Raw genomic sequence first — 286,554 nt, forward strand, 5'->3', positions numbered from 1 at the left:
GGATATAAAGCAAGGCCTCAACACACGGACTTAATTTTTTCCTGTTGGGAGAATCCTCTGCCAAGAGGCTTTTTTTTTTTTTTAAAGAAAACAGTTCAATGGCTTTCAGTACATTCACCAAAAGTCGAGCCACCAACGCCACAATCAATTTTAGAACGTCCTCGTAACGCTGAAAGGAGCCCCGCCCATCAGCTGTTAGCTCCCAACGCCCGCACCCCCCGCCCTGAGCCACCCCCAGTCCACCCTCCGCCTCTGTAGAGCTGCCTCGTCCAGACATGTCACGTCCCTGGAACCATGTCATACGTGGGCTTTGGTGACTGCTTTCCCTTAGCAGAATGTCATCAAGATTCACCCACGTGGCAGCATGGACCAGCACGTCATCTTTTGCGGTGGCCAAACAATATTCCCATTGCATGGAGCACCAAATTTTGTCGATCCATTCATCAGATGACGGATATTTGGGTTGTTCCTACTTTTTGGCTGTTATGAGTAGAGCTGCTGTGAACTCGCATGCACAAATTTTGGGTGGCCATGCATTTCTATTTCTCTTGGGACTATACCCAGGAGTAGAGCGGCTGCTCACAGGGCTAACTCTGTGCTTAGCCATGTGATGGGCTGCCAGGCCATTCACATGCACTTTCAATACAAAGATGAGTTGAAAGTAAATGGTTGTGAAGAGAGCCAGCATGCAGACAGAAAGCTAAGAGCCAGGGTGTGATGTTAGATCAGAGTAGATAAAACAGACTTCAGGACAAAGAATTTTTTTTTTTTTTTTTAAAGATTTATTTTTATTTATTTAATTCCCCTCCCCTCCCCCGGTTCAGGACAAAGAATATTAACAGACATAGAGATAATCTTCTCAGGGTGATAAAAGGATCCAATACATGAAACAAACAAAATGATAGAATTAAAGGGGTCGGCAGTCTAATAATCATAGTTGGAGATTTTAGCAACTCTCAGCAAATGAAAGAACTAGACAAAAAGTAAAATCAGAGATATTCTGAAAACACAACTAAGTGAGAAATACTTAATGCTGCACGCAATAGCTGCAGCCCACACATTCTTCCCCGGTATACAGAACACACTCACCACGACAGAATATAAATCAAGGCTCAACATATCTAAAAGAATTGAAATCATGTGAAGACCACAATGGAATTAAATTAGAAATTTAAAAAAACCGATATCTAGGAAAACCCAAATTTTGTGGAAACTAATAACACACTTCTAAATAATCTACGAGTCAAGGAAGAAATTGTAATGAAAGCGAGAAAATAACTAAAACTGAATGCTAATGAAAACACAGCATATCAACATGTGGAATTCAGCTAAAGCAGTGCCCAGAAGGAAAGCGAATGTTTATCTTAAGAAAAAGAAGAAAAAAAAACTAAATCAAATGGCCTAATGTCCCAGCTTAAGAAGCTATTTGTTTAAAAGCAAAATATGCCCACAAAAGTAAAAGGAAATAATAAAGAACATAAATCAATAACTTAGAGAAAATGAACAGTCCAAAGTTAACTCTTTGAAAAGACTAATAAAATTAATAAATCCTTAGCTAGACTGATGAAGATAAAAGAAACCCAAAATATCACAAAAGAAAAAGCAATGATCACTTTAGTTTCTATAAATGTTAAAAGGATAATAAAATATTTTGAACAATTTCGTGCCAAAAATTCCATTTAGATGAGATGATAAATTCCTTGAAAAAATCAACTTACTAAAACTGACACAAGGTGAAACAATATCTGAATAGCACTATATATACGTGAAATAAATTGAATTTAAAAAAATTAAAACAAAAAAAAAAAACCCTCCCCACGAATAAAACTCCTGGATCAAATGGCTTCACTGGTAAATTCTAACAAATACATAAACTCTTTCAGAAAAGGTTGAAAAGCGATTTAAATGGGAAGTGGACTTGGCCCAGTGGTTAGGGCGTCTGCCTACCACATGGGAGGTCCGTGGTTCAAATTCGGGGCCTCCTTGACCCGTGTGGAGCTGGCCATGCGCAGTGCTGATGCGCACAAGGAGTGCCGTGCCACGCAGGGGTGTCCCCGCGTAGGGGAGCCCCAATCACAAGGAGTGCGCCCCGTAAGGAGAGCTGCCCAGGGCGAAGGAGGGAGCAGCCTGCCGAGGAATGGCGCCGCCCACACGGAGAGCTGACAGCAAGATGACGCAACAAAAAGAAACACAGATTCCCGTGCTGCTGACAACAGTAGAAGCGGACAAAATTTAGAAGGACCCGCAGCACATGGACACAAAGGACAGACAACTGAGGCGGGGGAAGGGGAGAGAAATAAATAGAATAAATCTTTAAAAAAAAAAAAAGAAAGGAAAGAAAAGCGATTTAAACATTTGTTGGACAATGCTCTATCCCAGCGATTCTCAGAGAGAGGCCCAGACTGGCAACTCCGCGTGAAACGGGGCCTTGGTGGAGAGGCAAACTGAGGCCCCGCCCAGCCCCTCCTAATCAGGGCTCTGGGGTGGGGTCCCACCAGCCGGTTTTCACAAGCTTGAGACTGATTTTAAGGGCATGTCTTATTTCCAAGTTGCAGATAATTTCTCTCGATCACCAAAAAAGGCAGCTCTAACTGCACCTCTGAGCCCTTGGCCGCTTCCTTTAGCTCAAGGCAGGAAGAGCGGTCAACGAGCGGGAGCAGCCTGTGGAGCGGTGGCAGCTTAGAGCGTCCTCCAGGGCCCGAGACAGAGCCGGCGGGGATGGGGCGAGGAACCCACGCTGCATTTCAAACCAGCCGCTCAGGCTGCTGCTGGACCCGAGTGCCTCGGAGCCGCTCCCTTCCATTTCCGGTTGTCCTTCACGTTTGTACACGCATGCGCGTGTGCGCACAGAAGCGCAGGACTTGCACAAACACACGGTGGGGTGCTGTCAAGGGTTCAGCTGGCACTGTCCTGCCGCTTGGTGACCCCACCGTTCCTCCAGCAGGGACCCGGTCCTGGCTGGCCCGTGTCCCGGGTCTGGCCAGTGTCCAGTCTGGCCTGAGCCACGCCCCCACCGCCCCCCGCAGGGGAGGCCCCGGGAACCGTCCCCGGGCGTGGGAGGCAGCGCGCGGCGCCCTGCTGGGGGACTGCCCGCTGCTGCCGGGCAATGAGCTCACCCTTCCCACCCCAAGGGAGACCGACAGCAGCTGAGCCGCCCTGCGCGTGGTGGAGGGACCCGGGAGGCGGCATCCCCGTGGACAGGCTGGCAGCCGCCGGCAGCGCCCGGCTCTGCACCCCGTGCGCCATCGTCCCGGGGTGCCCGCCACCGGAGCTGGGGGTGCTCAGGCTTCTCCAGGAGGCGCCCGGGAGCATCTGGGGGCCCCCAGGCTGCATGTGGCTAAGGGGACGGAAGGACGGCCGGGCGGTCAGTAGGAACACTCCAGAGACTGCAGGCGCCATTTCCAGGAGCTGGTGGGGGGTCTGAGGGGGGGGGGCAAGGGGAGTCGAGCACAGTACTTCCCCGCGTGGGGGGCGCAGGCCCTGCCCCGCTCCCGCCCTCAGGTCCTGGGGCGCTGGGGGAGGACGTGGGGGGCGCTCTCTGGCCTGCCCCACAGCGGGGGGCTCTCCACTCGGGGCGGGCCCTGTCCTAGCCAGGGGAATCAGGCCTGGAGGGGCTGGAACGCGGCTCGTGACGCGGGCCCCTCCCCTGGCCTGGCCTGAGGGCAACTCTGCTGCAGGGAAGCAGCCCCCGCCCCTGGGGCCCGGAGCCTGCGCTCCCCTTCCCAGCCCTTACCAGGCTGCACCTGCTGTGTGACCCTGGCAAATCTTGGGGTCTCTGTGCTGAGACCCCCGTGAGGGTTTGCCACGTGCCAGAGCAGGGCTGGGGAGGGAGCTGGGGGGCGGCACAGAGCGGGTCACGGGGGTCGGCCCTTTGGCAAGAGGACATGTGGCCTCCCCCTGCCCCCCCCCCCCCGGGCCTGCCGAGGCAGAGGACACTCTGGCCGTCCCGGGGGCTGGGGCCTTCGTGGAGGTGCTGCGCTCCCTTCGCTGCAGGTAGCGGCAGGAGCCCCTCCCCTGGGGTGCCCTCGGGGCCCCGCCCTGGAAGGCCTTCCAGCCCTGAACTCTGCCTGGGGGGCCCGGGGGGCCACGCTGGCCCGAGTTCCCCCGGGGCTGCTGCGTCAGGTGGAGCTGGGGACAGCGGGAGGTGCCGGGGTGACTGCCCCAACCGAGGGCCGCCCTGGCGTGGGCCAGGGTCACCTGGGTGCCTGTGGGGTGGGTGCACGGAAGCCGCTGGGACCAACCTCAGCTCCCTTCGGGGCCCTCCACCTGAGAGGCAGAGCTGCCCGTGGCCGGGGTCCCTGGGAAGCAGGGGTCCCGTACCGGGGTGAAGGTGCAGGGCAGGTGAGGGAATTCCCGCGTAGTCGGGGGCGGGAGATGGTCCCAGCCCACCCCCCACCCCCAGGTGCAAGCCGGGCGGGCCAGCGAGGCGGCCTGGCTCAGGGTCGGGCTCGGGTGGGCTCTGCTGGCCTGAGCTCTCACCACCCACCCTGCCTCACCGGGCCGTGAGTGGACGCGGGGCTGGACCGGCAGGAGGGGTCCCCCCGGGCAGCTCTGTTTCCCAGAAGGCTCCTTCATTTATTCCACGACTATTTATTGAGCGCCAACTGTGTGCCAGGCTAAATGCTGGGACTCCGTGAACAAAATGACCAAGCTCCCTGGCTGTACGGAGCTAACAGTCTGCTGGGGGAGACAGAAAAACAGAGCAGTGAATTAGAACAGCCTGTGGGGCGTCTCAGGAATCAAAACAGAGCAGGGACAGGAAATGTTGGCCTCTCAGCAAGGGAACCTGCACCGAGAGGGGACTGTGGTCTAGTCCCAAAGCAAGCGGGGAGCCAGCCTGGAGACACCTGGGAAGAGCAGAGCGGGACAGGGAGCAGGCACGGCATGTGCAAAGGCCCTGTGCAGGAGCGTGCGTGGTAGCTTCCAGGTAGAGCTGGAGGGCTTTTACGGGGTTTAGCTTTTACTGAGACTGGGAGCAATGGCAGGGTTTCAGCAGCGGCATGGCATGAGCTGACTTCTGTTTCACTCCATCACGCTGGTGGTTGAGGACAGATGGCCATGGGATGGAGCAGGACACCAGGTGGACAGTGGCCGCAGCAATCCCAGCGAGCTGATGGTGGCTGGGGGCAAGGTGATGCCTGTGGGGGTGGCTAGTCGTGGCCACGCCCTGACTATCTGCTGATGGACTGGCCACCAGCCAGGTGTGCAGTGAGCAAGGAGGCAGGGGTGGCTCTTGGGGGGTTTGTCCAAGAAGCGGGAAGGCTGGGGCTCCGCCCCTGAGCTGGGGGAGCTGCAGGAGCTGGAGGCCAGGCCGGGTCTGAGATGCCTGTTAGACATCCAGGTGGGCTGGCCAGGAGGCCGCCAGACAGAGGCATCTGGTCCAGGCCAGGGTAAGACCTGAGAGTGACCAGGAGGGCCGGGAGGCGGGGCGGGGCACCTGGGGCTTGAGTCCCTTCAGCCGTGGTCCGCAGGTCTCAGCGCTCAAGCCTTCGGCCTCCTTGGTTACATTTATCCCTAGATGTTTTATTACCTTAGACCCTACATACAGCAGGTGTATGGAATCGATTCCTTACTTCCCATTCTGGGATGTTCACTGCTGGTGTATAGAAACCCAGGAACCGATTCGGGGGCATTAACCTTGCACCCTGACACTGAGCCGAATCCATTACTAGCTGTTTTCTCGTGTTTCTTGGGCTTTTCTACAGGCAGGACTGTGTCATCTGCAGACCAGCCACGGCAGGAGAGGAGCGGTGAGAGCCCTGACACCTGGCACCCCCGCACTTAGAAATCAGGCAGAGGCAGAAAACCTGGCGAGGGGGATTCTGGGCGCCTCCTTCGACTGGGGGGGGCCGGCATGTCGGAGGCCCGGCACTGGAGCTGGCCACGTGGAGGTCAGCCCGGCCGGGAGGGGCAGGTGCACGGAGGAGCAAGGCTGGAGACGCTGAACCCGCCGGCCCAAGGGCCCCCAGAGCCCCCTCAGGACCCACGGAGACCGAGGCCAGCCTGGTGCTCAGGGCGCCCGAGGTTTGTTCAGGGTGAATGAAGAGGGGCCTGTCTGGGCTCCAGCGGTGATGACGTGGAACTGGCCCCACCCCCCAAGCCCCACGACCCTAGGGTCTGGTGGGAGTGGACAGTGCTGGACACCTGCACTCCCTTCACTACCTCCCAGGGCGGTGGGTCCCTTTGACATCTGCCACATCCTCCGGCCACAGCTGCCAGCCCAGGGGTGGGCAGCTGACCCAGTGGGGTGGGCCAGAGGCCCCCGCACGGGGTCTACAACCGGTTCTCAGGAGCTGGGCGTCCCACTCCGGCTGCTATCGCAGGAGGCCCAGGTAACCTCCAGGGCAGGTGTGCGGCCACGTTGCCCCGACAGACGAGGAAGCTGCGGTGCACATGCCAGAACTGGCGAGGCTGCAGCTGCGCCCCCCGTGGGCTCGCGCACTTGTGGGATGCGCCGGGGAGGCCGTGTGCGGTCGCGGGGAGGGGCAGCACCCCGATGTGGGGCCTCCTGTCCCGTGCCCACCGCCCCCGCACCCTCTCCGCCGTAGGCAAGGACATGACAACCAGGGCTCTGAACTCATCAGTCGCCTTTAATGCATCGTACAGAAGGAAAACTACATCGGCATATTCCGGACAAGCACTTTTTCTCTAGCCTCACTATCACTGGACGGTCCTCCTTGGTCATAAAAACTAAGTCTCGAGACACGTCGGCAGCTACCCCTCCCGGATCCAACCTTCATATGCTCTCATTACATTAAAAAACCCAACTCGATCCATCCGAGAAGAGAACGAACGGAAAAGGAGCCTGGAGGCGTCTCCGCCGCGAGCCGCGCGGCAGTGCACAACTGGCAGGGAGAGGGCCCAAGGCGTGAGACGTGGGTCTCACACAGTTCACCTTGCTCGTCAATAAAAGAATATAAAAATCTTGTTCAACCCAGTGTTGAGTGTATTAAAATAGCTCTGACGCGTACAGCACAGTTTCTCCCGGAATCGTGGGGGCGGCAGGGGCTCGGCCCCCTGGCTCGGCACGAGGCCTGGCTGGGTGTGTCTGGCCGTGTGTGCAAACGCACACGTGGGCTCATTGCAATTCGGCACCGTGTGATGCGCCCAGGGCAGGGAGCCGTGTGGCTCCTGGGTGCTGTCCCATTGTGCTAAGTTCCTTGGAACTGGAGAAGCTGGTGGCGTGAGGCGCCCGGCACGAGCCCCTGGGCGCCGGAGTGGGGGCCCTCAGGCTCTCGGCTGCCTCGAGGAGATGGCGGGAAGCGGGGCTCAGAGCCCCAGAAGGCCAAGCTCTCCCGGGCTGCCCCCTTCCCCACCTGCCCCCGCTCCACCCCGGCTCTAAAAAAACCCTCCGGATGGCTCCAGAGCGGCCTCCGCGGAGGGAGGTTGTCCCACTCGTACCTGGAAGCAGAGGTCTCTATGAGCAGGAGACAGCGAGTGCCTCCCTGCCCCTTTCACATTAAATAGCTTACAATAAAAACGCCATACAAAAATGTAAAGAAGGTATTTTTTGGCATAGTGTCTGTACTGGCAAGAAAAGAGGAGTGGAATACTTAGCGGCTCTTCCAAAGGAGAAAAGAAAAGGCTTTGCTCAGCGGTTGAATGAGTCAACCCGAGGAGAAGGCCCGCCAGGGGCCTCCCCTGCGTGGACGCAGCTCCACCTTTGCCCAGAAACTCCAGGAGAAAAATACATCGATGGCGAAATGAGTCCGAAGGCTCCGGACAGGAAGGAGGCAGAGAGCGGGGCGAGCCGGAGGGGCCTGGCGCAGGCTCGGCAGGCCAGCGCGGGACAAGGCCCGCGGGAAGGCGCCCCGGGCTTCTCAAGTCAAGCGGCTACGATCCTTACCCTAATAATACTGACAGAAGGGCGCGGGGGCGGGCACCAGGCGCCTCTGTGAGCACGGGGTCCCGGGGGAGGCCGGCCCTGCCCAGCCCTCCTCCCAGCACGGCCCCAACTACCCTACTACGCAGCTACGTCTCCCCTTCTCCCTCCCGGCAGGACGCCCGCGGCCTGGGGGATGCCCGCTCGCCTCCCTGCCCCTCTCCATGACCGCCACCTTCCCCTCTTCTGGAAGCAGCAGGAGGCTGGGGGGGGCTGTGGCCTGGAGCCGTGCCCGACCGTGTGCGGGGCGGGGGGCCCCGTCGCCCGCTGCCTGGCCGCCGGCACTAGCCTGCTGCCCAGCTCCGGGAGTCTGACCCGGCTCACTCGCCCCCTTCTTTCCTCTCTCTCTCTCTGGTTTCCTTTTGTCTGAAATTCATAGTGTTTATCAATTAAGGCCGGCGGGACCCCCAGGTTGTGTGGGCAGGGCCCCAGGAACTTTCCGTGGGGCTGAAGACTGGTCGCTGGGGATCAGTTGTGCCCCTGGGGGTGCTGGAGGGTGGAGTGCATGGCCGGGGCGGCCGAGGGTTTGGTCCAAGGGGCAGCCAGCAGCGGGGTGGGGCTGGTGGCCGTCACGGTGACCTGGAGCAGCTGCTCGCCCTGGATCCGCCTCAGGAGGGTGCGCAGGCGGTCCAGGGACGCCTGGGTGCCCCTCTGCCGCGCCAGCAGGCTCGTCTTCAGCTCCAGGCATCTCTGTCAGGGAGGTGTTAGAACGGGTCTCAGCCAGGCATCCGCGGAGAGGCCCAGCCCTCCACCCCAGGCCCCCGTCCCTGCAGAGCCCGAAGGAAACCAGGCAGCGGCTGAAAATAGGGTTAGATGCAGCCACGGGAGAAGTGTGTTTAGATTTTAGGGCTAGGAAAGGTGGACTTTTGTAGGAGCGTGGGGACATTCTCCCTACTGGGTCTTGATGCTACCTACCACACTGGTGCTACCACGACCACCACCACCATCGTCACCATGACCACTGTCATCACCACGATCATCACCACCACCAGCATCACTGTCAGCACCACCACCACCACCACCCCATCACCACCATCACCACCACCATCACCACCACCACCCCATCACCACCACCACCACCACCATCATCACCACCATCATCACCACCACCACCACCACCATCACCATCACCACCACCACCACCACCACCATCACCACCATCACCACCACCACCACCATCACCACCACCACCACCACCACCATCACCACCACCACCACCACCATCACCACCATCACCACCATCACCACCACCACCACCATCACCACCACCATCACCACCATCACCACCACCATCACCATCACCACCACCACCATCACCACCATCATCACCACCACCACCATCACCACCATCAACACCACCACCACCATCACCACCATCATCACCATCACCACCACCATCACCACCACCACCATCACCACCACCACCACCATCACCACCACCATCACCACCATCACCACCACCATCACCATCACCACCACCACCATCACCACCACCATCACCACCACCACCATCACCACCATCAACACCACCACCACCACCACCACCACCACCACAATCACCACCACCACAATCACCACCGTCATCACCACCACCATGACCACTGTCACCATGACCATCATTACCACCATGATCACCACCACCGTCACCATGACCACCATCCTCACCACCACCACCACCGTAATCACCATCACCACCACCACCACCACGTTTACTGTCACCCTAAGAAGGAGGAACAATGTCCATTTTACGCAGGAGGAAACTGGGGCTCAGAGAAGGTCAGGGCCTCACTGAGGTCAGAGAGCCGAGAAGGGGCAGAGCTGGGATGTTTTAATTGCTTGATAAATGTTTCTCGAAAGAGTCACAGAGCTGTGCCTACTGCCTCGCCGAATGACCTGGGGAGTCTGTCTTCCTCCCTGGGTCGCAGACCTGGACAATGAACTCTGGGTTCTACATTTAGGGCTCTAAGGGCAGGCGCCCCTTCCCCTCCAGCCCCAGCACACACCTTCACGGCGGAGGCCAGGCGCCGGTCCCTCTCCTCCAGCTGCTGGTGCTCGCTCTGTAGTTCACTGCCTCTCTGCAGCAGCTTCTGCTTCTCCTCTTCTTTCACTAGGAAGGGGAAGACCATGCCCGCCCCAAGAAGGGAAGGTAAGCAACAGCCGGGCCTCAGGTGAGAGCAGGGGCAGAAGGCAGGTGGCCATGCCTCCAGGAGCCTGTGGGCCTGGAAGTGCTCACGCTTCAGAGCTCGCCAGGGTGGCCTGGAGCCCCAGCTTCCAGGGGTCCAGAGAGAGCCCAGGGGCCGCAGTGGGGCAGGGCCCTTACCTGTCTTGTGGGTGACGTAGGAATGCACGATGGCCAGCATCCCGGTCCAGGGCATGCCCTCGTCCTTCTTTAAGGCCTGGGGGAAGACGGGGAAATGAGCAATCTCGGGAAGGCAGCAGACCCGGGCCCCACTGGACTGTGTGACCCCGGGGGGCTCTGGCCCTCTGGGCTGCAGGTTCCTCAAATGTAACCACGAGGGGTGGCCACCTTGGCTTCCTGCTCTGGCTCACAGAGGCAATTCAGGAACAACATCAGCTCCACAAAGGCAGGAACCTTCTAGACCTCAACCCTCCTCCACAAGGCCTCCGAGAGTGCCTGGCACAGAACAGGTGCATGTACTTCTTGAATGAATGAGTGAATGAATGATGAATGAATGAATGGACAAATGATCACTGGTCGTCTTTCCATGTCTGGGGGACCTCAGAGCAGCCCCAGGCTGGCCAGGGACAAACAGGGGTGTCCAGTGAGCCCCTTGACACTGCCGAAGCAGGGAAGGGTGTCTCGGTCCTTCATCACACCCCGAACCTCAGCGAGGGGCATGAAGCCCGCAGCCTCTCACCTGGACCCCACAAAGCCAGGGACGCAGGGAGCGCACACTGCTGCCGCCTCCTGCAGCAAAGGTGGCTCCCCGGGATTAGACCAACGACATAGCCTAAGGCACCTCAAAAAGCAAACTTCTGTGAAAGCACCGCTGCTTCCTGCCACCTCGCCACACGCTATCTTACATTTTCAAGTTTCTCCTTCCAGTTTTACCAAAATTGGGAGTGGTTGTAGAACTGCTATTCATTTCTTAACATAATTCCATAGAGTGAACACGCCCCCCAAATAAAAAACCCTGGAAAAAAATCCTTTTCAGTGGATACATAAGAGTTCAGCTCGTGCAGGAGCTGGAACTGACTTAACCAGGTCCGCTTTCGCGCCGTTTCCCTCTCATACGTGAAGGGCAGACGTGTTTCCAGGGCTCTGGATAAAATCCGGCCACGCACAGAGTGCCGTGTAGCCCCCTGGCCCGCAGCAAGCTGTCCGGCCCTGCTGATGGAGAGGCTGCTCTCGTTTGCGCCACTGAGCGGGGGTGACACGGGATGTGTCACCTGGCACTGCGGCCTGTGCTGTGTTGTGACTCTGGTTCTCCGTGGGGAACGTGCAGCCCAGAGGCGACGTGACTTGTCCAGCCACACAGAGGGCCAGCCCTGTCCACTCCCCAGGCTTCTCAACCAGCAGTGATGGAGGCTGTCACGCCCGGGGTGGGGGTGGGGGCGCCCCAGCATCTCCCGGGTAGAGGGTGGGACTCTGCAGCACCCTCTGGGGCAGGGGACAGACCCCAGCAATAAACTGTCGGGCCTAAAAGCCGCTGTGTGGAGGCTGACTGCCTGCTCCCCGCCCCAGCCCTCCTTGCCCCTCCTCTGCCCCGGGCAGGGCCTTCCAGGAAGCACAGAAGGTCGGCGCTGCGACCCGTGTGCCAGGTGAGGGCCCCGCGGTGCGGGGTGGGGAGTGCGCCTGGGCCCCACTCCCCTACCTTCTGCTGGCACTTGGGGCACACCCACACGCCCTTGGGTGCCGTCTTGAGGGGCGGGTCCAGGCAGGCCAGGTGGTAAGCCCCCGGGCAGGTGCCACAGGGCTGCAGGTCGGCCCCTCGCTTGCAGGCCGCGCAGTGCTCATCGTGGCTGATCTCGCTCTGGAAGAGAAGGAAGGCGGGAGGAGGGTCGGTCGGCCCGGGCAGCTGCCTCTGGGACCCCGTGGGACCCTCTGGGACCCCAGCGCTCTGGCCAGCAGTTCTCAGCAGCTCCAGGAGAGTGTGATGAGCCCCGGGTCCCAGGACGCCCTCGCTGGACAGCGGGGTCACGAGCCCCAAGAGCAGGCACTCTGGGGCCCCGGTGCGTCTGTGCCACCACCTGGGTGCCAGCGGCCGACGGGGAAGGGGTGGGGCACAGCACCTGCTGCGGCCAGGACACCGCGCCCCCAGAGGGCCGGGCTTCCCGCCGCCTGCACGTGAGCCGCGTGTCTCCAGTAGGCACCCCCAGTCCTCCCCCAGCACCTCGACCGAAGCCGGCCTCTTGGGCATGCCGGGGGAGCGGCTTCGCCCCTGGGCTGCCAGGGGATTCAGCAGGCTGCGCCGCAGTCTGCCAGGAGCGTGCCAGCTCCAGTGGGTGCTCCATACAGGCTGGCTCCTCTTTCCCCGGGAGGGGACTCAGATGTCCCCTCCACAGAGCCTTCGGCATTTGGTTGTTCAGCCTCTACTTACACACCCTTAGTGACAGGGAGCTCACTACTTGTCCGGGTGGTCTCACAAACCCACCCTCCATAACCTGGGGAAAGTGAGCAGCTCCCACCCTCCTCTCTGCAAGTGTTCTCTGTCCCGTGCTGGCATCCTCGAGGCTCATGGGATTTAGAGTTTGAGGGGACCAGAGGGACCTCATCTGGGGTGACCATGCCAAAGAGGCTTCCCTGGGCTGAGCCTGAGGCCTCAGAGGTCCCGCCCCCCACCCTTGTCCCCGAGGGGAGCCCCTTGCCCAAAACCACACAGCCAGAGGGAGGCAGGGCCAGGGCCAGCACTGGGGGCCCTGCTTGGAGCCTGGGCCCGGCAGGACGTGGGCTCTGCGTGGCAGAGCTCGGAATGGCCGTGGGCCCTGGGAAGTGACCCGACTACCTGAGGTGGCCGGAGCCCTCCGTCATCGTTTCTCAGTGGCTTAACCAGTAGAGGGGTTAGGGGCTGGACACTTTTTCTGAGATCAGAATTTAGTCAAGAAAAACCGGATACCTCCTGAGGCGTGCCTATGACCAGCCAATGTCCTTGAAGCAAGGACACGAGGGAGAAGGGTTCTAGGGAAAGTGGACAATGGAGCCTAGCCCTCTAGGAGCGGGCAACGGAGGGCCAGGGAGGGTGGCTCTGCCCGGGTTCTCAGTGAGGCCAGGCAGAGCCAGGGAGAGCCCGGCTTCCACGCGGCCTCGGCTGCTTCCGACTGAGCCTTCGTGCTGCTGGGGTCACTGCCGGGTGGGGGGCTCCGGCTTGAATCTATGACCTGAACCCTGTGGCAAGGCCCACTAGGCTTAGTAGGGTGGAAAACGGATGTGGGGTTTAGGAAGCTGACAACCCCCTGGGCCTCTGCTCCAGTCTGGGCCACAGAATGCTGGACCTTCCACTTATCCAGGACCACAAGGAAAGCACCCCAACCCCCTGCCAGGTGGGAAGACGGAGGGGCCACGTACCTTCCAGCAGGGGTCCTCATTGGCTAGCACAGGGAAGAAGGGTGGAGAACAGGTTAGTGGGAAATGGAGGCACAAAGCAGCACTGGAGCCCAGAGGCTGATGGGAGACCGCAGGTCTAGACCGGGCTTCACCCCAGAGCACGAGGGGAGGCCACAGGCCAAGACAGGATTTCACCCCAGAGCATGACAGGAAGCTGGAGGCCAAGACCAGGCCTCACCCCAGAGTGTGATGGGAGGCTGGAGCCTAAGACCAGGCTTCACCCAAGAGCGTGATCATGATGGGAGACCTACAGACCAAGACTAGGCTTCACCACAGAGCATGATGGGAGGCCTGCAGGTGAAGACTGGGTTTTAGCCCAGAGCATGATGGGAGACCTGCAGGTGAAGACTGGGTTTCAGCCCAGAGCATGATGGGAGGCCTGCAGACCAAGACTAGGCTTCACCACAGAGCGTGATGGAGGCCTGCAGGCCAAGACCGGGTTTCACCCCAGAGCATGATGGGAGGCCTGCAGGCCAAGACCGGGCTTCACCCCAGAGCATGATGGGAGGCCGCAGACCAAGACCAGGCTTCACCCTAGAGCTTGATGGGAGGCCGCAGGCTCTGCCCAGCCCCGGAGCCCCCTGCAGGCATGCCCATGGCTGGTGCTTACCTCTTGCTGTGAGGAACAGGGGGTTGTTGAGATAGCTGGATGCCAGCCGCTTCCTCTGCAGGGACAGAAAACAACAAAACCACTGGGTCACCAGGGAGTCCGCTCAGCTCTGTGCCCTGCCACGTGCCCTGCCTGGACCCACCCTGGGCTCCAGACGCCAGCTGGACTCCCCCTGCCAGCGGCAGAAGCAGGCGTGGGGCCTGGTGGGGGTGGGGGAAGCCGGCAAGGCCCCCTTGGGCTCTGCCCTGGGGGCTGGGGAGTCCAGCTCAGGCCTGCTGGGTATATATTAACTCAGGAAGGGCGAGTTAGAGACCCCAAATCAGGACTAATCCGTAACAGGGGACATTTTCTCATTTCTCAACTCTAAGTGTTTCGGATTGACCCCCTAAAGCCCCACTTCTTGGCATATGGACCGGGAACTGGTGGACAGAAAAGGACTAGCCCCTGAACCAAAGCATCAGTGCAGATAGAAGTTTCCAGCGCATTCCAGAAGGGTGGATTTCGTCCTAGAGCTTTAGCACCCAGAGCCCACGCTGTTTTAGACCTTGGCTGGCAGTGGCCTTGGCTGTGGCAGGAGGGTGGTTCTGAAGTTGTGGGACTGGTCTGTAAAACCTGTCTCTCTTGTAGCCAAACTGTGTTCAGGGCTGAGGGAGGTTGGATTCTGTGCCCCAGTATAAAATGCAATCTCGATCTAAATCCATCCCTACAGGTGTGAGGCCACTGCAGGCAGGACCTTTTGAAGATGCCATTTTTAGTTAACAGTGGTCCAACCGAAAGAGGCTGCGTTTTCATCTTTTTTTTTTTTTCTTTTAAGGATTTATTTACTTCTCCTCCCACCCTCCTCATCAATTTGCCCTCGCTGTCTGCTCTGTGTCCATTCGCTGTATGTTCTTCTGTGTCTGCTTGTCTTCTCTTAAGGCGGCACCGGGAACCAATCCTGGGACCTTCTGGAGTAGGAGAGAGGTGCTCAATCTCTTGTGCCACCCCAGCTCCATGGTCTGCTGTGTCTTATTGTCTCTCCTCTGTGTCTCCTTTTGTTGTGTCATCTTGCTGCACCAACTCTCCCTGTGGGTCAGCTCTCTGCCTGGGCCAGCTCGCCTTCACCAGGAGGCCCCAGGAATCAAACCCTGGACCTCCGATATGGTAGACGGGAGCCCAATTGCTTGGGCCACATCTGCTTTCCTCAAGAGCTTTTAATCTTATTAATGGAGGATTTGTGAAGGAGCAAGAAACCAGAATTTAAAAGAACCTGGAGGACAGAGGAGATGCTGCCGTGGGATGGAAAAGCCAGCCTAAGGGGTGCTGACCAGCCAGGAGACACCGACTCCGGGGCCCTTCTGGCCTCTGAACCTGGGGCAAGACGCGCTCACTGCTGAAGCCCGTGGTGTGGTCACAGCAGCCAGGACACCTAGACGGTGGGGTCCACTTGGGGTCCACGGATCAAGGGTCCGGAGCTCCGAGCCGACACTCGGTTTCCCAACAATGTCATCTTTGGCCCCGGCCACATACTCGGAGAGCGGGGGCTGGTCACCCGCAGAACAGCAGATGGTGTACAGGTGAAGAAACCAAAAGGCAGAGGCCCTCGCTGAGAAGACGCTGCTTTCCAGGTGCAGGCAGGGAACCAACGGGCGCTCCTGCGAAAGGCCCACGCCGGGGGCTGCCCAGAAAGCACGGAGCAGGTGAGGGGAGTTGCAAACAGACGCTGCAGGCAAGCCCTGCGCAGCCGCGGTGGGAGGACAAAAGAAGAGGCGGCAGGCGGGTGAGGCCGAGGCCGCTCGGGGGGCTCTTCCCCCAGGCAGGGAGGGTCAGGGCTGCGACTGACCCCCCCCCCAAGCTGAGACCAAGTTCACAGACATGACTCCGGACAACTGGCAGTGACAGCTGGCAGGGGGAAACAGAGGTTTTCTGTCCCCTACCTCCCAGCCCCACAGGGCCTCGGGGTCTTCGGTGGGGACAGCATGCATCTGGGATTGCACTGCATAGAACGGCGTTCCCCGCAGAAGGCATTTCAAGTCCAAGGCCTGCGAGGAGGTACCCGGGAACGGATCCTTATTTGGACATGGAGTCTGGGCAGATGGCACCCAGCAAAGACGAAGTAACCCTGGATCTCTCAGGTGGCCCTGGGTCCAGCGACAAGTGGCCTTGTAAGAAGAGGAGGCCCCATGGGGGTGGAGGCAGAGATGGGAGGGCGCAGCCGCCAGCCCCCGGGGCCCCAGAAGCCGGAAGGGCCGGGAGGGGCCTGCCCATGGGGCCTTCGGGGGAGCGCACCTGCCCACGCCTTGCGGTTGGACTTGTGGCTCCCGCAGGGCGAGGGCACAGGCTCTGCTTTTGGCCCCAAGTCTGTGGTCCCTGTTAGGGTAGCCCTGGGAAAGGAAGACACGACCTACTAAGCGCTCAGGACGGCAGCTCCAAGGTGGGGATTTGCCCCCATGGCTAAGGGAGAGCCTTGTATGCTACAAACGCTTTCGGCGTTCCTTGAGCGAGGCAGGCGGGCAGCCCAGGCCGGAGCTCCAGACAGCCCCGGGCACCGCGGGCAGGCCGAGGCCAGGCTCCCAGGAGCCCCAGCCGCTCTGGCCTCAGCAGGTGGACCTCAGGCTACAGGGACAGGAGGACTCCATCGCAGACCCGACGTCCCCCGGGAGTGGCGTCGGGGAGGGAACCCGGCCTCACACTCGGGGCATGCTCAGTCCCCGACGCTGCATTACCGGACGGCTCCTGCCGGGGCCGAGCCACGCGGGTGCCGAGCCACGCGGGCACCGTGCCCTATCTGGGTTGGGTTTGCCTCGGCGTGGGCTCCTGGTCGAGAGCAGAACAAGGCCGGAGCGCCTACCACGGCGGGGCCACCCGGGGGAACTGCACACAGACACACGCGGTGCCTAGAGCTGGGGTGCTCCTGTGAAGGTGGGCGCAGAGGGCCGCGTCCCCCCAGGGCGGGAGCCGCCTTCTCCCAGAGCACACCTGGGCTGACCTCGTGCACTGGCCGCTGGCTCGTGGGCCTCTTCCGCCTTCCCTCTCTCTTCTCTGGGAAGGGAGGGAGGGAAGCACCGAAAGGCGACGTGGGAGCAGGACCTGGCCTCGCTCGGCCCAGCCCGCTTGGAGCCGGCTTGTTCCTTGGGGCCCAGCCGGTCCCGAGGTCCAGGCATCGAGCACCACCCATGGCTGGGAGATGAGGGCGCCCACGGCAGCCCGCGGCCAAGCCACGCTCCCAGTGCAGCTCAGACTACGAACGAAGCCGACACTGTCGTCCTTCTCTTGATTCTGAGCTCGGGAGGGAAGAGGAGTGTTACTGATCGTCGTCCCCTGAACCGCAGCCCAGGAGGGGGGCTGAGGATTTGGGGGAGTGGGGGCAGCCACTCTTCCCGGACTTTGCCGAGCGGCTGTGTGGGAAAGCCCCGCTCCTTCCTGCCCGCCCCACGGGAGCAGGGCCGCCACTCACCTCGGCCTCCAGGAGGCCGCTGTAGGCAGGGTTGGCTGTGCTTCTCCTCTTCCGCTCCTGGCGCTTGCTCTGGATTTCTGGAGAGCACAGGCACAGCGTGAGTAGAGTCCTCCTGCTTCCCTCCTGTCTCCTCAGCGTGCCCTGGGCATCACTGGCCCCTCTGCTCCAGTCCTGTCTGCCCCGAGCCTGGCCCGTAGCCCAGCACCGTGCCCCAGAGCAGCCCCGGACAGCTGGGGCCTTCAGGAACTGCCCACCGTGGCAGGACGGCTCTGGGGGCCCCAGGTTGGGTGGCAGACAGACAGTAGGGCAGCAGCACCCAGGGTCCACGAGACCCGTGTGGTTACCTGGCCTCGGGACCCCTCGGGAAAATGGAAGCTTGCAGGTAAGGCGCTGGCCTGGCTGAGCCACAGAGTGAGCTCGGCGCACGGGGAGAGCAGCGCACACCTGCCCAGGTAGCCGCGGCCTGGATCCTCAGGGCCGAGCTCTTTCCAGGACAGCCTGGTACGTTTTGCTTCATGTACACTGAGAACGATGTGCCAGGAGGCTCTCAGTCAAATTCAAGGTCCACTCCCTGGAGCTGGGCTGGGGCCGTGACCTGCCTGTCTGGGTGCAGCTATTGGGTTTCCTGTATCAGGGCCTTGGTGGAAGAAGACAAGGCCCAAGTAAATAAATGGATAAGTAAATATTGAGGATATCACACAGGAGAAGTGTTCGAATGAGGACTGTTTATAAAAAACAATAATCACAAATACATTATCTCAGTCCCCACAACGCTGCAAGGTTAAAAGGCACAATTTTCCTCATGTCACAGATGAGGAAACTGAGGTTTCAGAAGTAGTGGGTCAGCGGCATCACAGAATCTGGAACCCGAGGCTTGCGCCAACCCGGGGAGGGCTGTCCCCCCCATGCCTTCTCGGGGCTCTAGGTCGGAGCGTCAACACTTCTCAAAGGTAAGCCGAGGCCCACTGGACCTCTGTGAGCAAGTTCAAGTGACCAGAAGGGCCACCTGCAAGGGCAGCTCGCCGGGGCTTTTTGGTCCAAGGCCAGGCTGGCCGGAGCCTGGGGGTCTGGAAGGCTGCCCCCCCGCCCCCTCACCCCGTTGATTCCCCAGCTTCCGCCAGGGCACAAAGGATCTTTTCCGTTTGTTTCTTGGCAAGCTGGACCCAGGCAGTGGGAGGGGACCAGGCGTTCCATCCCCTGGATGTCGCCGCGGAGAGGCCTGGGCTCCCCGCCAGGTGCTTGGCTCAGGTGAGCACAGAAAAGCATGAGCCTCTGCTTTACAAGCCCACTGGCTCGGCCACCGATGGGCCGTGGGACTCGGCCGGCCAGCCCCTCGCCTGGGCTTCCCTCACTTGGCAGGACAGGGAGAGCATCTACCTGAGATTACAGAGGACAGTAAGGACTTGGGGGCGGGCAGGTGCTCAGCTCGTTCGTTCCTACCTTTCCTCACTTTGAGAAGGAAAACCCAGATTTACTCGGGTGCGTGTTTTTACTTCATAAACGTCTTTGGCTGGTGAGCTGGGCGTTGTGGGAAATCCTCTGGGATCAGGAGACAGGAGATTAGCTGTGTGACCCCGAGCAAGCGAGTGACTTCTCTGGCCTCAGCTTCTCCACACGGGCAAGAGGGTTGGTCTCAGCGGTTCCCAAGCCTCGGTCTACGACGGTGCTCGTGGCTCCCGCTGTAAGGCCTATTTCTACCGAGTCCGCAGGCGGGGCCCACAGCAGGGGAGGCGGTGCCTAACACTGCCCGCGCGTTACGACCCCATGGAAAGGCGCGGTTATCACCCCATTTTACAGGGGGAAACCGAGGCACAGAGCGGCTAAGAACCTTGCCCAAACTGGGGCAGTTGGTGGATGGCGGAGCCGGGCAGGTTCCCTCCAGTGCCCCACGGTGCCCCCAACAAAACATGACGGCGTGGCTGGGCCTGTGTCTTGTTTGACTTTGTGACGACGGCGACCAGCCTGACACCCGGGGCAGACCTCCTAGAAGGCTGGGTTCACGCAAGGCGCTGCCACCCGACCTGGAGATATCCCAAGACCCTCTGCTGCTCTGGGCTGCCCCTCTGCTTCCAGGCAGAGCGCTGGAGCCCGGGTCTTTGGCCACCAGCCCAGCCCCCTGCCCGCCGCGCCTGTCCCAGCCGGCCCGCGCCACCCGTCCTCACCTTCCAAGTGCTCTGTCGTCACCAGGCCCAGCGCTACCATGAAGGCGATTTTCTGAGGGAGGGAAACAGGAGCGTTAACACAGCCTTTGACCTTCATTCATTTGTTCTTTCATCCAATAAGCACTTACTGGGCACCCAAGCCTGCGGAGCCGCAGGGCTAGGCTGCACGCTGCCCCAGCCTCCGAGGCCCCACAGTGCCAGGTAGTTTCTAAGAAACCCTTGGGAGACGGGCCTCCCAGCAACGGCGAACGCCCACAGGGCAATCCAGGGCAGCTCCGCGGAGCACCCGAGGGGTCCCTGCACATGCTGGATAAACTCACTTTTACAGACACGTTTTAAAGACCAGAGGTGTGCCACACTGGACCAGCCACAATCAGTGATTCAAAACACATCCTCGTTATTGGTCCTTTCATTTATTTGAGAATAAATTATACACTGAATAAATAATAAATTGAACAACCAGGAATCCAACAGTGAACTCAAAACCAAAACCTGACTGACAGCCGCATCTTTTCTGTGTTCGTCTCATCTCCTCCTCTTCACCCTCCCCACCAGAAATCCTGCTCTTGAATTCTACTTATCATTCCTTTGACTTTTATATCGACGTTACATACCCACATACGCCTAGACAAGATACTAGTTTGGTCTGGTTTTACTTTAAAGCAGAACACGACTGTCTGCAGTCCTCTGTGTGTGTTTTCCCTTCTGCTGCTGTAGTAAGCGGCATTCTAAGAAGGCCTCGAGGGTTCCTGCCCCTTGCATGTGAATATGACGGGACAGTCGCTCCTTTGATCCCCCTGCGTTAAGTAAGTGAGACTCCAGCGAAGCAGACTCGAGGGCGCTCCTCCTGCTGGCCTGGGCTTCAGAGGGGCCACCACTAGTGATGGCAGCCATGCGCTGGAGCCACGCTGGGCGTGGGAGCACACGGCAAGGGCCAGAGGGCGGCCTCTGGGAGTTGAGAGCGACCCCGGCTGACACCCAGCCAGACAACCCGGACCTCAGTCCTGCAACCCTGAGGAACTGCATTCTGCCAATGACCTGAATGAGCCTGGAAAAGGATCCTGCAGTCCAGAGTGACACCTCGATTTCAGCCCGAGACCCTGAGCAGAGAAGCCAGTTGAGCGCCTTCCGGACTCCTGATCACGGAAATGAAGACACAGCCAGTGGGTATTAAGCAGTCCAGGGGAAGTGGAAGTGGATGTGGCACAACTGGTAGAGCGTTTGCCTACTGTATGGGAGGGTCCAGGGTTCGAGACCCAGGGCCTCCTGACCCCTGTGGTGACCTGGCCCCTGTGCAGAGCTGCCGCATGCAAGGAGTGGTGCTGTGCCACACAGGGGTGCCCCCACGTGGGGGTGCCCCACGTACAAGGAGTGCGCCCTGCAAGAGTCACCTCGCATGGAAAAAGTGCAGCCCACCCAGGAGTGGCGCCTCATACACGGAGAGCTGTCGCAGCAAGATGACGCAACAACAAAAAAGAGATGCAGTTTCCCGGTGCCACCAAGGGTGCAAGAGGACACAGAGAGCAAACAATGAGGGGGAAGGGGAGAAAAATTAAAAAAAAAAAAAAAATACACCTGCTGATGTGCCTGTCACTTATCTCCAGTTTTGTTTTGTTACTGGGAACTGCTGTAATGAACTTTGTTGTACTTGTCTTCTGGTGCAGGTAGGTTAGACTTTCTTTTGGGTATTTATCAAGGGGCTAAATCACAGGGTGATAAAACTGCTCATATTTTCAAGATATTGCCAAAGTGTATCAAAAGAAATAGCTATTCCAATTTACACCCAACTACAAGAAGTGCATGAGAATCCTGCGATGCACACTGGAGAGCCCTGTTAATTAGAAGGAATTCTAGGAAGAAATCCCACTGAGGAAAATAGTTTAAAATATCTAAGTTATTTTTTTAACAGTTGTGTAATCTAGTTACAATGCACCGTGATCAAAGGATGTGACCTGTGCAAATCCTTTGTTTTTAAACTTACTTGATCAATTTTCTTAGGTATTTTTGAAGAACGTACTCTGTCCAAGTCCTAAGTAGTTATATATTTTTCCCTATTAACTACACTGTTTAAATCTTCCGTGACGCTTTTTTCTACTTGCTATTGTTCATTTCTCAGCAAATATCTTAGAAAGCATACTAAGGGCTAAACACTGAGCCTGGTCCTCAGCATACAATGGGGAGCAAAACAAAAACGGAGAGGGGGAGGGAGGTTAGCGCCTGCTGCTATGTAATCTTCTTTCATCTATAAATTAGGAAAGACTTCTTTAACTAGCACTCCCATGCAGGTCAGGCGCATGCGGAGTTGGGGCTCTCCTAAATTCCAAGTGGGATTACGTGCCGTGGGTCCGTGTCCACAGCCTAACAGGTGTTCAGACTTTCTGACCCAGCCTATTTCCAGGAATCTAGCCGAGAGAAAGGGTGTGAGATCAAAGATTTTTGCCACAGCTCTATCATTTTTCCTGTAAGCACTTCTAGTATTTAGAAACAATTTCTTTTCAGTCTATCACAGACCGCCAGGATGGAAGCATCCAGCAACCCACCTGTGTACACATGTGTACACACTGCTAGCCTGCCCCTTCCTTACCCCAGAGCACCCTGCCATCTTCACTGAACTTGACGCCTCCCGTGTCAGAAGAGAGACAGTGTGTCCCTTCTTGTTTTGGTGTGTGTGTGCACCTGCACAGTGTCCAGTTGATTATCTTGAACAAAGGAACATCTCTCTTTCATTACTAACATGACTTACCCAATTACAATGTGAAACATGCTTGAATGTAACTCATTTCATCTCCCAAACATTTAAATAGTAATTTACTTATTAAATATTTCACATGTCTCATTTATCAGCTGCCCTTACCTGTTTCGCACACTTGACGCTAACCTGGTCTTACAGTGATTACAACTAAAACAGTGTCTCACAGATTTCAACTGGCTCTGCTCTTCTCTCCAGTCTCTCTACGTTATCCCTGGGTCACAATTTTACTAAAGCCCTGTGGAGTTCACAGAAGGCTGGCATTCCTTCTCCAGCAGGCTGAGGCTCGAGGGCTAGGGCTTTCCAAGGTGCTTCTACCAAGTCCCTTGTCCATAAGGTCAGATCTCTTTAGCTTGGGATTCTGTCCTTTATAGCAGGAAATGTCCACGCCACGGGCTTTGAACCAACAGATACATTCACTTGAAAGTATGCAAAACCCGATCTGCCTGGGAAATCACGAAACTCAAAGAAAAGGGGAGGTTGAACTGGAGGAAACACTGCCAAAAGGACACCGTGGAGCCTGGACAAGCCAGCGCTGGTGCCGCAGCTGCGGGCTCGCACCGCCCCCTGCGCGTCCTTGCATCTTTGCCCCGTTCCTCAGAATCTACACCCTGATAGTGGGGACACGAGTGGCACAAGGGGTGAGCTAGGGACTACCTGTCCTTTTGAGTTTCTGCAGTGGGGGGACTCCTGGAAATAGGAAGGGTATGTGGATGCTGGGTGGTCAGAAAGGGACAAAAGTCCTCGACCGGCTCTAGTGGTCTGAAGAATAGAGCCCACGATCCAGACATTTAAAAAGCAGTTTGTGACATAACGATCTATCCATCTGTGGTGGGGAAAAAGTAGCCAAGTGACAATATTCTTACAAGCTTTTTTAAAAAAAGATTTCATTTATTTCTCTCCCCTTCCCCCCAGTTGTCTGCTCTCTGTGTCCATTCGCTGTTTGTTCTTCTGCGTCCGCTTGCATCATCAGGTGGCACCAGGAAATTGCATCCCCTTTTTGTTGCGTCATCTTGCTGTATCAGCTCTCCGTGTGGGCGGTGCCACTCCTGGGCAGGCTGTGCTTTTTTCACGTGGGATGGCTCTCCATGAGGGATGTACTCCTTGTGCGTGGGGCTCCCCTATGCAGGGGCGCCCCTGCATGGCACAGCACTTCTTGCGTGCGGCAGCTCTGCATGTGGGCCAGCTCCACACGGGTCAGGAGGCCCTGGGGATCGAACCCTGGACCCTCCATATGGTAGATGGACACTCTACCAGTTGAGCCGCATCTGCTTCCCTTATAAGCTTTTTATAAAATTAAATACACGAGTAGGTGTGTTTTCCAAAGTATGTTGATCAGGACCCATGCGCTCCCCGTCTCTTTCCCTCCACGTCATCCTGGCTTGAGCTTCTCTAGGGGTCTACAAGAGCCCCTTTGGGGCAGTCAGAGGGCAAAGTGGTTCCTGGTCCGGGGGAGCTGGGTCTCCCACAGTCAGGGTTCTGGCAGGACATGTTTTGAGTTGGGCGCTGGATGTCCAGCAGGGATGTGGCCGGGAGCAGGAGGCCCTGGACTGCCTTCTTCTGAGCTCACCGCAGACCACAGTCGGCTCAGGGGAGGGTGGCCACTTCTCCGGGTGGGGCGGAACGCGTCTCCTCAGCGGTCAGGTGCAGATGAGCATCTGGGTCAAGCTTGCCCGGGCCCTCTGCCTGTCCAGGTAGAGAGCAGAGTCGCAACAGAGATCACGGGGATGGCAGCTAACGCGTGCTCTCTCTCGAGCCACGCTGCTCCCTCCCGGACTGGCTGTCCTCTAGGAACTCACTCACCATCCCCTGAAGTCATCTGCCTCCCTTCTCTGTTGGATTCCTTACTTCCTGTATCCTACATCTTACTCTTTCTCAGTTTACTCTTTTGTTTTGGTGGAACATATCCTTCAGTTGCTTCCCAAGAAAGATGAAGGACTGAACGATTATTATTATTGTAACAATACTTGATTGATAGTTTGGCTGGGTATAGAACTAAATTGGCTAAATTCTCTTGCATTTTTGAAGGCATGATCCATTTTTTCTTGCTTCTAACGTTGCTGTTAAAAAACTGAAGGCAGTTTTAGTTCTTGATCTTCTGAATATGGCATGCTTTTCATCTAGAAGATTGCAAATATTTCAAATATTTCAAATATTTAAATATTTGTTTCAAATATTTAAAAATTACTCAGTTATGTGCCCTATTGTATACCTTTTTAATCCATTAGAGTGGGTATGAGTAGGACCTTTCCATTTGGAAAGTCCTTAGTTGTGAGAAATTTTCTTGTATTATTTCACTGATTATACATCCCTTTATTTTAATCTTCCTCTGGAATCCCTATTATTCGGATATTAGACTTCCTAGATTGTCCTCTAATATTCTTTTCTCTCCTATTTCAATCTCCTACTTTTTCTGCTCTGCTTTCTGGGAGATTCTTCAACTTATTTTCCAATCTTCTAGTGAACATTTCATTTCTGAGACTGTATTTTTAACTTCGCTTTCTTAAATATTCCTGTTTATATATCTTACTCTTGTTTCTTGAACAGCTTAGCTCTCCGAGATGTTACTGTTACCGTGTGTGTGTCTGAGTGTGAGAGTTTTCTTCTCCCTTCATAGTCTCTGTTCCTTCACAATCCTTTTTCTGTTTGCTTTGGTATCTGTCGCCCCTCAAATGTCTGCTAATCCTTGGTTGTCCGCCTGTGATTAGAAACAGGAGCTATGAGAAGCTTGTCAAATCTGAGTTTCCCAATAGGATGGCCTTGGTGGGCCATTCGTTGGGGGACTGCCCAATGTCAGTATATTTCTTTCTTCCTTCTTGTGTTGGTCAGCATCTCCAGAGACCAGCCTTTCAAGAGTCTCATGTGGAGGAGGACTGGCTGCCAGAAAATGAGCTGGAGCCTCATTTTCTAGGAGTCAGTGGGCAGAGTAATTCTCATTTTCAGTACAGTGCCCTGGTCCTCAATTCAACCCAGAAACCTTTTGTTTCATCCTTTCCTGAGTATAAAACCCTAGACTTATGCCACAGTTAGCAAAGGGCTGTTAGTCAGAAAGTGAAGTGGGGGAGGGAGCCCAGGAATGAACGCCTCACAGCTTTCACCAAACCCCTACTTCAGCCTGTCCTTTCACCCAGCCTGCTCCCCACTGCGAGGGGTACCAGTTCCTGAGCCTTTGGAGGCTAGTGAGGTATGAACCAACTTGGTTCACCAGCTCTCCCCACTGCTGGCTCAGAACCCAGCTCTCTGCAGTCCATAACCTAAGTCAATTACCTCTGTGCTGCTGCTGTCTCCTCTTCTGTATTGCCCACCACGGGGCTGTGTCTTTAGAAACACCCATTTGCAGTAATTTGGGTGCAGGTTTGTGAGGGGGCAAAATTAAATGTGTCTGCTATACAGTTACATGTTTTCCTTTCCTTATAGGAATGTCCCACACCTTATTTAACCCATCTTCTATGATGGTCCCTTGATTCTTTTCAATCTTTGCTATTACATAAAATGTCACAATGAATAAAATGGTACACTCCATTTCCTATGTGAGCATGTCTAGCTTTCCCCCATGCTAAGCAGGATAAATACATTGCTAGCTTAATAGACATCACCATGTCACCCTACACAGGGAGTTATACCAATTTGTATTCTCAGAGTTACTCCATATTCTCTCCCATGGGTGTGATGCCAAATGTTTGGGATTTTGCTGCTCATTAGTGAAAAATGACCTCAGCATAATTTCAATTTGTATTATAGTTCTACTATATGTGAATTTTAACTTTTTTTCCTGTTTTTAAAAGCCATGCATATTTTCTTTTAATTGTCTGGTCACACTTTTGCCCATTGTCTTTGGGGATATAAATCTCTCTCTCTTTGGTCTCTGTTGGTGCTTTTTGTATGTTAGGGGAAATGATCTGTCAGAATGTAAGCTTTACGAGGGCAGGGGCTGTCATGGTTTATTCCCTACCACACTCCCAGTGCTTAACAGAGCATCAGCTCAATAAGCAGTTGTTGAATTAATGAATAAATAGTGCTTTGTGATATTTTCCCAGTTTATCTTTTAACTTTACTTAGGACAGTTTTGGATTTATAGAGGAGCTGCAAGAATATTTGAGAGTTGCTGTATATCCCACAGGTTCTCTCTATAGGTAACATCACCACAGTGCCTTTGTCACAACCAATGAGCCAGTATTGGTAGATTCTTACTAACTCAAGTTTACTTGGATTTCCTTAGTTTTTACCTACTGTCCTTCTGCTCCAAGGTTCCACCCAGGATACCACATCACATTTCATCGTCACCACTCCTCAGACTCTTCTTGGCTGCTGTGACAGCTGCTCACACTTTCCTTGCCCGTGATGACCCTGACTGTCCTGAGAGCTGCTGGTCGGGTATTCTGTAAACAGTCCCTCTTTTGGAACTTGCCTGGTGTTTTTCTCAGGGCTGGTTTTTAGGTTTTTAGGAAGGTCACAGAGGTACAGCGCCATTCCCGTCACATCAAGAGCCCCGTCTGTCAGCATGACTTCTCGCTGTCGATGTTAACTTGGCCGCCTGGCTGAGGTGTGCTTGCCAGGTTTTCCACTGCCAAGTTACTCTTTTTCCCCCCATTTATATATTGTCCTCCTTGGAAGGGAGTCCCTATGCACAACCCAGGTTTAAAGAGTTGGAAATTATGCTCCACTGTGGCTGGGTTTTTTTTGGCCAGGCAGACTCTAAAGATAATTACATGCAGTAGACTTTATCAATATTTTCTTGATAGTGTTTGGATTTCTGAGTCTTGGCTAGATGCTCTGAGGTTATAAAGGAATTTGCTTATGTTTTATGTTTAGTTCCTATAGTTTCACTTTTTACACTTTTAAGTTGTGATCCATTTGGAATTTATCCTGGTACAATAGTGTGAAGCATGGATACATTTTGTTCCATATGGCTACCCATTTGTTCCAGTATCATCTACTGAAAATTCCATCTTTCTGACTAATGCCGTCGAATAGAGAGAACTGTATCTCTCGTGAGAAAGGACGGCTCCCAGGGCATTAGATTGGCAGGCGTTGTGGGTCCTAAGGGGAGGGGAAAATGGATGTGCAATGGATGGAACAAAGGTAAATAAGGGGGCAAAAGAGGAGTTATGTGAGAGTACACGAGGATGAATATAAAACATATAGGGGACAACAAACTAATAATGAAAACCATAAGACAAAACATAGGATAACTAAAAAATTTAGAAAACTGTACAACCTAAAGTATGGACCACATAGTAAGCACAAATGTCACCTTGTTTGAAAACTATAGTTTCGGAATCTGTACATCAGTTTCAGGAAATATGATATGAATAAGTTAAAAGATTATTGCTGTGGAAGGGAAAAGGTTTTATGGTGGATCTGGGGAAATACTGTATATTGTATATATGAATTTTGGTGATCTAAGACTCTTCTGAAGCTGACATTATGTTGGGATTCACTTTACGGGAAGTTTTGGATCACAGAGTGGTTCAACAATGGCAGCGGAGGAATACTGATATGGGATGTTATTGACAGGATATATATGGTTGACAGGGAGTTATACAGGGCATATGCCCAGGGTATATGGTAATGTCTATATATACTCATAGTGGAAACAATTAAAAACAACAGCTGGGGGGGTACTGGGCTCCTGGCTGGGGGGTCACTGTTGTGGGCCCTGGGAGAGCAGCAGCAATCCTCCAGGTGCAACGGCAAGAACCAGGAAGGAAGGAGGGCCCAACAGTGGGCTCTTGATACTAATGGATACACTTTTGAGCCTATACACCTGCAATAAGAACAAGGCCTAGAGTAGCATTGTGCCTGGGGGTTTCCTCCTGACAGCCTTCATGTTACTCAAATGTGGCCACTCTCACAGCCAAACTCAGCGTGTAGATGCGATGCATTCCCCCCAGCGTGGGACACGACAACCGGGGATGAGCCTCCCTGGCACCGAGGGATCACTACCACATACCAGCTGAAGAAGCAACTAGAAAATGACCTTGAATTAAAGATTCAATGCGGAACAGCAAAATATACCTCTCTACATATAATAACATGACTTCGGGAAGTGGTTTGACCTAATGTAAGGGGGAAATGGAAAGGAGAAATGAGATTGTAAGGCTGTGAGTCTCTAAAAAAGAGTCTGGAGGTTGTCAGAAGGAATACCCCTATGTACAACTGAACAGAGTCTAAGAGACAGATAAGGTAGATACAACCCCAGGTATTGGTTCTTTTGAGGGATAAAGAGACCCATGGGTTCTATGGTCATGGCAGAAGGGGTTCACTGCCATGACAGATGGCCCTTCTTTGGAGCTGGTGTTTCTGCGTGATGGAATTGGACTCAGAGGGGATCTCTTTTCACAAGACTTGCATGCTACTTTATTGGAATTGTAGCTGGTGCTGGGTTTAAGATATATGTAGGGGATTTGAATCTCTGGACTGATAATATGACACCCAGGCCCAGAGCCTCAACAGACTTCAGCTCCTACACTTTGACTTATTGGACTTACTCCACTCAGCTAACATGGAGTTGAAGAAGGTCAATCACCACAACATGGAGCCTAGAGTGTCTACAACTAGAAGCGGGAGGAGTGCATCCAGTACCCATGTGGAATCTAAGCCCTCACTTGACATAGGTGTGCAATGGACACAACCAATCCAATGTCCACAGAGAAAATGTGGAATGGGTGTGGGAACGGTAGTCATGGGGGCTGCTGGGTGTGGGGAATGGGAGGAAGAGATGAGATGTGGAGGCGTTTTCGGGACGTGGAGTTGTCCTGGATAGTGCTTCACGGACAATTACGGGACACTGTAGATCCCCCCAGGGCCCACTGGATGAAACGTGAGAGAGTCTGGGCTATGATGTGGACCATTGAATATGGGGTGCAGTGATGCTCAGAGATGAACTTACCAGGTGCAATGGATGTGTCATGATGATGGGAGAGAGTGTTGCTGTGGGGGGAGTGGGGGGCGGGGGCGGTGGGGTTGAATGGGACCTCATTTTTTTTTTAATGTAATTTAAAAAAATAATAATAATTTTAAAAAAATTCCATCTTTCTGCTTCCCATGTATTTAAGGTGCCACTTTAGTTATACACTAAATTATCAAAGGTATTTATGTCTATTTCTGGGCCTTCTATTCTGTTCCTTATGTCTGTTTGTCTACCTCACGAACTTCTGTTCACTTGCTAATCACTGAGGTTTTATAGTATATTTTAATATCATGTAGGACGGAAATTCCTTCACTGTTCTCCCTGCTCAGCGGTTCCTTGAATTTTCTTCTTCATTTTTGTCATGTGAAATTTAGAAATCATTGTTGGTTGTTCCCACAACAAGGGGATCAGCTGATATTTACTGGCATGATGTTAAATTATAAATTAACTTGGGGAGTACTGACAACTTAATAATGTTGAATTTTCCTATTCAAAATCATGGTGTATCTGTTTGTTCTTTATTCTCTTTGTCTCCAAAAGTGTTTTAAACTTAGCCTCATATAGGTATTCAATATTTTTATTATGTGTATTCACAAAAGCGTTTTATCTTTTTGTTGCTTTTGTGAATGGGGTTATCTAGAAAGTACCTAATAGGTTTATGTATTTATGAAGCTCAGTGATGTTTGTATATTAATTTTATACCCTACTGCCATGCCCAATTCATTGTCACTGTTTCCCCATCAAGTCTCCTGGGTTTTCTAGGTACACAATTGTATCACCTGCACATGGTGATTATTTATTCTTCCTTTCCAATGTTTACTTCTATGCTGTTAAATATAATCTCCCACTCAATTTACCATCTTCAAATGATATTCTTGGATTCATTTAAAGTCCCACCTGCTGTAGGGGAGACATCGGAGAGCTTGTTCCACCTTGCCCCACCTTCTCTCACCTAAGTAGATGTCTCTTGCATACATTGCTGGGGCAGAGATATTTACATTCGATTCTGACATTCTCCCTGTTTCCGTCTTACTCTGTAGTTACCTATATTAGATGCTCTCTCCAGTGGTGGTGCCAATGTCTCTTGTGGACTTGAGGTGAAGAGGAGCCTCCGGTACTTTCTTAGGACTGGCTCATGGGAGCGACAGTTCCTGAATTCTTACTCAGCTTAAAACTTTTTACCTGTCATCTTGAAATGTGAAAAACAGCTTGGTAGGCTATACAGTCTTTGGCTCTCTCACTTTTTCCTCCTTTAGTACCGTGCAGCTGTTGCTCTACTCTCTGCTGGAACTGAAGCCAGCCTAACAATTTTTTCTCTAAAGTGATTTGTGGGAAGTGGATTTGGCTCAACTGATAGAGCGTCCGTCTACCACAGAGGAGGTCGAGGGTTCAAACCCAGGGCCTCCTGACCCTTGTGGTGAGCTGGCCATGCGCAGTGCTGATGTGTGCAAGGAGGGCCGTGCCATGCAGGGGTGTCCCCCGCGTAGGGGAGCCCCATGCACAAGGAGTGTGCCCCTGCAAGGAGAGCCGCCCCGTGTGAAAAAAGCACAGCCCACCCAGGCGTGGCACCGCACACATGGAGAGCTGAAGCAGCAAGAGGATGCAATCAAAAGAGACATAGATTCCCTGTGCCACTGACAAGAATACAAGCAGACACAGAAGAACACACAGCAAATGGACACAGAGAGCAGATGACTGGGGAGGGGAAAGGGAGAGAAATTTGTAAAATCTTAAAAATAAAGTGATTTGGCTCTTTTGATTATATATTGTCTTAGTTTGCCAAAGGGCTGCCAACGCAAAGTACCAGTAATTTGTCGGCTTTTATAAAGGGCATTTACGTGGGATAAAAGTTTATAGTCCCAAGGCCATGAAATGTCCAAAATCAAGGCACCATCAGAGATGCTTTCTCACCATGCTGCCACCTGGTGAAGCAAGATGGCGGGCGGGCCATCTCAGCCGTGCCCTCCAGGCTCACCATCCCCCAGAGCCTGGCTCCCGGAGCTCAGCTGTGAGCAACCAGGCATCGGGCCTGTCTCCTTCCAGGCCTTCTCTCCGGCTCTCGGGCCTCTTGTCTCTCTGCAGCTGTGGGTGAACCGGAGTCCTTCTGCTCACATGGCCGGTCCAATATGGCAGCTTCTTTAGCTGTGTGTCTCTCTCTGTGCCTCCTTTTATATCCGACCAGAAAGAGGACGGAGGCTCAGCCTGAGTCACACCTCACTGATGTAGCCCAACTGGAAGGGTCTCACAGCCACAGGAATGGCTTAGTTCAAAAACAGTCTTTTTCTGGGGTTCACAAAATTCAAATTGACAAAGATACCTACAGGATTCTTTCTTCTCTGCTCAAAGACAGTAACTTTAGTGGGTAGTGTCTTAATGCGAGCCACGCTGCATCCATTTTCCCTGGTATACAATGTGTCCTCTCAATATGCAGATTAAAGGTTTTTATTTCAGTAAATGTTGCTTGAATTTTATATTTTAAAAATAGTAAAACCATAAAATGTGGGGTCCATACACTCCAACCCTATAAAATATGTGGTCTCATTAATGCAAGATTAGTGGAACCTGGTTGGCTGCACAGCTGGGGTCCCTCTGCCCGACCTGATCAGTAACAGCCTTGTCCACATAAATACCAGTTTAGGCAGGATTAAGGACCAGTTCTGGACAATAGCAGAGACCCCAGGAATTCCCCAGCAGCTGGTACCTTTTCATGACTTAATCTGGCACAAGTAGGCTGGGAGAATCCTACAGAAGTGGTGACTATGTCCCTGCCTCCAGCTGCCCCACTCAACCGTGCCTGCTTTCCATCTCCTCCCTGCACTCACAGAAGGTAACTTCAGGAGGTGGACTTGGCCCAGTGGTTAGGGCGTCCATCTACACATGGGAGGTCCGCGGTTCAAACCTCGGGCCTCCTTGACCCGTGTGGAGCTGGCCCATGTGCAGTGCTGATGCGCGCAAGGAGTGCCTGCCACGCAGGGGTGTCCCCCGCGTAGGGGAGCCCCACGCGCAAGGAGTGCGCCCCGTAAGGAGAGCCGCCCAATGCGATAGAAAGTGCAGCTTACCCAGGAATGGTGCCACACACACAGAGAGCTGACACAACAAAAAGAAATAACAGATTCCCGTGCTGCTGACAACAGAAGCAGACAAAGATGACGCAGCAAATAGACACAGAGAACAGACAACCAGGGCGGGGAGGAAGGGGAGATAAATAAATAAATAAATAAATCTTAAAAAAAAAAAAAAGCATACACTACAGAGTCCATAGCATTATTGAAATAAAGATAAAAATCTTAAAAAAAGAAAAAAAAGAAGGTAACTTTAGCCCACCCTACTTTAGAACAGGTAATGATCAGGGAACAGAAGCCAACCGCCTGCCACATTATATTCAAATTCACATGCTTGCAGGGAACTATGGCAAAGTTTTACTCTATTCCACTCCATTTTTCTGGTTTTCCTCTTTTTGGTGCCTCCAATTATATATCTGTTGTATTTGCTTTGCTTCTTTTCTACAGGTAACATTTTCAAAACTCATACTTAATTTTATTTTTCATGTTGTACACTAACTTTTACATCTGTCCTGTGTGCTCATCCCATTATTTCTATCATGGTTTTATTAATTTTTCTAGAATAGTTCCAGCTCACATTTCACCCCTTCTGGTACTCTGACCATCTAACCATCTCTTTGCTAAGTCCCTGTATTTTATCTTTGTAGTTTCCTTCTTAGTGGTAATTACTATAAATTTGTAGTAGGATATTTTATTTTTTTTCCAGTGAGTATTCTTTATCTTATGATAAAAACTGTTTTTTTCCCCATATTTTTCCTTAGGGTTGCTTTGTATCGATGTTATACCAGTTTCTTTTTTTATTAAATACAATCAAATGAGCTGAACTTCCTGCACTAGCTACACGCAGGAGTGGGTAGGAAGGATGACAGCAGCCTTCCATTCGCCCTTCAGAGGCCCCCTCCCAGCCTCAAGCAAACTGACATCGTTTAGACAAATGCTTGGGTGGATGCTCTGAGGAGCCGAGCCTCCTGTGTCCTCCAGCCAGGTAAAGAGGGACCTGCCACCTCTCCTGCTCCCGGGTGCCTCACAGATGGCAGCTGCGACCGTCTTCAGAAGGTGGATTTTAGTTGGTGCTTTCTGAGATCTGCCAGCACCAGACATGCCCTCTTTCTGCACCTGCTCTTTGCCTCTTCCCGCGTGTAGTCCCAGCTCGCAGGTGCTCCGCTTCCTTCTGCATGCCCAGGCGGACTTTTGCTCTTTAGGGCGTGGATTTTGGTGACTCCTTCTGGACCTTACAGCCCCCTGGTCCTCTTGGAGCTCTGCCCACTAGCTTCCTGCTCAGTTCCAATCTCAGCAGCATCTGACAGCACTGCTGTGTATTGCCCAGTCTGTAAATTCTTTGGGCAAGTTTGAAGCTAACAAAATGTTTTTAAAAATTATTGCTCAAAATCTGTTTGTAGGAGGTTTAGGAGGAGATTCAGTTCTAAGCAGTTACCCTATTGTGTTGGAAGTTCAGTCAAATCTTTTCTGTCTGCTTGATCTACTAGTTTGTGACAGATGTGTGTTCAAAATTCCAACTGTTCTGTAGATTTGCCAAATTTGCCTCATAATTCTGCCACCTACCTATCTATTTTCACCATTATCACTTACTTACCTACCTATATAACTACTTTATTTATCTACAAAATATGTTGTTATGGGGCATATGTGTTCACAACTGTTCAGTTATCTCAATGAATGTTCATTTAGTATTCATGTATCTTTTTCATTCCTTTATTTTCAACCTCTCTGTGTACTTACTGAGCTATATCTCTTACAAGCAACATTTAAACTAGATTTTACTGTTTTTGCACTTTCTTTTGACTTCTTCTACTTAAGAGGAGGAATTTATTTCACTTGCATTTATTGTAGTGACTGGTATAGTGGGATTGCTTCCTCCATTTTGTTTGGTACTTTCAGTTGCTCATCCTTTTTTTTTTTTACCCTCCTTTCCTATGTTCTTGAAAAAAAAAATCCCATATTCACTTCTTTTTCCTCTGCTGATCTGGAAATTACAGGAGTAATTTTATTCATCTCAGTGCTGAGTCTAAACATTTAAAGCAGTTCTCAGCTGTACATTATCCTAATGGGGTCTACAGTTATCCAATATTTCTTTCCTTCTCCCAAACATAACACTGACCGTAGCACATTCCAACTTCCTCTAAAACATCACTCCCCACCAACTTGCTATTATTGTCTAAAATTTTCCTCTTGCCTGAATTGAAAATCAAAACTGGTTAGTTTTTGCAGTCTGTACTTTGGTAAATTGGCCTGCAACTTAGCGATTTTCACGTTCACTGTGGCTTCCTAAATCCTGTCGCCTTTTCCTGCTTCCTCTGTCTTCCTGCGTCTTCAGCAGTCCTGTTGATGGTTTGGGTGATAAACACTTACTCTATGTCTGAAAATGTCTGTGTTTTTCCCTTACACTTGAAAAGCGATTTAACTGGGTATAAAATCTGGAGCTGGCAGATAGGTTCCCTTTGCAACTGGCACAGATTCCTCTGCAGCCTTCTGGCTGCAGCTGCTCATGGACGCCAGTTCCTCCTCTGTGGGTAATTTGTGTTTTTCTCCCTGGTCATTTCTATAGTTTTTCTCTTTACCTTTGGCACAGATTTCTAGCCATCAAGATGAACCTTAATTACGTGTACCTGATAGAGTCCACTTTGATGCAAGACCCTGTATGATGCTCCTTAGTCCTGGCGATTTTAGTTTCATCCCTCCCAGTGGCGCTTCCTCACCTTCTCCTTCACCTACTTTCTCCTGCTGGAAGCTCTAGCAGATGGAAGTTGAGGCTTCTCTTCTCTCCTTCTGCTTCTTACCTGCTCAGTGCCACATCCTTGGTGCCATCCTCCAAATCACTTATTTTCTCTGTTAAGTCTAGTTAAGATTTTTTAAAAATTTCAAACACTGTTTTTCATTACTAGGTTTTCAAAAAGGGTTGCAATTAATCTAACCTTGCTTTACTTTGCATATTTTTGTTTCATCATTCCTCATTTATTTCTAGTGGGTGTTTTTTTTTTCCCTTCTCTGAACAACCTTAACATACTTATTTAAATGTCAGCATTACAGTATTCCATAAAATTAATTGCATCTTGAATAAATTCATGTCTCAAATGTTGATTTTATTGATTGTCATTCTTAGCAGTATACCTCTCCATGTATTTTAGAATTCTGCTTACAGACTCATTTGCGGTATATTTCTTTCTTTTTCTTTTTTTTGTCTTCTTTCTCTCCCTCTTGCCTCCTCTCCCCAGTTCAGCGTGTTTGCAATGCCTCTGCACGCCCCGCCTCCCTGGGCACAGCTGTCGCCCAGGCCAAGGGTGCCTCCTGCACAGAGAAGCTGCCCCCAGGTCTCCCCACCAGCAGAACTTCTTTCAGGATCTTCCGCCCACTTGAGCTGCCCTCCTGCCCCGTTTTCCTTGCTGGACTCTGGCCCCAGAGCCCAGCTGTCTGGACATTGGTCCTGCTCACTGCCTGTGGCTGTCCCATTTCCGAGACCCTGAGAAAACAGCTGTGAGCCCCGGTCCCTCTTTACCAGCTCTGTCTACATTTTCTCTATCACTGCTGGGTTTAGAGCCGAGGAGGTACATCCAAGTGATGGGTGCGTGCTTCGATGGATTTCAAAAAGGAGAGAGACTTGGCTATTTCTGAATTTTGGAGAGCTCATTCTGGAGAGACAGGGAGGGGCAAGTCTTGGGGCAGGGAGGCCAGCCAGGTTCTGCCGCAGAAGCCCAGAGGGGCCAGGGCTGGGACTGCAGGCGGGGCTCGTAGGGGGCTCGAGCCCAGGGTTCCGGCTGCCCCCCCTCAGGCGCATCCTGAGTCGACGGCAGCCAGGCTCCATCCGCAGCTGCCTGAGGCCAGGGGGCAGGGCCACAAGGAAGACCGCAGCTCAGTTCCCAGGAGGACCAGGGGCCTGGGCACCCTCGGGAAGGAGCAGGGAGAGCCCCGGGCTGGAGACGGGCCCGGACTGCTCGGGCTCAGCTGCTGGCGCAGTGACTGGCAGGCCTCGGGGGCCTCGGCTCCCTCATCTGTAAAACGAGCGTTTGCATTCCTGCCAGGCCACGTCACCGGCGTTGGGAAGACACGGGCGGAAGGCGTGACAGCAGAGACCAGGGGCTCTGCCCGTCTCAGGTGCACCCCACATCCGAGCACACGCCACACACTGCAGCGTCACGGCCGCCTGCATGAGAGGCGGCCCCTCCTGCCATTTCATCCTCACATGGACCCCCGGGCAGGCCTCAGAGGAGGTGGGCGCGCCTCCCGCTCTGGCTGCAGCCAGCTCTCCCCGCCTCCACCTTCACCCCCAAGGTGGCGTCAGTATCTGCCGCTTCGGGGTGTGCGTTCCCCTAAAGACGATGAATCATCACCAAGATCGGGAGGCACCAGCGGGCATGAGAAAGGCCAGCGACGCTGAAGCCAGAGGTCCTGCTGGGCCCAAGTCCTCCGTCCCTAGCAGGACCTCGAGCGAGTCACCAGCTGCTCCGAGACCCGGGTCTGCACACCCTAAAATAGGGGGCAGAGGCCCGGCTCTGCGGGCGGGCGGAGGGTCAGATAAGATGGGTGGGAGGTGCCCGGCACGGGCCTGCCCATTGTGGGCGTGCGTGTGCCTGGGCCAGAGCCCCGGGCAAGGAGTCAGGAGCAGGGGAGCTCCCCTGAATGTGAATGGGCAAGAGGGGTACCCAGGGTTACCACAGGACAAGGGGTACCATGGAACAGGTGGTACTGCAGGACTAAGGGGTACCATAGGACAGGGGTTACCACAGGACAGGGGGTACCACGGGACAAGGGGTACCATGGGGCAGGGGGTACCGCAGGACTGAGGGGTACCATGTGATAGGGGGTACCACAGGACTGAGGAGTACCGCGGTACAGGGGTACGTGGGACTGAGAGGTACGTGGACCTGATGGGTACTGTAGGACGGGGGGTACCGCGGGACAGGGGGTACCATGGGACAGGAGGAACTGCGGGACAGAGGGGTACGTGGTACAGGGGGTACCATAGGACAGGAGGAACCGTGGGACAGAGGGGTACATGTGAGAGGGGTACGCAGTACAGGGGGTACCACGGGACAGGGGGTACCACGGCAGCCTCCGGCAGTCATGGAAGAGAAAGCAGGTCCTTCAAAAGAGGTTCTGACCTTGGTAAAGGAAAAGCCAAACCCCCTTGAGACCAGCACATGTTCCTGACACCTGGTCTGCTTCCAGAAAAGGGTTCGTATTGCATTTATACAACACGCTGAGACACAAAATAAAACAAACCAGGAAGTAAGGCAAAGGGAGGAGAAACTTGGAAAAATAAGAGAAAGCCAGATACAGTCGTGCCAAAGGCTCTACACATATGCTACAGGTGGGCCCCATATTTCACTGTGAGCTTCCTAGCAGCCAGAGCAAAGAACAACCTGGGACCAGTAGCACAGGTCAGCGCAAACTCGGGAGGCCTAGGAGCGCGGGCCCGAGTTTTCTCCTCTGGGTCCCAGTGCACTGCTGGGTGGAGGTGGGAAGGCGTCCTCAATGGCAGGAGCAGTGGCGAGCTTCCGTTTAGGGCTGTTTCTTATAACATCCCCCCGGGGCTGGCAGGGGTCATGCCGTGGGTGGCCGGGCGGGGCACGTGCCATTCCCCGTGGCCAGGCTCCAGCTGGCCTGGGAGCCTTACCAACAACAGCTAACGTTTCCTTAAAAAGCCCACCCCAGCCTGACAGCCCCCGGGCCCCCGGCCGGCTCCTGCGCCATGCCTGGGGGCAGCTGCTGCCCAGGCCCCCGGGTTCCTAGCTGAACCCCCATCGGGCAGGCTGCAAGGGCAGCCAAGGAGCCCGCACATCTGGGCAGCGGCTCTTCCCAGGCCTCTCTGCAGAGAAACTTTCATCAGGACTTTTCCTCCAGTGCATGCTGTAATTGCAAGTTCTATTTAAGCCATTACACATATTTACACTAATTATGTAGTTAGATGTAATTACACTAATTGTATAAATGTACAATAACCAACTAAGATATACTTTGAGAGAACAAAGAGAATCTGCCCAGAACACCTCGTGAGTGTTAAGGGTGCGGCAAATCCCAGGGGAGGGCAGAGGGCTCTTGGGGAAGCCTTGGGCGGCGAGGTGGACTAGACCTCACTGTGCACACAGCAGGTGCTCAGACACTGCCATGAAACGGAGCTGATGATCTCTCTCGAGTCAGGCTGGGTCTGGGGCCGCAGAGGTCCTCGGTTCACATCTCAGCCTCAGTGGGCAGTCGGCTCTAAGCCTCCCAGGCAGGTTTTTCTGAACAGGCCAAAGGAAAATAATCAAGCCCTTCTCCTGCTCAAAGACATTCCATGGCTCCCGAGTGCCTGAGGAATAGAGTTCCGACTGGGCAGCCTGCATTCCCGGCCTTCCAGGGCCAAGCTTCGACGCCTCCCTTCACCCCCTATCTAGGCATTCCCATTAATATGTGTCAAACCAAGCAGACCTCCGGGCACGCGGCGGGCAAGCCCTCGTCCAGGCACGGCCCCGTGCGCCTCCCCTCTGCCCTCGCTCCTCTGTGACGTCCCACCTGCTCCTGCCTAGACGCAAACACGGCTCTCGCTCCCCGTGCCCCAGCGCTCCTAGTCTGTGCTTCTCTGGTGGAACCGGACATCTTCCAACCCTGCTCCGGGGGCCCTGCGGCCGTGCTGGCCTCCGCAGGAGGAGAAGGCGCCTCGGCCTGGCAAGGAGCAGGCTAAGACGTGTTCGACGGACGAACGGATTGATGCCCAAGGACGACCGCCGTCCTCCGATCGGGACCACACGCGGACAGGGTCCTTGGGGCTGTGGGGTCCCAGAGGTTGGGGGTCTCTCCAGGAAAGGCCTCCTGGCAGGGAGAGGGTAGCGAGCCAGGTGGACGGAGGCCGGGGGAAAAGGCCCAGAGGGGAGAAGGCAGGGCCAGCGTGGCCCAGCGCGGCCAAGGATGAGAGCAGCAAGGCAAGGGCTGGCCGCCAGCCGCAGCAGGGACTGGCCTTGAACCTGCCGCTGTCTCCACCTTGGTCAGTGCGGGTGAGGACAGGTTAGCCTGTGTTACGACGCTGTGACAAAAACCAACTACCCCTCCTCTTTTAGGTGGGGGTGGGGGAGGAGGTGCCCTGTGTGATTTCCAGAAAGTGCTCTGGGCATCTCCAGGAGAAGCCTGCATCCAGCTTTGCCAACTTTGGACGCTCACGATTGGCAGATGGACAGAGGGACATGGCAAGGAGCCGCTTTAGGCCCGTGCTGCCAAGAGGGCGGGCTCTGCTAAGGATCTGCCAGGTGCTCGTCCGGGGCTTTGACCCATGAACTTGCCATCCACAAGGAAGACTTAGCCCCGTTTCACAGGGGAGGAGGTTTGCTCAAGGCCACGCAGCCAGAGAGGGTGGCGCTGGGACTCGATGCTCGGCCTGGCTCTCGGGGCCGAGCTCCTGGCCACGTGGGCACTGCCGCTGGGTGAACACCTGGGGGTGCCGTGGGCCAGCCCCGCTTGCTGGGGAGCCCCCCGCGCCCCTGCAGGCTGCCCTACCTCGGGGTTCTCCGGGCCCGGGCGCCGGTCTTCCTTCTTCTTTCTGGTGGCCTGCGCTCCCTGAGATGGCTCCCCCGTGGGCGGCCGCGCCTCCGCCGTGCTCTCGGGCTGTGTCTGAACTTGAGGCTGAATGATGATGACCTGGGAGACAGGGGCGGGCTGAGCGGGCGGCGAGGCGGGGCGCTATCCCTGCTCTCCCAGGCAGCCCTTCACACCGAGTGGGGGCTGTGAGGTGGCACCGGTGGAGTTGAGGAACCACAGCTGGGTTCATCCTGCCCACCGTCTCCCAGCTGTGTGGCCTTGGGGGACTGACTTGGCCTCGCTGAGCCTCAGTTTCCCCATCAGTAAAGCCAGAGAGGCTGTGAAGATTCACACAGCGAGGGCTCAGGAGAGTTTGGTCTCTTTGTGCCAGATCACACACAGGTAAACTGAGGCTGAGGGATGCGATCGCTCCTTTTAAAGGGCATCGGGTTGGGAAACAGAGGGGCTGGACCTGACCGGGCCTGGCTGGCTGTCGCACCCGGGCTGTCCACTCCTGGCCCAGCGCCCCAGCCCTGAGGGCAGCACCTGACCTGCTGGGGTGGGTGGGAACCAGTGAGCCTGCTTTTGTCACTCTGCCCTGAGACCCTGCCAGGCCACCGTGGAGCGGACAAGGGCAGACGGGCTCCAGGCCCCAGTCAGGCTCACCCCGAGGGGCTCCACTTTCTCCAGCCTTCACTGGGGTTTCAGGTGTAATGTGGTTTGATCAAAGGATCTGAGGGTAAAGACCAAGTCTGAAACACCTTATCCAGCCCAGCCCTGTCCCCGGGGCCTCCCCCCAGGATATGACATGACATTTCTTTATCTACTGGGACAGGAAATTGGGACAGAATCGCTCTTTTCCACGGATCAGTCAGCAGAGCTCAGCTCAAGCCAGGAATGACGTGAGCTTGTACTTCTTCTAAGAACACGCAGTGAACGTCTTACGCATTGAGGCTCTTAAGCACAGAGAAAAAACATCAAACATCCCGTTGTTCCGTCTAAGGGAAAGCTCTTTGCTCTTCTATCAGATTTTTTAAATCCTAGAATTATCTGGCTGGGAAAAAAAGTGTCCCTTTTTGTATTCATGGGAAGCAAAACATTAAGATCCCAAAAGAAAAAGGGCAAAGAACATCCTTAAACAAGTCACACCTGAGGGGCTACAAGTCCTTTAAAAACACAACACACACTCAGGAATACACTGACGCGTAACGATAACCACCGGAATTGAATTTACAGTACCAAGGTCTTGTCTGCACCAATTAAATGAGCAAAAATGACCGGAAACATCAACACTGGGCGCTGGCAAGGGTTTTGAGACAAACACTCCTGGGTGCCCGGGCTGAATGGGGCCCACGGTCCTTGTGGTCTAACCACGGGCCGCGACGACGCTTCACGCTGCCGGGGCCCCCAGGGACGCCAGGGGTGGTGGGAGGGCTCGAAAGCAAAACCCTCCCAGGAAGATGGTCCACGCAGTAACACAAGCTGGCGTAGGAGCCGCAGGCACGCACCCGGGCTGGGAGACGGAAGGGCTACGGGCTGGAAGCAGGGGCCGGGCGGCCGGGCGGGCAGTGACCTGGGAACAGGGAGCGAGGCTGACCAGGGAAGCGGCATTGATTCCGGGGCCCCCAGGCCTCGTCCAGCCAGTCACCCAAGAGCTCAGAGCGCAGCGGGGAGAGGCACTTACGCTCAGTGTCAAGTCTTGGCAAGAAATCACAGCAGACCTTCTGTGCAGGCCTGTGGGCTCCAAAAATGCCCCAGAACCTACCCGACGCCCCCCGCAGGGACCCCGGCTCTCCTCCCTCCACTCGCTTGGCCACACGTTTCATTCGTCAGTTATTCCGACGAGCCCTCGGCCGGTCATTCGTTTTCTGCCCCGACTCAGGAACTCAGCCGCCTATGCTTTAACCACGTGGCCCTCCATTCATTCATTCATCTGTCAATTCATTAATTCCACCATCGATTTGCCCCTACCCCTTCACGCAGCTGCTCACAACCCATCCACGCGTGGGCTGCTTGGCCACCTGCTGTCACGCGGCTGCAGGCTCGCTCGCCGGGCCCCCGGGGAAGGGGTGCGGGCACCCACCTTGCTGTCGGCACTGATGAGGAGGGGCTGGACGGTGATGCCGTCGCTGACCACGGACATGGCGGTGCTGGGGGCGATGGCGGCGGCATCGCTGGGCGAGGTGGAGATGATGGCGTAGGCCACCCCAGCGCTGCTCAGAGGGGAGGCGAGGGGGGCTGGCTCGGCATGGGCCTGGGCCTGGCCGCCGGGCGTTGGCACGTGGCTGGCGGTGTGGTTGGCGGTGGGGAGGGCTGGGCTGGGGTTCTTGATACTGACCACGGCGGCCGTCTGGAACGCAGGGGGCTGCTTGGGCGGCCGGTCCCGGCCCGGGGTGACGGGGAGGCTGTCGGGAATCAGAGTCTTTGGCCTAACCTGGGAGGAAGGAACAGACGTGGGTGAGCGGACGGAGAAGGGACCAGCTCAGAGACGCCCACCTCGCCCCGCAGGGGCGGCCATGAGAGAGCAAGGGCCCTGGGCTTGCCCGTGGCCGGACGGCGGGCAAGGCTCTGCCTCTCAAGCCTCCCTGTGCCCCCGCGCCCCTCCCACGTTCTGGGGCTGTGCTGACCGGCCAAGGGGGCTCAGGAAGGACCTCCGTGCACCTTCGTCCCTCCCAGCTCAGCACAGATGACCGAGGCAAAGACGGATGGGTGGGCCACACCGGCTGAGGCCAAGGGAGGCTTGGGGAGGCTGGATTCAAAGTGGGCCTCATCGGTCCTTCCCCTGCGTCCGAGCTCCCGGGGCAGTGAAGGCCGCCTCGTGACGAGAGGGTCCAGGGAGGCCACCCCGCACCATCCCCAGCACGCCCTGCACGCGTGTCCAGTCCTGCAGCCCTAGGAGAGGCAGAGCTGACGTCTGCTGGGCAGCCGGCAGACCCCGGCCAAGCGTATATAGCAGGAGCTCAGCACAGCTGGGTGAGCGATAAGGGCACGGCTGTGACTGCTGTGTCAGCTGGCTGAATCCCCACAACCCCAGAGGGAGGAGGCACCGCTGCCGGCACCCTTTGCCGATGGGGAAACCGAGGCCCAGAAAAGTTAAGAGGGCGAGTGTCCAGCCCTGAAAAGGGGCTCCTGGGTCAGAACCCAGCACTGCTGCCTCCTGGAACGAAGCATCTTGTCCAGTGTTTCTCAGAGTCTTTTGACCATGACCCACAGTGAAAACACACGTGATGGCAAGTTATGTATCCACGTCACTGTACTTGACCTTGATAATCGCATTTAAGGTGGTTCCCTAAGTCAAGACCCTTTCCTTAAGGAATGCACGTGGAGGGACTCGATCTCCAGAGTAGGATGCATACGACCTACTCGCAAACGTTTAGGAAACAGAGACAGACAAGCAGACAGATGGACAGACAGACCAAACGACAAAGCACACATAGCAAAATGTTAAAACTGGTCCATCTGGGCATGGTGGGGTATGTTGGAGTTCTCTGTAGGGATTTTGTATTATTTTTGCAACTGTCCTGCAAGTTTGAAATTATTTCAAAATAAAAAATTTTAAGAAAAAATGTACGTCTACGTCGGCAGGGGTCCAGGACAGACACAAACAGCTCAAAGAGCCCTGCTTATGATGCATCTTCATAGCTTCTAGTCTATTCCACCCCAGCCTGGTTTATCTGATTAAAAAGGAAAGTCTGGTCGTGACCCACTAAATGGATGTCACTCTGGCCCACGACCCAAGGACGGGAGAGGGCTGGAGGGAAGGCTCCGGCCGAGGAGGGCGCCCCGCCCAGACAGGGGGCCGCGCTCTTACCTGAGGTAGCACTGTTGCTCCTTGCCCGGCCAACCTCTGCAAGGAGCTGACCTGAGGACCCGTGGCAGGCACTGCAGTGATGGCTCCCAAGGCCTGCAAGACAGAGGGCGGTGAGCCCGGCGCAGCTCGGCGCCCGGTGTTCCCGCTGCTCATTAAGGTTTCTGTTTGCATCGCAAAAGTAACACGGACTCACGAAGAACTTTCAGAAACGAGAGAACAAAAAAGAAGAGCGGCCCAGCAAGAAATCTCCCTCCATTACATATCTGCTTCCGTTTTTTTGTTTTGTTTTTTAGGCGGTACCAGGGATTGAACCTGAGACCATGTCGTGGGAAGCAGGCGCTGAACCCCTGAGCTAGGCCTGCTCGGCTGAGCTTCTGTTCTTAAGTACAGGGATGTTTTGACGTAGCTATGCAGACAGAGAAACCTGAAGCCCGTTTTCCTACTTTTACGGACGTTCTCTGGAGTTGCCACCCTCTCGTCACCCCGTCAATGGCTGCGGTAAAGGGCTTCGTCACCAAGGCCCCCCAGCAGGCACCTTACAGTCTAGTAAGTCTCGACGACGTCCAGCCCTGAGCCGGCCACATCCGTGCTTTCCTCCCAAGCACGTCTCGGCCCCGTCCTTCCTTCAGAGCCATCTAGACGGCTGTAGCTTGTCTCTGGCCAGAGGTCACCTGACTGACAGCCTGCCGACGTCCTTGGAGGCAGCTCAGTGGGCGCCCGCCCGGTGGCCCTGCCCATCCCAGGCCGTCCACAGCTCCCAATGCCCACGGAGGAGTCCTCGGGGCCCCTGGTGGCCTCATGCGCTGACCTCAACTTACCTATCTGGCAGTGCCCTCCCAGGCCACCCGCGCCCCCACCTCGTGTCTGCGCCAACTCTGCTTCCACACCTGCCTGCTCTGGTCCCTCGGTCTGAACCGGCCGGCCCCTGCCCTGCCACCTTAGTCCCGGACTCTGCAGGGCCAGAAGCCCGAACCCAGCTCTCCAGAGCCCTGGCCCGGCCTGCGCAGGCGGCTCCAGCCGTGAGCGCCCTGCCCCAGCCCCGGACAGCGGAGCCAGCAGGACGTGCGCCACGAGCCACCGTGCAAACAGGACCCACTGATGGCTCCCCAGGCGCTGCGCCTCACACGTCTGCATGCTGCCGCTCGGGAAGCGCGAGCGTGCCCCGCGCGTTGGAGTTCACACTGCCTCATTGCCCCATCTCACGTGCGGACGGCTCCACCCGCCCAGCCCTCCACCTGCCGTCATGTCGCTGTTCCAGAGCTCTGACCGATCGCCGCCACCGGCCCGGCAAGCAGGGGGGGAAGCGCTGGCGCCCCCTGCCAGCCCCTCGCTTGCCTTATCCTCTCTAAGGTCACAATGACCTCCTTTTAATGGCAGAGGAGCCTCAGCCCTGGAGTGGTGGCTTCTCCAGTTCCCCCTGCCAGGAGGCGATAAAAACGTCAAAGCCAGGCCCAGCTGCAAGGCCGACGTCCGGTCAAGGACGAGCCTGACTCCTGTGGTCTAGATCAGTGGCACACGGCGCGAAGCTGGCCAGGCTCAGAGCAGGGAGGGGTCAGCCCAGAGGCCCGCCAGCAAACGCAGGTTCATTCACGCAGGCATGCAGTTATTTATTTTTTATTAGAGAAATTGTGTGCTTTCAGAACAATCATGCATAATGTGCAGGATTCCCACACATCACCCCATCCACCCACACCTTACATTGTTGATAACGCGCCTTCTAATTAAGTGCGCATGGAACATTTACCAACATAGACTATAACCCGCCACCCCAAAAAAGTATCGATAAATATTAATGGACTCAAGTCATACAAAATATGCTTACTGACCACAAGAGAATTAGGTTAGAAATCAGTAGCAGAAAGATATCAGGGAACCCCCCCACTATTCAGAAATGAAATAACACAGTTCTAAATAACCCATGAGCCAAAGAAGAAATCAAAAGGAAAATTAAGACGTATTCAGAACTGAATGAAAATGTAACACATCAAAATTTGTAGGATGTAGCTAAACCAGTAGTCAGAGGGAAATTTATATTAAGAAATATAAACTTCTTTTATTAGGAAAGAAGAAAGGTCTCACATCAATGACTTCTGCTTCCACCTTAATGAGAAGCCACATAAAAAAAGAATGAAACCCAGAATAAGCAGAAGAAGGAAAACAATAAAAATCAGAATGGAATTAATGAAGCAGAAAACAGAAAAGTGATAGAGAAAAAGAAATCAAAAGATGGCTCCTAGAGAAGTTAAAAAAAAAAAGAAAGAAAAAAAAAAGGATAAATCTCTAGCCAGACTGATCAGGAAAAAGAGAAAGGCACAAATTACCAATACTGGGAATGAGAAAGGTGACCTCAGTACAGATTGTAATATTAAAACCATAATCAGGGAATAATATGAACAACTCAATGTCACCAAATTTGACAATTTAGATTAAATGGACATATTGTTTGCAAGACACAAACTTCCAAAGCTCACTGCAGAAGAAATAAATAACCTGAATAGTCCTGTATTTATGAAAAGGCTTGAATTTGTACTTAAAAACCTCCATACGGTCTATCGACTCATGGAGAAAACAATGCAGTATATCCCTACAATGGACTGTTACTCAGCCGTAAAAAGGAATGGACTATACATGGTACAGCATGGATAAATCTTGAAAACATTGTGCTAATAAAAGAAGCCATGCACGAGAGGTCACATGTGGTAAGAGTCCATTTATATGAAATGTCCAGTTACCAGGGACTGAAGGGAGAGGGAGTGGGTGTGACTACTAATGGGTGCAAGGTTTCTTTTTGGGATGATGAGAATGTTTTGGAACTAGATAGGGGTAACAGTTGTACAACCTTGTGAATATAGAGAAATCCAATGAATTGTACACTTTAGAGGTATTTTATGGTATGTTGATTACACCTTAATAAAAAGTAACTAAAATAAACCATCCTATACACACACCCTGTAGCAGTTTGACATTATTGATGAATTCCAAAAAGAAATATTGGATTATGTTTGCAATCTGATCTGTACCTGGGCACGACTGAGTTATGATTAGGGCATGGCAAAGAACAGAGTCTAGGGGCTTTGATGCTGGAGTTTGATGCTGAAACCTTAAACTAAAGCCCCAGGGAGAGAGACAGACCATTCGCCTCACAGTCTACAGCTAACCTTGTGGAGGAAACAGAGGAACTGAGCCCAGAGGAACCCAGGAAGCCTGTTTTTAATTTGAAAACATGTGGAAATAGACTTTGGTGAGGGAAGCAACTTATGCTTTATGGTCTGGTATCTGTAAGCTCCTACCCCAAATAAATACCTTTTAAAACACCCAGCAGATTTCGGGTATTTTGCATCAGCACCCCTTTGACTGACTAATACACACCCCTACAGACTCAGAATTCTACCAAACATTTAAAGAAGAAACAATACCAAGTCTACACAAACTCTTCCAGAAAAGTGAAAAAGATAGGCTACTTCCTTACCTATCCCAGGAGCCCAGCTGTCTTCTGATACCAATATCAGACAGACATTATGAGAAAAAAATTGCAAACCAATATCCCTCATGAACTTAGATGAAAAAATTCTTAACAAAATGTTGTCAAATCAATTCTAAAAATAATAAAAAGGACAATACATCACGCACAAGTTGCATTTACCCCAGAAGTGCATTTGAAAAGTAGCAGTGTAAGTCACTGTAATAACAGACTAAAGAAGAAACATCACACAGTTCTCTAGATAGATGTAGAAAAAGCACTGGGCAAAATGTAATACATGCGCTTGATAAAAACCCCAGCAAACCAGGAATGGAAAGCAACTTCGTTAGCCTTTGTGATGGAAGACCTCACACTCCTTCCCAGACCAGGAGCAAGGCAAGGCTGCCCTTTCCACAACCTGCTCACCGTCGTCCCAGGGGTCCTGGCCGAGTGCAGCAAGGCAACGAGGTAACCCCCTACCCCCCACTCCTCCCACATCAACAACCTCCTTCATCACTGAGGCACATCCATCACATTTGGTGAATACATTTTGGAGCACTGCTGCTCCACATGGATAATAGTTTATGTTGTCATTCATACTCTCCCCCAGTGTATTCAGTGGGTTAGGGCAGGATATATAATGTCCAGCAACTGTCCCTGCAATATCATTTAGGACAACTCCAAGTCCTGAAAATGCCCCCACATCTCATCTCTTCTTCCCTCTGCCTGCCCTCAGCAACTCCTGTGGCCACTTTCTCTGTATCAATGCTACAATTTCTCCCATTACTAGTCACAATAGTTCTATAGTAGAATATCAGTAAGTCCACTCTACCTGTATATCAAGAGGGGGCTTAGATCCCACATGGTTGATGGATACGATTCTTCAGTTTGGAGTTGAAGGCACTCTCAGTTCCCTGTTGTGGTGGTTGCAATGAATGTGCCACAATGATGAAGGAGATTGTTGATGTAGGAGGAGTGGGGGTAGGGGTAGGGTATGGGGTATGTGGGAATCTCATATTTTTTAATGTAACATTTTTTGTGATCTATGTATCTTCAAAAAAAAATACAATTTAAAAAAGCTCATTAAAAAAAAGAGAAAACAGAAGCAGCAGCACTGTCTTTACAAAAATGACATTATTGTCTCTGGAGAAAAGCTTCCAGAACCTACAAAAGAGTTGCTGGAACTAAGTTTACCCAAGTTGCATGATACAAGAACAAAATACAAAAATCAACTGTATTTCTATATACCGGCCACCGACATTTCAGAAATTGAAAAAAAAAATGTAAATGCCATTTGCAATAGCATCAAGAAATAAACACTTAGGGATAAATCTGACAGTGGATGTATGTTGCAGTTTGATATTATTGATGAGTTCCAAAAAGAAATATTGGATTATGTTTGTAAACTGGTCTTCTCCTCTGGGCATGTAAGATTGTATCAGATTCAGAAGTTGACTAGATTACTTAATCAAGTCAACCCCTTGTGTCAGTAGGGCGTTCAGTACCTGCCCCTTGGTGGGTGGGGCTCTCAGATAAGAGGCATGGCAAAGGACAGAGTTGAGGGTTTTTGATGTTGGAGTTTTGATGTTGGAGTTTGATGCTAAAGCCTTAAGCTGGAGCCCCGGGAAGAGAGGAACCCTGGAAGCCTGAACCCGCACAAAGGTCGGCAGCCATCTTGCTCCAACACGTGGAAATAGGCTTTGGTGAGGGAAGTAACCTATGCTTTATGGCCCAGTATCTGTAAGCTCCTACCCCAAATAATACCTTAAAAACCAACCAATTTCTGGTATTTTGCATCAGCACCTCTTTGGCTGACTAATACTATGTATAAGACCTAGTTACTAAAAACACCCAAACACTCCTGAGATAAATTTTAAAAAAGACCTAAAGAGAGAAATAGATCATATTCACGGGGCAGAAGGTTCAATACTGCTCAGACGTCAATTCTGGCTAAAATGATACAGAGATTGTAATCAACCCTCAATCAAAAACGCAAAATTTCAGAAGGCCTTTTTTTGGTAGAAATTGACAGGATGATTCTAAAATGTCTACGGAGAAGCAAAGGACTTAGACTAGCCCAGAACACCCTGAAACGAACAAACAACAAAATAAAGTGCAGGACTTATGCTGCCTGACTTCAGGATCTACCACAAAGCTTCGAGGCAGTGGGGTATTGGCATCAAGACACACAAACACCCCCAGTGTGGGACACGACACCCAGGGATGAGCCTCCCTGGCACCGAGGGATCACTACCACATACCAGCTGAAGAAGCAACTAGAAAATGACCTTGAATTAAAGATTCAATGCGGAACAGCAGAATATACCTGTCTACATATAATAACATGACTTCGGGAAGCAGTTTGACCTAATGTAAGGGGGAAATGGAAAGGAGAAATGAGATTATAAGGCTGTGAGTCTCTAAAAAAGAGTCTGGAGGTTGTCAGAAGGAATACCCCTATGTACAACTGAACAGAGTCTAAGAGACAGATAAGGTAGATACAATCCCAGGTATTGGTTCTTTTGAGGGATAAAGAGACCCACGGGTTCTATGGTCATGGCAGAAGGGGTTCAATGCCATGACAGATGGCCCTTCTTTGGAGCTGGTGTCTCTGCGTGATGGAAATGGACTCAGAGGGGATCTCTTTTCACAAGACTTGCATGCTACTTTATTGGAATTGTAGTTGGTGCTGGGTTTAAGATATATGTAGGGGATTTGAATCTCTGGACTGATAATATGACACCCAGGCCCAAAGCCGCAACAGACTTCAGCTCCTACACTTTGACTTATTGGACTTACTCCACTCAGCTAACATGGAGTTGAAGAAGGTCAACCACCACAACATGGAGCCTAAAGTGTCTACAACTAGAAGCGGGAAGAGTGCATCCAGTACCCATGTGGAATCTAAGCCCTCACTTGACATAGGTGTGCAATGGACACAACCAATCCAATGTCCACAGAGAAAATGTGGAATGGGTGTGGGAACGGTAGCCATGGGGGCTGCTGGGTGTGGGGAACGGGAGGAAGAGATGAGATGTGGAGGCATTTTCGGGACGTGGAGTTGTCCTGGATAGTGCTTCACGGACAATTACGGGACACTGTAGATCCCCCCAGGGCCCACTGGATGGAACGTGAGAGAGTCTGGGCTATGATGTGGACCATTGACTATGGGGTGCAGTGATGCTCAGAGATGAACTTACCAGGTGCAATGGATGTGTCATGATGATGGGAGAGAGTGTTGCTGTGGGGGGAGTGGGGGGCGGGGGCGGTGGGGTTGAATGGGACCTCATATATATTTTTTAATGTAATTAAAAATAATAATAATAAATAAATATTAACAAAAAAAAAAAAAGACACAAACAGTTCAGCGCAACAGAAGGGAGTCCAAAATAGATTCATACATACATGGCCAATATATGGCCAAGATTTTCAGCAAAGGATATAAAGGGTATGAGTTCAATGGAGAAAGGAGAGTATTTTTAAAGTAGTGGAAGTGAAAACCCATAAGCAAAAAAAGAAAAAGAACATCCATGTACACCTTGCACCATTAAAAACAAAACAATAACTCATGGATCAAGGCCTAAATCCAAAGCCTAAACTATGTAACTTCTAGAAGACAATAGGAGCAACTCTTTGGGACTTGGCTCAGGCAGAGTTCTAGATAAAACCCCAAGAGCACACCCATACAAGAACAGATTACTAAACCAAATTTCAAGAAAATTAAGAACTTCTGCAGTTGGAAAGACAGTGTTAAGAGAATGAAAAAGCAAGCAACAGATGGAAAAAAATATTTGCAAGTCCCCTATTTGATAAGATTTTTATCTAGAATATATAAAAGAACTCTCAAAACCCAATAATATTAATAGTAAAACAAACCAATTAAACCATAAGCAAAAGATGTGAACAGATACTTCACTAAAGCAGATGTACGGATGGCAAATAAGCACACGGGAAGATACTGAACACCAATAGTTAACAGGAAAATGCAAACTGAACTCATAATGAGCTACAACTACACACCTGACCAATCAAGTGTTGGTAAGAAGGTAGGGCAACTGGACTCTCAGACCCTGCTGCTGGGAATGTAAAATGGTACACAACCGTGGAAATCGTTCCAGCAGTTTCTTCCCAAGGTAAACACACCTTCGCCATGCGATCTGGCAATTCTACTCTAAGGGGTTAACCAAGGGACATGAGAGCTGTACGCGAATGCTCCCAGCAGCTTTGTTTGTAATCACACAAAACTGGAAACAACCCAAATGTTCATTGGCAGGTACCCAGATAAATAAACCATGGCGTAGCCTTCCAATGGACTACTACCGAAGAGTTAAAAGGAATGAACACATGACAACATGAAGGAATCTCAACGTAATTTTGCCAAATGAAAGAAGCTAGACCATAAAAGAGTATACACCATATAATACCATTTATATAAAATTCTGGAAAGCACAAACTCATCTATAGTGACAGAAAACAGAGCAGTTTGCCTGGAGATGGGCATGGCAAAGGGAGGGAGGGGAGGCTTACCGAGGAGCACGAGGAAACTTATGGGATGAGGAAGCTACTCGCTGTCTTGATTTTTGTGATGACTTTACAGGTACGTACATGTATCAAACTGATCACACTATGTACCTTAAACACGTGCAGTTTATTATATAGTCAACTATGCCTCAACATAGTTGTTGAAGATAAATTCCCTCCCTACTTTCCCCTTATTTTATCTCTCTCTGCACCCATCTCCAAATGACACAGCAGAGGGTCTCAGTGGCCCACAGACCACAGAGCTCCTTTTCCTGGTTCCTCCCACCCCTGGATTTGCCTCCACAACCCCTCGAAGGGCAAAACTCCGGAAGTTCACCCCCAAGGCCACATTTAACGGGAAATTCACTTTATGTTATACGCACTGCACCCTGCATTGGAAACAGACACGACCATTTTAGGAGGAAGCGTCCCGCCACGATGCTCTTCCCAGGTCCCTGCCAGCCAAGAAGCGCTGGCTCTGCGGGCCGGCGGGAACCTCCTCGGCATGAGCCGGGACCCACCTCCCCAAAGGCACAGCTGCGGCAGCGCCAGGGCCTGCGTGGCTGCTTCCCTCCGTTAGAGGGGACTGCGCCCCCCCGGGCCCTCCCCTCCGCAGAGGGGTGAGAGCGGGAGGGACTGACTCCTCCCAGTGTGGACCTGCTGGCTCAGCGCCACGTGGGGGCTCACCAACAGCAGAGCCCCGGCCTGCCCAGACCCACGCGGGTGGGCGTGAGACCCAGGGCAGTGGTCAACAACGCCCCAGGCGGTGCTGCCAACTGGGGGCCTCGGGCCACGGGGAAGCAGCCCATCCCTGCAGCCGGTTCTGGGCTCTAAAGGCCGAGTCTAAAGGAAATGGCTCCCGTCATGTCTGAGAGTGAGCTCCCCGTCGGTGGGGGTAAGAGGGCAAAGCTGGGGGCAGGGAGTCCTTCCTGGATTCCAGGCCCCGTATAGTCAGTCAAAGGGGCATGGGTGCGAAGCACCAGAACTCTGCTGGCTTTTGTAAAGGGTATTTATCTGGGGTAGAAGCTGGCAGTCACAAGGCCACGAAGAGCCCAGCTCAAGGTGCCGTAGAGGTGCTTCCTCACCCACGGTCTGTTGGCACGTGTTGGGGCAAGATGGCGGCAGGATGGAGCAAGACGGCGGTGGTGCCTGCGCAGGCTCGGCCTTCCTCTTTCCCCTCGAGGCTCTGTGGGCGCAGCTTCTTCCCGTCTCAGCTGTTCGCTGGCATAAGGCTCGTCTCCCTCCCCGGTGCTTGGGTCTCTCCGCAAGGGCAGCTGCAGACCGTCAGGCTCGTCTCTCCTCCTGGGGCCCCTGCTGCACCTGTGGCGCCGTGTCTGTGTTTTTCTCCTGTGTCTGCTTCTCCCTGCATGTCCACTTCCACGTGAGAGCCTGTTTCATCAGCCCGCCGAGGGGGCGGGAGCCCAGCTGAGCCGCACTCTAATGATGCAGCTGAATCCAAGCCCTACTCTTAATACAACTTCATCAGACACACCAGCTGAATCTAATACAACAAAGGGTTTTCACATCCAGAGGACCAGACCAGTTTACAAACATCATCTGTATCCTTTCTGGAATTCCTAACTAATATCAAATTGCCACAGCCCCAGAACTGCACACACGTGCACTAGACCCATGGGAGCCAGAAAGCAGAGCGAAGCTGCTCTCCCCGGCGTCCCTTCTGGCTAAGATGACACCAGCAGGACAGCCCTTCTGGCGAGGTGTGTGCACGTGCCCCTTGCTGAGCCGTGTGGCTGCATCTGCACATCCGCACACGTGAATCTGCCCCGTGGTGGCTCTGGGTCCCCAGGGGTGCTGCGTGTCTCAGCAAGGGCGTCGTGCACCTCGCTGCCAGCTGAGGAAGAAAAGACAGGGAGAGCTCGGCTTTGACCTTGTTCTCGATCGTCAGTGAGCAAGAAAGAAACACAACCTCCCGAGGCGAGAAAGCCGGCGCCTGCAGACAGCTCGCAGGAAAAAGCGGCCCCACTGCGTGCGTCCCAGCCACAACTCCAGACCTGAGATCTTTCAGAGGCTCCACGCCGTGGCTGACTCCACCCAGCCCGACAGCGGCATTTACCCCACACCTGGCACCCTGCCGCCTGACAGCCCCTTGAGGGGCACCGAGCGGGGGTGACGCTGAGCCCGCGGGTGCCCCTGGTGCCAGGCCACCAGGAGGCATGGGTGCTGGACTGCCAAGGGCCCTGCGGCCTGAGCACTGGAGACAGGGTACCTGAGTCACAGCCCAGAGGCCCCATGCTGCAGGGACGACTCTGTCACGTGCCAGGTTGCCGAGCCGGGGCCCCCGCCGTCAGGCCTGGGATCCGCGGGTTCGACTGTCCACTCTCTGCCGGCACCCAACGCGCTGCAGCTGCCACTCCACCGTCGCCTCTCTGCCTGTCTCTTGGCCATGCCCCCCCCAGAGTATGCTCTTCCACGTTCTTATAAACCTTCAATGAACAAGCTGAAAAGACATTTTATGTGGCAAGGGCTGACCTTTCTGCTCCAGGTCAGAATTCCTCGACTGCAGCAGAGCCGCCGTCGCAGAGGCGACTTCCCGAGCGCCAGGTGGTTTATAGCCACACTGTGGCCAAGAGAAACACGCTCCTTATGACAACATTTACAGCTCTAAGCATTTCAATAGGGAAAAAAGGAGTATAAAAGTGAAAGATAACTTCTCATCAGTCCTGCGCTGGCCGAGCCCCTCCAGTCGTCGGGCAGGCCTGTGGGTTCTCCAACGCGGCCGGGAAGGGCGGGAGGCGCCAGGGAACAGGGCTGGCGCAGACTGTCCATGCTTCCGGGGCAGGAAGCCCCACCGGGCCAGGCTGGAACAGCAGACGGGCGGCCCGGGCGCGGGAGCCCTCACGTTGGCTGCACCCGGCTGCGTGGCCTGAGCCCTGCGTCCCGGCTCCTCTGCATCTGCAGCACGGCTCATCTGCAGCACGGAGGGCGTCCTGCGGGCCGGGCCTCTGGGGAGTGAGGGGAGCTGGCGCCGAAGGCTGGCACAGGGGCTGGTGCCCACCCAGGGGCTCCGGGAGCGCCGAGGACAGGCAGTGAGGCTCGGCCCCGCCTGGAGCTGGGGAGGGGGCAGGGGTGGCGACGGTGTGGCCTGGGGGAAGGCCCACCCCGGGCTGGCCTGTCAGGTGCAGGTGCTGCTGGGCCGCCCGCTCATCCGCTAACCCTGGGAAGGCCCAGGCTCCTGCCGGCAATTGGAGTAAACTGCCCCCAGGCCGAGAAGTGGAGGCGGGGCAGGAGCCAGCGCCCCTCGGGCAGCCTGCGACCCAACGAGAGCCGAGGCTTCCTGCCGTATTTCCTTCGGGGACCCGCCCCCCGTGGAGCACAGCCACAAGGACTCCTGGCCAGGATTCTGCCTCCTGCGCGGGGCCCCTGACCTCAGACCCGCCCTCCCCAGTGGGACCCTCAGGGAGGTGGACTTCTGCGGTGGCCCTGGGGTCCGGGCCCACCTCCTGCTGGCGGGATTCACAGTGCGGGGCACACCCCTCGGCAGGTCACGCTCCCCCCGCACAGACCTTTCCGACCTTGACCCCTGTGTGCCTTGGGCTGTTCCCAGCCTCTCTGAGCCTCACTTTCCACAAACTAGACTGAAGATGACACGGCTCCCCCGTCCAGGACTGGCCAGTGGGTGCACAGCACTGTCCCCTCCAAAGCACCAGGCACCAAACCCTCTCCCCAGTGGCCTCCGGCAGCAGGAGTGTCACCAGGGCCACCTCCCGTGCCCTGGACCCCCAGCCACAAGCAGGGCCCCGACTGGACAGACAGGGCCGGGGCCATGACAGCAGCTCGAGGCCGCGGGCAGCAGTCCCGGGAGAGGCTGGGAACCGGCGGGGAGGCCCACTTCCACCTCTGAGAGCCCGAAAGACTCCAAGCGAGGCACAGTGCGCCAAGGCTCGGAGGAACGGTCAGGGGGCTGAGGGCTGGCACCCCCGGCTAGGGGCTCAGCCTTAACAGGGCGGGGGGGCCTGTGGAAAGCTGCCGCGCCAGGCAGGGAACGTGAGCGTGGCACGTTCTGGCCTCGGTGCCGCGGCGTGTGGGGCCTGCCCAGCATCGAGGCCTAAGGGCAGAGCTCCCAGGACCCACGCCTCAGGGCCACCCCCTGCTGTCCTGGCTCGGAAGCCCGCGCCCTCTCTGCTCGCCCCCTCGCCCCTCAGCGGCAGGGGCGTACGCCAGCCAGGGGGACACGGAGTTCCCCTCGGCCCTGATTCCCCGAGCAGCCCCTGCCTCGTGCAACCTTGTCTGGGAGGCAGGTGCCCTTCTCCCAGGCCGGGCCTGGTCCAGGCAGTGCTGCGAGCGCTGCAGGGAAGGGGCTTCGGTGCTCCCCCTCCTCCTGCCCTGCCTGGGCCCGGGGAGCGCGTCTGAGCCAGGGCGCCTGCTCCCTGCTCTCCACGAGGTGCCCAGCTCCGCGGGGACCGTGCCATCCATTGCCTCACGGGGCCGGCAGGCGAGGGCTGCACGCGGCACGCATGGCGTACAGCCATGCACCACGTCTCGAGTCGCGCTTTTCTTCGCACCTACACAGGATCGCTGTGGGGTCAGGCGCCAGCTGCTGACCACACCACCCTGAGTGCCAGCAGACACTGACACCTCACAAGCGCCCTTGACTGCCACGGGGAACGTTGACTATCCAAAGGTGAAACCGCGGCCTCCTGCACTGCTGCCAGGAGCACCTGCTGGGGGGACGGCCCGCGCTGGTGGCAGGTCGTCAGGCCTGGCCTCGCCCCGCCACGGCCCTCACCAGCGCGCCTCTGCTGACCGTGAGCTCTCCGTGCAGTGCTGCCTGGAAGCCCAGAGAAGCGCGTGGCCCGCTCCTCTCTGCAGCCGGCAGCCCCTGCCCACGTCTGCATTTCCCACCAGGCACCCATGGCACACGCAGAGCAAAGTGACCAGTGGGGTAGGCCGACAGACTGGCGCTGGGCGCGTCTCTGTGGTCCTGCTGACGGCGAGCTCCCCGAGCCCCAAAACGAGGTGGGTAAAGCATCCGGCCCCGAGGAAGTGCCCACTGAGAGCGGCTGCTGGCGGGGGCTGAGAAGGGTTCCCACGGCTCCGCACCACAGCGTGACAAGCATGACGGGACGGAGGCGGCGGCATGGCGTGAGGGGGCCCCCAGCGGTGGGAGGGGGCAGTGTGGTCCCACGGGTGAGGCTGAAGGCAAAGGCGGGCACCCATAGGCCCCAAAGCTCCACTTCCGGGGACACACCCGGGCAGCCCTGGCGGCCTGCGGCACCTGCCCAGGAGGTGGGGAGAGGGACTGCGGGCAGGTGAACCAGCCAACGGGAACAATCTGGTGGAGACGCGCCCAGCAGTCGGGGGTAAGCCAGGAGCCGCGGGCCGACGCGCAGAGTCCTGAAACCATCCTGTGGGGTGAGAACCAGCAGTGCACGTGCCACCCGGTGCCACTGGTGAAAAGCCGGCACCACGGAACACTGGTTTTGAGGACGGGCAGTGGACGTTCGAACCCTGAGCTGGTATGTGCCCCGCTCACGGCTGTGGTGGCCGTGGGAGGGGCCCTGCAGGACGCCCACTTCACCCGTGATGCTGTAGTTCCTGCCGTGATCAGAAGTAGGTGCGGCCAAAGGCCAGTGTCGACCCATCTGGGCGGGAGGGAGCACGTAGGCTGGCTACAGTACTCGCTGCTCTTCACTCTTTGCTTCTTTTCCAGTCGACACGTAAGGAGGGCAGAGGGGGAGCCCGGATTACGCTGGGGTGTGGGGAGGCTTCCCGGAAGAGGAGCCGTCGGGGCTGGCCCTTGAAAGTGGGCAGGCTGGGCAGGGCCTGGAGATGAGAAGGAAGGACGGGTGGGGGTGGGAGGGGAGGGAAGGGGCCAGCACTTCAGTCGTCCCCGTCGGAGCCACGGAGAGCAAACGGCGGCTCTAGGACAGGCGTGTGGCCACCGCGGAAGCCAGGGGGGACGCCACCAGTGCGAGCCAGGCTGGAGCCATCTGGGCGGGGACAGGTGGGTCCCACCTCTGCGCACAGGCTGGTGCTGACTGCTGGGGTCCCTGGCAGGGCAGGATGTACGAGCTGCTGCCCAAGGTGGGGGGAGCTGCTTAGCCCCCCGAATTTCAGACCTTCTCCTCCCGGGACTCCACCTGGAGAGGCCCCGCCTGCCCCACCTCCCACCTGCCCACCGCTTCCCTGAGCACCCCGATACACAGCAGCTCCCAGAGCGGAGGGACCACCCAGAGAGGGATGCCTGGGGACGCGGCGCTGCTTCTGAAAGCAGGACCCCTGTCCCAGCACGGGCTTCTTCGCCCCTCAGGGGACTCGCTTCCCAAAGGCCCGGCCCGGGCACGCCGCCCACGCCTGCTGGGGAAGCAGCTCCTGTCGGGGAGCTTCGGGGTTGGGTTTTGGCGGCTGGTGCGAGCGGCTCCCATCCGCTCAGTCCTCATGACCCCGACCGAGCTGGAGCCGGGCCCCGAGGCTAGGTGCACTGGGCCGCTTCTCCGCCTGCGGAGGTCCTGGCAGGGACAGCCGTCCTTCGCCCGAAAGCACTGACATTTCAAGCACCCTCTCAGCAGCCACCACGCTTTCGTGGCTTAGTTAATTTGAAAGGGTGTCTCACGTGCCCTACTTGGTATCGTGGACCAGGGCTGGGGCTGGGATCTGCCCACCCATGACCCACAGTCCCCCAGGAGCTTTAGAAAATGCAGCTCTGGCCCCTCGTGTCCTCTGTAGCAGGGACCTCTGGGCCCCAGGCCCTCTGGCTCGGCTCCTCCATCCTTTCCCAGGGCTGCAGGTCCATGGGGGTCCACAGGCACTCAGCTCTGACTCCTGCCTCCACCCCCCGGCTCTGGCTCAGATGCCAGGGCCTCTCCCCAGCAGGTGACCGAGCCAGGTTGGGGTACCTCTGGGGCAGCACACCCCTGTGCCCTGCTCCGCCCAGCCCCCTGAGACCCACCTCCCGCCTCTCCTGCCGCCCCTTCTCGCATCTCCTCCCTCAGCAACCCCCGAGCCCCGAGCAGCGACTCCCACACCTGCGTTTAAAGTGGGGCTCCCCTCCCCACGCCTCTGGAGGCTGGAGGGCTCCAAACTGACCCCGGGTATCGCCACAAACTTCGATGTTTTGAAGTGTAAGTAAAGAGAGATCCCGAGAGAGCTCTGCGCATCCAGACTGCAGGGGTCCAGAGCTCACAGTAATTGGGACAAAGACTGGACTAAAATTGACCTTGACACTTCCAATGATGAAAACATTTTTTGGAGCAAATTAACTGCACAAATATAATTTATCCAAGGTCTGTTTAATCCCTTCGTGGCCCCCATTAGACGCACCTGGGCTCATGAGGTGCCCTTGCCCACCTGATCGAGCAGACCCCGTGGGCACAGTACCTGGCCACACCTTTCCAACAGGGCGGGACAAAGCAGCCTCTCCTCTGACTCGGGGTGCGGCACCCTCCCTCTCCCCAGGGTGGTCTCCTAACCCCAAGTGGTCCCAGGCCTGCCTCAGCAGATGCTCTGGGGATGTCGGCTGGCAGTCCCCTAGACCGGCGCCCTCAACAGTCGTCTCTCTTGGGGACAAAGTGGGTGGTGAGTCATGTGGCCACGGGCGACTCGGGAGGGCTGAACCAGGCCAGAGGCCCTATTACACAGCTGTCCCCAGGGCCTGTCTGCTCCAAGCCTGGACCCAAATGACATTCCTCAAAACATTAGCACCTGCGGGCAATGCGAGGCAAGGGCCCTGGGGACGGAGCCACCTCTGGGCGCTTCTGTGCCAGACAGAGGTCCAGGCTGACCACCCCCTTGCAGGACAGAGCCCCCCGACACCTGCTGGAAGACTGGAATGGGCCCAATGCATCAAGCAGGAGTCTTTCATCAAGGAAGAGAACCAAGGCTGATGGGGCGCTCCTGTGCAGGTGTCCTTGGAGCACTGACAGGGAACCCCTCACTTAATCCCACCACACCCTGCAAGTGGGCGTCCCCTGGAAGAAATCATACTGACAGCCCAAGAAGCAGAGGAGAAGGGAACCAACAGCTAACGTGCTGGCCTTTAAAATGGCAGCCTGACTACTGCACTAGTCCAAACAAATCTACAAGAATAAGCACAACCAGTGTTCATGGACACCCACCATGCAGCAGGCGCTACGCACACTAGGTCAGTGAATCCTCCAACCACCCGAGGCAGACTCTTCCCACCCATTTAACATGAAAGCAGCACTCCTCCTACTAGTAAGAAAGCTGCGCTCCCCCCACCCCACCATGGGCAATGCAGCGCCCTTCTCAGCAGGAGCAGGAGGAACCAGCGAACGCACATGTGGACTTGTGAGGGCCCCTTCCCCTGAAACAGAGGCCCCTCCAAGGTCTGTGGGTATCCCGCCACCCTGGCCACGAAGGCAGAGATCCGTGCTCTCCCGCCTTTGCACACACTTCTGTGCACACACATACCCACGTGAACACGGAATTCCCCCTTCTTCTGGTAACTGACCCTCCCCACTGGCTTCCCACTGGGCACATGACCCAGTCCTGGCCAATCACAGCCCTGCATTATTGGTCTAATGGGTGGGCATGTGACCTGGCAGAACCAATGAGAACCTTTCCCTCAGACCCATTCACCGATGTGGTGGGAGAAGCCGCAGCCCTGCTGGGCTGTGTCCTGCTGGGGCTGCCCGTGGGCCTGCTCCTCCCTCGAGAACAGGTCCCAGTGGCACCACGAACTGAGGAGAAACGGCGGGCGAGGGGGGACCAGCTCCGGGCACTGCCTCAGGGGCTGCCCGGAGGCCAATCACCCCTTTCCCCCCAGATCCCTAACACAAGCTCAGCGGTCCCGACTTCCCTGGGTGGCCCCGGCCCTCTCATCTCACTCGTCTCCTCACTGATGGAGGGTGGGGGCCGGGAAACGACTCCCTCTGCAGGGACGAGAGACCCCCAGCTTGCGGCGCTGAGCCTCGCGGCTCCTGGTTCCCCGTCTCGGCTGAGGCTGGTATCAGGTGGGCGTGGAGTCAGTGCGGGCACAGAGCCCACGTGGGCACACACGTGGCTCTATGCTGTGGAGCGAGGGCGGCATCCGCTCGGGCCAGAGGGAAGTCCCCAGGCCTCCAAAAGGCCGATGCCTTCTTCAACACGACTCACACGACTTAAGAACCCGCTCTGCAGTGAAGGGTGAACGCCGCACCAAATGGGTCGCTCGTATGTAAATGTGACCAGCAACCATTCCAAGGTCACAGCCGGGAGTTGGGTCAAGTTCCAGTCCTGCCCGCACAGGCCGTGGGCTCCTACACTCAGGTGGCTTGGGCTTTGCTCTAAAGGTTAAAAGCAATGGAAGGCGTTAACAACGGGGAGATACATGGGAACTCTGAACGGCATGTGTCAAATTTCTGTACACCTACAACCTCTCTACTAAATATAAATGAAACGAAAGAGCGAAGCATGTGGCCCACAGATGGCACCCAGGAAGTCCCTGGAGAGTGGAAGCTCCTATGAGAAGTAGACGAGCGTCCTGGAAAGCACTTGGGCTTTGGCCTCAGGCAGCCTCAGCCACTTAATCTCTCTGAGTCTCAGCTTCTTAATCTGTAAAATGAGGACACTGAGGCCGGCTTCACAGGGTGGCTAAGAATTAGGCAAGCTCAGAAATGTCAAGTGCCCACCCTGCTGTCGGGTCAACAGGAGGTGCCCGGAAGACGCCCCCTCCCCCCAGGGAAGCCCAGCCTTGCGCAGAGCCCGCCTGCTGCGGGACCCCGAGCAGACGGGACCAGGGGTGTCCTGGCGGGCCCGTGTGCCCACTGCCCCTGGGGCCACGCACCACTGGGTGTTTTTAGGAGAAGCAGCACTTCTTGGGTCTTGAGTTAAGGCACCAGGGAGGGGAAACATCCTCCTAGGCTAACTACAGTGGAAGCCCCTCTCAGAGCAGCGTCCAGGGAAGCAACGCTGCCAGGACTCCCAGGATGAACGGCCAGGGTGCTCCCGGAGAGCAATGGCCATGGGCTGTGGCCCCGGCTCTGTCACTCCTGCCCTGCTGTGGCCGTGGGGACCTCTCCCTGGCAGGTCCAGCGCGGGCAAGGGCGTCGCTGGGCTACAGATGTAAAAAGCTGCCGGCACCAGCTGGTGTAACACAGCACCTGGGGAGCCTGGACCACAAAGCTCTGACAATGCGGGGCAACGTGCTCCCCACCGGCCCGTGAGCGCAGCTGCTGCCCACGCAGGCGGCCCCCTGACCCCTCATCCCGACCTCTCTCCTCTGACCTCCCGCTTCTCTCCATCTGTGTGTCCAAACTGGGCATTCCCCTCTCATGCATGTGTGCACCCCTCCGGGAGTCCCCACCCCAAGAAATGGTGCCACTGCCGCCCCTTGACCTGTGTCAGAACCTGGGCTCTTCCCCTCCCCCTGCCCCACCTGGAACAAAGTCAGATGACTCTGAGGCCCGCCCTCTTCACTCCCGCCTGCCGCCAGCACCCTGGTCCAAGACCAGTGTTTCCCCTGGCTGGACGCCCGCGTCAGCCGCAGGCACCCCTTCCCCAGGAGCTGCCTGTCCTCGGCCTCAACCCGGCAGCCAGACAGACCTCACCCCTGCACAGTCCCTGCTGCCCCGTGTCCACGCTCACTGGCGTGGCATCGCGGGCCAGGCCCGCGGCGTAGGCCGAGACCGGGGCTCACCTGGATGCCTCCACCCCAGGCCAGCCGCCTGCGTCCCAGCCACGTGTGGCCCTGCCAGCTCTGCAGAGGCCATCACAGGAGCCTGCCACATGCCAGTGGACCGCAGCCAGGGAGAGGACCCCGCCATCACCACCGCCTCAGGGTCAGTCCCCCAGGCCCTGCCGGAAGCCCCTCCATTGCAGGGGTCCTGGGGCACCCACAGGCCACGGGGTCGAGTCTGTGAACATCCAGAGGATGTCCCCGGCCATGTCTGCCAGACCACCCAGCCCCACACCCGGGCCTTACAGACGGGGAGACAGGGCCCAGGGGGGAAGGACCTTCCAGGGCCCACCTGGGCGGGGAGCAGACCCCAGACCCCAGGCCCCAGGAGGAGCCTCCGGAGGCTTCTGCACACACGGGCCAGCGGGCCCTCCCTCCTGTGGGCAGGCTGCCCTGATTCTCCAGCCCGGAGTTACTCCCACCGCCGTCCACTCACACGCAGCGCCTTCAGACCACGCGGACGTGAGGGAACCTTGACAGGTCCTTTTGGGAACAACCAGCAGCCCTGGGCGCAGGAGCTGAGGTGTGTCCATTTCAGACGAGGACACCGAGGCTCAGAGACGGGGTGGGGCCTGATCGAGGCACACAGCGCGTCACAGGCAGGGCTGGGGCCTGAACTCGGGCCTCCGCCAAAGGCATCTCCAAGTTCTAGGTCTGAGCTGCCTCACCCGTGGCTGGTGAACCCCAGAAACATTGTTGGTGCAAACTGCCATGTGCTGTTAAGTGAAGATACACCGGATTTCAAAGACAGCAGGAACTAAAATGCAAAAATCTCAAGTTTTTAATCGACTACATGTTGACATAAGAGTTTAAACACACTGGGCTCTATAAAATCCATCTTTAACATTTATTTCACCTGTTTCTTCTTACTTTTTTTATTGTGGCTACTGGGTTTCAAGTTACACCTGAGGCCCATTATGCCACTACTTGGACAGTGCTGTTCTATAGGAATGTTTCAAGTTCAAGACAAAAACCATGGACTTCCACTTCTGGTTAGGATGTAAAGACATGAAAAAGCTTTCACTCCGTGGTAGCAAGAAACATCCAGGCAAAAATCATACTTTCCTATGGCACTCGATTAGAATGGGGGCAGCAAGAGAACCTCGAAGAAGCAAGTTCTAGAGAGAAAGGAACTTTCAGGGACAAGCAGGGAGCACGGGCGTGTCCACCTGGGCGGGAGCCTGGTCTGGGAACAGGTGCGCAGAGGAATGAGGCTGCAGCCAAGCAGCAGGTGGCAGAGCCAGGCGTGAGCTGCTGGGCGTGGGAGACAGTGCAACCACTTCGGAGAACAGGCTCTTACCTACCCTAGGACTCTGCATTTCACACGAGGGACGAAAGCACATGTCCTCCGGTGTGCACAGATCAGCACCGCCTTCTATCACAACACAGCCCACAACCCGTCCCCCGACCGGTGAGAGAGAAATGTACCGTGGGAGGTCCGTACCACCAGCACTGCCCAGCAGTCAACAGGAAGAGACTTCTGAGGTGCACGAGCCGGACACGCGCCGAGTGGCACTAGATAAAAAGGCTACACACAGCGTGATGCTCAAGAACCGGCAAAACGAGTGGAAGGTGGCGGAAATGCAGTGTCTGCTCCAGGGGAGGATGGACCAGGCAGGTGCACAAGGGAATTTCCTGACGAGGTAGAAACGATCACTATTTGATCAGGGTGTCAGTGATCTGGGTGTAGACAACTGTCAAAAGTCATCAAACAAAACAATTAGGATCTGTGAATTTCAATGTATGTAAATTATATCTTTAGGGGAAAAAATCACATATTAAAAAAGGGCAAAAGCTGCAGCTCTAAAGACCTCACAGGAAGAAGGGAAAAGAGGCGGCTGGAGGGAGCACCTATGGTGAGCTTGGGCATGTCATGATACCCCACGCCCCCCTTCCGGGGGCTTCATCGTTAACCTGCTTCACTTGGAGTGGAATCGGCACTCCTACTGATGCCAATCAGGGCCTGAAAAATAAGGCGCTCTCTCCAGTGGAAGCCAGTAGAAGGCAACAGGGACCCTGGAAGGATTTCTGGGGGGCACCGAGAAGGCCGCGGAATCATCCGTGCCATTCCGTCCACAACATGGCTCAATCTGATCACCAAGGGGGCTTCGAAGACTGCGGCTCTCCGCCGACAGCAGGGGAAGAAGCCTCTGCCTCCTGCACCTGCCGCTGCAGCAAGGGGACGGCGGGCACTAAGGAAGAGAGACGCCCACAGCCCCGTTCCGCGCCTCGCTGCCGGGCCCTGACCTGCTGTGACTCTCGTATGGGAGCAAACCCACCCTGACTTCTGCAGAGACCCTTGGGAGCTTCCAGGGGAAGAACTAAGCTTGAGCCAAACGTGCACGGCAGTGATTTTCAATACAAATTATACCTCAAGAGAAAAATGAGTATATTAGAAATCAAAGGCAAAAGCCGCAGTTCTAAACCCCACAGGAAGAAGGGACAGGCGTTGGGGGAGCCGACTCCTTCCAGGTTGGGGAGACGCGGTGGCTCCGGAGGGCGGTGGGATCCCAGAGAAGGAGACGGTGCCGGGCCAGGCCCCTGGGCTCTGCCCTGGGAGCTCCGGGTGAGCTGGTACCTTGCCCAGCGGGCACCCTCCTCTCCCAGGACCAGGACAGCCCAGCCCGCAGGCTGCTGAAGGACGAAGGAAGACGAGGGGCCGGGACACCCCCAAACGCCACGTTCTCTCCCCTTCCCTCCACCCAGGAGTTCCCAAGTGGGGGATGCAGTGGGGGCCGGACGCGTCACAAAGCACAACGCCGCCAGGAATGGTGTGAACAGAGGACCGAGCAGAGGCCGTGGGAGCCGCGGAGGCCGGGAGGCCGGGCCCCTGGAGCTGAGTCCTGGGGCACAAGGAGGATCTCTACTGGACGCCAGGGGGCGCCCAGCTGGCCTGGGGTCAGCAAGGAGACCCATGGAAGGCAGGGCCACGGCACGGCCAGGACGCCACAGGCGCTGCGGCTGGGGAGCACGTGGGGGGCGGGCCCCAGAGGCCACCCAGGGAGGGTGGGTGACGCCACGGGCAACGGGCAGCCGCGAAGGACACGTGCAGGAGGCGGCTGCGGGGTGTCCAGGGAGTCGGTGAGCAGGGGGGAGGCGGGTGGCCGGGGGGGCAGGACAAGTGGAACAACACACAGAGCTGCGTGGACATGGGGCGAGAGGCCCTGGCTGGACATGGGGCGAGAAGTGAGGAAAAGCCTGTCCTCAGGAAGCTCCCAGCCCCGGCAAGCCACAGCCACCTGGACCCTCCACTTCCCATCCACAGGAGGGAGCGATCACCCGCAGGACCGGGCGAGACTCAATGCCGGGGCGCCTCAAGGTGCGCCCGCCCCTTCAGGTCCTCAGCTCTGCCACATCGCCTCCCCACACAGGACCCGATCCTGCCTCGCGGGGCGGCTCCATCACTTCCACACTCCAGCAGAACCCCAGCCCGTCCTGCCAGCGAGCCCACGCCCGCGCCCCTGCCTCATCTCTAAGGCTCACGCCAGCACCTCCAGCCCTGCCCTCCTGTGGCACCCACGCAGCGCAGGCCTGCTCCCACTTCTTCCTGCAACTAAACAGGGACTGTGGGCCACGCTGAGTAGCAGGGCCTGACGGGAGGAGGGACGGCTTAATTTTGGGGACTTTTTGGGATCACAAGTGAGGAGACACATCTGGAAGGAGAGGCAGGTGAAATCCTGGAGCCGAAGGGAGGAAACTGTGATGTTGCCCAAAGGAATGGCTGAAGGAAACGGGGGTGGGGTGGGGAGGGAGAATGGCAAAAAGCTGTCAGCAGAGTTTAGTAGAGGGTTGAAAACTGCTGGGGAGTGGCCTCCCTGTCAGATCTCAGTTTCCCCACCCAGGAGGTGAGGGCAGCAGGAAGAGCTCCGAGAACCCAGCAGGGACAGCCCAGAGTCCAGGTGCACAGGGTCAAGTAGGGGCTGCTGAGGGCAGTGTGGACAGAGGCTCCCGGGCCGGGCCTCTGCCCAAGCCCCTCCTGCAGGGCACACCCCACTGCACCGGGGCACACCTGGGGCTGGGACGGAGAGGGTGGACCAGGGCGTGGCTGGGCACAGCGGGGGCGGCTGCCCATGCTCCAGGGACCGCCCAGCCCTGCGTGTGCGTCCGCTGTGCTGCTGCGGGGTCAGGCCAGCCTGCTCGCGACGCCGACGACGCCTCGGGAGGAAGCCGCCCTCCTCCTCTTCCTCTGCTCCTGCCGCTCCGGCTCTGTTTGCATCTCAAAACTGTTCTGAATCGCAGTGGGCGGAGCAGGTGGGGGCAGAAAGACCAGAAAATGACAGGGCTGGGGCCTGAAGCCCAGGCGCCTGGCCTTGGTGGTGGCGTGAGGGGCAAGCCGGAACCACGGCCGGCTCAGACATCCAGGCTGACGGGCCAGATGGAGGAGGGCTGCGTTCCAACAGCTCTGCCGTCACCCACCGTGCGCAGGCGCTGGGGCCAGGGCAGACCTGGGTGGGGTGGGACGGCGTATCGGAGGGGCGGGGGGCCACCCGGCCGGTGGGGACTGCGGCCCTGCCCCCTCTGCCCCTGCTGCAGGTGCGGGGGGATGCAGAGCAGAATCAGAAAGAGCCTGGCGTCCCGGGACCTGGGTTCAGAGGGTGCACAGGGAACCGCCACCTGGGAGGGCGAGGCCACACGTCACCGTTCCAGGGGAGCTGGGCACAGGAAGGCCCGAGCGAGGAGCACTAGCACGTGGGGGGGGGGGGGCAGGGCAGAGGGTGGGCAAGGACAAGTGTGGCCCCGGGGCCAGGAGCGGCTGAAGTGGGACCCAGTGCCACGACGCCCGGCCCCGAGTTGGAAGCGGCTCTGCCTGCATGGCTGAGGGTCGCTGGACCCGGGAGGGAAACGAAAACCCAGGGTCCTGGGAGAGGGGGCCAGGCCGCCGGACGGTGGGTGCTGGGCACATCTGCAAGGCGGAGGCACGTACCTGCCGGCCTCCCGAGCCCCATCAGCCCTGGGCTTGGCCCCCCGGGACACCAGCCAGGAGCAGAAGAGCCACAGGCCCCACCCTCGCCTTCCCACCTCCTGCCGGGCCTGCTCCCCATCTCAGCTCATCCCCGTGGGGAAACCGAGGCCACCGGCGTCATCAGGCTGGCGGTGGAGGCGGCGGGCCTGCCCCAGGCAGAGCCCAGGCTGAGGGCGTCCCACCCTGACCACCCCGGCCCGAGCACGAGTGTGGGGCCCCAGGGCAAGGCACGGCAGAGGCTCGGGGTCAGGGGAGGGCGCTCAAGGCCGCCGAGGCCGGGGCTCTGGGTGGAGACCCAGGTGAGCAGGACGTCGGCAGCCACGCAGGGAGCGAGGGTGCAGCGGCCTGGCTTGAGGCCAGCGGAGCCTCCTGACAGCCGGGCCCGTCTCCCGTCCTGGACAAGGGGCTGGGGCGATCTCTGGAGTCCAGGCTGATGCAGTGACAGAGGGGGTCTGAGAGCCCCGGAATAAGCCCGAGAGCGACCCCTGGGCGGGGGTGGGGAGGGCCCAGCACACCCCAGTCAGGGCACGCCAAGGCCAGACAAAGACCCAGAGCGGACTCCTGCCCATCGCAGCCCCTGCCCGCCCAGCCCACCCCCCTGACCCCCCGCTGCTGCCTCCAGGCCTGCGCTCCAGCACCCCTCAGCCGGAAGGCCTGGGGGACCCTGTCCCACCGCGGTGTCCAGCTGGGGCAGGGCACAGGGGTCAGCGGCTGATGACAAGAGCAGCGTGAGAATCCCAGGACAGTGCAAGGCCAGCTCGGGAGAGGCTGGGGAAAGCGAGCCCCCGTGCTTCCCACCAGGACCTGGTCTGTGGAAGCCCCCGGGGACACTCGGGACTCCTCACGGAGCTCCGGAACGCTGTGAGGCTCTGGAAGCCCCAGGCAGAGGCCAGGGCCCAGCTTCCCCAGGCAGGTCTCCCCTCCCTTCCCCAAGACCCTGCGTCCCTCACGCTCCAGAGGCCCGCGGCCCGGCTGGGATGCTGGCAGATGGAGGGCCCCCTGGCCTGCTGAGCCTGCCCCCAGCCCCTTTCCCCCTAAGCCGAGCACTGAGCTCAGTGACGGGGGCTGCTCCCCACATGCCACGCGTCCCTGACGGCCAGCCCGGGGCCCTCACCCAGCTCTCGCTTCAGTCTTTTATCGGTGTCCACCCAAGATGAGCAGCAGCACCCACAGCACCCGGCCCAGTGGCCCGCCTGGCAGCCTGGGGCTCGGGGCTTAGGAACCCCCACCTCAGCACCTCCAGTCCCTGCCGTGGGCGGGACTTGGCCTCATATGGAGGCTAAGCCCCAGGCCTGGCGCACAGCAGGTGCACAATAAAAATGTTTTCAGTCCTTCAGACTTAGCTCTGAAAGGACCACGCGCCCGCCGTGAGGGGATGGGCCTGGGCCTGGCTCGGAGCCCTGCCTCAACCCAGCCCCTCTGCTCCTCGACTCGTCTGGCTGCAGTCAGACGCTGAGCCCCCACCAGCCTCGGTCTCCCCATCTGTGTAATAGACTGCCAACACTGACTACTAAGGATCAGGGCGCTTTGCAGACTGTGAAGGGCTGTGCACCCAGCACTGCCTGCTGCCCCCTCGGGCTCACGGCATCAGGCTGCTCCAACGCCAACAGCGGATGTGTCCTTCGCAGAAGTTATGGAGTAAATATGCTTCCTTTCATTTCCAGGGCTTCCCAGCAGCTCTGGGCGGCCTCCTGGGGGCTGCATATCCCTGCCTCTCACGCCCATTTCACCCCATTCTTTCTCCGCAGCCCTCCAAGTCACCCCTGGGCTAACGAGGGCTGCTGAGGTCCCATCTGAGCAGGGCTGCCAGGCCAGGCTGGGCACCTGGCGACAGGCTCTGGCCACGTGCAGGAAACGTGCCCCGCGCCCACCTGCCAGCCAGCCTGCAAAGCGCATGCAGCAGGGTCAGGCCGGCCTGGGTCCCCCACGGGGCCTTCAAAGCAGGGTCTGCAGGCTGAGCTCTGACCAGTGAAGGGACAAACAAACCAACCCCTCCCCGGCCACTGCCTGGGGACACTCTGGGGCTCAAATGAGCCCTGGGTCTTCAAGGAAGGGCCTGCAAAGAAAATACCCCTGCAGGGCCTGGCCGCCCCCCTCCTCACACACACACACCTCGGCCAGGTGCCCGGCCTCCCCCAGCTTGCACTTCCTCTTCCCTAACCCAGGGACAGTGAGCTCTGGGCATCTGGGGAGATGACATCCCAGATGTAGACATCCCATCTACATCCAGAAGGCACCTGACGCTGGCCCACCCGCTTTCCTTCCCCACCTTAATTCCCTGCCCTGGAAACTGCTTCTCAAGTTCCCTGACGCGATGGGTGGAAAAGCCCTGAGATGTGGGACGCTGCAGAAATCCCGGCTTTTATCAGGATCCAGCTCCCGTTTTGCAGCATCTCCCCTTCGTGTTAGGAAGCCTGAGGCGCTTTGCCCTCCCCAGGAAAAACAGACAGCCTCCTTCCCACACAGCTGCCAGCCCCCCGGTGAACCAGAGCTGGCCAGGCCAGGCCCCCCAGCGGGCGGGAAGACGCCTATCCCTGGCCGAGGGCGCCGTCACCGGGGACCACGCCTGCTCCCTGGACTGCTCCTCCCCCACCCTGCAAAGGTGCTGACTCCACGAGGAATTACCCAGTGCAGAGCTGTGCCAAGCACCAAGCAGTCGACTGCACGAGATGGACAGCCTCTAATGGGGCAGACAGCACCGCACTCATGGACAAGCTTGTTGATACGGCTAGGTAGACCATCAGGGTGCCGTGGGAGAGGAAAACTGGGCAGGTGCCTGCTTGAGGCAGAGTGGTCAGGGAGGGCTTCTCGGAGGCGTACCGTGCATACAGCCCAAACACTAGAGGAGGCGCCTTCCCAGGCAGAGGGCAGGGCCAGCGCCAAGCACTTCTGGAACTCGGGGGACTTCCCTCCTCTGAGAAACTGCCTTTGAGCCCCCCATTCTACCCTTTGCCAGCATGACTTTTGCCTTCCAACCCTAGCAGAGACCCATCCTGAGTGCTTAGAAAATAGCTCCTGAATGGGAGGGAGAGGGTGGATGGGAGGTCCTCATCAGTGATGCCTATTATTATAGATAGGCAGGGGGTGGAGAGGTGGATGGATGGTGGATGGACAGACGATGGATGGATGGAAGGATGGTGGATAGATGGATGGTGGATGGTGAATGGATGGATGGTGGGTGGACAGACAGTGAATGGATAGATGGATGGGCGGGTGGATGGTGGATGGATGGATGGATGGATGGATGGATGGATGGACGGTGGGTGGGTAGATGGCGGATGGAAGGACAATGATGGACAGATGGATAGATGGACAGGTAAACAGCGGGAAATGTTACTTGTTGAAGTGTTCTGCAGAAAACTCTTCTTTGCCTCAAGCTCCACCCAGGGGGAAGCCCACAGCTCCAGGGGTGCGGGCAGCTGGGGCGACACTGAAAGCCCCTGCTCCTCTAGCAGCTGATGCTGTGAGCTCCGCAGAAGGAGCCTTTGGCTGGAGGAACCTCTGAGGGGCCCCAGCCAGCTATGCCCCCCACATCTGAGGCTGGAAATGGCTGAGGTAAAAAGAGAGTGGGAGAGCAGACACCTTGCAGGGACTGCCGCCACTCAGTCCACCCAGTGGTGGCCCAAAGGGACCCACCTGCCAGGCACTAGTCTCAGCACTTGACCCAGAGGAAGTCATTTGAGGAAACAGACCAGGGACGAAGCCACTAGCTCAAGCTCACACAGCACACAGGTGGCTGCGGGCCCCTGCCCTTCCCCACAGGGGGACTGGCCCTCCACCGCCTCCACCCTCCGAGAGGGGGAGGTCCCAATCACTCCTGCTACAAGCACCTACTATGTGCCAGGCACTGCATTTATATCTGTGATCACATGAAAACAATCCTGTACAGCGAGGCTTTACAGGGGAGCCGAGGCACAGGCAGGTCAGGGACCTGCTCCAGGACACTAAGGAAGGCAGGCACGACTGGGCTTCACACGCAGGACTGGTCAGCTTGGGGACCTGCACCTGCCCACGTGCATCCCAGCCACGGCCAGAGGGAAGGAACCTTGACCCCTCCAGTATCTAGGGCTTCTCCTGGTAGAGGCTGGCCCACACAGCACTCACCTGAGCATCATCAGTGCCAGCCTGGGCTTCCACACGCCACGCACGTGGTGTGCCACACGCCAGTACCGTGCCACACGCCAGCACCACATCACGCTGCGCCCTCCACCTCCATCGAGGGCCACATGAATTCCACTTTGGTACCTGTTGCTGACACTGCCCAGGAGAGGCCCGAGGATGAGCGCGGGTGGGGGGCAGATGCCAAGTGTGGGCAGGTGGGAAGCCTGACCGGCCACTGCCTCCTCTCTCAGGCTGGGAGCAGAGCCCTGCTTCCGTCACGATGCTCTGCCTACACCCGGTAACGCCTTATTTTTCCAACAAGACAAAACTTTCCAGCACAAAGTGCACGTGTCGCTGGAGCAGCCTGAGGAGCTCCCCAGCACCCAGGCCAAGGCGCAGAACATGCCCCACGCGGTCCCCAGGAGTGGCCGCAGCTCAGCTTTGCCTGTTCTGCATCTGTCCTGTAAGTCCCAGCATGTCTTCTGCGTCTTCCTTCATGCGCTAACCTAACACCAGCCGCGTTCACTCAAGCAGTCATATCTCGCAAGCTGGCGTGCTCCTTCACGGTCAAGCAGGACCCCACCGCGCACACCGCGCTGTGGCGAGCTTTCTGATAACGCACAACAAGCAGTTTCGGGGCTGGGTGCTGACCGTTCCTGGCCGCGCTTGGCAGGCCAGCACGCATCTCTGTGGGGTCTGTGCGGGGCCGGGGGCTGCCGGGCGCCAGGACTGCGGCTGGGTGAGCTCCAGCAGGTTCCAGCAGCTCGGCATACTTTCCATCTCACTTTTTCTCACCTTTTCTCCTTTATCACTTCAAATTCCCTTGGAAAGAGGCACGAATAAGTAGAATAAAAATACTGAATTACAAGTAGTTACGATTTTTAAATCGTGTGCTTCTAGGATCCTGTGATTTTAGGGTCTTGGGGTTAAAATTTCTTGTGAGGATGTTCACTACGCAATAGAAAAATGGAACCCAAGTGTGAGCCCAACATTAGAGAAATCGTTCCGTTCGCTGTGGCAGGTTCCCTAGATGAAATGGCCTCGATCCGGCCACCTGCCCCAGCCTGCTGGGCCCAACCTGGCCTCGGTCCTGGGCCAGAGCCTGAGGGCAGCAGGTCAGGGGCATGCCCGGCAGGGAACCCCTGGGGCATCAGCTCTGACTGGGGATCACTGTGGGGTCACAGCAGGTGGCCTCAGGCCAGGGTCACTGATCTGCTACCTGCTGGCTTCCTAGTTCCAGGGTCTGGCGCGCGCCTGAGCTCCTGCGCCCACACTCCCTGGCCGAGTGACAGGTGCCTGCTCTGGGCTCAGAACACATTTTAGCCAGAAAAAGTAGAAATCCCTTCCGGCTCCAAGTATCAACGACTAAGCGCAAGGCGCCCCGGCAGAACAGCAGGACGTGCGGCCGGGTCGGGGGGGGCCCAGCCCTCAGATCAAAACGGGGAGTCATGTGGCTTCACCCAAGGCCACCCGCCGCCCCGACCCAAGTCAGCACCCCCACCTGCACCAGTGCAGCCCCCCAACCGCCCTGCACCCCCAACCGCCCCACTCCCCCGCGCCTGAAGACCCTTCCAGCCCACCACGGCTCTCAGTGGAGTGGCGACCCCCTCGTGGCCTCACCAGAGCCGCGCAGCCCAGCCCTGCACGCCCACCGCCCGCCAGCGGCCCCTTCCTCACATCTGCCGTGCCTCTCCCCGCCTCAGGCCCTCGGCACATGCTGCTCCCCGTGCTGGGAATGCGTTCATACCCACCGTGCATACCCACTCAGCTCTCATTCAAGTACCTGCCAAGCCCAGGCCAGGCTGAGCTCCCCAGTTCTGGGGGGTCCCAGACAAGGCCAGGCTCTCCGGCCCTGTGCTCCTGGGCCTGGGGTCACTCCCATGCTGGGTGATGACCACCTGTGTCGCTCCAGGCAGCAGGGCCCAGCACTGCTGACCACCTACTCCCCCCTCCCCAAGCAGGGCCCGGAGCTGCTCACCACCTACTCCCCGCGCAGGGCCCAGCACCGCCTGCTGATCACCTACTCCCCCCTCCCCACGCAGGGCCTGGCGCAGCTTGCCATCTACTCCCCGCTCCCCACGCAGGGCCTGGCGCAGCTTGCCATCTACTCCCCCCTCCCCACGCAGGGCCTGGCGCAGCTTGCCATCTACTCCCCGCTCCCCATGCAGGGCCCGGCGCTGCTTGCCATCTACCCCCGCTCCCCATGCAGGGCCCGGCGCTGCTGACCACCTACTCCCTGCGCAGGGCCCGGCGCTGCTGACCACCTACTTCCCACAAAGGCTCGGTGCTGCTCGCCACCTACTCCCTGAGCAGGGCCCAGCGCCGCCTGCTGACCACCTACCCCACCCCCCACGCAGGGCCTGGCACTGCTTGCCACCTACTCCCTGCGCAGGTGCCCAGGTCTTGCACAGAGAAGAGCCAAGCTGGCCGACTGAGGCGCTCTCCTCTGAAAGGCCTGCCCTCCAACCGGGTCCTGGGCTGCACGCCCTCAGAAGGGGGGCTCCCCGCACAGCCACACAGCGTGGCTTATGGGAACACCTGCTTTCCTTCCAGGAGCCCAGGATTTTGGTACGTCACCAGCCCTGATAAACTCCCGGGCCCAAGTCCCTAAGAAGCCCCCGGGGCAGGCAGCGCTGTCGCGCAGCGGCACCCCCTCGTGGCCGAGGAACTACACACATCCCGCGTGGCCTGACTGGAGGGGACCCGGGGAGCGTGTGCCTGGCCCCCTCGGGCTCCGCCCGCACCTGGGACCCCAGCAGGGTACTCACCAAAGACTCGTCCAGGGCGGGCCAGCCAGGCAGGCTGCGTTTCATGCTCCTTGGCGGGAGAGGGAGGCCCTGGCAGGGGAAGGGGGGATCCATCACTCACTCATTCATTCACTCACTCATTTTGCACGTACTTCCAAGGGCGGCCAGTGCCGGGCACGGGAGGACCAGGTGACGGAGCCCCAGCAGCAGGTGTGGGCTAAAGGGAGTTTCACGGAGGGTCACTGGGCAGAGCTGAAGTGCCCGTCTGCTCCAAGGGGCTGGAGGGCAGGGGCTGCACAGGCCTCTCACGCGCCGCCTGTGACCATTAGAACTAGCAGAGGTGAGGAAGATGCTAGAACAGCACCACGCATCTCGTGAGCTTCCAGGGCACCAATCCTATCTGAAGCACTAGTAAACCTCATGGCAACTCTACAAGGCAGGAACTGTTTGTTCCCGCCCCACGTTACAGACGAGTGGCTCAGAGCCTGTGCCCATGACCGCTGTCCTGCACTGTCCCCTCACGCCTGCAGATGCCGGCACTTAGGGATCCCCAAGCAGAGGGACGGCAGGGGGCTCTGAGATCAAGGAGGAACGGGGGACGAGGGGGCTGGGGACGCAGGCTGGAAACAAGTCTCCCAGGGAGAGGTGGCAGGGCCGGGGCGGGCGTTCATGTGGGTTCAAGGAAGGCTCGCGCTCCACAGTGAGCCAGCCCGCGGCCACCAAGTCCCGCCTCCCAGGGCCGACGCCAGGCTCCCAGGAGCCCCTCTCCCAGGAGCCCTCTTCGCACATGAAACTCCAGAACGTTCCTCTGTGCCTGCCTGCGTCCCTGTGGCTTATCTTCTTTTTATTCTGAGCCTCTCCTGTCTGTGCAAGGATCTTGCTGGATTTTTCTCTCCTGTCCTGGTTCCCGACACCAGGTCCAGGAAAGGCACTCGATAAACAGCTGCAGTGGACGAACAGCCACGAAGCACCCTCGAGGACTGGGCGCTCCCACCCTGGGCAGAGTTCTCATGGAAATGAGCCCCTTCATACCAGCCAAGCCAGCAGGTGCATGGGACAATGGATTTCCACGCTAAGCTGTGCTACAATTTGGCCATCTTCTATCCCATTTCTCCTGTTCCTCTGCATAAAACGATTTGGCCCCTCCTGAGCAACTCAGGCCTACAGACTAAGAAGCAATTATCCACACCACAAAACCACCGTTCAACCAGACACTCTGTCCCCTGAAGTGGCAAGGGCATGGAGTTTGCCCAAATCAGGCTGTATGTGCCCAAGTCCCATCCCATGCTGCACTTCCAGAACATTCCTGAGCCACACAAGAACACCTGAACCTGGCTCTGCTTCCTTTACTTTTAATGAGGTCCTTAACTTTCAGAAGACGAGCAGGGGTCCAAGCTAAGAGGGGGAACCCATTTTGTACTGCCCACAAGCAGGACATTTTAAAAATGTTAAAAAAATCAAGGGAAGAATAATATTCTGTGGCATATGAATACTGCATGAAATTCACATTACAGTGTTCACGATTAAAGTTTTACTGGCACACAGGCCTGCCTACTGCCTTACCTACAGTCAACGGCTGCTTTGCGCTGCCCATGGCAGTCAAGAGGTTACAAGAGAGGCTGTAGAGCCCATAGACCTGAACGCATTTACCACCTGGCTCTTTTCAGAAAAGCAGGTCACCCCCTCATCTAAACGATAACAGGGGAACACCCTGTGCCCAGTCGTATACAAGAGGAACTCACTGATTTCTGGGGCCATGCGGGATTTCGGAGGCCGCCTGGAGGTCGGAACAAAGCCGAGGTACACTCACGTTCCCAGCAGCGTCACTCACAACAGCCAAGAGGTGGAAGCAGCCGAGTGTCCACCAATGGATGAACAGATAAACAAAGCACAGCACATTCATGCGATGGAATATTACTCAGCCATGAAAAGGAACCAAGTGCTGACACATGCCGCACCTTGGATGAATCTGGGAAACATTACACTAAGTCAAAGCCAGACACAAAAGGTCATATAGCGATGACTGAATTACTATAAAATGTCCAGAAGAGAAAAACTCGTGAGACAGAGAGAGCAGTGGCGCCCGGTGGCCGGGGCCTGACAGCTACAGGGATGAGGGTTCTTTGGGGTGATAAAATGTCTCGAAAGGGATAGAGGTGGCCATCGCACAACGCTGTCAATGTACCAAACGCCACTTCAGAACTGTTGACTTTAAAATGACGTTATGTGAATTTCACCTCAATAACAAAAGACAGCTGGTAATTATTCACATATGATGAAAAGGCACACACATAGCCCAGGCCAAGGCTGGGCCCCTGTCCAGCCACCCAGCCAGGACAGACCCGAGCGGGCAATGGGAGAAACAGCCAGGCACCGTGCTGCGTGTGCCCAGGCCACAGAGGACCACCCCCTCGATGGGCACCGTCACCCCTCCCACGGGGCGCCGGCCACTGCTCTGAAGCCTGGTGGCCTCGGGAAGTCGCTGTCCCTCTACGGCCTGGAGAATCGTGACCTGCCCCCAGGGCTGCTGTGACCGCTCGGTGAGATGACGACACAGAATTGAGCCTGGTCCCCGGTCAGCACCGCTCTCGGGGGGAGGGACCCTAGAGAGGGCACACCCTGCGCTCATTTGTTAAACCCACGTCGCAACCCGGCTCGCGCCAGGCGGACACCGCATGCCGTGGACGCAGCAGCAAACAACGCCACGTGTCAGCCCGCCCCTCCCTGGGCCATTCCGTCAGTTAAGGGTGCTCCGAGCACCCCACCTGACAAAGCCACGGCGCAGGCGCGAAGGAGAGGGTCCGTCAATGTGCCAACGCACAAAGTCTCAACAGGTTGGCTCGATGGGTCCGAGATCCGGGCTCCTCTGGGAAACCAAGTCACGCAGCACTCCCGGGGAGGAGGCGCTCCTGCTTTACCTGGCGGGGGTGGAGTTTGAACGGCAGAGACCAGGGCTCTCCTGCGCAGGGCGCCGCGCAGGGGCACAGGCCTGGCCTGGCTGAGCACATAGGGCCTGCTTCATCACCCGGCGCTGACAGCCAGGATTAGACAGGAAGCCACCCCAGCACCGTTCTGGCCCAGCGAGATGGCTTCAAATTAAATCTAACAGTCAATGAAATCGTCGATATTTAATTTATTCATTGCAGGTGGCAATTTAGCCCTCGCGATGATACTGCTTGATGGCAGGCACGGGCATTTATCACTCGCTATGGGGCTGCAGAAGGCACGGGGGAGACCCTGTGGCTGCTGGGCTGCTCGGCGGGGCAGACCCAGCCCCCAGACGAGGGGCCGCTGGACCCCGGGACCTTCCCTCTGGCTGGGCCCACCCAAGGCAGTGGTTACCATCTCTGGAAACAAGCAATTTAGGAAGTACTAGGGATGGGGGCGGCCACCAGGGTGGTGGCTTCTTCCTCCTTGCTCTCACAGGGAGATGGATGTGAGCAACAGAATCTTGTGGGGCAGCACCCAGGACCTCGGGATCCCGCACCCAACCCGCCCTGCGCCCACAGTCCCTGCCGCACACCTTCCTTCTGGCGGGGGCTCTTTGCCTAGTGGCCCACAGGGCGGTCCCACAGCCACCGCTAACTCAGCAGGACACACATACCCAGCCCATCTCCTTCCGGGCTCCCCGTGGCTCAAGCCGGCTCCTCCCCAGCCCCCACACCCACCTCCCAGGGATGCGGACTGTGGCCCAGGACCACGGCCCAGGTCCAGGCCCCCTGGGCCATCTGCCAAGGGACCGCAGCTCCCCAACGCCAGGCTGGGAACATGGCAGGCAATCGTCAAATCACGTCACTAAGATTTCCTAGCCCTTCAGTGGCTGGGCACCGAGCTATGCACTTTACAAGGACCAAGTCTCTTTGAAAGGGGTTTTACCATGTTTTGTTTTCTCATGAAAAAACACACGAAGGTATAGAAGTAGGTCCACGCGTGTTCACCACTTAAGAAGCAACAGACATCCTGCTGTGCTGCAGGGGCTGGTGTGAGGCCGCCCACAGGGCCCGTGTGTCCACCGCCACGCCCACCCTCAGTCCACCTCCCAAGGGACTTCTTAAAATCAACCTGCTCAGCATTTGAATAATGCACGTCCATAACCAATAATGCACCATGACACTCCTCCGTTCTTCGGCACCTGCTTTTTTTCCTCCAGGAGTTTCAAGTTTTCATTTGCTTGGTTTTCTATATTCCTCCCACTGATGGTTCCCCAAATCCCTGCCACTTTTGATCTGGAACCTTCCATCTCCTGGATGGAGCTCTAACCTGGATGGGTTTCTCTCGAGGCTCCTGGGGCCATCTCTTGGGAATTAGATACCTTCTTTTTCTAGATTCAGTTCCTTTACTTTGGTCATGGTTTTCATTTTCCAGTTGCTAAAACAATGCCATACAATGAGTTGGCTTGAAGCCGGTGTCTTCTGGCTGGCCATCTTGGGGTCCTTGTCATTTGGTCACACGGCAATGCACGTGGCGGTGTCTTCTGGCTGGCCATCTTGGGGTCCTTGTCATTTGGTCACACGGCAATGCACGTGGCGGTGTCTTTTGGCTGGCCATCTTGGGGTTCCTTGTCATTTGGTCACACGGCAATGCACGTGGCGTGTCTTCTTGGTCTTCCGGGTACCACTGACTTCCAGCTCCTGGCTGTTCCCAAGGCTTCTCCTTCCATGTCCAATTTCCTTTGCGTCTAAGGACTTCAGCCGTTCTGGATCACGGCCACCCGCCTTCAGTTTGGGCTCCTGAACAATAGCATCTTCCAAGGTCCTGTACACAGACAGGCTCGCTCACAGGAGGGGCTGGACCTGAGCATGCCACCAGCGCGGGGGGCGCGGCTCAGTGCCCAGCAGGAGCGCACGTCATCCAGCAGCTCCTGGGGACGGAATTCCAGGTTGGAAACCCTCTGTCCAGGTCGGCAATCACCACACCACCATCTTGTGGCTTCCCGCGCCACACGCAGTGCCCCTGCCTTGCTGATTCTGAGCACCTTTTTCCTGCCCTTGAGGCTCTTCCTGAATCCTGTTTCCTGGAATTCCGTGATGATGTGCTTCAGCATGGACCTTTTTCTATTAACTGGGCTTTATCTACATGGGAACCTCAATTATGTCTGTATTTATGTGACGTGGTCCTTTCTGTGAATCTCCCAGTTTTATCTGCAGTCTTCTCAGTCAGGAAGAGACTTCAATTTCCTTAGCTCCTCTCGTCCATTCCCTTCTTTCTATGATTTTATTTGACTTTTCGAGAGATTTTTCTCAACTCGACGTTCCAGCCCTCCTGCTGCTCATTTAATCCCGCTAAGACGCACCTTGTGTCCAGTGGCCCTCACTGGCTCTGTAGCTGCTCCCCCTGTGAGCACCTGCTCTAATTCCATGGGTGCAGCAGCATGCTGCTGCTTTTTAGATGAACGGTTCAGGGGACGCGTTCCGCTTCCTGCACTGCCTCTTCTTCCCCTGAGGTCCTGCTTTCTGTCTTCGTCTCTTTCACGATAGAAGTCCCCCTGTGTGCACCGACTGATCGTCTACTCCCACTTAGAACAAGGCACTGAAGGCCTCTGGAAAGCCTGGAGGTTGGCAGGAGAGGGTGACGGTGGCTCCACTCTCGGGTGACTGGGCAGAGACTCGGCTCCTTCACCTGGCGTCTCCAGGGATGTAGCATCAGTGGGTCTTTTGTTTGGGACCATTTAGTTCCTCCAGATAAAAATTCCCCAGTTCCTTCCCTGGGGTAGTGTAGCCCCAGGAGTGGGAGAGCTACTGTTCATTAAGATTTAAGTTAATTCCCATTTCTGCAAAACTCACCCGCACTTTGCTGCATCTGGTGTCCCCAATCCCGCGGGTCTTTAACTCAGCACCTCATCATCGCCGCCACCACCACCATCATGATAATAAAACCCTCATCGCCACCACCTCTGTCACCATCACCTTCATCATCACCACCTCCATCGCCATCATCATCATAAAGCCCTCATCGCCACCTCCACCACCACCATCATCAGGATAGAACAAACCCTCAGGAGCACCACCACGACCACCATGGAAATAAAACCCTCATCGTCACCCACTCCACCTCCACTGTCGCCATCTTCACCATCATCACCATCACCCCGCCACTGTCTTCACCACCGCCAGTGGGAAGGGCTGCTCAAGGAGGGCGTGGAATTCACTCCTGAAGGCGCTTCGTGAGGGGGAGGCGGCACCCGGCAGGCTGGGACTTAACCCTGAGAGCAGAGGCCTTCCTCGGACTGTGAGCCCTGAGGTCTTCTCCTGGAAGTCCACACCAGGACCAGCTCCCCGACCCCAGCTCAGAGCAGCCGGCAAACACTCACCAGGACACACACCACCGAGCCCAGAGCAGGGACCGCCTCAGCCCTCAGCGCCCGCTGCTCTCTCTACGGGGAGGATTAGACCCGCCACCGAGGCATTTGTAAACACCGATTTCATGAACACACATGTGAACTGCCTTAGATTCAAATCACTGAACCCCTCGTAAGCGGGGTGAGCCTGGCATGCAGAGGGCACTCGACGTTATCCTTCGAAAGGGCATCATCAGCTCCAGAGCGAGAGGGTCCAATTTCGACATCTCCCCGTCCATCCGGGGTGGGGGCGGGGGAGGACGGGCTCTCCAGGCCTCAGCTTCCTTGCCAATAACGTGGGCGAGCAGAGCCGCTACGTCAGCAGGCTGTGGGAGCGTAGCCCCGCAGGTGTTACACGTGTGTGTGCAGCCGTGAGAAGAGCCAAGCACGCAGCGAGGGCGTGGCGCATCCATGGTCATTACTGTGAACTGAGGTCCCGGCCCTCGGCCCTCCCTTCCCTTCCCCACACACCGTCAGCGTCATGAGAACGCAGACACGCCGAGACACACCACCGCGGCTCGGCCTCTCTTCTAACTGAGCAGCCCCCCAAAGGGCCTGGGCCTGGCCTGGCGCACTCCAGGTGCCCCCTGCCCACCTCCAGCCCCGGGTGCAGCTCGGCAGCACCCGTCCCCTCCGCCGCCCCAGGCTTGGTCTCCCCCTCCTAACAGCTCAAGCCGGGGAACCGTAGCGGGTCTCCCGCAGTAAAACAACAGCCCCCGGCTCCGGGGGAGAGGCTTTCACTCACTGCAGCTCTCAGCGCTAAACAGCTTATGATGCCAGTTTCAGCCAGTGATTAGTATCTACATTTTAAAGGGACATGCCCCCCAGGGTGAGTGCCTCTGAGGAAGTTTGTGCCTGCAGCAAAAGCTCCAGGGTGACTCTGGACAGGAAGCCGGGCCATCCCACTTGTTCCTCCATGGGCGGGAGGCAGGTCTCTCCTGTGACCCCCGGGTCCCAGCTGACCCACTCGCAGCCCAAACGGGAGACGCCAGGACCATGGGCCTGGAGCTGCCCTCAACAGGTCCCAGCGCCAAGCAGGTGGACCCAACTGCTGCTGTCCATGGGAGCCAGGCCAGCTCCGTCCTCGGCCCCTTCGCCTCCTCACCCGTTCATCGCGGGAGATGAGGTTGCTGGGAACACGGCACGTGTCCCTCCTGTCCCGCGGGTCAGTGGGCCTCGTGCCACCCTGCCTGTGCGCAGTGCGGGTGCCATGGCCACGCCGGGTCTCAGCCTCGCACCTCAATCCAGCTCGAACCACCGGCCCACAGAGGGGCTCCACTGGACACCCACCTGGGCCACTGGTCACGAGCAGCTGGCAGGCTGGGCCTCGTCACCCGAGCCCGTGGCTTCAGCCCACTGCAAGGGCAGGGGACGAACAGCCTCAGATGCAAAATGTCCCAAATGGATGCACCATCTAGTCCAGCCAGTACCCGCTGCCATCCCTGCCTTCTCAGCCCACAGCACCTGCCCCCTTCCAGTGTTTTCCATTCTCCCAGTGGCCTTGGCCCTGGCCCTGGTCAGTCCCCAGCATCCAGCCTCATGAGTTCTGACCCATCCTTCAAGGTCCACTGCAAGAGTCTGCTCCTCCGTGAGCCCTTCCCAGTGCCCCTTCACGGCTCCCTCCCCCGCAGAGCCATTGGCCATTGTCTCTGGAGGGGGGGTGTCCCATCCCACCCCCACTCTGCTAGAGCCCAGGCATAGCTGACCGCGGGTCTGGCGGAGCAGTCCAGGGAGGCTCTGCCCAGCCCTTCCTCCCTGGGGCCTTAGACCGGCACGGCCTGCGCAGGGGTGGGGGACAGCGGGCAGCTGTGGCTGGGCTCGACCCAGCCTTGGCCAACCTTGAGAGGTAGCCCCTGCGCCCCTCCCAGCTCGGACGTGGTCCGGTGGGGGCTGAGGGCTGCGGTGCCCGCTGCCTGGGCCCCGGCTGGGGAGTCAGGCCCTCAAAAGGAGCTGCTGCTGGGCGCCAGGCAAGGTGGGACGAGGCCATCCTGTTGACTGTGTCCCAGACACCAGGCAGCAGGGGGAGAAGTCCATCCACAGGGGACGAGGCCATCCCAGCAGCCTGGCGTGCACCGGCCGTATGCTCCCAAGGCTGCAGCCTTCAGCAGAATACCAAGACGTCTGGGTGGGGGCCGGGGTGCCCAGGCGTCCACCTCCAGCACAGATACTTCCTCCCACAGGGCGGAAGTCCAGGCTTTGACGTCCCGGGGTCTTGCTTCCAAAGGCCTGTGCGCTCACCCCTTGGTCCCTGAAAGCAGGTCTTGTCACAAGGACTCTCCTGCCGCATCCACCTAATCACCTCTGTAATGACCCTATTTCCGCATGAGGTCACGGTCACAGGGCAGCCTGTGGGGTGGCTGGGGACAGAGGCGAGTCCCCAAGGAACCCTCAGGCAGGGGGAGAGGCAGCAGTCCAGGTCCTGCCCGTGGCTGGGGCAGCCAGCCTCACTGCGCACCACGCCCCTGGCAGCAGCCGCCCCGGCCTGGGAGGTGAAGTCGCAGAGGTGCCGTGGACCCGCTGGGGGCAGGGTGGCCTTGGCGTGGGCGGGCAGTGCTGGCCCTCAAGCCCCTGCTCCCCCTCCAGCCTCTTGCCCCAGTGTCCCCGCTGCACCCCCAGGGCCAGGTCAGAAAGGGACAGCGTGTCCCTGCACGGCCTCTCCTCACGGAGCTGCACGCCTACGTCACCAGGCATCTCAGCGACGCTCGGTTCTCTGCCACCTCCCTCAGGCTTCTCTGGCCTTTGTCTTCTCTTGAATTCTTCGACACTTTTCAGATGACAAAAGAAAACACTCATCCCTGGTAAGCAGCCCCACTCTGCACAGTAGCCGGTTTGGGGATTTCAGCCCCTTTCAGGGGCCAGCTGGGGCTGGGGCAGGGGTACAGTGAGCCTCCCCAAAAGGGGCTACCTTTCCACTCTTGGGACCCCCCAAAAGAGACACCTTGGAGCCCTGCCCCCAGCACCTCCAAACATGACCTTACTTGGAAGCAGGTGGTTGCAGGCACCATCAGTCAAGGTGAGGTCACTTAGGGGCCTTAAATCCAGCTGTCCTTATAAGAGAGGAGAGGACACAGATGAGACACGAGAGAGAAGGTGGCCGTGGGAAGACGGAGGTGGGAATTGCAGTGATACGTCCACAGGCCAAGGAGCGCCAAGGAGCACCAGGCACGGCCAGAAGCCAGGAGAGAGTGGGCGTTCTCCCCCAGGGCCTGCAGCCGGAGCCTGGCCTAGCCAGCACCCCGAGGTCAGACTTCCGCACGGTAACGTCTGTTGTGCGCAGCCACCGGTGTGTGGTGTGTTCCGGCAATCCCACGAAACCAAGGTGCCTGCAGCAGGGGCTAAAGCGGAGCTAGTCTGCACCTCGCCAGCTGGGCCTCAACTTCCCGACACAGTTCCAGTGGATCCCAGGACTCCAGTGCCTCTGAGAGAGGGCAGTCCACACTGCTCAGTTCCCGCAACCTACCAGGGAGCCCTCCCGGGTGTATCCGGTAGAGCCGGCTCTCCCCTCTAGGCCACCACATGTCCGGATGCAAATTTGTGCTGACCCTCCCCAGCCAGCCATGAGCCCCTTAAGGACCTGTCCTGTCATATACACTGGTCGCCCCTGGTCCAGTGCAAAGCCAGGCACAGGGAGGCCCCGTGGCTGCTGATGGGCGGCAGAGGGGGCAGGCTCAGGGGCTGGACCAAGTCGGCGAGACTCTCACGCGGCTCTCCCCGGCCGGGGATGCATGGGCAGAGAAAGGGGTGTGTGCAGGCTCCTGGGGGGTTGGTGACCCGACTGTCCCCAGAGAACAAGGCCCCGCGTGGTTGGGTTCTCTCGTCCCCCAGCAGAACACACTCCTGAGGGACCAAGGCTGGGCTCTGAAATTCAAATTCCTCGGCTTTCTTGATGAACTTCTTACAAGGCGCCCAGGACTCCAGATCAGATGGGGTTTTCCAGACCTAACTTCTTTGATGTTGTTAATGAGAATATGAAAGGTGATGAAGGGGAACTTGTCTTTTTCCACTTCAAAAACAGGATTTAGGCCTGATGTGCATTCTCATCATTTTGTTAAGGCAGAAAAGAAAATAGAGAAGCCAAAGAAGTCTGAAAGCTCAGATTTGTTGGAGGCAAACAGGGTGGCTGTCGCGGCCACAGGGCCGAGTCCAGGCTCCGCAGACGGCCAGCTCAGGGCTGCCCTGGGCAGAGCTGGGCACAGCTGGGCAAAGGGAAGCCCTCACTCCGTCACATCAAACCCTGAGGACCCAGCGCTGCACTGGCCCTCCCTGAGCTCTGCCTCTCCAGGGACTAACGAGACTCTCCCGAGCAGTACGTGTGCACAGGAGCCGTGCGTGCATCCCTTCACACAGCAGGGCCGGTGCTGCTCCTGCCAGAAAAAACTCAGCACTGGCACAGCCCTGGCATCAGGTAGGCTGCGGGGAGGGGGGGCAGGAGGAGGGAGAGGAGGAAGGTGGGGGCTGCACACTCAGATGAGGAGGGCGCTGCTCATGCCACAGGGCCAGCGTGCGCCACGGGGCCAGTGTGCACCTGCGCCTCGGCTGACGGCTCCGTGCCCGCCTTTGCCCTAAGAGTCGCTGATGCTCATGGATCCCCAGGCACCACGTGGATGCCCCCAGCTGAGAGAATGCCCGGGGTCACCGTCACTTTAACAAGCTCCACTCCGGCTTCTGATGACCCTCAGCTTTCCAGCAGCAGCAGCAGCACAAATACCATGACTGCGCCCCACCTCCAGCACTCCCAGCCCGCTGCGCCCCACTGGGTGCCTGGGCCCCAGCCAAAGGATGTCCCTCCCACCACTTCCCAGAGGTGAAGCGGATGAGCCGAGTCCATGTGACCTGCACATATTGACTTCCAGTTGCTGCTTCGACACTTCAAGAGGCTCTGGAAGTCATTGCTGTCGCCCTGACAAAAGAAAAGAGCTGAACAAATGGCAAATCTATGACTTTTCTTAGCTGCACCAGGGAATTGAGGTCACAGAACAAACGGCCAGCCTGGAAACCTGAGCCAACGACTCCAGAGTCGCAGCTTACCCCAAGCGGAAGCCACGGGAGCCCGCACGGCCGGGAGTGCTCGGGCAGGAGCTGACGGTGGCTGGAGACACGTATGGACCAGCTGGAGAGAAAAGCCGCTGGGCGCCAAGTCCAAGGAGGCGGGACAGTTTTACCGTTAGGAACCCCACCAGGTTCTCAGAGTGAAGATCAGAGAAAAAGTCCCTGGTGCTTGGCCAGGGCGCAGATCAAAGTAACCACTTTGAAATGTGACCTACACATGCTGAGCATCTACTGAGTACCAGCTCTGGCAAGGCACCGTGAGAGGTGGGATGGGGCACCACGGAAGGGACCCCCAGAAGTTGTGCAACTGGACGAGAAAGGCTCAGCTCAGAAGTGCAGCACCAGGGAAAGCTTCCTGGAGGAGGTGGCGCTAAGTCTGTTCAGAAGATGGGCAGGGATCAGGCAGAGAAAAAGGCAGGTATGGAGGATGCAGGCAGGCTCAGCAGAGGTGCAGAGACAAGAACCCGCACTAGGCATGCAAGCGTTCTGCACACCGAGGAGACGTCCAGGTCAGCAGCTCCAGCTCCCGGGAGGCTGTGCTCCCGGGCCCCGCCTAGGATGATGCCCCTTGCTCAGGAGCTCCCGGAGCCGTGGGCTGGGCCAACAGCAGTGAAGGCAACAGGTTCGATGAAGGTAAGTCCCACCCTCCCCTGGGCGTGTCTGTGCACCACGCTGCAACCATTCACGCCTAAGGACCCAGGGGGCTGCACAGGTCTGCCCCGACGTGACGCACGCCTGCATCTGCGCGCACTCAGCCAACGTGTTCACGGGTGCTGGCACTACGCAGTGCACCACATACATGCAACACACGCCCAGATTATATGCTACTCTGCCCACAGCTGGTCACTTCCGGTCCCTTTCTCAACCTGCCTGGCTCTCGCAGACGTACTGATGCAGTACAGCATGCGTTGAACCAAACCAGAAAGCGCGGAGAAAGCAAGCTCCCCGAACAGCAGGCAGCACTCCACCCATGCTGGGCTTACAGTGGAACTCAGCGCTGCCGAGTGTGACGATGATTTAGATTTAACAAGACGAGGATGGGATATGGAGACACAGATGCCAAACGATTTGTTTCAATTAATGGCACGGCGTTCTCTCTGTTATTGAAAATTCAGATCATATAATACAGCTCAGTACCCAGTAACTGAACCAATATATAAAAAGGAAATGTGAATTAACAAATGGGTTTTGTTGTGAGTAGAAGCAAATGTCCTAGGATTTAAGCTGAAACGATCTTCTGAAATCTTTTCTGTCCCGTGAGAGGAACAAACGGGGTTTGTCGCCCTTTGCCTTCCACGGTCTGGCCCCTGGCTGACCCGGATGGGTGATTTCCTACCTTCCTCACACTTCCATCCATTCTCCCCCATCCACACCCATGCCTGATAAAGGGCCTTGTTTCTCATTCTACCAAGAAAAAGAGAAGCAGAGAACCTTCCAGAAGCCCCACCAGTGCCATTTTCCCACCACCTGCATCCAAGCCCCAAGCCCCACTTCTCTCCAGGGACGGGGTCAAGGGCTCACACCACCAGCAGGGCCCACCCGCTAAGCCCTGGGCCCATTTCACCCAGTCATGGTCCCACGGATTCATCCCTGTCCCTCATGTGTTTCTCCTCTGCTAAATCATTGCCAGAAGCAAAATGCAGGCATTTCTCCCAACTTAAAAACAAAACAAAACACAAAACTATCTTGACCCCACTTTTTTCTCCAACTACCGCCCCGTTTCCCTGCTTCATTTTACAAATAACTACTCAAAAAGACTTCTCCATAGCCTGTCTCCAAAGTTCTCCTCCCATTCTCTCCTGCAACTTTTCCAAGGTGGCTTTTGCCCCACACCACTCTTAGTCGGGCCACTGAGGGCAGACGGCTGCTACAGCTGCAGAGCACGCCTGGGTCCTCATTTTCCTCAAGCTGGCAGCCGCCACTGCCAGGGCCGAGCCCTCTCCTCCCAGGAGCTTCTGAGTTCAAGTGAGCAGAAGAGGGACCCAAGCCCGTTTGCCACCTCGCCAGCTGTTGTGCTGAAACAGGTGGGGGGGGGGGCAGGAGCATAGGCGACGGTGGCGGCTCCTTGACCTGGCCGAGTGGGGTGCTGGGCCAGCCCCTGTCCCTTCACCCCTACTCAAGGAGGTACCCGTGAGCTTCCTGGCCAGCAGGAATTCCTTGGCTCCATGACCCGCCCTCATGCCTAGGCTCTCCACCTCGGAGGAACCGGACCTGAATCTCGGTTCTCATCCAGTCAAGGGACCCTGGGCGAGGAAACAAGTTTGCTGCGCCTCAGAAGCCCCATCAGTAATGATAAAACCAAACTCATGGGTTTCCTTGTGGGTCAAGTGAGGCCACAGAAGCACAGGGTACAAAATAGGTGCTTCACAACTGCCTGTAAAACAATCTAGAATTATGTCTGTGGTCTTGGAATTCCTCCCTCACTCCTCCCATTAGAAGGTTTTTCAGAACATGGAACACTATCTCACGGCCTTGTCCTGCTATGAATCTACCCATCCAGTCAAGTCCTGCTGCCAAGGGAGCTCACACTTACGTCCTGGAGTGAACAGCTTGACTTCATCATGTTCAAAAGTAGCTACATAGGGAAGCGGATGTGGCTCAAGGGATAAGGCCTCTGCCTACCATATGGAAGGACACAGGTTTGATCCCTGGGGCCTCCTGGTAAAAAAGAAGAGAAAGTGTGCCCATGCGGCGAGCCAGTGCCCGTGGGGTGAGCCAGTGCCTGCACAAGTGAGTGACACAGCAAGATGATGACACAACAAAAGAGAGACAAAGGTGAAAGTCAAGGTGATACGCAGCAGAGACCAGGAACGGAGGTGGGGCAGCTGACAGGGAAACTCTCCACATCAGAGGCCCCCAGAATCAATCCCAGTGAATCCTAGAGGAGAAAAAACCGAGAAGACAGAAAAGAGAAATAAATACAGAAGATCACACAGCAAATGGACACAGACAGCAAAAACAGCAGGGCAAGGGAGAGGGAAAGGGTGAAAAAATAAATCTTTAAAAAAAAAAAAAAGAGTGGCTACATAAAACCTGGGGCTTTTATAATATCCTAGATTCTGTTTCTTTCCCTTGAGAATTATTCGCCATCTTCTCCACCACTGTCAGGTCCCCTGATCCACCCAACAGTCTCCTGGAAGCCTGGTCACGGTCGCGGCTTGTCAGGATGCGTTTTGATGCCCAGATCTGTGCGGCAATGGGAAAAGAGTCCAAGGTAGGAGGTGATGGAGCACAGCAGGAGATGCAGGTAGGGCAGCAGCAGCCTGGAATCAAACATACCTGAACTGCGGCTCCCCATTTACTGTGGACCCGGGAAAACTACCATAACCCCGTAGGATGGCAGTTTCCTCACTTGCAAAAGTGGGCATGATGAGACTGGCTTTGTGAGGCCACTGTGAATAACAGAACAAAACAAAATGTTTGGAAAGCTCCTTCCACAGTTCCTGGGATGGAGCAGGTACTGATAAATGACCACAATGATGACAGCAGGGACAAAAAGGCTGGTAACCAGAGGCAGCCTTCTACTTCCATGGAAGCCTCGTTCCTGGGCAGTCCCTGCACTCAGCAACAGCAGCCAGTCAAAGCCCCTCCAGCCCCTCTCCCTCTGTCCCCAGGCCAGATCCTGCCGTGACGACTGTGGGTTTCTCCTTCTTGACTAGGAGTGACATCCACTGTGTGCCGATGGCCTGAGCTGAGACCCCTCTGCTCCCTCCACCTGGCCCGTCACTGGGACAAGCCTGAGGCAATACCAGTGTCTCCCTGTCCTCAGCCCCCTGCTCTGGAACTCCCTTGGGACTGGTCCTGAGCAGGGAGTGCAGGTGGCTGGACTGACAGGTACCTCACAGAGCTACCCTGGGGCTCCCATCTCTCCCTTGCCACCAGCCAGCCGAAGAAGTGAAAAGCAAGTACTCCTCTGGGTCCAGAGACATTGGAACCACTCAAGGTGTCCCTCACTGGCAGGCACCTGACTCCAACAAGCAGCACTGACCCAGTGCCTTCCACCACAACCTGCCCAGCCAGGCCCCCTGACTATCCTTCAGTCCCCCCTTCTGATAGCAGAAAATATTTTTAACCAGGGTCACCACTTACAGAACACATGCTGGGCACTGCAGCAGAAATCACTCATCCCCTCTTGCTCCATCCCAAGGACACCAAGGCTCCAGGGGCCTAAGTGGCTTGCCCAAAGCCACACAGCTAACAAGTGCAAGAGCCAGAATTCAACCCAGGTCTGTAGACTCAAGTTCATCCTCCTCGGAAGCGGCCAGGCAGACATGCAGCAAAGGGCAGAGAGAGATGCCATGCACTGTCCATGGTGCTGAACCAGGAACCGGGGCCGCGCGCTGTCCGCGGTGCTGAAGCACCTGCGGGCTCCAGCCCACCCTCCCAACCAGCAACACCAAGGCTCCACGCTGCCTTGCCCAGAAGAGGGCACTAGTCAGGTTTTCTTCATTTCCAGAATTTGTATAGGTTAAAAGCATAACTTTGAAAATGTGGCTTTTATGCTACTTTAGGAAAGAAAACATTTCACAATTTATACAGATGGTTTCATGCACTTTTGACTGTTCCATCTTGTTTCTGAAAGCTTCACAACTTTTACCCTCTGGGAAGCTGGAGGAACCCTCTCACCAGATGTCAGGCAAAGGTCCACCCAAGATCAGCCCTGACCACTGCTGGCCGGCCCTAAAGCTCAGAATCACATGTTCAAGGCAGGAAACTTCAAGTTTACAGCCCCACTTTGAAAACACATACATGTTCTATTAAGTACTAAATCGATATCAAAAGTGATTATATGTATAATGTATAACGAGTAACAATGTCATGGACATTGTACATGGCACCCCGTTAATGGAAATAAGGAAATGAACATTAGTTTTGAAAGCCCCCACCCCCTTCCACATAGAGGTAACTGCTGCCATTTTGCACTTATCATTCCCTGGCTTTTCTTTATAGTTTACTATATGTGTGAGTCACTAAACATTTTTGGAACTTTTTGTCAACGGCAACTTCCTGTTTGGATTCAACCACGTGCATCTGAGATGCACTGTTGTCATTTCTTCTCATTGCTGCCAGCACAAGAATGCACCACTGTGTATTTATTCAGCACACCATCCAAAGACATTTAGGTTGTTGCCATTTTTGTTTTGGCTGCTTGGAAATTCGGGTCTCTAGGTGTACTCGTAAGAATTTCTTTAAGGCATATATCTGAAAGTGGGGTATCTGTATCTATAACTTTACCATGTAATTCCAAATTGTTTCCCAAATTCATCAATACCCTATTCTCTGACCATGTTAGGGAGTTCCAGTCGCCCCTTCCACTCACCAGACCAATCCCTGGCTCCCAACAGAAGGCTCTGGTTTCACTGTGAGGACCCAGGATGTGTACTTTGGGGAACTGGACAGGCCAGTGTTCTGTGTGGATGCTGCTCAGGGCCCCAAGTCATTGCCTTGCAGGAATCTGCATGTTTCCAGCTCACAACCCTCTGAGCAGCCCTGGCCCCACCAGTGTTGAGAGCATGATGGACGCAGCAGCTGTGCTTAAAACTGCCCAGGACGCCAGACCTTTCCCTGGATGCTCAGGGAAAGAGCGGCCAGCACTCAGGAGGCCAGTGTCATGTCAGAGATTCCAGTGCCTGAAATTCCAGTGCAAGTGGCGCCCAGGCGGCCTTAGGACAGGAAGGGCTGTGGGCCTGTGCCTCCTCCCTCAGATCCCAGAAAGGAGGGGAGGGCCTGCCTCTGCCCACGTGCCTCTCCAGCCTCGTTCACTCTCCCCCAGAGGAGGTGACTGCTTTCCTGGGGCTGTGTAGCCAAGGGCCACAGACCGCAGGGCTCGGACAACAGAAAGGCGTGCTCTCCCAGCTCTGGAGGCCAGAGGGCCGAAGTCAAGGTGTGGGCAGGGCCGCGCTCTGCCTGGAACCTCGAGTGGGGCCTCCTTCCTGGCCTCCGCCCGCCCGCGCTGGCTCCCAGCAATCCTTGGCCTTCTCTACCTCCATCATCAACGCTGTTCGTCCCTCTGTCTCTCTCTACGTCCGAATTCCCTCCTCTTAAAGGGCACTGGGCACACCAAGGTTGTGTGGGGACCTGCCCTACTCCAGTCTGACCTCAGTGCATTTGCCAGATAACTCCAGCTGTGCCGACTCAATTTCCAAGTAAGGTCACATTCTGAGTTCCGTAGAAGTAGAACTTCAACGTACCTTTTTGGGGGACCCAAGTCAACCTCTAACAGATGTGCCTGCACCTCCACTGGGCCTGGGCCTCGGAGGATGTGGGTCTCCCCTCCTCACCCTTCCAGCTCTTTCCCATCACAGAGGCAGATTCGGCACCCCAAACAATCTACCTTTACCAGGTACAAAGGACTGGACCACGTGCTTTCAGAAACTTTCACTAAAATCTCCACATAAACCCCAAGATGTGCCCCATTTAGTGTTTGTGCCTCCACAATACCTCTGAGCGCTCTGCTTCCCGCTGCAGGTTGCTTACGAGTCTGAAGCCCCCATGGAAGACAGGGAGCCCCGAGAGGGCAGCCATCCCACCCAACCTTGCGGGCAGGCAGGGACAACATAAGCTGAAACTAACTGGTTGCGATGCCAGCACGCAGCTCTAGAGCCCCAAGCATATCCCCAGCACACCGCGGTGTTCCCAAGCAGCCACCACGCACCCACCAAATGTCCCCGAGGGTGTCCTCACTGGCCCCAAGGACACAACGCAGGCCCTGTCTTGGGAGCCACTCTGCAAGTAAACCTAAGCAGACAAGCCTGAGAGGGGCTGCGCGACGGCAAAGCGCCGCAGGTCAGGGGCACCGAGGGGAGTCAAGACAGACGCCACAAGGGGGCTAAATCAGGGGCAGCCTAGAAGGCTCCTAGACCCCAGGAGTGGGGCCCGCTGCCCCCCCCAACACCACAAAGTCACTGCACACCAACACAGTTGGGAGCCAGCCCGAGCGTCCCTGTGAAGTGACTAATTGGCGGGCCAGGGTCCTGTGCCCTCCCCCCAGGGAACTGAGCACCTTCACAGGGAAAAGCCCCCTCTCGTGCTAACCCAGGACCGGGGAACAGCTGCCACCCTGCGCTGCCGCCCCAAGTCATCAGCACCGCTAATTACCACTAATTGTAATATCGTTTCTGTCTTGCTGCTAATACATTTAGACTTGCTAATCAAATCAAACCATTCCACCTTGCCGTGCTGCTTTCAAATAAACATTTCTGCAAAGCAAGAAATAAATAACTCCCAAGCTTTGTTCTCTGGAGTCTCCCTGTACAGAGGCACAGAGGTTTGCCATTTATCTGTCTCTGGGACCAAAGGCATGGAAGAACTCTGATGAGAAACTGGCCTTTACAGTCCAAACTTTGCCATGAGGTCGGAGAAAGAAAGGGAGAAAGATAGCTGGGGCCAGGAGGGAGGGAGAGAGGAGGGAGGGAAAGAGGGAGGGAGGGAGGCAGGAAGTGACTCGAGCCTGAGCCGCTGAGCCCTTTCCCTGCGCCCCCTGCACCCTTCCTGGGGCTTGTGCCCAGACAGAATGTGCGGGCGCATACACACGCATGCTCCAGGAGCCCCGGGGCTTCCCCTTTCACCTACCAAGTTGCGAAGTGCTGGTATTGCAGACGCAGCTCTGAGCGCGCTGAGGGCAGGGGCCGCCTGCTGCTGGTCTGGGTTTTCCCAGCATCTGGCCCACAGCCTGGCCCACGCAGGTACCCAGGAGACCCCGGCCCAAGGGACAAATGGACAAACAGCCCAGTCAGGTGAGCGCTCCTCTCCTCATTTGCAGACAAAGAAGCCGAGGTCCAGAGATGCTACTGCCCAGCATTTGGGCTCAGGATTACTGCCTGGCCCTACGTGTGCTCTCTCAGAAAGGGAGGGAGGGAGGGAGAGGAGGACACAGGGGGGCCCTGGCTCCTCTGCAGCCCTGAACAATAGCCCCGCTGGGCCAATGGAGAAATGGGAAGGGCTACAGGGTGCAGCGCTCAAGGACGTGCTGGAGCAGATGCTGAGAATTCTGGAATGGAAACTGATAAAAGGTTGACCATGAACCCAACTAAACATGAATGAATCCAGTTACTATAGCAATCCCGCTGAGGAACCTCTCCCCCACACACCCAAGGCCTGCTAAAAGAGGGGATCACGGTTACCCAGAGGAGTGGGGGACCACGGGGCTTCCCAGCCCGAGCCCTCGCTGGCTCTCGGCCTTGTCAATGCCAATTCCTGAACAGCCCATCAGCCTCAAGAGGAGAAGTGGGGTGGGTGGAGATGGCGCTTGGCCCGCGGTCGGAAGACCCCCTCGCGTGGTTCTGCCAGGCCCAGCCTGGCCCAGGCCGCTTCCCAGCGTTTTCACCCAGATGGGAGGAGCATTGAGACCTCCGGCCGGCTCTGATGCCTGAGCCATTCATCTCACAGAGGAAGCAGCGACCCGACCTGACTGAGCAACGTCTGTCCAAGATGAACCTTTCCCAGGCAGGACTGCAGCAGGCAGCATGGGGAGGATGGAGTGAGGAGGTCCTGCGAGATGGGTGTTAGGAAGCCACTGCACAGAGGAGGAGGCTGAGGCTTGGCGGTGCAGCCCAGCCATCCAGCTACTACAAGGGGGTGCAGGGGGCAAGCCAGGCCGGGAGGACCCCGGGGCCAGCCGCTAGCTGCTCCTCCAGCCAGCCCCCGCCGCCTGGCATCTCGCAGCAACGCTTCTGCCCGAGCAACACCCACCCGGCTCACATCCATAACTAAGACCAAGGAGCACATCCCGCATCAAATGAGGCTGTCGATTTTAATTAATTTCAGACTTTATGTGTTTCTGGCAATTATTTGTAACAAGGTTTACAGAGGGCATTTAAAATTAATTGTGATTTTTATCTAGAAATCAATGCTTATTTTTTAAGTAGCTCATTAGGGGTGAGTATGTATTACAGGAGCAGCAGGTTCTGTGTCAGGAAGGAGGCACCTGGGGCTAGAGGAGAAGCCAGAAGAGCAAAGATGTCTCAACTGTGACGACAGGATCAAAGTCAGCGGGATAATTAGTGGAAGCTTCAGCAGGCGAAATAAAATCTGATTAGGATTGAGATGCATGTGAAGTCAAAATTTTTTTTAAAAAGTTAAATTTTCTTTTGTTCACTTTGTGTTTGTTTACTAATTTTTTTAAAAATTGTTTACTAATTGGTAAAAAAAAAAAAACCAAACTAAGAAAAACCAATGTAGATACAATATAAAAAAAAAATAGGGAAGTGGACTTGGCCCAACTGATAGGGCATCTGTCTACCACATGGGAGGTCTGCGGTTCAAACCCCGGGCCTCCTTGACCCATGTGGAGCTGGCCCATGCACAGTGCTGATGCACTCAAGGAGTGCCGTGCCACGCAGGGGTGTCCCCCATGTAGGAGAGCCCCATGTGCAAGGAGTGCGCCCCATAAGGAGAGCCGCCCAGTGTGAAAAAAGCGCAGCCTGCCCAAGAATGGTATTGCACACACAGAGCAGACACAGCAAGATGATGCAACAAAAAGGGACACAGATTCCCGGTGCTGCTGATAAGGATAGAAGCGGTCACAGAAGAACACACAGCAAATGGAAAGAGAGAGCAGACAACTGAGGGGTGGGGGGGAAGGGGAGAAAAATAAGAAACTAAAATTAATTAATTAATTAATTAATTAAATAAAACAAAATAGTCCAACAGACTATTACAAACTGTTATCCCCTTTTGCTCCCACTCTGTACTTCCTATACACCTATATGCACCATGTTCAATCCAGTTATAATAACAAAACCACTACAATTTGCATGGCTTCTGCAGCTTGTGAAGATTATATTAGTTCCATTGTGCAGGGGGGACAATGAGGTTCAGGAAGCTTCCACATCTTACCCAAGTGTGTGAGGTTAATAATCGGAAAAGCCAGAGATGGGGCCCCCACTCCACGCCCAAATAGCCTCTATCTTTCCCTGCAGGTGACAAAATATCACAACCACTGGAACAGTCTGAAGCTGGGTGGATCCCAGAAAACCATGACCTCCGGGTTGTGGGTGGGGGACCCTTTTGATTGGCTTGCAGGACCAAGGTGGGTCTTGGTCCTCTTGCTGGAGTTCTTTATAAAAGAACGGCAGAAAGCAGAAGCACGCAAGAGGAAAGCAGCAGAGACGCACCAGGAAGGCCGCCTGGAATCAGGGAGCACGGAGGCCCGGAAAGAGCCCCCGAGAGGCGAGGCCCAGAGGAAAGGGGGACCAGCGGCCAGCCTTGTGCCCCGCCATGTGCCTGGTGGCCCACAGCTGGAGCTCCCAGAGAAGGCCTCTTTAGGTGGCCCGCCATGTGCTTAATGGCCCACAGCTGCAAGCTGGTGAGACAGCGTCTCCTGATGATGTCTTCATTTGGGCCCTTCCGTGGATTCAGAACTGTCAGCTTTGAACCTAATAAATCCCCGTTATAAAAGCCAACACAGTTCTGGAATACTGCTGGGCAGCATTTAGCAACTAAAACCACCACCACCACCACCGTCACAATACTTGCCACCACTGTCATCAAGAAAGAGACAAAGATCCAGTAAGAGCTCAGGAAGCATCACATCCACGAATTTGCATTTTGTCAGGTGGCCAGAGAAAGGGTTTCCCCACCTCGAGCCACGGTTCTCAAACTTCGGGGTTTCCAGAATCTCATTACACACAGACCCACATACCCAGTGGCACGGCTTCTGATTCCCCAAGTGTGGGGCAGCCCCAAGCAACTGCAGATGAACAGAGCTCCCCCAGGGCATTCAGATGGTCAATGGGCAAGCTCTGAGGGCCTCTGAGCAAAGGTGCAAAGGTCCAAGCCTAAAAACACACTAGCTGAGGGTAACGGTTCACCTGAGAGTTAAAAAATTATGTGTTAAGAATGCTAAGTAGCAGCTATGTTAACAAAATTACTTGATGTGCATGGCTATTTGTATTTTTAAACTTTTGCACCATAATTTACCAATTATATTTGTAGGGTGGTAGGAATAATTGTTCATCCTGGTATTTTTGATTTAGGATTTTATTTTTACAGAAAGATCTCAGATAACAAGATTGTTTTATATTGTTTATCTGCTCCTGGAACTTCAGTATTACTTGCTGGCCACCAACAGAACTGCTGACCCAGGCAGAGAAGAACAGACAGCATGTAAGGAGATGACCTGAGCTTTTTCAGCCTATTAGGTTACAGAAAACTTCACAAGAATGATTACATGAACAAGAAATACTTGTCCAGGAAAATGCTAGTTGAGGCTGTCTTTAAAAGAAATGATGGAAAGATTTTGTGTTTTAGGTTATCTTGTTATTAACTCTGTAGGGGTTCTCAGGACGGCACCCCAGCATGACAAGAAACTTCATTGCCTGGGTGTCAACTTCAGTGACTTCACAGCTTTCAAAGCTATTTGCTGCTCTTTCTACACACACACACACACACACACACACACACACACAGAGCGGTATCTTGTCTTTGGGGACATAACAGTAGTAACATTCACATCACATTTACAGTTAAGGCACTTCCCCACCCTTCACTCGTGAGCTACAATGCTCACGCTGTACACCTACTGAATGTCAGACACAGACCTATACTAGTCCCACCTTACCGATGAAGAAACGAGCTCACGGAGTCTGACGTGCCACAAAGTAGAGAAGCCAAGGCTAGCAAGTTCTAACGACTAATATACTGAGAAGCTGCACTTAAGTATTAAAAAACTTTCCAAGTCTCTGTTTCTCCCACTGTTTAATAGGGAAAATATGTCCTCATAGGTATGTGCTATGATATGGAAGGTAACTTGAAAACTACGCCAACCAAACACAGGTCAGTCAATGGCAGTGGTGCTCGTCATCACCAATGACAGCAGTACCATCGCTATCATCACCATGGCTACCATGACAATAACCAGAATCACCACCATGAGCACCACCACTATCCTCGCCATCTTCACAATAATCAGAATCACCACCACCACGTTTACCACCAGTCATCGTCACCTCCTCCACCACCACCGTCACGGCCATCCTCATCCCCACCATCACCAGTGCCACCACCATCATCATCGTCTTTACAACCACCATCATCGCCACGAGGAGCCGTCAGAGATAACTCCAGAGGTGACTTTTTTGTGCGTAAAGGGATGATCTGTGCCTTGGGGGGACGGGCAGGATGTCAATAAAGAAAAAGACAACACAAGCAGGAAAGCTGACCTAAGTAAAGGCACAGCGACCCACAGTAGGTGGTCAACGTGTTTGGGAAGTGGTTGAAAGTCCTGTGTGGGGCGATGAAGATGAAGACGTGATCTAAGCCAGGTAATAAAAGGTCCTGTCTATCAGTGCAGAGACTGAATTTTATTCAAGTGACTGGTTTCAAAACTGTTGCTGGAGACCAGGTTATTTCCCCACATGCCAGTGGTCCGGTAGTTGGGGACAAAGGGCGGCTGCATGGTGGGGCCCCAGGTCCTAGCTCCATCTTCAAGCAAAGCAGCTCCTCTCCTATCTGATTCACACCGGGGGAGAGGATAAGGAAACTTCTGAAGCTGCTGCTATAGACAATGGGAACTACAGGTGGTTTTTAAGCATAGAAGGATAGCATAAGAGCTGAACTTTACAAAAGCAACCCTGGAATCAGAGTGGAAGCTGGAAGCTGGTGGCAAAGCCAGTTAAGAGACTGCTGGAGGGAGGCGGATGTGGCTCAACAGATAGGGCGTCCGCCTACCACATGGGAGGTCCATGGTTCAAGCCCAGCGCCTCCTGACCCGTGTGGAGCTGGCCCACGCGCAGTGCTGATGTGTGCAAGGAGTGCCGTGTCACACCGGGGTGTCCCCCATGTAGGGGAGCCTCATGCGCAAGGAGTGCCACCCCACTCAAAAAAGTGCAGCCTGCCCAGGAGTGGCACTGCCCACACGGAGAACTGACCCAGCAAGATGACGCAACAGAAAGAGACAGATTCCCAGTGCTGCTGACAGGAATCCAAGCGGGCACAGAAGAACACACACAGAGCAGACAATTAGGAGGAGGGGGGAGAGAAATAAACAAAAAATAAATCTTTTAAAAAAAGAGACTGCTGGAATATTCCAACTTGTGGGAAAAAGAATTTAGACTGTACTTGAACTTTGTATGACCTGTTCCTTATTGTAGTGTTGCTGTTGTTCCCTACTATTGTAGGTGATGTTGCAGTTCAGACAGCAAACAGCTGCTCGGAAGTTTCCAATGAATACGAGGTGGAAACTAGGGTCGAGGCTCTCAGTTCCAGAAGCTGTGAGTCCCGTGATCCCATCTTTATCTCCACTCTTGTGTCTTTCTCTCTGTCCTTTATTTCATAAAGTTGTGCACTTCCCTTCAAGCCAACCTATCACTGAGTTGATCTCAGCACCACCTGAGAACTGTTGAGGTGAACCGTGGTAGCAGCAGAGAAGGGAAAAGGAGACATTTAAGAGGTGGAACTGGGAAGAAAATGGTGAGGAACCAGGGGGCAGAGGTGCGAGCTGAGACCAGTGTGGCTCCTGCCTAGCAGCGGAGCGCGGCAATCCACCCAGCCTCGACAAAGCACAGGTGCTCCCACCTTCAGGCCTCACCGCGCACCAGGTCCGTGCTAGCTCATCACGTCCACCATCCTACTTGGTGCTCGCAGTTCCGAGAGCGAGCACTTCTAATACCTCAGCCTTACAGATAAGTAAGTGGAGGCTTCAGGATGTTAACTTGCTCAAGGCCACAAAACGAAAAAGGCGAGGAAATGGGCACTGTAAGCTGAAACCACGAGTTGTCCAGGGTCAGGGTTTACAGCAAGAAACCTCCCCATTCTCTGACCACAGGAACACTGGTGGCGACCAACTCTGGTCACGCCCCATCCCCAAATTGCTACATGAGGCCTCACTTGGTGAGGAGGAGTCCGGAAGGGACGGACCGAGGCTCACGATGGACCGAGGCTCACTTTCCTTAATCCTACGAAGCCCCAACACACACACATCACCCATCAGGGCATGGGTCATGAAGATCTCCTCCAGTGGATGGCGGATGGAGGATGGAGGATGGATGGAGGGATGGATGGATAGATGGACAGACAGGAGGGAGGGAAGGAGGAAGGACTGCTAGGAGGATGGGAAACTGATGGCCCTCAAAACAAGGCGGCCCATTCTGGTCAGAGTTGCCCAAGCTGGAGTGGACTGTGAAAGTCTGTGGATGGACCCCTAGTTCCTGCAAGTGGAAAAAGCCTCCGCTGCTGCCGTTTAGCAGTGATGTACCTCAAACTGGCCTAGGGCGTCCCAACATATCGCAGGAACACTGAAGAACCACTTAATTAGGAGAGCCAGGAACCTTTTGATGACGAGATTCCTGAAAGCCTGGGTCAATGAATTAAAAGTGATAGAAGCACAGGACAGGTAACAAAGGCTTTGGGAAGCCGACTCCCATCTCATCCTGACCCCCTCCACCTCTTTGTTTTTATTTGTAGGTGTCCTGGAACAAATCACGCAACCCTCCAAGCCTCAGCTTCTTCACTGTGAATGCTCATGGCAGTACCTGGTACCCCAAAATCACAGCTGTACAAACGTTAGTTGTTGTTAATGAATGAGGAGACTCATTCCCACCCTATGTTGAATAATCATAAGGGGAAAAAAATCAAGAAAAACCAATCATGTAATATTAAATCTGGACAAACCACCACAACTGTGCTCCATGTTTAAGGTAAACTCACATCTCTAGTGGGAGAATTCCTTTAGGACTCATGTGCACCCTCTGTGAACTGCGCGCTGAAGGGGCCCATGGATGCTTCTGCATGTGTCCCCTTTCTCTCATGCCCGTGTCCCCAGGGCAGAGACCTGCCAGGGGCCAGAGAGCCAGGCAGGATATGAGGACGGAGGGGGAGAGGGGAGGAGGGGAGGAGTAATGGGGAGGAGAGGTGGGTGAGGGAGGGATGGGAAGGGATGATGGGGGAAGCGTAAGAAGGGGGTGAGGAAGGGGTGCGCAGCGGTGGAGGAAGGGGGAAGGGGGAAGGGTGGAGGGAGGGACGGTGGGGAGAAGCGGGAGGGGTGGCTCTCTAAGGCCATGCCAAGCCCCACCCACAGTGGGGTGAAGAGTCTCACTGCTAATGACGACAGTGATGGTAATCCCAGGCCCCTTCCTCCCCCAGCGCAGGGGCCTGTCACAGCCTCAGCGCAGCCACGGGACGCTCTCGGCTGCCAGGTCAGTGTCCGCCTCACCCAGCCCACAACTGACCCCCCGCTGGTCTTTCAACAAGTGCTCGCTGGAGGTCAGGGCTCAAGCACCCGACTCAAGAGCTGCTAAAACGCCTGCAGCCCGGGAGGGACAAACGGCCCCTTATCAGCCACAGCAGCCACTCCACCCCAGCCAGGCCAGGGCAGGGGGCATCCGCCAGGGGAGGCCTGGCTAGCACTTACTAGAGAGGCAAGCTCAGGCCTGGGGACACGTGACAGGGGACGCAGGGTGGTGGGAATAAGGGAGGCCCTCCCTGAAGGCACACGTTTACACTCAGGCGTGACGCACGAGCAGGTTGACAGCTGAGCGTGTGCCAGGCTGAGTGCAGCATGTGCAGAGGCCCAGAGGTGGGAAGGGCCCTGGTATTCCGAGGGACTGGGGAAAATCCACAGCACCTGGGACAGAGAGAAGGGCGGGAATGGTCTCCGCAGATTGTGAGCTGGTAAGAGGCAGAGGAGGACTCACACCCAGACCTGCAACTCGGTCCAGCGATCCCCTACCAGGCTCAGGCAGGAAGATGCGTGCCTGCCAGGTCGTGGGACTGCCTGTGGGTGGAGTCTCCTCCCGCGTGCCCCCCCACCCCCGTCAGCTCTGGCCATGTGACCTGCCATGGCCAATGGGATGTGAGCGAGAGTGGCACCTGCCACGCCCAAGCAAAAACCTTCAGAGCCACCTCTCTTGCTCTGCCCCCGACCCCAAGATCAGCAAAGGGCAGCCCAGTGCCCCACAAAGTCACAGAAGCCAATCCTCAGGCCCTGGTAGCTTTCTCACTTACCACTGCTGCAAGCCACTGAGGTTGGGGGCTGTTTGTTACCACAACAAAACTGACCAATACAATTTCACAGCATCAAAGACTACTCAGAACAAAATCCACTCCTCACATGGGGCTGTGAACTGGGTGGAAATGTGGGTCTTTCCATGAGAGCACAAAGGAACAGAGTTCCTTCCCAATGTGCTGAGTGAGAAGAGAATTCCAAGTCTGCTTATTCAACAGCTGGCCACTGACACATCCTTGCCCTGCAGGATTTTTCAGATCAACGCAGGGGTCGAAATCATCAAGGAGGACGCTGATCAGGGGACCTGACCTTGGCAGCTTTGCACCTGCAGGTGGGATGAGCTGGCGTCGCAACAAAGCTTCCCACCAAGGAACAGAGCTGGGTCTAAACCCAGGCAGGCGCCCCTTGTGCTGAGCCCTGCAGAGCGGCCCAGGGTGCCAGGGCTGAGGAATGGGCATGACTTTTGGGGGACACAACTCAACCCTGCAGGGCCTAAGGGACAGAACACCTCGTGAGGTGGCCCTCACACAGCAGGCACCGAACCTTGGACCGTTTGCTGAACAGGGGTGCAGAGCGGCTGGGGAAGAGGAGGAAGAGAGCGGCCCCTGCTCCCCACCCACCTGCGGGCCAGTCCTCCAGGGCACCCCCAGCCTGCTCTCCTGAGCCCACCAGCCCCACTCCTGGCTCCTCAAGGCCCCGGCCCCCAGCTCTCCAAGCCCTAAGGCCAGTTTTGCCTTGTGTTGGTGCATTTCACCGTGAGGACTACCTGTGCACAACAGAGTCTCCCCCCACTTTCCTGGTGCAGGAAGTGACCTGGGGAGATCCCCAGCCTCACCTGTGGGCACAGAGTCCAAGGGGGTCATGGGAAGCCCCCAGCCCCCAGCCTCTTGGGGGACTGTGTGTCCCTGCCCTCAGCCAGAGGGGGGCCCTCCCTGCCCCCCACTCCCTGAGATGTGGCGGACTGCATGGCATCAGGTGTGGGGGGGCCATGGGAACCCCAGACACCAAGCCTGGGCTGGGGCTGCCAGGGCACGGGTCTGCTCACAGGGGCTGGCAAGTGCTTCTGCTCCGGGGCTGATGGGCCCCTGGACCCCGCCTCCTCACCTGGAGGGGCCTCCTCACCTGGAGGGGCCTCCTCACCTGGAGGGGCCTCCTCACCTGGAGAGGCCATACTCACCTGGAGGGGCCTCCTCACCTGGAGGGGCCTCCTCACCTGGAGGGGCCTCCTCACCTGGAGGGGTCTCCTCACCTGGAGGGGCCTCCTCACCTGGAGGGGTCTCCTCACCTGGAGGGGCCTCCTCACCTGGAGAGGCCATACTCACCTGGAGGGGCCTCCTCACCTGGAGGGGTCTCCTCACCTGGAGGGGTCTCCTCACCTGGAGAGGCCATACTCACCTGGAGGGGCCTCCTCACCTGGAGGGGCCTCCTTACCTGGAGAGGCCATACTCACCTGGAGGGGTCTCCTCACCTGGAGGGGCCTCCTCACCTGGAGAGGCCATACTCACCTGGAGGGGTCTCCTCACCTGGAGGGGCCTCCTCACCTGGAGGGGCCTCCTCACCTGGAGAGGCCATACTCACCTGGAGGGGCCTCCTCACCTGGAGGGGCCTCCTCACCTGGAGGGGCCTCCTCACCTGGAGAGGCCATACTCACCTGGAGGGGCCTCCTCACCTGGAGGGGTCTCCTCACCTGGAGGGGTCTCCTCACCTGGAGAGGCCATACTCACCTGGAGGGGCCTCCTCACCTGGAGGGGCCTCCTCACCTGGAGAGGCCATACTCACCTGGAGGGGTCTCCTCACCTGGAGGGGCCTCCTCACCTGGAGGGGCCTCCTCACCTGGAGGGGCCTCCTCACCTGGAGAGGCCATACTCACCTGGAGGGGCCTCCTCACCTGGAGGGGCCTCCTCACCTGGAGGGGCCTCCTCACCTGGAGAGGCCATACTCACCTGGAGGGGCCTCCTCACCTGGAGACAGACAGGCGAGGGAGGCAGAACCGCAGGCAGCCAGCACTCCGCACACTCTCAGCAGCCCCTCTGCAAACGGCAGCGCCTCTCCTGGTGTGTGCCGGTGCCGCTGCAGCCCTGGGGGACGTGGCTGCTGAGACCTCCGCCCGACACAGCCTCGGCCAAGAGACAGCGAGCCCGGATGAGCCCCGCGAACCTGGCGACTGGCTGTTTACAAACGCGCCTCCGCCCAGCACACACCCCCCGCCCCTGGCCCTGGGTCGTGGCTACTTTACAGATGAGGACACTGAGCTCGTGGGGATGCGCCACTGGTACGTCCTGAGCCTCCAATGAGGGCGTCTCCACCTGCCTCCAGGCCACACAGCGCCTCGGGACGCCCCAGCATCTCCACATTCCAATTCATGATCTCAAGCTGCCTTTCTTCACTGCTGGAGAATGAATCAGGTTCCATCAAACTCACATCGAACTCTCTGCCCCTGGTGAGCGCCAGCACACGGTAAGTTACAAAGCCCTGCTTTTCTGGGGCGGTCCTGAATTCAAATACTCCAGCCAACTGCCAGTAAGACACTGAGAAAATGCAGCTTGCAGTGTGCCGGTGAGGGAGCCGGATTCCAGGATGCCTTCCCGGCGCCTGCCGCGCTGCACGCAAAGGCCAGGGAGCACGAGCTGCCTGGGCGGCCCCGGGCAGCCTCCAGCCACGCAGAGCCCCCACAGGAACAGGGGGGAGCAGGACCAGCTTCAACGGGCAGGTAAGGTCAAGGCCCTGAGAAGGAGCCTGGGCTCCTGAGCAGCCAAGTCAGCCGGGGGTCCCTGCGCCCGGCCCCAGCCCTCTCTTTCCCCGCCACGGGCTCCCTCTCCACCTGCTCACTTTGTCGGGTGTGGCCTCTCCTTGGAGCCCCCATTCCCACTTACAGGCTGTTGATTACAATGAAAGATTTGCAAATTCCCCCACTTCCATCGTCATATCCAAATTAGTGCCAAGAGGAAAGAAGTCCAGATAAAAATACCCAGACCCAGGGAGCGTGGGGAGGCGGACAGCTGCAGCCCAAGAGCTGGCACCGGAAACCCGGGCAGCCCAGCGCCGGGAGGGGCCGCCCCCTCTCGGCCGGGGCCACGCGGGCTGCTTCTACCAGCCAGCGAGGTTCCTGCTTCCAGCACCAGGCTGGCCTTTTTCATCAACTAAACAAAGCAGAGTGATGCAAGCGCAGCCGTGGCAAAGCCAGCCTGTGCATTCCTCCCTCCAGCCACCAAAGGGGAACAAAGTGGGGGGATGGGGGGAGGGGGATAAATTACTGTGCAGCAACTCCATCTGCACAGGATGTAATAAAATGTGTTGCTAAGATACAAGTGCCAAAGAAGTTCATTAAAGGACACTTTAAACCAAGCTGCCAGACTCGTCTCCCTTAAAGGCTGCTTGCGTGGCCCTGTCCCTGGTGTTCATAATGAGATGTGTGGGAGCAGAAGCTGCTCTCCCCGTTCAGGCCCACTCAGCAGAACCCGCAGACAAACAGCCCCGACAGGCCGCCGACGTGGGCCGGGGCGAGCGTGGGGCTGCGGTAGGCTGGGTTCACGGACGTCTACTGGACTCCCGTTACCAAAATGAGAAACAGCTTCGCAGGAATTGAGCGGCTCTCCGGGCAGGTGAGCGACTTTCTCCCCTAAGAGGAGTTGGTGGTCTCGGCTGGGTCTGGGCCCTTAGAAAGTCTAGAGCCTGGAGGATTAGGGTCTTGGCGTCGTGGGCTCGCCATCACGCTCTCAGCAGACGGGAGAATCTCAGTGCGCCAGGGTCTGACCCTCCGATGCTGCATCAGCGCTCTACACAGGGCCACGGCGGGTGTTCAATGGCGCACAGAGGTGAGGGGGGCAGCGAATTATCAGGTCGCAAGCCAGCTCAAGGAGCTCTGAGAGGGACGGAGACGAGCTCAGGGATGCCAGACGCTTCTGCCCACCTGAGCTGGGCCCTGGGGGACGAAGAGGAAGGAGCAGGGGAGGGCTCGGGGGAGGGGCGGCCACCGGAGGAGACGAGTGTCCAGCTGGGCGGCAGTGCCTGGAGAAGGCTTTTAATTCTCGGAGCACACCGGAACATCAAGAGATTTCGTGGCTTCTCCTGAAAAACCACAGGGGCAGGGGCCCGCTCCACGGGGCAACAGGACGGGACGGCACTGGTGACAGCGGGCCCCACTCTGGTCAGATTCCAGGGTGTAATCAGACGGTCACAGAATCCTAGATGCGACCCCAGAGCCGAGCACGCTGCCGCCTCCAGTGAACGCCCAGAAGGGATCAGGAAAGGGCGCTCGGCCACCTCGGCGCCTTCCGGTCCCCTGTGCTGTGTCCAAGCTCCTGCTTGAAGACACCAGCTGTGTGTCCCTGTGTCCCCGGTCCTTCCCGGCCAGGACGCACGCCCAGAGGGTCCTTGGTTAGCACGCGCCCTGCGGCAGCGGCAGCTCCAGGAGGACCGAGGCAACGGGCAAGGAAAGACCGGTGTTTAGCACAGCTGTCAAAACTGGAGTTTAAGAAATACTTCCGGCATTTATCTGCGGTGCATTTATTACCACCCAGACACATTAATCAGAGGAGAGTCACTTTGTAACCTGTACCTCACATTAAATTCTGTTTCACAGCCTCTAATGGGTATGTATTTTTAATTATATTTTCAAGTTCATTTACATGTGCAGATTGGCTTTCCGCCTGAATGACATCAAAGAGAAACACCCTCCCTCTTTCTCTCCCTTTCTCTTCTTCCCCCTTTCCAGACTTTTCTCTTTCCTGGGGCAAAAAACCTTTCCCCAAATGGATTACAGCTTCATCCAGAGGCAGCATCCCCCCAGCAGGCCCAAACAGTAAATGTCTGCTGCCTCCACGCAGGAGGTCAAAAAGGCAGTCACTATTTCCCCACAAAGACGCCTAGATACCCACCCTACCCCCAGCTTTCCGCACTTTTTCTATTTTGGGGGGGGGGGTGACTCATACCGCACAAGCCCACAGTGGATCTTAACTCCCAAGTCTGGGCTCTGTAGCAGACAGGCCATCTACCCAAGCCAGGAACAAACATCCCTGCAGACACTATTTCTGAAACCAGTCTTTCTGATACATTGATGCATAATGGATACAAAATGCAAAAGTTACCTGCAGCTGGAGATCTACAGACCATTTGGCTCAAAAAGCTTCACAAAATAGAAAATTTCAGAACACACGGTGCTTTGCCAAAGCCGCCCATCTCTTACTTGGGCAAATAAGAGGTCAACTGATTGGAAAGTCTAGCAACTGTCCTGAAAACCTCTTGAGGGTGGCACCTGGTCCTCTGCTGGCAGCCTTGGCATCAGCAGCCAGGATATCCTGTGCAGGACAGAAGCCCATCTCCCAAGGGGCTGCTCTCCTGGGCTGGGAGCTTCAGAGAAAACTCTAGTAAACACACCAGTTGCTAGAGTTAAAAGAAGTCTTCCTGCAGGGCCACAGTGTGGTGGTCAGGAAAACCGGAGTCATTGGGGCCAGTTCTGGGCGTAATCCTGACCCCCCACCCCAGGGCTTCCCCAGGTGGAGGGGAGGGGAGGGGCTTGGCCTGGGTACCCCCCAAAGCGCCCCTTGGCTTTCATAGCCTCTTCTTTTAGCCACAAGCTATCAGGTCAAGTGTGGGGGCATGTGGCCCCAATATCCACTGAACCCCAAGACTAAGGCTCAATTCAAGCTCTGGACACAGCAGTTTCCAGAGACAAAAAGCAACTTGGAGGCGTCTGGGCTGGTGAAACTCCCCAGCGGCCTGTCCCCTTCTGCACAGCAGCGACGTCTACCCGAGGGTCCCTCACTCCACGGCCCACGGCCGGGACACCTGCTGAGCACCAGCCCCACCCCGAAGGGCAGGACCCAGTGCCCGCATCCTTCTCTAGAGCTGAGGGTCAACCCAGCCCTGGACAAAAAATAAAAATCAACCTCCTCCACGCACACACCCCCTTCTGCTGAGTTTTAACATGACGAGCACAGGTGCCAAGCAGAAAAAAATGTTCAAGTGTCGAGGCAGCCTGAAAAGACCGCCCGGGACGCCCGCCGTTGGCAGCCGGAGGTGGCAGGCAGAGGGAAGCTGCGTCGGCAGTTTCTCACGACACTCTGCAAATTGCAAATTGCTACTATCCGACAGTAAGGAACCACCAATAAGAAAATAAAAAACATCTTAAGGAAGCAAATTTTTTCCTTTGGAGAACAGAGACCATTTCAAAACATGACGATGCCTCCACCTTAAACTATGAAATACTAATCGTAATAACGGCAACAAGAGGCAGCGCGGCAGCGGGGAAGCCAGAGCCGGAGCCTGGGGTGGCCGAGAGCGCTCTTCATGCAAGGGGAGAGGGGAGTCTGCTGGGAGGTCAGCCAGAGGCACCCCACCTCCTGCTGGCTCCTACTCTGCAGAGACCACCCCCCTCCCGCCAGCCTGCGGCACCTGCCCGGGGCCTGCCTCTTCCCAAAGCCCACTTGGCGTCTGGGGTAAGGGCCACTGCAGCCGAGCTGATAGCACCCCACCCCCAAGGGGCTCCCTAAACCCCTCGGCCTGCCCGGGGAGCCTGAGCCTCCGCAGCAGAAGGAATGTCGCTTCCTCGGGACGACGGAACAGGCTGCAGCCGAGAGGGCAATGAAAAAGGCACCAAGCCCCCAATTCCAGTCCCCGAGGAGACAAAGGCGCTGGAGGAAAAACTTGCTAACTCACAGGACTAGTCATGAGAGCTGGCAATTTAACAAGGCCTCTTGGGATTACCGAGGTTCTTATCAGAGTCATCTTACCAAAATTTCAGATTCAGCTGAAATAAATTACACAGTTCCAACAGGTGTTTCATGAGGCTAAGCGATCAAAGCAAACCCTCCGTAACTACTGAAGATGGCAGGTCACTGTCAGCCTTTCCAGGGGCGACAAGCAACACAACGCCCTGGGGCGGAAGAGAACCCTGACTGGGGAGACTGGGGGAGACAGCCCACGGCTCGTCCCCCTGGGGGGCAGGGCAGGGCTTGCCCGGCGCGGCTCGCTGTCGCTGCAGTAGCCACGTGCGCCTCTTCCTCCATGGCTGTGGCTTCCATGCACCGCCCCGTCCTGTGTCACATGAGCTGACCTCGGTACCCCGGTGAGGCGGGTCTTATCACTGACCCTACCTTACAGATGGGCACGTGGCTGGCCCGAGACTACTCAGCAGGACGCAGGGCGCTGGCATCTGTGACCACAGCCCCGACCTCAGTGCCTTTGCGATCTGGGCCACTTGCCATACCCTACAACGCAGGGGGCCGGCTGGAACGGGACAGGGGGCAACACGAGCGAGCAGAACCGGATCTTTCCTCGGGGGCAGGCCCGAGCTGCATGGCCTGGGCGAGTCTCCATCCTCTGCTCTGCCCAGCAGGGAAGATTCGCCTGCCCGGCCTGACCCAAGTCACGGGCCTGTCCTGACGATCAAACGCCGCGCATCAAGGGAGCAGATGGAACAGAATCTGCTGAGGAGGATCGGTGCCGCAGCCAGCCGAGGCACCGTCAGCGCCACTGGCCCCCCGCGCTTCTCCACCGTGCGGGCGTCGCCTCCCGCGAGCCCTCGCCTGGCGCTCGGCAGGGCACAACTGTCCACCCTCTGGTCAGCGTGAGCGTGGTGGTTAAACTTCCTGTGCAGATGCCTCCTGCGGCCTTGCAGGAGAGTTCACTGTGGATGCATCCCTCTCCCCAGCTGTGTGTTAAAAGCTTTGCCAGCAAGGTCGAGAAAGCATTCGCCAAGTGCAAAGCCTTACAGAGTGGGAGGGGCCGGTGCCAGGAAAAGCCCTGCCATAGCCCAACCCCCGGCAGCTCATTCAAATCTTGGGGACTTAGAGTGAACTGTCCCCAAGACGCCACGACACACCAGGTTGAAGGCCAAGGGGAAGGGACGGTATGCTCACACTTCCACGTGTGGAAGAAAAAGCGTGATCACGCATGCGTGGGCTGTCGTGTGCACAGAGCAGACCCCACGAACACACTCAAAACCCCCATAGCTCTCAGCCACCCGACAGGGTGGGGCGAGGAAGAAGGGCGCTTCTGCCCCTGCCACTGTCAAAGAGGTATCAACGGTAAGTTCTCTTTTATAACGAAAACTTTTTAAAAAGTGAATTCTTCTTCCTACCTGAAATGTTACGGGAATAATAGAATGTGATCCCACCTACCCCAGTGAGATTTCATTTTAGCAAGAGAACCGCCATTACTTTTCTTATCTCTAAACACAAATTCTCCCTTCCGTTTTAGTAGCACAATCCTGGATAAATCATTAACTGACTTTAAGTATATTATATATACTTCACGTATATCATGTTATTGGTATATATGAATTTAAATACACCTATTACTATACATTTCACATTCAACATAAAATATAATCAACAAAAATGTAATCACAATATATCTCAATTTATATACTATTGTATTTCAAGGTATAAAATAAATATAGAGGGAAGCAGATTTGGTCCAACAGATAGGGTATCCACCTACCACATGGGAGGTCTGGGGTTCAAACCCAGGGCCCTCCTGACCCATGTGATGAGCTGGCCCATGCGCAGCACTGATGCGCGCAAGGAGTGCCGTGCCATGCAGGGGTGCCCCCCATGCAGGCAAGCCCCACACACAAAGAGTGTGCCCTATAAGGAGAGCCACCCTGTGCGAAAAAAAGTGCAGCCTGCCCAGGAGTGGCGCTGCTCACACAGAGAACTGATGCAGGAAGGTGATGCAACAAAAAGAAACACAGATTCCCAGTACTGCTGACAAGAATCCAAGTGACACAGAAGAACACACAGCAAATGGACACAGAGAGCAGACAACTGGGGGGGGGGCAGGGAAGGGGAGAGGAAAAAAAAAGACACAGTAAAAAAGCATTTAAAAAGAAAAGAATAAATACAGATAAATATAAAACATAAGCACAATTTTATTTTTCTTAAACTAACTGAGCAGAGTCACCCCGACTTACCCTCTGGAGCTTCCAGAGACGCCCCCCCACTAAGTTCTCACTCCGTGGAGCTGGGGTGAAAGCAGCAGGAAGAGGTGGCCCTGTGGCCCCTGGCCTCCGGCCCCGAGCACCCCATTCCCGCCCGCCCTCAGCCTGAAGCGCCTGCCTACCTCAACAGTGCGTACGCCAGACCCTTCGCCCGCGCTGGCTGCCGTCCTGGCTCCTGGCTCTCTCCCGCTCGCCTTTTCTGCCTTCCCACCTCCAGGTTTCACTCAGGCCAAGTTTCTTCTTAGCAAACTTGGCCACCAGGCCCACCTGTCCACAAGCCCGGGCATCCTTGGAGACCCAACTTCCGGTCAGCCTCTCGCGGGAAGCCGCCCTGGATGGCCAGGTCAGAAATGACACTGGCGTTCCCACGGCGTGGTTTGCGCGGCACTTATGGGGAAGTTCCCTGAATTGCAGTTGTCCATGACTCAACTGTCATACCCTCTTTGAGGCACGCAAGGGCAGGGAGCTGGTTTGGGTCATCTCGACACCCACTCCTTCCAAGACCCTGGTTTTAAAGTTCCACCACCATCGCCAGCCTCCTACCCAGGCTGGCGGCTCCTCGAGGCCATGCGGGAACCCGGGGTAATCCTCGCCCCACCCAGGCCGACTCCGTCCTCTTACCAAGTCACCCACATCTTCAACGAGCGCGCCCTCAGCACCTCCTGAGGCTGGGAGGGGCGCGGAGCACCCAGCCCCCACTGCACACGCAGTCACCACGGGCACGCACGGCCCGCAGCATACACTGCCCGGGGCGCTCCTGAGTCAGGGAGATGCTCACGGTGACAGAGGAGCTGCTGGAAAGAGCAAAGGACACCGCGCCGCTGGGCATGAGGAGCAGGCTAGAAAGCGCCCTGTGCGGCGGGCGAGCGGGCGCGTGGGCTGGTGGCAGTAGCCTCTGTGGACCTTGAGGTTTCCACCGAGGGGCCACGGCAAACCACCTGAAGCACCCGGCCAGGGCGCACGAGGGTCCACCGAGGTTTTAAAAGACTAAGTCGGGGGGCGGGCGCCCTGGACACAGCATAGATGCAGGCCGGCATGGCCTTCTCTTCCAGGCGAGACCATGGTGGCCAGGACTAGGTGGCGGTGGGGGGACCCAGCTTGGGTAAGAGTGTGGGCCGGGAAGGAATGGGCCAAGCTCCCAGCAGCTGTGGACCAAGCCGGGCCCGGAATCCTGAGCAGCCAGCAGCCCACACTCTTTCCCACCTGGCACAAAATGTGAAGCCTTGGAAAGAGCTCTAATTTTACAGCTATTTCAAGAAGAGCTGGCACTCCGGGTCAGGAAGATTAAACTTGACCTCCGTGGGCGAGAGCAGGTGCGGGAGGAGAGCTTGGGGAGAGGAACGTCCTTCGAGGGAAGGGCAGCACACAATCCAGGGGGCCTCTTGGAATGAACCCAGGCACAGCTCTGTTGGGGGCTACCTCTAGGAGGAGCCCCCTAGTGCTCATAGCGCCTGGTGAATCACCGCGGAGGCACGACTCAACGCCGGGTGAGCGCCACACACGTGACACCTGTCAGGAAGACGTATTCTTACTGCTGCACTTGAGGCCGGCCGCTGGAATCCAGAGTCCATCAAATCGACAGGAAAGCGCGTGGCAAGCCCAGAGTTCACCTGCAGGGCCGCCCTCGCCCAGCCGCCGGGCAGGAGGCTCTTCTCACGCTACAGCAGAGCTGAACTTGCAGAAAGTTGAAGCCCGGCGATGCCGCACCGAAGAGAGGGCGATAAAACCCCCAGTGTTTATGACAGGTCTGTTATTTACACAGAAGTGTTTGCAGCTCAGCAATTTAGATAAAAATGTTACTGCCTCTCTGCATGTGCTGTGAATTCATGGTGTAAAACCACTGGAGCAACTAATGGAGTCTTCACACATCACATCTTGTTAAGGAAGACGGCCTCGTCCTCCCGCGAATCACAGCCTGGCAGCGGGGGGAGGCAGGCAACAGGGTGGCCCCACCTCGGTCTCCCCAGCAGGGCACAACCAAGTACTGACCTACCCTGCCACACACCCTGTGGTTTGTTTGTTTCTAAGGAAAAAAACCTAACTCTGTTTTCAACTAGCAAGTTGAAAGCCGGTATGGAAGCTGGTTTCCTGTTGATCCCCTAGTCCACCCATCAGCGGTGGAAGAGAAACCAGAAGAGTACTATACAGAATTTACCTGACCAATGACCTACCTACTTCTGTGAGTCCTGGGAAAACATCTTGACAAGCTTGTTCTTATTTCTAAAAGTAACCTACAAAATTTCCAGTGCCAAGGCCCTAAGTGGGAAATTGACTGCAGGGCCCTAAAAGTCTATTGTTATTTCTGGCAGACTTAGCTGACGGGCTCCCGGGTTATTTCGCTCTCTACTTCGTCTTCTGCATATGTACTTTTAAGTGAAACGTAACCTTTATATCAGATATTCCAAGCCAGAGCAGCACAGAAATGCATCTCCAAGGGGTAGGTGGCTTGAGTTTAACCCAAGCAAACCTACAAACGAATTCTACCTTTAATTTTAGGTTGACTGCAAACACACAGGCTGAATATTTGTTCCCCCGCTGCCCTTCCTGTACTTCCAGCTCTCCTCGGGGAAGGTTTGGGGGTGGGGCGGGAGGTGGAGCAGAGCCCGGAGGCTCCTCTTCAAGGCCGGGGGCTCACCTCCCAGGGCTGGCTCGTCGACCTTTCCGGGGCCCAGCTGCCAATCACCACCAAACTCTCCCAAGGAGAGAGCGAGCCTCGAGTAAATGTTAAGTCTACCCAACTCATTTCCTAGTGACCTCTGAGCGATCTCAGCCTGGGCCTGGGAGAGGCAGGCAGCTTGATTAGCATGCCGTCCATCGCGGCCCCCTCCCCTCCCTCCTTTACGAGCCCTCGTTACTCCAAGTGCCACAAAGGGAGAAGGCAGACAACACACTTGCAGCTACAAAACCCAGTTCCCAAGGCCAGGCCAACCCCCGGCTGTTTAACAGATGCTATCTGCAATCATTTAAAAGAGAAACATTTTTAAAAGGGTAGGGAAACAAAGTTTTCCTTGTTTTCTTTCTTTGGACCCAGCAAAAAGATGGAGGAGCCTTCCCCAGCTCGCATCGCAGAGTTCACATTTCAAGGCCAGGGCTTCCCCGAGAACAGCTCTGCCTAAACTGCACCACGTCTTCAAAGAGTATTTTCCAGGGTTCCTCCTGGCTTTATCTAAATTCCGGCATGACAGATAATAAATAGCCGTTCATTTACTATCATCATAAAAATTTAAACAGCCTTGAAATAGTTGCTACAATATAGAAGAAATGATCAAACCCAAGCGCGAATAGTAAAACTACTGCCATGTGGAGACACACATAAAGAGCATTGTTGCAATAAAAACTGGATTTTTTTTTTTCTCTTTTAAACCTTGCACCCCAAGCAAGACCGTCAACTTGCGGTGGTAGCTGGTGAAAACAAGGGCTCAGGACCCTCGGCTCTCACCTTGTACCAGATTTAGTGGCGGATTTATTTTTTTATTTTTTGAAAGGAAGAAAGTCTCTGATTTGATTCCGCACAGTGATTAAACATCTTTGTGCTGTGCGGAGAAGGGTCTCCCAGCCCCTCCCCCTCCAAAAATGGCATCAAAGCAATCAAAATGGTAATGTGGGGTCTGCGGGCCCCTCCCCCCGCGCGAACTCCCCGACTTCGCCGCGCCGGCCCCCCTCCGCCGGGAATGGAAGCTTCCACTCCCCGCACGGGGGCGCGGACCCGCGCGGGCGCGCGCGCAGCCCGGGAAGGGGCGCCGCCGACCCCGACAGAAAGGGGTTAACGCCGGCGTCCCGACCCTCCGGGGCAGCCGAGCGCTCCGACCCCGCGGCCCGAGGGAGCAGCCGTATTTCTTTCCGCACCCCCTCGGCCCCCCTCCGCTCCCGCCCGCCCCCTCCCACCACTTTGCAACTTTAAAGACTCGAGAGGCGCACACGGCGTCAAGTTCTCCCGCGCCAAGAGCGCCGCCTCCCTCGCCACCCCGGCCTCAGCCCCGCTCCCCGAAAATCGCTCCGGGGAGGGGGCGTCGGACGGCGCGGCGCGCGGCGCAGGCGGGGACGGAGGTGGGGGGCGGGAGCTGTCCAAGTTTGGCGCTGCCGGCGCGGCCGGCATTCCGAAGGAAGCGCGATCGATGGCCGCGGGGGCGGCGGGGAGGGGGGCTGGGGGAGGGGGCGCCCCGCCGCCGAGGGCTCGGGACGGCGGGGAGGGGCCGGGAGGCGGGGCCGGGAGGCGGAGGGGGCCGGGGGAGGGGCGGGGCGCCGGCCTCTGTTCGAGGTGCTGAAACCCCGCGCGCGGAGCTCGCGCAACTAAGTCACAATGGACAACTTTTCTCCCCGCAGGGAGCAGGCCGGGGGCGCCGGGCACGCTGCCCGCCGCCGGGAGCTGCTCGCGCCCGCACCCCGAAGTTGGGGCAGACTTGGGGTGTCTTGGGGGGCGCCGTTCTTTTGTTCCCCGCGAGCCAGCGCCAGGTTCCAAGAGAAAAAGTGGAGCCGGGAAGTGGCGGGCAGCGGGGGGGGAGCCCCGGGAACGACCCAGAAAGCGCTTCCAAGGAGTTTGGTGCTCGGGCCCAAAGAGGTCCCTCCCGGCACACTCCCCCCACCCCTGCGCAAGCAGGGGCCCGCTGAGCCGGCAGAAACGACCCCCCTCCAAAACCATGTCCACCACCTCAAAATGGACGCCGGGCTGCGCGCCGCCCCCTAGGTGCTGCTCCGCTCTTTCGGCCGCGGCCGCGTCCCCCCCTTCCCCCCCAGGTCCGGCTCTTTCTTTCCAGAAAAGGGGGGGGGGGCGGGCAACTTTGAGGGTGGGAAACAGACACACTGTGGGGCGTCTGTGCGCGTGGCGCAGAGGCCGGCACTTTTTCAGGTGCGGCCAAAGTGCCCATCGAGCCCTCCCCAAACCCCCCCCCCCAGCGCGGACGGGCGGAGGGGGGCGCAGCGTCCCCGCTTACTTGTTTGTCGCGCAGCGCTGCGAGCCGCGGCTGCCTCTCGTGGAGCTGCTTCTTGAGGTCGCCGTTCTGCGGAAACACGGAGCGAGGACTCAGGCCGGCGCCCCCGGGGTGAGGCGTCCCCCGCGCTCCCCCCCGCCCCCCGGGGCCCAGCCCCCGGCCCCGCCGAGCGCAAGTGTCCCCCGCAGCCGGCCGCGCGGCGGGTGCGGGCCCGGGGGCCGTTTACCTGTGGCTGCCGCCGCATCGGGGCGCTCGGCGGGCGGGCGGGGGCCAGGCCACCGGTGGCGGCGCCCCGAGCGGTCCAAGTTGGGAGGCCGGGGCGAGTGTGCGGGCGAGTGTGCGGACGAGTGTGTGCCGGGGGAGGGGGGAGGAACAAAGAGCCAAGTAAACACGGCGAGTCCGTGTCTAGCAAAGCTCATAAATATTCAAGTCTCGTCCTAATCTCTCCGACACACACGCGCGCACGCCGCAACACCGCTCGGGCTCCGGCCGCCGCTCGCGGGGGCGGCAATCGGCCAAACTACTTTGGCCAAGTGTGCGGGCTGGCGCGGCGGGGCGCGGGCGGGGGTGCCGGGCACACGCCCCCCGCCCCGGGTGCGGGCTCAGAGGGGGGCCCCCTCCCGGCGCCCCGGCCCCGCCGACCGTGCGTCGAGGCGGAGAAAGCACCGGGCGCGGGTCCCGGGCGCCCCCGGACCCCCCAAACCTGCGCGGCGGGTGGCGAGGAGGGGCGCCCGGGGAGGGCGCCGCGGCCGCTGCCGTCACCCCGGGGCGGGCTCCCGGAGGCGCTCCCGCCCCGCGCCCGGGCCGTGCGCACCCGGCGAGGAGGCCGCCCCGGCGCGCGGCCGGGGTCCCGCGCTGCCCCCCGGGCCCCGCCGCCTACCTGGTGGCGCGCGAGTTCGGCGGCGAGCGCCTCGGGCCGGCTCTGCAGCTCCATCCCGGCAACTTGGGCAGCACTTTGCGCTCACTTTGCCCCCGGCTCCCGGCAAGTTGCGCGCGCGGCGGGGGCGGGGAGCGGGCGGGGCGGGCCCGGCCTCCGGGGAGGGGGGGGGGGGGGACCGAGCCCCCTCCCCCACGGCCCGAAGGAGGGGGCGCGCGGCGCGGGGGAAGAAAGGCCGCCGGGCGCCGGGCCGCCAACTCCTCAGGCTGCCCGGCAAGTTGCGCCGGGTCCCCCGGCTGCCCGCGCGGCCCGGCGCATGGCCCCCCGGCGCCCGGAGCCCCGCGCCGCCCCGCCCGCGCCCGCGCGCCCGCGCCGCCGGCAGGGACTATATTTCCTCCGGCGCGCGCCTGGATCTCCCTGGGCCGCGGCAAAGTTGTGCCTCGGCGCGATGCTAATTCGGCAGTGCCCGGATGGAGCGGGCCGGGGGGGCGGGGCCGGGGCCCGCCGCCCGCCCCGCCCCCGCCCCGCCCGCGCCTGCGCACTGCGGCCCGCCGCGGCCCGGCGCCCCGAGCGGAGAACAAAAGTGGCGGCGCGAGCTCGCCCGTCCGGGGGCCGCGCGGCCCGGGGGTGGCGGAGCGCGGGGCCCGCGGGGCCCCCTCGGCGCCTCCCCCGGCCTTGCCCGCGGGAAGCGGGGCGCCCGCCGCCGCCGCCGGGGTGCTGAAGGCTCCTCCCGGCGGAGCCCGTGTCCCCCTTTCTTGCCGCTGCCCCGCGCGTCCTTCCCGGCCCCGTCGCCCGCTCCGGCCGCTCGGCCTCTGCCGCCGGGAGGGTCGCCGGCCCGTGCCCGCCGCCGGACGGCCCCGCGTTGTCGAAGCGCCACGAAAATGGAGCTCTTGACCGCTCTTTTAATGATTTTTTTTTTTTTACACTCTCTATATAACTCTCGATAGATGTCACAGGACTTTTCAAGACTTAAGAATCGCGATCACGCCGGGTCACTGGGACATAAAACAATCCCAACTCCGGCTGCCGAGATCGCGGTTCAGCTCTAGCAGCGCCGCGGCCGGTCGATCGCCCCTCGCCGGGTGGCGTCCTCATCAATTACTGTCGCCGGGCTCGGGGGCGAGCGGCGCCCTGTCGGAATGTTGGAAAGGTGCCGGGGAGAAATGGCGCAGTCGTATTTCAAAGTCAATTTTCAAGCTGATAAATGGCTAGAACTTCCTACGGTGTCCTCCGCCACCCCCACCGCCAAAACGCCCAGAGACGCAGTCAGCCAATGCCCCTTTCCAGGCGCGCACGTCTCCTGCGAGGGTTCCGCGCTCAGCGGAAGTGCTGGCTTTTTTTTTTTTTCCAGGTCGAGACCCCAGAGTTGTTAGGCCCTCTGGTAGAGCATTTGCCGCCAGGGACTTGTGTATTGTCTCTTCGTGTCCCTCAGACACGGGGAGCCCCCTGCCTGCACCAGGCTCTCTGGACCGTCCCTGATGGGGGCTTCGTCGTCCTGTGCGAGTGTTGCACAAGTTCTAAGCAGGTCAGGAGAGGGGAAAGCGGGATGTGTCAAATGAAAAGTGAAAGGATGACTGTGTGCCCAGGAGGCTCTGGCTTCCCCCACTTCTGGGGTCACCCCAACTCAGGAGGGGCTTGGGGCTGGGCTGGAGACCTGGCCTGGAAAAGTGGGCACCCCAGGGACCAGTGTTCAGGCAGCCAGAGAGAGAGCAAGAGAGGATTCCTGCTGTAAGCTCTGTAAATGTCACCAGGTTTTGGGTGAAAATCAGAGTCGTCTCATCTCAGCCATCCATGGTAATTAAATCAACAGAGAGGACGGGCCTGTGGCCAGGGCCCTGGAGGGCAGTAGCTCCTAATGTGGAGAAAGTTCAAGCACTGTTTGCTGGTTCGTGGTCCTTAAACTGGGGCCACTCTAACGATACCTACGCAAGCGTCCCTTCTTTTCCGCCTGCAGTTACCTTCTTTCTCAGGGAGCAAGGAAGGCCAAGGGCAGCTGTGGGCTCTGAGGATGGGGCGACTCCGTGAGGAAAACCAAAGCAGAAGTTCTCAGCAGCTCCCTCGCCGTCCTGCTAGAGGCTGGTTTCCTGCATGCGTCCTGCCCCCCCCCCGCCCCCCGCCGTGCTGTGCCCTCCATCTGGAAGGCCCCTTCTCCGTAACCCACCTTTCCAACATCCTGTTCATCCTCCGAGAGTCACTTCAAGTGCCATCTTCTCTTTGAAACTTTCCCTGATTTCTTTAGGTAAACTCTTGGCTCTGAAGGGCACCAGGCACTGCTTCCACTTTGTGTCTGGTAATAAAGGTAATTGTTTCCTTCCGCACTGGGCTGCGAGCCAGCTCCGAGGATGGCCTGGGGGCAGAGCCCAGTAAGAGAGTGTGGAGGGAAGGGCCTGGTGGAAGGGTGAGAGAGGAGGGGCTGAGTGAGTGAGTGGATGTGAAAGATAGACGTTCTGTTTCTGGAAAGGTGGGCGATAGGTAATGGCCATAGATGTGAGCAGTGACGACAGGTAATCCCAGCATCCCCATCTCCCCTCCCCTGTGTTGAGCTCAGGTGGAAGGGGCCTGGACTGGAGCCTGGAAGCCTGGGCTTGAGATCTGGGTCCACCTGTAACAGCCATATGGCTTAGGTAAATTCTGCCACATCTCCATGCCCCCCCCATTTCTTCAAATATAAAAAGGGAATATATGGAGCCAACGATAGTCACCCCAGATTCTCTCAACCACTCCTACCTCGGCCCTCGGCTGCTTGCTCAGTGGGGAGTGCAAACCAGAGGCCACGGCCGGCCGAGCCGGCCCCTAGCTGAGGGCTGGCCTTGTGCCCGGTCTCCCCAGTGGCTGTCCAGGGGATTGGGTGACACACCTCTGAAACTCAGGGAGGTAGCCGGTACCTGGAGGAATGGCCTTGGACCACGGGAACAGAGTTCAGGGAGTAGCCAGCCACCCAGGCTGTCCCCGAGAGTCCCGTCAGGCTGCCTGGAAGGCGAGCCTCTTAACCGAGCGATGGCCTCGTTTCGGTGGGACGTGGCCGGTTCGGTATTCCATTACTTGATTTTGCTTTTCTCTCTTGCCTGCCTCAGTTCCCTTTCTCCCTCCCCCTTGATGCCCTGGGATTGAGTTTAAGCTTTATTTTACTTCTGTTTTCGAAGGACCTGCAGCCTAACATGAAGGAGAGCGTGGTGGTTTGAAGGTGTGAGAAACATGTTCTTAAACTTACCCCATTCCTGTGGCTGTGAACCCCTTGTGAGAAGGACCTTTAGACGAGGCCACTTCAGATAAGCTGTGGCCCACCTCAGTCAGGGGCCCTTTAAAACCAGAGTGAAACAACAGATAGAGAGAAAGTCACGGGAATCAAGAAGCTGCAGGTCAGTGGAACCCAGAGGAAGAGGGAGAGGCCGGGGGAGGCCGCCATGGGCGCTGCCATGTGACCCGAGGAGCCCAGGACCAAGGGGCGCCGGTCCTTGGGAAGAACGCATCGCCCTGAGGCCGCCTTGAGCTGGACTTTTTCCCAGCCTCAAAACCAGGAGCTAATAAAGCCCCATTGTTTCAGGCAACCCTTTGCAAGGTATTTGCTTTGAGCAGCCAGGAAACTAGAACAACTAGCTGTAGCTATCTTGGCATAGAGTTGGAGGATTAAATGATCAAGCTACAGAAGCCCTCAGTACACTTAAAAGGGGGAAATCTAGGATGTATTTACGTTACTAGAATAAAAACATAAAGATAAAACTGTACGATGTGAACAGTGAAACCTAATGTAAACCAAAAACTACAGTTCATAGTACAATTATAATAATATTCTCTCATCAATTGTGACAAAGATACCACAGTAACACAAGGTGCTGATAATAAGGGCTATACGGGAACTGTATTTCTCTATGACTTTTCTGTAAACCTACAACTTCTCTATTTAAAAAAAAATGTTTATGAAACAAAACTAGTCTTCAATTTCTCCTCCACATGGAAGGTTCAGATAAAAGGCCAACGTAAATCTTGAAAAAAGAATTTCAAAAGCAACTCAATAAGTATTGAATGGGCACTTATGGTGTACAAGGCCCCATGCCAGGTGATGGGTGGCACATGGCATTCAATTAGATGGAACCAGGCCTCAGAAGAGCATGGGTAGTTACAGCTCCAACCCAGATGATGGGGAGAGAAGGAATCATCTCAAAAGGCCCAGCATTAAAAATGGCACAGAGACGTGAGATGAGAAACAGGAGGGCAGGGGTAGCGCCGAGAGCGGCTCATCAGGAAAGTTTGAGCAGAACCTTGCGAGGTTAGTAGCACCATTTGTTCCGTTTGCAAGGCGTACTCTACATACTCTATCTCACTGACCCTCACCTGAGTTCTGGGAAGTAGGTCTGGAACCCCCGTTTTACAGGTCGGAGAACCAATCTTGGGGCGCTGGGCTGCTGGTAGGCCGTGCTGGCTGGGGGTTGCTGGGCAGACGCGCAAACTGAGGTGGAAGAGAACGGAGTCGACGTTTAGGCCCTTCCGTTTTGGGGCCAAGCGACCTTGGGCAGGTTGGCCAAAGGATGGGTTGGTTCCTGCATTGCTTCCTGTGACCACTGTACCAAATGACCACAGATGAGGTGGCCTAGAGCACAGAAGGGTGTTCTCTCACAGCTCTGGAGTCAGAAGCCTGCAATAGGTGTCCTCCTGGGGGAGCCCGCGCCCTGCCTGCCCCCTGGCTCCTGGTGGTCCCTTGGCCATCCTTGTAGACCCATCACTCCGGCTCCGCCATCACGGGGCCTCCTTCCCTCCGTGTCTCTCTGTATCTCTGATTCCACGCCTCTCTCTCCTTATAAGGACACCAGACCTTGGATTTAGGGCTCCGCCGCATCCAGGACGTCCCGCTCTTAATGCGATCCATCTGCAAAGAACTTATTCCCCAAAAAAGCCACATTCCCAGGTTCCAGGTGGACAAGAATTTCGGGGACCCTAGGCCCCCCGTGCAGTGTCCACAGACAGAGATGGGTAGGTAACAGCATAAGTCATGGTCCTGCAGCAGGAGCCTCAGGGGGGCCCGGCGGGAGAGGGGTGGGGCAGGAGGGGGGTGGAGCTCCACCCCCAGGGCTCAGAGGCCAGCGTGCGGCTTGAAATGTGTTCTACGGCGGGGGACCTGCCCAAGGTGCCCGCAGAGGCGCAGGTGACACGGTCAGGACTCTGCGCTGAGCTGACCGGGTGCCAAGGTGACCGGCACAGGGGAAACCAAAGGTGGGGGCCAGCCAGGAGGGGGGGAACCGGGAGGCAGGCGCAGGGGCCACCTCGGCCAAGCACAGAGGCTCACATGGCTGGCGGGAGGTTCAACCATCTGGGTGACTTCTTGGTGGGGTTCCAATTCGGCTTTCCTTTTGGGGTGCTGTTGGGAGCCCAGTTGTTGGGAGCTGCCCTCTGCAGGTGCTGTGGGAGGCACCCTTTATTTCATTTGCTTCTCCGGGTCAAGTGCAGTTCTCCCCACTTGACAGATGAGAGAACTGAGGCTCCGTGGTTCAGGAACGTCCCCGAGCTGCCGGCTATGGACAGGGTGACCACGCGCCGGGGCCCAGGACAGTCCCCTTTTGCTCTCCAGAGTGCCCCAGCTTGGATGATGAATTACATGGTCATTCCAGCTGCGGGCGGAAACGCCCCGCCAGTCTGCCAGACTCCAGAATCTGCCGTGTCCCCAGTACCCCACTCTGTCTTGCCCTGGCACAGTGCCCCTCGGTCCGCAGCCGTGGCTGCAGGTCCTGGGGTGGGGCTGTCTGGAGCCCGGAGCCCTGGTACAGGGGGCTCAGGTCCCACTTCAGTTGAGCTGCAGGGCTGACCGCAGCACCTGGCCACTCTCCTTCCTACAAAGTGGGGTGCAGGCCCCAGCCGACCTGCTCAGAGGCTGGACGGTCTATGTGGGATAATTTGGTCCATCACCAACAGGCCCAGCCCTGGAAGCACAGCTGCCCCTGCACATCTTCTTGGATGCCCCAATCTGAGGCCACCCCCCCCACCCAGGGCTCCCATGTCTCCGCTTCTGGGGCCACCCCCTGCTCTCTCAGGCCCCACCCGTATCACATACACACCCAGCCCCACCTACCTGAATTCATCATCCTGGGGTCCCCTTCCCCGGGGCCACCTCTCAGCTCAGCAGCCCTGTCCCTACCCCTGCCCATTCCAGCACCTCTGAACCTAAATGGCACCAGCCTCCACCTGGCTCGCCGCTTGGTGCATCCTAGGCCAGTGACCCTGCTGACCCTTGAGGGCAGCTGCCACCTGGCCGTTCAGCTCCTTAACCTCACCTGCCCCTCCAAGCCCACGGCGCCGTCACCTCCTGCCTTGGCACATCGTCAGCCTCTCTTGTCCACCCCAATTAAAATTCCCTCTCCTTTCTGACGTTTTCCCCACCTTCCCCGTCAGAAGAGGGGCGGTCCGTGCCACCTGCCGAGGGCTGTGCTCTGCCGGGCACTGTGCCGAGAAGCCCCGCCGCTCCTGTCTTGGACGCCATGCCCATTCTGCCCACCTCTCCCTGCCCTTCCCACGGACTCTTTCACGCTGTAATTGTCTGTTTAAACAACTGGGGGTCACAGCTTAGCTGTCACCAGGACCCCAGCACTTAGCACAACGGTGGGTATGTGCGAGTGATACTGTGTCTTGCATAAAAGAATGGGTGGTGGTTGGAGGCAAATTCTTATAAAGCCCTTTCTCAGAATCGTGGGATGCAAGTGCCAGGGGGGTTCAACGTTTACTCCACCCCGCCCCGCCTTCCCAGCAGGTGGGCAGATGGGCACAGCTTTGAGACCAGGCACCAGGGCCGGCTGCCGGCCCCTCTGCCCAGCTGCTCAGGGTGTCCTGCCTGTGTGCAGGCCCACGGTAACACAGAATTTCTCAGGTTTTAGGAAAGTTGTTCAGTACCTACCAAATAGTCCCTAGTGCAGCAGTTTGATCTTATTTATGAATTCCAGAAAAGGTGTTTGGTTATGTTTGTAAACTGGTCTGTTCCTCTGGGTGTGACACCCTTTGATTGTATTAGATTCAGCTGAGCTGTCTTTGATTAACTTATGTTAAGATTAGGGCTTTGATTTGAACACGTCATTAGGGCGTGCAGGGTTGAGTTCCCACCCCCTTGGTGGGCTGATGAAACAGACTCTCACCTGGCAGTAGATACACAGAGGAAGAGAGAAGGCTCATTAGGCATGGCAGAGGCCCCAGGAAGAGAGATGAGCCTGGAAGTCAACAGCCGACCTTGTGGAGAGACCGGAGCAGCTGAGCCCGGAAAGAGAGGAGCCCCGAGGAGAGAGAGGAGCCTTATGCCAGCCTCCAGCTGAGATCAGAAGAAGCTGGGACCACAGAGCCTACCAAGGGAGAGGAAGGCTGAATCCTCACAGACGTCCCGCCATCTTGCGTCAGCACATGGCAATGGACTTTGGGTGAGGAAGTGCCTCTTATGGTACCTTGAGTTGAGCTCTTTAGGGCCTTGTAACTGCCAGCTTCTACCCCAAATAAATACCCTTTATGAAAGCCAACAGAGTTCTGGTACTTAGCATCAGCACCCCTGAGCCTGACTAGCACAGCTACCATCTCCGATGGGGTTAGGGACTGAGAGTTTGCTTGGGCAGCCATAGACCTGGTGGCTTAAAACAACAGAAACTGATTCTCTCCCAGCTCAGGGGTCCGAAGCGTGAGCTCCAGGTGTCACTGCCCTGAAGTCTGTGAGGAAGAATCTGTTCCCTGCCTCCCTCCTGCCTTCTGGCAACCCATGGTGTCCTCTGTCCCAGTCGTCACGGGGCCCTCTCTGCTCTGTCTTGTCTGTCTGTCTCCAAATCCCTCTTCTTAGAAGAACAGCAGGCAGTCGGAGGAAGGGCCCACCTTGTCGGGGCCTCACCTTGACTTGCCCATGTCCATCTCCATTGACCAATTGCCAAATAAGTTTCCATTCTGAGGCCCTGGGGAGCAGGACTTCACCCTTTTAGGGGACACAGTTGAATCCACCAAGGGGACAGTGCTCAGTGGTCAAACGCCTCACTCTTTCTGCAGCCAAATGGAGGAATGGTCAGGATATGAAGGCTACAGTCACCTCATTTCAGGTCAGGTCAGGATTTGCCACCAAATGCATTTGGACATCAAGCTTATTGGGAAAAACCTTCCAGGGCATTTGGAGTTCAGAATTGCCTGTATCGGGCCGTGGCACGTGCTGCGTGCTTAGCACCGGGTCTGCCACCCTCTCCCCGCTCCTCTGCCCTGTCGCCCTGAGACTGTAACTCGTTCCTTCTGGACGACAGCTCCGGGAGGCCTGGGAGGGCAGTAATTGTTGTGCAACAAGTGGAGAAACTGAGGCGCAGGGACACAAATGAGACCTACCCACCGTCCCCCAGAAAGGACGTGGGGAACCCGGGACTTCTGCCCAGTGGTTTGTTCGCCACAGCACTCAGCCCCACCTAGGATGAGCTCCCAGGGCAAATGCTCACGCGTTTTTTCCCTTTTTCTGAAAGTGCTGTTTTCCTGCCAAGCAAAATGGCCTCCGATAAGGAAGTTCCTCCATTAAGTGGGCGTCCACCTCTGCGCTAAGTTCCCGCGCTTTGCCCCTCCATGGTCAGGAACGTCCCAGCTCACGCCTGACCCAGGCCCCGCTCGGCTCAGAGTGTGGACCAGCTCCGCACGCGTGGCCCGTCCGGAGCAGAGGGCTCGACTTCGTGGCCTGTCGGGGGCTTTTCTCTCTAGGGTGCCCAGCCGCTGGTGGGGGCTGGAGGGTGCTCAGGTCCATTCACTCATTCATTCACTCCTTCATTCATTCACCCAGCCTTCATTAAGCACCGACCCCCACCAGCTCCTGAGCCAGGTGCCTTACCTTGTCTCCTTTTATTAGCTCTTGGTGCTGGGGTCTGATCTGTATCTTGTCCCACGTACCGTGCCTAGAACTACTAACCTCCTTTAGTTTGGACTTTTGGCTAATTTGGGACGGATTCTGCCTCCTTTGCCTGCCACCCCACCCCCTCGCCTCTCTTCTAAAGGAATGCACTTGAGCAGATTTATAAAGGGAAGAAGGCAGGAGGGCCATCAGCGCACCCCGGGATGTCAGAGGGTGAGGGGACGTGGGAAAAGGAAAAGACTGAGGCAGCGGTGAGGACGGGCCGAGCCTGCAGGGGGCCTGCCTCGGCCCACCCTTTTGTGGGGCCCTGGGGCCCCTCTGCCCTGTATCCAGGGGAGGGCCACCCCCTGGGAAGACCCTGCCAGGGAAAGGCCCACGGGAAGACCCGGCGTCTCTCTGCTCAGCCGCGCTGGGGGCCGAGTGCCAAGGGGCAGGGCCTGGTCTCTGAGCAGGGAGGGGCAGGTGCAGTGGGGGCCCCAGCTGCAGACCCGAGCTGCAGGCTCCCTGCACGCTGGAAGGGGAGGGGACCAGGAAGGAACCCCAGGCTGATGGGGCAGCCGTCCCCAGGTGTGCCTGCCCCAGACTGACGGGCATCTCACCATGTCTTCATCGCAGGGAATCTCCGTGCCTCCTACCACCCATGAGGCAGATGTATACTCACTTTTTCTAAAGGATTTTTTAAGGCCCCAAGAAGCTAATCGTTTTTCCAGTGGTATAGACTAGAATCAGGATTCAAACTTGTATTGTCTGATTCCAAAGCCCATGACCTTCCCTCTTACCCTGGCTACCTCCCCTTCTAGAAGGGTGTTCGCCTGGCGTTACTACAAATGTAGGTACTAAAAAGTCTTTTGGGAGGCTGTTTTCTTTTCCCAAATATAGTTTCTTACCTCCCCTGCAAATAACGGGAAGAAACTGAAAGGTGGATTTCCAAACCCCAGGCATGCTCGGGGAAGGCTTTTCTGCACCAGCTCCAGTAGCCCCTTGCAGGCAAGGACCAACGGCGGTCAAGCAAGCCACCAAGCCATACAGCACTGTATTAGAAAGAAAGTTTTAGAGCTCTGCCCCGTGCTCCGTGGGATTTGCCTGCCGGGTGGGGTGATAAGCCCCCATTGCTGGAGATAACTGAGCCAGGCTGGCTATAGAGAGAAACTTCTATGACTTCATGAAAATTTCAGTGTCCTCCTCTGTGACACACAGCCTACCTCCTAAATCCTACAGTTGCAGTTGGAGAGGTGAGATGTGGAGTTATTTATGTGAAAATAATAACAGTAGCAGCAGGCATTTATGTGCTGCTTGCTAGGAGCAGGGCTGTTCTACGTGGTTTCCATCTATTAGCGCGTCTAACCTTTCAATCGTCCCACTTTCTAGCCGAGCAAACCGAGGCCTCGAAGACCAGGTGGTCCCCCAGGCACGCACTGGGAGTGGAAGAGCTGGGCCTCAGCCCTGCCCTTTTTGCAGTGCACCTGAGAGAGAGGTGGAGGGGATCATCCCAAAAGAGTGGAAGGGGCTCCAGCGACAGGGAGCTTCCACGGGTCAGAAGTTGTCCTAGCGCTCAGCCTGCATCGTCTGTTTGAGCCTCACGGCCTTATGGTGGGGTGCTGTTATGATCCCCACTGTACCGTGGAGGAAACTGAGGCACAGGCAGAGGAAGGAGTTCCCCTTGACCACTTGGCTAGTAAGCATTAGAGCCGAGGGCCTAGCCCTGGACGTGCTGCAGAAAAGCAGCTGATTGCAGGCCTCGGGGTGAGAGCTGGTTTTTAAAAAAAAAAAACAGTTTTATTGGGTGTAGCATTTTGATGTCGTTATGAATTCCAAAAATAGGTATTGGGTTACGCTTGTAATCTGATCTGTACCTGGGCATGACTGAGTTATGATTAGGGCGGGGGTGGGGACTCACAGATAAAAGGCATGGTGAAGGACAGATTTGAGAGGTTTTGATGTTGGAGTTGGATGCTGAAGCCTTAAGCTGGAACCCCAGGGAAAGAGACAGAGCCATTTGCCTGATAGTCTACAGCTGACCTTGTGGAGGAAACGGAGGAGCTGAGCCCAGAGGAACCCAGGAAGCCTGAGCCCTTGCAAACATCGGCAGCCGTCTTGCTCCAACACGTGAAAATAGACTTTGGCGAGGGAAGTAACTTATGCTTTATGGCCTGGTGTCTGTAAGCTCCTACCCCAAATAAATACCCTTTATAGAAACCAACCAATTTCTGGTATTTTGCATCAACACTTCTTTGGCTGATGTATTCACAATCGTACGATCTAAAGTACACATTTGCTGGCTTCTGGTAGAATCGCAGAGTTGTGCATTCATCACCGCCATCAGTATAAGACCATTTTCATCACTGCAAGAAGAAAAACCCCCAGCCCTTAGCTGTCACCTCCAAGACCTGATTCTGAGCAGCCACCCAGGGGGCCCCCGGCTCTGCAATGTCTGGTTTTCTAGGGCCTGATGCATGTGGGAACAGAGATGTGGATGGTGAGTAGCCCTTGTGGGGGCCCTCGACTCAGTGCTCAGAGCACTGCATGACATCATAGGCTGGGAGGTGTTGACACGACGCCCCACCTACAGATGAGAAAACTGAAGTGCAGAGCTGCAAAGAAGACACAGTCGCCCAGGCTGTGTGCTGGGAGCCCTGTATTTGAACCCAGGTCCGCTGGATCCCAAAACATCGGTGGATCCCCAAACATCAGAGGTCCAGGAAGAAATGAGGACAGACAAAAGGAAGGCTCTCCTGCGGCTGAGAGGGGTGGGGGCAGATCAGGCCGAAGCATCTAGTGGAGCCCTCAGATCCATGCCGGCGCCTCCCTACACTCCCTGCACTCCCCAGCTCCCTGCCCGGGCGGCTCCCAGGGGAAGGAAGGAGGGAGGCGTGCAGGCCTCTGTCCCTGCCAGGCGGCCGGGGGTCATGCTGGCCGTTGGAGCTGGAAGCTGTGGGCACGAGGCCTGGCAGGTGGCCACGGGCCTGCTGCTTCACCTGGAGCGTCTGGGTTTCCACCTGGATGAAAGAGGGTTGACGTGGCCATCACGGGAGAAAACCAGCAAGGACAGGCCACCCAGAGCGAAGTGCAGTCCCAAGAGCCCGGAATCCCCCCTCTGTGGGGGTGGCAAAGACAATCTACCTGGGGACAGGTAGAGCAGGGAGGCGGGGGTCTTGGGTAGGTTTCACCCAGAAGCAGACCTGGAGGCCAGGATTTTGAGCGAGGAGTAAAGGAGTTTACCTGAAAGGTGCCCCCTCGGGAAGGGAAGGGGGGAGGCCCAAGGTGGGCTGATGAGCAGTTACCACCGCAGGAGCAGGCCGCGGGGTGCTAGGGGCGGCATGGGGCTCCCCTCCTCCAGGAAGAGACCTGGGGCGTTTATCCCCAACCCCACCCACCACAGGTCAAGCACTGTTTTGGGGTGTGGTACCCCTCCAGCCCCTCTGAGCCCGAGGGCCAAGCTTCCTTCCGGGTGGGAGTCGAGGTGCTCCTGATGGGAAACACAGGGTGTGCGGGAGGAGGAGTGTGGAGGGGCCAGGCCTGAGCCGGGAGGAAGGGGGAAGGCACCGGCGCATTTCCGTACATCTGGGCTGTGGGACCGAGGGGAGGTGATGTGCCCCACACATCAGAGGCAGGTGGGGAGGGGCTAGGGCGAAGGCAGGCGCTGGCCCAGTTTGGGGCATCCAGGTCGGGGCTCAGGCAGCAGGTGCAGATTTGGTCTCAAGTTCAAGGTGAACCACTCAATACGGCTCAGCTGTCCCTAACCTGCTGCCATGCATCTGCCTGCCCGTTGACCTCTCAGTGGGCTCTCGATGTCCCTCGTGGAGCCCAGCTCCTGGGTCTGCCTGAGTGGGGCAAGGGCAAGGGCAGCTTAACTGGCTGCGACTGGGGGGCTTTGGAGCCTGGCTCTCTCACCCCCCGGCAGAATGCACTAGAGCAGGCTATGAACTCGGCGTCTCCGCTTCTCACCTGCACGAGGGGGCCTCTCCAATCTGCAGGCGGTTGTGGGCCGCCCACCCTGGGCCAGGGCCCAGAGGCCGTGGGAACACGAGGCGGAGAGAGCAGAGCCCTCCTCTGGGGACCGGCTGGGGGCGTCTTGCTGTAGGTGCTGAAACGGACAGCGCCGGGGAGGCCGGTGGGCCCAGGCCTGCAGCCGCTCGTGGTGGCTCAGCAGGTCTGGGGCAGCCACTGGGTGGAGGTCCTGGTCCCCTGGGCCTTGAAAGGTTGGGGCAGGGACAGGCCAGCCTCGTGGTCACAGGCCAGAGGAGCCGGAGGCCCCTGGAGGCTGGGCCAGTCATCACAGACGGAGGGAGCAGGATTCACGGAGAGGCCCAGGGTGGGACCGACAGCAGGTAACAGGCCAGCAGGTGAGGTGGGGGGGCAGCAGCCAAGCTTCCGGCCTGGGTGACTGGATGGAGAAGCCAGGTGAGTGGGAGAGGAGAGGCTTTGGGGAGATGGTGAGTGTTACTGCCCTGATCTGACGGACATTTGTGAACTGCAGAGAACCAGGTCCCTGAGCTGGCGATAAACTCAGAGCAGGGGGAAGGCAGCTGGGGCCCGCGAGGTCTGCTCAGCCCCCCGCCCACCCCGCCCCACCTTCCCCTTTGTTTTCCTCCTTCTGTCTCCGTCCTCCTATTTGTAGAATTACAAGCCTCCTCTTACTTGTAGAATTTGCCGTCCTTCTCCAAGCCCCGGCGATCGATGCCCTAAATCTCCTTACTTTAGGGACGGTCGGGCTGGACCTGATTCTTCTAGTTAGTGTAACCCCAGTCAGGCCACAGATCCAGGCCTGGCCGGATTTCACCCCTCCTGCCCTCTGGCGGGTGGGGTTAATCAGGAGGGCCAGGGATTGCCGCGGTCCAGCCTCGGTGCCGCCTCGGTCTCCAGCCTTGTTAGTTTTGTCTTTGGCGGCCTGTGTTTGCATAGAAAGTAGAGTTCAAGAATCCATTTGCACATCCAGCACATGTTTTTCCCCTGGTAAGTTGAAAACTTTCAAGGTCTTTTGAAAAAAAAATTCCCTTTTATTCACTACCTGTTTTAGCCGAATGCCAAAGGAGCAGCAGAACCGAGCGGCAGCTTGCTTCCTGCTGGACCTGCCCCAGCCGCCCTGCTTCGTGCCCGACCACACAGATTTCCAATTTAAAGAGCGTTTGTTTGGCACCTTCCATGTGTCGGCACCCACGGGCATTTTAGGTAATGCTAATAATAATTTGCTGATAATACTAATAATAATAGGTAATGCTAATAATAATACTGAATTTGTGTGTGTTAAATGGAGGCTTTGGGCCGAGGGCTTTATCGTGTTATCTCATTTTCATCCACAACCTACAAGGAAGGTGTCATTAACCCGTTATAGAGATGAGGACACTGAGGCCGACATAAATAGGGCGACTTACTCAAGGAAGCAGAGCCGGTAAGTAATCCTTTCCAACCTGTGCGGCATGGGCCCAGTTGTGCCCCCAAGAGACACGGTCAAGCCCTAACCCCCGGCCCCGCGAGTGGGGCCTGACTTGGAAATGGGGTCTTTGGAGAGGTGATTGTTCAGAGGAGGACACCCTGGAGTCGCTGAGCCAGATCCAACGTGGCTGGTGTCCTCATAAGAAGAGGGAAATTGGACCCGACAGACAAGAGAGAGGACGGCCACGGCAAGCTGGAGGCAGACTGGAGGCGAGAAAGGCCAGAACTGCCCGCTGACCCCAGCTGGCGCGGGTAGGGAGGCGCTCCCCTGCAGCCCCAGCAGGGGCGCGGCCCTGCCTGCACCCTGACCGCGGAATCCTGACTCTGGCAGTGGGAGCACATTTCTGTTGTTCTGAGCCACCCAGCCTGGGCACTTGGTCACGGCCGCCCCAGGACACTGAGAATCCGTCTAACACGGGGTCCACTCCTGGTGGGCTGCCCAGCAGCCGGCGGCTGTGCCGGGCTCGCTGACCGAGGGTGACCAGGGGGCAGCACCCTGGCCTGGGAGGCTGGCCTACGGGCTTCTGGCACCCGTTTCCCCACCCTCGGGGGAGGAGAGCAGCAGCATCTTTTAACTCAAGAGGTAGTGTCTGCTGAGCAAAGCAGTGAAGGAGTTAGGGGGTGTTCATAACATTTGCAATAATAAAAGGAAGATCACTGAGATAATGAGGGGTGCTAATTGCAGTAATTACTAATTTACTGGTGAGTTAGAAAAGGATGAAAGGCTTATAAATCAGGAAGAAAAAAGGTAAGTGTTTGAGAAAATGTGTGAATTTAGAGGTTATGACTATCTGCCTGACAGTAGTCAGAGAAGAATTCCAGAACAATTGTGTACCCAAGGATAGTGCCCCTAGGAGAGCTGCTGAGATCAGATTCCTTAAAATCTTAAATAAAAAAAATAAATAAATAAACCAAGATGCCTTGGACCCTGGGATCAGTCTATCCAAGTGCTGTAGGTTGAGTCATGTACCTCAGAGAAAAGCGTGTTCTTACCCCCTGCTGTGGGTGTTAGCCCATTGCAAATAGGACCATTTGGAGATTTTATTTTTAGCTAAGGTGTGGCCCAACAGAATGAGTCTGGGCCTTAATCTTAGTACTGGAGGCTTTACGAAGAGGCAGCCACATGGATGAATGGAAACTGGAAGGCAGTGGAACCCAAAGAGAAAGGAGAGGACATTACCAGGTGGCAGGAAAGTCAAGGAACCCAAGGATTGTCAGCCAGTAAAACACCACGGACTCCAGAAGGGAGCAAGTCTTCTAGATTCTAAACTGTTATTTCAACCAACCCATTGTATGGTATTTGTCATAGCACCTGAAAAACTAAGGCACCAGGGTAAGATGGCAGCAGTTTAGACTTCAGGTCTTCAAAACAGCTATAGCCAGGAGCAGATGCTGGGGGGTGGGGGCTGAGTTGACCATCCCTTTGTTGTTTGATCCCATGTTCCCAGCATGGGACCCAGCACAGAGTGGGTTTTTGTTCTTAGCAGCTGTTGTTTTTGGTAATAGTTGTCAATGAAAATGAGCGCCAAGCCTGGGACATTCCATACAGCCAACCAGTGACTTGGCCACTCAGTCCCTTTAAGATGGGGCCAATGGAGGCTTCTGCTTTGCACACTGGCGTGTGTGTGTTCATTTGTGTGCCTATGAATTCAAATAAGGATTCAACTCAGTACTAAATAAACTGCTAAAAATCAGGAAGCCTCTCAACTAGAGGCTGACTGTTGAATTTCCAGTTAGAAACATGCACTACAAAGTTGTCAAGTCGTAAAGTCTGACAGGTGCTATCATGAGGCTGGAACCAGAACAAGACACAAGAGGCAATGTGGGACATGCGCCATGCCAAACAGCTCTGTATCTTGGTGTAATTAATCCAGCTTCCCCAATAACCTCCTCCAAGTCCACTGAGTCCTAGGGCCTAGGGGATGCCCTTGACCTGCTCAAGAAGTAGCCATATCTGTGCTCTGGAGCCCAGATATTCTTGCAAGTCACAGGAAAAGGACGGGGAGAAGCAGGTCACGTGAACAGGTCCCAGAGAACTCCCCTCCATTATTCTAAACAGTGGAAGCTTCCACTTACCCCTCACCACACCTCCATTCCCACCGCTAGCATGCCCCTCATCTATGGCTGTGCTTTATAACTGCCCAGAGGTGAGTGTGAGCAGCCAGCATGAGCCACCACTGGGTTTGAATCAGGGGCCTCTTCACTCTTCTGTGAAGGCAACTCATGCGTGAGATTAAGGCAGAACCTAAATTTCATCTGGGTGAAAATAAAGGCCAGGTTTTCAAACCCAAGGTTTAAATATTTAATCATCCAAGGTCTTCATAATCATAGTTTGATTCAAGGGAGCAAGTTATTAGTATTGCAGAGAAAAGAGTAAATATGTTCCAATTTATTTGCTGGCTGGTTGGGGCTCCCTGATGGTAGGTCACAGAGAAATGTAATGAAGAGGAAAGCTGCAAGGTGAGTGTTCTATATATGTGACCTCAAGTTCACCTGGAGATGGTGAAGAACCGGTGACTAGTGCCCAGGGTCCAGAGTCCCCTGCCAAGGAGATGCCTCACCTGTGTACCTCAGTTTCCCTAATGCTTGCTCCTCAGCTCATTCACCTGCCCCCAACCCTGGGAAGAACCCGGAGCTGTGACCAGCCCTCTTCCTTTGTCAGTTCCCAAGTCCTAGATCTCCATGGAAGAAGGTAAGCTCCCTTCTCCTCTCCCACTACAGTCAAAGTTGGCACTGGTTGGGAGGAAGCCCTAACAGGATGTCCAGGAGACCTGTGACAGGCCAGAACTGAAAGAGATGTTGGAACCATCTAGCCCAACTCATCGTCTTACAGGCAGAGAGACCAAGGCAGGGTAGTCTCTTCTGTCTCCAGGATTTTCTTTCCTCCAAGATTTTCCCTCTCAGAAGTCCCTGTAACCCATCATGGCTGCCAGAGAGAGGGAGAGAGTTGGGGTGTTTTCCTTGAAGGAAGGAAGGAAGGGGACTCTGTACAGAGAATTCATGATATAAGAGAAAATTTAGGACTAAAAATCAACTCTGGGGAAGTTTCCCACTACTGACAATGTTTCATCCATATTTACAACTACATCTACAACTACATCTGTTTATACCTATGTCAAGGTCTATGTAGATGATTTCTCTCTTCATCTATGTCTACATCTACATCTACATTACATTTACATCTACATCTACATTACATCTATGTCTATGTCTACATCTACATCAACATCTACAGATACATCAGTTCATGCCTACATCTAGGTCCATGTAGATGATCTCTCTCTACATCTCTGTCTATGTCTACATCTACATCTACATTGACATCAACATCTACATCTACATTACATTTACATCTATGTCTATGTCTACATCTTCATCTGTTTATACCTATGTCTAGGTTCATGTAGATGATATCTCTCTACATCTATATCTACGTCTACATCTACATCTACAGCTACATCTGTTTATGCCTACATTTAGGTCCATGGAGATGATCTCTCTCTACATCTGCGTCTATGTTTACATCTACATTTATATCTACATTATATCTGCATTACATCTACATCTGTACTTATATCTATCCTATCTATGTATGTCTATAAATGTATCTATCTACTTCTATATCTATGTCTATATCTATGTCACAATTACATATCTCTATCTAGCTATGTCTATCTATCTAACTTTCTAATACCCAACTGAGTGCTGGTATGAGAATTTACTAGGCTAAATCTATGCTAATTGCTTTACATGCACCATTTCGTTTGACCTTTACCAAATCCCAGGAGATGGCTCTATTTTGATCACCCCCATCTGACAGATGCCTACCTTTAAGGGGGAGGGAGTAGTTTTCCCAGTTGGGGAGGGGGACCAGGGCCCGAACCACCTCCCAGTGGTCCACCCCTAAAACCAGCCGGTGGTGTGCCCGCTACACTCCCAGGAAAGCAGCAGGCCCTTTGCTCCCTTCCTCCCCATTTTGTACATATGGAAGGATACACGTATTTGCAGGAAGAAAACTAAACTGCAAGGGAATACGCCAAGACGCTACTAGTGCCAGCTATGTGGTGGGATCACCTGGAATGTGAATTGTCTTCTTTATTCTTTTCTGGGTTGTAGGAGTTCAAGGACGTCCACTAAATGGCACTGCTCCTTCCACCATCTGAGTTCAGAACCAGTCGAGGGAGAGCCAGAAGTCAGAGAAGAGGGTCAGCTTTGACCCTGAGAAGGTTGCTCGGACCACGTGCCGTGGCAGCAGCACAGACTCCCAGGGCCGCACCCAGAGGTGGACGCGCTGTCCGGCTCAGGTGTGCGGGCACCACCAGCCCCGTGCAGGGCAGGGACAGGCATGCGTCTCCCTGCAGGCGGGAAGGCTCGAGGGAGGGATCCAGGCAGGCCTAACCTTTCAGCCAGGCCCACGCCCTCTGCCCTGGAGACAGGTGGGGTGGGGACGACGCTTTTACCCCAACGTACAATTTTGACATTTAATTCAATAAGCTTGTATCCTTTCCATTCGGAAAAATAAAATAGAACAGAACAAAAAACAAACAATAAAAAAAACTCCTTTGTTCTTGAAAATAGAAAAAGTTAAATAAATAACTAGGGGGGAAATGAAAGCTCTGATCCCCGCCTGCACGTTGGTGAATCAGAGACAGACCCCAGCCTCGCTCTGGCGTGGGGGATGGAGGGTGTCCTGGGAGGCAGAAGGCGCACACACACGCACACACACACGCAAACCCTCTAAACGAGACCTCCATCCAACACAGCAGGGAGGTGGCCAGTGTGGGTGGCTGGGTTTCAGCTGACCCCTCCCCAAGCTGGAAGCACTTCCCTTGAGGCAGGCTCGGGGCTCACCTGTGGGGCAGGCACGTGGCTCACCTATGGGGCAGGTACATGGCTCACCTGTGGGGCAGGCACGGGGCTCACCTGTGGGGCAGGTGCATGGCTCACCTGTGGGGCAGATGCGTGGCTCACCTGTGGGGCAGGCTCGGGGCTCACCTGTGGGGCAGGTGTGTGGCTTATCTCCTCCCCCAGTTAGCACCCCTGAGCTGCCCTGGATCTCCTGCCACGAACGCTCATTTCCCAGCTGGTCCTGGTTGGGTCCCGTGAGGGTGGGGGGCGGTGGGGTCTGGTGTGGCCAGCGCCCTCAGGTATGAAGGTTACCCAGCTGCAGGGAACCCAGAGCCCACCTTACCTCCCTCCCAAAAAGGGTTTAAAAAGGCAAAAAGAGGACAAAAGAGAGTTCTGGAATGTGCACTTCCTTCAGGTGTGCAGTTATGGAGGGGATACTCTAAAGGCCAGAGTTTTTGCTGTTTGAATTGAAAACGAGTAACATCTATTCAGTAACATTCCATTCAGCAGCAAGAAGTTGAGACCAAGAGCCAGTGGGATCAGGTTTTCTTCTGTGAGGGTCCCAGGTAGATGGATTAAAGTTGCGAGGACAGACACATGGTGGCTTTGTGCCTGTGACAGTCCGTGACCTCGGCTTGTACAGAACAGCGGGCAGCACCTACCTGACCTCAAGGCCCTCGGCCTGCTCAGAGCCCTCAGCGGCTCCCAGCCGCTGCCGGGGCCCCCTTCGCGCCCCCCCGCGGAGGACCCCCAGCTGGCCACTGGGCCCCTGCCCACGTCCTCCACTCAGCCACGGCCTCCTCGCCCTGGGACGTGCCCTCCGCAGCCCACTGCCCCCTGGGCTGCTGCCAGAAACCTCAGCCCCTGCTCTCCGCTCCAAAGCCTCTATCCACCTGCAGGGCTCAGGGTCCCCGTCTTCTACGCCACTGCCATCATTGCTCCCCAAAGTTCCACCCGGCCTTGATGGACGGCGATGCCATCCCGGTGGTTGACCGGCTCGGTCGTTCGTTCTGCAGCTGTATGTGTCTGCTCTGGGCACCGGGGACGCGGCTGTGGAAAAAGAAAGCAAGTACTGGCTCCCCGGGTAAGAAACATGACCATGGAAACAGGGTCCCCGGGCAGGTAGAGAGAGTGACGAGCACTGTGCCGATAAAGTGGGGAAGGGTATGGGGGAGAGAGCCAGGGGGGCCGTGTCTGCTGCGGAGGTGCCAGGCAGCCGTGTGGAGCCCTGGAGGACGGGGACCACAGCACCTACCTGACACATTCCAGGTGGAGGGACAGCTTGTGCAGAGGCCCTGAGGCAGGAATTGCAGGGAGGAGGCCAGCGAGTGAGGGGGCTGGAGGGGACGAGGCCAGAAGGGCCAGCAACCCCAAAGCTCCTCCGCCAGGCTGGAAGACTCGGATTCAATCAGGGGCGCCGGCTGTGGCAGGAGGGCCATGGAGCGGGTGTCGCACCCCGGGAGACCTCTCAAAGATGACTTAGGCCACCGAAGAGAGAGGGAGCTGGGGAGGGGGTGGGTGGGCTGGGAGCGGGAGCAGGGGGACCTGGCAATGACCACTGCAGGGTCCAGGAAAGCGAGGCAGCGGCCCGGCTGCACCCGGGGAAGGTAGAGCTTCCAGAACCAGCTCCTGGTGGACAGGGCAGGGGAGGGAAAGAGAAATAAAGGCCGACGCCCGGGGGCGGGGGCTGGAATGGGGAGCTGCTTCTATGCGCAGCAGAGGCGTCTGGAGTTAGACTGAGAGGGTCGAATGGGGCCCCCCAAAAAGGCCCACAGGGTAACCCCCAGGAGCTGGGAATGAGGCCTCATTTGGAAACGGTCTTTGCAGACACAATTTAGTTGAGGACCTCGAGATGGGAGCTGCCCGGATGGCAGGCTGGGCCCTAAAGCCAGTGACCCCGAGACACACACACACACACACAAGCGCGCACACACACACACACGCGCACACACACACGCACGCACGCGCGGGGAAGGCCCACGCGAGGACAGCAGCAGGGGTTGGAGGGAGGCAGCCAGAAGCCAAGGGCCCCGCGGAGCTGGGAAGCCTGAAGAGGCCGGGAAGGACCCATCCCCGGAGCCTGCAGGGAGCGCAGCCCCTCGGGCCCGCAACGGTGAAAGAGCACAGTCTTGTTTCAAGCCACCAGAGGTGTGGTAATTGATCACGGCCGCCCCAGGAGACCAGGAGAGAAGGAAGAAGTGAAAACATGCACACGCACGAGAATGACAAGACTCCTCTGCAGAGAGGGGGTGGGCGGCTCTGAGCCAGCCCTGGGCAGCTTGCCAGCCCCAGTCTCCATGGCCCAGCGTCCTTGACCTTGGCTGCAAACTAAAATCCCCCAGGGGCCTTTTAGGAAATCGGGTCCCCGAGCAGCAGAACCCTGGGGGTCTGGCCCCGGCCCTGGATTTGAGCCTCAGATGCCCAGAGACCCGCCTTCTGGCCGACCTGCTCTCACGCATCCGGCCTCAGAGGCCTCCACGCCCCCAGCCTCTGAGACAGTCCCTCTGCAGCCTGTACAGATGGCCTTGTTTTGATCTGCTCTTTTCTAACTCACCAAGCGCTTTCACAAACGTCTTGGCTCCCATTAATCCCACAGTGGCATCTTGGTCAAGAAATAGGGTTCAGAAGGGCCAAGGGACAAAGCCACACGTCTCCGTTACCCGCTTCTTGGCCGCCCAGGAATCTCGCTGCGTCCTGACACAGCACATAACCGCTCCCTTGCCTTGGTGTCTCCCCCGGTGAAGGGCTGTTCCCCCTCCAAGTGGCCCCCAAAAGTGCTCTGTCGTCAACGCCGCCGCCCCATGGCCCCTCCCCGCATGGCCATCGTCAGTGGTTCACTTCTGTTTCTGTGTGTCTGTAATGTTGACTTTTTAATAATAATAACCATCATCAGTCCAGTGCTTCTGGGCCCCAGGCACTGGGCTGAGCCTTTTGCCGAGGTCACTCATTCACTCGTTGCAATTAGCTTACAAGCTGAAGGCTACCAGGGCTCTGCTTTGGGAAGAGGAAACTGAGGCACAGAGAGGTTAAATGAGTCGTCCCAAGATACCAGACTTCAGACCCAACAGCCTGGCTCCAGGGTCCTGTGCGCACTCAGCACTGGGTGAGCGGAGTGACAGAGGCAGCACCTGGGTGGAAGAACCCTGAGTCCTCAGTCGCTTCCTGGCAGCTGCTGGCTCTCTCTTTTGCTCCCTGGAGCCGTGCTCCCATCTCTGAATCTAAAGCTGGCTTTGGCCCTGTCTGCCCTGCTGCCTGAGCCACCCAGAGCTGGGGTTCTCTGTAAGCCCCTCGACACCCAACCTTCAGCCGGTGCTCATTAGACTGATGGATTCTTGGACTAATAACTCCCCCCTCCTTTGGGCCCCTGAGCAGATGATTTTGCTTTCCCTGCCTGTGCCACCGTCATCTGGGGGTGTTCCTGTCTATCTGTCTGTCTGTCCCTGGGGTCAGGGTGGCATCCTGTCCATGTCTGGCCTCCTGAGCTCAGTCCAGGTTGCAGCATGTGGACCACTCTCTAGCCCTTGCTGGGCAGGTTGGGGGGGGGGTCCCCTAGCTGTGGGCACATTCACAGCTAGTACAGAACTGGCACCTGGTTTTATAAATAGAGTCTGAGGGGGTAAAAATACACCTGAGAAGAACCTGAGGCAGAAAGAATAAATGGTTGGTTTTCCCTTGTTGAGATGACCAAGGGTGATGGAACTGAACTGCATCACTTGGTCACCCAGAAGCATGAGCCACATTTAGCTGATGCAATCCACCCTGTGCCCCCCAACTCCCAGCCACACCCCACGACCCATCCAGGCTTGCTCTGCTCAGTAGATCTCCAAGTGTGATTTGTAAGTTTGCAGGTGTGAATTGAGCGGGTGTCCTGGTATACAGTAGGCACATGATACATGCTGGCTAATAGTTGACTGTGTGCAGAGTCCAATTAGGAGAATCAGAGAGGAGGGAGACTGGAAGCTGCCCTTAGTTTCTCCAAGACCCCTGCCCCGCTGAAGCACCTTCAAGCTAAAGAACTGTCCATGGTAGCTAGGGCATCAGGCTGCTTCTCCCTGCCCCTGTCCCCTGCCCCCATGCACACACACAACCACAGATTCTAGGCAAATCCAGGTTAATCCAATTAAACTCTCAAAGTTTAAAGACACCTTCAAGCTCGCCTCATCCATTTTCCCATTTTATGGGTTTAGAAGTTTGGTTAAGTGAAGTTTTATTACAGGTTCAATTACGTCTCACAACAGGCCAGTGGCAGGGGGAGGATTTTAATCTCAACACCACTGTGTTTTTCCCATACAGAGAAAGAAACTCTATGGCACACACATGCTCCTACTGCTCCCAAGGCAGGCATTAGTAATCAATTGTAGCTCTCTTCCTGGCTGAGTCTGAGCTCAGTCTGTGAATCCTTCTCAACACGGCTCTCCAGGCAGCTGCTGGCAATTGGTCAACTTGGGTTGGGTCCCGCTTGCCATCCCGGCTGCCTCCTGGAGCAAGTCCTGAGGCACTGGAGCCCCCGTGTCAGCAACAACAGCAACACAGCCAGACAACTGGACACAAATCAGAGCCTTCTGCAGAGAACCCTCCCGGCTGGCCTTCGATGGCAGGGGGGAAGACCCCTTCTGTGACTCCACTACCTCTTCCTGGGGGCTTCCTCTAGGCCAGATCTGTTTTGATCTTGACCCACAGTAAGAAAGAAATTGTTCATAGAAACCCAATACCCATGTACATGCATGTGCATAGAGGCAACGAGTCAACGCAGTTCATAAGGGGTATAAAGGTTTGCATTTTAATAGTTCCCATTCTGTCTTCTCCATGTTGGTCTAACCACTAACTTGATTTCTTGTCCCCACCTGTGGTGTGAAATGCCATGAGGTCACAGCTCTAATGACCCCTGGCATCTCTAGAGTTCATATTCCTGGGACTTTAATTTTTCTTCCCATAAAACACCCCCATTTCCTCAAAGCCTTACCTTCAGTGATCTGACAAAGAGCGGAACAGATTTAGCCAATTCAGTAAAAAAATAGCTGAAGGTGGTGCTGCGTCTGCCCCAAAGAGAGCATGAAAACGGGGTGCTGGATGCACCATCACAATCTGTCCCGTGACTCTCACCCCCACTCATAAGATAGCGAGTCACTCAATCTGGGGTGGGACATGGGCATTCAGACTTTGAAAATGTCCCAAATGACTCTCACTCTCTGCTTCTAACTGAGAACCCCTGATCTTGTCCAGTTCCTGGATTTTGAAAGCAGGGAAACTGAGGCAGAGAGAAGCAGCCGTTAGTCAATGATCCCAGGGCTCCAGAGGGTAAGTTGGGACTGCTTGGAATCAGGGTAGAGTGTCAGAGATTTGAGTCTGTTCCCTCCATTTAACAGCCAGGGAAGTGACCCCTCGATGGCACACAGTCCATGGAAGGTGGTTGGGCATGATACCCAAAGCAAGAATTCAGGGGTTGTCATGGGAACCCCATCTACTGACACCCGTCATGTGCCAGGGGCTGTCTCCGTGGCTCACACATGAGCTCTCTGACTACGATGCCAGCTAAGCCAGGCAGTTTCAACCATCCCCCCGTGGCCCACAGGGTTAGACAACTCACCCAAGGCCAAAGGCCAGTGAGTGGAGAGCCAGGACTTGACCCCACCACACTGCCCTTCTGGGGCTCCACGACAGATGTGGGGGTGGGGGTAGGGCCTTTTTTGGAGGACGGGTCTTATGACCCCTTGTTCCTACCACGTGGCCAGCTATTGCTAAGCCTGATGTCAGAATCAGACTCTGAAATGTGTGCTTAAAATTTGAGTAGCCCAAATTAGAAGAAGGAACATTTTAAAAGGAGAATCATCATACAGGCTTTTTTTTTTTTCTCCCCTTATCCAAGATGAAGAGGAGTGGTTATATTCTCTGCACTATATTTAGGAGACGGGGAGGAACTTTTGTTTATTAAAAGAAATGAGAGCAGAGAGGCTTAGTAGTTCTTCGGTTATTTAAAGTCCTGTCTTCTGCTTAATAGTCTCTGTACAATATTTAGATATGTGACAACAGGCACCCAGGGAAAAGGCCTTTATAAGGAACACTTACCCAAGTTTCTAATTCCACAGGTTCTCAGGTGGAATGGGATTCTGCCCCAGGATGAACCATACCCAGGGGCTCACAATACCTGATGTAAGTGACTCGCATGATCAGATGTGGGCCTTTGTTGAATTGATAACATTTAAATGAGATTTGGGATTTGGAGTTGATGCTGATATGGGTTAAGACTTTGGAAGTGATGGGGATGGGTGAATGCATTTTGTACATGGAAGGACATGAATTTGGGGGGGCCAGAGGGCAAGTTGGAGCGGGTCGAAGAGTGTCCTCCCAAAGGGTGTGTCCACGTGTCCCCCGGAACCTTCCAATCTGGTTTGGAAATAGGGTCTTTACAGATGCACTTAGTTAAGGATCTCAGATGAGATCATCCTGGATTTAGGGCAGGCACTAACCCCAGTGATTGGTGTCTTTAGGGAAGAAGAGGGGGCAGGAGAGGCACAGAGAAGAAGGCCAGTGAGGACCGAGGCAGAGGTGGGAGCGAAGCACCAGAGGCCGAGGCTCTCCAAGGCCTCCGGCTCCACCAGAAGCCAGCAGAGAGCCATGGCCCTGCTCCACCACACTCGGTTTCGAACCCCAGCCCCAGAGCTGCCAGGGAACACACCTCTGTTGTTTTCAGCCCCGAGTTTGTGGTCGTTTGTTACGGCAGCCCCAGAAACGGAAGACACCAAGGGAAATGGCTGGTGTTGAAGAATTTATAAGCAGAAACAGGTGTCCATGGGCTACCAAGAAGAGGCGAGCCATGGAGAAAGCGCTGGAGGAAAGCTGGGATGGAGGAGTCACAGAATGAATGCCAAAATAGAACAGGTCCTCAAGGTGTTCCTGTCAATACCTGGTCAACAAGGAAGGGAAGGACTTCAGGTCCAAAGGTGTGCCTCTTCTGGTACAAAGCAAGTGGGCCGGCAGCACCTGGGACGTGGCCAGCGCTTTGTACTTTAAGAAGTAATTTAACATCCCTTCTCGTTTAGTTCACAAAAGCCCTAGGAGCGAGAATTATTATATATATTCAGGAAAAGCCCCACTGAGATTCAAGTTACTGTGATCTGCCCAAAGTCTCATTCTAAATGGGTGACAGTGGAAGTCGAGAGAAGATGACAAACATTCACTCCAGCCCAGAGAGTGCCTTGGGCAGCAAAGTCCTCACTGACCACAGTTCGTCCAACTTGACATCATGTTCTCCAGACTTGAGAACGTTATTTCTCACTCAAGCTGATTTCCTGTAGATGAGATGTAATGCAGGAACAATGATTCCCTAACCGACTTGGGGTTTTTGCAATTCCCACCAAGACAGATGCAACCAAAGCATCTGGTGGCTCAGGCTGTTCGCAGCTTTAATCATTTACTCCCACCACAAACTGACTGTGGGACTCAGTTTCCCTATCTGGAACCAGAAATGTGGCTGTGAAAGCTCTGGAAAGTCTCCCCCGCTCTAGAACTCCACCCTGAACGTCCCTTTGGGAGATCCACCTGGGAACGTGGCCCTGAACGTGGAGGACACGCCAGCGTGGCCCTGCATTCAAAGACTTCACATCTGGGGGGGTGGACGCCACCGGCAGGGAGGCTGAGTCGCCCCCTCTGGCCACGGCCACCCCGGCCTCATCCCGCCTTGCCCAAACCAAGCTTTGTGGCTTCCCCACCCCCTGCTCTTGCCAGCCCACTGTCTGCCCCTCGCCACCCCCTGTGCCAGCGCCTATTTGTCACTGTCTGGCTAATGACCGGGAAAGGGAGCTGGGAGCAGACAGGGCAAAGTGTGCCTGGCCCCACGTGGACACCCAGTAAATACATCTAAATGAAAAAGAAAAGAGACTAGGCCTGTGCACACTGGCCCCAGGGCCAGGGCGGGGCTCCGTGTCCGCAGCCCTTGCTGGCAGGTGGACGGGGGTGCCATGAGGTCTGCTGACCCCCCGGGAGGAGCTGGCACTGTGCCCCCTGGCACCTGGGGGGCTTCTGTCTCCGTGGTGTGCAAGAGGCTCTGAGCACACAGAACCCTGGGGTGGGAGGACGGCAACAGCTGCCGCCCTGCCCCAATAAACAGGGGGGCCCTGAGGCGAGGCGTCCCTGCGGGATTGGGGGTGCCCTTCCTCCCCCGAGACGTCTGGGACCCAGGCCTCTGCCTCTCTCCCCCTCAATGCTGCCCACCCCCGCCAGCATCCCCAGGCATGGACAGGCTCCCACGTCCCACCCCCACCAGCATCCTGTGGCATGGACGGGCACCCGTGTCCCACCCCCACCAGCATCCCCAAGCGTGGACAGGTGCCCGTGTCCCACCCTGCCAGCATCCCCAGGTGTGGATGGGCTCCCGTGTCCTACCCCCAGCAGCATCCCCAGGTGTGGATGGGCTCCTGTGTCCTACCCCCACCAGCATCCCCAGGTGTGGACGGGCACCTGTTTCCCACCCCCGGGTCCTCTAGGGCTCGGCCCCCCAGCAGGTCTGGATGGCATGCCTCCCATGAGCTCGTCCCATGGAAGGAGGACCCCTTGTCCTTGAGCCCAGCCCCCCCGGGGAGACACTGGGACACGACCAGATGGCCACGGGCTGAGATTTCACCAGCGCTTCCTGCCCAGGCTTCTGCTTTGACTTGGGGTCTTCCCACCCCCAGGAGGGGGAGTTGCTGAGGACTGTCATCCCCATTTGCAGATGGGAACACTGAGGCTCAGAGAGGTAAAGGGACTAGCCCAGAGCCCCACGGCCAGAGGCGGCAGAACCCGGGTTCAAACAGCCGTCCCGAATCTGGGGACAAGCGGCCGTGCTGGGCTGTGGGGCTGTGCTTTGGTGTGCACCCTCCTCTCCAGCGAGGTGCCCCTCTCCAGGTGCTCCCGCTCGGCCTCACCTTGCTGGTCTCCCACAGGCAGCGCCAGTTTCTGTCCCGTGGACGCAGGCGTCTAACCCAGCCTGGCTGGCTCTCTGAGCACCCTCAGGCGTCCACGCATCTCAGACCTTGTTCGACCCAGTGGTTGCAAAATGCACCAGCCAAAGCGTTCCCTCTGGCCTCGTCTATTTTCATTGCTTCATTCACCTTGATCACAACCTCGCCCTCACCCTCCCACCCGCTCGCAGCTCATCCAACTTTCTATCCGGGGCTAAAACACTTATGGGAGATCCCTCTGGTTGCACACACAAGAATTGGAGATAGCTGGGTTGTGAGCAAAGGGATGCCCTACCCGGAGCTGCACTCTTGTGGGGCTGGGACGGAAGAGGTGGAACCCCGGGAGGCAGGTGATGCATTCCGTCAATGGGTGCCAGCGCTCCGTCAGGGGTGGCGGTGCTCCGTCAATGGGTGGCGGCACTCCGTCAGGGGTGGCGATGCTCCGTCAGCACAGGTGGGAGTGCAGAGGGGTGGGAAGGTCCCGGGCTTGGAGGGGGACTCCCTGGGAGACCGCAGCCAGGCGCTGGCTGTCCCGCCAAACAAGGATGGTGACACCGCCTGGCTGCAAGACGGGCTGGGTGGGGCCCCAGGGGGGCTGAACGAGAACGTGGCACCCAGCCGGGCTCACCCACAACCGAAGAGCAGGCGCCCACGTGCGTACCGTGACCCACCCGCCAGGCCCGTGTCCTCGATGCCCCTGCCTCGCAGCCCCGGAAGCTCCCTTTTATGCCCTTTTACCTGGGCTGGCACCTGGAAGTCCCAATTATGGGGGAGTTGAAATGGAGCTTACCAGGTATACACACCTGAAGAGGTGAGTGCGCAGCAGGCTCGTCTGCCCAAGCCCCTCCTGCGGGGCTTCTCTTGGGTTCTGTCCTGGCTCTCCCTGCTCAGAGAGAGCGTGGAGGCTGGAGGCCAGCCCCAGCGGGGTGCCCCTTCCCCGAAGCCCTCCCTCCAGCCCCAGCGGGTTGCCCCTTCCCCGCAGCCCTCCCTCCAGCCCCAGCGGGGTGCCCCTTCCCGGGAGCCCTCCGCACTGAGGGTTAAGTGACCCAGGGGGCAGGTGGATGCTCCCAGAAGCACCCAGAACTTGGAAGCGCTCAGCTCCCGGCGGCCAGCCCTTGGCTGCCGCTGTGGTTTTGCAGTCTCTGTTTGCTTCTTGCTAGGGGTCGGGCCTTCCTTGCCAGACTGACCCAAGCAAGACTCGCTGCCTCCATCATCGTTTCCCGCCTCACCCCCTCGCCCCTGCAAACGAGTTTGGTCCCGTGGATCCTGCCATCCCTCCCGCTGGGTGTCCGCCCACACATGGTCTGCCCTGGGGCTGAGGCACCGTCATTGCCCCCAGCGACCCCCTGCTCAGCTCCACCTCGCGACCATCGGTGAGGCTCCACTCGGGCCCCCCAACCCCACCCCAGGAGTCTCCCAAGGCCTCCCTCCCGTCTGGCTGGCAGGGGTCCACCTTGCCCTCTTCTCTCCTCGTCCCCCTTCTGCACAGGTGCTCCCCCCACCAATTAGAAACTCCCAGAGGAATAAGCTCAGGGTCAGGGGTGGGTCTGTGCGTTGTCCCTGGGGCAGGTGCCCACCCAGGCGCGTGGCGTCCTCCGGGCTTCAGATCTACCTCCCGCGGCCCCCGAGCCAGGCCGCTCATTCTGTACGGCCCCCAGTTCCATCCTGTGATGGGGCGGCTTGAGACCCCAGGAAGATGCGTTGACGTCCTCACGCCCTAATTTGGAAATAGGCTGAATGGGTTTCGTCCGGCTTCTTTGGGCCATTTAGGGTTGAATTCTCATAGAATGTTTAAAATTTGAACTCTTAACGTGTTAAACAAACAAAACCTTGAGATTACTGCCTGGTTCCAAATGGTCTTATGGAAAAAGTCACCCATCACAAAAATTTGACATTGAGTGCCGAGTCTCCATGGTTTCAGAGTAAAGCGTCCCAAGGCTCCGAGCAGGACGCAGGGAGCAAGAGCGGCTCTGCCAGTCACGGCAGCAGGCGCTGGCGCTTCCTCTTCTCACCTGGGAATTTGTTAACTCAAAATGAGGTCCTGCTGGGGGACCCTCTCCTAACAGGACTGGGGTCCTTACAGCGGGAGGGGCGGACGAGGGCGGAGACGGCCACATGGTGACGGGCGGAAACGGGAGTGCCACGGCACACCCAGCCGAGCCACCCCCCCCTCGAAGCCAGAGCAGGCCGCGCGCCTTCCGGGATCCCGAGGGCGCGCGGCCCTGCCCACACCTGGCATCGGACCCTGAGGTGCTCTGTCAGCCCCAGGACACTGGAACGCCCCTCCGACCCCGTGGCGGCCCCTGAGGCCCCTCCCCTCCCTTTGCTGGGTTCCAGCACTGGCCTCCGCCAATCCCCAGCAGGCAGCCTGGCCCTCCCGCCCCCACTGCCAAGGCCAGCTTCCTAGGACAGGGCTCTGCTGGCCGCGGCCCCTGCTCCTGCCAGCCTCCCTCCTCTGACTAGCTCCCAAGCCTCTGCCCTCCTGCCCCAACGCAACCCTGTTTCCAACGCAAACGCGTCCCCCTGCATCCCCCCCAGAGGGCACGGCGAGGTGACCCCCTCGCACCGCTCGGGAGGAGCCCGCCAGCCGCGGAGACTTCGGGGCCCTTCCCGGGGCGGGCGCAGGACGGCCGCACAGCCCACGCTGGCTAAATGGACAGGTCTGAGAAGACGGCGGGTAAATAACTTTTAATATGTCAAAGCGCATTAAAAATGCATTAGAAGAGCTGGCTATGTAAAGGAATCCCGCGGGGAATCGTTTTCTGAAAGCGAGAGCCTCTTTCTGATGGGAATAATCGCTTCCTAATTCACACGCTGCCCAGGCGGGCCTTCCCTGCCGGCGTGGCCTGTCTGCATAGAGAGGACGTCTTGCAAGGACACGCTGTTGCCAGAGGCTTTGCTCCCAGGGCAGACAATGCCGGATGGGCGGGCAGGCCAGAAACGCAAGGAAGTATCGAGTAAGGTCACGTCCAACGTCCAAGAAACTCCGAAGCAACTGGCTAGCTTTTTTTATTGGGAGTAAGGGGTTGAGGCGGGGCCAGGACCTGCGACGTCCTTTGTGGGGCTCAATCCAAAATGAAAATGCAGGCCTCTGGTGCAGGGTCATTAAGGGTTTTAAGGCGGCTACAGAGGAGCGTCAAGTGCAACTGCCCTGGCCCCACGCCCATGCATTTGGCCCTGGACTGGGGCTCGGGGAGACACTCTAGCAAAGGCGTCCCAGGGCCCAGCTGGGAGGCTGCCTCTAGGTGCTCCCAGCTCCCAGATCCCACGGCTCTAAACACGAGATGGCGGGGCAGATCACCAATGCCGTGGGCACAGCGGAGGGAGAGAGGTCTGTGTGGACCCGAACCTCTGGGGAAGAGTTTATAATGAATCTCGATTGATCCTTTAGCAGCCTGCCTTCACGTCACCTCCCCTGGTGCGGCTTTGCCACGCACGTCCCCTCCCCCGGGGATCCTGCACACCTGTCTGACCACACCTGCCCTTCTCACTGCACCTGTTGCTGGGCACACCTGCCTTACCCATCACCTAGAGGACAAGGGCCCGTGCCTGATTCCCCTCGGGACCTTGGCACCGTGCCTGGCAGACAGATGCTGATCAGCACGTGCTCTGTGCAGGAGTGGCCTGGTGACAGGTGCAGGAGTCAGGCCTCAGGTGGGTGTTGAGCCGGGCAGGGAGGAGGACGTGGCCCTCCGGGAGGGACAGCACGGGGCAGGGTTCAGAGGGGGTGCTCTCAGACCGTTGGGGACAGTGAGGCACCCAGTGGCTGGAGGACAGGGTCCACGGAGGCAGGGGGAAGGGGGCAGGAGAGGGGAGACCCGGGCTCTCCCCGCCCCGAGCACCTGCCCATTTCAGAAGCCTTCCCATCCACTGTGGGAGCTCGGATCCCCCCAGGGCCGTCCACGGGCCTGAGGGGGCTGGGAGTGCCCACGCTGACCCCCACCTGCCTTTCCCTTGAGCTCCTCCAGTCCAGGGTGGCAGTGGAGTTGGAGGCGGCTGGCGTCTGTGCACCTGCCTGCGAACGATGATGCACACGCGGGGGGCTGTGCAGGGAGCCCCACGCCACAGAGGCTCAGGGGCCAGCCCTTCCCGGCTACCCTCTCCTGGGCCCAGGCGACTTTCCAGCTGGGGCTCGAAGCCCCCACTTTGGCCAGCCTGGGGGCCCAGCACGGAGCCCTGGGCCTGCATGCAGCCTGCCTGGTTTGCTCCCCAATGATGAGGAACATGGTTTGGGGCATGGAGTGAGGGACAGAAGCCAGGTCTACCAAGGAGCAGGGAACCCCTGCTGTGGTGGCAGCGCAGAGGCTTCCCAGGCTCTCCTGCCTTGGCCTTGGGGGGCGGGGGCAGCCCCTCTAGCTGCCACGTGTCCTTCCCCCTTTGCCACCCCAGCACTTGCCCAGACAGGACGGGAGGGCAGGTGGGGACAGAATGGACCACCTTTAGCCTCTCCCACCCCGTGCTCGCCTAGGAGAAAGGATGGTGTCCCGTGCTTTGGCCATTCCTTCCCAGAACCCTCAGCCCCTGTGCCAGCCCAGGGCCGGAAGCGGCTCAGGGGCCAGGACCCTCGGGGGTGTAGGGGTCCCTGAGCCGCTCTGCCCTGCCTCCTCCAAAGACCTGTGCTGAACAAACACAACTTGGTGACCCAACGTGTGGCTCTGGAGGGTTGGGTGGGCGTGGGGTGTCACCCCCAAGGGGCGGTGGGCCCTTGGTGAGTTCCTCCCAGGTCCCCGCACTGCCCTCCCTCTGCTGACAGCTAAATCTTTCCCTGAGGGAGTGGGTGGGCGAGGCCTGAGCCGGGAGGAAGAGGCAGGTGAGTCCCAGCACCCAGGCTGCTGGCGGCACCCTCACACTCACCTCAGAGGACCTGACATCCATCAGAGGGGACAGTGGGCCAGGGCCTTGAGCGGGCGAGGAGCAAACTCAACAGACAGCGCTGGGCCCCCGGCCCACCTCTGCCGGGCTGACCGCTGGGACTTCCCTCGCCTGTGTCAGGTTTCCCGCCCCCTCCTGTTCTCTTTCCGCCATAGTTGGTGCCATTGGGTGTCTGCGTCCCAGCAGCAGAGGCTGCAGACCCTCCACTTGCGAAGAGGGTCCTGGGAGCCCCGACGCCAGCCCCTACCCTAGAAGGCTCCGACTGGCCCTGCCCCTGCCCCTGCGCCTCCCTCTGGCCCAGCGCCCACTGGGTCTCTCTTCTCCTTTCCTGCTCCCCTCAGCCGTGGAGGCCGCGAAGCTGCTGCAGCCACCCCGCGAGCCTCAGCACCTCCCCAGTCGCCCCCTCTCACCCTTTCCCTGGGCCCCGAGAGCTCACTCCTCGAGGACGGTGACTAAATTCACCCCATTCTGTAACTAAAACTGCGGGAAAGAGCTTTGAGGCTGCTTTGCAATCCCAATAAAACCAAATAGATGGACTTTAGGATCCCAGGGAAAATGCTCTTTATTTCCGTTTCTACTACTAGTGTATGCCTATTGGGGGAAGAGATTTTACTCCTTGTTGCCCGGTGATTTTCCAGAATTGACACTCACATGACCTTTTGTGTGCACGCTGAAACATCATCATGGCAACAAACCAACCCGTCTGAGCTGCAGGCTCCTCCAGGCTTGGTTCTTTTTTTTTTTAAAGATTTTTTTCTCTCCTTTCCAACCCCCCCCTCCCAACCCAAGTTGTCTGCTCTCTGTGTCTATTCGCTGTGTGCTCTTCTGTGAGCTTCTCTCCTTATCAGTGGCACCGGGAATCTCTGTTTCTTTTTGTTGCATCATCTTGCTGTGTCAGCTCTCCATGTGTACGGCGCCATTCCTGGGCAGGCTGCACTTTCTTTCACGCTGGGCAGCCCTCCTTACGGGGCGCACTTCTTGTGCGTGGGGCTCTCCCACGTGGGGGACACCCCTGCGCGCATCAGCACTGCACGTGGGCCAGCTCCACACGGGTCATGGATGCCTGGAGTTTGAATTGCAGACCTCCTATGTGGTAGACGGACGCCCTATCCATTGGGCCAAGTCCGCTTCCCCAGCCTTGGTTCTTTTGCCTAACTCTTGCAATGACACACTGTGGAGGGTGTGATGATTCCCAGTTGATGGATGGGGAAACAGAGGCCTGGAGTCAGTACCACCCATAGACCCCAGAAAATGGGCCCTGCCTTGGGGGACTGCACTTGCTAGTGACTCCCACCACCTTTTCTAAGAACCCTCTCAGGTCCAGGACTGACTGGTGCCCACTGGCTGGGGCACCCTGATCCCAGGCAGGGTCCTGTGTGGGCCTCAGCCCCAGGTCCCTTTTTCCAGGGATTGTCCAACCTTCTAGCCTACATGTGGGGTTGACAAGATGGCTGGAGGAGGTCCAGGACTCTGTCTATAAAAGAGTCCTGGAGCCTGGGGCCAGAACAGTGTTTCCTCTGCAGAGGGACAGAAGGTGCTGGAACATGGGCTTTGGATGACTCTGATGGACATTGGACACGAGAGGAGTTGAGGACTCTGGGCTGCCACTGGTTCACTGTTCACTCTTGGGTCGGAGCAGTGTGTAGGCCGAAGATGGTAGGGGTGGTGGCAGGCGTCCTTTACTCTGTGCACCCCCTCCCAGGGGGCTACCCATCTTCCCCTCCACACCACACACCAGATGGGCCACCAGGGTGACTGCACCTGTCACTTCCGAGGGCCTTCCAGACCACTGTTCCCACTCAACAGGCCCTTGCAGTTGGCGTCCTCTCCTGCCTCTAACTTAGTCAGTCACAAGCTGTGTTGGAAGAGGGATGGGCGTCCCTCGTATGAACAGGACCCATCTTCTCCTGTTCTTGTCCCCGTTACCTGTCCCCCAACAGGCGCAGCATGTGGGAGGCAGCGGCGCAGGCACCATTGAAAGGGGTCGTAGCCTAAACCATTTGAGAGAAGACCCATGTAGCAGTTTGATATGGTTATGAATTCCAGAAATAGATATTGGATTACGTTTGTGATCTGGTCTGTACCTGGGTGTGATTGAGTTATGACTGGGGCTTTGACTGGGCTACATCATTAGGGCGTTGAGTCCCTGCCCCTTGGTGGATGGGGACTCGCAGGTAAAAGGCATGGCCAAGGACAGAGTTGGGGGTTTCTGATGTTGGAGTTTTGAAGTTGGAGTTTGATGCTGAAGCCTTTAGCTGGAGTCCAGGGAAGTCAGCACACGGAAGAAAGAGAAGCCAGCCCCAGGAAGAGAGGACCCTGAGTCCAGGAAGAAGCAAGCCTTGGGAAGAGAAGAACCTTGAACCCAGAGAGAAGCAAGACCCTAGAAGTAAGGAGCCCAGGAAGCCTGAACCCTCACAGCCGTCAGCAGCCATCTTGCCCCAACACGTGCAAATAGACTTTGGTGAGGGAAGAAACTTGTGCTTTATGGCCTGGTATCTGTAAGCTCCTACCTCAAATAAATACCCTTTATAAAAACCAACCTATTTCTGGTATTTTGCATCAGCACCCCTTTGGCTGACTAATACAACCTGGATAGAAGGTACGCTGCTCTACGTCTTCATGTGCACAGATTGGGTAAGAATCAGAATGTAAGCACCTCTTCTCCACCTGCAGTCCTAAATCCTCATCTAGAAACATGCCTCACATGGGCCCATGTGTTCTGTAATACACGTTTTAATTAAATGTTTTCTATAGGCAAGGACAAGCAAAAATATCTGCCTGGGGCTCACACACCCTAAAGATGGCCCAGCTGGAGGCTGGCTCCCATCAGGCGAGGCTGCCCCTGTGGTCATTCAATAAAGTCCAATTAGAATTCCTCAGCCCAATTACATTCACATACAATTCCACTTGCTGGGGAACTGGATTTCCTAAAATGCATCCTTCTCCTTGGAGAAGTCAGATGCCCTCCATTTGAGGACAACCCTTCTTCCAACACTGATTTGCTTCCACTGTGGGCCAGGCACTGGCATGATTCAGGGGTCGACCACCGCAAGTAGCCTGTGGTCTGAAGGGGAAACTGGAGACGCACCCAGGGATCATGGGAGCAGGCAGCAAATGGGGGGCGGGGGGCGTGGAGGCCCAGTGGGAAGGCTTCCTGCAGGAGATGGCTCGAGCTGAATCTCCAAGGACAAGCAGGGGGAATCAGAAACAGTGTGGGAGGCACAGGAGAGTTCCTAGATATGGGAGACTGGATCTGGCTCTGCAAAGAGCCATGTTCTAATGCCCAGCACCTGGGAATGTTACCGCCTGTGGCATACCTTCTATTCCTTCCGTGCAAAAGGAGCTCTGCAGGTCTGGGTAAGCCAAGGATCTTGAAGTGGGTTGTCCAGGAGGACCCAATGTCATCCCAGGGGTTTTGGTAAAAGGGAGGCAGAGGGAGATTTGATGACAAAGGAGGAGAAGACAGGAGATGACGAGAGCAGAGATCAGAGTGGCGTGCTTCGAAGGCGAAGGAAGGGCGAATGCGGATGGCCTCCAGGAGCGGAAAGAGACAGGAAACTTGGCCTTCAGAAGGAACCAGGCCTGACAACACCTTGACATTGGCCTGATGAACTTGGCTGCAGACTTCTGACCCATAGAACTGTAAGGGAATACATTGTGGTGTTTCAAGTCACTGTGTCTGTGGTACTTTGTTACAGCAGTGGAAGGAAATTCACGCAGGAAGACCCGCAGTGCTGGGGTCCGGGATGGGCACGAGGCTGCATGGGCTTCTCTGGTTTTTAGGGTTCACTCAGGCAGCCCCTCGCATGCCCCTCTCGCCTCCAAGCTCCCTCAGGGGACTTTCTCGAGAGCAGCTAACCAGGGCCACCCACTGCATTGTCCGAGCAGAAACGGCTCCTGGCTCGGGACGCAGTTCTCTTGCCTTTGAGGCCTCTCCATCACCGGCAAGCCCTTTCCTCCCCTAAGCCTCTGCCCACTCTTTCCACACCGCCCTCGCCGCCGTCTCAGGGGCCTTTCTGCTCAAGAAGTCCTGGGGTGAGCAGAGATGCGGCGTCGCAGCTAGTGGGGTGGCTGCTATTTTAAAACAGGGAAGAGGAAGGGCCGGCCAGGAGGTGGAGAACTGGAACTCTGTACTTTCTGCCCCTGTGGATAACAGTTTGGTGGAGCCTCAAAAAGCCAAACATAGAATTACCATATGAGCCATAATTCCATTCCTCGCTATATACCCAAGAGAATCGAAAATAGGCGTTCAAACAAAAAATTAGATGCAAATGATGAAAGCAGCATTTTTCATAATAGTTAAAAGACGGAAAAAACCAAATACCCATCAACTGATGAGCGGAGAAGCATGTTGTGGTCTATCCATATAAGAGAACATTATTCAGCCATAAAAAGCAATGAGGTACCGATACATGCGACAACACAGACCAGCCTTGAAAACACGATGCTGAGTGAAAGAAGCACGACAGAAAAGGGCAGATAATGTATGATTCCATTCATACAAAATTTCTAGAATAGGCAAATCCATAGAGACAAAATAGATTAGAGAGTACCAAGAGCCCGGGGAGGAGGGGACGGGGAGCTAATGCTTCATGTGTACAGAGTTTTCTGTTCGGAGTAATGAAAAATTTTGGAAATAGGGTGACAGTTGCACAACATTGGGAATGTACTTAATGCCACTGAATTGTACCCTTACAATGGTTAAAATGGCAGATTTTATCTTATAGATATTCTTTACCACACACACACACACAAACTCACTGCACAAACTCACTGCACAACCTTGGTCTGTCACTCAACCTCTCTGGGACTCAGTTTCCTTGCCCAGTAAACAGGCTCAGCTCCGCCCATCTGTACAGCTCCTCCAGTTCTGGAATCCCATAAATTCTAGGTGCCGTTGCTCTGGACTCTCTGTTGGCTTGTAGCCAATAGCTCAGCGCTGTGGATCTTCCAGCACCATGAAGTGTCTCCTACAGGCAGGAGCCGACGCTTGCCCTTGCGGAGCTCATCCACCGTGTGCCTTCCCACCCTGCCAGCCGCGGGGACCTGCCCGGACCCCCCCCCCTCGCCCGGTGCGTCCTCATCCAGAGGAGCCAGCGAACTGGGAACTCGGGTATTTCCCTGCGAGCCTCCTTTCCCGAATCTATGAACAGTTACTAACCCAGGGCGAGACCCCCCCTCATTTGCGCTTCTTGATTCAGAGGATGGCCCAGTTAGCCCTTTCATCGTTTCCCAAATTTACGCCATTTTATTTATAACAAATAGCTTTTTTCTTTAAAAAAGTGTTTTTGATGAGCCAACTTAATTGTGGATTTTTAAAAAATTAACCAATGTATGTCCTACTTGTTCCCTGTTCATTGTCTACAATAAAAGCCACTCGGTTACACCAGCTAGGCAAGGATTTTCCTCTCAGAAGCGGGTCGTCTTCGCCCCGGCACAGCCCTGGGAGATAGGCCGCCAAGCCAGCCAGGCGCAGCGAGACTCTTCAGGATGTGAGGGGGACGGGTGGGGGAAGACCCTCAAGAAGACCTCCGAAGGCCCCACCCTGGAGGAACAGCTGGAGAGAGGAGCCCCAAGGACGCCGGGGCCTGTGTGTCCTGTGGGGGGCTGGGCAGTGATGCCTGGGGGCCACGGCCGGGGGAGCTGGAGGGTCAGAGAGGACCCCTGGGAGGTGGGGGAGGCAGGGACCGGTGGCAAGGCCTGCAGGCTCCCAGCCCCCTGTGCGCGCCTCACCCACCACTCTTCTCATATCCTATCATTTTTGTCATCACACGTGGACGCGCCTCCCCCTGGGACCTGCCAGGGGCCTCTCGTACCATCCCCCGTAGCCCCAGGGCCTGGAGGCTCTCCTAACCAGAACTGGCTCCACCAAATGCATTCAGATGTGCTGAATGAACAGAGGCCACTTCCAGACAGAAGGAACAGTTGGGGGGATGTGCCCCGTAGCACCAAGGGAGGGCTAATGAACTAGGAAATGATCTCGTGGTCTCTGACAGGAGTCAGGGAACTATGTCAAGGAGCCTCCTTTCATCCCCCGGAAAGGCTCGCTCTAGGAAGCCCTTCCAGTGGCCAGTGGGGATTATGTGACGGGAAGTGACTGCTTCTGAAAGTGTCCAGTGATATTGGCCAAAAAATGGTTTTATTCCCAACACCAGGTGAACCATGAAGAAGGAGCTTGTTCAAGGTCCCAAGATAATCAGATAGACATGATGAGCCACCACCATCCAGTCTACACATCTGGTTCATTCCCTTGGCAAGTGGTCATTAACTGAGGCCCATCTCCCAGGCCCTGGGCAGGGAGTTGAGGGTGCAGAGATGGACCAAGCATAATCCTCACTCTCTCATGCAGGAGAGACTCAAAAACCAACAGTGACATTGGGGAAGTGTTGTCACATTGGGCTGATTCTTGAAGCCTTGCTTTTGGGCAACTGTGGTCGCAACGATACCAGGTACCAACCAACCAAACTCTCACTGGCATGCGGCAGTAAGTATTTATGGACACCTTGCACCTGCCAATTGAACGTACATTGCTGTGTGCTGTGGGGCGGGGCAGCCAACCAGTCATAGAGAAAGGGGACTGCAGGTTGCCGGGGAGGGGATTGGTTAAGGGGCAGGATGAGTGTAGGGTTGCTCTCTGGGGAGACGGGAAAGTGGTGGTGGTGGAGGGTGGTGGGGGCACTGCAGCCTTGTGGTGTGATTGGCCCCACAGGATGGGGTGTCTGGGAGTGGTGGGGATGGGAAGGTTTGTGTTGTGTGTATGTTCCCACAACTGAATGGGGGGGAGCAGGCAACTGGAAAGGGGTGTAGGGCACAGCCAGCTCAGAATCCCCTGAGGGCAAGAGGAGGCTCAGGGGAACGTTGCTGGGTCTTGTGAAAGGACAGGCGTGTGGGCTGTGGACTTGGTGTCATTTTGAATGTCTTGAGCTTGATGGCTGCACTTGGGGTGGGTGCACGGGCGAGAGTCCTTGTCCTTGCACGTGGCAGTATTAAGTGTTCAAGGAGCATGATGTATACAGCCTGTGCTCCAGTGTTCAGGAAGTGGTTGCTTTGTAGACAGAAGATGGATGAATGGGTGGATAAATGGATGGACTGATGGCTGGATGGATAGATAGGCTGTATGGCAAACAAACGTGGCAGAATATGAAAACTGATGGATTTGGATGTCTGGGGGGAAGGCTTTCCTGGAGTTCTCTGTATAGGGTTTGTATTGTTTTTGTTACTGTCCAGTGAGTTTGAAAGTATTTAAAAATAAAATGCATTTAAATTAAAAAAGAGAGAGGGAGGGAGGGAGAGAGAGAAAGAGGGAGAGAGAGAGAAGTACATATTTCTTAACTTAATGCTTTGTTTAATTGACAGCCCATTAGGGACTTGGAGTACATTAAGAAGTACTTGGAAATATATTTTGCATTTTGTTTGGGTACAAAAGAGAAAATCCTTGTATTATTTGCTACTCTTCCACACTAAAAAAAAAAAAAACCCACTAAAAGTCCCTAAAATAAATCATTAATGCCTATTTTTTTAAATGCACGCCGAGCACAAAAGTCATATTCTTGGCTTCTGAGTCTGGATCTGAGGTCCCAGCATAAGGAAAAGGATGTAGGTGAACCCAGCCAGCTTTTGCCCACCCCCAAGGCTGGACGACATCTGCTTAGTGGAGGTGGAGGGGGCTCGAGGGGGCAGAGGAAGCTTAGAGACGGGGTGATCCTGGGCACGGGCTCTGCACCCCGCCTGCCGTTCCCCCAGGAGAGGAACAGAGCGTCGGGCTAGAGAGGACCGTGCCTTCCTCTATGCTCAGGCAAGTCCCGGAAAGCAGGGTGAAGGCTTGGTGTTCGCCTGTGTCCCAGGAAGAGGAGAACATCTGCAGGGGCTGCCCTGGCCTCACCTCCCAGGCTGTACCCAGCCCAGAGAGCAGCACACGTGGCAGCCTGGGGTTGGGAAAAGAAGGCCAAGCAGGCACTGGCCTGGACCAAAAGCCAAAGAGACGGAGGGATCGGGATGCTCCGAGGACCCCAGGCTGGATTACCAGGGCGCCGAGAATGATGTGGCACCGTGCCAGCCTCCCAGAACTTGGACCAACCCCAGAGAGTGGGGTTCTGGGAGATCCAGCTTGAATGAAACTATTATGGCATGGAGACTCAAAAGATCTCTCTAGATGTCTTCTTCATTTGATATTCAAGTGTGAGGAATGTATTCACATCTGAGGTATTGGGGTTACTTCAGGTAAAATCAACATACTGCCTGCTTCATCAGGAGTCTAATTTGGTATTTTTACACCAGTTTTGGCAAAGTCATGGAGCCCTCACAGCACATGTGCAAATTCCAATTCCCTCATTTCCACTGTTTGTAAGAGCATCATCGGTGAGACGGGGATTTCCATTGCTGTGATTCTGGTCTTGATAAATACATTTGCAGAATCAAAGCTGTATTTTGCTTTTGTCTATCATATTCTATAATGTCACAAAGTTCTTTCCTTCCTGAATTGTAACAACGGTAGAAGGAATACTTTTTTCCGACGTAGGAGGAGAAAGGTGGAGACACCCTAATAAAGGGCTAGGGGCAAGGAGAGCACATACATAAGCCACGCAGAGGAAAGCTGAATCTCAAAGGACGCTTTTGCCAGGCACAGTCCAGGCAGAGAGAATCTGGGTTATGCAAAGGGGAGGGTCCATACTTGTGTCACACCTGGACCAAGATGCCTAATGAGGAATGGTGGGAGATGAGCAGAGTTGCAGGGACCAGGGCAGGGGCCCCCAGCGGACAAGTCAAGAAGTTGGGACCTAGTCTTTCAATGGAGAAGCCGATGAGAGATTTTTAGCAGGAGAGAGTGACTAACTCAGCTCTCAACTGGGCAAAGATCCCTCTCTTCCCATGGCTTGGAGAATGGGAGACTGGAGGCAGGGAGACATTCAAAAAGCTGGGGACTGTGGGCGCCATACACCCTTGAATTCCTAGCACCTAGCACAGGGGCTACCACCTGACCAGACTCACACGTGATGAACAAGTGAATGGATGAAAGCAAAAGATGGCGAGGATCTGGCTTGGATGGCCCCAGTGCAGGTCAGGAGGAAGGGGACAGCGGCAGAAGTGGAGGCAGAGAAGACAGACTTGGTGGCTCCTTGGATGGGAAGGAAAAGCGACAGATGTCATTGGTGACTTCCGAGTAATTAACTAAACTAGCAAGATGGAGGAGAACAGGTGAGTGGAGGAGGAGGCCGAGTTGGTTGTCAAGACAATGCCCAAGGAGCATTCTGGAGGGAACAAAAAAAATTGCCTTTGTTATGTGGGTCTGACGGTCAGGAGAACCCAGTTGACACAAGAGGAGATCAGACTTGGGGCAGCTAGATGACCCACCCAGCATCACCCAGGCTTGTGTCCTCTGCCTCCCAGTCCCTGTTTGCTCCTCCTTGCCACATGGTTTTTGTGGGTGGCTGGTATCTCTACAAGGAGGAGCTCTGATGTCTTCTAGGCATTAGCACCCATTTGCCCTGCAGTCCTCAAATGAGGGTAAGCAAGAGTCACCAGAGAGCTTGTTAAAAATAGAGACCCATGGCTCTACCCTCTGGGTTTCAGCATATGAGGGGTGGGGCCTGAGAAAGGGCATTTTTAGCAGATCCTTCTTCTCCTCCCAACCCCCACGTCCCAGGTGATTCTGATCCAGGGGACCCTCTGTCCTCACTCTGAGCTACAACCCTCCATGGGGAAGACATAAGGCCTGTCTCCTTCACCTCCATAGCTTCCATTCCTAAAACATACAGGTACTCATGAAATATTTGTTGAATGGATGGATGGATGGACAGATGGTTGGATGGATGGATGGTTGGATGCATGCATTCCATATTGGGTCATATCAATGCCTCTCACATACAAGTAGAAAGTGAAAGAAGCAGTTCCAACATTCAGGCCAGAAAAATACTTCTTTTTTTTCCCCATTTATTTATTTATTTAATTCTTCCCCCTCCCTCAGTTGTCTGTTCTCTGTGTCTATTTGCTGCGTCTTGTTTCTTTGTCCACTTCTGTTGTCGTCAGCGGCACGGGAAGTGTGGGCGGCGCCATTCCTGGGCAGGCTGCACTTTCTTTCGCGCTTGGCGGCTCTCCTTACGGGGTGCACTCCTTGTGCATAGGGCTCCCCTATGTGGGGGACACCCTGCATGGCACAGCACTCCTTGCGCGCATCAGCACTGCGCATGGGCCAGCTCCACACGGGTCAGGGAGGCCCGGGGTTTGAACTGCGGACCTCCCATGTGGTAGACGGACGCCCTAACCACTGGGCCAAGTCCGTTTCCTGTGAGTTCTCACACCACTGTCCATCAGTGTTCAAATTTGCTGCTGCAGGTTTCCAGAAATGTACCAGGGCAGGAAAGGAAGTGAATTCCCCCAGGACATCCAGGTGATAACTTACACTTACACTACTTTAGAGCTGAAATTGGAGAAGTCACTGGTCCCAATCTCCAACTCCTACTTTGCACATCAGGAAATTGAAGTCCAGGGATCGAAGAGATGAAATGACTTCCCCAAGACCACAGAAATAGGTGTCCTTTATGATATATGCAAATGAGCCCACCTGGGCTAGGGAAAGCAGGGTCCCCAATCAGGAAAATTCCAGAAGCCACTTCAATGTCCCCAGAGCAGCCTACCCAGCTGGTGCGTGCATGCACAACCAAACTGGCACCACGGTAAACTAACTGCTGGCGGGCCAAGGCGCCTGCCCATGCCCACATTGAAAGGCTCCCTCTCTTGGGCTGCTGAGACCCTGCAGACGCATGTTAAACAGAGGGAAGCCAATGCCGGCTCTCTCGAATTCTTTTCTCAGTTAAACCTGTAATCACTCTGTGCTCGTCCCATAGGTCAGGACTTGCTGAAGGATGCTTCCAAGAAGATGCCTGCTTCCAGCTCCAATGCTCTCCTCTAAATCTCCACCTAAGGAAAACTGTCTACAGTCTGCTCAGCTCAGCTAAAGATGTGTAGCTAGAATTCAAATGTATTTACTCACATGAGTAAATACTCATCACCCAGGTAATGCAAACACAACGTGTCCAAAACAGAACCCTCCACGTCTCCCCAAGCCTGCTCCTCCTCCTCCGTGTTGGACCTGGGTGAACAGAAGCCTGGGGCCATCCCAGAGCTTCTCTCTCCACCGGGTCCCACTGTAAAGCGACTCTCCAGGTGTTCACTGGCACCTGGATTGCTTGTCTCAGCTGGATAACTGACTTCTGCCTTGCTGCCCCTGGCCTGGCCCCTCACCAGCTCAGTTGCCACCTGCCTGGCTCAGATTCACCAGCCCCGGACTGGGCACTTCCTCCCTCTGGGCCTCCCGGGTCTCCCCAGCCGGCCTCAGCACTGGCAAAGTGCTTTAAGAAGAGGAGGCAGGTGGTCAGTAAACATACAAGTGATGCATAGAATTATCTCCAACTAAAATAATGCTAAACAGGAAGCGGCTGCGGCTCCATCAGCTGGGCTCCCGTCTGCCACATGGGAGGCCCTGGGTTGGTGTCCCGGGGCCTCCTTGTGAAGGCAGGCTTGCCCACACGTAGTGGAGAGCTGCTGGCCCGGGCGCCGCGGAGAGCCACCTGGCCCACAAGCACCACAGAGAACCGACTCAGCAAGGTGACACAACAAAAAGAGAGACAAGCAAAAATGCAGAAGAACGCACAGCGAATGGACACAGAGAGCAGGCAGCCCACAAAAAGCCACAAAGCAGGGGGGGGGCGCGGAGGGGGGACTTATAAAGAAAAACAACAACAATGCTAATCAGTCCAACGTGAAAGCCACTTATTCAGATCCAGTTCCCCAGGGACAACCGCTGTTTTCGCTGTGGTGTGGCTCTTTCCTGAATTAAAATATTAATAGCAATGCATAGTAACAGTAAGCTAATACATACATAATACACAAAAAAGGGTTTTAATAATAAAATAATAAAAATTACACATACACTATCTTGCAACTTGCTTTGTCTATAAATATCAAAACCCTTTCCTAGGTCCATAAAATAGAGGCTTACCAACTTCCTTTTAAAGCTGCATCGCATGACACTGCAGGAATGTACTATGCCTTATTTTCTTTTAAGTTTATAGTTTTAGAATAATTTTAGGTGTATAGGAAAGTTGCAAAGACTGTACCAAGAGTTCCCACCTACTCCACACCCAGCTTCCCAGGATGTCAACCTGACCATGGTCTATTAGTTAAATCTTTTATTTGGGTTTCACCAGTGTTTCCACTAATTCCCTTTTCCTCTTCCAGGGTCCAATCCGGGCGTCACTAACTTAGGCAGAGTCCAGACGTGGCCGCTGGGCGGTGGCTCACCTCTGCCTGCTGCAGCCAGCACCCTTGGAGACCTGGCCCACCTGCTCGCCCAGTCCAGGGCAAGCACCTTGGAGGCTGTGACGGTGGAGGAGACGCACCCCGGAGGAAGGCGGCCCCGCAGCCGGGAAGACGAGGAGGGCACCGTCCACTCGGGACCTTTCTGTTGTTTCTGGGACTTGCCTTTTGGAGGCTCCCTCTGGCTCCAGGGGCAGAGGCTGGGGGCAAGGAGGCCAGCTCGGAGGCCCGGGTGGGGACAGAGGGGCAGAGGGGCCAGGGATTTCGACCAGACTGACAACAGGCTGGGTGCCGAGTTGAGTGAGGGGAGGGGGCTTAAGAGGGGCCTGGAGGCTTCTCCGGAAACGAAGGAAGATGGCAGGACAGGGGGTAGAGGAGGAGGTGTACGGAGTGGCTGGTGGGCTCGGTCCTGGCCATGCTGTTGGATGAGGCCCCGGGACCCTGCGAGGCAGGAGAGGAGAGTGAAGCCGAAGGCGCAGGTGGGAATGTACCCAGGGCACAGGTGAGCCGAGGGGCAGGTGGGAGCGTCCCCAGGACACAGGTGAGCTGAGGGGCAGGTGGGAGCGTCCCCAGGGCACAGGTGAGCTGAGGGGCAGGTGGGAGCGTCCCCAGGCACAGGTGAGCTAAGGGGCAGGTGGGAGTGTCCCCAGGCACAGGTGAGCTGAGGGGCAGGTAGGAGCGTCCCCAGGGCACAGGTGAGCTGAGGGGCAGGTGGGAGCGTCCCCAGGCACAGGTAAGCCGAGGGGCAGGTAGGAGCGTCCCCAGGGCACAGGTGAGCTGAGGGACAGGTGGGAGCGTCCCCAGGCACAGGTGAGCCGAGGGGTGTGGCCGGGACTCTCCTAGACCAGCACACACACTGGAAAGCTGGAGGAGAGAGACTGCAGAGTGGGTGAACACGCCACTGCGGGCGGTGCACGCGGCTGAAAGGTGGTTCCGCTGGAGAACACGGAGACCTGGAGAGCACAGGAGCTAAGCCTACACCGCGGTCTGCCTGGTGGCACCATCACGCCGGCAGCATCGAGGCAGGGCGGGCAGGGGCTGAAGGGACACGCGCGGGCCAGGGGCTGTTGGGACGGCCAGCGTGGCCGCTCTGGACCTGGCAGCCGCCCGCCCAGCCAGGCACACCCCTTCCCCTCGCTGCCCCCTCACGGGATCTGACCCCCCTGGATCTAGCCCATCCCCGGCAGTCCACTGCCCTCCCGCCTCCCTGCCTGCACCCACTGACCCCAGCACCCACCCTGTGCCTGACGCTTGGCCAGGAGGGAAAACGTGAAGCCGACCCACCTCCCTGGGAGCTCGGGAGCTGTTCTCATGTCCCCTTCGCCGCCCGCCCCGACCCCGCGGAGGGCCGCAGTCTTCACCTGCGGGAGGTCCAGATGCAGGTGCTGCCCGGCCGTCCCCCTGTGGGCCGGGGCCTCGCCGGGGTGGAGGCAGCCTGTGCGGCAGGCCCGGAGGCCACCCGAGGCCGGCTCTGGGCAGTGTGAGCACTGGGCCTGCGCCCCCCGAGCGTCTCCTGAACCTGTCCCTCTCCGTTTCTTTTTGTAAATGAGAATAATTCATAACTTGCAGAGGTTTTCTTGGAAGCAGAGCAAATGGGTGTCAAGTGTCTGGCACATCCCTGGTACTCACTGAAGCCAGCTGTAATTACAACCATTGTAAGAATCTCGAGCTATTTCAACTCCACGACTAAAGGGGGACACATTTCTAAAGTTAAATGTCATTTAAGGTAAACCGGGTACAATTCACGCTGCAACCATCTCCCAGAGGGCATTATTTGCCCTGAAAATGGTGATCAATCGAGATGATTAACTTGCAGAGGGAAATAAGTTTCAAAGAGTGGCAAAGCACTTCGAATCGTAATTAGGTGCTCTTTTCTCCCTGTCCACCTAGAAAGAGCTAGCTCCTGAGTTTGCAGCAGCGGGGGTCAATGACGAGGGGAGAGAAGAGCCGAGAGGGTTCCTGCAGGTTAGGAGAAAGGATGGGCCACTGTCTTGGCTTGCCAGGCTGCCGTGACAGACGCCACACGCTGTGTGGCCGTAACGACGGGAGCAGGGCTGGCTGTTGCAGCTGAGTCAGCACCTTCTTCCCAGGCCACCTGTGTCCAGTGTTCGTGACAGGGCATCGGAGAGTTTCTGGTGCAGTAACAGGCTCTGTGACATACACGGTTGGCACGCCCCTTTCTTGCCTGTCGAATGTGTCCCCAGACTGCGGGCACGTGCTCATGGCTCTGCCGCAGCTCCGGGAATGGGAGTGGGTTTGCTTACCATGATGCAGGAGCCAGCGGAAGCCCTGGGTGTGTTCTCCACGTTGTTCTGCTCTCCTTGGCTCTCCGGTCGGATCTCAGCGGGGAGGGTCCTGGGGAAAGGGGTTTGGACACAGGAAGCCCCTTCTTCTCTGTTCTAGTTACGCCTCCACCATGACTGCTTTGGGATTTGGGGAAAGTCCCATCACTTCTCTGTGACTCGGTTTCTTCATCTGTAAAATGGGGGTGGCCATCATATTTAGACCATCCACCTCCAGGGCAGGGGTGGGGGACGTGTTAAGTAGGAGAGAGGTATAAAGGTGCAAATAGAGCCATTAAGGCTAGTCTCTTGTACCTACCTGCGGCCCCAAAACTTCCTACTCAGGAAAGTACACTGGAAAAGCTGATGTTGGGGAAAATCCAGGAAATGTGACATCACGAAGGTGAGCGATGAGGGTGCTTCAGGGAGGGTGCGTCTCAGGAATGCAGCTGAGAGAGCGAGGAAACCGAAGGTGGAAGGGCCCCTGGAAACGCCCTTTCGTCCTTCTCGCCCACCCCTGTGTGTCCCCGCCTCAGGTCTCCCCTCCCTTCTGCTTCTTCCCGGGGCATCCGCTTGGACAGTTTCCGTTGGATCATTATCCTCCTGCTCGAGCCTTCTGGGGACCCCAGAGACAGCCTGAACCCTTCTCTTTGTACCTCCTTCAGAGCTCCCTGGAGCACCTGCCGCCGTGCCCAGGTGTGCCCTGGGCCGAGAGCACGCCAAGGTGAGAAGGACAACAGGAAGCAGCACGGGGCCTTCCCGGGACTGCTGTGACTTAGCGGCTGTGACCCTCACGTGCATTTCCAAGGAGACGGCCGCGGCCAGCATCTCTTCAGGGCAGGACACTAAGGGGGAGAGAGGCCCCTCCCGCCCGGCTCACAGAGCTCACCGGAGCCTCGGCTGGAGCAGAGCCCGGCAGCCTGGCTCCAGCACCCGCGCTGAGCCGCTCTGCCAGGGCGATGGGCCGGGTGTTGGCACCCAGGAAGGCGGGCGGCTGACGGCTCGGTGCTCCCAGGACCGTCCCGGGTGCAGCCCCATCCCAGCAGTTACCAGCAGCGTCCCCTCACGCTCACAGGGACCCGAGTCGCACCAAGGAGGCTGGACGTCTGGAAGCCCAGGCCCCAGCAGTTCCCAGAACCCAGGCGAGGCAAGGCCCTTCCCCTGGGTGACGGTGGAGGTGAGGGTGGACGGCGTCGCCAGCGGCAGCCGCGATGAGTTTGCCTGGAGGAGGAGGTGGAGTGGGCATTGTAGGTACAGAGAGGGGTGCAGGGATGGGGGCCGTCCTCCCCGCCCTGTGGACCGAGGACACGCTTGAGGGCCCTTGTGGCCGGGGGGTGGGGCTCCAGGCCCAGCTCGGCGGGTGGGCCAGGTTCCTGCCTGCAGGCGACGGCTGTCCAAGCCCCACCCCCTCAGCCACCTCCCTGTCTATGTAGGGGGAGGGGGAGGCTCGGGTGATTGTTTAAATTCACATTCCCAGGCACAGCTGTCCCCACCAACCTGAAGGTCTGGTGTTGAAGGCAGAAGTTCAGCAAGCACTTAGGACGAATGTCTAAATGTCGCAGGCATGAAAGCCAGACCGTCTGGGTTCGAATTCCAGCTGCCCTGTTTTCCAGTTACTTCATTTCTCTGGACTTTGGTTGACTCATCTACAAAATGAAGTGACATCGGTGTCCCCCTTGTAGAGTTGTTCTGGTGTCAAAATCAGTGAATCCACATAACCCAGAACAGTGCTGCCGTAGGGCAAACGCTCAGGGCTGCAGGGTGGTTTTATTATCAGGGGTAGCCACGTCTAACAGAGGAGGAGGGGAAGTGCTGGTGAGACGGGCGCGTGCAGGGAGGTCAAACGTGCAGGCACCGCAACGCAAACCTGCACTCGCACCAATCGTAGCACCTGTGCTTTCCATAACCAAGCGCATCTTGCTCGCAGGAGCATCTTGCTCACAGGCTCCCATTTCTACCAACAGCAGAGAAAAGCAAATTGACGATGAAGTGAACGCAGGCTCTTCCCATTGAGGACAGCCTCTTTTGGTTAACATAGTCAATGCAAAGTTCAAAGTCACCTCAAGGCTGGTTTCCCGTTGTCCCTGCCCTCCCCCTCATCCTCTGCCGGGAGCCATCTAGGTTCAAGGGAAGCTCCTGTATCCTCATGCAGGGGGGTGGGGAGGCGGGTGGCAGTGGACTGTGCCTCAGGACAGTTCACCCAGTTTTGTCGCCAAGAGCCCTGGCGTCTGCTGAGAGGTGGCTGATGTTTTTGGAGTCGGCCTGGCACCCTCACCTGAAGGTTTTGTCTTCCTGTTACTGGATTTTGTCTAGGTTCTTGACTATGCTGCGGAAATGAATTTCAAGAGCACGTCGGGTGAGTTGGGCCAGTAATTTATTTAGGTAGAAAGGGATGAGAAACGGGAGAAGGTAACAGATCAGGGGCCCCAGGTAGAGAGGAAGGGGCTGAAAAGTGATAAAGAGGGCTGATTGACAGGTTACAATAGGTTATAAATGCCCAGGTTTTATTTGCGTGGCCACGTGGCAGAGGAAAGGTGGTGAGAGCGGCTCACAGAGGGCAGGACAGGGGTCCACAGGAGAGAAAGCACGAGGGAGCATTGCGCCCTGCCATCTGCTTTTTGAACCATTAATTAGTCCACCCCTTGGCCAACGGCATAGGAGGAGTTATAGCTGTTTGCTGTTTTGATTGGTTACCCCACCTATCAATCCCCTTGAAGGCCCAATGATAAAGTCCTTGGGGAGTATCCAGGGCTTCTCCTGGCTTCCAGAGGAAGTCTTTGTTCTGAATGGCAGATTCATGGGGGGGGTGGGGTGTCTTCCAGCAGCCATCTTGGGGTTGCTGATGTCCATGTGGACTCTCTGCCAGATTCCAGATATCCATCTATCGATTCCCTATCTTACTAGCCTGCTTCACCCCCATTTCCTTTGTCAATGTCCCATTGGCTCGAGGTCCTCTGCCCCAAGTCCAGGCCTCCTGACCCCTCCCCCCATCCCCCAGGGTCCCCGAGAGCTGCTGGGCCCTTGTGAGCCGGCTGGGATCATGGCTCACCCTCAGGCCCCCAGCCCAGCCCTCACCCCTCTAGCAGCTGCTCTCCAGGTGGCCCACCGTGCTGGATGTCTTGGGAGAGTGAGCCTCAGCTGGATGTTTCCAGGTTCTCCCACAGCCATTTCTACTGTAAGAGACCCAAGTGTCTGTTGTGGGCTCTAAGGTCTTGCCCCGGGTTGGCAGGGGCTAGGAAGTGGGGTGCTGCCTCCCTTGAGGGGTCCCCAGAGAGTGGGTCTCCTCAATTCCCTCTCCTCCTGCTGCACGTGCTTCCCGTCCCCTCCCTCTCTGGCGGGGACTGCCTTCTGCAGCAGCCTTCGTCCTCTCTCCTTGGCTGATTGACAACCACTCGGCCAGGCTGGCTTCCTGGCATGTAAAGGGGAGTGTGGTCATCTAGAAGATTTTTTTCTTGCAATAATAAAAACTCTGTCTTTCAAGGACAATTTTCTCACTCTAGACCAGGGATTCTCAAGGGGGGCGATTCTGCCCGCAGGAGACGCTTGGCAATGTGTGAAGACATTTTTGATTGTGGGACTCGAGGGGCAGGATGGAACGCACGACCAAACCCAAGTGTCAACAGAGCTCGAGACCTCCAAAGGCCCATTTCGGAAGCCAAAGCTGAGCGCGAGCCTTTTTTCCTCTTTACATTCCTGCTGAAACAATCCTAACTGCCCCGGAGGCAACGGATACCCCAGGCTGAAAAGGAGGGGGAAGCTCCCAGGCAGAACTGTGCAAAAATTAAAAAGCCCATGGAAGCATATAAACATAGGTTTTGTTTTTCATTTTTTGTTTTGTCTTTATTCATTTCTTTAATGTTACATTAAAAAAATATGAGGTCCCCATATACCCCCCACGCCCCTCACCCCACTCCTTCCCCCATAGCAACATTCTCCTCCATCATGAGACATTCATTGCACTTGGTGAATGCATCTCTGAGCACCGCTGCACCTCATGGTCAATGGTCCACATCATAGCCCACACTCTCCCACGTTCCACCCAGTGGGACATGGGAGGACATACAATGTCCAGTAACTATCCCTGCAGCACCACCCAGGACAACTCCAAGTCCCGAAAATGCCTCCACATCTCATCTCTTCCTCCCACTCCCTACCCCCAGCAGCCACCACGGCCACTTTCTCCACACCAATGCCACATAGATGTGGAGTGGACACAACCATTCCAAGGTCCACAGGATGGAGGAATAGAGCATGGATTAGAGTGGACTTACTGATATTCTATTCATGAACTATTGTGATAAATATAAGTTTTAAAATATTCCCTTTGCAAGTGTTGCAATAAAAGAGCTCCTTAGTGTTATGGAAACAGAGCAGGACCCTAATGTCATCCAGGAATCAGGAGTGGGGTTCATACTGAGACTTGATATAGGAGCAGAAGGAGAGAGGATTCTGACAAAGGGACTGCAGGGGCCCAGAAGTAAAGTCAACAGATTTGGGAGAGGAGAGAAATCCAGGATGGCTGGCGCGTGACGGGGTGGGCCTGGAGCAAGCGGAGCTGGCAGAACCTGGGAGCTGGAGGAGTTGGGGCTCTGTCCTAGGGGCAGTGGCAGCCGCCGAGCATCAGGGAGGTGGGAAGTTCCGTGCAGAGGGGCCTGGACGCGGGTCCTCGAAGCACATAAGCGCCCTGCTAAGGGGCTTGGAGCCGGTGAAGGTTTCCAAGGAGCCTCTAGGATTCAAAGATGCCATAAGGCAGGTCACTTTTATACACCCGGCTGCGACCCCAGACTCCATCCTGGGCCCCCCATGTGCTAAGTATTCGAAGAGCTTGGTGGGGGGCAGTTCCCTGGGGGCCGTGGGAGTGGGGGCTTCCCAGAACAAACCACAGGGAACGCCAACATGTCTACTTCCCACCGTTCACCTCTGGTCCATGGGGCTTTGTTCGAAGCATAAAATCAGAAAAGCTTCCTTAGCCTGAAAGGGGGTCATCGACACCCCCCAGCTGCTCTCCAAGCCCCGATGTCTCCTTTTGGATCTCAGGATTTCAAAACGGCATTTTCTTTTTCCTTTCTCTCCCGGCTACCTGTTCATCGCAGCAAACTTTAGGCTCTGGAGTCCTTGAATTAACACCAGTGACTTTGCCGTTTCGCGAGGAAGTGGAACTGGTTTTTAAATAATGCAGTTATGGGTTTTATGAAGATCACACACGAAAGTACATAGCACTTGTTCGTTCTCTCGGCTTCCAGGAAAAATAAAAACACCCCAGGGACCTTTGCTCTGCCAGTTCCCAGACTGAGAGGCAAAGGGAGAGCGGCGGTGTCAGAGGCAAGGGGAAAGCACGCCGGCTTCAGCCTTCTGGAAGCATTCCAGAGGCAGGAGGATTGCCGCTCCTCTTTGGAATTCGGGCCCTCCAGTGGTTCCTGTGTTCCGCTCACTTTCTCAGGCTACAAAGGGCAGCAGGCGAGATGCTGCTGACACTTCCCCGGGGAGATTGGGTGTGGGTGGGCATGGGTGCTCCATGTGGGTTCTGGGTGGGCATGGGTGGGCCTGGCTCCCTTCCACCCTAATCTGCCAGGCCTCCTCGCTGGCTTGCAGAAATCTGGCGGACACTTGCTCTTCTGCTCTCCTCTGTCCCCTCCCTCCCCGCCCCCCGGCCACCGCACACCTGCCCTGCAAGGACCAAATCGTGCATGACTCGTGAGTTGCCCAGCTCCCAGTCCAAAGCCTGGGTGCCCTTTCAGGCCCGACCATCGGCGACCGCAGGCGTCAGCCAGCAGGCCCCGTGGGGGAACGCTGCCCTCCCCACGCGGACTGGGTGCGCGGCCAAGGAGGGCGCTGCAGACAAGGGCCCCCTGGCGCGCCCAGCACGTACCTGCCGCCAGCCAGGTGCTCCAATCCGAGGCTCCGCATCACGGCTCGAAACCCAGCCCTTCCTCTGCGGAGACCCGGGGGTGGGGCAAGGGGGTTGGAGACATTTTCCCCCACTCTGACTCAGGGCTTTTCCACGCCTCCCCTTTGCTCTCCCGCCTTCCCTGGCAGAGGTGACTCCCCATTTTGTACTGCTCCGCGGCCCGTGGCGGGCGGCACCGTTCCCCCGGGAGGCGATAGAACAGGGTGAGCCTCCTGTCACGCTAGCGCAGCCGCAGCTGCAGACTTACCTGCCAGTGCTTTTGCCTGGCCGCCCCGCAGCGACGACCCCCACACCTGGCCGCTCGTGCGCTCGGCTCTGCTTTGGGCAACGCGCTTGGTGACTGTTAGAGGTTTGCAATAATTAACAAGCTGTGGCTCAGTTTCCCCAGATATGCACTGGGGAAAGCCTAACCCCTCCCCCATAAGCCTACGTTTAAAGGGCACGGCACTTTCCTACAGGTTAAACAAAGAAACCACATAGAGACAGAGTAAAGGGAAATGGAGACCTTCCCTACCTGCATATCAGAGGGAGATAAAATCCTTACAGAGCAAGAAACAGCTGCTCCTGCAGCATGCCAGAGCTCCCTAACCCACTACCTTCTAGTCACTCTCAGGGAAAGTTTTCACCTCTAGGGCTTCCTGTTGGCCCCTGCCCCTCAACCCCCTCCCACTAACTATCATTTCCCCACCTAGGAAAGTTCTGTACAAATCCAAATCCCCCCTTCCAGGAGTGGGCTGAAGTCTCTCTCCAGACCCCCACCATGCTGGTGGGGGGGGCTGAAGTCTGTTCTTTGGACCCCTTCTATTGGGAGAGCTTCCTGATAAATTCTTTCTCTGCCTGTGGTCACATCAGTCTCCATGTCCAGTAAGCGCCGTTTTTCTCCAACAGTGACGTACCTCCACCTTCGGGCACTTGGGCAGGGAAGGGGCGGTGGTGACCAGTCACTTCCATATTTTAACTCTCATCAACCCTGAGAGAAGGGGAGCCACTTGGGGTGAATGACCTCTCCCTGGACCAATCTGCCCTGCCCAGGGAGGCAGGTCATGGGACACGCGCGTGGGATCCTGGGACCAGCCCCGAGGGTTGAGTCTGTCACCAGAAGAGACTCACTGCCAACGCTGGTGTCCTCTCCAGCCAGACAAACATACGAAGCCATCACTCGGCCGAGAGCCTGGTTAAGCACATTTACTAAAGGGTCCTGGTACTATTTCATGATACACGCACTCGGATTTGCACAAGTGCGTGTGCGGGAGGATTTGTGGGTGCACTGCTGCATCATTTAGGTCAACGTTTCTCATCTATTCCCCCAACTCCCTCTGCAACTTAGATACGTACCCAAGACATGAGGACCAGCTATTTTTTCTTTGCAAACTTTGTCCTTTGCAGCCATTCTCCCAAGGCTCGCCAACAATTTGAACAGCTGAGACTTTCTTCGACAGGTCATAGCCGTTAGCAGGTGCACAAGTAGGCCAACGAGGACAAAGGGATTCCAGGCTCCTCGGGCCTACTAGGATTTGGCTGCGAGGCCAGGGTGCACCTGCTCACAACCACCTGCTACTTCCACTTCCTGTAAAATGTTCCACCGTCACCCAGGGGGACTCACCAGCCACCCAAAGTGGGGAAGCTTGTCCCATGTCCAGTCTCTGTGTGCCAAGCGCTAATTAAGATTATTCATGACAGCCATTACAGCAACCATCTTCAGTAAGGTTTTCCTATGTTCCAGTAACACCATACAGATGCAGAGATGTCCCCATCCGAAGGTGAGGAGCCCGAGCACCAGAGAGGTTTAGCGACTCCCCATGGACACACAGCAACTGAGTGGCAAACCCAGGAGGTAAACTAGGACTTTTTGACTCTCAGCCCCTCTGATCTATGGTCTTTCTCATCACTCTTCAAGAAGCTCCACTGGGCAGGGAGCGGAGGAGGGAAAGAGAGAGAAGAGGAATTTAATTAAAGTTACATGGTAGTGGTGTTATATAAGAATGTCACGTCACAATTAATAGATGTGTAAAACCGGGGAAATATTCTGCAGATGCATGCAGACACAAAAATAAAACTGGCAGAAACAAGGGTCTCTTTCTCCCCAAAAGAAATTATTTGGAGAGTGGTCCCCAGGGAAATTCAGACAAAGAACTAAGAGGGAAAAATTAAGGAAGACATAAGCTGCTGGAATTATCATTGCATCACCCGGGAAGCTGCGGGAAATGCTATCTTTACATGCTGGATTTATAAACTGTGATTTTTAGAAAGCAAAGAAAAAAACACTGAAATCAGAAATGGAACCTATGAAACAATTTTTGCAATACATACCTCCAAAAATACTAACAAGATATACAATCTCAAAGAATCTGCTGATGAAATCTAACTCATATATGTAAAATAACTAGGTTAAAAATGTCTCTTTCTTAAAATGAATAAGGTCAGAACTTTTTAAAGAAGATCTTTTTTTTTTATCAAAGGAGATTTTTTTCCCATTGGGATTTTAGAAAGGGAGATCTGGGGCCGAGGGAAGGAGACAATCTCGAATGCTCAGAGCTTAGGGATGTAAATTATAAAGGTGAAAGCCAGGGAGTTTCAAGAACCTAACGAGCCCCTTCCCCGTGTCCTGGAAGTAGATGGGACTGTGAAACTTAACCGCAGACTGTGCTTGAGGGACGTGGCAATGGAAAGCAGCTGCGTGTCAAGTTGGGGCTCTCTAGCAGGTCACGGGGTTGTCTGGGCATCTCACCGGCCTCTCCAGCTTCTGGAAGCCACTTCGGGTTCTTGCTCCAGCCACTGCCAACTCTCACAGGTCCCTTTCCGACAAGTCCTCATGGCTTCCCTGCCCCGTGGGACTGCGTGGAGGGAGAGTAGCCGAGCCTGGCTCGAACCCTGGGTCCGCGGCCGGCCAACCTTCCACAGGAGCCTCGGGGCTTCCGTCGCTGCGGGAGCCTCAGTTTCCCTGTCTGCAGAATGCAGGAAGTGGAGGGGGGAAGGAATGACTCACGGGGGGTGCCCGCAGCAGACCTGGTGGCCACTATAAGCGGTGCCAGTTTATCAGCTTTTGACATTTCTCCAACACAGAGGATGATGCAAAGGTGTGGGGTACAATTCCCACCCCTGCCCCCGCCCGCTCGGCTCCTCCCACACATAGGCAACCACCTTATTTGTTTCTTGTGTATCCTTCTGGAAAGTTCTCGTGCATATTCAGGCAAATAGGAACACAAGTCCCTCCTTTTATAGAAGACAGCAGTGTACTTAATTAGCTTTCTCTTACTGTGGAATAAATCATCACAAACTCACTGGCTTAAAACAACACCCATTTCCTAGTGTCCCTGGTTCGGGAGCCTGGGCTCAGCTCGGCTGCTTCTGCTCGGGGTCCACGCGGCCCGGTTAAGGGGGGACCAGGCTGACGAAGCTCCAGAGCCCGGGGTCCGCGTCCAAGCGCGCGTGACTATTGGCAGAATTTGGTTCCTTGTGGCCGTGGATGAGGGCCCTGTTCTCTTGCTGGGTGTCAGCGGGTGCCACGTTCGGCTCCTAGAGGACCCCCAGTAACTGTCCCGGGGTCCCCCTTAGACCCCAGCGAGGCGGCGTCTCCAGCGCAGTCTGCCGAGGCGTCACCGCGGCGTGGCTCCCAGCGCTTTGGCCTGATTCTGTTGCTGAGAAGCAAATCACGGGCCCCAGGTAAGTGCAAGACCCCCCAGCGCCACCTGGGGGGGGGCCCCCGTGATGCCGCAGACACTGTTCCACTCCCGGCGTTTTTCCACCCAAATTCTTTTGGTTTCCGCCCAAGTCAAACCTGCCCTCCACACGTTCCTTTGGTAAGAACAGCCCCGACGGGTTAGGCAGGACCACGCGCACGCGTCTCGTGGGCAGCCTGGAGGCGGGCACGACGCTGGCGCTCGCACCCGGGGGACGAGGGCTTACCAGCACCTCTCCACGTGCGGCGCAGCGCCCGGGACGGGCAGGCTCGGAGCGAGCTCAGCAGCTCTCTCCACTGAGGCCTCTGTGCCTCGTTCCCCACCTTCAGCTGGCTGACTCATGCTCACCCCCTGTCTTTTCTTCTAGAAGCTTCTGTGGGCTTCCAATCCTGGAACCGCCTGTCTCCTTGACCGTATTCCAGAGGGAGGGTCCGGGCAGCCTTGGACAGGGCCTGGCTCACAGCCCTGCCCTGGGAGGGCTCGGGGGCTTCTAGTCCACACCGCAGAGCACGTCCCCGGCTTCACGGGGCCTGACGCTCGTGGCGAGGGCTTCAGCCTGGGCCCCCCAACACGCTCAGCCCCAGTGCTGGGCTAAGGGGCATGGAAGCGGATGGACCCCTGCCCCTGCCCGGCTGTGATGGGAACAGAGTTTCTGCTGAATGCGGGGAGCAGAGGCGGCCTCCCTGGCCCTGTCCTAGGGGACGGAGCCCCTCGATGGCTCCTCAGTGTGACGCCACAAAGCAATTAGGGTGGAGAAAGCACTAATCAGGTGTGCCCCTGACCCCATGCACTGGTGCGACCGTGAACCCAGGTGCAGGTGTGACCATGTGACTGTGAGCCCTTGCACAGGTGTGACCGTGAGCCCAGGCACAGGTGCGACTGAACCCGTACATAGGTGTGACTGTGAAACCATGTGCAGGTGTGGCTGTGACCCCAAGCACAGGTGTGACCCTGAACCCATGTGCAGGTATGACCATGACCTCATGCACAGGATGTGACCAGGTTACCGTGACCCCGTGCACAGCCACCTCCTTCCCTAGACCACCAAAGATGATCCGCCTGCCAAGGACATGGCACCAAAGGACAGGCCCAAGGACTGGCCAGGACAGGAGGGGCTGAGAGAAGGTGAGACGGCCTCATCTACCTGGAGGGCACAGGGACGTCGTGCACGGAGCAGCCTGCAGGAGAGACCCTGGTGCAGAGGGGACGAGCACACTGGGGAGCAGAGAAAAGCGGTGTGGGCAGTGCAGAGAGAGGTGACCCTGCTGCTGTTTGCTGCTCCTTCCCGTGCCGGGGCTCTGGGCCTGTGATCTGGGGTGCGGGGACCCCACCTTCCAGGGGCTTCCAGTCCAGCCGGGAGATCAGCGCTGCCCCCTGATGGCAAAACCCAGGTGGGCGGGTGTTGGATGAGTCAGACCAGCGCAGAGGGGGCTGAGCAGGGACGGGGGGCCTGGAGAGCTGTCCCCACCTCTGAAAGGGGGTGCTCGCCGGTGGGCCGAGCTCAGATGGCAGAGGAGAAAGCACTGCTCAGTCCAGGGCAGAGTGTGGAGACCCGCCCAGCTGAGGACCGGCGGGCAGCCACGTCTCGTGCTCGTGTCCTGTGGCCCATGATCATCCCCTGGGCCGGGGGACGGCCCCCCTGCCATGCAGATGGCGACTCTGAGGCTCTTACAGAAAGCGTCACCAAGACCTGGGAAAGCTCGATTAGAACCCAAGGCCTCTGCTCCCAAGCGCTCCACTCTCGACCTCTCTCGCCAAGACGACGCAAACGTGTGGGTGGGGTCCTTCAAGACCCTCTCCCCGACTGCACACTGGCCGAGGGTCGGCCCCAACTGTGACGGACAGGGGTAGGAGAAGCCCCCGCGTGCCCCAGAGGGCGGGCACGTGGGTCATTCAGTCCTGGTCCGAGAGGCTGCGTGGTTGGGGGCTGGGGGCTTATCTGGGAGCAGGGCAGCTGCATTTTCGGGGTCCCCAGCGGAGAGGGTGGCCGGGTCACAGGGGCCTGAGGCAGGGTGGGCGGCGCCCTCCTGGAGGAAGGCTGAGGGGCGCCGGCCCGGGAGGGCAGACGGTGGCCGCCCTCTGATTTCCCAGGGGCCTTGGGGGGCAGGGAGGGGTTTTCTGAAGACGCCCGGGCGGACGTCCCAGGACCACGCGCTTTGCCTTGACCTGATGAAAACGACGAGGAAGCTTCGGGAACTCACAGAAGCAGCGTGCTCAGGGACCGTGCCCTGGAACCACCCAGGCGAGTGCTGGGTGAGCCCCCGCCCGCGCCCGCAGCGGGACACGGCGCGAGAGCCTCAGCCCTGGCCGGGGTGCAGTGCGTCACTCGCTCCCCGTTCTGTCCCCGAAATTCGTGTCGACGTCCTCACCCCGTCCTGAGAATGGACCTTATTTGGAAATGGGGTCTTGGAAGATGGGATCAAGCTGAGGCCAAACTGAGTTGGGGTGGCCCTGGCCCCACAGGCCTGGTGTCCTCAGAAGCAGGGCAAACCGGACGCAGAGGCGGACGGAGGAGCGCCAGGTAACGACCGCGGCCGAGGGCGCCACGGGCCACCAGCAAGCCACCACTGGAAGGCCCAGCAGGACCCGGGCCCGACCCACCGGGGAGCAGCCCCGCCCGCACCTCCACGTGGGGCCTCGGGACAGGAGGTTCTAAGCCACCCATGTGGCGCCGTGTTCCGGCAGCCCCGGGAAACTGAGGCAAAGCACTCGGCCCGCACCTTTGTCCCTTCTTTATCTCTCAGTGCAGACTTTACTGCCTCCCCTGCCTCTCCGCTTTTCCATCGGCTCCACCTGTTGAGCTAACCTGGCCGGCTGACTTCCCGCCCCCTTGGGAAAACGGTGCGTGGCGGGGGGTCCTACGTGGGGGCAGAGGGGACGTAAGCGCGGTGGCCTCAAACTTCCAACATGAACACGCCAGGACTCCGAGCCGCGGCTTCTGGTCGCGCCTGCCTGCCCTCCCCGTTTGTAGGTGTTTTTTTTTAATGCCACACTTTGTGTTCTGAAGATCCTGACGGATTGAAGTGACTCACAACCCCGAAGGCATCATGGCCCTTTAAATAGCGCCGCGCTGTTGACAGCGTGAGGCCTGCACCCGCGCTCACCCCCTCACCCCACCCCCCGCCACCTGCCGTCCACCGTCCACCGTGCTGGCCTTTCGCCCACCCGCAGCCTCTTGGGTGGGGGGCCAGGGGTGCGTGCTGAGGGGTGGCTGCAAAGGAGGAGCCAGACACGCCCCCTCGGTCCAGGTCAGGGGAGGTCCCACTGCTGCCCCCGGGAAGGTCGCGTTTGCCGGCACGGGAGGGGTTCACATGGCGTGAGAAGAGGTCCTAGAGCTTTGCTTCCCAGGTGTACGCCTGCGTACCCACCCACGTAACCCATACCCCAGTCAGGATCTAGAACATTCCATCACCCCGGAGAGCTCCCCCGTGCCCCTTTGTGGTCAGTGCCCGCCCCGGAGCTGCTCTGGTTTCTGTGCCCATGGACTGGTTTTGCCTGTTCTAAAAGGTCCCTTCAGTGGCCTCGTTTGTGCTCTTTGGAGTCTGGCTTCCTTCACTCAATAGAATATCTGAGGAATTCACCCGTGTGGATCTGTGTGTTTTTAGATCTTTTCCTGGTGGTATTAAGATTTTGTGATCTAGTGAGTATGAAGTTTGGTAATTCTGCGATTCTATGCATCTAATACCCACAGACCCTTGTGAGCCTAAAATCTGAAGGCACCCCAAGGCCAGACCACGTGTCAGCGGTCAATCTCTTAGTGGAGTGGCCCGGGTCCCTCCAAATCTAGGTGCCTCGTCAGGAAGTCCTGGGTCCAGGACTGGCACTGCCACCCCCCACGTGGTGTCGCCCCCACCTCCTCCCGCCCACATCAAGGTGAGACCCCGGAAGCCTCAGGCCCAAGACCTCTTCCATCTGTCCTGCACGTCGCCAGCCGACGCCTGCTTCGTCCTGCCCTCGTTCCCCGCGGTTTTCAGGGGTAACACCGACACCTCCTCGGTGGCCCCCCCGCCCCCGGGCGCTCACACCCCAGCTGGCGGCGTGGCAGGGGGCGCGGGCTGGGAGGCAGCAGGGCTGGCGCTGGCCGAACCGCTCGCCTCGCCTGTAAAGTGGGAGCAGCGACATCCTCCCAGGTTACCTTGGCCGAAAAGAAGGCAGAGCCGGCGGCACAGAAGCACCTTACGCAGCCTCAGGGGACAGAAAGCCTCAGTGCCGGGGCAGGTACAGAAACGAGGCCGCAGTGCGCAGGGCAGGGACGGAGGCCTCGCCTGCGGGGGACAGCGGGCAGCCGGAAGCCGGGGGCATCTGGACAGCCCGGCGATCACGGCGGGAGGTCACCAGGCCTGGAGAGAAGCGGGGTGGCTCACGAGGAAAGGAGAGAAGCCAGGTCAGCCCGACGGGGGCTCTGGTGGGCGGGCAGGAGGGGGGGTGGGGGGAGAGCGGGAACATCCCGCGGGACACTGGGGTTCCACCGTGGACGGCGGGCTGATGGGGGCCGGCGGGAGGGCTGCGGTGCTGGGTGCTCGCGGGACACTTTTGAGGCGAAGCAGAGTCGGTTGGTTGTGGGGGGCTGGGGCCCAGGAGCCTGCAAAGGGGAGGGACCCCTTAAGGGTCTTCTGCTTGAATGAGTGAATGAATGAAGAGGTCTGAGCAGCAGGAAGGGATGGAGGTGTCCAAGCCATCCTGCCAGATGGCAGCCACGGTGCCGTAGGAGGAGGGGAGGGAGGAGGGAGGAGGAGGGGGGAGGGAGGAGGGAGGAGGGAGGAGGAGGAGGGAGGGAGGAGGGAGGAGGGAGGAGGAGGAGGGAGGGGGGAGGGAGGAGGGAGGAGGGAGGAGGGGGAGGGAGGGAGGAGGGAGGAGGGAGGAGGGAGGAGGGGGGAGGGAGGAGGGAGGAGGGAGGAGGGGGAGGGAGGGAGGAGGAGGGAGGGAGGAGGGAGGAGGGAGGAGGAGGAGGGAGGGGGGAGGAGGGAGGGAGGAGGGAGGGGGGAGGGAGGAGGGGGGAGGGAGGAGGGAGGAGGGGGGAGGGAGGAGGGAGGGGGGAGGAGGAGGAGGGAGGGAGGAGGGAGGAGGGAGGAGGGGGAGGGAGGGAGGAGGAGGGAGGGAGGAGGGAGGAGGGAGGAGGAGAGGGGTAGGGGGAGGGAGAATGGGGGAGGGGGAGGGAGGGAGGAGGGAGGGAGGGAGGAGGAAGGGAGGGGAGGGGGAGGAGGGGGAGGGCTGAGGACAGGCACTTGGGGGTGGGCAGCGGGGAGAGGCCTCAGGGGCCCAGCAGCTGCCGCCGGGAGCCCTAGCTCCGCTCCCGGCTTCCGCGAGGGCCGAGGGCGGGCGTTGCCAGCTCGCTCACTCCCCGCTCGTGGCCTCCCCCGTTCCCTGGGCTGTAAATAGGGGGAGGTGCTGGGTCAGGTGGTCCCCAAAGGTTCTGCCAAATCTGACGCTCCATGCCCGGCAGGGTTTTGAATTCTTTGACTTGAGTTTTTTAAACAAATCCAATTGACCGTGAAGTAAAAACCCCAGCAACACGAGGAGAGAACATCTTTATTGAGCAAAATAAATGAATCCAAAATAAACAAATTTATCTTTCCATCAGTTACATTGTGGAGGCCGTGGTATTGGAGGAGAAGTTTCTGGAAACTGAAAAACAATTGCAGGTTCTCTCTCAGACACACACGCTACATCGGCGTCTTAAGGTGGCTCCACACCTACTAGCTGGGCGGTCCCGGACAATTTACTTCACGTCCCTGGGCTTCGGTTTCCTGTTTGAGCAGCCACCAAGCGCACTGAGCTGTTGCACAGTGGGGGGGGGGGGTGGCCGTGGGACAGGCGGAGACGGAGCCGCGACACCAGCCGGGCTGCGCCGCGGATTCCCCGCAAGCCACCGCCAGACCCCCAGGAGTCAGCGGCCCCGCGACACCTTGGTTTCTAGCCTTCGAAGCAGCGAGGCCAGACGCTCCTGTCGTTTGACCCACTAGTCTCCGGTATTTTGCTACCGCAGCCCTGTTCACGGGGCCCCCAGGCGTCCTCGACAGGAGTCCCTTGGATTTCCCACGAAAATGGTGACTGCCCCTGGCCTTGAGACCTGTGTCAGGGAATTGCCAGGACACCCCTGTTGGGGCCCGGGGGGCCGAAGGGCGGGAGGGGGGAGGAGGGAGCGCCCTCCCAGGCGAGGTGGGCCCCTTCTCCCCGTCCAGCAGGTGAGAGCACGCTGTGGACCAAGAGTCCTGGTGACAAGGGGCCGTCCGGGCAGAGGGAGCCCAGGGGATTTAGGGGTGTGCGTCACCTGCCGGGTCACCTCATCTCTCGACTGACTTGGCCACCCCTGGGGTGGGAGGGCAGGGCCTTGCCCAACAGAAGTGATGGGCCACCGAGGCCACCGCGGGCACCACCTGCCTGTGGCCAGCAGGGCGGTCGTGGACGGTCAGCGCCCGGTGACGCCTCGCTCCGGCCGCAAATAAACCGCCGCTCCTTCCTCTTATCCGCCCGCCGCCTTCCCCTGCGCCGACCGTTGGTTATTTTCTTGGAAAGTTTGGGAGGTGGGTGGTGACATTTTCAGCTGCTATTTTCACGCGTCATTCTTAGTCACCGAGGGCAGCTCAGAAGCCAGCAAACGCCGCCCACTGCCTGTTGGTGCTGGTTATTCTGGCCCCACGGGAGCTGCCGCCCCCACTTGCGGAAGAAGGCGACGTGCACGGGTGCCTCCTCCAGGGTGCCGCCAGGACGGGGCGAGGAGGGACGAACAGACGCGGCGACGGGGCAACCCCACGGGACTTCCTGGAGATCCATGACCCAGCTCCCTTGGCCCTCTGGAACATTCCCCAGAACTGGAAGTAGCCAAGATAGGCCCGAGAGCGTTGGACACAGACGCCCAGGCCCCAGCCCTGCGCGTGAGCCACGGGACAGCCCTCCGGCGTTTGCTTTCGTTTTGAATATCACTTAACATAAATGATCTTCTCCTGCACAGCGGATTAAAAGCAACAAATTCCTAATGGGTTGCCCCCACATGGCCACTACGGAAGGGATTAAAGCATCAAGTGGGCAATTTTATTAGATGAATCTTGAGGCCCCTTTTGACCCCAATATTCCAGATTTCCATAATCCTCAGCCTAGATCCGTATGAAAAAAATGTACGTGATGGGCATAGTTGGACAATTCATTTCTTAACATCAAACATTTCAATTTCAGGAGCTTATAAAGGTCCACATCGCATGCTGGCCTGCTTTTGCTTTTTTTGGTGGTGTTCTTTCTAGAGAGGCAGTTCGGTTCCCTGAAGGGAGCCCTGGACTCGGGTGCCCCTTTGGCAGGGTGGGGGCAGGGAGGAGGTGGAGGTGCACAGGTGAGCGAGCAGTGCTGACACAGGTGGCGGCAGGTGAAGAGGCAGCCGAGGGGACAGAGCGACTCAGCGGGAGGGCGCCGCTTTAGACTTTGTGGTCGGGGAGGAAGGGCCCTTGGAGCTTGGGAATGATGGGAGTGGCCAGCTCCCAGGGCCTGGAGGACCCGCACCCCAAGAAAAGGGGTGCAGCGAGGCGAGCGCGGGCTTGGAATGCGTGAGGAATGGAAGGAGACGAGCAGGCTGAGGCGTGCGAGGGAGGAGGGGCCGTGAGGGGACACCCCAGTGGAGCCCCTGCTCCCAGCAGGTCAGCCCCCCAGCGGGCTTGGGCTCTAAGGAGATGAGCACGGCCAGGTCCCCCGAGGTGGGGAGCCCCCAGGATCGGCGGGTTTGACAGCTCCGCGGGGTCTCCGAGCTCCCGGGTTCTTTCCTCTTCTCCACTCCGCAACCACAGCGTGCTGTTCGTTCATTCATTCACTCATCGGTTCGTTCAATACATCTAAATCAAGCGCCTACTGGGGATACAGCAAGGAATGCAAGAGACAATTCCTCAGTGACAGAAACTTCATGCCTTAAGGAGAGTTCCATGATGAATGCGTAAACAAATGCAGAACCGTGCTAGGAAGAAACTCGAGGCCGGTAAGGCTGTCGAAAGTCACAGGACGGCCGGAGGCCTGGCGGTCTCCAGGACAGTGAGCAGAGCTCGGAGGGAGGGGGGGAGCGTGGGGGCGTCGGGGAGCACCAGGCGCGGCATGCTTGGCCTGCTGCAGTAGAGCAACAAGGGAGGAAGTGGGCCGAGGCCGGGGGACGCGGCTGGGAGGGGCCTGGCTGCGACTGTGCTGACGCGGGGGGCAGGGGCGACCCTCGTGGGCCCCAGGTGACGGCAGCGGTTCCAGCGTCTCCCTGAGACAATTCCCTGAGGAAGTAAGGAAACCTTTCCCAGCCTCTCCTCCACCCAGCCAACTTCTGCTCATCAACGAGAACTGGCTTGTGCGGCGCTGCCGACCCAGCCGCTGCAGCCGCAGGTGAGATCGGCCGTACAGGTAGGGCTGTGCTGCAGTTTGATATGGTTATGAATTCCAAAAATAGATATTGGATTATGTTTGTGATCTGATCTGTACCTGGGCCTGACTGAGTTATGATTGGGGCTTTAATTGGGCCACATCATTAGGGCATTGAGTCCCTGCCCCTTGGTGGGTGGGGACTCGCAGATAAAAGGCATGGCCAAGGACAGAGTTGAGGGTTTTCTGATGTTGGAGTTCTGATGTTGGAGTTTGATGCTGAAGCCTTAAGCTGGAGCCCAGGGGAAAGAGACAGAGCTGTTCACCTGATAGTCTACAGCTGACCTAGTGGAGAGAGGCAAACCTAGAGAGCCTCACAGTCTACAGCTGACCTTGAGGAGGAAACAGAGGAGCTGAGCCCAGAGGAGCCAGGAAGCCTGAGCCCTCGCAGACATCAGCAGCCATCTTGCTCCAACACGTGGAAATAGACTTTGGTGAGGGAAGTAACTTATGCTTATGGCCTGGCAACTGTAAGCTCCTGCCCAAATAAATACTCTTTATAAGAACCAACCAGTTTGTGGTGTTTTGCATCAGCACCCCTTTGGCTGACTAGCCCAGGATGCCTGCTGCAAAGCCATTATGTCCACTTCAAAGAGGCTGGAGAGGTCAGCCAGGGCTGCATTCTAGAAGGTTCTGAGACTGGACAAGGAGTCTGTGTTTTATTCTACCTGCAATGGGAAGCCATTGAAGGGTTTTGTGGGTCTTTATGGTACATTTGTTTTCTGTTTCAGTAATTTCTGCTTCTAACTATATTATTTCCTTCCTTCTACTTTCTTTGAATTTCTTTTGCTTTATTTATCTAACTTCTTGGGATGAATACTTGGATGATTGATTTTCAACCTTCCTTCTCTTGTAAACTGTGTTTAAGGGTATAAATTTCCCTCTAGCCACTATCGCTCCATCCTAAAAATGTTGATATGTTGTTTTTTCATTACCATTCACTTAAGAGTTCTATGAAAGATGGCAGCTGAGTGAACTTGCGGTTACTAGCTCCTGGAGGGAATCGGCTGGGAGGCTTCGGAGACTCGTTGGGACCGGGCTGTTTTGGGATTTTCCCTGGTCCCAAGGTGTTTAGACATCGATTTGGAGGGAAGGTAACAGAGAGGATCCATCCGTGAAATATACACGGAGATCCCAGCTACGTGTGGAGGATTCCCTCCTTGGGTAGGCGGAGCCGAGGCAGCTAGCACCGCGCGGAGCCCCGGCAGGCGGCGGCCAGGGTAGCCTAGCTGGGCCGCGGTGGGCAGCGGGCGGGGGATCCGAGCCGCGCCGCGGTGGGCGGCGGGCGGGAGAGCCGAGCCGCACTGCGCCGCGGCGGGCGGCGGGCGGGAGAGCCGAGCCGCGCTGTGCCGCGGCTGGTGGCGGGCAAGGGAACCGAGCCCAGCCAAGCTGCGGCGGGTGGCGGGCGGCGGGTGGCGGGCGGCGGGGGGGAGAGCCGAGCCGGGCCGAGCCCAGCTGAGCCGCGGAGGGCGAGGGGGCCGAGCCCAGCCGAGCTCAGTCGAGCCCAGCCGCGCCGCGGAGGGTGGCGGGCAGGGAAGCCGAGCCCAGCCGGGCCCAGCTGAGCCCAGCCGAGCCGCGGCGGGCGAGGGAGCCGAGCCCAGACGAGCTCTGCCGAGCCCAGCCGCGCCGCGCCGGGCGGGAGAGCCGAGCCGCGCTGCGCCACGGCGGGCGGCGGGCAGGAAAGCCGAGCCCAGCCGAGCCCAGCCGAGCCGCGACGGGTGGGGGACCCAAGCCCAGCCGAGCCTAGCCAAGCCCAGGCAAGCCCAGCCGAGCCGCGGAGGGCAGGGGACCGGAGCCCAGCCGAGCCCGGCGGTGGGGTTTCTGTTCTTTGTTTTTTGTTTTCTTTTGTTTTTTTTTATTTTTTATTTTTTTTAAATTTTTGTTGTTGTTGTTGTTGTTGTTTTTAATCCTCTCTTTCCTGTCCCCAATACTCTTCTTATACTATTTTATCTTAACAATACAATAGGTCCTACAGGAAATACCTCACATTTGCTGGGTTTCCTCACCCTCCACTGCCTCATTTTTCTGTGAATAGATTTAGCCTATCTACACTATCCCCTTTCCCCTACAACTTGATATCCTCCACCATCTGCTATCTCTCCTATATTCCATCTCCCTTTCTTTGATCCGCAAAGTGTCTAACTCTTAATTTCTAATACCTTTGTTTAGTTTTCCATCTGGTATTCGTCCCTGAAACTATTACCTTTCTTTTCTCTTTCCCTCTCTCACGGAAACAATAGCCTCTTAGTACGTACCACATTCCTCCCATATTCAGTCGTCTACCTCATTATAGGTACTTTCCTACTACTATAACTCTACACAATTTACATGATCTAACCTCCATCCTCCCAGAACTCATATTGTTGCTTTGTTAACATATATCACCAATACTACTTCACACTTTTTCCTCCCTTACACAATTGCCTTTCCCCAGCACTAATACTTTCCTTTAAAGTGAGCTTAACTAGCAATAAGAAATTGGAATAAGAAGAACAAAGTGACAAAGAGAAGATATAACACTTACGCAAAAACAACAGCTAATTAATCTCCAAGACTAGACAAAGAAGCTAAGGAACTGATTAAACCCGTCAAGAAAAAATGTTGACAAGACAGCAACAAAAATCTACAAACCAAACCAGTAATCAGGAAAACATGGCTGAATCCAATCAACAAACTGAAAATCAGGAAGGGGGGCAGGACTTCGTACAAGCAATGAAAGATCTCAGAACATTTATCACCGACAAATTTGATGAAGTAATGAAAGAGGTTAACAGCGTGAAGACAACACTTGGAGGGGAAATTGCAGACATGCGCAAAAAAATAACAGATATGATGGAAATGAACACCACAATTCAAGAAATCAAAAATACACTTGCAGCAAATATCAGCAGACTAGAAGAGGCAGAGCAGAGAATTAGTGATGTGGAAGACAGTGCATTGGAAATCAAACAGATAGTAGAAGTGGTCAATAAAAAGGTAGAAAAAATCCAGATAGGACTTAGGGACCTGAATGATAACGCAAAACGCTCAAACATACATATTATAGGCATTCCAGAAGGAGAAGAGAAGGGAAAGGGGTCAGAAGGAGTGTTGCAGGAAATAATGAATGAAAACTTCCCAAATCTACTGAAAGAGACAGATGTACATATCCAAGAAGCACAGCGCACTCCACTGGTCATAAACCCCAACAGGCCCACCCCAAGACATATACTTGTCAAATTATCCAATGCTCAAGACAAAGAAAAAATTCTAAAAGCAGCAAGAGAAAAGAAAACCATCACATACAAGGGAAACTCCATAAGATTAAGTGCTGATTTCTCATCTGAAACGATGGAGGCAAGAAGGCAGTGGTATGATATAGTCAAGGTACTAAAGGAAAAAAATTTCCAACCAAGAATACTCTATCCAGCTAAACTAGCATTCAAAAATGATGGAGAGTTCAAAATATTCACAGATAAACAGAAACTGAAAGAGTATATCAACAAGAAACCTCCCCTTCAAGAAATTCTTAAGGGAGTTCTGCAGGAAGAAAGGAAAAAACAGGACAGTCAGAGATGGAGGAGAGTGTAAAAGCAACAAGAAAGACAAAAATAGAAGGGGAAAATAAAATAATACAAACAAAATATAACAAAAACAAATCCAACCAAAATATGGCTACCATAAATAACTCTCTAAACGTAATAACACTGAATGTCAACGGACTAAACTCACCTATCAAAAGATTCAGACTGGGACACTGGATAAGGAAATACGACCCATCTATATGCTGCCTACAAGAGACACATCTTAGACCCAGAGACTCATGGAGGTTGAAAGTGAATGGCTGGAAAACAATCATACAAGCAAACAACAACCAAAAAAAGGCAGGAGTAGCTATATTAATATCAGACAAAATAGACTTTAAATGCGAAACAATTGTGAGAGACAAAGAAGGATACTATATTTTAGTGAAAGGGACAATCTGTCAAGAAGATCGAACAATCATAAATATTTATGCTCCTAACAAGGGCGCCTCCAAATATGTGAGGCAAACGCTGGAAAAACTAAGTGAAAGAATAGATGCATCTACAATTATAGTGGGGGATTTTAATACACCACTATCAACTCTGGACAGAACATCTCAAAAGAGAATCACTAAAGAAACAAAACATTTGAACAGTATATTAGAAGAGCTGGATCTAATAGACATATATAGATCATTACACCCAAACACAGCAGGATATACATTTTTCTCAAGCGCACATGGAACATTCTCCAAGATTGACCATATGCTAGGCCACAAAGAAAGGCTTAATGAATTCAGAAAGATTGAAATCATACAAAACAGTATCTCTGACCACAGTGGAGTGAAGCTGGAAATTTGCAAGGGACAGAGACCCAGACTCCACATGACAATTTGGAAATTAAACAGCACACTCTTAGAAAAACAGTGGGTCAAAGAGGAAATCTCAAAAGAAATCAATGACTACCTTGAAACAAATGATAATGATAACACAACATACCAAAATTTATGGGATGCAGCAAAAGCAGTACTGAGAGGGAAATTTATAGCCATAAATTCATATATCAAAAAAGAAGAAAGAGCAAAAATTGGAGAACTAACTGCACTTTTGACGGAATTAGAAAAACAACAACAAAGTAACCCAACAGGAAGAAGAAGGAAGGAAATAACAAAGATAAGAGCAGAACTAAATGAAATAGAAAATAAGAAAGCACTTGAAAAAATAAACAAGACCAAGAACTGGTTTTTTGAGAAGATCAACAAAATTGACAAACCTTTAGCGAGACTAACAAAGAAAAAAAGAGAAAAGATGCAAATACACAAAATAAGAAATGAGAAAGGTGATATCACCACTGACCCCACAGAAATAAAGACTATCATAAGAGGATACTTTGAAAAACTATATTCCAACAAAAATGACAATTTAGAGGAAATGGACAAATTCCTAGAAACACATAAGCAGCCCATACTGACGAAAGAAGAAATTGATGATCTTAACAAACCAATCACAAGCAAAGAGATAGAATCAGTCATTAAAAATCTCCCAACTAAGAAGAGCCCAGGGCCAGATGTCTTCACAAGTGAATTCTACAAAACATTCCAGAAAGAACCAACACCAATCCTGTTGAAACTATTCCAAAAAATCGAAACAGAAGGAACACTGCCTAATTCCTTCTATGATGCCAACATTACCCTAGTACCAAAGCCAAACAAAGACACCACAAGAAAGGAAAATTACAGACCAATTTCTCTAATGAACCTAGACGCAAAAATACTTAACAAAATACTTGCTAATCGTATTCAACAACACATTAAACAAATTATACACCATGACCAAGTGGGATTTATTCCAGGTATGCAAGGATGGTTCAACATAAGAAAATCAATCAACATAATACACCATATAAACAGATTGAGAGAAAAAAACCACATGATTATATCTATAGATGCAGAAAAGGCATTTGACAAAATACAGCACCCCTTCCTGATAAAAACACTCCAAAAGATCGGAATACAAGGAAACTTTTTGAACATGATAAAGAGTATATATGAAAAACCGAAAGCCAACATTGTTTATAATGGCGAAATCCTGAAATCCTTCCCTCTAAACTCAGGAACAAGACAAGGATGCCCATTGTCTCCGCTCCTATTTAACATTGTCTTGGAAGTACTTGCTCGAGCACTGAGACAAGAACCAGATATAAAAGGCATTCAAATTGGAAGGGAAGAAGTCAAAATTTCATTATTTGCAGATGACATGATCCTATATATAGAAAACCCTGAGAGATCTACAACAAAGCTCCTAGAACTCATAAATGAGTTTAGTAAAGTCGCAGGTTATAAGATCAATGCGCAAAAATCAGTAGCATTTCTATACACCAATAATGAGCAAGATCAGGAGGAAATCAAGAAACAAATACCATTCACAATAGTAAATAAAAAAATCAAATACTTAGGAATAAATTTAACTAAAGAGGTAAAAAACTTATACATCAAGAACTATACAAGATTGTTCAAGGAAATCAAAGAAGACCTAAATAAATGGAAGAATATTCCCTGTTCATGGATAGGAAGACTGAATATTATTAAGATGTCTATCCTACCAAAACTGATCTACACATTCAATGCAATCCCAATAAAAATCAACACAGCCTTCTTTAAGGAACTAGAAAAACTAACTATGAAATTTATTTGGAATAGAAAGAGGCCCCGAATAGCCAAAGACATATTGAAAAAGAAAAACGAAATAGGAGGAATCACACTTCCTGACTTCAAAACATACTACAAAGCTACAGTAGTGAAAACAGCATGGTACTGGCATAAGGAGAGACACACAGACCAATGGAATCGAATTGAAAGTTCAGATATAGAACCTCATGTATATAGCCATATAATATTCGATAAAGCCACCAAACCCTCTCAACTGGGAGAGAATGGCCTATTCAACAAATGGTGCCTGGAGAACTGGATAGCCATGTGTAGAAGAATGAAAGAGGATTACCATCTCACACCTTATACAAAGATCAACTCAAGATGGATCAAAGACCTAAATATAAGAGCCAAGACCATAAAGACCTTAGAAAGCAGTGTAGGGAAACATCTACAGGACCTTGTAATAGGAAATGGCTTCATGAATATCACACCAAAAGCACGAGCAGCAAAAGAACAAATAGATAAATGGGACTACCTCAAAATTAAAGCCTTCTGCACCTCAAAGGAGTTTGTCAAGAAAGTAAAAAGGGAACCCACACAATGGGAGAAAATATTTGGCAACCATATATCTGATAAGAGACTTATAACTTGCATATATAAAGAACTCATATATCTTGAAAACAAAAAAATAAACAACCCATTTAAAAAATGGGAAAAAGACTTAAACAGACACTTCTCCAAAGAAGAAATACAAATGGCTAGAAAGCACATGAAAAAATGCTCCAAATCTCTAGCAATCAGGGAAATGCAAATCAAAACTACAATGAGATACCATCTTACTCCCATAAGATTGGCAGCCATGAAAAAAGCAGTAGAATACAAATGCTGGAGAGGATGTGAAGAAAGGGGAACACTCATCCATTGCTGGTGGGAATGCAGAAGGATCCAACCATTCTGGAGGACAGTTTGGTGGTTTCTCAAAAAATTATCCATAGATTTGCCATATGACCCAGCAATACCACTGCTGGGTATATACCCATCAGATCTGAAAACAAGGACACAAACCGATATATGTACACCAATGTTCATAGCAGCATTGTTCACTATCGCCAAAAGTTGGAATCAATCCAAATGTCCATCAACAGATGAGTGGATCAATAAAATGTGGTATATACACACAATGGAATACTACTCAGCTGTAAGAACCAATACACTACAATTGCACGTGATAACATGGATGAACCTTGAGAATCTTATGTTGAGTGAAGCAACTCAGGCATTGAAGGACAAATACTATATGACCTCAATGATATGAAATAAGTTAACTGCCTCAGAGAGCTAGAGTCTGGAAAAGTGGCTTACAGGAAATCGGGGGGTGGAGGAAGGATGTGAGTTAATGTCTGCAGGGGTGGAATCTGTGATGAGCTGGCAGTAAGTATGAGCACAAAGAAGGGACAAAATGGGGGCAAGGGGTTACCTTCGGGTGGGGTTTTCTGGGTTTGAGGGGGGCTGGGGATGGGAAGAGGGGTAATATTGTCCAAGAAATAGGTGGGAGGGAGGGGCAACATACGAATATGGGAGAGTGTCAGAAGTTCGTTGAGAACTAAATGTTGAGTAAAACGTATCAAAGTATAAGTAGGAGGGTTACCTGGTTAGGACGCTCAGGGGGTATGGTCTGATGCGTGACGGACTCTGGAGGGAATAGCTGAAGGCTCATTTTGCCAAGGTGGGTTCTACCATTGGGTGGGGTGGACCCATATCCTGGGGAAGACTAATGCCGTTGAATAGAGAGAACTGTATCTCTTGTGAGAAAGGACGGCTCCCAGGGTATTAGATTGGCAGGCGTTGTGGGCCCTAAGGGGAGGGGAAAATGGATGTGGAATGGATGGAACAAAGGTAAATAAGGGGGCAAAAGAGGAGTTATGTGAGAGTACACGAGGATGAATATAAAACAGCTAATATTACACCAAAAACATATAGGGGACGACAGACTAATAATGAAAACCATAAGACAAAACATAGGATAACTAAAAAATTTAGAAAACTGTACAGCCTAAAATATGGACCACATAGTAAGCACAAATGTCACCTTGTTTGAAAACTATAGTGTTGGAATCTGTACATCAGTTTCAGGAAATATGATATGAATAAGTTAAAAGATTATTGCTGTGCAAGGGAAAAGGTTTTATGGTGGATCTGGGGAAATACTGTATATTGTATGTATGAATTTCGGTGATCTAAGACTCTTCTGAAGCTGACATTATGTTGGGATTCACTTTACGGGTAGTTTTGGATCACAGAGTGGTTCAACAATGGCAGCGGAGGAATACTGATATGGGATGTTATTGACAGGATATATATGGTTGACAGGGAGTTATACAGGGCATATGCCCAGGGTATATGGTAATGTCTATATATACTCATAGTGGAAACAAAAACAACAGCTGGGGGGGTACTGGGCTCCTGGCCGGGGGGTCACTGTTGTGGGCCCTGGGAGAGCAGCTGCAATCCTCCAGGTGCAACGGCAAGAACCAGGAAGGAAGGAGGGCCCAACAGTGGGCTCGTGATACTAATGGTTACACTTTTGAGCCTATACACCTGCAATAAGAACAAGGCCTAGAGTAGCATTGTGCCTGGGGTTTCCTCCTGACAGCCTGCATGTTACTCAAATGTGGCCACTCTCACAGCCAAACTCAGCGTGTAGATGCGATGCATTCCCCCCAGCGTGGGACATGACACCCGGGGATGAGCCTCCCTGGCACCGAGGGATCACTACCACATACCAGCTGAAGAAGCAACTAGAAAATGACCTTGAATTAAAGATTCAATGCGGAACAGCAGAATATACCTGTCTACATATAATAACATGACTTTGGGAAGCGGTTTGACCTAATGTAAGGGGGAAATGGAAAGGAGAAATGAGATTATAAGGCTGTGAGTCTCTAAAAAAGAGTCTGGAGGTTGTCAGAAGGAATACCCCTATGTACAACTGAACAGAGTCTAAGAGACAGATAAGGTAGATACAACCCCAGGTATTGGTTCTTTTGAGGGACAAAGAGACCCACGGGTTCTATGGTCATGGCAGAAGGGGTTCACTGCCATGACAGATAGCCCTTCTTTGGAGCTGGTGTTTCTGCGTGATGGAATTGGACTCAGAGGGGATCTCTTTTCACAAGACTTGCATGCTACTTTATTGGAATTGTAGTTGGTGCTGGGTTTAAGATATATGTAGGGGATTTGAATCTCTGGACTGATAATATGACACCCAGGCCCAGAGCCTCAACAGACTTCAGCTCCTACACTTTGATTTATTGGACTTACTCCACTCAGCTAACATGGAGTTGAAGAAGGTCAACCACCACAACATGGAGCCTAGAGTGTCTACAACTGGAAGCGGGAGGAGTGCATCCAGTACCCATGTGGAATCTAAGCCCTCACTTGACATAGATGTGCAATGGACACAACCAATCCAATGTCCACAGAGAAAATGTGGAATGGGTGTGGGAACAGTAGCCATGGTGGCTGCTGGGTGTGGGGAACGGGAGGAAGAGATGAGATGTGGAGGCGTTTTCGGGACGTGGAGTTGTCCTGGATAGTGCTTCACGGACAATTACGGGACATTATAGATCCCCCCAGGGCCCACTGGATGGAACGTGAGAGTCTGGGCTATGATGTGGACCATTGACTATGGGGTGCAGTGATGCTCAGAGATGAACTTACCAGGTGCAATGGATGTGTCATGATGATGGGAGAGAGTGTTGCTGTGGGGGGAGTGGGGGGCGGGGGCGGTGGGGTTGAATGGGACGTCATATTTTTCATAATGTAATTAAAAAAAATAAATTAAAAAAAAAAAAAAAAGAATGTATCCAGCTGGTGATATGACAGAGATTTCCTGATTGCAAGAACCTAACAAAAACAAACAACCCAACCAAAATAAACACCTTTCACAGTCTTTGCAAAAAAAAAAAAAAAAAAAAAAAGAGTTTTATAATTTCTACTGGGAGTTCTTCTTTGATGCATGGGGATTATTTTTCTGAAACTTACTGCCTCATTTCCAAACATCTGGGAATTTTTTTCTTATCTTTTTTTTTGCTATTGATTGATAGCTTAATTCCAGTATGACCAGAACACACAGTGTGTATGATTTTTTCTATTTTTTTTTCTTTATTAGAGAAGTGCATTTACAGAATAATCATGCATAAAATACAGGACTCCAGGGAATAAATGTGGCTCAGGCAGTTGAGCGCCTGCTTCCCACATGGGAGGTCCTGGGCTCATCCCCAGTTCCTCCTAAAAACAAACAAACAAAACAAACAGACAGCAAGCAAACAAATGGAAAACCAACTCAGGGGAGCTGATGTGGCTCAGTGGCTGAGCACCGGCTTCCCACGTATGAGGTCCTGGGTTCAACCCCCAGCCCCAGAACCTCAAAAAAAAAATACAGAATTCCCATAAACCACTTTACTGTTAATACTTTGCATTGGTGTGCAACATTTGTTGCAATTGAAGAGAGAACATTTTAATAATTGGACTATAACTATAGTCCATGGTTTAACTTAGGGTTCACTGTCTATGTAGTAAAGTTCCATGGATTGTTTTAAAAATTTTATTCTGTCACCATATATACAATCTAGTATTTCCCCCTTTTGATCACATTCAGATACATATTTCAGTGCTGTTAATTGCATTCACAATGTTGTGCTGCCATTACCACCACCCATGGCCAAAGCATTTCCATCATTCCAGATAGGAGCCCTGTACATTTAAGCCTTAACTTCCCATTCCCTTTCCTCATCCTATTCCCTGGGAACCTATATTCTAGATTCTGACTCTACGAATTCACATATTCTAATTGTTTCAAATTAGTAACATCATACAATATTTGTCATTTTGTGATGTCTACAAGGCTCATCCCTGTCATAGAGATCAGGACTTCATTCCTTTTTTGATTGAATAATATTCCATTGTATGTCTAAAGCACATTTTGTTTATCCATTCATCAGTTGATGGACACCAGTTGCTCCACCTTTTAGCAATTGTGAAGAACGCTGCTATGAACATTGGTGTGCAAATATGTGTTTGAGCCCCTGCTTTCAATCCTTTTGCATATGTACTGAGGACTGAGATTGCCAAGTCATGTGGTAATTCCATATTTAGCTTTCTGAGGAACCACCCAACTGTCTGCCATAGCAGCTGCACCATTTTATAATGAATGCTCCTATTTCTCTGCATCCTCTCCAACATATATTTTCTGTGTGTTTTTTTGTTTTGTTTTTTAATAGCAGCCCTTCTAATGGATGTGAAATGGTATCTCACTGTGGCTTTGATTTGTATTTCCCTGATAGCTAATGATGTTAAGTATCTTTTCGTGTGCTTTCTGGCCATTTGTAAATCTTATTTAGAGAGACATCTGTTCAGTCTCTTGTCCATTTATTAATTGGGTTGTTGGTCTTCTTGTTAAATTGAAGGATTTCTTCATACATTCTGGTTATTACCTTTTTCAGATATGTGGTTTCCCAATATTTTCTCCCATTGTATAGGTTGTTGTTGTACTTTGATGATAAAATCCTTTGAGACACAAAAGTTTATTTTGATGAGGTCCCATCTATTTTTTTTTCTTTTGTGGTTTAGTACTTAGTGTGTAAAGTCTAAGAAATCATTGTCTACCACAAGGTCCTGAAAATGCTTACTCAAATTTTCTCCTAGGAGTTTGTGATAGTTCTAGCTCTTATATTTAGGTCTTTGATCCATTTTGAGTTGATTTTGGTGTTTTGTGTGTGTGTGTGTGTGTGTTTGTTTTTTGTTGTTGTTGGTTTTTTTGCAATTGGAGGTACAGTTTTCCCAGCACCATTCGTTGAAAACACTATTGTTTCCCAATTGAATGGTCTTTGCCACCTTGTCAAAAATCAGTTGGCCATAAATGTGAGGGTTGATTTTAAGCTCTCAATTCAATTCCATTGGTCTATATGTTTGTCCTTGTACCATGCTGTTTTGATTAATGTGGCTTTGTAATACGTTTTCAGATCAGGAAGTGCGAGTCCTCTAACTTCATTCTTCTTTTTCAAAATGCTTTAGCTATTTGGTACCCTTATGCTTCCATATACATTGTCTTTCTTTTTTTCTTCTTCTTCTTTTTTTTAATATATAAATTTGATGATTGCCTGTTGGAGATTTGGACCCGAAGGGTATCGGGAATGAAAGAAAGAGAAAAGGGGGAAGGAACAAGTGAGAGAGCTGGGATGGGGGGGTCTGCGAGTAATAACTCCTCAGACAACTTTATTGTTTACAAGGGGCTCTCTATATACCCCAGTACACGTGACAACAAGCAGGAACACGTAGCCTACATGACAATAAGCAGGAACACGTAGCCTACATGACAATAAGCAGCATTACCCATAGTCTAAGGAATTTAAAAAAATCTTATCTCAAGGTACAAAGTCTAAGTGTTCTAGTCACTACAAAAGGTATGTGCTCATCTTTTCTATCGGCCTTTAACAGCTTCATCCCATTTGCGGGGAACTCTTAATTACCGCGTTCCTTAGGTTGCAAGCGTAGCCATGGAGACAGCATGTCTCTCCTTGTGAGGCCACTGTGCCTCAGTTTCCAACAATTGCCTTTTCCATTTCTGCAAAGAAGGTTGTTGTACTTTTGATTGGGATTGCTCTGAATCTATAAATTGCTTTGGGGAGTACTGCCATCTTAACAAATTTAGTCTCCCATTCCATGAACACAGAATGTCCTTTCATTTAGTTAGATCTTTGATTTCTTTTATTCTTTGATTACTTTTCTGTGTACAAGTCCTTCACATCCTTGTTTAGGTTTAGTACTAGATATTTGATTCTTTTATTTGCTATCATGAAAGAAATTTTTTTCTTGATTTCTTCCTCCAACTGTTCATTGCTTGTACATAAAAACGCTGCTGAGTTTTGGGTATTGATCTTGTACCCTACCAATTTGCTGAATTCATTTATTAGCTCTGGGAGATTTGTTGTGGATTATAAAACATACTATACATGATTTTAATCTTGTGAAATTCATTGAAATTTGTTTGATGGTCCAGCATATGTTCAAGTTTGTTAAATGTTTTATGAACACTTGGAAAAAAATGTGTATTCTACTTGCCAGTTGGGTCAAGTTTGTTAATTGTGTTGTTCAAATTTCCTATATCTTTACTAATTCTTTTTCTTTTTAAATTTTATAATCTATTAAGGGAGGTGTAGCAGTTTGATATTATTCATGAATTCCAAAGAGAAACATTGGCTTATGTTTGTAACCTGATCTTTTCCTCTGGGCATGTTAGATTACATGGGATTCATAGCTTTACTTGATTGAGTGATCATGTAAACCTCTTGTGCCAGTAGGGCATGGAGTCCCCACCTTTGGTGAGTGGGGACTCACAGATAAAAGGCATGGCAAAGGACAGAGTTGGAGGGTTTTTGATGTTGGAGTTTTGATACTAGAGTTTGATGCTGAAGCCTTAAGCTGGAGCCCCAGGAAGTCAGCACACAGAGGAAAGAGAAGCCAGCCCCAGGAAGGGAGGAACTCAGGAAACCTGAACCCTCACAGACATCGGCAGCCGTCTTGCTCCAACATGTGGAAATAGACTTTGGTGAGGGAAGTAACTTATGCTTTATGGCCTGGTATCTGTAAGCTCCTATCCCAAATAAACACCCTTTATAAAAACCACAATTTCTGGTATTTTGCATCAGCACCCCTTTGGCTGACTAATACAGGAGGCTTATAAAACTCTCCCACTGTGTTTATGGATGTGCCTGTTTTTCCTTGAATCTCTATTAATTTTTGCTTCATATAATTTGAAACTATTATTAAAATTAAATTGAAAATTATTATATCTTCCTAGTAGATAACAATGACAATTTTGTCATTGTTAAATATCTCTCTTTATCTCTACTAATACTTTTGGCATTAAAATCTACTTTGTCTGTTATTAGTATAGCTATACTAGCTTTCTTTTGCTTGGTATATTTACATTTTCATTTACTTTCAACTTTTGTTTATTTTTTTATTTCTATTTTTCTCAACTTTTTATTTTAAGTTTTTAAGCCCACATACACACCATAAGAATAATAGTGAACACCTATACTCAACTACATTCACCAATTATTAAAATTTTCCCACACTTATTTTTCTATATCTCAATATATGTATTTTTTCCTGTAACACTTGAGAATTAATTACAGACATCAAAACATGTCACCCCCTAACTAGTTAAAATGTATCTTCCATGAACAAAGGCGTTCTCCTGCATAATCATGCTGTGATTGTCATTGACTTAGTATCAAGGCAATTCTATTACCTGTTATACAACCCTCAGCAACAGTCCTCAGTTGCCCCCCAAGTGTCCTTCACATCTTTTTACAAAAACCTAGCATCCAATCCAAGATCGCTTATCACATTTAATTGTCATGTAACTTGTCTCTTGTCATCTAGAATAGTTCCCCAACCTCTTCTGGTCTTTCTTACCACTGATATTTTTAGGAGACCAGGCCAAAATACCTGTTTGGGTTTTTCTGATCATTCCTCATTATCTGATTCAAATTAAACATTTTTGGCAAGAATATACATGGATGGCATTGTGTCCTGTTCAGTGCATCCCATTAGGTGGAATATGATGTCAGTTTATCCTGTTACTGCCAGTGGTAAGTCTGATCATTTGGTTAAAATGGAGTCCCCCAAATTTCCCCATATAACTCTTTCCTAACACTATTAAACCCAAAAGTTTTAGCATCCATTGATAATTTTCACCTGCATTAATTCTTACTTTGGTGGTTTTAAAATGATGATTTTCTATTTCTACAATTTCTTTTACATTTATCAGCTGACATTCTACTGAAAAGAAGAGCTCTATTTTCTTGCTCAACTGCCATGTTCAGTCTTCCTCTATCCCTGTATCTACATTGTGTCTCTTGTCTTTTTTAATCCAGTGTGGCAATTTTTGTCTTTTAATTGAAATATTTTATATGTTTACTTGAGATCATTGAAATATTCCCACTTATATCTTCCATCTTCTGATTTGTTCTACCTTTTCTGTTTTTTTCCCTCTTTCCTGCTTTCTTTCAGAATAATTAAATGTTTTTGTTATTTCATTGCCTTTCTCTCTCCCTCAATGAACTTGCTAGTTATCCACTATTTTGCTCTTCTCTTAGTAGTTCTCCTAAAGATTACAGCATGTACCCTTGCCTTCTTGTAAGCTAATGTAAGTGGTGTTTTACTATTTCCTAGATAATGCAAGGATGTTAGAGCAACTGATAGCATTTACCCTTTGTATTAGTCAGCCAAAGGGGTGCTGATGCAAAATACCAGAAATCAGTTGGTTTTTAGAAAGGGTATTTATTTGAGGTGGGAGCTTACAGATACCAGGCCATAAAGCATAAGTTACTTCCCTCACCAAAGTCTATTTGGAGCAAGATGGCTGCCGACATCTGCGAGGGTTCAGGCTTCCTGGGTTCCTACGTTCCTGGGGCTTGCTTTGCTCTGGCTTTAAGTTTCTTTCCTTTCTGGGGCTGGCTTCGCTTTCCTCTGTGTGCTGACTTCCCAGGGCTCCAGCTTAAGTCTTCAGCATCAAACTCCAACATCAAAACCCCAACATCAGAAACCCTCAACTCTGTTCCTTGTCATGCCTTTTATCTGTGAGTCCCTACCCCTTGGCGGAGACTAATCATAACACCCTAATCATAACTCAGTCACGCCCAGGTGCAGATCAGATTACAAGCATAATCCAGTATTTCTTTTTGGAACTCATCAATTATATCAAACTGCTACACTCTACCCACTGAATTCCATAAAGTCATTATGATATTCAAAAAAGCATTAAATCAGTTACAATGCAAATACTAAATCATATCACAATCAATTTAAAGAAATACAGTTTGTCTTGGGGCAAAGTCCTGTCTGCTATAGACCTCTGAAACTTAAAAAACACTTTATCTGTTTCCAATACACAAATGGACAGACATAGGATAAACATTTCATTACAATAAGGAGAAATTGGGAAGGAAACATGAGTCACAGGTCCTCCACAGTTCAGCAAACCTGCAGGGCATCCTCCATTCGATTTCAGTCTGAGAGTCATTCTTAAGAAGATGGTTTCTTCTCCTTGGGGCCGTATGGGGACCCACCCTTTCCACAGTCTTGCCCAATGGCCATTTTCTTGGTTCCACCCTCATCAAGCATCTGGGTGTCCACCAAGCTCCAGGCCTCTCCCTCCAAGAGTGTTGGGGTGATTGCCACACCTCACCCAATCTTTGGGTTAGAGTCTTGACCCCCCTAGCACAGTGATGTGAAGACAACATTCCCCCTAACCTTTGGCATACAGTCTCAACCCTCTCAGAGTAATGAGTTGACCACCTGGCCTTCCCTAACCTTTGGGGGACAGGTCTACCCCTCTCAGACCTGTGGGGTGTTGATCTTAACCGTCCTAATCCTTGGGGAATGTGCTCCACCCTCTCTGCACCCTGGGGCAGCAAAACTCTCCCAGAACATCGGGTGGGAACATCCATCCTCTTCATCTGCTGGGGCAAAGTCACCCTCTCTGTACACATGGGTGGGGTTCCTCTCTTGGCCCAAGGTGATGTCCTGATTCCAGATCTCAGCTTCCATGGCTTTCCTCTTAAAACTGTTTCTCCTTTAATCTCTCCTTTCCATGTCCTTTTTATTCCAGGCTGACAGTGGTTTTGTTCATACAGTTCTTCCAAAAAGTCTGTTGGTTTAGCATGCAGGAAGCAGGGGTCCAAGCCATCAGACAGCAAGACTTCCCACAAGTCTTTCCGACATAACTGCTTCTTCAATCCTGATTTACAAGTTCCATGTTTAGTTAAATCCTCCAATGGGGCACTTTCATGTGGGAGCTTGCTCGCCAGAAGCTTGGAATTTCCAGAATCAGTTTCTGTTTTCTTTGTGCCTGACAGTTCCATCCTCAGCATATCTCTCTCATCCAGCATTTTGCTATAAGCTGCAAGCAGAAGCCAAGCCGCATTCTCTGGGTTTACTTTGGAAATTTCTTCAGCTAAATGCCCAGGCTCGCCATTTTAAAAATCTGCCCTCCATAAAACATCAGGAGTTAATCTTGCTAAATTCTCTGCAACTGAAAGACAGATCACCTTTCCTCTAGTTTCCAATAATAGTTTCATCATTTACTTCTAAGGCATCATAAAATGTCTCTTTAGCATCCATAGTGCTATCAACAAAACATGTAGTGCTATCTCTTCAAACACTGTAGGTCTTTTCTTCCGAGCATCTCACAATTCCTCCAAAAAATACCCCTTACCATTTATAAAACCGTTCCAGCATTTTGGTAATTGCAAAAGCACTTCCCCACTCCTCGGTACCAAATTCTGTATTAGTGAGTCAAAGGGGTGCTGATGCAAAATACCAGAAATTGGTTGGTTTTTATAAAGGGTATTTATTTGGGGTAGGAGCTTACAGGCATCAGGCCATAACGCACAAGTTACTTCCCTCAACCAAAGTCTATTTGGAGCAAGATGGCTGCCGACATCTGCGAGGGTTCAGGCTTCCTGGGTTCCTGCGTTCCTGGGACTTGCTTTTCTCTGGCTTCAAAGTTCTTTCCTTCTTGGGGCTGGCTTCTCTCTCCTCTGCGTGTTGACTTCCCAGGGCTCCAGTGTAAGTCTTCAGCATCAAACTCCAACATCAAAACTCCAGCATCAGAAAGCCCTCAACTCTGCCCTTTTCCATTGAGTCCTTACCCCTTTGTGTCCTAATCATAGCTCAATCATGACCAGGTGCAGATCAGATTACAAACATAATCCAATACTTCTTTTTGGAATTCATCAATTATATCAAACTGCTACAACATGTTTTCCAGTTCATTGATTGTCTCTTCATCTGTGAACAATATGCTATTAAATCTATCTGAATTTTTAACTTTCCTAATTGAGTTTTTCCAGAGTTTTCATTTTTTCCATTTTAATAAATTTCTGTTCTCTGGTAAAATTCTCTACTTGTTCCTACATTGTTGAACATATTCATCACATTTATTTTAATGTTCATATCTTATCATTCCAGTTTCTAAATCACCTTTGGATCTGTTTCAACTGACAAATTTTTCTCTTGATCCTATTTCTTAGCAGATCTGGTCATTTTTTGTTGAATGCCAGATATTATGTTTCAAAATTTCAAAGACTCTTGATGTGTTATCATCCTCCAGAGATTATTTACTTTAGCTTTTGGCAAGTAGTTAGAGATTAATCTATTTAGAGGCTGGGTCTTAGTTTTGTAAAGGTCAGTCTATTTAAAGTTTACCTTTTCCTTGAGGAGAATGCTTTAGGGTTCCTAGTAAACAGTCTGGGCAGTTTATCAGAGTTGCTTCTCTTTGGTCTATACTGAACTCCAAATCTTATTTTCTTGTACTGTAAAACTGTCGAAAAATCTGCTTATCTTATCCTATTTATTTTCCAATTGATTTTTTTATTTGAGAAGTTGCAAGGTAACAAAACAATCATGCATACCTTACAGGAGGCCCACGTAGTGCCCCAACATCTTACATTGTTATGACATATTAGTTACACGTGATGAAAAAACATAGTCATAATATCATTGCTACCTATAGTCCATAGCTTATATTTGCTGTATTTTTCCACAAACCATCCTATTATTAATACCATTATAGTATTATATATGTGTTGTAGTTCATGAGAGAATGTTCTCATATTTCTGCTGTAAAGCACAATCCATCATTCTCCACAGGGTTCACTGTGTTATATGGTCTCCTGCCTTCTACTATCCATCCACAGTGGACACTCAGTGGCTCTCAGTTTCATCAGAGACTTGTGCTGTCATCAGCGCAGTCCATTTCAGAATGTTTTCATTACTCCAAAGGGAAAAAGCCCACACAGTCTCTTACCCCCTCCATTATTGGGCTTAGTAGTGATATAGTATCTTCTTTGCCACTGTTGTAAAACCATTATAATATTACTGTTAGCTGTATTCTATATGTTACATTAGTTATATTTTCCCTATGTATCTCCATATTGATAATACCTTGAAATAAAGGAACATTCTTGTATTTGTATTATTAACCACAGCCATCATCCACCACTGAGATCACCATGCTACACAGTCCCTAAGTTATCCTATACCATTCTTTCCATTGACATTAACCCCCTAACTACCCCCTTCAGCCACAATCACATGTAAGTCACTATACTCACTATAATACGTTATCATCAACTCTAACCATCTCCCCACATTTACAATCTACCTTATTAAACATTCTACATACTTTCAGCATCAGCTCCCCCTTCTCAGCACACATTCTATCCCCTAGTAACCCAAACTATAGTTTAATTCCATGAGTTTACTTATTGTACTTAGTTCATATTAGTGAGATCATATATTAGGTTGGTGCAAAAGTAATTGTCATTCTGCATTGTTGAAATTTGCCTTCTGATACTGGCATACATTCTTAAATAAATGTTATGTTATACATTATTTTAATGTGCATTTCTTGCTTTTTATTTTATGTTTTTTTGCTAATGACTTATTACTTGCTGTTTATTTTATATTTATTTTAGGCTATGGAAATGATGTTAGACAAAAAGCAAATTTGAGCAATTTTCTTATTTGAGTTCAAAATTGGCCAAAATGCAGACACAACTTGCACCATCACAACGTATTTGGCCCAGGAACTGCTAACAAACATACAGTGCAGTGGTGGTTCAAGAGGTTTTGCAAAGGAGAGGAGAGCCTTGAAGATGAGGTATGTAGTGGCCAGCCATCAGAAGTTGACAATGACCACTGAAAGCAATCATCTAAGCTGATCCTCTTAAACTGCACGAGAAGTTGCAAAAGAACTCAACATCAACCATTCTATGGTCGTTAGGTATTTGAAGCAAATTGGAAAGGTGAAAAATCTCATTAAGTGGGTGCCTCATGAGCTGCCCGAAATTTTTAAAATCTTCATTTTGAAGTGTCGTCGTCTCTTATTCTACGCAACAACAACAAACAATTTCTTGATTTTATACAGTGACCGGCAATGACCAGCTCAGTGGTTGGACTGAGAAGAAGCACCAAAGTACTTCCCAAAGCCAAACTTGCACTAAAAAAGGTGGTCTGCTGCCAGTTTGATCCACTATGGCTTTCTGAATCCTGACAAAGCCATTACATCTGAGAAGTATGCTCAGCAAATGCACTAGATGCACCGAAAACTGCCAGCATTGGTCAACAGAAAGGGCCCATTTCTTCTCCAGGACAATGCCTGACTGCATGTTGTACAGTCAGTGCTTCAAAAGTTGAATGAATTGGGCTACAAAGTTTTACTTCATCTACCATATTCAACTGACCTCTCTCCAACCGATTAGTTGGCAAGCATCTCAACATTTTGCAGGGAAAATGCTCCACAACCAGCAGGATGCAGAAAATGCTTTAAAAGAGTTCATCAAAGCCCAAAGCATAAATTTTTGTGCTACAGGAAGAAACAAACTTATTTCTCATTGGCAAAAATGTGTTGATTGTAATGGTTCCTATTTTATTAATAAAGACATGTTTGAGTCTAGTTATAATGATTTAAAATTCACAGTCCACTCAAATGTGGCCACTCTCACAACCAAACTCAGTGTGTAGATGCGATGCATTCCCCCCAGCGTGGGACATGACACCCGGGGATGAGCCTCCCTGGCACCGAGGGATCACTACCACATACCAGCTGAAGAAGCAACTAGAAAATGACCTTGAATTAAAGATTCAATGCGGAACAGCAGAATATACCTGTCTACATATAATAACATGACTTCGGGAAGCGGTTTGACCTAATGTAAGGGGGAAATGGAAAGGAGAAATGAGATTATAAGGCTGTGAGTCTCTAAAAAAGAGTCTGGAGGTTGTCAGAAGGAATACCCCTATGTACAACTGAACAGAGTCTAAGAGACAGATAAGGTAGATACAACCCCAGGTATTGGTTCTTTTGAGGGACAAAGAGACCCACGGGTTCTATGGTCATGGCAGAAGGGGTTCACTGCCATGACAGATAGCCCTTCTTTGGAGCTGGTGTTTCTGCGTGATGGAATTGGACTCAGAGGGGATCTCTTTTCACAAGACTTGCATGCTACTTTATTGGAATTGTAGTTGGTGCTGGGTTTAAGATATATGTAGGGGATTTGAATCTCTGGACTGATAATATGACACCCAGGCCCAGAGCCTCAACAGACTTCAGCTCCTACACTTTGATTTATTGGACTTACTCCACTCAGCTAACATGGAGTTGAAGAAGGTCAACCACCACAACATGGAGCCTAGAGTGTCTACAACTGGAAGCGGGAGGAGTGCATCCAGTACCCATGTGGAATCTAAGCCCTCACTTGACATAGATGTGCAATGGACACAACCAATCCAATGTCCACAGAGAAAATGTGGAATGGGTGTGGGAACAGTAGCCATGGTGGCTGCTGGGTGTGGGGAACGGGAGGAAGAGATGAGATGTGGAGGCGTTTTCGGGACGTGGAGTTGTTCTGGCTAGTGCTTCACGGACAATTACGGGACATTATAGATCCCCCCAGGGCCCACTGGATGGAACGTGAGAGAGTCTGGGCTATGATGTGGACCATTGACTATGGGGTGCAGTGATGCTCAGAGATGAACTTACCAGGTGCAATGGATGTGTCATGATGATGGGAGAGAGTGTTGCTGTGGGGGGAGTGGGGGGCGGGGGCGGTGGGGTTGAATGGGACCTCATATTTTTCATAATGTAATTTTAAAAAATAATAAATAAATAAATAAATAAATAAATAAATAAAAATAAAAAATAAAAAAATAAAATAAAATTCACAGTCCAAAACCACATATCCTTTTGCACCAACCTAAAATTTTTCTTTCGTGTCTGGCTTATTTCACTCAACATAGTGTTATCAGGGTTCATCTATGTTGTTATATGCATCCCAACTTCATTTCTTCTTATAGATGAATAACATTCCATTGTATGTATGTACCACATTTTGTCTATCCTTTCATTAGTTGTTGGTCATTTGGATTGTTTCCATCTTCTAGCAGTTGTGAATGATGCCACTACAAATATTGGTGTGCAAATGTCTGTTCATGTCCTTGCTTTCAGTTCTTCTGAATATATTCCTAGTAGCAGGATTGCCAGATCAGGTAGCAGTTCTACATTTAGCTTGCTGAGGAACCACCAAACTAACCTCCACAGAGGCTGAACCATTTTACATTCACACCAACAGTGAAAGAGTGCTCCCATTTCTCCACATCCTTTCCAGCACGTGTGGTTTTCTGCTTTTAAAATAATGGTTATTCTGTAAGGTGTGAAATGATATCTCACTGTCGTTTTGATCTGCATTTCCCTAATAGCTAGTGATGTTGAGCATGTTTTCATGTGCTTTTTTTGCCATTTGTATTATTTCTTTGGAAAAATGTCTGTTCAAGTCTTTTGCCCATTTTTTAATTGAGTTGCTTGCCTTTTTATCATTAACTTGTATTATCTCTTTATATAACATGAAGAAGCCACCCTTATCAGATACGTAGTGTTCAAAAATTTTCTCCCAATGCTTAGGCTGCCTTTTCATTTTCTTAACAAAATCATTTGAAGCACAAAAGTCTTTAATTTTAAGGAACTCCCATTTATCTATTCTTTCTTTCATTGCTCATGCTTTGGGTGTAAGGTTTAAGAAGCACCTCCTACTATCAGATCTTGAAGATGTTTCCCTACGTTTTCTTCTAGTAGTTTTGTGGTTCTGACTTTTATATTTAGGTCCTTGATCCATTTTGAATTAATTTTTGTATAAGGTGGGAGATAGGGGTCCTCTTTCCTTCTTTTGTCAATGGATATCCAGTTCTCCCAGCACCGCTTGTTGAATGGACTGTTCTGCCCTAGCTTGGTGGTTTGACAGGCTTGTCAAAAATCTCTTGACCATAGATGTGAGGGTCTGTTTCTGAACCATCAGTCCAGTTCCATTGGTCTGTGTGTTTGTCTTTATGCCAGTACCATGCTGTTTTTACCACTATAGCTAGGTAATATGATTTAAAGTTTGGAAATGAGAGTCCTCCAAATTTGCTTTTCCTTTTTAACATGTTTCTGGCTATTCAGGACCCCTTACTCTTCAAATAAATTTGGTATTTGTGTTTTCCATTTATTAAAAAAATGCTGGTGGACTTTTATTCAGGATTGCATTGAATCTGTACATCAATTTGAATAGAATTGATACTTTAATGATATTTAGTCTTCCAACCTGTGAGCATAGAATGTTCTTCCTAATATTTAGGTCTTTTAAAATTTCTTTTAACAATGAGTTGTATTTTCTGAATACAAGTGATTTCCATCATTAGTTAAGTTTATTCCTGAATATTTGGGTTTTATCTGTCATATTTTATTTTCACCACTCTTTTGACACTTTTAGTTACTTTTATTGATATAACCTTCATTTCTAGACCCACTCAGTCCTCTCTCTCCTGTCTTTTTTTTTTTTTCAGGCTGTAGCACACCCTTTAGTATTTCCTGAAAAGCCAATCTCTTGATTACAAACTCTCTCAGTTTCTGTTTATCTGTGAATTTTCTAAAGTAGTCCTCATTTTTGAAAGATAATCTTGCCAGATATAAGATTCTTGGCTGGAAGTTTTCTCTTGCAGTATCTTGAATATATCATACCACTGTCTTCTTGCTTTCATGGTTTCTGATGAGAAATTGGCACTTAATCTTTTTGGGTATCCCTTATATGTTATGCATTGCTTTTCTTTTGCTGTTCTCAGAATTCTCACTTTGTCTTTGGCATTTGACATTCTGATTCGTATGTGTCTTGGAGTTGGTCTATTCAGAATTATTCAGATGGGAGTACATTGTGCTTCTTGGACATGGATATCTATGTCCTTCAATAGGGTTGGGAAATTTCCTACCATTATTTCTTCAAATATCCCTTCTGCCCTTTTCCTTTCTCTTCTCCTTCTGGGACTCCCATGACACTTATGTTTGCATGCAACTTGCTGTCCATTAGTTCCCTGAGACCTTGCTCAATTTTTCCCATTCTTTTCTTCATCTGTTCTTTTGTTTGTTCACTTTCAGAGGCCATTTCTTCAAGCTCACCATTCCTTTCTTCTGCCTCCTCAAATCTGCTATTATGTGATTCCATTCATTGGAAATGGAGCGTCCTAGTCCAGCCACAAAATAACCCGTAGGGCAGCTTGCACCACTAGAGTAGGATGATCTTCAGCCTCCTCAGTATGGCCTGCATTTTCCAGGAGAGGATGGTGCAGGTTCCGCCAGTTTCCTCTCTGCTGGAGGTGGTGCTGGGGCTTATGCTAGAGCTGCAATCCCATCTGGGTGGAAAGAAGCCAGTTCCTAACAGCAGTGTGATTTTCTATCTGTCCTGCTTCCCCTCATGTCAGGGGTGGAGTTAAAATGGTGGCTACCAGCCTTTTTCTGACTTGGAAAGTTTCACACTTTAGCTTTTCTTAGGATTATACTCACCCAGCTGAATTTGCTAATAGTAGCTAAAGTTGGTGCCTGACTGTCTCTTCCTCCCCTGTTTTTGGGAATTGCAGCTTCCATTTCCAGCCGCAGAACAGCTCCTGAGATGGCTTGTGCCTCTGGTGGAGGGTAGGCACCAGCCTCCGTGGTGTAGAGCTCTCTACTTACAAATCTTCTCTGCAGATGGGCAGTCTCCTCCTTCCAGTCTTTCAAGGATGCTGCAGGATGCTCTTCTGGTCTCCTGGAGCTCCCATACAGGTGATAGGTCTGGGTGATGACTCTAGGAGTTCCACACTCCATTTCCATCTTGCTGGTGGTCCTTTTTTAAAAGATATTTTTGACTATTAGGGGTCCCTTACCTTCCAAATAAATTTGATAATTTGCTTTTCTATTTCTGTAAAAAAAAAAGTTCTGTTGGAATTTTGGGGGTATTACATTGAACATGTAAATCACTTTAGGTAGAACTGACATCTTAACAATATTTAGTCTTTCAGTCCATGAACACAGAATGTCCTTCCATTTATTTAGATCTTCTTTAGCTTCTTTTTTTTTTAAGATTTATTTTATTTCTTTCTCTCCCATCCCCCCATCTGCTTTCTGTGTCTATTCACTGTGTGTTCTTCTATGTCTGCTTGCATTCTTGGTGGCACCAGGAAACTGCGTCTCCTTTTTGTTGCGTCATCTTGCTGCATCAGCTTTCCGTGTGTGCAGTGCCATTCCTGGGTGGGCTGTGATTTTTTATCATGTGGGGCATCTCTCCTTGAAAGTGGAGCTCCCCTATGAGGGGGCACCCCCTGCGTGGCACAGCACTCCTTGTGTACAGCAGCTCTGCATGTAGGCCAGCTTACCACATGGGTCAGGAGGCCCTGGGTATCGAACCCTGGACCCTCCATATGGTAAGTGGATGCTCTATCAGTTGAGCCATGTCCATTTCCCTTCTTTGGTTTCTTTTCGCAATGTTTTGTAATTTTCTGAATACAGGTCTTCTATGTCCTTGGTTAAGTTTATGCCTAAATATTTTATTCTTTTAGTAGCTATTGTAAATGGATTTTTTTTTACTTCTTCCTCATGTTACTTATTAGTAATACATAGAAATGCTAGTGATTTTTGCATACTAATCTTGTATCCTGTCATACTGCTGAACTCATCTGTATTAGTCTGTCAAAGGAGTGTCAATACAAGGTAGCAGAAATTCCTTGGCATTTATAAAGTGTATTTATATGGGGTAAAAGCTTACAGTTACAAGGCCCTAAAGAGTCCAATTCAAGGTTGCTTTCTCGCCAAAGTCAGTTGCCACAAGTTGAAGCAAGATGCTCGCTGATCTCTGCAAGGGTTCAGCCTTCCTCCCGTGGCTCCCTCTCTCTCAGCTGCAGGCTGGCACAGGGCTTGACTCCCAGGGTCTCCTCTCTCTCCTGGCATAGGGCTCATTTCTTCCCAGGCCTTCTCAGCTGCTCTGTTCTCTTCCCAAGGTTAGCTGCAAATCATCAGGTGAATAGGTGAATGGCTCATCTCTCCCTGGGGCCCCAGGATCAAAAATGATTAAAAACATCTTTTCTCTTTTGGGGATTCATAAAATAATCTCAAGCTGTCACATCATCTATTAGTTCTATTAGCTTTGTTTTCAGGATTTTTCAGGATTTTCTAGGTATAGCATCATATCATCAGCAAGTAACAAAAGTTTATTTCTTCTTTTCCGATTTGGATGCCTTTCTTTTTCTTTCCTAATTACTCTAGCTAGAACTTATAGCACAATATTGAATAACAGTGGTGACAGTGGGCATCCTTGTCTTGTTTTTGATCTCAGCAGGAAAGCTTTCAGTCTTTCACTATTGAGTACAGTGTTAGTTGTGGGTTTTCATATATGCACTTTAACATGTTGAGAAAGTTTCCTTGTATTCCTATTTTTAGGAGTGTTTGTATCAAGAAAGGATGCTGAATTTTGTCAAATGCCTTTTCTGCATCAATCAAAATTGTCAGGTGATTTTTCTTCTCAATTTATTAATATAGTGTATTACACACTAATTGATTTTCTTGTGTTGAACTACCCTTGCACACCTTGGATAAAAACCAGTTGATTATGGTGTATAATTCTTTTAATGTGCTTTTAGATTTGGTTAGCAAATATTCCATTAAGGATTTTGCACTATATTCATTAGAGAAATTGGTCTGTAATTTTCTTTTTTTCATAGTATCTTTCTATATATATAGTTTAGGTATTAGAATGATGTTGGCTTCATAGAATGAGTTTGGTAGCAGTCCTTCTTCTTCGAGTTTTTGGAAGAATTTGAGGAAGATTGGTATTAGATCTCTGAATGGTTGGTAGAATTCACCTGTGAAGCCATCTGTCCTGGGCTTTTCATTTTTGGGCGATTTTTGATGACTGTTTCAATCTCTTCAGTTGTGATTGGCTTGTTGAGGTCTTCTGTTTCTTCTAGGGTCAGTGTAGTTGGTTCATGTGTTTCTAGAAAGTTGTCTATTTTATCATTGTTATCTAGTTTATTGGCATATAATTGTTCATAGTATCCTCTTATGATCTCTTCTTTCTGTGGAGTCAGTGGTACTGTCCCCCCTCTCATTTCTGATTTTATTTATGTGTATCTTCTCTCTTTTTTTCCTTTGTCAGTCGGCTAAGGGTTTGTCAATTTTGTTGATATTCTCAAAGGACCAACTTTTGGTTTTGTTCATTCTCTCTATTATATTTTGCTCTCAATTTCATTTATTTCTGCTGTAATCTTTGTTATTTTTTACCTTCTGCTTGTTTGGGGATTTGTTTGCTGTTCTTTTTCTAGTTCCTCAAGTGTGCAGTTAGGTCTTCTAGTTTAGCTCTTTCTTCTCTCTTAATGAAAGCATGAAGACTATAAATTTTCCTCTTAGTGCTGCCTTCACTTTATCCTGCAGGTTTTGATATGTTGTGTTCTCATTTTCTTTCATCCTGAGATATTTACTGCTTTCTCTTGCTATTTCTTTTTGACCCACTGATTATTTAAGACTGTGTTGTTTAAACTCCATATATTTGTGAATTTTCTCTTTCTCTGCCTTTATTGATTTCCAGCTTCATTCCATTATGATCAGAGAAAGTGTTTTGTATAACTTCAATCTTTTTAAAATTTATTGAGACTTGTTGTGACACAACATATGGTCTATCTGGGAGAAGGATCCATGAGCACTTACTTGAGAAGAATGTATATCCTGTTCTTTTGGGATGTAATGCTCTATAAATGTCTGTTAGGTCTAGTTCACTCATCATATTACTCAAGCTCTCTGTTTCCTTGTTTATACTCTGTCCAGATGTTCTATCCAATGCTGAGAGTGGTATATTGAAGTCACCAACTATTATTATAGAGAAATCTATTTTTCCCTTCAGTTTTGCCAGTGGGTGTCTCATGAATATTGGGGCACCCTGGTTAGGTGCATTGTTGGAGATTTGGACCCGAAGGGTATTGGGAATGAAAGAAAGAGTAAAAGGAGAGTGCAATAAAGAAAGAAAGAACGAGCAAGCTGGGATCAGGGGGTCTGCGAGTACAGACTCATCAGACAACTTTATTGTTTACAAGGGACTCTCTATATACTCCAGTCTACACGACAACAAGCAGCAACATGCAGTTAACTATCAGCATTACTAAGGAACTAAAAAAATCTTATCTCAAGGTACAAAGTCTAAGTGCTCTATTTACTACAAAAGGTATGTGCTCATCTTTTCTTTCAGCCTTTAACAGCTTCGTCCTGTTTGCCAGGAACTCTTAATTACTGCATTCCTTAGGTTGCAAGTGTAGCCATGGAGACAGCATGTCTCCACTTGTGAGACCACTGTGCCTCAGTTTCCAACAGTGCATAAATATTTATGATTGTTATTTGTTCTTAGTTAATTTTCCCTTTTACTAACATATAATGACCTTCTTCATCCCTTATAATAATTTTGCATTTAAAATCTATTTTGTCCAATAGTAGTATCTACTCCAGATCTTTTTTGGTTACTATTTGCATAGAATATCTTTTTCCAACCTTTCACTTTCAGCCTGATTGTGTCATTGTGTCTGAGGCAAGTTCCTTATAGACAGCATATAGATGGCTCATATTTTTTATCTGTTCTGTCAGTATATGTCTTTTGATTGGGGGGGGGTTTAATCCATCAACGTTCAATGTTATTATTGTAAAGGCTTTACTTTGTTTGTCCATTTTATCCTTTGGCTTTTCATTGTCATATCTTACTATTGTCTTTTTATCCTTTTAGTTGCTCTTACTAATAACCTTCATTTCTACACTCCTCTCCAGGTCTCTTACCTTTGTCTTTTCCTGTCAGGCTGCAGAAATCCCTTTAGTATCTCTTGTAAGTCTGGTCTTTTGATAACATACTCTCTCCGTTTTTGTTTGTCTGTGAAGACTTAAAATTCACCCTCATTTTTGAAGGAGAGTTTTGCCGAATAAAGAATTCTTGGCTGGCAGTTTTTCTCCTTCAGAACCTTAAATACATCATACCTCTTCTTCTCAGCTCCATGGTTTCTGATGAGAGATTGGCACTTAATCTTATCAAGTTCCCCTTGTAGGGATGCATTTCTCTTCTCTTGTTGCTTTCAGAATCCTCTGTTTATCTCTGTCATTTGACATTCTGAATAGTAGGCATCTTAGAGTATGTCTATTTGGATTTATTCTCTTTGGAGTATGTTGTTCTTCTTGGATATTGATTTTTATGTCTTTCGAAAGGGTTGGAAGGTTTTGGTCATTATTTCCTCAAAGATTTTTTCTGCCCCTTTTCCATTTTCTTCTCCTTCTGGAACACCTATAATGTGTCTTTTCATGTATTTCACATTGTTATTCAATTCTCTGAGACCCAGTTTGATTTTATCCATTCTGTTCTCCTGCCTTTTCAAGTTCAGATGTTCTGTCTTCCAATTCACTAATTCTGTCCTCCACCAATTCAAATCTTCTGTTATATGCCTTGAATGTATTGTTAAAACTCATCCATTGTGTCTTTCATTCCCATAAGCACTGTTACTTTTCTTCGCGGGCTTTCAGATTGTTCTTTATGCTCACCCAGTGTCTTCTTAATATCCTCTATCTCTTTAACCATGTTTTCCTTCAACTCTTTGAATCAATTTAGGAGATTTGTGTGAACATCACTGATTAGTTGTCTTAAACCCTATATCTCATCAGGATTTTTTATTTGATCACTTCAGCTGGGCCATATCTTCCTGTTTCTTAGTATGGCTTATATATAATTTTTGCTGATGTCTTAAGCATCTGATTATGTTGTTGAATTTACCCTGTCAGTCACTGTCTCTCTCTTGCCTAGTGGTTTTGTTTTATGGCTCTTCTTTGATTTTTGGTTCAACTTATTCTAAATCTTTAAGATTGCCCAGTTTAAGTTATCAAAACAGGGCCAGAGATCCATAAATGAGGTGCAGACCATATTCAAGAGTGCCTGGACATGAGAGACTCCAAAAAGCCTTTTCACTTATTGCAGTTTCCTGACCTGACAGCAGATAACCCTCTTGGATGAACCTTGCCTCAGAGATGACTCTTTCAACCCCATTCGCTGGTGATTCTGGTCTGGCCAGAGCCAAGATTCAAAACGTGTTCTGCTGGCCAAACTCACCAAAGAGAAGCCACTCTCCACCTCCTGCCACACCCTCCCCACTTCCAGGGAGGAAGAGCTCCATTCCCCTCTATTGATTGCCATGAGCCATGTGTTTTACTCAGGCTGTTGGTCTTGAGGGTGCTGGACGGGTGCCATTCCCAACTGCAGGGGCCAATAACTCATGGTTTCCACTTTGGTCTCTTCATCTCTCTGTCCTTCTCCCTCCTGGAAGGTGTGTGGCACTCTCCTGGTCTGCAGACCTTCAAAGCAGTTCCCTCATACAGCTTCTTGCCCTTCTTCCATTGTTTCTGTAAGAGAGTTAAACCCTGCTGCCCTACTCCAAAGCCATCTTCCCAGAAGTCTCTCTGCTTCTCATCTTCTTAACAGCTACTTTTCCCCCAGTCTCTTCTCCCTGAGCCCAGGGTGCTTACAAATTAGTAAATGTCTTGAGCAGACTAGCAATACAGAGTGTTGGAATCATGTATCTGCTTCTCTTCTTTCCCAAATCTTAGCTCCTCAAGTTCTGTCTGCTCTAGTACCTCTGAATTTTTGTCTTCCCAGCCCTGTGAGACTGCTTAACGTTCTGTTTAACTTTCTGCTTGGCTTCTTATCTGCTTGCTTCATGAGTCTTAAGAATCAGCAAATAACTTGAGTGGGGAAGTAGTACAAAATGCTAGACCCACTTTAATGAGTTTCCCTTCTCCCTGGGATCTTGATCCCTCAAGAGCCTCATGGCCTGGTATTATACACACACACACACACTCACTGCTTAGACAACTTTTCTAGATATTTTCATTTGGAGGTTTGTTCTGATACAAACTAGACTACCATAATCAGAAGCAAGAATCCTGTTGAAAGGCTTTAGCAAGGAAATGGTAAGATTTAGTTAGCATTTCTAAAAGGTCACTCCAACTTCTGAGTGGAGAGTAGATTGTAGGGGGTAAGAGTAGAAGCACTTAGAGGCTATGGCCATTTTTCATGCAAGGGATGATCATGGCTTGGACTAGAGTGGAAAAGCAGGGATGGAGAAAGGTAAGCCAATTAAAGAGTGTTGTTTTTGAGGTGGTGCTGAGTTCCTGTTGGATGAATCAATTGTGGAGCTAGAAGGTATGCATAGGATACTGTCATGAAAGGGAGACCCTGCCCTGGCTCAGGCCTTCGGCATTCCTCTTAAAATTAGTACAGTAACCTCCCAAGTAGGACTCCCTATCTCCAGTCTCTCCCCAATTAATCTGTTTTCAAGATGATCCCCAGATTTTTCCAAAAGGCAAAAATGAGTTTTGTTTTGTTTTGTTTTTGTTTTTACATGCTTATTAAAATTAATTCAGCTAATATTCAAAATTGAAAAGAAAATAAATCACTCAATATTCAACCACCTACTCTTCTGGAATTTTTAAAAAGTTTTATTTATTTTGTTTATTTCTCTCCCCTTCCCTCCCACCCCACCTCGGTTGTCTGTTCTCTGTGTCTATTTGCTGCATCTTCTTCTTTGTCTGCTTCTGTTGTCAGCAGCACAGGAATCTGTGTTTCTTTTTGTTGCATCATCTTGTTGTGTCAGCTCTCCGTGTGGGTGGCACCATTCTTGGGCAGGCTGCACTTTCTTTCATGCTGGGTGGCTCTCCTTATGAGGCACACTCCTTGCGCATAGGGCTCTCCTGCATGGGGGACACCCCTGTGTGGCACAGCACTCCTTGTGTGAGGCAGCACTGCATGTGGACCAGCTCACCACATGGGTCAGGAGGCCCTGGGTATGGAACCCTGCACCCTCCATACAGTAGGTGGATGCTCTACATTTGAGCCACAACCACTTCCTGATTATTTGGTTCTATATCACATATCCCTCCTCCTCCTCCTGAGACCAGTGGCTAGCCTGGGAATGATCACATGTCTATGGCATAGGTCTGAGAGAGCAAGTGGAAATACTCTCATAGCTGTTACACCATTATTTTGTCTCATTCTATGGGTAAACTAAATCATGTGGTGAAAACCAAAGTTCAGAGACAACATGTCTCACTTCTGGTGGAAGGACACTACAAAATTAAAAGGCAGAGGGCAAAGGACATGGATAAAGGAAAGGGTGAAAAATTGAACCAGCAATGAAACCCACAACAAACAGGGTATGTTGTTGTTAGAACTGGATGAAATCCCCACATGACTAATATCTTGTTCTGGAAGGCATTGATTTGAGGTCATTGAAGTCTCAAGGAAAACTGGTTTTATTCATGACCTGCTGCTTTCAGAGTTCTTGACACTCAAGGTAGGATTTCCCCTGCTCTTCAGTCCATGGAGATAACAGGACTCCATTGGCCACTGGCCTGAAAGAGTGGATGTCCAATCCCAAGGGCCAAGGATTCCCACCATAGAGCAATTTCCTCAAAGGCCATGGGGTCTCTCTGTGCTCTTGCCTGGAGTAGATAAATGCTCCCAGTCTTCTGGGAGCATTACTTGCCTCTTTGTCTCCTGGCTTGACTTGCCAAGTTTATGTTAGCAGAATGCTCTGGGTTCTGAGCTTCTAGGTTCTTGGTTATATCACATAAAAGAATTTAAGGACACGCCATAGGGTAGGCAAGGGAGTTTATTAAGAAAGAGTTTATTAAGAAAGAGTTTATTAAGAAACAAGAAAAGGGTTAAATATACACAACCTATGACATGGGCTGCAGGCATGTTACAGGGTGAGATGCTCCTGTCTATGTCTTTTTTTTATCCCCTCCTCCCCCAAGATGGCTCCCTCATCTGTCTGCTTATTGTCTGCTTGCCTTCTTTAGGGAGCACCAGGAACTGAACCAAACCTGTGTGGGAGGCAAGTGCCCAACAGCATGAGTCACTTCTGTGCCCTGCTGGTTGCATCATCTGCTGGTTGTGGCATCTGATGAACTTCTTTAGGAGGCACCAGGAACTGAACTCGGGACCTCTCATGTGGGAGACAGGCGCCCAATTGCTTAAGCCACATCCACTCCCCAGTCTGTGTCTTTGATTGGAGAGTATAATCCATTAGCATTCAATGCTATTATCATAAAGTCATTACTTCAACCATTTTATCCTTTGTCTTTCATATGTCGTATCTTATATTTGTCCATCTTTTTACCTTTTTGGTTATCCTTTCTGAGAGTCTTCACTTCTACACTCTCCTCTAAGCCTCTCTCTTGTCTTGTTTTTTTCTGACTGCATAACTCTCTTTAGTGTTCCCTGCAGAGCTGAATTCTTGTTTACAGACTCTCTTAGTTTCTATTTATCTGTGAATATGTCAAGCTCATTATCATATTTGGAGGACAGTTTTGCCAGATAAAGAATTCTTGGCTGGAAATTTTCCTTTCAGTACTATAATTATTATATCATATCACTGCCTTCTTGATTCATGGCTTCTGAAGAGAAAGCCACATTGTCTTATTGGATGTTCTTTGTATGTAATGTTTTGCTTTTCCCTTGTTGCTCTCATCTTTGATGTTTGACATTCTGCATATTATGTGTCTTGGGGTAGGTCCATTTAGATTTATTCTAATTAAAGTATGCTGTGCTTCCTGGATACATATATATTCATGTGTTTCTTCAGAGTCAAGAAATTGTTGGCCATTATTTCCTCAAATACTCTTTCTGTCCCCTTTCCTTTCTCTTCTCCTTCTGGAACTCCCATAATATGTATGTTGGTGTGCTCCATGTTATCATTTAACTCCCTGAGCCCTTGTTCAAGTTTTTCCATTCTTTTCTCTCTCTGTTTTTTTCTCTCTTCAATTTCAGTTGTTCTTTCCTTTATGTCACTTATTGGAGTCATGGACCCAATGGGTATTGGGAAAGAGGATAAAGAGAGATTGGGATCAGGGGATCTGAGAGCATTGAAGCTTCAAGCTCATCAGACAAGTTTATTAATCTCAGGGGCTTCTTTATATATCCCAAGCAATCATGAGCACCAGCAACTATTCTAGCTAACTATTCCCATTAGTTCAACCTGTGTAACATAATGGATCAAATGTTATGATTATAATTCAAAGTTCAAAATTACAATGTTCTATTATATTGTTGAGGAAACATACCCATAAATCTTGTTGCCCAGGTTGTCCCATTCTACCTAGTCCTCGTTCCACCTGAGCGTACACATCACCTTGCTAGATTTATGACCTGCACATATAGCGATGGAGACAGCATGACTCAGTGGTCAAGGAAGTAACTTGCTTCCATGGAAACAACATACCTTTGTTTCCCACAGTCACTAAAATTCTTTCTCCCTTGATTTCAAATCTGCTGTTGTGTGCCTCTATTTTGTAACCTCACTTATAGTGTCTTTCATTCCCATAAGCTCTTATTTTTCTATACAAGATTTCAATGTTTTCATTGTGCTCACTCAGGGTCTTCTTTTTTTTAAAAAAAAGATTTATTTATTTTGTATTTATTTCTCTCCCTCCTCCCCCTCCCCCGCCCCACTGGTCTGCCCTCTGCATCCGCTCACTGCGCACTCCCCCATGTCTGCTCCCATTCCTGCCAGCAGCATGGGAATCTGTGTCTCTTTTGTTGTGTCATCATGCTGCATCATCTCCCTGTGTGTGAGGCACCACTCCTGGGCAGGCTGCACTTTCTTTCGTGCTGGGCAGCTCTTCTTACGGGGTGTACTCCTTACACATGGGGTTCCCCTATGTGGGGGACACCCCTGTGTGGCACAGCACTCCTTGCGTGCATCAGCACTGTGCATGGGCTAGCTCCACGTGGGTCTAGGAAGTCCTGGGTTTGAACCATGGACCTCCCATGTGGTAGGCAGATGCTCTATCCATTGAGCCAAGTCTGCTTCTCTCAGTGTCTTCTTAATGTCTTTTATTTCTTTAGCCATGTTGTCCTTCAGTTCCATGATTTGATTTAGGAGATTTGTATGAACCTCATTGATTTGCTGTTTCAAGTACTGTGTCTCATCTGGTGCTTTGATTTGTTCCTTTGCCTAAGTTATAGCTTCCTTTTTCTTTGTATAGCTTGTAATTTTTTTGCTGATGTCTAGGCAACTGATTCTAATTCTGTTTACTCTGATGTTCAGTTTCTCTCTTTTGCTAGGAATTTACTGTTAAGGACCTTTTTGCTACCACTGTTCTTTGACTCTTGGTTCAACTTGTTCTAGATATTTAGGGTTGCCCTTGTTTAACTGCTCAAACCAGAACTAAGAACCCAGTAATGCAGTGCAGGCCAGTTTTCAAGGGTCTTGGAGAGGATGGCAGGAAAGGCACATGCTTGCCTCTTTTATTTCTTTATTATTATTATTTTTCATGCACTTTCCTGATCTGATCAGCACATGGCACTCTTGGGAAGACCTCTAGGCTCAGACCCAAGTGCTGGGGGGAATGCATTCAGTGTAACTCCTCAGGGGGGTGGAGAGTAGAGAAGCAATATCCTCAGAGCTGGCCAAGTCTCACAAACAAACTTTCTTAGAGGCCGTTCTCCATCCTTGACCAGTCACACCCTCCCTCCTTCTGCCTCTTTAGCAATTAGTTTGGGGCAGTAAGGAGGGTATTATGAGGAGGCAAATTATCTTTAACTCCCTGATGGCTCTCAGGGCAAGCAATGCTGCATCCACACCCAGCCTGGAAGTGTGAGGCCCTTCCAATGCAGCAGACGAAGTTCACTGGCCAAAATCTGAATTTGCTGTTCACAGCTGCTGCAGTCCATATACTGTCGTTTGCTCTGTAGATGGGGGGAAGGGTGCCTACTGCTGCTCTTGCAGCTCTACTTACAGGATCGTTCAGCTAACTGAGACTCCTTTCCTTTCCTCTCTCTCTTCTGGGTGGTGTCTCTCCTTCTCCTGGTGTCCTGAGCCCCAGAGCAGCCCTGCAGAGGGTCTCCACCCATCCTCTCTTCAACAAGGCATGTTCAATTCAAGTCTAAGACACTGGATCTGATATTTTCCCTTTCTTCAGTTCAGTGATTGCGGAGTCTTTCTCCAGTCTCTAACATCCTCCAGAATTCTGCAATCTTCCCTTACATTCACTGAATATCTTGGGCATCGTTGTCTCATTCCTGATCTCAGGGAGAAAGCTTTAAGTCTCTCACCACTGAATATGATGTTAGCTGTGGGTTTTTCATAAACACCCTTTATCATGTTGAGAATATTTTCTTCTATTCCTAGTTTTCTGACTTTTTTAAAATCAAGAAATGGTGCTAAATTTTGTTGTATGCCTTTTCTGCATCTGTTGAGATAACCATATAGGTTTTTCCCTCATTTTATTTATGTGATATATTACACTGATTGATTTTCATATTTGAACCACTCTTGCATTCCTGGGATGAATTCCTCTTGGTCATAGTGTATAATATTTTTAATATGCCATTGGATTGGTTTGCTAATTTTTGTTAAGAATATTTACATCTATATTCATAATGGAAATTAGGTTTAATTTTCTTTTCTTGTGGAATATTTCACTCTTTGGTATCAGAGTAATACTGGTGTCATAGAATGAATTAGGAAGTATTCCCTCTTCTTGAATTCTTTGGAAGAGTTTGAGAAGAGTTCGTATTAATTCTTTTTTTTAATGTTTGGTAGACTTCACCAGTAAAGCCATCTATCTGGTCCTGGACTTTTCTTTGGTGGAAGGTTTTTGAATACTGATTCAATCTCTGTAATTGTTATTATTTGTCAATATTTTCTATTTATTTTTGTGTCCATTTGGGTAATTGGTGTATTTCTATGAATTTTTTCCATTTCTTCTAGATTATCTAGTTTGTTGGCATACAATTGTTCATAATATTCCTTTATAATCCTTTTTATTTCTGTAAGTTCAGTAGTGACATCACCATTTTCTTTTGATTTTACTTATATGAATCTTTTCTCTTTTTTCTTTGTCAGGGTAGTTAAAGGTTTGTCAACTTTATTGATTTTTTAAAGAACCAACTTTTTTGTTATTTATTCTCTCAATTGTTTTTTACTCTATTTCATTTACCTCTGTGCTAATCTTAATTATTTACTTTCTTCTGCTAACCTTGGGCTCATTTTATTCTTCTTTTTCCTAGTTCCTTAAGATGGTTAGGTAACTAATTTGTGATCTTTTTTCTTCTTTAATATAGGCTTTCATAGCTATACATTTTCCTCTGAGCACTGCCTTCACTGCACCCATAAGTTTCGGTATATTGTGTCTTTGTTTATGTTTGTCTTTTAAGTATTTTCTAATTTCCTTTGTAATTTCTTTGTCAGCCCACTGGTTGCTTAAGAGTGTGCTACTTAATTTACACATATTTGTCAATTTTCCAATTTTCTTCTGTCATTGATTTCCAGCTTCATTCCAATATGGTTGGGGAATTTACTTTTTATTCTTTCAATATTTTAAAATTTATTCAGGCTTTTCTTGTGCCTGAATCTACCCTAGATAATGATCTGTGTGCATTTCAATAGAATATGTATTTCTCTGTTGTTGGGTGAAATGTTCTGTATATGTTGGTTAGATGTAGTTGGTATATAGTGTCATTCCAGACCTTCATTTCCTTATTGATCTTCTGTTGAGATGTTTTATCCAGTATTGAAAGTGATGTATCAAAATCTCCAACTATTATTGTAGAACTGTTTCTTTTTCCATTCAATTCTGTCAGTGTTTGCTTCATATATTTTGGTGGTCTGAGGTTAGGTGGATATAAGCTTATAATTGTTAAATATTCTTGATTAATTGACCCTTTTATTAATATATAACATCCTTCTTTATATGTTAATATATAAAGTCTATTTTGTCTGATATTAATATAACCAATCCAGCTCTCTTTTGTTTAGTATTTGGCATGAAATATTTTCTTCCACCCTTTCACTTTCTACCTATTCGTATCTGTGGATCTAAGATAGATCTCTTGTAAAGAGCAAATTGTTGGGTCACTTTTCTTTATCCATGCTGTCAATCTTACTCTTTTGATTGGAGAGTGTAATACATTTATCTTTGAGGTAATCACTGATAAAGCAAGATTTATTTTCTCCATTTTGCTAATTGTTTTTTGGGCATCTTATACCTTTTTTTCTCTTTCCTTTCCTCCATTACTGCCTTCCTCTTTGTTTAGGTGACCTTTTATAATGAGCCATTTTGACTCATGTATACTTTTTTTTTGCATTGATTTTTAAAATATCTTCTTTATGGTTACCTTAAGGATTACAATTAGTATCCTTTTTTTTTAAGATTTATTTTTTATTTATTTCTCTCCCCTTTCCCCTTCCCCCAGTTGTCTGCTCTCTGTGTCCATTAGCTGTATGTTCTTCTGTGACCGCTTCTATCCTTATCAGCAGCACTGGGAATCTGTGCTTCTTTTTGTTGTGTCATCTTGCTGTGTCAGCTCTCTGTGTGTGTGGCGCCATTCTTGGGCAGGCTGCACTTTCTTTCGTGCTGGGCGGCTCTCCTTACGGGGTGCACTCCTTGTGCATGGGGCTTCCCTACGCGGGGGACACCCCTGCGTGGCACAACACTCGTTGCGTGCATCTGCGCTGCGCATGGGCCAGCTCCACACTGGTCAAGGAGGCCCGGGGTTTGAACCACGGACCTCCCAGGTGTACGTGGATGCCCTATCCATTGGGCCAAGTCCGCTTCCCTACAATTAGTATCCTAAATCTCTTACAATTTACTTTATGGTGTTTCAATAGCTTACACATACACTAAACCTATATCCTCCCACCCCTGTCTTTTATGTTGTCTTGTCACAAATTATGTCTTGATGCATTATGTGCCCAGTAAGAAGGATTTGTGCTTATATTTTATGCATTTTAATTTTTAGCTTTATAAGAAGTAAAAGAATTACAAATGAAAAATGAAATAATACTGGCAATTATACTTACTCATATTGTTACTTTCACTGCAGATCTTTATTTCTCATCCAACCTTGAGATACTGTCTAGTATCCTTTCCTTTAAACATGGAGGACTGTCTTTAGCATTTCCTGTAAGGCAGGTCTAGTGTTAATGAACGCCTTCAGTTTTTGTTTGTCCAGAATTGTCTTAATTTCTCCCTCAAATTTGAAGGACACCTTTGCCAGGTACATTATTCTCATGTAACAGGTTTTTTTTTTCTTTCAGCACTTTAAATATGTCCATTCACAGCCTTTTGGCTTCTATAATTTTTATCAAGAAATTGGATGTTAATTTTATTAAGAATCCTTTGTATGTGACACATCACATCTTTCTTGCTGTTTATAAGATTCTATCTTTGTCCTCGCATTGGACAATTTGTTCATACTATGTCTTGGATCTGTTTGGGTTCATCCTGTTTGGTGTTTGTTGGATATCTTGGATTTGTATATTCATATCTTTCATCAGATTTAGCAAGTTTTCTGCATTATTTCTTCAAATATTTTTTTCTGGTTCTAAATATTTCTCTTCTCTTTTTGAGACTCCTATGATGTGTATATTAGCATGCTTGATGTTGTCCAACAGGTTCTGCAGGCTCTGTTCATTTTTTTTTCATTCTGGTTTTCTTGATGCTTCTCAACTTGGATGATTTCAATGCTCTTCCCTTTGAATCCTATCTTCTGCCTCCTCCAATCTGTTCTTGAACCCCCCTATTGAATTATCCACTTCATTTATTGTACTTTTATTTTCAGAATTTCCAATTCATTCTTCTTTATAAATTCTATCTCATTTTTTATCTCATCATTTTGTTCATATATTGTTTTCTTGATTTCCTTTAGTTTTTTAATATATGTTTTCCTTTAGTTCATTGATCCTATTTATGAGCATTGCTCTGAGATTTTTGATTAATAATTCCAGACACTGAGCTGCCTCAGGAATATTTTCTGTTGAATTTTTTTTCCCTGTGACTGGGCCATACTTTCCTGTCTCCTTGCATGTCTTGTAATTTTTTTTTGTTGAGAATTGGACATTCTAACTTTTGTGCTGTAGTCACTCTGTGTCCTGGTTTACCTTTTGTGGACCCCAGATTTTATGTTCTTAAATGAAACCATTCCTATGCCTGTAAACACAGTGTAGATTGGGCCTGTTGATTAGATTCAGTTAAGGGAATTTTTTTTAGATCACTGTTAATTAGATCACTTTAGAGTCTTTGATTGGACTACATCAATGAAGCATGACCCAGGTTAGGTCTCTTGCCTTCTTGTTAGGGTCTTGTATAAGAGGAGAACTGAAAGCAAAAATGCACAGAGAAAGAGAGCCATTGTTTTGACTCTGCCATGTGAGAGAGAGGATGACAGATCTGCCAGCAGATGACCTTCGATGAGAAAGCATCTCTGATGGTACCTTGATTTGGATATTTCATGGCCTCAGTACTGTAAGCTTTTACCCCAGATAAATTCCCATTATAAAGGCCAACCCATTTTGGTATATTGCATTGGCAACCTTTAGCTAACTAAGACAGAAATTGGTACCAAGAGAGTGGGGTGCTGCTGTTTGTAATTACCAAAAATGTTGGGATGGCTTTATGAATGAGTAAGAGGTAGATTCAGGAGGAATTGTGAGATGCTTGATAGAAAAGGCCTGGATTGCTTTGAAGAGACTGTTGGTAGGAATACGGACCCTAAAATTACTTCTGATGAGGCCTTAGAAACAATGAATGTGACTGGAAGGAAGATGATCATTAAAGTTGCAGAAAACTTGGCAAAATTGACTCCTGAAGTTAGAAGGAAAGTAAAATTTTAGGACATTTAGCTGAGGAGATTTCCAAACTAAATGTGGGAATTGCAGCCTGGCTTCTCCTTGCTGCTTATAGCAAAATACGAGAGAAAAGACATAAGCTGAGAACTGAACTCCTGGGCACTAAGAAAACAGAAATTGATGGTTTGGGAAATTCCAAGCTTCTGGAAAGTGAGTCCCCAGAGACTTTCCACAAATACTTTCTGGATAACTGAATTTCTAATCCTGACTTGCAAGAAAGTGGTTACATAGTTCCAAGTTGAGTTAAATCCTCACATGGGATGCTGTTCTCTGGGTTCCCAACCACTAATTACATGCAAAACCAACAAGCTTTTTGGCCAGATCTGTATGCACAAAACTACTGTCAGCCTGAACTAAAAGGTACAGAAAAGGGAGAAATTAAAGGAGAAACCACTTCAAGGGCAAAGCCATGGAAGCTGAGGTCTGGACTTAAGACATCGTTACAGGCCAAGAGAGGGACACCAGCAATGTGTGGGGAGGGGATGAGCGCCCTGGAGCTTGGAGAGGGTGGGCCTCCACCGCTAGTTTAGGAAGAACAACCCCAGGCTACAGCGAGGGTGGTGCACATTCCCTAGAGATTAGGGACAGTTAGAGCACACCCCACGGTGTTAAAGGGGGTTGAGCCTGTGCCCCCAGAGACTGGGGAGATGTGCCCGTCACCCCAGTGTTCTCGGAGGCTGAGGTCTAGAGTCAGCTCCCACTCAGATCCTTGACAAGGGTGGATCTGCGAAGATGGCCATAGGGAAAGCCCGTGGAAGGGGTGGGCCCCCATTGTTCCCTGAGGAGAAGAAACTATGTCATTCTACAGAGGAGTCTCAGACTTTGAAATCTAATAGAACATGCCCTGCAGGTTTTTGGAACTGTTTGGGGCCTGCGACGCCTGTTTCCCTTCAAATTTCTCCTTACGACAATGCAAATGTTTATCCTATGTCTGTCTCTCCTTTGTATATTGGAAGCAGGTCATTTGTTTTCTGCATTTCACATCTACAGCCAGAGGAGAATTTTGACCCAAGACAGAAGGCATACCTATAACTGATTTTAATGAAATTTTGTACTTAACATTGCTACTGACATGATTTAAGACTTTTTGAAATGTTGTGATGGAAGGAATGTATTTTGCATATGGGAAGAACATGTCTTTTGGGGATTCAAAGAGTGGAGTTTGAAGGCGTTTTTTTTTTTTTTAAAGATTTATTTATTCAGTTATTTCTTTCCCCTTCCCTCTCCCACCCTGGTTGTCTGTTCTCTGTGTCTATTTGCTGCGTCTTCTCTGTCCACTTCTGTTGTTGTCAGCAGCATGGGAATCTGTGTTTCTTTTTCTTGCGTCATCTTGTTGTGTCAGCTCTCTGTGTGTGTGGCGCCATTCCTGGGCAGGTTGCACTTTCTTTCGCGCTGGGCAGCTCTCCTTATGGGGCGCACTTCTTGCGCATGGGGCTCCCCTATGTGGGGGACACCCCTGAGTGGCAGGGCACTCCTTGCGCGCATCAGCACTGCACATGGGCCAGCTCCACACGGGTCAAGGAGGCCCGGGGTTTGAACCTTGGACCTCCCATGTGGTAGACGGATGCCCTAACCACTGGGCCAAGTCCACCGCCATGAAGTTGTTTTTATTTATGAATCCCAGAGAGAATCATGTTCTTAAACTAATCCATTCCTGTGGGTGTGGCACCCTTTGCTTTTGATTCTTTTAAGTGACCTTTTGATTAGATCACTTTAGGCCCTTTCATTGGACTACATTAATGAGGCTTGATCTAAGTGGGGTCTCTGCCCTCTGGCTGGAGGCTTATATAGGTCTCCGGAGAATTGAAAGCAGAAACACAGAGGAAAAAAGCCACCATTCTGACCCTGCCATATGAGAGAGAACTTGAGGATGCTAGTGGCTGAAGCTGAAGCAATCGAGCCCCAAGGAGGCTAGGCCCATGGAGCAACTCAAAGCTAAAGAGACAAGCCCTGACATGTGCTTGATTGCCCACAGCTGAGCTTGAGGAGAACGCAGAGACTGGCTGCTATCTTGCCTTGCCACGTGGCAGGACTCTAGGATCTGCCACCAGCCAACCTTTGGTGAGGGAGCATCTCTGATGGTGCCTTGATGTGGACATTTTCACAGCCTCGCAACTGTGAGGTACTACCCTAATAAATTCCCTTTATAAAAGCCAACCCATTTCTGGAATATTGCATTGGTAGCTTTAGGAAACGAATACACTCTGGAAATCTAGTTCTCCCAGTCTTTAATTTGCCACACTGAGAATGAAAGGAAAGAAGAAGGAGGCTGATGTGACTCACGCAGCTGGGTGCCCGCCTACCACATGGGAGGCCCCAGATTCAGTTCCCGATGCCTCCTGAAGAGGACAAGGAAGACAGCGAGTTAACAGGCTGGCACTGTAAGCTGATGCAACAAGGAAACGCAATGAGGAAATGTAACAAGAGACACAACGAGCAGGGAACAGAGATGGCTCAAGCGATTGGGTGCCTCCCTCCCACATGGGAGGTCCCAGTTTTAATTCCCAGTGCCACCTAAAAAGAAGATAAGCAGACACAGAGAGTACACAGCAAGCAGACAGAGAGCAGACAGCGAGTACAAAGAACGAGGCAGGGGGGAGAAACAAATAAGTAAAATAAATCTTTTTTTAAAAAAAGGTAGGAAGGAAGGAAGGGAGGGAAGGAGAGAGGGAGGGCGGAAGGAAGGGAGAGAAGGAGGGAAGAAAAAGGTGAAAGTGAAGAAAGAGAAATAAAAAGAAAAAGAAAATCTTAACAGGCAAAACACACACATTAAAAAAAACACACACAACAAGGAAAAAGAATGACGCGGGCTGCCTCTCCAAGCCTCTTGTTACGTGTCAGTGGGGATCCACAAGCTGCTGCTGTCGAGGCCAAAACCAAAGCCAGCATCCCGCTTGTACCTTAGGGGTCTGCCAGCCCAAAATTATGAACCAGAGAAAGAAAAAAAGTGACCAACCCCTCAACAAAAAAAAAAAAAAGGAGACCCACTGGCTCTTTGTGTCCCTGTAAAGGCTGGCATCAGGACAGAAAACGCTGCTTCTGGGAGAAACTGAAGCTAGTGTCTGCCCTGCACCCTCGGGATCTGCCAGGCCAGACAGCACAAGACGGGGAAAGAAGAAAGCAGACCAACGCCACCGTGCCCCGGGTCCTTCCGTCCTGGTGGACACCTGGGGAGCCTGAGGGCGCTGCTGCCCTGCCCAGAGGGTGGAAACTGAGGCCAGCTTCCACGCTGGCCTCCAGGGACTCCCCAGACCGATCCCCACCCTCCACCCCAACTTTGAGAAGAGGAGGCGCCCTCTGACAGCGCTGGCCGCAGTGGCCGCCGCGGGGCTGAAAAATAAAAAACCGTCACTGGTTCACACTTGTGCTTTCAAAAGCTGAACTCTCGGCAGCCTCTCGCTTCCTCTGGCTCTCCTGTAGTCGCTCCAAATGTCCCCTCTGGTGCCTGGCTTATCACCTCGTTAGTGACAGTTGCTTTCTCCAGCTCGTTGGTTCTGCTAGTGGAGGACGCCCCTGGTAAACGGGCCCCTCGCCCTCTTGCACGTGCTCCCACCAGTGTTCTGAGAACGAACGTCTTTCTTCTGGTGACATCTGGAAGAAAGCCTTAATTAGACGCTCCCCTCCTTGACACCGACTTCAGTCCCTTCTGAGCAGGGGGCTGGGTCCTGCCGTCCCCTCCCGCACCACCCCTTACGGGAGCAAAGACGATGCTGCTCTGGTGGGCTGTCAGGGCGAATGCCCTAAGCAGGAACCCAGAAGGCTCTAGAGGATTTCCCCAATTGCATTTGCACTTTTTTTTCTATGCCTCTTCCTGGAAACTGCCCCACACTGAACTCCGGTGATTTTTTTCTCCCCCCTCCCCCCCATAAATGGAGCACCGCCCACCCAGTTGCTCACACTGGAGTCATTGTGACAAAGCCCTCTCCACCCTTCCCCTGCTCCGAGTCCTTCCAACTATACCTCTAAAGGGACCTGGAGTCTGCCTGCTTCCCTCCGTCTCCACGGCCACCCCCCAGGACGTGCCACCTGCCACTGTCCTGCCGGCCACCCTGCCCCTCCCCCCATCCAGCAAAGTCCATCTGCTGCAGCCAAAATAACCTCTTCAAAGGCCCAGAACAGGCACGGGTGGGGGGGGGCTTGGGGAGGCCTTGGAAGAGGCCCATGCAGGCGAGGCTTTGAATCGGACGTGGAAGCCTTCCACCAACATCTGGGGATACCCCCGAGGCCCCCACGCCCAGGCCGCTGCCCACATGCTGACTGCCCTAAATTGGCTCTTCCCCCGACCAGCCCGTCCCAGGTCTCACGGCTCCATTCACCCCCCTCCCCACTGTCCAAATGCTTTTTGAGGCCCTACTCTGTGCCAGGCACAGCCACAGACACTGGAAAGCTTGAGTGCTAACTTCCCCCAAATCGAACCGAGGTCTCCTTGCTCTCCTTCCCCCAGGGCCCCTGGTACGCCCCCTTCTCATCACGGCTGGTACTGGACGTCTGCTTTTGTGATTCCTCACTGTCTGCCTCCCCTCTAGACTGACTGTGAGCCCCAGGGGGCAGATTTGGCAAGGCCAGCCCATGGCGAAATGTCAGGGTGCCCTGTAAGGTGGCACCAAAGGAACGAGAGCATGAATGAATGAATGAACAAATGAATGGCTTTCCCCTCGCTGCCCCCACGTCCCGACAGAAACCTTCAACTTGCAGAAGTTGCATTTTGACCCAAAGGTGACCTCGGAATTGTTTTTGGCAAAGTATTCTATGTGCGCTCAATGATAAAATCTTTTCTGAAGGCCATGAAATGGCGGGCAGTGCCCAAGCGAGGGGCTCTTGGCCACAGCTGCACTGCCCCAGACGCCCCGTGGCGGGGACGGACCTGGGGTCCCGGGAGGTTTTGAAGGCTCCTCAGGTTGGTGTGTCCAGCCAGGCTGAGAAGCGCTGCCTCGGCCGTGCAGGTCACTCGCTCGCTCCGTTAGCAAACTCGCCGAGTGTCTGCTCGGTGAGTGGGCAAGAGGCTGAGGACGCAGGGATGGAGCTCCAGGTCTGCCAGCCCAGACTCCAAGCCGAGCAGCCGAGCGAGCCCCGAGCCTGGTCACAGCCCCGGCATGACCGTGGCAGCGCCTTGGCTCCATGGTGGAGAAGACGGTGAGCCAGGCCAGCTCCCCCGGGCGGTGCCAGCCCTGCCGTTTACAGTGCGCGGCGTATTGGCTCCTGTGGCTGCTGGAGCAAAGGGCCACCAACTCAGTGGCTTCCAGCGGGGCGAGCGCAACCTCTCCCCGTTCCGGAGGTGTCAGCAGGGCTGCGTTCCTCTTAGAGGCTGCGGGAGAGACCCATTCCAGGCTAAGAGGCCGCCCGCATTCCTGGGCTCGTGGCCCCTTCCTCCACCTGCACAGCAGCAGCGCCGCGTCTTCCCGTCTCTCTCTTGGACTCTGCCCCTACCCTCATCTCCTCTCACATACTCTTCTGCTCTCCCTCCTTCTGTTACCAGGACCCATATCCTGGGCTGCCCCGGATAACCCCCATCTCAACAGCCTTGGCTTAATCACAGCCGCAAAGTCCCTTTTGCCGTTAAGGGAACTGGCAGGATTGAATTGCGTCGCAACCCCTGGTGGTGGGGTGTGAACCCGTTTGTGAGCAGGCCCTCTGAGGATGCTGTTAGGGTGTGCCCCGACTTAACGAGGGTGGACCTTGCCCCACATGGCTCAAGTCCTTCGACTTGGCAAAGGAAACTGGACATGAGAGAGGAGCCATGGGGCGCGGGCAGGCGCTGGACGTCAACGGAACCCAGGAGAGAAAGGGGAAGATGCTGCCGTGCGCTTGGCCGTGTGACAGAAGAGCCGAGGAACCCCAAAGTTTGCCGGCCCCGGGGGGAAGCCAGCCTTATAGCCTCTGAAATGCGAGCCAGTGAGTTCCTGCTGTTGAGCCATCCCACTCCACGGATTTGTTACAGCAGCCAGGAAGCTAAAGCAGGAACAGCCACAGGTCCTGGGACTCGGGAACAGGAGTCTCTGGGGGCCGTAACTCTGCCTACCGCAGCGGCCTTGGCGGGGAACCGGTCGCGTGACACCTCCATGGCGCATCTGGACACTGGGAGAACACTAGTCTCAGTAAAAACACCTGCCCAAAGAGGTGTGAGGACGGACTCTCTGGACAACCACCTAGAACGTCTCACAACGGACGCTCGAGGAGTGATGGCGATCAAACATGTTTTAGTAGTGATCCTATGAGCGTGCTGCCAGAAGACCTGTGAAGTCCGATGTACTAGGGAAAAGTACAGATGCTAAATTATAAAAAGATGACAAAATCAAATACTGATTTTACCCATTCCAAAAATATGGGTAGGCACAACCAGAAAAAGACAGGGAAGCGGACGTGGCCCAGTGGTTAGGGCGTCCGTCTACCACATGGGAGGTCCGCGGTTCAAACCCCGGGCCTCCTGGACCCGTGTGGAGCTGGCCCATGCGCAGTGCTGATGCACGCAAGGAGTGCCGTGCCACGTAGGCCTGTCCCCCATGTAGGGGAGCCCCACGTGCAAGGAGTGCGCCCCGTAAGGAGAGCCACCCAGCGCGAAAGAAAGTGCAGCCTGCCCAGGAATGGCGCCACACACACTTCCCGTGCCGCTGATGACAACAGAAGCAGACAAAGAAGAACACACAGCAAATAGACAAAGAGAACAGACAACTGGGGCGGGCGGAAGGGGAGAGAAATAAATAAATCTTAAAAAAAAAAAAGACAAAGACAAACACCTTTTCAGAAAAAAGAAAGAAAAGACTGTCCATTTACAGAAGAGGAAACCCAAAGAGTTAACAAGCAGAGGATGGGAGGCTCAAAAGCAAAGGTAATCCAAAAATTTTTTAAAGATCGAAATAGTGGTGAAGGCTCACTTGACACATATCAGACCGGCAAAAATTAGAACGCCCTCTAATGCCGCGGAAGCTGGAGGCGTGGAAGGCCCAGTGGTCCGCTGGCGGCGTGCAGGCGGGGGCCGTGGGGACAGATCCGACTCGGTGAGCGCACCGGTGCCGCAGGAGGCCCCTCCCGTGAGCAGCCGCCCCAGGAGACGCTCCCTGGGGTTCAGGATGCCTCGCTGCGCAGGGAGTGCATGTGCATCGCTGGGAGAGTGGACGCTGCAAGACCTCAGAGGACGTGAAGGTGCAGGCACACAGATGGGCGGACGGAAACGGCACGGCTGGTGCCAAGGCGGGCAAGGAGGCGCGCGATAACCCCGCATCGTGAGCGTAAGCCAAGAAGGCGAATAGGGAAACGGACTTTGGCCCAGTGGTTAGGGCGTCCGTCTACCACATGGGAGGCCCGCGGTTCAAGCCCCGGGCCCCCTTGACCCGTGTGGAGCTGGCCCGTGCGCAGTGCTGATGCGTGCAAGGAGTGCCCTGCCACGCAGGGGTGTCCCCCGCATAGGGGAGCCCCACGCGCAAGGAGTGCACCCCGTAAGGAGAGCCGCCCAGCGTGAAGGAAAGTGCAGCCTGCCCAGGAATGGCGCCACACACACTTCCCGTGCCGCTGATGACAACAGAAGCGGACAAAGAAACAAGACGCAGCAAATAGACACAGAGAACAGACAACCAGGGGAGGGGAGGGGAATTAAATAAAAAATAAAAATAAATCTTTAAAAAAAAAAAGAAGGCGAACAACACCCATTTTCCCAAAGCTCAATCGAAGAACTGATCTTGACCCTGGAGAAGGGCTGCCTTTGGCGGGGGGGGGGCGGGGAATGGATGAATGAGCGAATGAATGAATTCAAGAGAGTTCTTCGCGTCTACTGTGGTTTGACGTGACAGGGCGGGGCCTTCCAGAAGAAGCAGAGCAGCACAGAGGCTCAGCCTGCAGCTGGGGGGCCTGGGCAGGGGCTGTGGGGTGGTCAGCCTTGGGGGTTGGGGGAAGGAAGGGAGTGGAGAGGACGGCGGAGCAGCTCCAGGTGGGAGAAACAGGCCGGCAGAGCACAAAGGAGGCCGGCCGGGGCGCCAGCGCCAACACCAGGCCTGCGGGCGCGGCCACCACGCCAGAACCGGCCTGGTCTTCCCCTGGATGCGGGAGAAAACTGGGCTCAGAGGGCCAAGGGCTGGCGCCCAGCGCCCAGCACCCAGCGTGGATTCTCCCCAGGGGCGTAATCCAGGAAATGCGCCGGAGCAGGAGCTGCTCACAGATCTGGGCCCCAGCGCGGGACATCCCCAGGCCCCAGCTGGAGAGGCGACTGCTAGCGAGAGCGTCCCGGGCCACCACCCCTTGGGTGGGAAGCCGATGCCCCAGTCAGACTTTCACAGCTTAACTGACCACAGGTGTTTTATCTTACCACTCCCCGTAGCCCGAGAAAGAAGGGGGCCAGCAGGGCACAGGGTGGGACAGGAGGACGGGACCATGGGGTCACATGAGGACAGGAGGATGGGACCATGGGGTCACTATGAGGGCAGGAGGATGGGACCATGGGGTCACCGTGTGGACAGGAGGACAGGACCAGGGGATAACCACGTGGACAGAAGGATGGGACCATCGGGTCACCTTGAGAACAGGACCACAGCATCACCACAAGGACAGGAGGATGGGACCATGGGGTCACCCTGAGGGACAGGAAGACAGGACCATGGGGTCACTGTGTGGAAGGAGAACAGTACCAATGGGTCACCATGAGGGACAGAAGGATGGGACCATGGGGTCACCATGAGGGACAGAAGAGGGGACTATGGGGTCACTAAGTGGAAGGAGAACAGGACCAATGGGTCACCATGAGGGACAGAAGGATGGGACCATTGGGTCACCATGAGATACAGGAGGACAGGACCATGGGGTCACCATGTGGACAGGATGATGGAATCATGGGGTCACCATGTGGATAGAAGGATGGGGCCATGGGGTCACTGTGTGGATAGAAGGATGGGGCCATGGGGTCACTGTGTGGACAGGAGGATGGGACCATGGGGTCATCATGAGGACAGAAGGACAGGACCATGGGGTCATCATGAGGACAGAAGGACAGGACCACGGGGTCACTGTGTGGACAGGCGGATGGGGCCAGGAGTCGCTACGAGCTCTCGGCTGACAACAGGCTTTGGTGGGGTGGAGGAGCAGCGCCCCTCCCTGGCCCCCTCTGTGATGTCGCGGGAAGCCCTGGGCTTGAGCCCGGCCCCCTGGAATGGACAAGCCGAGGATCTGGTGCCACAGGCGCTCAGGGCCCGTCTCAGTCGGGGAGGCCGAGCCGGGGTGAAGCCTTGAGGGCTCAGCTTCCTTCTCTGCGCACGCCTCCCCTGCACAAGGTGCTCAGCAGGGCCTGTCTCCGCTGGGCTCTCCCGCTCCACCCCTCGGCGTCCCGAGAGCACAGCCGTCCCCGTGTGGAGGGCCGCTGCCCTTGGCACCGGCCTGCCCGCCCTAGCCCGGCATCGGGGCCTCATTTGTTTTCCCTCACGTGAGTGAGGGAACGTTCTTTCCTGCTGTGGAAAGAGTGCGATGAAGCCGCCCGGAGAAGCCGCCCTGCTGGCGTTTCATCTCAGGTGGAGGCGGAGGTCAGGAGGGGCAGAGGCGGCGGGGGGCCCTCCCCGCCCACCCCCGAGTCAGCGGTCCCCACGCCCCATCCCTGCCAGCGCCTGGAGCACCCCTCCAGCCCCTTGGGCGTCACTCAGGTCAAGCAAGGCCGTCAGCACCGCCTGGCACCTCTCAGGCCCCCATGAGTCAGAGGTGAAGTCCGACCCTGCCCCCCAGGGCTCCTGCCTCGTGGAGGGAGCAGCGGAGGAGGCGGGAGCACACGGCTGCCGGCTGCCATCAGCACCCCCGGCAGAGCCCGCTCCACGGGGGCCGGCTGGTGACTGGGGCCAGCTCTGCGGCTCCCCCACGCCGCAGTGTCCTCGTGAGAAACGTGGGAGCAAAATGGGAGCCCAAAGAGGAAGCTGCAGGGGCTGGGAAGCGATGGCCCAGTGCAGGGGCTGGGGCGTGGGGAGCAGCAGGGTCGGAGCCACAGTTCTCGGGGGGTCTGGGCCAAGTGTGGCCTGCAGAGTCGCGGGCGGCTCCTGTCCCGGAGCTGGGCTTTCTCCTCCCGCCAACAGCACACTGGTTCTGGGAAGGCTCAGAGGTGCCGAGGGACACTGGCCCGGGATGGGTGCACTGCAGGACTCAGCGCCCTATGCTCGAGCAGCACAGCACCCAGTGGGTCTGCCCCAGACCCGCCAAAGCTGGGGCTCCCTGGGGGTGACAGGGGGCATCTGTGTGGAGCACGAACCATGTGGTGGGAGAAGACAGTGTCCCTGACGAGGCTTTTCAGAGAGCGGGTGGCACCAGCCTCACTGTGACCCCCATTCGGGCCACCATCGCCTCTCTGAGCTTCTACATGGGCCACGGTCCCAACACCCCAAACCAGCTCCAGCACTGCCAGGGACACCCCTGGGACTCTATGTGGCCCTCATCCATTTCCACTTTGGAAAACTGTCGGGCATTTCCTGCTAAAGCCTACTGCAGGCCCCACCTATGACCTAGCAATTCCGCTCTTAGGCATACACCCAGGAGACGTGAGTGAACATGTCCCCAAGCACACATGCCCAAGTTTGTTCAGAATAGCCACAAGGATGAGGACAACCTGCATGGCATTGACAGCTAAGGGAGAAAGAAATCGTGGTGCATTTATGGACACCGTGCAGAATACCAAAGAATGCCACTGCTGTGTGGATCTCACAGACGTTATGTTGAGGGAGAGAAACCAAGAGAATACAGGCTATGGGAAACGGATGTGGCTCAACAGATAGAGCATCCACCTACCATAGAGGAGTTCCAAGGGTTCGATACCCAGGGCCTCGTGTGGTGAAGGGCCCATACGCCGTGCTGCTGCATGCAAGGAGTGCCGGCCCACGCAGGGATGCCCCGTGCAAGGAGAGCTGCCCCGCGCAAAACCACAGCCTGCCCAGGAGTGGCGCTGCACACACAGAGAGCTGACGCAGCAAGGTGATGCAACAAAAAGAGACACAGATTCCTGGTGCCGCTGATAAGGATAGAAGTGGACACAGAAGAACACACAGCAAATGGACACAGAGAGCAGACAACTCAGGGGGTGCAGGGTGGGGAGGGTGGAGAGAAATATGTAAATCTTTAAAAAAAAAAAAAGAGTGAATGCAGGCTGATTCCATCCACAGAAAGCACAAACCCCGTTCAGTGAAGCCATGGTGATCGGGGTCAGGACAGTGGCTCCCCTGGTGGGGAGGGAGGGTGCCTGGGGACGGGGCGAGCCATCCTTCTGGGTGCTGGACGTGTTCCACATCTTGTTGTGTTTTTTTTTGTTGTTATTTATTTATTTTGTCTTTGTTTTTTTAATGTTACTTTCAAAAAATATGAGGTCCCCATATACCCCCCACCCACCTCCTCCCACCCCTCCCCCCATAGCAACAACCTCCTCCATCGTCATGAGACATTCATTGCACTTGGTGAATACATCTCTGAGCACCGCTGCACCTCACAGTCAATGGTCCACACCATAGCCCACACTCTCCCACAGTCCACCCAGTGGGCCATGGGAGGACATACAGTGTCCAGTAACTGTCCCTGCAGCAGCACCCAGGACAACTCCAACCCCTGAAAATGCCCCCACAACACATCTCTTCCTCCCACTCCCTACCCCCAGCAGCCACCACAGCCACTTTCTCCACACCAAGGCCACATTTTCTTCGTTTACTACTAATCACAATAGTTCATGAATAGAATCTCAGTAAGTCCACTCTAATCTGTACTCTACTGATTAGATGGATGTACACACCTCTGAAGAGTCTCCAACCTGGAGATTTCAGACTGGTGCGCCTGCACTGTACCTCAATTTTAAAACTTGAACGGCGCCCCATGGCCCGCAGGGTCAAGTCCAAACTTCACACCTGGCCTTCCACCATCCAGCCTCTGCCGTCTCTCCACCCCCTCCAGCCCCTCCCCTCCCCTCCCACCTTATGGTCCAGCCACGCTGGCTCTGGGCTGGTCCTCTCTCACCTGCCTGCCTTCACCTTCGGCTTGGAATGCCTCTCCCAGGTCCACCAGGGAAGCTCGTGCTCCCTCCCTCTCTCACCTTCCTCCTTCTGTCTCCTCCTTCCCCCGCCCTTCCTCTTCTCTCCCCCTCTCTGTCCTCCTCTCTCTCCCTCTCTCCTTACCTCTCTCCCTCTCTCCTCCTCTCTACCCCCTCTCTCTCCTTATCTCTCTCCCTCTCTGTTTATCTCTCCCTCTCTCTTCCTCTCTCCTTACCTCTCTCCCTCTCTCCTTATCTCTCTCCCTCTCTCACACACTAGTTATCTTCATAACTATCACCTGACTTTATCCTCACAGCTCCTCTGGCAGACAAACATGATGATCACTTTTTAAACATCAATTTTACTGAAGCATGTTCATGAATCAACAATCCATGTAAAGTGCACAATCAGTGGCATTTGGTATAATCAGAGTTGTGCCTTCATCGCTGCAGTCAATGTTAGAGCCCTTTCATTACTCCAAAAAGAAAGCCCCTACCCGTTAGCAGCCGCCTCTCAATCCCTCTACCCTTCCCTGCCATGCATAATGCTCATCTCTTTCCATCTCTGTAAATTTATTCGTATTTACATTTTTGTATAGATGGACTCACATAGTAAGCAGTGCTTTGTATCTAGTTTCTTTCACTTAGCATTCTCCCTTTTTTACCATTGCTGGAGGAATGTTACTAGATTACTATACCTTACAGCCACCAGGGTTTGCTTGTTGTATTTTTGCCCAAATATCACCCTGTTATTAACATCTTGACACATTAACATACATTTGTTCTGTTTCAGAGAAAAAATTCTTACATATGTGCTACTAACCATACTAACACAGAGGATTCACTGTGCTATACTGCCCCGTTTCACTTTTTAGCTTTCCTTCTAGTGATATACATGACCTTAGACCTTCCCCTTCAACCACTCTCATAGCCGTATGTTAGCACTGCTAGTTATAAACTCCATAACATGCTTTTAACATTTCTATTTCCAAACATTTACAAACAACCTTTATACCAATTGCGCAGATTTAGCCTCAGCTTCCAATTCTCTATCCTCAGTCTATCTTCTAGTGAACTATATTGTAGCTATTAACTCCATGAGTTTACTCATTATGTCTAGTTTATAATAGTGAAATCATACAATATTTGTCCTTCTGTGTCTGGCTTGCTTCATTCAACATAATGTTCATATCGTCATATGTATCACAACTTCATTTCTTCTTACAGCTAAGTAACATCCTGTCATATGTATGTACCACAATGTTTTTATCCATTCTCCGATTGATGGACACCTGGGTTGTTTCCATCTTCTGGCAATTGTGAATAATGCTGCTGTGAACATGATGTGCAGCTGTCTGTTCGTGTCACTGCTCTCAGTTCTTCTGGGTATATACCCAGTAGTGGTAGTGCAGGGTCACATGGCAAGTCTATATTCAACCTCTTTAGGAAGTGCCAAACAGTCCTCTGCAGTGGCTGTATCATTCTGCATTCCCACCAACAGTGGATAAGTGTCCCTACCTCTCCACATCCTCTCCAACACTTGTAGTTTTATGACTTTTTCATAGTGGCCATTCTGATAGGTGTGAAATGATAGCTCACTGTAGCTTTGATTTGCATTCCCTAATCGTTAGTGACGTTGAGCATCTTTTCATGTGTTTTTTCACCATTTGTATTTCCTCTTTGCAAAAATGTCTATTCAAGTCTTTTGCCTGTATTTTAATTAGGTCATTTACCTTTTTCATCATTGAGTTGTAAGATCTCTTATATATCATGGATATTAAATCCTTACCAGTATGTGATTTCCAAATATTTTCTCCCATCGAGTGAGCTGCCTTTTCACCCTCTTGACAGTCCTTTGAGGTATAAAAGTGTTGGATTTTGAGGGGGTTCCTGTGGCATTGACGACTTTGCATTTTCTCCCCCACCCCTTCCAGGTCTTTCCCCTCCAGCCACATCCGCGTTCCCTCCGGGCGTAGTTAGAAGGTCAGCCCCGTCAATGGCTGCTGGCTCCTGGCCGGTTGGTAAGACTCCTGCACAGGTGCTTGACCTCCGTCCTGGAGGCCTGCAGGGCCGTCTGTCCTGCTGACACTGTGATGACGTTGATTATGTCCCTGTCAGTAGGTCTCCTGCATAGTTACTGTAACGCTCAGTGCTGCCCTAGAGACACACTGTCCAGTGATCCCCCAGAGCTCGGCATTCTTTAGACGTCTGCTGCCCTCCCCTGTCTCCCCCATCGGCAGGTAAACCCGCATTATTACAGACCCCTCTAGCCACTTAGAACAAGGGTCCCACATAAGCCCCCAATTATTAGGTTTGCTGCATCCCTCTCAGTTCAGCCGGCAGCTGTTGTTCGTACAGCGCCTGGCCACACTTGGAGCAGTCCCGTTTACCTACTTCTTGCTTTGGGTGTGAGGTCTAAGACCCCACCTCCTCCAGCCAGATCTTGAAGCTGCTTTCCCACATTGTCCTCTAGGAGTTCTAGGGTCCTGGCTTTTATATTTAGGTCCTTGCTCCATTTTGAGTTGATTCTTGTATAGGGAGTGAGACAGGGGTCCGCTGATGGCCGTTTGGCAGATGAAGAAGCAGAGCCTCCGAAACTACGGGCTTGAGCAGGGCTGAGGCAGGACTCGGCCAGGGCTGCTCGGCTGGTGGCTACGGAGCACCCTGCTTGGCACTTGTCATGCAAGCAGTGGTGAGCCCATCCCTGTGCTCAGTGTGAAACGGAGAATGCGCAAGGAAAGCGCGTGCGCGCCCAGTGGCCCCTGTCCCACCGCCGAGCAAGTTACTTAAACCCTCTGAGTCTCCGTTTTTTAGCGTACAGTGGCAACAATTCCCCCGTCCATCCCCCGTCCCCTGGTGGGTGACAATTGATAGCAACATTGCTGCCCGTCTTCCTCGATAATGAGACATCTTCCGATTCATCAGCTCTCCCAGGGCAACGTCAGATGCCACCCCTTCTAGGAAGACTTCCTCGGTTTCCTCCTTACCTAGCTTCAGAAACAGCCCTCGTGTATTACACGTAGACTGTGCCATGAGGACTGGGCAAAGTGCTGTACATCCGTTTGCTCAGGCCATGCCCATTCCAAACCTCTAAGGTAGCAAGTCTGATGGCCCTGGATTTTAGCTGAGGAAACTGAGGCTTAGGGCAGCCCCCTCGGCTGAGTGGCAGCCCCAGGTCGTGTGGCCTGGCAGCGAACCGTGGAGATTCAACCAGTTCTGCCTGACTCATGGGCTCCGAATCTGAACCCCAAGGTCACACCCCGCCTGTGGGGCTATCTGTGCCTCTCCTTTGGCCTTGAACAATTTGACCTATGGTAGGTTATTTCATAATGCCAACTAACATTTGGAAAGCATGTTCCTTTTTATAAGGCATGCCCCTCATTTTGCAGGGGAGAAGTCTGAGGCTCATTACTTTTCCTTCGAATAAATTGTGAAATGCCCGCAGATGCCAGGGGTGAGGGGGACTAGCCCCTCCTGGTGCTGACAGCCTGATGGGCAGAAGGGGCACCAACAACAAACGTCAGCAGGTGTTAGTCCCGGGCAGGAAAGCAGCAGGTGGGAGAGGGCACCTGGGGGAGTGCTGGGCCCGGGGAAGGTCCTTCTGAGACACCTTTAAGGAGGTACCTAAGGGAAGTGGACTTGGCCCAGTGGTTAGGGCATACGTCTACCACATGGGAGGTTCAAGGTTCAAACCCCGGGCCTCTTTGACCCGTGTGGAGCTGGCCCATGCGCAGTGCTGATGCGCGCAAGGAGTGCCCTGCCACGCAGGGGTGTCCCCCGTGAAGGGGAGCCCCACACACAAGGGGTGTGCCCCATAAGGAGAGCCGCCCAGTGTGAGAAAAGTGCAGCCTGCCCAGGAGCGGCGCCACACGCACGGAGAGCTGACGCAGCAAGATGATGCAATGAAAAGAAACACAGATTCCCGTGCCGCTGACAACAACAGAAGCGGACAAAGAAGAACACACAGCAAATAGACACAGAGAACAGACAACCGGGGTGGGGGGGAAGGGGAGAGAAATAAATAAAATAAATAAATCTTTTTTAAAAATTAAAAAAAAAAAAAGAAGGTACCTAAGTGCCGAGACTGGCTACGTGGACAAACCTCGAAAACAGCAGGCTCAGTGGACGGAGTGAGCGACAGAGGGCCACGCGCTGAGTCCGTGAACCTGGAATGTCCAGAAGAGGCAAATCCGTAGAGGCAGGAAGCAGATGAGTGGCTGCCAGGGCTGGGGGGCGGGCTTGGGGAGGCAGCACTGAACGGGCTTGGGGGTTTTGGAACTAGGTAGAGGGGTGGTCGACAACACCACAGATGTTCTAAATGCCACTGGATCACACACTTTCAAATGGTTGTGTCTGTGTGATGCCATCGCTATCTCAATTTTTAAAAAAAGAGGGAAAAGAGACCTGAGCAACCAGAGGATGCCAACCTCGTAAGGCCTAGAGGGAGGGCAGGCCCAGGAGAGGACATGGCACGTGCACAGGCCAAGGGAGGGGGCAGCTCGGTGAGCCTGGGAGATGGACAGAAGGATAGACTCCCCAGAGCCTGGTACGTGAGCTGGGGCGAGGGGGCAGATGGGAGCCGGGGCCGGGCCCTGGGCCACGGTCGGCAGTGCGGGTGTTTCTCTCCTGGAAGGGAAGCCACTGGAAGCTTTAAGCAGGAGAGAGAGGCGGTGCTTCGTGCTTCGCAGAGCTCGGTCTGACAGCCGGGGGCGGTGCTGCAGGGGGGACACAGCCAGAGCCCGGTGGACAAGTCAGGAGGCCCAGACAGGAGATGATGGGAGTTCGGGTGAGGGGGCGGCAGTGAGTTGGAGAGAGGTCGATGGAGCCTGGAACTGGGGGGGTAGAGCCCACAGGGCTTGCTGGACGTGGAGGAAAGAAGAATCCACGACGACCCCCAAGTCTTGGCTTGGGCTGGAGGGGGGTGACTCTTGTGGCGATGGTGGAGGGGGGACAGGCAGGCTCAGGAGCAGCAACGGAGATCAAGAGGGAGCAGCCGGGGAGATGGGAGCACAGAGTGGGGTGAATAGGGCCCCCCAAATTCATGGGCACCTAGAGCTTGGGAACGGGACCTTATTTGGAAACGAGGTCATGGCAGATGTAATTAGATGGGGATCGTGAGACGAAATCACCCTGGATTTAGGGTGAGCCCTAATTCAATGCAGAGAAGAGGAAGGACACAGAGACACACGGGGTGGGGGCGCATGTAAAGATGGAGGCAGAGGCTGGAGGGGCGCAGCCGCCAGGCGCGGAACGCCTGGGAGCCCCAGCAGCTGGGAGAGCCAGAGGGTCCCCCCGAGAGGCTGCAGAGGGCGGCGCCCGCCGACGCCTCGGTTTTGGAACCATGAAAGAAGGAATGCCGCGCGTCTCAAGGCCCCCGGTGTGGGGTGCTCTGTTCCAGCAGCCCCCGGAAACTCACACAGGGGGCCCCAAGGGTGCTGGGAGGGAAGGCGCCTGGCCTGCCCTGCGCTCCCCCTCCTGCCGGGGCTGCCCTCCTGCACCTCGGCCGGGCCGCCTGGCACCCACACGGGTCCCAGAGGGTGCCCGCCTGCCCAGGCCGAACCACCCGGACGCCCTGGCACAGGCTTGACTTCACTTCGTTGCAGCACTGGCCGGGGCCCACGCTCAGCTCGTCCCCGTGTGTGTATGTCCTCTCCCCCAACGGGACGGCGGCATCCTCAGGGCATGCCCTGTTCTGAGAGCTCGGTCCTTCCAGGGCCTAAAATAGGACACACCAAGGCGCCAGGCCAAGTACCCGATGACAGGCTGACCTGACGATCCATTCAAAGAATGTATTGCGCTCTTTCCAGTTCCCTGGGTGAGGCAGAATTGCTCCAGCTGGCCAGTGGTACGGAAGTTAGGAAACCTGACTTTGGGGTCAGACGTCTAGCTGTGTGACCTTGGACACATCCCACAACGTCTCTGGGCCTCAGAGTAAATAACATCCACCTCGTGAGGTTGTGTAGGAGTCGATGAAATAGGCTTTATAAAGGGCCCGGGCCTGCCTGGCATGTAATCAGAGCTGCTAAAGTAGAGCTAAGAAAATAAATGGAGCCACCCAGAGCAACGCTTTTTAAAAAAGGATTTAAAATTCTGCCTTGCTCTTTGTTCTCTATAATCGTCACATGGAGAACTTAGAAATTATTAGTCACATTGGCACGGATCTCCCTTCCCAGCCCACTGGCACATCAAAAGGGGGGCTGTGGCACACAGAGAGCCGGGAATGGTTTAAGGTGAAAAAACAAAACCGCCGCGGGGGCGTCCAGGTGTCCGCTGTTCTCTCCTGCCTCCTGGGAAGGCCGTGACTCAGCCAGGCACAAGCCACGGCTGCAGAGAGCTCGACCCAGCAAGGGGGTCATCTTTGGTTCTAAGAATTGACTCGTTCACCCGGCGGTACTGCCACTCTGATTCTTGACAGGAGCTTTGCGAAGAATCAGGTGGGAGAGAACGCGATACAGACCCTCCTCTGCGCCCTCGGTGGGCAAGTTCCACACGGCCTCCTTTCTCCACCCCGCCCCTCCCTGCACCCGCGCCTGCGCCTTTTGCAACAGCACCTTCCTGTGCCTGCCACCCAGAGGGATCATGGATTTGGCACCCCCTCCCCTGACCCTGGGCGGGCCCATAGGAGGTGGAGGAGGTGACAGTGCCCTGGTTGCACCCTGGACTCCAGGCCGTCTCGTGGGAACAAGCCTGAGCCAGCCTGCTGGGGGATGAGAGGCCCTGTGGAGCAGAGCCCTGCCGCCCGGCAGCCCAGTCTGGGCCCCGGAGACGCGAGCCAGAGCAGACAACATGGGCAGAGTTGCCCGCTCCACCTGCAGCTGACCACCGATGCACCCAGCTGGGACAATCACAACACTGGACCCTGCCAAATGCCCCCTGGGGGGCAAAACCACCCCCAGTTGAGAACCAGTGTTCCAGAGTCTAATTTCTGCTTGTCTTTCTTTCTCCAAACCCCCTCGCACAGGGGAGAAGAGGGAAGCGTTGATGAAGCTCTTCTCCCTAAATGGAAGATTTCCAATTGAGATCATTCATTCTGGGAGAAAGACTGGAACAGGGGACTGAGAAACCGGTCACATATTTATGCATTTCAGAAAGCAAAGGTTTCGATTTTTATAAAAATTCTTGACTAAGACAATCAATCAGAATTACAAAGTTTTTAAAGATTGAAGGTAACTTTTCCGGGATGTAGCAACAACCTCTGACATCTGGAAATTATAAGATTCCTTTCATGGAAATAATATTTGTAAGAAGAGCTTATGATGCAGAATAATGCCTGTTTTGTTGCAGCTGCAAGAGAAGAGGGACCCCTTTCTCCTTATCTGCCTGAGATTTCTTTCTCCAGAAATTTTTTTTTTTTTAAGATTTATTTTTGTTTATTTAATTCCCCTCCCCTCCCCCGGTTGTCTGTTCTCTGTGTCTATTTGCTGCGTCTTGTTTCTTTGTCCGCTTCTGTTGTCGTCAGCGGCACGGGAAGTGTGGGCGGCGCCATTCCTGGGCAGGCTGCTCCCTCCTTCGTCCTTGGCGGCTCTCCCTATGGGTGCACTCCTCACGCGTGGGGCTCCCCTACGCGGGGGACACCCCTGTGTGGCACGGCACTCCTTGTGCGCATCAGCATTGCGCACGGGCCAGCTCCACACGGGTCAAGGAGGCCCAGGGCTTGAACCACGGACCTCCCATGTGGTAGACGGACTAACCACTGGGCCAAAGTCCGTTTCCCTTTCTCCAGAAATTAGAAGCAGTTAGTTTCGAAGCTAGGTAACGGAATTCTCTTACTCAGACCAAAAGGAACAAAGCATGGCTGGGAAGCTCCAAACTCAGAAGGGAAAAAAAATACATTGAAGAGGATTGCTGAAAAACGGGGTACCGTGCATGCAGTGTTTTGCGTCAAGGGTGCTCAAGAAATGTTAGCTGAGCTAACAAGAGAGGAAGTGAGGGACGCTGTTCCCCGAAAGCCGAGAGGATTCGTTAGCAAGTCCGGTAGCTGGAATTTTGTTTATATTTCTTCTGTTAACTCAAATCATTTGTTTGAACTCCCTCATCAGGGGTCCGTGAGGCAGTGGCCGCCAGGTGACACGGGAGTTTGTATTTCCAAGGCCTGCAGCGTTCTGCTCCCAGGGCTCCACTAGGGAAGTCTGCTCCATTGGTATTTTCCTAGGCTTTTCCTTGCAAACAGTCTACATGAATTAACAAAAACTTTATCACTTACAGTAGCAAGGGAAACTAAAAGACGAAAGCACAAAAGAACAACAGCAAAAGTGGGAATGGCCCTCCAGGAAGTGATTTTCCCATGGCTTCCCTCTGCCGAGCTTCCGGTAGACACCCGAACACACACATGCACGCGCCTGCACACATGCATACACACACACCTCCACAGAAGGAATGTATGAAGTTCATGCTTCCAGCAATAATCTATACACGATTTCAGCTTGCTTCGAGATGTGTTGCCCTGCAGATCGTGAGTCCCCATCAACACAACAAAAGTCCAGCTCCAGAAAAACCCATGGTTGATAATTCAAAAATCACCTTTTTCAAACCGAAATGGAAAGGATTTACCTCTTGACTCTGCCGGTCGTTGCTGTAGGGTTATTTCCTTTTCGTTTATTTTGAGCTGCACCCTCCCGGCTGCTGGTTTCGCAGCACCCTGGAGCCGCCTGGGTTCCTCAAACACGTGCACCCAGCATCCTTGCGCACGATATGGGAGGCAGAAACTGCGTCATTCCCGCGCAACATCCCTTGATGCTTTCGGATGGGAGATGCTCTCTGGGTGTGGAGGCCGGTAAGCCAAAAGGCTGGGCCAGGTACAGAGTTTGAGTCAGGGGAGAGCAAACGGATCAGCAAGAAAAGCAACAATGACACAGAGATGAAGAAAGCAATGCAGTGCCAGGCGGAGTCCTGGGTCTTCACCCCACTTATGCTTCCAGCCCACGGGTGGCCTTGGACCAGCCCCTGACCTCTGGAGCTGCTTTCCTTTCCCTACGGCGGAGCTGTCTAGAGGAGCCACTGGCACCCCAGGCATAATGTGGCATGCCTGCTCCCTGCTTGCTTCCTTCCTTTCTTCTTCTCATTCAGTCAACAAATAAGTGCCCCCTAAGTACTGAGATGGGTGCTGAGGATGCTCAGACGTTGACAACAGTCTGGTAGGAGATCCAACCACAACACAGTGTGTAAGGGCAGCGACCAATCTCCAACGGAGGGAGAAGGGGGTATTAGCCAGGAGAGGATGGGACCCCCAAGGCAACGGGAACAGCCACTTCCTCCAAGACGGTCCCCTCGGTCTCCTCAAAGCTTAGCCCAGTGTCCAGCTCAGAGCTGGTCTTCCTCCATGCGTTAAAGAAATGAATTTGAAGGCCCAGAGGCAACAAAACAGCAAGATGAGCACGGAGAGATGCAAATGGTTCTGCTAGACTGGGGGGAATAACAGCTTACATATAATGGGACTGATGGGGGGGATGAGAGAAGAGAATTAGACCGAAGACAGATCATAAGAAGCCTTGTGTGCCAAGCTAAGGCCTTGGAACATTATTCTAACCACAACTGGACGATTAAAACATGGGTGTGACACACTTAGAAAGACATTTGTGAAATATTGGCATTATTTCTCCTTACATGCTTGATAGAATTCACCAATAAAGATATCTGGGAATAATACTTTCTTTATCAAGAGGACTATATTTACATACTTTTTAAAAAAAAAGATTTATTTATTTATTTAATTTCCCCCCCTCCCCTGGTTGTCTGTTCTTGGTGTCTATTTGCTGCATCTTGTTTCTTTGTCCGCTTCTGTTGTCGTCAGCGGCACGGGAAGTGTGGGCGGCGCCATTCCTGGGCAGGCTGCTCTTTCTTTTCACGCTGGGCGGCTTTCCTCACGGGCGCACTCCTTGCGCGTGGGGCTCCCCCACGCGGGGGACACCCTTGCGTGGCACGGCACTCCTTGCGCGCATCAGCACTGCGCATGGCCAGCTCCACACGGGTCAAGGAGGCCCGGGGTTTGAACCGCGGACCTCCCATATGGTAGACGGACGCCCTAACCACTGGGCCAAAGTCCGTTTCCCTATATTTACATATTAAATTATTGTAGTATTTATAAGATTATTCAGATTTTCTATTTCTTCTGTCGGTTTTTGATAAGATCCATTTATCTAGGATTTTTCCCATTTCTTCTAAATATTTTAATTTATTGACATCCTCTATGATCCTCCTTTTTACTTCTGATGATAGAAATTTGTGCTTCCTATCTCTTTTTTTACCCCTTAGTCATCAATCTCATCAGGGGTTCATCAACATCATTGGTGTTTTCAAAGAATCAACTTTCAGCTTTGTTGATGATCACTAACGTACATTTGTTTTCTCATTTCAATACCATTCAGTCCAATTTAGATTTCCATTGATTTCCTTTTTTTTTTTTTACAACTTATTTTTCATTTATTTCTCTCCCCTTCCCCTCTATTGTCTGCTATCTCTGTCTGTTTGCTGTGTGTTCTTCTGAGTCCGCTTACATTATCCTGCAGCACTGGGACTCTGTGTCTCTTTCTTTGTTGTATCATCTTGCTGCGTCAGCTCTCCATGTATGTGGCGCCACTCCTGGGTGGGCTGCACTTTTTCTCATGTGGGTGGCTCTCCTTGCAGGGAACACTCCTTGCACATGGGGCACCCCTGCACAAGGACACCCCTGTATGCCACGGCCCTTCTTGTGCATGGCAGCATGGGCCAGCTCACCACAGGGGTCAGGAGGCCCTGGGGCTGGAACCCTGGACCCTCCATATGGTGGACGGATGCTCTATCAGTTGAGCCATATCCACTTCCCTGATTTCTCCTTTTACTCATAGGTCATTTAGAAACATTGTTCTTATTTCCAAATGAGTGGGCATTTTTTACTTTACTTTTTATTATTAATTTTTATTTTAAGTCACCATAGTCAAAGAACTCTTTTCTATGACTTCAATCCTTAGAAATTTGTTGAGATGTGTTTTATGATCCAGGATATTGTCTATTTTTGGAAATGTTCTTGTATGTACTTGAAAAGAATGCTTATTCTGCAATTACTGGGTGCAGAGTTCTAAATATGTCAATTAGTTTAGTTTGTTAATCATGTTTTTCAACCTCTTTACCATTATTGATATTTTTGTCTGCTTATTCTATCAGTTACTGAGAGAAATGTGTTAAAATCTCTCACTTTGATTATAGATTTATTAAATTCTCTTTGTGCTTCTGCTGTTTTTGTTTTATATATTTTATTAGGTGCATACAAATGTAGGCTCATTATATTTTCTTAGTAAGTTGAGCCCTTTTATCTCATGAAGTGTCTCTGTTTATGTGACACAGTTTTGTTTCATTAGACTGACCCACAAATTTTCCATATTCAGTCTGAGTTTTTCTCTGCTTGAAAAATACTTTTACTATTTTCCTTAGTATTTTCTGATGACAGATTATCTCAGTTTATGTATGTCTGAAAATGTCTTTATTTCATCATCATGCCTGATGAATATTTTCACTGGTATTAAATTTTAAATAGATGGTTATTTTTCCCCCAGCACTTAAAATATAACATCCCACCGTCTTCTGGCTTTCATTGTTTCTGTTGTCAAGTCAGCTGTACCTACTTCTCTTTGAGAATTCATTGTTGTTCCACATTTTTCTTATGCTATGCTTGGATATGGTTTTCTTTCTGTTTGGTAGTCATAGAGTTTCTTGATTTTGTGGTTTGATGTCTTTCTTCAGTTTTTTAAATATTCTAAAACATTTTCCTGGAGAGTGGTTGTAGCTCAGTAGTTGAGCCCTTGCTTTCCATTTATGAGGTCCATCCATGTTCAATCCCTGGTACCTCCTAAAAAAAAGTTCCCTTCAAATATTGCTTCTAATATCTCTCCTCTCCTTCAGAACTCTAATTATATGTGTTGGACCTTCTCACTATATCATTTAAGTCTTTTACCCTTATTCTGTCCATTCTTTTGACTCTCCATGTTTTATTCTCTATATTGTCTTCTCTCCTATACTCTAATTCACCAATTTCCTTTTTAGCTATGTCCCTTCTGCTGATAAATCCTTCCATTACATTCTTAATTTGGGTTACTGTCTTTTATTTTTCAGATAAAGAATTTCAATATGGTTCTTTTTTATGATTTCCAGTGTCTGCCATCTGCCATAATCCTAATTCTTATCATCTCTTTAAATATATTAAACATGATTATTTTTAAAGTCTATGTCAGACCATTCCATTAGCTGGAAATCTTGTGAATCTATTTCTATTGCCTAGTGCTTCTCTTGGTTTTTGATCATATGGTTTTGTTTCCTTGTGTACTTGATAATTTTTGATTGTCAAATTTTATATGTGAAAAATTATAAAACTAATTTAAGTGTTATTTTAGTTTCCTTATTGCTAAAGCAAATACCATGCAATGGGTTGGCTTAAACAATGGGAATTTATTGGCTCACAGTTTTGTGGCTAAGAGAAGTCCAAATCAAGGTGAGATTTTCTTCCCAAAGTCTTCCAAAGACAGGCATCTGGGGCTAGCTGTTGGCGAAATTTGGTCCTGGGTTCCTCTGTCACATGGCAATGCACATGACATCTCTCCTGGCCTCTCCCTTCTCTTCCAGGATCCATTGACTTTTAGCTTCCCTCTGTGGCTTTTTTCTCTTTCTATGACCTCCCCTATAAGTCCTTCTAACAATAGGATTGAGACCCATCCGGGGACATGCCATAACTGAAGTAACCTTATCAAAAGAGCTTACTTATAATGGGTTCAAACCCAAAGGAATGGATTAAGTTTAAGAACATGTTTTTTTGGGTACGTAGCTCCAATTCACCACAAGGGCTAGAATGATACAGTCCCCCAGAGAGGGTTTTCTTTGCTTCTGACAGGCACCTGGGGCCCCTAAAAATCCCAGATCCCCTAAATCCAATTACAAGGATTAAGATTATTTGAAGCTATGTAATGAGAATGGGAAGAAGGAGGTGGACTTGAAAACTCATCTGCTCTCTAAGCCAAATACCAGAGATCAGGGTAAAGGCAGTGGTCCAAAGTCTAGGTGGAAGCAAATGCAGCAACCCCAGACAGACACAGGCCTCACTAAAGCAATGTTCCAAAGAAAGTGAATGCTGCTTTTTTGGCTTACCCCCTCTCAGCACCATGATCTCATCCAACTAGATACAGAAAACAATATATGGGAAGCATCTTTAACTCCAGGCTTTGTGTAGTGACAAAAGGATTTTTCCAAGACTGTGTATTAGTCAGCCAAGGGGATGCTGATGCAATGTACCAGAAATCTGTTGGCTTTTATAAAGTATATTTTTGGGGGTAGAAACTTACAGTTATAAGACCCTAAAGAGTCCAACTCAAGGTACCATAAGAAGTACTTTCTCACCCAAAGTCTGTTGCCACCTGTTGGCTCAAGATGGTGGGTGACATCTGCAAATTTTCAGCCTTCCTCTTCCCCCTTAAGGCTCTGTGGGTCCAGCTTCTTCCAATCTCAGCCATAGGCTGGCATAGAGCTCATCTCTTTTCCCAGGGCTCATTTCTTTATGGGCTCAACTGCTCTGGTCTCTTCACAAGGTCAGCTATAAACTATCAGGCGAATGACTCAACTCTTCCCAAGGCAACAGGATCCCCTTCTTGTCTACGGAGCTTTCTCTCTTTTTTCGCATATCTGCTTCTATGTTCTTATTGAGCATCCATTTATATAGCCCATCAAGGGGGCAGGTACTCAAACTGAGTTGCCCTAGTGACTTGGTCGAATCAAACCCTAATCTCAACATAATTTAATCAAAGACCTCTCAGCTGAATCTAATACAAGCAAAGAGTTTCCTGCCTAGAGGAACAGACCAGTTTAGAAAAATAATCAAATATCCTTGTTTTTGGAATTCATAAATAATATCAAACTGCTACAGACTGAAGCCAAATTCTGTAAAAGAAAACTGTAAACATTTCACTCTGTATACACCATACCGTGTATAATAGATAGTCCATTCCCTGAAAGACTATCAATGATCCTTCATCATTTGGTCCAAATAAAACATCTATCTATTCCAGTACAAGCCTTCAGTACAAGACTACTTCAGTAGTCTTCTCTCTCTGTCTCTGTCTCTGTCTCTCTGTCTCTGTCTCTCTCTCTCTTCCATGCTTTCCCATGGTAGAACATTCATTTCTTATTTCAAGGCCAAGAGGATTCAACCCAGAAAATGCCAAGTTTTTGTTTATATTTTTAGTCATAGTCCAGTCTTTAAGAATGAAGGATTTTGCTAGGAAGCTCAGCTCACCCTTCATGCTGGCTGCTGACCAGCTGGGTGCCAAGGGGCAGCTCTCACACCCATCCCTGGGATCCATTACACATTCAGTACTCTACCTACCTGAGTCAACATTCTCTAGGGCGTTCTTCCTATAGCTGCAAGCTCTCTCCTACATAGAGTTCTCAGAGAGCTGGGACCATGGGTGGAAAGCATTTAAATGCTGTTGGCAGTAGTCATCTCTTCCTACTTGTGTCCAAGCTGAAACAGACTGCCCCCAACTCACCCCCCAAATATGGTTAATTACCATGACTCACGTTGAGTGGCATTTCAGAACATCTTTGGAGTGTGTCAGCTGTACCACTATCCAACCAACTTGTCCTCAATCACATGGGCTATGAGTAGAGCTGGAAGAGTTAGGAGTCAGGCATTTCAGAGACTCTCAGAGGGGTTAAGACATAAAGCAAGAGCAAGACAGGTGATTGGAAGACCAGTTAAATAGAAATGTTTTCCCCCTGGCCAGGTGCCACATGTACCTCAAGATTCAAGTCAGGCATGTCTCCTCCAAAAAGACTTTCCTAGCCCACTTGGCAGATGAGGGGCTTCCTGCAGCTCTCAGGGGCCTCTGTGCTCCATCCAGTTGGCCCTCACCACCCTGTGTGATGATCATCTGTTTGCAAGTCTGTCTCCCAGCCTGGCTATGCCCTCAAAGGCAGCGGCAGGCCTGATTTATTTATTTTTTTTCTGATTTATTTTTAATCACCAAAACCAGAGTGGGCAGGCCAGGAGCCCACCAGCTTAGTTGACTGAGCAAGGAAGTAAAGGCAAACACAACCCCAGCAGAGGCAGTACCGACACTGGCAGAACAGCTCCATCTCCCTGCCCAAGGGGGCGATGGCGGAGGGGCTGGGGCAGGGCCTGCCTAGAGCTCTGCACGTGGAAGGTGATGGAAAATAGCTGCGTTCATCCACAGTGGACCATGCCCTGACAGGAGACTCTGGATATCAGGGGCCCTGCACCCTTTTAAAAATAATAATAAAAAGCTTTATTTTTAGAGCTGTTCTCGATTAACAGAAAATTTTCACAGTTCAGAGAGTTCCCATATACCTCCACATTCATATGCACACACAGATGAGTTACCCCTAGTGTGGTACATTTGTTACAGCTGATGCACCAACCTTGATCCATTATTAGTAACTAAAGCCCATCGTTTACATTAGTGTTCACCCTCTATGCTGACCAGGCACATGGGTTTTGACAAGTGCATGATGTCAGACATCCACCTATACAGTATCGTACAAGAAAGCTTCACTGCCCATTTTCATGCTAGCCAAGTGGTCTCTCACCGCCTACATCCCCTAGATGACTCTATCAAGCGAGTGTTTCTTGAGCCTCAGGCTTTGGAAGTTAGACCAGGCTAAAACGCCTGCACGCATACCTAAACGACCAAGCAGCTACCAGCCAGCCAGCCTGTTGGTTTGCCAAAGCCTTGCTGTGGGGGCAAAGCTTCAGCTTTATTTTGGAGCACCCAGGAGGCTCACCCAAAGTGCCTTGTCAGGCAAGAAGCTGAATGAAAACAAGCCTTTCGAAGCACTGGCAGCCCCTGGGCGCTTCCCCGGAGAAGGGGTACGGCAGCTTCCACACTGCTGGAAGCTTCCCAGATACATGGCTACGTTGTCATGGCTCCCCAGAAGGGGGCTTCAGGATCAGAGGTGGGAGGAGAGAGGAGTGATGTGCAGTCAAGCAGCCCCCACTCCTGGTCCCAGCAGCTAGACCCCTTTCTCTCCCTCACTTGGGTTTTGGAATGCGACTCATGCCTTGTGGTCACCGGCTCCTGGAGAGTAGCTGCAGAAGAGTGGGCAGGAGAACAGGTGTACGGGCAGCATATTCCTCAAATTACCTGATCCCAGTTAAATTACCTGTGAGGGAGGGGCTGGGTTTGTGTGGGTGAGACAGGCACTCAGGGAATGAGATGCACAGACTTGGCTGCCCCAAAGGATGCCTAGACCATGGGTTGGCATCCCAGGACGTCGAGGAGCTCACCCCCACCCCCGCGTGATGAATCACCCACTGTTAAATGTTCACCCAGCCCTGGTGAGTGCCTCCTCATATGGCACATGTGCTGGCTGGGGCTTGACCATTTGAATCAGACACCAAACCTTTTGTTCCACCGTCAGGGCTCTGGCAAGTCCACCTGCAAGTCCAAAGCGAAGAAGATGATGTTTCGTGAGCAGGTTTTGTTAACGGGAGGGTGGAAGAGCAAATAAGGGCTCTTGGAATAAGAAAGGGGGCATCATGGAAATGGCAAATCCGGAGCTCCTGCACCAGAGCAGGCTCCAGGACCAGGTCTGCCCTGACCAAGAAATATCCATTGTCTTCTGGAAGGACAGGATGGAAAGAGCACAGAGAACACCAGGCATGGCCTCTGCTTGTCCCCAAGGTCAGCGAGAGGCAAGACGTGCGCAGAGGGCCAGAAATATTTTCCTAGTGTGTAATAATTGGTCTTGACACATTAGGAATTTTATAGTGTTTCCTCACGAATTATCGTGTTTGATCAAGACAACCCCAACATAGAAGCAGGGAGGGATTTGTCCCCCCATTCTAGTGAGGAAGCAACTGAGCTAGAAGTAGCCAATTGGTCTAAAAGTCATAAAGCAAATAGAGCAGATGGGGGTCTTTCCCAAGATGCCTCAGGACAGCAGTGCCCCCTCAGCGGAAGGCATCCCGGGCACCCGCCTCAGTGACCAGGGGCCCCCATCAGCCCCACACACTGGTGACTTCACATGACAGACGTCCATTCCCCAAAGTTCTGGAGTCCCAATGTCTGAAATCAAGGTCTCAGCAGGCTGTGCTCCTGCCAAGGTTCTAGGGAGAAGCCTGCCTCTTCCAGCTTCCGGGGGCTCCTGGAGTTCCTTGAGTTGGGGTCATACCCCTGCTGAGAAAACTGGGGCTTCTAAGGGTTACTTGCTCCAAGTCGCCCCAGCTGGTAATGGGTAGAGCTGGAAGGGCTTTCAGGGACCCTCTGACCATGGGCTCCCCACCTGCTGCATTAGGTTCACCTGGCCTTCAAAAAAGCACCACTTCTAGAGCCCGACTCAGCGCCCGCAGTGGGGGCGGCACTGATATTCTCCCCAGATGATCCCCATGCACTGCCAGTATTGAGAACCGTTGACCAGTCTGTCTCCCTACCTATAAAAACCCTTGATTTTATAAGTAGGGAAACTGAGGCTGAGAGAGCCCAAACGACTTGTCCAAGAACAGAGTTCTTGACAGAACTAGGATTAAGAGGCAGGTTGTTCTGCTACCCCGTGCAGTGCTCTCTCTAATATGCCAGTGTTTCCCCAATACCTCCACCACCTTTAAAGAGGGTAGTGGGGGCTTCCCGACTAAAGACATTAGAAACCCAAGACCATCGCAGAGCTTCAAGACTTTGCTAAAAAGCAATCCCACCCGACCTGGCACCAGGAATTGCTGCCTTAAGCTAGAGGACAACAAAAGAAGGCCTTCTCCAGGAGGAGCAAAGCCAACCTGCTCTCCTGTGCCATCTAGTGGGCAGGGGGTGCCAGGGAGGACAAGCCGGAGACGAGTCTATGGCCCTGGACACAGGGGAGAAGAGCTGGAGAGCGGGCGGGAGAGGAGGACGTCAGGGACGTCCTCGGATTGGAGGCCCCACAGATAGAGCTAGCCACAGAATTGTCACCAAGGAGATGAGATTTGAGGAAGAGTAGGAACTGACCTTGAAACAAAGCATTTTAGTGAGAAAGAGTTTGATGTCATCCCCAAAGCACTGAATCAGACTGAACTGAGTAGCGCTTCCCAGAATAAGATCATTTATTCCTCACTCGTTCATTATTCACTCACCAGCAAATACCAACAACACCATGTGCTGGGACTGTTTTAGGCACTGGAGACCCAATAATGAAACCAAATGGCAGTGGGGGGGTTCACAGTCTAAAGGCAATAGCTAAATACGGAGGAAGCACAGAGACAGCAGACAGTGTTGAAAGCCGCAGAGGCAGACAAGGCAGGGTCAGGGCGGGCACTGTTATCTCAATAGGGAGGGTAAGAGCTTTCTGACCTGGTGACGTTGACGAAGGGCCCTGAAGACTGAAGATGTCAGGGGAAGGAAGTCCAGGCAGATGAGGCTGAAGGACCCAGGCCATGGAGGGGGACCCTGCTCTGAGTGCTGAGGGGGGAGAAGTGGGGCGGGGAGGGGGGCAGGAAGGTAGCCCAACATCAGATCACACAGAGCCTAGCTGGCCATTGTGAGGACTGTGGCTTTCCCCATGAGTGACTTGGAAGCCACAGAGGGATTTGAGTAGAGGAGGGTGGTGATCACACTTAGGATTCACCTGGATCATTCAGCTCTTCTAGAGAAGAGACTAGAGGGGACACGGGTTGAAGTAGAAAGACTAGTGGGGAAGCCATCATAGAAATCCAGGCAGGAGACAGTGAAAACATGATGAGGAAGGCAGAGGGGGAAGCTAATGAGAAGTGGCCTAATTCTGGATATACATCAAAGACCCACTGGATTTCCTGATGGTTTGCCTGTGGGTGTGAGAGATGCAGAGGTGTCAAGAATAACTCCAAATCTTTTGGCTTTTTATCCCAAGTACTGGAAGGATGAGTGCCCATTCACTGAAATGGGGAAGACTGAAAGATATGAAGGTTTGGGAAAAGAAGAATAAAAAAGTACACTGTTGGACATGCTGAGTCTAAGATGGCTATGAGATAGCCAAGGGGGTGGATACACAAGTGGATGTTTAGAGATGGTGCAAGCTGCAAATCAATGGTGCTTCAGCTGTGATGAGATCATGCAGGAAGGGAGTGCAGATAGAGAACTGAGCTCCAAGCATACAGCATTCAGATGGAGAGGTGAAGAGGAATTCACAAAGGAGCCTGAGAAGGAGCAGCCAGGGACTGGAAGGAAAACAGGAGATTGGGGCATCCCAGAAGCCAAGGGAAGAAAGTGTTTCAAGGAGAAGTGGTCAACTGAGTGAAATGTTGCTGATGGGTCAAGTTGATGAGGACTGGGGACTGGCTATTGGATTTGGCAACATGGAGTTCATTGATCCTGACGAGGGGGTTAACTGTAGAAATGGGGTTGAAGTAGGATGTTCTAAATCTATTATCCCCTGTGTCCTTGAGAACAAGGATTCTTGGTGCAGAAGAAAGGAAACACAGGTGTAATCTGTAAGATGTTAAGGAAAAACCCTGAAGCTCTGATGGAGCTCATGAGGATGGAGACTACATATACATATCCCAGCTCTGTCCATTGAAAAGGCCTACAAACATTGACCAACTGACCAACTCAGGAACACTGAACATCCCTAGTGCCTATGCTCTGGTCTTTAAAAATAATTTCCCACCGCAAGAATATATAGGGGTTTATCGAGAAATATCTAATTCCAGATCTGGGGCAAGAAATGTATAAGATGACCCTAGTACATTCTGTCATACCAGATAGCAGAGAAATTTCAAATGACAACTAAAGTTATGTCAGAGAGACTCAGAAGAATTGTCCCCAATCAAGATGGCAGAGAGAGAAGATTCAGGGCTCCATCCACCCACAGAAGGCTGACCAACCAGCCAGAACTGGCAGAAACATCTTTCTCAAAGCTCCCGGTAGTCAGTGAAAGGATTGCAATAACAGGGCAAGCGCTGAGTCAAGAAGAAGCCTCTTCCCTGCACCTCACTGGCTTGGTGCAGAGCTAGCCCATGCTTCTCCTCATTCCAGAGGAGAAGGATAACCCTCCTGCACATACTGGGAGCATCTTTGTCTGACTCAATATGTCTGAGTGACTTGCTGTCCCAGAAGAACCGTCTCTGCATGTAGAAGGTGGCTCACTGAACTCCCCTACAGAACACTGTGGAAGATCATTCAAATCCTAGCTGCCTGGAGCAAGGAATTGCTAGCTGTAGGATATACCTGGAACCATGGTGAAACTGTTTCCAAGGGAAGAGAGGACATTGATATCTATGTAAGTGGGGTAATTCCCAGGGTCACATGCACATGCCAAAGGCAAGATACAGGTGCAGAAAGGACCAGGAAGGCCCCTGTGCTTTGACCTGAACAGTTCTCTAAACTCATTGTATGGATAATTTCCAAAGGCGAGCATTTGCACAGGGTCAGTCTGCAAAGATTGAGAAAGATGCTTCCTTTTTTCCTTCTTTTTTGTTATAGTTAGCTCCTGGCACTCAAAGAAACCTCTGTCATAACACTAGTTGGATACTAGCTAAAAGAAACTGATGACTTCATAGTGTAAATTCCAGTGATAACAAATTAAAATATTAAAATGTCCAGGTTCCAACAAAAGATTATAAAACATACAAAGAAACAAGAAGCAATGGCCCAGGCAAAGAAGAATATTAAAGCATTAGAAACCATCAGTGAGGAGGATCAGACCTGGAACATTCCAGACAAAGATCGTTTTGTTTTGTTTTGTTTTTTTAATTCTTTTTGTATTTTGTTTTTTGGGTATTTTGTTGTTGTTGTTTCTTATTTTTTAATTTTCTTTTATTTCTTTATTTTTTTCCAGACAAAGACTTTTTAAAACCAGTCCTGAGTGTGCTCAAAGAGCTAAGGAAAACCTGGACAAAGAACTAAAGGAGGCGGCAGACTTGGTCCAGTGGTTAGGGTGTCTGTCTACCACATGGGAGGTCCACGGTTCAAACCCTGGGCCTCCTTGACCCATGTGGAGCTGGCCCATGTGCAGTACTGATGCGCGTAAGAAGTGCCGTGCCACACAGGGGAGTCCCCTGCGTAGGGGAGTCACATGTGCAAGGAGTGCACCCCATAAGGAGAGCCGCCCAGCACGAAAGGAAGTGCAGCCTGCCCAGGAATGGTGCCGCACACACAGAGAGCTGACACAATAAGATGACTCAGCAAAAAAAAACACAGATTTCCGTGCCGCTGACAACAACAGAGGCGGACAAAGAAGATGCAGCAAATAGACACAGAGAACAGACAACGGGGGAGGGGAAGGGGAGAGAAATAAATAAATAAATAAATTTAAAAAAAAAAAGAACTAAAGGATATCAGAAAAACAATAGATGGACAAAAAAAGAATATCAAGAAAGATGAAAATTATGAAAAGGAACGAAACATAGCTGAAGACCACAGTAACAAAATTAAAAATTCCCAGATGAGTTCCACAGCAGATTTGAGTCGGCAGAAGAAAGAATCAATAAACTTGAAGATAAGGCAATTGAAATCATCCAGTCTAAAGAGCAGAAAGAAGGAAGAAAAAAGAAACATGAACAGAGTTTGAAGAACAAGTGTACCAATATACACAATGTTGGAGTCCCAGGAGGAGAAGAAAGAGAGAAAGGGGCAGAGAGAATATTGAAAGAAATAATGGCTGAAAACTACCCAAATTTAACAAAAGACATGAATATGTGCAATCAAGATACTCAATAAACTCCAAATAGTAGAAAACCAAATAGACCCACACCATATCAGATTATAATCAAACTCTGGGTACAAGGCGGCAGTGGAAAGACGTATTAAAGTGTTAAAAGCAAAAAAAATGCCAACCAAGAATTCCATATCCTGTAAAACTGTCTTTCAAAAATGAGGGAGGGATTTTTAAACATCTGAGGGAGTTTGTCACCGCTGTATCTGCCCTTTGAGAAATGCTGAAAAGGGTTCTGCAGGTTGAAAGGAAAGGACAACAGACAATTGAAGCCACATGAGGAATAAAGATCTCCAGCAAAGAGAGTGACATGGGTAAATACAAATACCAATACTACCATATTTTCTATTTGTAACTCCACTTTTTATTTCCTATAGTATCTAAAAGCTAAATGCATAAAATGTAATGTTAAACCAATGGTTTTTTACTCATAATATATAAATAAGCAATTTATGACAAGAATTACATAAAGGTGGAAGGATGGTGGGGTATAGAAAAATAATTTACCTATGCTATTGACCTTTTAAGTTATCAAACCAAAATTTTTATAGATTTAGGATGTTAAATTTGGGAAGTGGATGTGGCTCAAGCAATTGGGCTCCCATGTATGGTTACTCCCATGTATGGTTACTGAGGGTCCCAGATTTGATTCCTGGAGCCTCCTGGTGAAAAGCAGGCTTGCTCACACAGCATGGAGAGCCCGTGCGGCATGGAGAGCTGGCGCAACGAGATGACACGACAAAAAGAGACACAGAGGAGAGACAGTGAGAGAAACAACAAAACAGGGAGCTGAGGTGGCTCAGGCAATTGAGTGCCTCTCTCCCATGTCAGAAGGACCCGGGATTGGTTCCCGGTGCCTCCTAAAGAGAAGAAGAGAAGACAAGCAGACACAGAACACACATTGAATGGGCACAGAGGGCAGACAGCAAGTGAAGGTGGTGGGGGTGGGGGGAGGATAAATAAATAAATAAATAAATCTTTTTAAAAAATTAAGCCCCATGGTAACTACAAAGAAAATATCAGAGAATATGCAAACTCATAAAGACAGAAAGTAGAACACAGGTTACCATAGGTGGAGGGCAGGGGCAATGGGGAGTTTATATAAAATGAGTGTAGAATTTGTTTGGAATGAAACAAATGTTCTAATAATGGAAGTGAACAACATTTTGAAGGTAATTAATCCCACTGAATTGTATGCTTGGGAGGAGTTGGGATGGGAAGATTATGTTGTATGTATGTTTCCACATTTTTTTTAAAAAGAGAGAAAATAAAGAGATAATGACAATTGGGAAGCAGACTTGGCCCAGGGGTTAGGGCATCCGTCTACCACATGGGAGGTCCGTGGTTCAAACCCCGGGCCTCCTTGACCCGTGTGGAGCTGGCCCATTAGCAGTGCTGATGCACGCAAGGAGTGCCGTGCCTCGCAGGGGTGTCCCCCACATAGGGGAGCCCCACGCACAAGGAGTGCACCCCATAAGGAGAGCCGCCAAAGCATGACAGAAAGTGAGGCCTGCCCAGGAATGGCGCCACACACACGTGGAGAGCTGATACAAGATGACGCAACAAAAAGAAACACAGATTCCTGTGCCGCTGACAACAACAGAAGCGGACAAAGATGATGACGCAGCAAATAGACACAGAGAACAGACAACTGGGGCGGGGGGTGGGGGTGGGGGTGGGAATGGAGGGGAGAGAAATAAATAAATCTTTAAAAAAAAGAGAGAGATAATGACAATTAAACGCAATACATGACACTGGGTGGTATCTAAGATTGGAGGGGTGCGGTCACCCCTCGGGATGAAGTGTGGTTTGCTGGCCTGGCGAGGGGAACAACCGCGGTAGGCCTAATTCCGCTGCCCCCATAATAGGGTGGTTGGTCGGGCCCACCGCCACCCCTGAAGGAAGCTCGGCATGGGCGCAGAGTGCCCTCGGGTCTCCCCTTCTCAGCAGCCATGCTTCCGCGGCCACCCCTCCTCCCAGATGGCGCCACCCGATGCCTTGTGGGGCGGCACCCTTCTTCTTCCTTCTCCCTGCGCAGGCGCAGGGCAGAAAATTCCAGTCTGCCCTTTTCCCCTCCCCCGACAGCAGCAACAGCCAGGTGTGGGCGGAAAAATCCAGCCCGCCCTTTTCCCCTCCCCCGACAGCAGCAACAGCCAGGTGTGGGCGGAAAAATCCAGCCCACCCTTTTCCCCTCCCCCGACAGCAGCAACAGGCAGGCGTGGGCGGGAAACTCAAGTCTGCCCTCCACCCCAGCAACAGCAGCCACCAATCCCTAAACCCTGCCCCTTCCCCCAGACAGCCAATCCCTAACCACCACCCCTCCCCCGTCCAGTACCGCCCACTGACCTTTCGCCGGCAACCAATCAGAACAGGGCGTGGCTTCGACCAATCAGCCTTCCCCAGCCCCTATAAAACTGTTGCCTCTCCCTCAGTAAAGTGGACTTGCGTGTTTACCTTGTCTCCGCGGTAGTTCTTCTGCCGTGCGCCCTCCAGTCCTGAGAGCCCCCGACAAGGGCCTGGCCTCCCTTGTCCCCAGTTCGTCGCCTGCTTCTCCTGGCGACCCCTTCGTCGCCGGCTTCGCCGGGCGACCCCTTCGTCGCCGGCTTCGCCGGGCGACCCCGTCAGCCGAACCGCGCAACCCCTTGTGAGACCGATCCCTCGTCTGCTGCCGGACCGACCCCTCGTCCCAAGTGGGACCGACCCCTCGTCCCAAGCGGGACCGACCCCTCGTCCAGAGCTGGACCGACCCCTCGTCCGCAGCCAGACCCCACCTCTACCGACCGAGCAAGCCGCCGCAGTTGGCGCCCAACGTGGGGCAAGGCAACCCCACCACAGCCTCACTCTATAACCTGGCGGCCCCCCCCTCCTCTCTTCTCACCGTGGGACTTCTCTCGTGCAACATTGCTGCTACCTGAGCCTTGGCTACCTCATATGATCCACGGCGGTCTGGGAGAATCGCTGGATGGCTTTCTCCTTCCATGTCGGGGGCTTATACCGACCCGCTATGATTAAGAGGAGCCTTGGATTTCTCGGGAGCGCGCGCTTGCACGTCTGAAGTAATCCTACCACAGCCCTACCCCCTCCTCTCTTCTCACCTTGGGACTTCTCTCGTGCAACATTGCTGCTACCTGAGCCTTGGCTACCTCATATGATCCACGGCGGTCTGGGAGAATCGCTGGATGGCTTTCTCCTTCCATGTCGGGGGCTTATACCGACCCGCTATGATTAAGAGGAGCCTTGGATTTCTCGGGAGCACGCGCTTGCACGTCTGAAGTAACCCTACCACAGCCCTACGCCCTCCTCTTTTCTCACCCCTATCTTTTCACTCTGCATTGCTGCTCCTGAACCTTGGTGACCTCATATGATCCATGGCGGTCTGGGAGAATCGCTGGATGGCTTTCTCCTTCCATGTCGGGGGCTTATACCGACCCGCTATGATTAAGAGGCGCCAATAAAACTCTCAGGAGCGCGTGCCTGAGCACCTCCACCCCTGCCTTCACCTCTGCCTCCTCCCCTTCACGCTTGCTCCCCTTTGCCTTGCTCCACTGCTCGTCGTCCCGCCCTCCCCTCGTCGGGGCCTTCTCTTGGCCCACGACCACCGTCGGAGCCCCACCGGCTCCGACCCCTCGTCTCACCGCGCACCTCGGCTCCCATCGCCGCGCTCTCAAGGTAAGGGCCCCTTTTCTTATCGGCTCCAAAAGGCCATTAGCAATGGGTAACATCCTATCTGTTAAGCAAGCCCCACAAGTTCGGGCTCTTGCCGGTCTCCTAGACACTCACCGGTGTAAGATCTCTTTGAAACAGCCCCAAGTCTTCTGTAACCACGGCCCTCCATGCCGCCATCGCTCTCAAGCAGCTCCAGCCCCGCTAAACGGCCCGCAACCTGCTTTCCCCAGCCCGCGGCCTGCTTTCTAGCATCTAATAATGTTTCTGCTTTTAACAGCTCCCCATACTTCTGCGGAGCTTCCTCCTGTCTCGACCTCACTCCTCTTCTCAGCCATCCAAAGCGTCCTTTCTCGTCCCCCGCCCCTTTCCTTTTTTGCTTGAACCCCCACTGCGTTGCAGATTGGGCCGCCCCATGTCAGCCCGCCCCATTAACATCGGCCTCTGTCACGCCCGTGGAGACTTTGGCCTTCTTGTTGCCCTCGCCTATGACTCCACCACTCCCGACGCTGCCGCCACCACCGCTGCTGGTGCCCTGACGCGACTTGTCCTCACAACTGTGATCCTCCAGACCATCACACAGTCTGCCTCTACCGCTCTTCGCCGCCAAGAAGAGATCAACTACCTGTAACGCGCTGTCATTCGGGACTTTTAACAGCAGATAGACCTTATAGCCACTGAGATCAACGAGAATTGGACATTGGCCACCCTTGCTTGCAACGGCAAGATACCACCCCCCAAATTGTACATTTATATCCCCGTCATACTCACCTCCCTCTTCAGCCCCACTTCCCTCATTGCTTACTGCCTCTTGGGCCTCGGCTACTTGCTACTGCTGCCATCCTGGCCCTTATTTGAAAAGAAGGGGGAAATGCGGTCACCCCTCGGGATGAAGTGTGGTTTGCTGGCCTGGCGAGGGGAACAACCGCGGTAGGCCTAATTCCGCTGCCCCCATAATAGGGTGGTTGGTCGGGCCCACCGCCACCCCTGAAGGAAGCTCGGCATGGGCGCAGAGTGCCCTCGGGTCTCCCCTTCTCGGCAGTCATGCTCCCGCGGCCACCCCTCCTCCCAGATGGCGCCACCCGATGCCTTGTGGGGCGGCACCCTTCTTCTTCCTTCTCCCTGCGCAGGCGCAGGGCAGAAAATTCCAGTCTGCCCTTTTCCCCTCCCCCGACAGCAGCAACAGCCAGGTGTGGGCGGAAAAATCCAGCCCGCCCTTTTCCCCTCCCCCGACAGCAGCAACAGCCAGGTGTGGGCGGAAAAATCCAGCCCGCCCTTTTCCCCTCCCCCGACAGCAGCAACAGGCAGGCGTGGGCGGGAAACTCAAGTCTGCCCTCCACCCCAGCAACAGCAGCCACCAATCCCTAAACCCTGCCCCTTCCCCCAGACAGCCAATCCCTAACCACCACCCCTCCCCCGTCCAGTACCGCCCACTGACCTTTCGCCGGCAACCAATCAGAACAGGGCGTGGCTTCGACCAATCAGCCTTCCCCAGCCCCTATAAAACTGTTGCCTCTCCCTCAGTAAAGTGGACTTGCGTGTTTACCTTGTCTCCGCGGTAGTTCTTCTGCCGTGCGCCCTCCAGTCCTGAGAGCCCCCGACAAGGGCCTGGCCTCCCTTGTCCCCAGTTCGTCACCTGCTTCTCCGGGCGACCCCTTCGTCGCCTGCTTCTCCGGGCGACCCCTTCGTCGCCGGCTTCGCCGGGCGACCCCTTCGTCGCCGGCTTCGCCGGGCGACCCCGTCAGCCGAACCGCGCAACCCCTTGTGAGACCGATCCCTCGTCTGCTGCCGGACCGACCCCTCGTCCCAAGTGGGACCGACCCCTCGTCCCAAGCGGGACCGACCCCTCGTCCAGAGCTGGACCGACCCCTCGTCCGCAGCCAGACCCCACCTCTACCGACCGAGCAAGCCGCCGCAGAGGGGGAAAGGCTCAAAAGGACATCATAGAGACAGAAGAAAAACTTATAATATAGAATGTCAGGTTTATATCAATGTTAAATTCTTGAACTTGTTAATATCCTTTATCTGAGGAAATGGGAAGTATTATGTGTTTAACAACTACGATGTGTGCAACCTGCTCTCAAATGTTCCAAAGTTAGATAGATAGATAGACAGACAGACAGACAGACAGACACAGCAAAATTTGGCAAAATGTTAAAATTAGTGGACTTGCGTTCTACGGGTTGAGGGTATATTGGAGTTCTTTTTATGGGGCTTGTATTATTTTTGAAACTGTCCTTTTAAGTTTTAAATTATCTCAAAATTAAAAATTAATAAATATATAAAGCAGGAAGTAGATGTGGCTCAAGCGATTGAGCTCCCACCTACCACATGGGAGGTCCCAGGTTTGGTTCTCGGTGCCTCCTAAAGAAGAAGAGCAAGACAGCGAGCTGATGCAATGGGCTTGTGTGGCAAGCTGACATAACAAGATGATGGAACAAAGAGACACAAGGAGGAAAACACAATGAGAAACACAACAAAGCAGGAAACAGAGGTAGCTCAAGCAAATAGATGCCTCCCTCCCACATAGGAGGTCCCAGGTTTGGTTCCAGTGCATTCAAAAAGAAGAGGAGGGGAGGAAATAAATAAATAATCTTTAAATATATATAAAGCAAAAAATGAAAAATATGAAAGAAATGTTTTAAGTGTTTTGAACTAATAGTACATAATAATAATAATAAATTCTAGGATAAGTTTCCATAATTTCTTGTTTAAAAAATAAGAGTCAGGAGCCACCTTGGTTTTCCAACTGGCCAAAAATGGGACAATATGAGCTTCAACAAAGGATAATAATTATGTGGATTGAAACCCATCAAATATGCTTAAATCCATGAGTTCATAGTGATTTTTAAAGAAAGTACTTGGTCACCTTTGGAAGGTGATCATAAACAAATTCATTATCTTGAAACCGGTTAATAGAAGGAAAGAACCACACATTTCCTACATGAACTGCACCACCAGGTAATCAAATAAGAGAAGAATCTCTTCGTAGAAGTGTTCCAAACAATAAAAGAAGAAGGAATAATAAAATGTCACTGCCTTGCAATCCCCAGTGAATTAAGGGATCTTGGCATAAATCAATATCTGCTAACATCACAAAAAGAGGGACAACCGGACATTATGAGCCTCCTGATTTACAAACAAAAACAAAAACAAAAAAACAACAGCATCAAGAGTCTTGCTAAGGGAGGGAACCCAGGCCTTCAGATCCAGCTGCCAGTGTATGAGAAACACAGCAGACGGACGAACATGCTGCAGTGCACCAGGAAGGGGCAAACGACAAATTCAGACAGTGGGAAACTTGACAGGTCAAATAGCCCTAGATTCTCAGCAACTAAAGTGTAAAGAAGAAAAAGTAAAAGGATAGAGGGTAACATTGCAGATTAAAAGAACTTTTAAAATATAATGACAGGACATAACCTGCCATAACCCACTGAACGGACTGGGAGAGTGTAAACTACAATGTAAACTATTATCCATGGTGTGTAGCAGTGCTCCAAAATGTATTCATCAAATGCAATGAATGTACCACACTAATGAAAGAAGTTGTTGATGTGGGAGGAGTGAGTGTGTGGGGAGTGGGGTATATGGGAACCTCTTATTTTTTTTAAATGTAACATTTTGTGTGACCTATGTATCTTTTAAAAAAAAGATTTAAAATGTGTATAGTACAGAATGTGAGACATAATGTAAACCTCTGACTATGGTTAAGGGCAAATCTTCACTATTTGTTCATCAATTGTAACAAATGCACCATACTCTTGTAAGATGTTATTAATAGGGGAAAATTATAGAGGGAGATAGGGTGAGGTTTATGGAAATCTTTATTTTCTATGTGACTTTTCTGTTACTTAAAGCTTCTTTGAAAATAAAGTGGAAAAAAATGAAAAAGTTTTAAGTAGGAAAAACTTAATTCTAATGTCCAGGGATACACTCTTGAATGGTAAAACTATAAAGAAACGCAAGGAAGCTATTGCTATAAAAGTCAGGCCTCTCCAGCAAAGGGAAGGGGCAGTGACTGGGACATGGAGGGGCTTCCAGAACGTCGGCAAGGCACTATCTCTTGACCTGGGTGGTGGTTAAAAAGGTCTCTGTTTATGATTATTTATTAAGGTACACATTTTTTAGTGTTTCTTTCTATCTCCCACCCCCTAGGAGAGCATTTTGGAAACACGCAGGGAATTTTTATTAGCATACTAATGAGGGGGTAACTCGGGCCTTTCGTAGGTGGGGCCAGGTTTGTAGATGTCCTCTGATGCCCTGGGACAGTCCCACACAGAAAAGAATGGTCTCATGTCCTATATATTTTTCAAATGTCCTGGTAGACATTAAAGTAAGTGAGAACACTTGTTTATAATTATCTAAACCTAGACTCATATATAAACACAGCATTGTTGGGTTTCTTATTTTCATTTGCATGATATTTTCAGACACTACACAAATTGAGGAAAGATGGTGGGTTCTCAGTGGAACTTTACCGGAAGTTGCCCACCATTTTGAAAAATCTTGCTGCCAACCACAACACGCTTCGGCTTTCAAGTCATCAATACCACCCAACTAAAACCGTGTATATCTGTAGCTATCGCAGTCACAACAATTCTTCAAAAATCATGTGGGTGTGAGTTGCTGACTCCTCTACTACAGGGTCCAGGGGCCCACAGAACCCCAAAGATTTCAGGGGATCCATGAGCTTGAATTGAAAATTCAAAAAACATTACTCTTGTAGGGACGGGTGTGATATATTTACTAAATAAGACACAGTGGAGTGTGGACTTAGTAAGGGGTCAGTGGTTTTCACCTGACTGTCAAACGGGTCCATGGAACAAAAAAGGTTAACAGCCCCTGCTCTGTTACACCTTCTAATAATAAACCCAAGCATCTTTTATCATCAACTTTATTTTATCATCAATTACATTCTTTTTGTAGGAATTTTTTTATTCAAAATAATGTTGTGTAGGAAGGTTACTTATCTGTGAATTTCATTTTGGTACCAAAAAAAGGAGATCTTATGAAATATTTGTTATTAAAAGGGGAAGTATGGTGATTTGAAATTGTATGTACCCCAGAAAAACATGTTCTTAAATCTAATCCATTCCTGCGGGTGTGAGCCCATTGTAGGTAGAGCCTTTCGATGAAGTCACTTCAGTGAAGGTGTGGCCCGCCTCAACCAGGATGGGTCTTTTTTTTTTTTTTTTAAAGATTTATTTATTTATTTAATCCCCCCCCCCCCCCCCCCCGTTGTCTATTCTCTGTGTCTATTTGCTGCGTCTTGTTTCTTTGTCCACTTCTGTTGTCGTCAGCGGCACAGGAAGTGTGGGCGGCGCCATTCTTGGGCAGGCTGCACTTTCTTTCCTGCTGGGCGGCTCTCCTTACGGGGCGCACTCCTTGCACGTGGGGCTCCCCTACACGGGGGACACCCCCTGCGTGGCACGGCACTCCTTGTGCGCATCAGCACTGCACATGGGCCAGCTCCACATGGGTCAAGGAGGCCCGGGGTTTGAACCGCGGACCTCCCATGTGGTAGGCGGGTGCCCTAACCACTGGGCCAGGTCCGTTTCCCCAGGTTGGGTCTTAATCCTATTACTGGAGTCCTTTATAAGCAGAATGAAATTCAGACAGAGAGAGAGAGAAAGGGGGAGCAGCCAGATGCTGACAGTCAATGGAACCCAGAAGAGAAGGGAGAGGGAGGCCAGGAGAGGCACCGTGACCACTGCCATGTGGCAGAGGAGCCCAGGGCCAAGCATCATGGGCATCAGCCCCAGAACAACACGGTCTTCAGGAAGAAAGCATTGCCTTGATGATGACTTGACGATGACCTCAAACCATGAGCAAATATTACTAAACTCCCATTGTTCAACCTGACCCATGACATGGCATTTGCTCCAGCAGCCTAGGAAGCTAAAACTGGGGGTATCCAATCAATACGAACATTGTCTAAATTCAGAAATAAATGTAGCATTACCAGATAATTACCCAGAAACCTCTTGGACTAAAGCTGTTGTCTGCTCTGACTTCGCCTGTACACTTTATTCTTCACTTTCACTTTTCCTCATCTGAATACAAACAAGCTCCATCTTCTGCATAGGACATCTACAAAGTTTGTAAAATGTAGATTCCTTAGTCTGGTGATATTTCTTATAATCTATAACAAATGTTCCACAGTGGTATCGTGTGTTGGTGAGGGGGTGTTGTATGGGAATTCTAAACATGTACGTGATTTTTTTGTAAGTTCACAACTTCTGTAAGAAAAATATATATTTTTTAAAATGCAGATTCCTGGGGCCCATCCCAATGTTCACAGGCAGTTAGTCCATGGACCACACTTTGAGAAAGACCATTCTGGACACCCTGGTCTGTAGTTCATATGAAACCCTGGTTCATCTGAGGTTGAGAATCCTTCCTTCCTACCTAGGAAACCCTCACATTTTCCCACATCCAAGATGGCAGCACAGAACTGCTCAGTGCCTTAGACTGGAGTTTCTGGCTCTGTCCCACAATGACTCTGAATGCCCATTCACTCATGCATTCATTCAACAAGTCTTTTGCCAGGAGCTGTGCATTAGTTGTCTCCTACCTGCAGCCAGAGGGCAGAGGCCAGAACCCCCACCTCCACCTTCTGAGGTCCTAGTGGGATTAAGAATTGAGTTGCCTGTGTCTTTCCCTAAGGCAAAAGTTTTATATCATTTCTGTGCCTTTTTATGTGCCACATGCTACCTCTAAAAACCTTGTGGGTGGCCTGCCACCCACCTGGGTCACTTGGTTCCAGGGTTTCTCTTGCCCCCCAGGCTGCTGGTCCATAAGGATGAGTCCACCTAGTAGCCCCAGCAGCTTACCTGGGGCCTTACTCTGCTTTGGTCCTACCAGACCCTCAGCTCCCATCCTAGGCCCAAGGAGACTGGGTCATGCCATTTTCCCCATCCTAGGGTTCTCCTCCAGAGCCCCAGCCTGGCCCTCAGGATGCCACCATCCTCAGTGTGCCTCCACCCTGTTTCCTGCAACCAGCTACCACTAGATTTCCAATGTTCATCTTGAACCCAGGATGCATCCACAATGTTCCTGGTAAGTGTGTGAGAGCCAAACGTGGGCTTGGTCCTGTGAAATGAAAACATCTCACAATCTGCCTGACGGGGTCTTTGCCAATGCCAGTAGTAATTGAGCACTTTCTGTGTACACTTTGGGGAATGCAAAGACTAAGGAATGACTCTTAGCTTCTAGAAGCAGAGAAGGCATACCATCAGAAGCGGTCAGCTAATAAGTTCAGCCAAGACACAAGCGCCAAGCCGGGAGCCATTCCTTAAGCAGACGGAGTCTAAGTCAGTGGGCACTGAGCTGGACTCCAGAGTGAGTCCAGACGCGGCTCTACCTCTGACGAACCACGTGACCTGCATCGGGTCACTTAGCCTCTCCTACCTCAGTTTCCTTTTCTGTGTGACAAGGACAACAGAAACTGGTTTTCCTTGGAGCAATGTTGTATCAAACTAATTAACACAGATGAAGGATTTATCCCACAGACTAAATCCACAGACCATGCTTGACGAGCACTGGCCATCGTCCTCACGATCATGGTCGTCATTGTCATCATCATCACCCTCATCATCGTCACTGGATGCAGAGGAAAGGGGAGCACTGAAGGAGCAGGTGTATTTCACCACGAGGTGGACCTTAGTCCTTAAAGGGGAGCAGGACCTGCCGTTCTGCTAACGGTACCATAAACGGCGGACACTTAAGGGCCCTTCCTCTTATCTTACACACATTGCCAAGGTTTTACTGAAAAGAGCTGGAGTTGTGTGTCAGCCAAACAGAAACTTGTACGTGGAAATGGAGAAAAGGACCTGGTGCCGTTGACAAGACTGTCAAGTGCACGAGTTAAGGACTGGGGTTCCAGGAGAAGTGAGTGCCAGTTTTCATCATGCTGGTTTTCTGGAAGGAATAAAATGGTAAGACTATCCTCCTGGCACCCACCGCTCCCCTCCCTCCACCCCCCACAAGCTCTCAATGGACCATTTAGGCCTTAACGACTCTGGAGAGCTATTAGGATCTATCAGGTGAAAAAATAATTTACTTTACAAAGTGGCATGTGTAATAGAAATAGAGTCATCTCAGTCAGCTGAGCGCATTCTCTGTGTGTGCTCAACTTCTCGAAGCATGAATTGACACAAAAGAGCCCTCCGGGAGCCCCCGGGTGCTGCACAGTAACTAGTGAGCATTTGGTGCCTGGGCTGAGCGTGTGCCGGAACCATGGCTCAGAGTCCACCACGGCGGGCCTGGAAGACCACTGGGCACCAGTGAGCATCTTCACGGACCCTCCCAGGGCAAGGCAGGGAGGGCCCTGGGATCATGCATTCAACCCCAGAGAGACAGCTGATACTCTGCTCGCCAGCCACCAACCAGCAGAAAGACAGGACAGCAGCCACACCAGCCACCAGGCCAGCCGGAGGACGACATGCCCCTTTTGCGTCTCCCTTCCCAGGCCATTAACTGATGGTACCCACCATCAACAGAGAGAAAGATGGCAGCCGGTGGGATATCACATTTATACCGTGGCTTGTTGACAAGTACACAATTGCAGTCTTGAAGAAAAGCATCCAGGCTGAGACAACGGTTGGAGTGTTTGAAAGTGCATTTCAGGACCTGCCCGGCTCCCAGCCCATCCCTGCACTCATGGAGGATGAGGCCCTGGGTGCTCAGTGGGGAGCTCAACTGGGCCCAGGGCGCGGCCTGTCCAGTCCTGAAGCAGGACCCTTCAAGGAGCCGGAGGCTCCATTCACAGCATCAAGGGAACAACAGAAGGGACCTGTGGCTTACAGTGAAAACAGCAGTTACGAAATTGTGCATATAGCATCAGCCCACCTGGTTATAAACAAAGAAATATGCCAACCTGCCAGCCAAGCTGCCCTTCAGAAATCGGTTCAGGACTGGGTTGTTTTTTCCTTTTTCACATTTTCCAAATTTTTCAATATCATGCAGAACAATTCCAGGGTCCACAAATGCCCCATGTTATACCCATTCTTCCCTCTCTCTCCCCTCAGAACCTCCGGTGGCCACTGCCTTTATATCAGTGATGCAAGTTCTTCCATTTCTAGAATAATCATAAGTCAGTTTAGTCCATAGTGCATTCCCCTTATGTTTGTTCATTCCTTAATCTTGAGGATTTTGGGATGGTGATGCCCACTCTGTTTCTGATTAAGAGGGGGTTAGATCCCATGGGGCACATGGATGGAAATGTCTTGCTTGCCTGTATAGATGCTTTCATTTCTGGGAGTTGGATAGGGTCCATCACCATCCTTTAGTTAGTTGAGAGGCATGGCCCAGGTGCCCCCTTCCCACACATCTCCCCATCACCAACAGCCCAAATCAGTGATCCTCCGCAGCCACAGCTGTGACCCTTCTGAGATCCAAAACCTCCCCAAAACAAAGCAAAAAAAACCCCACAAAAAATAATAAAATAAATAAATAAAAGAATAAAATAAAATAATTTTTTTTACATTGTGTCTTTCATCACCATAAGATTTGTTATCTTTTATGTCAGTGACAGTTTCTTCCATATGGTCCCCCAGTGCCCCAGTGTCATTTTTTTCACTTTATTGTCAAAGAAGCTTTAGGTTACAGAACAGTCACAGAAAATAGAGGGGATTCCCATAAACCCACCCCCTCCCCCTTTCCCACTCTCCCTTATTAATAACATTTTCAATGTGGATGGTACATTTGTTACTACTGATGTACAAATATTGAAACACTGCTACTAACCATGGTCGATGGTTTACATTATGATTTACACTTTGCACCATACACTTTTACAGGTTTTGACAAAACTTAGAATGGTCTGAATCCATCATTGCAAGATCATGCAGACAATTCCAGGGCCCTAAAGCTGACCTAAGTTCCATCTGTTCTCTTCTTCCCCTCCCCTCCCCTAGGAACCTATGGTAACCTCTAAGTTTCCGTCTTTGAAGAATAAGGTTCATAGTTCCTTGCAATAATATTGAAGGCTGGACATATTGGTCTGTTTTCTTTTATTAGGCACTGCCTATGTTCTCGAGAGATTCTCTCCTCTCTGAGACCATAACAGAACTCTCCAAGATGGGAGCTTAATATTCCTGTTTATTGCGTGGGTCTCCGCCCACTGAGATAACACACTACAACAAGATGAACTCTTTCTTATCGCACAGAAGCATGCCTCAGGTGCCCCCGATCCCGCATATCCCCCACCCCCAATGCCCGGCGCCAGTAACCCTCCCCTGCCATATTTGCCAAAAGAACATTCCCACCACTGTAGTTTTAACCACAGACCTACAAATCCAGAGTTCACCTGTTCCTTCCTCCAGCCCTCCTCCAAGTCCATGGATATTCAAACCCAGCCCCCCTCACATTCCAGCACTGTCAAACCCAAGCCATACTGCACCATCACCCCCTCCACTGCCCAGACCCTATCATAGATTTTGCCTGTATTGAGCTCTCAACCCTCTACTCCCTTTCTGTCTCCTGATAGCCTATCTTCCAGACTCTAGCTCTGTGAGGCTGCTCAATTTGCTTAAGTCAAATCAGTGAGGCCATGCAATATTTGTCCTTCAGTGACTGGCTTACTTCACTCAACATAAGGACATCAGGATTCATCCATGATATTCCACGTGTTAATACTGCATTCCTTCTTACAGCTGAGTAATGTTGCCTTATATGGATACACTACACTTGGCTTATCCATTCATCTGTTGATGGACACTTGGGTTGCTTCTAATTTTTGGCATTAGAAAATGCTGCTGCTATGAAAACTGGTATGCATGTATCTGCTCATGTCCCTGCTTTCAGTTCTTCTGGGTATATACGGAAGTGGGATTGCTGGATCATACGGCAATTCTATAGTTAGCTTCCTGAGGAACCGCAAAACTGTCCTCCACAATGGTTGTACCATTCTACATTCCCACCAGCAGTGGATAAGTGTTCCCTTTCCTCCAAATGCTCTCCCATACTTGTTGTCCTCTGTTTTTTTCTAAGAGCTGCCAGTCTAATAGATGTAAGATGATATCTCATTGTAGTTTTGATTTGCATTTCCCTTATAGCTAGTGATGTTGGGCATCTTTCCATGTACTTTTTAGCCATTTGTATTTCTTCTTTGGAGAAATGTTATTCAAGTCTCTTGCCCATTATTTAAATGGGTCATCTTTATTTTTGAGATGTAGGATTTCTTTTCATATGCTGGATATTAGGCCCTTATCAGATAAGTGGTTACCAAGTATTTTCTCCCATGAGTAGACTTCCTTTTTTCACTTTCTTGACAAGCTCCTTTGAAGGGCAACATTTTCTAATTTTGAGGAGGTAACATTTATCTATTTTATCTTTCATTATTCATGCCTTTGGGCACAAAGTTTATGTAACCATTTCCTACTACAAGATCTTGTAGATGGTTCCCTACATTATTTTCTAGGTCCACAGTATACTGTGTATTATTATTATTTTTAATGACTTTTTTTATTGAAATATATCACTCATACATAAACATGCATAAACAATAAATGTATAATAGTTGTGAACTATCCTTTGTATTATTTTATAAATATATCACACCTGCACCAACACATCCCCACAAGAATAATGTTTTTTGAATTTCAATTCAAGCTCAGAGACGCCTTGTTAAGAATCCCCGTTATAGGAGTTTTATGGTCTTGGCTCTTACACTTAGGCCTTTGATCCATCTTGAGTTAATTTTTGTATAAGCATGAGATGGTGATCTTTTCTCATTCTTTTGCATATGGATATCCAATTCTCCAAGCACCATTTATTGAAGAGGTCATTTTGGCCCAGTTGAGTGGGCTTGGTGGCCTTGCTGAACATCAGTTGACCATATATGCAAGGATCTATATGAGAACTTTTAATTCAGTTCCATTGGTCAGTATGTCTATCCTTGTGCCAATACCATGAAGTTTTGACCACTGTAGCTTTGTAGTATGCTTTAAAATCAGGTAGCATGATTCCTTCAATTTCATTTTTCTTTTTCAAAATGTTTTTGGCTATTCAGGGTCCCTTGCATTCAAAACAAATACCATAATTAGTTTTTCCAATTCAGTAAAACATGCTGTTGTGATTGTTATTGGGATTGTGGTAAATCTGCAAATCAGTTGAGAGATATCTTAATGATATTTCATCTTTCAATCCATGAACATGGAATATTCTTCCATTTGTTTAGGTCTTCTTTGATTTCCTCCACAACATTGTATAGTTTTCTGTGTATGAGTCCTTTACATCTTAAGTTTATTTCTAGGTATTTGATTCTTTTATCTTTAGTTTGGTGCAAAAGTAATTGCAGTTTTGCATTGTTGAGATTTGCTGTTTGATATGGGCATACTTTCTTAAATAAATGTGGTTATGTTATACATCACTTTAATGTGTATTTCTTGCTTTATGCTTTTTTGCTAATGATTTATCACTTGCTGTTTATTTTATATTTATTTTAGACTATGGAAAGGATATTAGACAAAATGCAAATCTGAGCCATTTTCTTATTTGAGTTCAAAATGGGTCGTAAAGCAGCGGAGACAACTTGCAACATCATCAACGAGTTTGGCCAGGAACTACTTACGAACATACACTGCAGTGGTGGTTCAAGAAGTTTTGCAAAGGAAAAGAGAGCCTTGAAGATGAGGAGTGTAGTGGCTGGCCATTGGAAGTTGACAACGACCGACTGAGAGCAATCGTCAAAGCTGATCCTCTTGCACTGCACGAGAAGTTGCTGAAGAACTTACTATCAACCATTCTATTGTCATTCAGTGTTTGAAGCAAATCGAAAAGGTGAAAAAGCTCGGTAAGTGGGTGCCTCATGAGTTGACCGAAAATTTTTAAAAATCATTGTTTTGAAGCATTATCTTCTCTTATTCTACACCACAACGAACCATTTCTTGATCAGTTGTGATATGCAATGGAAAGTGGATTTTATGTGACAACCAGCAGTGACCAGCTCAGTGACTGAACTGAAAAAAGCTCCAAAGCACTTCCTAGGGCCAAACTTGCACCAAAAAAAGGACATGGTCACTGTTGGGTGGCCTGCTGCCAGTCTGATCCACTACAGCTTTCTGAATCCTGGCAAAATCATTACATCTGAGAAGTATGCTCAGCAAATCAATGAGATGCACTGAAAACTGCAATGCTTGCAGCTAGCATTGGTCAACAGAAAAGAGCCCAATTCTTTGCCATGACAATGCCTAACCATACATTGTACAACTAAGCTTCAAAAGTTGGGTGAATTGGGCTACAAGTTTTGCCCTATCCGCCATATTCACCTGACCTCTTGCCAACCGACTACCACTTTTTCAAGCATTTCAACAATGTTTTGCAGGGAAAACATTTCCACAACCAGCAGGATGCAGAAAATGCTTTCCAAGAGTTCGTCTAATCCCAAAGCCAGATTTTTATGATAGAGAAATAAACAAACTTATTTCTCATTGGCAAAAATGTATTGATTGTAATGGTTCCTATTTTGATTAATAAAGATGTGCTTGAGTCTAATTATAATGATTTAAAATTCATGATCTGAATCCACAATTTCTTTTGCACCAACCTATAGTTGCTATTGTAAATGGAATTTTTTCTCAATTTCCTCCTCAGATTACTTATTATTGGTGTACAGAAATGCTACTAGCTTTGCGTGTTGATCTTATATACTCGCACTTTACTGAGCTTGTTTATCAACTCCAGAAGCTTTGTTGTAGATTTCTCAGGATTTTCTATGTATAGGATCATGTCATCTGCATTTATACTTCTTCCTTTCCTATTCAGATGCATTTATATCTTTTCCTTGCCTAAGTGCTCTAGCAAGTACTTCCAATGCAATGTTAAATAAGAACAGTGACAGTGGACATTCTTTTCTTGTTCCCGAAACTCAATATTCATATCCCTTAAGTGCAGGCTAAAGCTGATCTTGCCTTGCCTCCTGAACATGGCACCTGTTATTTCTTCCTGCTCAGCATTTCCCCTTTGGCTACCACCTCTTGCCCATCCTGTGCAATTCTGTTTGGATGCCCCTGCTTCCCTCAAGTCCAGGTGGGTTTAGATCAGTGTGGCTGGAGCACAGATGTAGTAGCTGCTCAAGGAAGGAGCATGTCAGCCAAGCAGAGATAGAGGCTTGGAGAAGAAAATTTCCCTCCTTTTGAGCCTCCCCAGTACTAGGATCAGGTAAGCCAGGAGTTGCCACTTTTCTATTGCACAGAGAATGCTTACCTGAGAATGAAGGCAACAAATAGGAAAACGGAGCTAAGATGGAGAGACCGATTCCCAGTGGCGGCCCTTGAACATCATGAACTATGGGTTCAGCTGTGCCTGCAACTCGCCCCTCTCCCTTGCAAGTGCTGTTTATTGAGCCAGTAATTTTCTCTCTGTGTTTAAGAGAGTTGGGTAGGATTTCTACCTCTTGCAACTGAAAACCTCTCAGTCCAACTACATTAAGAGAATGTAATGCAAACTTGAACATGTCTCTGCTTTGAAAGGCAGGAAGCACCACCCAGAGGTAGCAAACAGGTGGCCTTGCAGGCCAAATTCCACCCATAAAGGGACTTTGTCTTAGTTTCCTGTGGATGTTGTAATAAGGCACCACAAACTAGGGGGTCTAAAACAACAGAAATTTATGGCCTGAGTTCTAGAGGCTAGAAGTCCAAAACCAAGGTGTCGGCAGGGCCGTGCTCCCTCTGAAATCTCAAGGGGGCAGTCCTTCCTTGCCTTGTCCATCCTCTGGCGGTGGCCAGCAATCCTTGGCCTTCCCTGGCTTGCAGCTGCAGTACGGGAGCCTCGACCTCTATTGTCACACAGCATTCTCTCTCCTGTCTGTCTATCCCTGTGCCCAATTCTCTCCTTACATGGACACCAGTCATTTTGGATTAGGGGCTCACCTTACTCCAGTACAACCTCATCTTATTTTAACTAATCCCATCTTTAATGACTTTATTTCCAAACAAAATCACATTCCGAGGTCCTGGGAGTTAGGACTTGGACATACCTTTTTGGGAGACATAGTTCAGCCCATAACAAAACACAAGGGATTAAAAAATTTAAGCCAATATTTTAAAATTTGTACTTCACATAAAAGTCTTGATTTTCAGCTTCTCTGAAAAAAAAAATCAGAAGCCCTGGCAACACTGGGTCCAGTACAGCCGGATGGCACTCAAGAGGGGCCCAGTCCTTTGTGTGGCTTTCATTCCCTGGCAGGTGCCCACAACTCCCTCTGACTCTGTTCTTTCTCACATACCTTGTGCTCGTTTAGCTTTCCCCAGAAGCAAACCCTGAAACAAGGATTTGAGCATGAGTAGTTATAATTTGGGACGGGATCCCAGGAAACAAGTGGAGGGCTCACACGCTAGGCAGGGCGGGTGGAAACCAACAGTGTGTGATGCAGCACGTTACCCACAGGGCTTCCTGGAGCCCAGGCCCACTGGGGAACTCCAGGAGGCAGCACAGAAGACATCCCAAGGGTTCCCCCTCCAGGGGCAGGGAAGCCAGGCTTGTCCCCTCCTTCCCCCACCCCCTACTGGTCCACGGCCGCTTCTGGGACATGAGCTCCCCTGACCTCCCTGGGCACGGGGAGAGCACGGTCGGAAGGGCCACGCGAACGCCATTGGGACAGGAGTTGCAGGACCCTGTGGTCAGTAGCTCTCACCGTGCAGCCGTGAGTGCCAAGGGAACGGGCAAGAGGCCAATGGCGCCACTACACACCTTCAGCAAAGTCAGCCTGATTCTATGCTATGCAAGTCAGACCAAAAATAGAAGAAAACTGGATCACTTAGGTTCCAGCCAAGGTGTTTAATCTTAACTATCAACTACAATGTTAAAACACGGCCACTCCTGGAGTATGAAGTCCAAAGTCACCAAAGCAGCGAGGTCCTGGGACAGAAGCTGGAAGACCCTAGACCAAGGATGGCGCCCCCACGTTCATGAGCACACAGGCTGCTCCGCCTCCTCACACTCCTCCTTTTGGAAGGAGCCAATGCCACCTTTTAGGAGCCAGACTGTGTGTACCCTACCCCTTCACCCACCGTACCCTTTGCCCATGAGCAGCCAGCATCTTCCTTCCTGACATATGAAGGAAGAGATGGGCCAGGTTTCGGCTCAGCTCTTTTCACAGACTGCCAGCCACTTGCCAACAGAATCCAATCCTACTTTTAGCTCTTATACTTACAGACCCCAAGGTATTAGATTCCAATATACCTTGCTTTCTTCAAAGGGATCTAGAACAAGTTTATTCACTAGGCGAAGGCAATGGTGGAGGAGAAAAAAAGAGTCAAATATCTTGGGCACTTCCCTTGAGGTATAATTAGTGTATCTTGGCAATCGCTCATTTTTATCTCTGTCATAATTTTCAGCAGTAGCTTAAGCTGCTGAGAATGAAGTATTGCCATCAATTCATAGCTTCATCAAGGGGTGATAAGAAATCAAAAGACACTGGTGTGGGGAAGGAGAGTAGAAGTCATTCTACACATTGATTCCTCCCATGACTGTGTAGATTTGGCCATCCAGCTCAGCAGAGTTCAGCCTGCTGTCTTCTGCTCCTTTTTTTTGAAACTATGATTAGCCCTATATTGGGAAGCAGACATGGCTCAACTGATAGAGAGTCCATCTACCATATGGAGGGTCCAAGGTTCGATCCCCCAGGCCTCCTGACCCAAGTGGTAAGCTGGCCTGCGCACAGTGTTACTGCATGCAAGGAGTGCTGTGCCATGCAGGGGTGACCCTGCATAGGGGTACCCCATGCACAAGGAGTGTGCCCCACAAGGAGAGCCACCCTGCATGAGAAAAGCACAGCCCACCCAGGAGTGGTGCCACACACACGGAGAGCCGATGCAATAAGATGACACAACAAAAAGAGATGCAGTTTCCCAGTGCCACCTGATAATGCAAGCAGATGCAGAAGAACACACAGTAAATGGACACAGAGAGCAGGCAACAGGAGAGAAGGGGAAATAAATAAATAAATTAAATCTTAAAAAAAAATTAGCACTATACTTGTTAAATATATGTCCCAGAGTCTTAAATCTTCAGTCTGTTCATATGCTGGTTGAGCACTGAGCCTCAGCAGAGTTGCAACACCTACTCATCAGTTCATTGGACTCACTTAGGACAACTAACAAAAGGATGATGATGGACAACGTCCATCCCAGGAAGCTGAGAATGTCTCCATGCAAGTAATACAGTTCCATCCATCTGCCCCATGGGATCTAAGCCCTCTCAATTGGAGGCAGGGTGGGCGTCACCATCCCAAAATCCTCAAGATTGAGGAATGAGCAAGCCTAAGGGGAGAATGCAACCTGGGACTAAAGTAGTCTTACCATTATTCTAGAAATGGAAAAACTTGTAACATTGGTATAAAGACAGTGGCCACCAGAGGTTCTGATGGGGAGGGAGAGGGAAGAATAGGTGCAACATGGGGACATTTTTGGAACATTGTAATTGTCCTGCATAACATTGCAATGATGGATACAGGCCATTATACATTTTGTCAAAACCTATGAAATTGTGTGGGGCAAAGTGTAAACTATAACATAAATATAGTCCTTGGCTAGTAAAATGCATCAATGTTTTCATCACTGTAACAAATATATCACACAAATGAAAGATGCTGTTTATGTGGGGAGTGTGGGAGGGGGAGGGGTAGAGTATATGGGAATCCCCTATATATATATTTTTAAAGATGTATTTATCCCCTGCTGGTTGTTTGTGCTCGCAGTCTGCTCTCTGTGTCTTTTCGATGTGTGTTCTCTGTGTTTGCTTGTCTTCTTTTTAGGAGGTACTGGGAACTAAACCCAGGACCTCCCACGTGAGAGGGAGGTGCTCAATCACTCGAGCCACCTCTACTCCCCACTTATTATGTCTCTCATTGTGTTTCCTTGCTGTGTCTCCTCATTGCATCATCTCGTTGCGTCAGCTCACCACACCAGCCCATCATGTCTGCTCACTCTCTTGCTCATCTTCTTTAAGAGGCACCAGGAACGAAACCCGAGACCTCCCATGTGGTAGGCGGGCACCCAACTGCTTGAGCCACATCCACTTCCCATCCACTGTATTTCTGATGTGACATTTATGTAATCAACAGCTTCTTTAAAAATAAAATATGTATTTTTAAAGAAAAAAATACACCGTTTATTGATTTAAGGCTCCTAGTGAATAAGGTACTGTGAACTGATCATCTAAAGATTGCTGTAACCACAAGAAAATTACTTGAAGTGGTTGCAGTTGTACTGATGTTTTTCGTCCCCAATGAGAGAGAATGAAGTTTAAGGACTTGGGCTCAGGCATCCATTAAATAAAGATTTAGTGCTGCACTGTGAATGCATCCCAGAGTGCTTACTGTAGCTCATGGTGCAGGCTCTGGAAGCAGACCGTGGCTCAAACACCACCTTGGATACTTACCAGCATCATGACCTGGGCAAACTGCTCATACTCCATGCCTCAGTTTCCTTATCCTACTAGGGTTATGGTGAGGATTAAGTGAGGCCAACACATGTAAAGTTCTTAGAATAATGACTGGCAGGTTGAGAGGTCTGCATAAATGTTAGCTAGATATTATCATCATTACTAAGTGCCTGACACTGTCCTGAATCCTCCTTGCAGGAGGTGTGACACACAGGCAGAAAGGAAAAAAAGTCAAGAAGCAGCCTGTATGAGTCAGGGTTCTCTAGGGAAACAGAATCAACAAGGGATATCTGTCGATAGTAAGAGATTTATCAGTCTCTTACACAGCCGTGGGGATGCACAAGTCCAGGTTCCACAGGCAGGCTGCAACCAGGGGCTCCCATGAAAGTCCAATGAAGATTCTTGACGAGCTCTGGGAGACACTGGCTGTCCAAAGACGAGCTGGAAAATTCTCACTCAATGCTGGAATCACTTCCCCTTTTAAGGCATTCAACTGATTGGGTTAAGTATCACTCATTGCTGATGGCAATCTCCCTGATTGATGTAATTGTAATCAGCTGTCTGTGATTTACCACTGCAGGAAAGTCGATGGTGACTAAAGTCCATAAATGCCCTTGTATTACAGTTAGCCCAGTGCTTGCTTGACCAAACAATTGGACACAATTACCTGGTCGAGTTGACACAATAGCCTAACCATCACACAGCCAACCTGACTTTCTACTGAGTTCAGGATGAATTTAAATGAGGATTGTTAGGTAACTTTATATATTTCCAAACAAGGGGGTGTACATGAATATATTTACCTTTATCTGGAAGAAAGCAAAGTCAAGAGCCTGTCTGTCTTCAGTCTTTAGAGAAAGGAGTGGAGAGTGTGGCATGAGGCAGGGACAAGGACGGCCAGGACCAGGTTTCAAGTATGTTATCACCACATTTATTCTTCGGTTTGGATGGACTTCAGAATGAAGAAACGTGACCTTAGTACAGTCAAACATTTATTTGATTACAGCTCAGCGTTGTGGCTGGAACCTGGCCGATGCGCTGGTGGAAGCACCCTCAGTGTTACAGTTCAAGCCTGGCCGACGCACCGGTGGAAGCACACAGGGCGAAGATGGCCAGGCACAAGGCTTGTGTTGCAGCTCAGCTCAAGGTTCGTCTGGCGGAAACAAAGATGGAAGCGTGCTCAGGACTTTGGGGCTGCTCTTGATATAAGTTCACCTTGTCGCTGCCCCTGAGGGTGGAGCCCCAAGTTGTGATGCTCTGACCAGTTAATCACTGGTTCCACGTGAGGGCATTGGTTAAGGTTTGGAGACTAGATTCGCATTTTATGTTAATAGGTTATCCTAACTGGGAGGTGGTATTGGCTATTTATGGGAGTGTTGATTGGCTGTTTATTAATTAGGGCAATGGATCCTACTGGTTGAAAAATCTCTTATCCTATTGGTTGGCTCAGGATCCCTCTGCCTAGGGTTTACAGTTCAGTTACCAGCCTGCTCCTTCAAAGTATCTTCAACTAAATGTGTTCCCAGGTGTAAAAATACAAGATGTGCTAGTTAAATAATTTTTGAAATTTTAATTTTCAAGTGAAACTCTTCACGGATGGGAAAATGGAAAAGCATCGTAAGTGTAACTGCAGATATGGAGCAGTTGCCCAACGCCATGCCATTTTGCATTCCTGGAGTTGTGCAATGCACAGCCTGTATTGCATTTCCTGATCAAAAGATAATTGTACATGTTTCTATATATGTTTTTTCTTCAATGCAATGTGCAAACATCTCCACCCTGGAAGTTGGCCTTTATTAAAAAGAAAGGGAAAGAAGGAAGGAAGAAAGGAAGGGTGGAAGGGAGGGAGGGATGGAGGAAGGGGGAAGGAAGGTCTAGACAGAAAGAAAGAGAGAGAGAGAGATCATCACTGCACCAAAAAGAGCAAGAGTTGCCATCAAAGATAGCAGGTGTGAGGGAAAGCACCACCAGGGAATACACCAGATTGTGTTTTAGAGATGGAATCAGCCAGAGCCTTTCCTGGTTTAGAAGTGAGGTCTAAGTGAAAAAGAAGAATAAAAGATGGCCTAAGCAAACAATATGCCATTTTTAGAAATGGGGAGGCTTGCTGAGGAGCTGGAGCTCAGCATTTGAGTACTGGCAGGGTAAGTTTGAGATGTCTATTAGACATCCACATGAAAATATTGAGAAGACAGCTGGATGTAAGTCTGGAGTTCATGAGAAATATCAGGAAATGAGATATATATTTTGAGTAAAATGTGAAGTTATTGGAAGTTATGGGATCACCTGGAACGTGTAGCTATGGAAAGAAAAAAGCAAAGAACAGCACCCTAGAGAAGTCCAATCTTTAGAGATAGAACAGACCTGAGAAGGGGCACACTTGAAAGCAAAGGAAAGGCAGTTTAATGTCCTAGTAGCCAATAGAAGTATTTCAAAGAGGGAGAGGCCAATCATGTTTGAGGATGCTGTAAGCGTTACTAGCCCTGGGGGTGAGAAATGTGGTAGTTCTCATGTAATTGCATCTATGGTCTCCATGAAGTATGAGGCAGTCATCAGCTGAGAGTAGAGGAGTAGTACTGGAAATCCGAGGAAAAGGTATGTAATAGTTATGTAGTAGAGAATACAAATAGATTTACTCAACCTATGGAAGTGTTGAAAGTTGTGGTCCATAAATTAAAAGGCAGTCCCCAATTCATTTTATAAGGTCAGTATCACCCTGACACCAAAACTATATGAAGACACCACAAGAAAAGAAAATTATAGAACAATATCTCTTATGAATGCAATGCAAAAATCCTCAACTAAATGCTAGCAAACCAAACAGAGCAACATATGAAAAGGATTATACACCATGACAAAATGGGATATATTTTTTGTACTGGAATGCAAGTTTGGTTTAACATCCAAAAATCAATTAATATGAAATAAGATTCTGGTGGAACAAGGTGGTGGCATACGATGCTTCAGGATGCCATTACCCTCCAAAAAAGTCTTTGAACAACTGGCAAAAACTGGCAAAGCAATTTTCCTCAAACCTGCAGAAAAGAGAGGATGTGGCTCAAGCGGTTAAACATCTGCCTCCTACATGGGAGGTCCGGGTTTAGGTCCTGGTACCGTCTGCATAAACAAAAACAAACAATAAGCAAAGCAAATGAAAATACCAACTCAGGGAAGCCAGATGTGGCACACTGGTTGAGTGCTGGCTTCCCACATATGAGGTCCCAGTTTCAATCCCCTGGCCCCCAATATCTAAAAAAATTTAAAAAATAAAACCTCCAGAAAACAAACAGTTGAAGTAACTGGACAACAAATCAAGAAAACAGAACTTTTAAAATGGTAGGAGACGCTCTTGGCACCCTTACTGGCCCCTCCCTCCCCCACCCTCGGTACTGTGTGAAGTCAGCCTGTGGTCTCATTCCCCCTATTCCAGAGAGAGAGAAACAACATCTTTGGTGGTGCCTACATATCAGTGCCAATCCATCAGGCAGCAGCCTGAAAGACTGAGCCAGGTCCAAACCCTTTTCCCCCTTCCCCAGCAATGATCTTTTTACATGTTCGCATGTTATATTTGCTGTAGCTGATATACAGATATTAAAACATAGCTACTAAATATGATTCCATTTTGGTTTACATTATGGTTTAAATTTTAGACTGCACACCTTTATAAATTTTTAGTTATATTATGGTTTACATTTTAGACTATACACTTTTATAAATTTTTGATGAAATTTAACATGTCCTATAACCATATTGCACGATCTTGCGGGACACTTCCGTTGCCCCCCAGTTACCCTGCTTCATCTCTTCTATTCTTCTCTCTGCCTCCCCTCAGGATCCACAGTGAAAACCAAGCATCTGCTTGAAGGACCAGATTCACAGATACTTGCAACAATGCTGAGGACTTTGCACACTAGACTGTCCTCAACCACTGGGAGCCATCGGTTCTCCCGAGAGACACCCTTCCCTCTGTTTGAGAACATCAGGCCTCCCCAGGTGTTGGAAACTGAGGCACAGTGGCCTCTCAAGGAGAGACATGCTGTCTCCTCGCTAGTGCTGTCTCCATGGCTATGCTTGCAACCTAAGGAATGCCATAATTAAGAGTTCCCGGCAAATGGGATGAAGCTGTTAAAGGCTGAAAGAAAAGATGAGCACATACTTTTTGTAGTGAATAGAACACTTAGACTTTGTCCCTTGAGATAAGATTTTTTAAAAATTCCTTAGACTATGGGTAATGCTGCTTGATGGCTTGTAGGCTACGTGTTCCTGCTTATTGTCATGTAGGCTACGTGTTCCTGCTTGTTGTCACATACACTGGGGTATATAGAGAGCCCCTTGTAAACAATAAAGTTGTCTGAGGAGTTATTACTCGTAGACCCCCTGATCCCAGCTCTCTCACTCGTTCCTTCCCCCTTTTCTCTTTCTTTCATTCCTGATACCCTTCAGGTCCAAATCTCCAACATCTGGTGCCCAACATGGGGCCCGAAGAAGTCAGTGAGTCTTCCAAATCAGTATCGGGAAGCAAGAAAAGACCTCGTCAAGGGTCAAGTGAGATGTCCAAAGCAGAGTGACTTGAATTTTCAAGATTAAGTAAGTAAGTAACATTTTCCATGAAGTCATCAGGGTAATGGGTAATCAAATGGGACGTGTGGAAGCATATTCGCAAGTGTTAAAAACCTCACTGAAAGTTAATGGGGTGCCTGTAAAAAGCTATGAATTACCAGAATTGTTAGCTTTAATACAAAAGCATTGTTGCTGGCTTCAGCCTCAGGGGCGTAATGTTTTAAATTTGAAACAGTGGAGATGTGTAATGAAAGCTTTACGAAGAGCATATCAGAAAAGGGAATTCCTTCCATTATCAGTATGGGCCTTATGCCACCAGATAGCGGCAGCTTTAGATCCTTTACAGTCTGAAGGAGAGAATGATGAAATTACTATATTTTTTAAGCCCATAAGTAAATTTGAAATGAAAGAAAGTAAATTGGAACAAGAACAGGAGCGTAGGTGAATGGGCAACCATCAGGTTTTTCCCCTTATCCTGATATTAACCCTTTCATCAACAAAAGCTCAGTGAAATATCTTCTGTGTATCCAGTACAACCCTCTGCACCAGTGAATTGCCTTCTGTTCTGTTTTGTTTCCATGCTAATTCTTATTGGGCCTATTTAACCAAAATAATAAACTTAGTACAAAATTTTTATCGAAGTGTTAAAAGGAATTTTCAGTTTTAAATCAATAGTGTACTACTGAACTTCAAGTCTCAGTATAGTCTTACAGAGCAGTAATCCAAAAATGTGTGTTAACGGTCTGTCTAAACGGCTAAATAAGAGCTTAGCTACATTTATGCTGCTCAAGTTATCTTAACTGATTGCTGATAACTAATAAAAATGTTTCCAAGCACAAGTTTGCATGTTACAGGCAACATGGATTCCAGAAGAAATCTTAAAAAGTACAATCTAAGATGTGATATAACGGAGAACTTAAAAGCAGCTATACCAAAAAAGTAAGAATTATGAGTCAATTGTAAACTGTATGTTTCTGTTAATGTGTTGTAATTGTTTTGTGTTTGTCTGTTTGTTCAATGTCAGTGTAAATTTTGATAACTCCAGATGCTTATATAAATAAATAAGAATTTTTAAAAGAGCCCTATTCAAATGGCCAAAAATTAAATAAGTGCTTACATTAATACTTAAGTTTAAATGTTAATAAGATCTCTACAATGATAAAAAATTTTAAGTCTTGATTAACAAAATTACTATAAGTCTTCATAAAAAGTTGTTCTTGCCTAGATTGAAATGAATAGTTTATTTTTCTTCACAGGATAAAATGAAGGATGTAAAATTTAAACGAATGTTAAAGAAGGTTAAAAGTTTGTGGGAATGCTGACTGAAGTTTAATAAGTTTTTTCTAAAAGGTGTGTTTTGTCCTAAAATAGGATGGCTAATTTTCATGAACTCACAGAACTTAAATGCATGTGGCAAGTTGTAGAAGGTATTGTGGTAACTTTAAGTAAGGGAATGTTTTCTGTGAAGGTAAAATTTGTATTAAAATAATATAATTATAGTCTATATGGTTATAAATAATTATAAGAAGTTTAATGAAGCATTGTTTAAATTAAGGTATTTAAATGGCTAATTCCAAAAAGTCATTATTAAACAAAAACTGAATTGATAATAATAATAATAAAAGATAATTTTATAACAGGAAAACTTGTTGGTGGCCAGCCTCCCCTGCCAACTTGCTTCTAAAAGACTGTTTCTGGTATTACATGCCACTAAGTATTTAAAGTGAAGAAAAGTTAATTATTTTAACATGCTTGTTTAGTGTTGATGGCAATTATATGTTGTAAGAAGTTTGCCTGGTAACTTAGTATGTGGGATATATGGAATGTGTTTTTATTGTTAAGGAAACAGGAGATGATTTTTTCCTAAGATAAAATGATTGATTATTGGGAAAGAATAGAGTGTGGAACAAAACCTGAATGAATATTGAAAGTGTAGAAGGTCTGTGGAAAGACATTTTTATGGTTAAAGTTAAGCAAGATTTGATGGGTCTGTCTATAAAGTTTTAAAAGGTTTAGTATACTAATGCAAAGTTAAAAATTTTGTCCTTTTTCAAAGTCTCTCAAGTCATTAGTCTTTTTGGTAAAAATTTCCTGAATAATCAGTATACAAAGAAAGTGTTTTATCAGAAGTTTCTTCTGCTTTAACCTCATCATTTCCTCAGTGTTCAAAGAAGAAAAGGTCTTATCTCTTTTAAAGGAAAATAATGTTCAAACCTGCTTTCTCAAAATCAAATCCTGAAAAGTAGCTTTTTATTTCAAACTAATTACAAGAGATTTGTTCTTTTACCATGAAAGAAAATGTAAAGTAATAGTTGAGTTCATCTAATATAAGTAGAAGGTGTTTAAAAGTGTTATAAAATTAACAGGATTTTTTTAACCCTCTGTTAATTAAAGTTGTATGAGTAAAAGGTTCAAATGAATACTTCGGAGTGTATAAATTCACCAATATTTCAGCATAATATTAAACAGAAGTACAATGTGGTTAATTATGGTTTTAATTATTATAAAAAGGTATGTGTCACAGAAACAACCTCTTATCATAAATTAAAATAACCCTGTAGTATGCAGCAGTCCCAAATATTGCTAGTTTGTTGCAAAAAATTAATATCCAACTATGTCACTATCACTTTGTTTTAAAACGTGCTAAGACTTTCTTTAGTATTTCCTTAGGCAAGTCAAGCTAGCCTGCATTCTCCTACCTGTAGAAAAGTCAACAATGGACTTTTGCAGTGCTTCCCCAAGGCTGTGTGCATACCCCAACCATTTGTCCTGGCATGGTGATAATAATCTAGCAGCATAAAATTTTTTTTTAAATTGGCTGAAACTCTACTACTGACATTGTTAACCAGTAATCTTTTTTAAAGAATGAAAAGAAACCTCAGAGACACTACCTTATCTTAAGAGCCTGAACTAGGCAAACAGTTGGGACAGGCTGCAGGGTCCCTGCTACTTTATCAAATTCTTCAATGATGTTTAGTTCAGTAAAACAGAACTATAACCTGCTGTAATTGATGAAGTACAATGTTTTCTCGTGTTAATGTAGTTTGTAATATTGTTGGAATACTGAAAATCTTTCATCTCTCACTTTGCTCAAATATTAAAACCATTGTATGTATTAATTGGGAAAAGTCCTTCATGGAAATAGGAAAACCTCTAGCAAGCTGCTTTAATAAAAGGAAGGTAAATTGTGGACATTAACTTAGCCTATGAATTGGATGTGGCAAGCACCAATATTGGCTTTGGGTAGAGTTTGTGGCAAAAGCAAAATTCTAAACAACTCTTGGGTTTTACTCACAATTCTGAAAAGAGGCCAAAAGCAAAATATAAAAGAGCAATTGTGTGCAACATGGGAGGCCCTGCTAAAAGTAAAGGACTTAACCCTATAGTGTCTGGTCACTATAAAGACTGCCATCCCTATCCAGGGGTGGATTGCAAATACTAAAAGCAAGATAGAAATGATGAACTATTGTAAATCACCCTCAAATTATGAAAAAACATCCGGGATATCTGCTAGTAGTAACAGGTCACTGTCTGTCATATCCCTGCCCACTCCACTAACATCCCTTTTAGGACTGTTGATGCAAATGCCTTTGTGAAGATCCAGAGCCCTACCACTGAAACCTGAAAAAAGGCAGTGTGGCTCCACCAGAAAGGTGAACATCATGAGTACCAAACCTTATGGTGCCTAGCCCAGCAGTTCCAGCTGCCTGTTACTCACCAACAGCTCATAGACATCCCCCATAAGTTCCTTCATGCTTATTCCAATGACTGTGACATCAGATCCCTCCTGCTCTTGAGAGGAATGAGCCCTCAGATGACCTGTGGCAATTGCTGCCATGCATCACATTAGCTTTACAAATTCTGGAACTGTGAACTTGCAGTTTGTGTCTGC

The 286,554-nt window shown here is 52.3% G+C and overlaps 1 protein-coding gene and 1 long non-coding RNA gene across 4 annotated transcripts; one reads left to right on the forward strand and one right to left on the reverse strand.

The window, feature by feature from the left end:
• Positions 1 to 6,570: 6,570 nt before the first annotated feature.
• On the reverse strand, positions 6,571 to 116,535 carry PHF21B (PHD finger protein 21B). 3 transcript variants are annotated; one of them, XM_058308921.2, is made up of 13 exons: positions 116,204 to 116,522; positions 115,327 to 115,392; positions 43,698 to 43,790; positions 41,970 to 42,320; positions 39,866 to 40,006; positions 19,657 to 19,708; positions 17,495 to 17,571; positions 14,059 to 14,113; positions 13,410 to 13,432; positions 11,719 to 11,877; positions 10,203 to 10,278; positions 9,886 to 9,989; positions 6,571 to 8,572 (listed from the first exon to the last, which is right to left on the reverse strand). In XM_058308921.2, the coding sequence occupies exons 1-13, from the start codon at positions 116,255 to 116,257 to the stop codon at positions 8,351 to 8,353; spliced, it is 1,473 nt and encodes a 490-aa protein (XP_058164904.1). In that variant the 5' UTR covers positions 116,258 to 116,522; the 3' UTR covers positions 6,571 to 8,350. The 3 variants fall into 3 exon arrangements, with proteins under 3 accessions (XP_058164904.1, XP_058164905.1, XP_058164906.1); XM_058308922.2 differs by lacking the exon at positions 116,204 to 116,522 and adding an exon at positions 115,550 to 115,698; XM_058308923.2 differs by lacking the exons at positions 6,571 to 8,572; positions 9,886 to 9,989; positions 10,203 to 10,278; ... (1 more) ...; positions 13,410 to 13,432; positions 14,059 to 14,113 and adding an exon at positions 14,233 to 17,316 and having other exon boundaries at positions 116,204 to 116,535.
• LOC131280667 (uncharacterized) lies at positions 115,302 to 135,035 on the forward strand. Its single transcript, XR_009188384.2, has 5 exons — positions 115,302 to 115,434; positions 130,048 to 130,199; positions 130,339 to 130,419; positions 133,061 to 133,155; positions 134,580 to 135,035. It is a non-coding gene; the product is annotated as an uncharacterized lncRNA (long non-coding RNA).
• Positions 135,036 to 286,554: the final 151,519 nt, after the last annotated feature.

The sequence above is a fragment of the Dasypus novemcinctus genome, chromosome 12 (assembly GCF_030445035.2).
Source record: "Dasypus novemcinctus isolate mDasNov1 chromosome 12, mDasNov1.1.hap2, whole genome shotgun sequence".
NCBI classification, from domain to species: Eukaryota; Metazoa; Chordata; class Mammalia; order Cingulata; family Dasypodidae; genus Dasypus; species Dasypus novemcinctus.

What these genes read in the sequence shown, in the direction of transcription:
- PHF21B (XM_058308921.2), bottom strand. Translation starts at nt 116,257, where the DNA reads ATGGAGCTGCAGAGCCGGCCCGAGGCGCTCGCCGCCGAACTCGCGCGC. An exon ending in TCATCAGTGCCGACAGCAAG is followed by an intron (nt 40,007 to 41,969) that starts GTGGGTGCCCGC and finishes CCTGTCTCCCAG; the next exon opens with GTCATCATCATTCAGCCTCA. An exon ending in GCGGCCTCCTGGAGGCCGAG is followed by an intron (nt 14,114 to 17,494) that starts GTGAGTGGCGGC and finishes CTGTCCCTGCAG; the next exon opens with AGGAAGCGGCTGGCATCCAG.